The sequence below is a fragment of the Mustela erminea genome, chromosome 21 (assembly GCF_009829155.1).
Source record: "Mustela erminea isolate mMusErm1 chromosome 21, mMusErm1.Pri, whole genome shotgun sequence".
Lineage (NCBI taxonomy): Eukaryota > Metazoa > Chordata > Mammalia > Carnivora > Mustelidae > Mustela > Mustela erminea.
The window spans coordinates 16,355,235-16,624,624 of record NC_045634.1 but is presented as its reverse complement, the minus strand read 5'-3'; the positions used below and the strand labels follow the sequence as shown (position 1 = coordinate 16,624,624).

The 269,390-nt window shown below is 37.6% G+C and overlaps 3 protein-coding genes and 2 non-coding genes across 37 annotated transcripts; 1 reads left to right on the top strand and 4 right to left on the bottom strand.

The window, feature by feature from the left end:
• Nucleotides 1–27,373: 27,373 nt before the first annotated feature.
• PCM1 (pericentriolar material 1) lies at nt 27,374–109,448 on the top strand. 33 transcript variants are annotated; one of them, XM_032329380.1, is made up of 44 exons: nt 27,374–27,754; nt 29,406–29,472; nt 29,762–29,925; nt 36,508–36,625; nt 38,101–38,346; nt 39,462–39,632; nt 40,318–40,488; nt 40,674–40,790; nt 42,216–42,404; nt 46,983–47,160; nt 47,320–47,409; nt 49,720–49,829; nt 51,395–51,611; nt 53,962–54,163; nt 55,126–55,299; nt 55,821–55,978; nt 56,092–56,330; nt 57,656–57,810; nt 57,960–58,089; nt 59,253–59,393; nt 59,899–60,089; nt 61,572–61,775; nt 63,100–63,319; nt 63,422–63,567; nt 64,274–64,464; nt 66,495–66,666; nt 69,629–69,987; nt 77,289–77,453; nt 79,678–79,734; nt 82,459–82,631; nt 82,976–83,107; nt 88,034–88,154; nt 89,717–89,875; nt 90,127–90,260; nt 92,551–92,685; nt 95,330–95,527; nt 97,160–97,222; nt 97,473–97,608; nt 97,906–98,066; nt 101,013–101,088; nt 101,562–101,818; nt 103,474–103,566; nt 103,662–103,779; nt 109,284–109,448. In XM_032329380.1, exons 4-44 carry the CDS (start codon nt 36,530–36,532, stop codon nt 109,319–109,321), a joined length of 6,483 nt encoding a protein of 2,160 aa, XP_032185271.1. In that variant the 5' UTR covers nt 27,374–27,754; nt 29,406–29,472; nt 29,762–29,925; nt 36,508–36,529; the 3' UTR covers nt 109,322–109,448. The 33 variants fall into 33 exon arrangements, with proteins under 33 accessions (XP_032185271.1, XP_032185259.1, XP_032185260.1 ...); XM_032329368.1 differs by having other exon boundaries at nt 39,363–39,632; XM_032329369.1 differs by having other exon boundaries at nt 29,403–29,472; nt 39,363–39,632.
• A 2,388-nt stretch (nt 109,449–111,836) lies between these two features.
• ASAH1 (N-acylsphingosine amidohydrolase 1) lies at nt 111,837–160,402 on the bottom strand. Its single transcript, XM_032329271.1, has 14 exons — nt 160,081–160,402; nt 139,098–139,144; nt 129,823–129,913; nt 129,331–129,417; nt 126,314–126,392; nt 121,282–121,356; nt 120,371–120,416; nt 119,477–119,621; nt 118,864–118,918; nt 118,660–118,741; nt 114,461–114,592; nt 114,231–114,354; nt 113,750–113,806; nt 111,837–112,925 (listed from the first exon to the last, which is right to left on the bottom strand). The coding sequence occupies exons 1-14, from the start codon at nt 160,156–160,158 to the stop codon at nt 112,836–112,838; spliced, it is 1,188 nt and encodes a 395-aa protein (XP_032185162.1). The 5' UTR covers nt 160,159–160,402; the 3' UTR covers nt 111,837–112,835.
• A 14,325-nt stretch (nt 160,403–174,727) lies between these two features.
• Nucleotides 174,728–194,933, bottom strand: FRG1 (FSHD region gene 1). Its single transcript, XM_032329272.1, is given in 11 exon segments — nt 174,728–174,837; nt 176,021–176,131; nt 176,664–176,755; nt 178,937–179,041; nt 181,357–181,471; nt 183,321–183,378; nt 185,382–185,507; nt 192,494–192,564; nt 194,511–194,587; nt 194,590–194,741; nt 194,744–194,933. Coding segments are annotated over 11 exon segments (1,020 nt in total). The 5' UTR covers nt 194,820–194,933; the 3' UTR covers nt 174,728–174,800.
• Nucleotides 194,934–206,002: 11,069 nt separating this feature from the next.
• LOC116582065 lies at nt 206,003–206,109 on the bottom strand. The gene has a single exon (XR_004282364.1). It is a non-coding gene; the product is annotated as a U6 spliceosomal RNA (small nuclear RNA).
• Nucleotides 206,110–245,211: 39,102 nt separating this feature from the next.
• On the bottom strand, nt 245,212–245,283 carry TRNAE-CUC. Its single transcript has one exon. It is a non-coding gene; the product is annotated as a tRNA-Glu (tRNA).
• Between the last annotated feature and the right edge of the window lie 24,107 nt (nt 245,284–269,390).

Genomic DNA, 269,390 nt, shown 5'->3' with positions numbered 1-269,390 from the left:
TGAAGACTAAGTAAAACCAAAGTTTAGTTGAAGATTTGCTTTATAGTACTAATGATAATAAAGTTGTACCTATAAAGATATGGGTTAAAATGTCATTTCTACTACAATATGGAGAAAAGCCTAATATTTTTAATTATAAAAAATGTGGCAAGCTAATAATTGCCAAGATGAAATGGCCAGTTTAGTTAATCTTTAAGAAAAACAAAAATTCCCTGAGGTGCAAAATTACAAAATTTATGTGTATGCATCAATTACACCCCCAATGAGTTGTTCCTTTTGTTGTAAACTCTAGAGGATTTTCGAATGTGTAACACTCAACTTGTTAGTTCCACTGGTTGAGTAATAGTTTCAGACTGGAAATCCAGGTTTATCACTTCTTTTTTTGTTCTGATGTAACGGAAGCTTTTGTTTGCTATTCGTTCTGTGATCCTTATTTATTAACTCAGATTCCAGTAAAATATGGAAGTTGTGTTTTCTTTCTGTTGTTTGTTGATTTCTGCACTCAAATATTGCCAGTGTTTGACCTTCCCATTAAACATTTTCCTGCCACTCACTCAGAAATTGTAAGTTTATGAAGAAAAAGCTAATCCTGATGATTAACTGGAAAGAAAAACAGGTTAAAGTTGAGGGGGAAGCCATTTAGAGGTGTGGCTCATATTGAGCTGAAGACAATCAAGGCTCAAAAGACTCAAGAAGAACTATTCACCTTCCCTTTAACTGCTTAAAAGAATTTAAAAAGAGGGTCTGTACCAGGAGAGACTTAATACCAAAGAGAACTTTTTGTCAAAAAGACATAACTGGGGGCTCCTGGGCAGCTCAGTTGGCTAAGCATCTGCCTGTCTCACGTCATGCTCCCTGCTCAGTGGGAGTATCTGCTTCTCCCTCTCCCTCTGCCCCTCCCCCACCCACCTGGGTTGTGCATGTGCTCTCTCTCTCTCTCAAATAAATAAATAAAATCTTAAAAAAAAGAAAAAGAAAAGAAAAGAAGAAGAAAGAAAAGAAAGACATATCTGCATGGCATGGCAAACATTTCTTTATCAAACTTTTGCCCTCTTCATCTTCCAGTGGCTTTTCTTCCTCTCCTTTTGAAGCAAGAAACCACCATCTGCTATCAACTGCCTGTCTGCCTTTCGGGTCTCTGTCTTTGGGGTTCTTATACACACAAAGTTTGTTTCTCTCCTGCTATTCTGTCGTATGTTAATTTAATTATTAGAATAGTCAAAGAACATAGAAGAGTTGAAAGGAAAAGTCTTCCTCCCTGCCAAAGTGATTTACACACACAGGAGAGGAAATTATACATTCATAATTGTAGAGAATTCAAGCTGCTGGCATTAAATGTCAAAAACAAAAGTATGGGATTATTTGGCTGATTTGATAATTACCCCAGTGGTAAAATGAAATATTTTGAAATACAAACCAATTCTTTCCTCCTTTTATCCCTTTTACTGTCTTCCCAGTCAGGCATTTAATAAGCCTTGTGCTCACATCATCAGAGAAGGGACTGTAGTAGCCGTAACAATGGGTCTCACATGTAGCACACTTATGTATCAGACATGGGAAATACAGAAACCCATTCAGCCACAACAGCCTTATGAGCAGACATTGTTATCATCTCCCTTTTACAAATGAGGAAACCAAGGCACAAAGGTTTAAGTAAGTTGTCCAAGGTCACACAAGTAGCACATGGGGGAGCCAGGATTCAAAGACACTTGGGCTGAGAATCTGTGCTCTTCACCATTAAAGATGGATAATGCTGCCTGTTGAGGAGTTGGCTAGACTCATTGCCTCAAGAAACAGCTCGAAAAAGCAAATCAGACAATAAGGACAGAATCTAGGGTCAATGTTCTCTAGAAGCATGACAGTCACTGAGCTTGCTAGGAGAAATATTATTTCTTTAGTGCACAGATGCATTGATAGAACACAGGGGAAGAATTGTAAATAGGAAAAATCAAATTTGGGAACTGGCACAACTGTACCAAACCTATAAAATGAGAGTGGGACCTGAGATCACTGGCTGGAAGATGTGTGAGAAAACGCTGTAAGAGGAGCAGGTTGGATTCAGTGTTGGAGATGGACCAAAACAGAAAAGGTTGGCATGCAGACGTTAGGCACAGTTTTAAATTTTGCTTAACACAGCTTCACTGAACAGAATAGTGGTGTTATTAAGGTTGACATCTTAAATTCTCTTGTCTAAAAGTTGGATTTTATGCACTTACCCTAAATATGATTAGTTTCCTGGGAACTAACTTACATTCAACAGTTTCCCAAGGGATATATAGAACAGAAAAGCTAACACATTAATTTAGAAAAAGAGAATTGTTTAGTAAGATGATCTGCTTAGTAATTTGCACAGAAGATTCCTCATAGATGGGCAAAATCTCTCTGGAGAGCAAGTCAAAAGTAGTTTGGGTGCACAAAGAATATGGATAAAGGCTATTGGATAATCTCAGAGGCTTTTTTGTTTTGTTTTGTTTTTCAAAGTAAAGTAATTAGATATACTTTTCTTCTCTGGCCTGAGAATATTTCCACTGGACAACAGGTACAGTTGCAGCAAGATCAGGTCACTCTGGCTCCTGGACAGGATTAGATGAGCATTGACAAGTTCTCTCCTTCGTCTTTTGGAAGACCTTATTCAGAGAACTCTCTGAATTCATACATCAGTTATAGCATAATTGTCATCCAAACTCTCTGAACCCTGGATTGTGTCTGCTGAATTGGACACCTGCCCACTACCTGATACCTGACCCAGTCCCAGAGGGAAGGTTTAATTCCAGCTCTCCCCATCTCCAGTCCACTCAAGGCTGGAGCAGTGAACATGTCTGTTCTAGCCCCATTAGGAGCTAAACTCAGACAACTGATCTTACTCAGACAACTGATCTTACATGGGTGCTACCAGCATATATTTCTGTTGGTTACATTTTCCAACCTTACTCCCAACTCAGGGAGATGTAACCTTTATGGAACTTTCAAAACTGTGTGCTCTCAATACAATGATGACTTCTTAAACTCAAAGCATGCCTTTTACTGAAATATTTAGAGTGGAGCATATCAAGGAAAAAGGTTGTCAAGAACTGTCTTCATTCAGGCAACTAACAGAGCATTCTCTGGGGAAGGTAGTAAAACTTCCTAAAATGTTCGTTTAGGTGTCATCTCAGACAGAGTCTTCAAAGAATACAAAACTTATTCACACAGAGCATTGGTCTGAGAAATTTCCATAGAAAAGCATTTTAAAATTAGTAAAACTAATTTTATCTATATAACTAGTGAAAACTTAAAATTAATGGATACTAAGTAAATAGCTCCTGAATTAATTATTCCACGCCATTCAGTATGTATGGTATAGTCAAAAGAGCGGAAACAATTTACTGAAAATTGAGAGAACTGCATTGATATTCATTCTCTGTCATGGCTCTTTCGACTTCAGTTTTCTTATTTGTAAAACAAAGCTATTAGATCAAATAGTCCCTAAAACCTACTTCCACTTTTAAATCTTCTTTCTTTTTATGATTTTATTTATTTATTTGAGAGAGAGAGAGCGAGAGAGTGCGTGCATGGGAGTGAGTGGTGGGAGTGTGGCGGGGTTGGGGGGTGGCAGTGGTGGTGGCCGGGGAGGGGAGGTAAGCATAGGGAAAGGGACTAGCTATCTTGCACTGAGCTCAGAGCCTGCCTCAAGACTCAATCCCACAACCCTGAGATCATGACCTGAGCAAAAATCAAGAGTCAGAGCTTAACTGCACCACCCTGGTACCCCTAAATTCTTCTCTTTTGCCCATTTGTTATTATCTACAAGGAAACTCTCTAGAACATAATGGGGATTGAAGTTTTATATCAAAGTTAGGGGAGTTCATGTATAACTAGGCAATATTGACAAATACATGTAATGGGTGAGTCAACTAGGTTGGAGTTGAGACTTGGATACAAAGTCCTCTAAGTTAGGGACCCTTTCACAGCTCCTCTGTGGCTCTGAGCAGACAGTGACAGAGCTACTATAATTATCAAGTTGGAAAACCCAAAAATAGTATTTTTTTTAATCTAGTAAAACCTTTTTTAAAATTGAAATATAATTGATACATAACATTATACAATGGAAAACCCTTTTTATCATGTAAAAATATTGTTGCTCTGTTCCTGGCCAGCTCCTAATGTTCTGGGACCATTGTCCATTCTGGGACCATGGTGGAGTCTTGAAATACTGCTGTTGCCACCAGGTAGATTTCAAAATGGAGGTGGTGGTTGTGGGAAAAGACGACTTTGTCCTTCTCCTTCCCTAATCTATACTAGACTTGGTCATAAGCCCCTTTCTGAAGCCCCAACACAAGCCTTTAACAGCCTGCGATGTTTGCAAAACTGTTCTGAAAGTTGGGGATAATGGAAGGAAATTTCAATGCAGAGGAGGCACATGTAAACAGGGATAATAACTATGACTATTCTCTTCTCCACAGAACTCCCCCATGAATCTTCTCTCATTTTACCCACGGACTCAAACTACTCCCATATTAAAGGGGCTATGTAATCTCCCATTACAGAAGTATCCTTGACCATAGCCTATCCTAACTCCTCTTCTTCTTTTTTTTTTTTTAATATTTTATTTATTTATTTGACAGAGAGAGAGATCACAAGCAGGCAGAGAGGCAGGCAGAGAGAGAGGAAGGGAAGCAGGCTCGCCGCTGAGCAGAGAGCCTGACTTGGGGCTCGATCCCAGGACCCTGGGATCACGACCTGAGCTGAAGGCCGAAGCCTTAACCCACTGAGCCACCCAGGAGCCCCTCCTCTACTTTGTCATAAGAAGGGGGGGGGGATTTCTCTCTTCCCAGCCAATCAAGTCATAATCACTGGTGATACAGCTACGCCCACATTAAAGAAAACCATTTATAGGATTATGCAGAGAAATTTTGCTTTTTAAATCAACAAATTTCCCCTTCTAGAATATAACATAGGCTGTAGTTTGTATAATAATAGCTCATTAAGGTGTCACCCACCAAGACAAAGAAGTTTTCTCCCAAAGATCAATATGGGTCTGCCCCTACCTAAACAGAAAATTTTTACCAAAACCTTGTAAAAAAAGGATGGGTTGACCATACACTTTATCTGTGCTCTCTCCACTTTTAAAATGACAGAGAAGAAATAAAAAGGCATAAACCTACAATGTCTATGCAAATAGAAATGATACATGAGAAGATAAGAGATTACAACTTATTAGAAGAGGTTTTATTTATTTTTTATTTTTTTTTTTTTAAAGATTTTATTTATTTATTTGACACAGAGAGATCACAAGTAGGCAGAGAGGCAGGCAGAGAGAGAGAGGAGGAAGCAGACTCCCTGCTGAGCAGAGAGCCCGATGTGGGACTCGATCCCAGGACCCTGAGATCATGACCTGAGCCGAAGGCAGCGGCTTAACCCACTGAGCCACCCAGGCGCCCAATAGAAGAGGTTTTAGAGGAACCACAAAATTCAAGGGTAATTGTAAAGGCTGAAACGGGGGAGAGGGTGACAGAAGTGATGAAATAAATAGAGAAATGCTTCCCATATATGAAAGAGTTGAAGTTGAAAGAGCCTATTTAGTGTCTAGCACAGTGAATTTTTTAAAAATGACAAAAAGCACCCATTCCTTTGGCATGGGTGTTCATGAGGGAATGGACATGAACATGCAATTGTGGGGTCTTAGTTCCTTGTTCATGATGGAATTTTGAACAGTGATAGTGAAAAGTTATGAAAAGCTTCCAGAAAGAACAAAGTCACATAAAAAGAACTAAGACTCATAGTAGCATCATGCTTTTCCATAGAAAGAATGCCTTTAGAATTCTGAGGGAGTTTATACTTTCCCAAACAGGACCCCACAAGGTCAAGCTAGCAATCAAGTGTGAAGACAGAATAAAGACAATTTAGACAAGCAAGAAATAAAACAAACAAAAACCCTACCTTTACACAGTCTGTCTGAGAAAGACTCGGACAATATCTAGAAAAATAAGGGCAAAGAGCAAGAGTAAGACAAGGAAAGGGAACCAAGAAAAATGTGGGGGAGGCTTTGTAATGTGTCAGCTTGGCTAGGCTAAACATTTCCCAGAACTCCTTTTCCTTTGTTTCCCTAGGGTTGGCCACACTTGAGATTCTCATGGTAGCTTTGGAGGGCAGAAATGAAGGCAGCTGTCTTCATGGCTCTCCTGTGCTGTTGCCTACCCGTTGGGTCATCTTGTTGGCAAAAGATTTTAGTCAGGCCAACAAGTGCTCTGACTTCCCCTGAATCTTCCTTTAGCTCAGGACAAAGCATTCAGCTCCTATGGGACACACACATCACCAAGGTCAGAGACGCTAAGAACTGATACAGGTTTCAGTCCATTCTCCTGAGCTCCACCTCTTGGGCCCAGTCATCTGTCCTTCTCACTTACCTGCCCTGTACACTTTAAGCTTCAGCATCATATGTGGAAAAAGGGGCTTTTAGAGATTTCTTCACCAAGCCCCCACAAATTGCATAAGATTGTCCCTTATATATTTTAGAGCCTCTGCTTTTCTGATTGAACTCCAGCTGTTACAGGATCCCAGTTAGGAAACTCAAAGTCCTGAGAAGGAATTTTCCAAATACATTTGTCTCCTGAATAACTCTGTCCCAGAATCCTGTGTTTTTTTGCTCAAACCTGCTCACTCCCTAGGCCTGTTACACAAAGCATGTAAAAACTAATATTGGCAGACATTTAACAGGTCCCTGAAAATGTGTAGCTTCAGATTGTATCCTTCCTTGCACGCTAGTTAAGATAAAATGAAATGCTTATTCTTGACTCACCTTTTCAGAGGTTTCTTGTCTACCTGAAATTTTTTCCCTCTGGTATCTAACCAAATTTAAATTGGTTCCTAACACAGAAAAGTGCAAAACATGTTTCTTATTCAATTTTTTCCCCTGCAAAGAATAAAAAGAGCTCTGATTAAGGAATGCTTGTTTTTCTTTCAACATGTATGCAAGAACTTCAGAATTGCATATATTATATACCTCTTAAAATAACATCTTCTTATTAAAGAAGAACCTTCTTATAAGATTACACATCATTAAAGAACTGCAACCAAATAAATGTTAAATTCTAACAGAAAACATTTTTTTACACTTAACACATGTAGAAGAAATTCAGCTTTGTTGTGAAAAATATGTAGGAGAAAAAAAGAAAACAGAAGTTGATGTTAAGTAAAGTCATATTTTAAAATATGCTTTTCCATATGGGAGACATGGGCACTAACACAAGATGTCTTTCATTCTGCTCCACAGTAGGACTTCTCTGCTTTCTTTGATAAATTTGCTGTAAATCTCTTTCACTCATCCACATAAATCTGATCTTGATGTGTGCTGTTTTTATCCCCTAGGTTTTAGATTCTTTAAATATTATCTCCTCTTAAAACATTCTCCCATTAATTGGAAAACACATGATCATCCATACTTGTATGACCACATCTAAAAGTGGAATTCCCAGGGTTGTTAACTATTCTGACAAACTTTCTGGACACTAGCAGAGAATTTAAAAATATACATTTGACAAAAATGTATTTGCATATTTGAATTTAAAATATGTCCTCATTTTTTACTCACTTTTTCTTATTTTTTCTTAGAAAAAATAAGACCACCTAAATATAATGCCCTGAGATATAGTTCCTTGCTTTCACTTCAAAATAACTGTACATCTGCTAAGGAGAAAGAAAAGTCCATTGTGCACAATTACACACATTCTGATCCATTTTTTTGTTAGCCCACACATAGCTGATTACAGAGAACTTATGTTTCTGTATGTATATTTGAGATCAGAAGCTGGCATATTAAAATTTTAAATTTTTACACTTAAAAAGTTTACATTTTATACTTGGATTACTTTACCACTCACCAGGACTACATCAAAAACAAAGGAAGAGGAGTCAAGATAGCGGAGAAGTAGCTGGCTGAGACGACATCAGGTAGCAGGAGATCAGCTACATAGCTTATCAAACCATTCCAAACACCTACAAATCCAATAGGAGATCGAAGAGAAGAAGAGCAACAATTCTAAAAACAGAAAATTGACTACTTTCCGAAAGGTAGGACCAGCGGAGAAGTGTATCCAAAGCGATGGGAAGATAGACCGCGGGGAGAGGGGTTAGCTCCTGGCAAGCCCTGGAGCAATGGAGCACAAAATCAGGACTTTTAAAAGTCTGCTCCACTGAGGGGACATTGCTCCAGAGGCTAAACCAGGGTGAAGCCCACACGGGGTCAGCGTGGCCCCAGGTCCCGCGGGGTCACAGAAGGATGGGGGGTGTCTGAGTGTCTCAGAGCTTGCAGGTATTAGAATGGGGAAGCTGGCTACAGAGACAGAGCTGAGGAGTGAGCTCTCAATTCAGGGTTACCTTGAACTGGTCACAGGCTGGGTGACCTCGGAGCAGCCAGAGGCCAGGGAAACAGGAGTGATTGAGTGATTTTCTCTGAGGGTGCACTGAGGAGTGGGGCCCTGAGCTCTCGGCTCCTCCAGGACCAAGACTGGGAGGCTGCCATTTTCATTCCTGTCCTCCAGAACTCTACGGAAAGCGTTCAGGGAACAAAAGCTCCCGAATGCGAACCCAAGTGCATTACTTAGCCTGGCTCCTGGTAAGGCTGGTGCAATTCTGCCTCAGGCAAAGACACTTGAGAATCAATATAACAGGCCCCTCCCCCAGATGACCAACAAGAAATCCAGCCAAGACCAAGTTCACTTACCAAGGAGAATAGCAGAATTCCAGAGGAGTAAAAGGCAAACCATGGAATTCATGGCTTTCTCCCCATGATTCTTTAGTCTTGCAATTAATTTTTTTTTAATTTTATTTTTCTTTTATTTATTTTATTTTTATTTTTTCTTCTGCTAATTTTTTTTAACTTTTACCCTTTCCTCTTTTAACGTTTTTTTAACTAGTTTATCTTAACAATACCTTTCATAAAAAAAAAAATCTTCTTTGGATCTTCATTATTATAGTCACATTTTATCCTTCGTTGTATCTAACTTTATTTTTTTTATACACATAGGGTTTTTCCTTCTAGAAAACTTGGGGTACAACTTCTTTAATAGATCAAAATATACCCTAAATCTAGCTCCGGGCTTGTTCTAGTCTCCAGCCCGAGAAAATTCTCTCCAGTTTCTTTTTCTTTATTCTCCAAACTAACTTACTTTATCAACTCCATTTTTACAAATTAAAAAAATTTTTTCTCATCTTTATAGGCATATTCCATCCCTTCATTGTGTTTACCCTTATATATGTTTTTCATTCTTTAAAATTTTGGGAGATAGTTTCTTCTAAGAGACCAAAATACTCACAAAATTAAGTGGGCGACCCTGTTCTAGTCACCAGTCTAATATATATATTTTTTTCTTTTTGTATTTTTTCTGTATTTTTAAAAAATTTTTTTATATGGAACCAGAAAATACCTCGAATAGCCAGAGGAATATTGAAAAAGAAAGCCAAAGTTGGTGGCATCACAATTTCAGACTTCAAGCTCTATTACAAAACTGTCATCATCAAGACAGCTTGATACCAGTATGGTACGGGCACAAAAACAGACATATAGATCAATGGAACAGAATAGAGAGCCCAGAAATAGACCCTCAGCTCTATGGTCAAATAATCTTCAACAAAGCAGGAAAGAATGTCCAATGGAAAAAAGACAGTCTCTTCAACAAATGATGTTGGGAAAATTGGACAGCCACATGTAGAAAAATGAAATTGGACCATTTCCTTACACCACACATGAAAATATACTCAAAATGGATGAAAAACCTCAATGTGAGAAAGAAATCCATCAATATCCTCAAGGAGAACACAGGCAGCAGCCTCTTAGACCTGCAGCAACTTCTTCCTAGAACATTGCCAAAGGCAAGGGAAGCAAGGGCAAAAATGAACTACTGGGATTTCATTAAGATCAAAAGCTTTTGCACAGCAAAGGAAACAGTTAACAAAACTAAAGACTACTGACAGAGTGGGAGAAAATATTTGCAAATGACATATCAGATAAAGGGCTAGTATCCAAAATCTATAAAGAGCTTAGCAAACTCAACACCCAAAGAACAAATAATCCAATTAAGAAATGGGCAGAGGACATGAACAGGCATTTCTGCAAAGAGGACATCCAGATGGCCAACAGACACATGAAAAAATGCTCCACATCACTTGGCATCAGGGAAATACAAATCAAAACCACATGAGATACCACCTCACACCAGTCAGGATGGCTAAAATTAACAAGTCAGGAAATGACAGATGCTGGCGAGGATGCAGAGAAAGGGGAACCCTCCTACACTGTTGGTGAGAAGCAAGCTGGTGCAACCACTCTGGAAAACAGCATGGAGGTCCTCAAAAAGTTGAAAATAGAGCTACTCTATGACCCAGCAATTGCACTATTGGGTATTTACCCTCCAGATACAAACGTAGTGATCCGAAGTGGCACGTGCACCTGAAGTTTATAGCAGCAATGTCTACAATAGCCAAATTACAGAAAGAACCTAGATGTCCATCGACTGATGAATGGATAAAGAAGATGTGGTATATATACACAATGGAATACTATGAAGCCATCAGAAGAAATGAAATCTTACTATTTGCAACGATGTGGATGGAACTAGAGGGTATCATGCTTAGCGAAATAAGTCAATCGGAGAAAGACAACTATCACATGATCTCCCTGATATGAGGAGGTGGAGATGCAACGTGGGGGTTTGGGGGGTAGGAAAAGAATAAATGAAACAAGATGGGATAGGGAGGGAGACTAACCATAAGAGACTCTCAATCTCTCAGAACAAATTGAGGGTTGCTGGGGGGAGGGGGATCGGGAGAGGGTAGTGGGGTTATGGACATTGGGGTGGGTGTGTTCTGTGGTGAATGCTGCAAAGTGTAAACCTGGCGATTGACAGACCTGTACCCCTGGGGCTAAAAATACATTTTATGTTTATTAAAAAATAAAAAAATTAAAGAAAAAACTACCTAATGAATAAATCTTGGAAAATAATGTTTTCTTTATCATACAGAATTCCCCATATCAGCGAATAAATATTAGATTGGTGAAAAAAAAAAGGATAGGGACCTGACTCACATGTGCATGACACAAGAGTGTACACTAACGTGATCCTCTAATATTAAAGTGCTTTTTCCCTGCTTCCCTCTTAGAGATATTGAGGGAAAATTCTAGAACTTTTAGAGTAGACCCCTTGTTTCTACCTCCAGCAATGAAAGGTTATGATACATTAAGGGTCAATTTCAGAGTGATTCACTTATACTGGTTTTTGTTTTGTTTTTGCTTTTAAGCTAAAGAAATAAACTTTATCCAGCCATCTCAAGAAAAAAAAATGGATTTATTAGAGGGATGCTGAATTAAGTTACAGAATCAAGAACAGGCTGCTGCAAACAAGTTGAGGGATGACAGAATAAGGACAGCTCTAAAAACCTCAACAACAACAGGAGTTCTTCAGTTTACTCTGTAGCAGACAGCCCTTAAAATGTTTTAGTTTCAATGGAAATTTAGCCTCTGTGTCTTTCCATACAAATTCCACCTCCTTAGGAGAAAGAATCCAATTAGCCCAGTCACCTATATTTCAGATTACGTGTAGACATATAACACCCACGCATCCAGGCTATATCTCTACTCTCTTGTCGGCAGATGATGGGTCAAGGGGTTGAGATTCTTGCCAAACATGACTGTTGTAAATTTCCTAAGTAAGGAAAGCTCCCAGTATGCACTATTCTGTTACCCAATTAGGGAATTTAAAGAATAAAGAGAGGAGGATCCACCCAGTTTGGTAGAAGATTGTCTTGTTCAATGAAGGTGCCAGACAAGCCTAATGTCTACTGTCCCTTGACTATTTTCACCAATGAATTAACCACATTATACGTACCCATTTGTTATCATTGAGAGTGTATATATGTATGTATGCATGTATGTATATATATAGGGGTGTATATGCATATTCCAGTCCTCTCTTTGCCTACTCCAATAATTTCTATGTACCCTGTCAGAAGGACATAGGACTCCCCTGGGGACCTGTGGTTCCCCAGCCCCATCCACCTAGACTGCATGTTCCCCTGTGTGTTTCGCTGTCTTACACCGTGCATAACTATATCGTGTACTGGAGTTTCTCTCTGTGCTAAGAGAGATCAGGGACTTGTTTTCCTGTTTCTATACCAACAGCACCCAGCATATACATACCATACAATAGCAGTTCAGGAACATTTATTATTCGTGGAACAACAAAATTCCTGCAATAAAAATCTGTAGCGGCATATAATATAAATATTCAAACTTGATAATTTGATCAAACTTCATAATTTACATGTACTGCTTACTATAGGTCTTAATACACAGAAGACATGCAATAAATTTTTGTTTCCTTCTGTCTTGAAACAAGATCAGGACTGTGAGGCAGCAATAGAGACACACAGATAATTAATAGTTTTCTAAAGATTGCTTATAAAGATTACTAATTTAGGGGCACCTGGGTGGCTCAGTGGGTTAAGCCTCTGCCTTCGGCTCAGGTCATGATCTCAGGGTCCTGGGATGGAGCCCCGCATCAGGCTCTCTGCTCAGTGGGGAGCCTGCTTCCCCCTCTCTCTGCCTGCCTCTCTGCCTACTTGTGATCTCTCTCTGTCAAATAAATAAATAAAATCTTTAAAAAAAATTACTAATTTAGGTGGGAAGGAAGAAAGTGATTTTTAAATAATATGTAATTATTCGGGAGATAGAGAAGCAATGAATACAGTTGGAAACAATACTCTGCTCCTAAAATCATTTTCTAACATTTCCAAATTCACTCATGGTTTTAGCAGAACAAGAATTTCACATTCTAATAAAGAAAGGTAACAGAAACCTCTACTTTAATCTATAATGAAAGAAGAACTTGAAGCAGCACAGCATTGTTACTAAGAAAAACTTGAAAATTTGGATAACATTTTAAAAAAATAATTTAATTGATTAGACAGATACTGAAGTACTTTCAGTACCTGAAGCATCAGGGAGTTACTAAGGCAGCCAGGACCCAAGGGGTCAGACTGTGTAGAGAAGAAAGCTACCCTTACTCATCACACAACAAATGTGCATTACTCTTCCTGCCTCTCTCTCTTTTTTTTAAAGAAACTATACATCAAGGCAAAAAACATGGAAAAGTGCACAAATCATTAGCATACAGCTTCATGAATTTCCTCAAACTAACTTTTTCTGTAGTGTTTACATGCTGGTGATTGATTTTTTTTTTTTTTTTTTTTTTTTTTTTAGTTTTTTGTGTATCTGAAAATATTTGTGCCTGAGATTCTGAAAGGGGTTTTGCTGCATGTTTCATCCTGGTTACTCCACTGTCCTCTCACTTACATTGTTCCCAACCAGAAATCCATTGTCATCCTCATTCCTTTGTACATCATTTTCTCTTTCTGTTTTTAATGGAACTTCATCTGTCCATTCAGGTTCTGTTTTCCAGCAAGCTGACTCTGAGATAGACTGTTGCGCACAGGATGTTCAGGAGAGAGTGGTCCCTGATCGCTCCCTGTGGGAGGGAGAGGAAGGAAAAAGGACTGGAGGAAGGAAGAACCTATGTGGAGTTAAAATGGTCCATCAGAACTAAAATGATCCATTACAGGTTTCCTGCTTTGGGACCAAATGGCTTGGCCTTCCCGCCAGTTGGATGGATCATTATGTGTGGGCTGCCCAAGAAACCAAAGAGAGACCTTGGCAGGAGATGGCTGTCCACAGCTGAGAGGATCCCTAAAGGGCATGACTGCCCACACCAAGTAACAGGGCAACAATTTCTCCCATGAAGGGTGGATCTGGAGGTGGTATTTCACCATTTCCTCTACATCTGAGGATACAATTGCAGGAGTTATTCATTGGCTTTGGGGAGGAAAGCAGAGTCCAGACACTCTAAAGAGTGCCTATTGCTGAACCTTTCTGGTGAAACAGTGAGAAAGACTATTGGTTGCCTTTTTAAAAAGCTGTGATAAAATATACACAGCATAAAATTTATCATTCTAAGCATTTTTTCCCATTGTAATAATTTTTAAGTGTACAGATCAGTGGCATTAGCACATTTAAATTGTTCAACCATCACTATTATCCATTTCTAGAATTTTTTCATCTTCCCAGACTGAAAATCTGTCCCTGTTAAATATTAACTCCCCTTCTCCTCACCTGCAGACACTGGCCACCACATTTGATTCTTTTTCTCTGGGAATTGGACAACACTAGCTACCTCATACAAGGGGAATCATTCAGTATATGTCTTGCTGTGCTTAATTTTACTTTACACAATGTCTTCCAGGTTCACTGATGGTGTTGCATGTGTCATAATTTCTCTTATTTTAAGGAGGAATAATATGTCATTGTATGGAGAGACTGCATTTTGTCTGTTCATCCATCTACAGACATTTGAGTTGTTTCTACCTTTTAGCTATTGTTAATAATGTCTATGAACACTGGTGTATAGATATGTCAGTTGCCCTTTAATTCCTTTGAGTGACTACTAGAAAATAAAAGAGAACAAGAGGCCAAAATATGAGCTATGAACTTCAATTGCTGAGATCCAGAGACAGATTTTGGTATTTGATCATACAGGCTAAGTGAGAATTAAAAAAACTGTTTTGCAAAGCAGGTAATTGTCTTAAAAAGATTTGTTCAGCTTCTAAAAGAATTAAAGTCTACAAGAAAATATCTGAACAATCTCATGTTCCCTGCACTCCAGCCAGACTGGATATATGCCATTTCCCAAACACAAGCTGTACTTTCTGCTTCTGTGCCTTTGGCCATGGTGCTCATTCAGCCGCAGAAAGCTTTTCTCAGATCTGTGAGAGTCAACTTTGACCTGCAGGTCCAAGCACAGCAAAATGTCAATAAGTATGTTCCTGTTCTGAGATCGTTTTATTTAGCATCATTTTATTCCACTACTAAAGCTTATTTCAATATTTCTCCATATTTCTCAGTTTGTCCTTTGAATATTACATTATACATATTATAGCCAAGGATACTTGTGCATTCTAGATTACGAGGTTCTTATGGTTATTCGCTTATCAATGACCAGTCCTATGTCATCTGCAGTCAGTAGCAGCTCCAGCCAATGGCCCTGTCTCATTACCTGATGAGATTTGCAGCTAACGTTTGTTATTCTTTTGTCTCCTGGCTTAAATTCCTCCTTTCCAATAGCAGCTCTATTTCTAGCTGAGCCTTCTCCATAACTTTTGGGAAAAATAATTCAGCACTTCCATAGCAGGAGCCAAAATGGCTAGATCTTTTCTCACCCCATCAGGGACACTGGTGGGCAGTGGGATAAGGAAGGTCAGTGCTTTCTCCAGAGAATTTGCACCTTCAGGAGAAACCCAAGGAAGGCCATTCATTCCAGAAAGAGCCAAGGCATCAGCATATTGGGCGGACACTTCAGGTAGTGACATGCTAGCTTTCCTCCTTGCTTTCTGTTACTTGGCTTTCTATAGCTATCTTAATTCCTATTTGTTCTGAAGCCTGATGTCCCAGGATGTCTTTTGATTCTCTGAGTCCCACATTCTCCAGTAAATTCCAAGAAATTCACTTTTGCCTAAGTTAGAATCCAGAAACCAACAAAGAACTCTAAAACATTACTACCTCCTTGTTCCTATTCATAACTCAACTTCCTTTCCTGTCTTGGCTGGTATCTATTTTCATTAAATGTGTATATATGGTATACACATGTATATATGTGGTATCTATTTCATTAAATATACCACCTGTGTGTATGTGGTATCTATTTCATTAAATATATATATATATCCACATTTAACATATATATTAATATATATATAGAGAGAGACATATTTGTAGAGGACATAGATCTAGACACGGAGATAGAGACATATATGTAGATGAAAATGTAGGTGGCACATTAGACATAGATGAAGGAGTAGACATAGATATAATGTATCTACCTCTTTCCCAAAATGAAGGGTCAGACTCAAAAACAATGGAAGCGAAGGAGAGCGACACACATCGACAGTTAGCTTCTACAGTTTCCATAGATCTCTCCTGAGAAGGTCCTTATGCTAGACTACTCATTTGATGACATAGCATGACTGGAGTAGACAAAGAGAAGCAAAATGCACAACTTGCATTTGGGCAACGATAAAGTATGACTTGGCTGAAAAATCCCAAGACCTGGAAGCAGAAAGCCTGAGATAATGTTCTAACTCACAATCTATTGAAATTGGGGTTCCCCAGAAACAGAGAATGACACAAAAATTTGGATGCAAGTAATTTGCGTGGTGATTCCAGAAAGCGTAAGGGAGAAAACAGTGAAGTGAGTAGGAACAGGGAGAACGGCCAAGAAAGGCTGTCTTGTGAGTGGGCTATGGTAGACAAGTGGCCTCTGAGAAATCCACGTCAGAATTTCCCCTTCCTGTGATCAGAGCCCTGGGGTATATATCTACCAGGGCCAGCCCCCCATTGCTGGAGAGTTGCTTCTGTACATATTAACTCCTCATGTTTTAGTCTGTTCCTTCCACCTGGGCTCTTAATCCCCCCTTTCTTCTTGAGAACAGCATTGCTTTAAGTACCTTCCCCTTTCTCACTTTTAATGTCCCCCTGTCCTTCTAGTCTTGCCCCCCTTTCACCCGGTAAGCTTAATTCTTTTAAATTCTAGAAAATGAAAACTTCCCTTATTCCTGCCTCTATCTACCCTCCAATTTCTCTCTTTCTCTTTCCACTAAGCTTTGTAAAGAAGACAATCTACACTCATGGATTCCAGGGTCTCATTTCCTATTAACTTCTCAGCCAAAGCCAGTGACTCCTGACCCTTCCTTTGACTGCGACTGCTCATAACAAGGCTGCGTGTTTCCTCATAGAAGTTTCTCATTGATTCTCAGGCCCTCCTTCTTGCTCAAAACTTATTCTTCCATTGGGTGTCTTCCCAAGCTTTTCATCTTTCCTTTGTGGACTATTCTTGCTCTGCTAGTCCATTGAATGCTACTGTCTACAATTCCCAAATATTTAACTCCAACTCTTACTTGTCTCTGTAACTTCAGAATGTGTTTGTCCAAGAGCCCACTAGCTTCCAACTGAAGTCATTACGATGGCTTCGTCTTCCCTCCCCCTCTTCCCTTGGAAAGGACAGAAGGAGTTGGTAAAACTACTATTTATTCATTTAACCTGTTTCAAAGCTTTATCAGACACCATTCCTCTCTCTCATCCCTCATTTTCTTCTTCAATAAGTCCTATTGATTCTACCTCCTAAATGCCAAACTTTTCATCAGCCTCATTGCCACTGACACTTAATTTATGTCTTCATCACCTTAGTGTAATCCACTGGTAACTTCTACTTGATTAATCTGCTTCCAGTTTTTTTTTTTCCATGCAGACTAACTCCTGCACAGTTCAAAAAAAAAAAAAAAAAGCAAATGTGACTACAACATTCCAACATTCTCCTACTTAAAAAGGTTTGGTGGTGCTCCATAATCGATAAGATAAAATCCAGTTTCTTTCCTGTGGTGAGCCAACCTCAGTGTGGGTTTCCAGAGGCAGTCACGTAGTCCCTGTGTTTAAAGCCAGTGGAGTATGGTGTGAATGTTTTGAAATCTATGCTAAAATGGGAGGACAGAATGGGATTCCAAAAACATGGAGGCCCAAGTTAACATTAGCACAAAGGTTTCTTTGTAAACTTAATAAGTATAAACATTTACAAATCATTTACTGTGAGCCAGGTACTATCTGAGCCATGTATTAATTCATTTAATCCTCACAACAGCCCTTAGAGATATTTTTATTTCCATTTTGTCAACGAGGTAACTGAGACATAAAGAGGGTGACAACTTGCTCAAGGTCACGTACAACAGGATTTGACCTAAAGTAGTCTGACCCTAGAAACATGCTCTTATCCACTTGCTACAGTGTTTCATTAGCTGTACAAGAAGCAGTGGGGTTGTCCGGCTTTAGTACAGGATTGCAGCCTGTGCTGAGATTTTGCTAATTAGAGTCAGAGAGTCAGCAAACCCAAGCTAGCAGGGACTGAGGATAACCTAAACCTGGACCAAAACATTAGAAGGAGAATCCTTGTCTCCCTATCTTCCCAGTGCCCTACAACTATTCCATCTAACACACACACACACACACACACACACACACAGCCCAGGAGTCCATGAGAAGCTTCTGAGAGACCAGAAACAGAATCACTGCTGCCGAGGACGATAAAGGCCCCAGATCATGTGGGAATGTTTTAAAAAATGACAAGACGAGGGCGGTGTGGCAAAGAACAACAACAAACAGGACCTATCGGTAGAACGGGATAGGGTCTCTGTACCTCTCACCACTATGGGATTAGACTAAAGACTGGCTCCTACGAACTAACTTAGCCATCCCCCCTCCATTATATTTATTTATTTACTTGAGAGAGAGACAGAAAGACAGCACGTGCACGCATGAGAAAGAGACAGGACGGGCAGAGGGAAAGGGAGAAGCAAACTCCTTGTTCAGCAGGGAGCCCCATGTGGGGCTGGATCCCAAGACCCTGAGATCATGACCTGAACCTAAGGCAGTTGCCTAAGCAACTGAGTCACTCAGGCAGCCCTCCCTCCACTCATTCTTGATAATTGGGGGTGGAGATGTCAGGGGAATAGAGGTATTTCTTCTTATCATTTGTGCTAAGCAGGAGAGTGAAGATTGATTATAGCATTCAAAGAAGACATAACTCTCTCAGAGTTCCATGCTAAGGAAATGGGTCCTATTAATCAGTGTAGAAGAGGAAGGGCATTATTTTAATAGTGGGTAGCGCCAGGATAAGCTAGAGGCAAGAGCAAGAGAACAAAATTGTTCTGTTAATGAAGAATTAATGAAGAATTTAGAGTTTCCATGGGTAACCCCAAAGGAAAAGGACAAAAGGGGGGGAGTGAATGAGATGAGAATGGGGAGTAGGATCTGGCGAAAAAATGCATCCAAATGACAGGGAGTTGGGGAAGAGGCAGCCAGAGAGAAGTGCCATATTGTGGCCAAAGATCTTTAAAGAACAGGGGTGTCCGAATAGCTGTGGTATCAATTCTTCTTCCTCCTCCCCCATCTTATACCATTAACTGTGAATTTTCAGTGGAAAGCAGTATACCACACAGAGGGGCCTTGTTTCCATGGTATTTTGAGAAAATAAAGGGAAAGAGGTTGTGTTCTGCCTTGGGAATGATGTGGGATGGAGAAAAAGAACAGCCGAAAGAAGCTAGACTTGAGAGAAATCAAGAATTCAGCAGAAGCCAGAAATAATAGAAAAACAATAACTTGACACATTCTAGAAGATGTCAGCATATGAAATTGTTTCCTGCTCTGTATGTGATAGAGGCATGGCTACCCCAACAGCTCTGAGGACTTGGAAGCACTCAGGTAGCTGACATTTGAGCTACGTAAGTAAAGTGGGATATGTTTCTTGTGCCCCAAACTTACCTGTGGAAGATGAATGTAACTCTTGTTTTTCTGATTGGATTTCAAGACTCTATTTGATAGGCTTGGAGAGACCTCATCTCTCTCTTGATGCGCTAGGTCAGATGGTTACAGTCTCTCTCCTCCCAGGGCACCATGTGACTTCCCGGGCTTGTGGTGGGTGAGGCTTGCGGAGTGCCCCGTAAGCACCCATCCCTACTGCAGCCATGGAGCCTTCTAGGCTCCCCGTCATAGAGCCCCACAGCTTGCACCTTCCTCCTCTTCCCTTTCAGAGATGCACCCAAAAGCATAAAATTCTTTGAATTTTTCATCAGTTCTTCCTCTTACCACCAATTGTGAGGAGTGGGAACTGCTCTGACTGATTTTCTGAAGGTTGTATCCTTTGTTCCTGGTATTAGCGGCTGCGACAATCCTTGGTGGAGGCAACACAGGGCTGCAACTAGCCAGGATAGGGGTGGGGTGGGGTGTGGTAGGGAACAGAATATGTAAGAAAATAGTATAAACCTGCAAATGTTGTTCAGTTACATTTGCTTTATAGCCTCCCTTTCTTATTAGTTGAAACTACTCTTTGTAAAATAATCCTCCTGCAAAGTAAGGAAATTACATTTTCCTTCATTGCTAATCTCTCCTTCGATCTTTCACTAATTATCTAAAAACTTCCCATGTTGAGTACTCTACATCAGGTGTCAGCAAACTATGGCCCATGGGTTAAATTGGGCCCACTGCCTGTTTATTATTATTTTTTTAAAAGATTTTATTTATTTGACAGACAGAGATCGCAAGTAGAGAGGCAGACAGAGAGAGCCAGGGGGCGGGGGGCGGGGAGCAGGCTCACTGCTGAGCAGAGAGCCTGATGCGGGGCTCCATCCCAGAACCCTGGGATCACGACCTGAGCCGAAGGCAGAGGCTTTAACCCACTGAGCCACCCAGGTGCCCCCCCACTGCCTGTTTTAATATTTTTATTTATTTATTTACTTATTTTAAAAGACTTTTATTTATTTTATTTGTCAGAAAGAGGGAGAACGAGCGAGCACACAAGCAGGGGAGAGACAGACAGAGGGAGAAGTAGGCGCCCCATAGAGCAAGGAGCCTGATGCGGGACTCCATCCCAGGACCCGGGGATCATGACCTGAGCGGAAGGCAGCCACTTAACTGAGCCACCCAGGCATCCCCTATTTTAATATTTTTAAATAGTTGGAAAAACCCAGCAGATGATTAATATTTTGTGCCATGGGAAAATCACATACAATTTAAATTTCAGTATCCAAAAATAATGTCTTGTTGTAACACAGCCACGCCCCTCCATTATGTATTGCCTGGCTGCTTTCACTTGACAAACACACAACTAAGTAGTTGAGACAGAGACTGTGTGGCCCACAGTACTTAAAATATTTAATATCTGGCCTTTTACAGAATATGTTTGTCAGTCCCTGCTCTACATCATTCTGTTGGACCTGTTGTGAGGGATTTACACTTTTCCTTTTCTAGACTGGATTGTCTATCCTGCCTCCCAACATTCCCCAGTTTTTAACCCTGGAAATCATCAGGGTTTTAATGTCTTAAAATTATTTTTTATTATGTTATGTTAGTCACCATACAATATGTCATTAGTTTTTGATGTAGTGTTCCGAGATTCATTGTTTACATGTAACACCCAGTGCTCCATGCAATACGTCCCCTCCTTCATGCCCACCACTGGGCTCACCCATCCCTCCACCTGCCTTTGTCTAAAACCCTCAGTTTGTTTCTCAGAGTCCACAGTCTCTCAAGGTTCATCTATCCCTCTGATTCCCTACCCCTTCTTCATTTTCCTCTTCCTTTTTCTAATGTCCTCCATGCTATGCCTTATGTTCCATAAGTAAGTGAAACCATATGTTAATTGACTTTCTCTGCTTGATTTATTTCACTCAGCTTAATCTCCTCCAGTCCCGTCCATGTTGATGCAAAAGTTGGATATTCATCCTTTCTGATGGCTGAGTAATATTCCATTGTATATATGGACTACATCTTCTTTATCCATTTGTCTACTGAAGGACATCTCGGCTCCTTCCACAGTCTGACGATTGTGGCCATTACTGCTATGGACATTGGGATGCATATGGCCCTTCTTTTCACTGCATCTGTATCTTTGTAACCCTGAAATTATTTAGTGCTCTGGTGGTAAAGAAAGGCATTCTAACCTCTTTCCTGGTTAATCTGAGTTCACACATGCTTTGCCATTTTTTCCCTCACCTTAGAATCTTTCTTACAGAAGGAAAAATGCAGTGCGGGAGGCCCTTTTTTATGGTAAAAGAGAAAAAATTATAACACAAACAGCTGTTGCTTCCCTATATAATGCAGTGGATTTAATATAGATCATTGTACCTCAGTCACATTGGGACTTCTTCACAGCCCATGCTTATTTGCAAGCATATACCAGATCTAGTCGTCACCTACAGATCTCCTTATTTATGTGAGAAAAGACACTTTTCTGGCTAACAGTTCATCTTTTACAAAGTCATTCCAGACTTTACTCCCTTATAACCATGGCAATTGTTGTGTTTTCACTTCATATAATTTTATTTTCAATAACAGCATTATTAAAGTAAAAGCCGAGGAGTAATTTTCATACTTTCCATTTTTTTAAAGTTTTATTTATTTGAGAGAGAGACAGAGTGGGAGAGGGAGAAAGAGAATCTCAAGCAGACTCCCCACTTATCTGGGAGCCAGCTTGGGGCTTGATCCCCGGATCCTCAGTTCATGACCTGAGTTGAAACTATGAGTCAGATACTTAGCTGAATGAGCCCAACCAGGAGCCCCTAATTGTCATACTTTTCCAGTATTTTTCATATGAATTAGAAAACAAAATCTGTATCAGCCTATATTTTTCTATTTTGGGAACCCTTCCACCTAATTGCCTGATGTCTCTACTTAATTAACCTACATCTGTGTATATCTAGTACTTTCAATATCATATAATGTAGGGGTAATGGGAAGCTAGGAAATAAGGTATAGATGATTTTCTTTGTAGTTTTTTATTATATCCCTTTATTTAAGTCCCTCTGACTTGATATGTCCTGGGAAGCAAGCATTCCACACAGGACTACACTATTGCACCTCTGATCTGGTTTATGATGATCAGAGAAAGTGCAGTAAAAATACATAGACCCCCAAGAATATATACAGAAGAATATATAAGAAACAGCATATCACAAGCATAGGAGCTGAGCCATGTTAAGACTGATGAAATGCAAATACAGTTAGAATTGTCAGAACTATAAGGGTACATTTATCGAATGAGTGATTTTTGGAAGAAAAGAACATAAACTGGTTATGGAGGAAAAGGCAGTTCAGAGTGGTATAAACATTAACATTGTATGTCTAGAGAGCAGTAATTAGCTATTTGGAATCTAATTAGAAATTCTGAACTAGGCAGTAATGAGAGATGTCAAGTAATTAGATATGGGGAAAACAGAGGAGGGTAAAAAAAAGCCTTGAAATATTAAAAATAATTAGTTGTTATAACTTTATATAATACATGATTTAATTATTCAAAAGTTTAGGTTTCTGAGCAAAAGAGGCGCATTAGAAAAATTCACAATAACATGATTTTCTCAATGCAAAGTTTAGATCAGTGTTTCTCAGGAGTGATTTTGCCCTCACCCCCCACCCTACCCTCCTTGGATGGACAGTATTTAACAATGCCAGGAGACACTTCTGGTAGTCACAGATGGGGAGACAGGGTGTTATAGGCATCTAATGGAAGAAGGTCAGGCATGCACATAAATATGTTGTAACACACAGGACAGCCCCCTGAAACAAAGAATCAGCCAGCCCAAAATGTCAATCATGCCATGACTGAGAAACTCTGGGCTAGATGAAGGGAGAGAAATAAAATGCTTAAATTTAACCAAAAAATATAAGAACTAGGTCAGAGTTCTTCAACTATCCCTTGTTTATATAATCAGTTCCTTCCTCCATTAAGTTAGTCACAAAGCTAATATGAAGAATAAAGATAATATCATTTATATTCAACTCTAGAAATATTCTAAAATTAATTTTATTTATGCTTTTAAGACTTTGTGTTTCTACCCATCAACATAGATGAATCTCAGAAACAATGCTGAATGAAAAAACAAGTCAAGCAAAAATATACTCAGTATGATGTCATTTATATAAAGCTTGAGGGCACCTGGGTGGCTCAGTGGGTTAAGCCGCTGCCGTCGGCTCAGGTCATGATCTCAGGGTCCTGGGATCGAGGCCCGCATCGGGCTCTCTGCTCAGCAGGGAGCCTGCTTCCTCCTCTCTCTCTGCCTGCCTCTCTGCCTGCTTGTGATCTCTCTCTGTCAAATAAATAAATTAAATCTTAAAAAAAAAAAAAAGAGTTTTATATAAAGCTTGAAAAAAAGTGAAACCAAATAATACATTATTTTGGGATATATACATATAGTTATTTGAGAAAAATGAAAGGATGATAGCACCAAGATCATACAGGATAGTATTTATGTTTGCAAAAGGGAATGAGCTTGGAGAAAAGCACAAGGTGTCCTTAAGTTGATTATATTCTGTTTGAGCTTAGGTGGTGGGTTATTGAGGGGTTCTCTTATAATTGTGCTTTATAATTTACACAAATGTCTATTTTTCTCTAGGGTTTATAAAAAAATCATATATAAAAACAATCATAAAATTCAGTTGTAATGGGGGGGGCATACAGATTTTTCCTTTAAGTTCTATCACCACCTGCAGGTAAAACTAGGTACTGCAAAAAACTGTTTTTGTAAAGACCAAATTTGTGAATCTCAAAATATAGTAAATGAACTCTGTGAGGCATTTGTGATAATAAAGAACTACAAAAGTCAGGGTTTCTGCTCACACTCTACTTAAATCCTGTGGAAAAAGAACACAGAACACATTAAAGAGATACATAATATAGTACAAAATGTTCTACTGTCAGCACTCTCTGGTCAGTGTTATCTTAAATATGAAAATGCTATTTTACACAGCATGACAACCAATCAGAATCCAACTCCTTGACTTGATTCATCCTGCTACTACCTTAGTCCGGGCTTTAATTACTTCATGCCAATTACCACCTGTTCTCATCTCCCGCTCTCCCTAGCTTGTTCTAAACCTTGCTGTTAAAGTCTTAAAATAACTATTTCATTATATCATTGCTTCTTCTAAAGACTCAATGTGATTTTACACTATCCACAGAACAAAGCCCAATCTCTTCAGATCAACATTTAAGATTTTCTACAGTTTGTACCAAACATATAGAAACCTATTCTTCTCTTGCCTCCCCGTTCCCCATCCCATGTGAATCCTCTGCTTCGCCCAGTCTGGTTTCTGCATTATCCTTCACTAATTCTGGATGTACTGTGTGTTTGAAGTGTGCTTGTTTCCATTTGGGCCTCCTCCCTCATGTTTAATACATGTTTTATGTTGTTCTTAAATGTAGGAAACTGAGAGGTAGTTTCAACACACGTCTCTGAGAGACCACTCATTCCCCATCTACATTTCCACTAGGCTGTTGCCCCTAATTTCATTCCAAGCAGAAATTGGAACTATAATTATTTTTGAGGCAATATATCAGTATTCTTTCTCCGAATTCCTAAAGCACTTACTGTCTGTATCATTTATTTGCCATATTCATACACTACTGATACTAAATGGATTCGTTTGCTTAAGGTTTATTTTCTGAATTAGACATTAAGGTTTTGGAGATCTGGAATAATTTTATACTTTTTCAGGTTTTTTTTCTTTGCCTTTTGCTTTAGATCAATAATGCTCATATTTGAGTTTGAGGATCTCTTTTTAATGTAAAAATATCTCAGACTCCTCCCCCCCCCCAAACAGACATAATAGTATTAACATTTTTTAGAGGTCATAAATTTAAAAAGCATAAAGACCATATTAAGTAATGCTTTGAATCATTTGAATTATTTGAATGACAATAGCCTCTACATATTTGAAAATTATATATATACATATATACATAAACAAAATGATGATTATGGTGATAATAGAGATAGCTAATATTTTGGAGCCTTCCCATATACTAGTAATTTTTTCCACTCATTCTTTTATTTAATCCAAAAATCCCTCCAACAAGTTCAGTAGACCTATTTCACATAGGCTCTACCACTTGGAGATGTCAGAATTTTGATGAGTTATTTAAACTTTCGTTTCTAAAATGGAACAAATGCAGGATCAATCTCTTCAGGGGAGTTGGGAGAATTAAGAAAATCACAACAGATAAAATGCTTAGCTTGTGCCTTCTTCAAAATAAATATTACTTAAAAAAAAAAAATTCCCGCAAGGGTGGCAATATTAGGATTCTCTCCCCTTCATTTTGTAGATGGGACAACTGAGACAGAGAAGTTAAGAAACTTGACCAAAATTTTAGAGCTATGGAGTGGTGGAATTAGAATGGGGCCTGGAGCACTCTGTGCTTTGGATTCCCACAGCACTTTGTTTTCTTACAAAACAGAATTTATTTACATCACATTCTATTTCTCCATGGTTCACTAAAATATCAGCCCTTCAAGGGAGAACGGAGGAGGGGTAGGGAATCAGAGGGTGAGATGAACCCTTCAGGGGCAGGGACTGTTTTTGTTACCGAGTAAATTACCAACGTGAGATACACAGAATGTACTCAAAAATGTATCATTGCAATAAGACTGAATCTGACCATAGTTTCAGGAAGAGTTTTATTTCCCTGAATTATGTATTGAGATAGGATTCTTTTACTTGTTTTGAACAATATCTGTTGGTGATGGAAAACAATTTGTTGTTGGAACCTAAATGTCCTTTATTCACTCTACTCGTCTTTTGTTGAAAACGAACTCATCTCACAAACTGCCTAAAAATAGAATGCCCCTGCATTCAAGTAAAATTGAAGGTGTTTTAACTTTTCAGGGAGGCACACTAAAGGCCTTGAAAGTCATGATCACCTTTTCCCCCCGTGTGTCAGGAGTGATAACAAGGAAACAGCAGGCCCCAAATGGAGTCACGTGTGCTAAACCTCACCTCAGCCAACTAAGGCTTCATACCTAACCCAACTGCAGTTTCAACACCCCAGGAATAGAACCTTTAACTAGTCACCCCGGACTTGGTTATCGGTAGGTCAGCAATCCATCTGGCAGGGCTTTCCTTTCTACTGAGGTAGGCAACCTTGCCAGAAACAACGCAGGCTTTGCTAAGTATGCTAACCCCTTCCTGACTTTAAAAACATTGCCCTTTCTACAGCTCCAAGGATCTCCTTTCTATGCGTTGGTTGGAATGCCGCTCAATTCATGAATTGCCAAACAAAGCCAATTAGATCTTAGCATTCACTCACTTGAATTTTTTTTTTTTTTTTTTTTAACTAAGAGAGAACCTGTCAATTTACCATCCTTGATAGAGCTTCTGCTGAGACGGGAGCATACATCAAAACAGAATCCAGGGACTAGTTTTAAAAAGAAAATTTCCCTAAATTTTGATTAAAATCGTCTGGTTCTTCCAAGGGAGAAGTAGGACATGAATCCAAGGTGGTGGTGTTCATGATTAACATTTAGAATTCTCCCACTGACTCTATGGTTAATTGGTTTAGCCAATTAACTTCCCATGATTAATCTCCACCGTGTAAAATCAGGACTAGATGGTAAACACCCTTCTCGTTCCATCTCTTCCTAATTCCGGATGCGGGTGGGCAAGAACCAGAAGAGCGACTTCGGTCTTTCTCCCCCCACTTCCGGCCCCCCGCAGGGTCTGGAGCGGACAGCCGCCCAGCAAACCATTAGGACTCTCCTCAGTTTTTCCAGCTGAAGAGGAAGCTCACGGCACTTCCGCACAGGCCCTGAGCCACGAGCTCGCAGAGGAGCGCCGCGAGGTTCACGGCATGCCGGGATTTGCGGTTAACCCTCTCCTGACCGACGGACGGACGCTTATAAACCAGGGTCGAATTGGCATTCTGGGATATGTAGTCTCCGGTTGTTCGTTTGCGTTAGCCGCTCCAGGCCAAAGGGCCCGAAGTGACACCACAGACTCCGGCGGTCACATGACTCCAGTCTAGAGCGCCGATCGCACTGCGGCTCCCGCCTCGGCGAGTTCTCGCCCCCGCGCGGCCGTTGCCGAGGAGACGGCGCAGTCTCACGCCGCGTTGCCCCCTCTGCAGTAGCCCCCCCCCACCGCCCTCTTCTCCCACCACAATGAGATCCTAAGATGGCGGTGGCTGCGGCGGTTGGCGCCGAGTAGCTAAGGTAGAGAAGGCGGCCATTGGGCCCTAGGCAGCCAGGGAGCTTGTGGGCGCTCCCAGCTGCAGTCTCTAAGGGAGGACCGCTGCCAGTGGCGGATCGTAGGGCCTGACCGCTACTCCACCCTTGGCAGGAGAGGCTGCTTCGTTTACAGGTAATGCTGCGCGTCCCCAGCCCTTGGCAACCGAGGGCAGCGCGGCGCAGGGGCGGGAGAGCAACGGCTTTGGGACACTTGACCCTATCGGGCCTGGCCTCGGGCTCACGCCTCTCCGTGGGCTTCTGGGTCGTCTTGTTGCCAGCTTCAGGTCCCCCCTAGCCAGACAGTCCGCCCCTTACCTCGGGTCGAAGGACGCAGTCTCCGGGTGAGCATTTAGGGACGCGTTAGCGGCGGCAGAACCCCCTTGTTGCCCGCCCCCCCCTTCATTTTCTGGCCCCGAGGAGGAGGCCGCCCTGCGTCTCGGGCGCTCCAGGGGAATGCCCCTTGCAAGTGGAGGGAGTGGAGCGGGGGCTGTGGTTTGGTTACCAGGGATGGGGCTCTGGTTCTCCACAGCACGGGGCCTTAATGGCCTTAGTGTACGTGACTGCGCCCGCTCCCACCCCCTCTCAGATTCCATTCTGTGGCGCTCTCGGTGTCCAGAATTTTAGGTGAAGGCCGGGTGAGGAGCGACGCGACTTTTGCGTTGGGCTGTGAGCAGCGGATTTTTGCTGTCTCGGGTATTCTTAGAGCTGAAAGGCCGGGCGCGGGGTGGGGGCGGGCGGGGTGGGGGGCGGGGAGGGCGTTCCTGACTTTGGAGACGGGGTGGTTTATACTCGGGCGAGGAATGATAATTTAACAGCTCTTCTCTCCCCCCTCCCATTGCTCCGCTTCTTCGTGTCCTACTGTAGGTCCAGTAAGAAAGGGCCGAAGATGGGGAAAACTAAATGCCAACTGGGATTAGGGAAACATTGCTTGCTTTGCAGAAACTGGTGTTTGGGGATTGGATGGTAGGCCCTGTTAGGGGGGGCGGGTCATCCAAACTTTTCACATCCTGGGGCCGATTCCTGAGGATCTCGCCTTGTTCGTTGTTTTTTGTTTTTTGTTTGTTTTTTTTTCCTTTTCTTTTTTGACCGGTTTGAGGTTTGCGTTCTGTGCCGTATGAGTGAGGGATCGTATTTTGGCGCTGGAAGAACCGGGCTTTCTGGGCACCCCCGCCCCATAACTGCTTTCCAAGACTCCGCCTCCTGGTATTCTCTGGTTACCGGAGTGGGTGTTGTAGAGCTTCGGGTGCACCTGCTCTTTTCTTTGCCTCTTACCTTCTTGGTGCGAGTCCTGGAAACCATTATAATGCTGGGTTTTTGAACTGAAGGTAAACCTTGTGTGTATATAGTGACAAGGGTTTTTGTTGTTGTTGTTGTTGTTTTTAAGTAGTTAGCTTTCAAGTAAAGAAATCTTTTTTTTTTTAATCATTGAATATACAAAGTTTTTGATTAGTTTGGCAGAAAGTTAATGACAATATGAGGAGTAAACTTCGGCATGAATCTTTACACGGTAATTGGGGTTATTGATTTGTATTACCTACCGAAGTAGCTATATTAACGGATCCTGTTGTTTGGTAGAATCTTACAAGTTTGGAGGATTTAAACATTTAAGTATATCACATTGTTTTCCAAAAGGATTAAAGTAACCAGTCTAAAATATTGTAAGTTGGATATTTCCTTTTTTGTTCATTTTTCTAAACATTTTAGGGCATGTGTGTGTGTATATATATATAATATTTGTTATTCTGTACTTCATAAGTGTTTTTGTTGTTTTTAATCACAAGCAGGCAACAACTTTGAAGTGTGAAGCAGGAAAGGAGCCGTTTCTGAGCTGTAAAACTAGTTTTTAAACAGGTAATTTGTCATCATTATATATGTTATTGCTGTTTATGGGGTTTTGTTTTTTTTTTTTTAATAGGTCTAATAAAATTTTTGTTGATTTAGATAGAGGGTTATGTTTTGTTGCAGTCTTTTTATCCCCCTCCCACCAATGTCTTAACAGGTTGTTTTTTTTATTATTTGAAGAGGGTAATTACAGAGATATCTTAAGTTCTAAAAAAATTTTGAAATTTTTAGAAAGTCTCAAATTGAAAGCGCTATGGGAAAAATCCTTTGTGAATTTTTTTTTTTTTTTTTTTTTTAGGTACTTGACTATCTTAAGTACAGAGAAGAAATTGGGAAGTTCCTCAAATGAAACTGACTAAACAAAACATAAAACCAGATACTTGTGCATTTTCTTCTCAGTTTCCATTAGAAGTGCTTAGTACATTTGAACACTGTATGAAGACTTTCAAAACAGTGTACCAGGTATTTTTATAATTAGTAAGAGAAATACTGTAAACAATACAGCCTTTAGAAAACTTGTACAGATCAATAAAGTACCACCTTTGTGTATTTTGTGACCATAAGTAAATACTTAGGAAAAAACTACTTCCTACATTATTTTATTAGGTTGAGTATTTCTAAAACCTTTATTTACATTGTCAAGGTGGCATTTCCAGGGATGGTTAGGAGTAATTTAATGCCATTTCAGAGATAATATCTGAATTAAAAAATTTTAGAAAAATAGTGTTTTTTCTTAACTTGTTTAATTTTTCTTTATATTTTTATTTCAAAGATTAACCTTGGGTCAATCATCGGTATTTCTGTGACAATACTGTAATTTTATATGCATATAAATACTTCTCTGTAGTAAGAATCTTATGACAGGATTTTCTTCAAAAAGATCAGTCACAGAAAGTTTATAAATTGCTATAGTACTTTTGTATTTTGTATCTTTGCAAGACGAGGGAGCCAGATAGGGCTGTTGGAAATAGCTATATGAAGCTTTTAATTAGTTTCAACTTAGTTTAGTAGGTCATAGAAGTGCTTGTTTAAAGTAGAAAAATTTTACTTTTATCCCTGTTATTCCCAGATAGTCATCCATGACTTGCGCTGTTTGTTTTCCAGTGGCTTCAGCTTCTCCATTTTATTGTCTTTCTAATAACCTGCCTGCCATATCTCCCACCTTGGATGGATTCAGTGGAATATTCTACCAGGGCTAATGAGCACTGCTGGGAAAAAAAATTCACATTGCAGATGACTGATATCTGTGGATGTTCTCTAGCTCTCACCTGAATCCTCAGGGCTTCCCACAGTCATTCTCCTTTTCTCATCTCTCAGACACCGCTGTCTCACCCTCATGTTTTAGGATCAGTCCTTTCCGCTTCGCATCACTTACAGACTCCCTCAGTCTCCTACGAATAGATGCCATTAGCCTCAGTCTACTTCCATCCTTCCCCTTTGTTCGAAGAAAGAGGTGTTCCTCTACCTATAGCTAGTCATTTCTCTTAACACCCTGGGTCCCAGTTGCTACCTCTTTTTCAGAGACCATACACTATCTCCTTTCTTTTCTGCATCTTCAGTATCTTCCTCTACTAGCTCTTGGCTAACAAATTTTAAACATGCTTTTAACAAAACTTCCTCCATGCCTATCTCTGTTTGCTTCCCTTCATAGACTGATTCCTTGAAAAAATTACCTAATGACTTATTTTTGCCTCTTCCTATCAATAAAAGCATTCCAGTTATGGGATTGATCCTCCCCACCCCGCTGTAATGGCTAGTACCAGGGTCCTCAGTAACCTTCTTGTTGCTAAATCCAAGTGGGCACTTCTTAGTATTATGTGACAGAATAACATCTGGCATTCTTACTGATCTCCTCCTTTATACACTTGCACCTTTTCTAGCACACTCTCCTGGTTTCTCTCCTGTCTATCTTCTTCAGTGTTCTTTTCCTGTCTCTTAAATATCCGTGTCCCTCCAGGCTCAGTCTTGATCTCTTCCTCTTCTCCCGATGACTTCTGTGCCATTTTGAGTACTTTTCTGGGCAGATGATTTGCAAATCTCTGCAGCCTAGATTTCACCTCAAACCCAGCATTGCTAACACCAAATTAATCATCTCTCAACAAAAATCTGTTCCTTTTCCAGTCACTGTGAATGTATTACCATAAACCCAGTTGTTCAAGCTCGAAACGTAGGACTCATCCTTGAACAGCTTTCTCACTGCCTCATCTTTCATCTTCCATGTCATAATAGTCACCAAGCCCTATTGATTCCACTATTGGAAGCCTGCTTGAATTGATCTTCTTGTCTACATACCTAGTATTTTATTATAAGAATTCTTTTCATATAATAGTTTAAAATAATGATAAAATTATATGAATAATAACAGTGTGTCTACAAAACAATTTAGAAGGCAGGCACCTATTTCTAATGATGACTTGGAGGTGGGTAAAGAGATTGGCATGAAGAAGAGGAAAATACTTGCCTATATTTTCTACATTTTATAGGGGGAGATTTTAACCCTCTTAGATAAATCAGCTGTTAAGATGTTGAAAATTGATTTACATGACATTATTTCTTAAGCTTCATAATAATACTTGTATAGGAGTATGTATTTAAACACATTTAGCATCATTATTATTAATCTACCCTCATGGGTGTTTATCTCATCACAATATAACTATAGACAAAGTTGTTTCTTTTGTAAATTCAGTAGACTATATAGTAAGTGGTCTTTAAAAAGATTTTTAAAAAATTTGGCCAATTTTTCCCAAACTAATTTTAATATTTAGTTTTTGAATTGTTTTAAAAACTTAACCTTAATAGTGTTTGAATTCATATAGCCCATAAATAGGTTCTTAGAAGAACCTATTTCATTTTATGGGGAATGAATTAGCTCTTCATTTTAGGGGGAGTTTATCATAATATAAAGATAAAATATAAAATGTCATATCTCCAAATATATTTTTAATTTATCTCTAAGTAAGTTTTATTATTCTACTAATAGAAATCATAGCATACACTATTTTAGGAAAAAAATCGGTATGTAAGAGTTTTTACTTGAATACCTTAATAAGTTTCCATGCTAATTTATGTTTTATGGTTAGTTTCTAGTACTTTTGAAGATAGTGTTGCCTCTACTGCATATGTAGTTTTTGGAGTGCCCATTATTTAACATTGTAAATTATATTGGTACATCTAGGAAATAATAGGTGCTAAATGATTCATCTAAATGTCATTTCAGCTCATTGGACATATTTCTATATGAGTATTAGTTATTTTGTAAGTTCTAAAATATATTTCTAGTGTAAAAAACAGTGCAAAGTATTGCTGAAAATATATGAGAAGACAGGGAAAACGATCACATTCCTACCTGCACAACCAGCAGTTGCTTTCATGCAACACTTTAGTATATATTCTTAGTTTTAGTTTTTTCTAATCTGTATGCAGTTTTGCATATTGCTTTTTTCCTCTTTTATACTCTCTGATTTTATAAACACAGGCAGTATCGTTCAGCCTTCATAATTATATATGTTTTGAAGGGTACTGTTTCCTAATAGCATCCAGCCTATGGTTTAACATTCAGTTTACAATTTATCACAGTTCTAGCATAATAAACTATTTTCTGCATTATAGTTCCCTCTCCCTTATTTAAGTTTATTTTCTTACATTCACTCGGGAGAGGTAGAATTACTGGGTCAAAATTCAGTTTTAGTTCTTGATACAATATTGCAAAAATGCTTTGTAGAAAGGTTATGCAAGTTTAGCTCTCAAGATAGTGACTGAGAGTTCTAGTTTCCTTTTGCTGTCATCAGGATTAGGAAATACAGCAAATTTAGTAGTCCCTCATTTTAATTTGCTGCTAAATTTTATTGTTAATATTTTTATCATTTTATGTTCACTGACTTTAAGTTACCTGTTTATACTGACTTTTATTGTTTTATTTTTAGTGTTTTTATTTTTCTTGTTTATCCCCATTAATTCTTTATAAAGATATTCACTGTGTGCTTCATATTTCTTTGAAATTTTCCCCCTGGTTTGTCATTTACTATTTATTCTCTATAAACTTGGGATTTTATTTTATGTGAATACAATCTGTTACACTTTTTCTCTTTTATTTCTGCATTCCATATTTGTAGGATCTTTATTTTTAGAGCCCATCCTGTTTTCTTGATTTTCTGTCTGTTTTTTTTTTTAATCTTCTCAATCTATTTTTAATCTACTTACTATCTTGGTGTTATGGTATAAGATGGCCTTTTTCAATTGGGAGAGAATTAAGCTCTAAGGCATCTATTGTTTACTGTGAATAAATTCTTCTTCTGTGTCTGGAATGGTACTGGGTATGTACCATCCTTGGGAGAATTGAAAAAAGTATTACTCAGGTCATTTTTCTGTGTTCTGTATTTGAGATGAAGGATTCTAGTTGAGAAATGCTATTAAATTTCTAAATAATCTTTTTCAAAATTAGTAGCAAATATTCCCATCAAGTGAATAATCCTTTATCATCTTATATCATGTTATTTTTATGAAGATTAAATGATAGGATGTTTATAAAATATAGTAAAATAGTTGTTAAAATAGTTGTTAGCTGTGATTAATTTTCTTCATTATATTTTTCTAATTGGGTGTATTTTAGGATTTTGCAAGGGGTAATTGGCTAATACTAATTTAGTCATATAGGTACTCAGTATGAATGAATATGTCTTGGGACTAGTTTTCTACTCTCCCAACCTCTGTTGCTACTTTTGCTTTTATTTTTCATATATTTAAATTTTTTGTACTGACTTGTTTTGTCAGATTCTAAGAAGAACTCCACTGGGAATTCATTAAGTGTATATTTAGAAAAAAATGGTGTGCTTATAAAATTTGTCTTTCCATGAGGGAAGATTGTTTTTCTACTTTGTAAATTTTCTCTTACATTGTTTTATAGTCTACTGGTGCTTCGTAATTTAGGGCAAAATTTGCATTATTTCTAGATGGGTTTTTTTTGGTCACAATTACAAGGGCATCATTTCTCTCCAGTATATTTTCTGTGTGGTTATTGGTGATATTTTGAAGTTCTGTATGTTTTTTAATGCATAATTTAAGAATATCACCTTTTGTCTTCTTAGGGTTAATATTTATGTTTCATGTTTTTCCATTTTGTAGACTTTAAAAACAATGCTAAATAACTGGTATGTACCTTTTTATTTTGATCTTTATTTTAATAGGGATGTCCTTCGTTTCTTATTTTTTATTTTTTAAAAGATTTTATTTATGTATTTGTCAGAGAGAGTGAGCACAGGCAGACAGAGTGGCTGGCAGAGGCGGAAGGAGAAGCAGACTCCCTGCTGAGCAAGGAGCCCCATGTGGGACTCAATCCCAGGACCTTGGGATCATGACCTCCTGGGATCATGACCGGAGCCGAAGGCAGAGGCTTAACCCACTGAGCCACCCAGGCGTCCCTTCATTTCTTATTTTAATATTGTTGGCTATTGGTTTAAAGTATATACTTCTTTCAACTCCTTAGAAAATTATTAAAGTAATACGTGCTTACTGAAAAAAAAATAGTATAATAGTACATATAACTGTAAGGAATCATCAGTGTATTTGTACTTCTTAAGATTTCTTTTTTTTTTTTTTCTTCAAAGATTTTACTCATTTGTGAGAGAGACCGAGAGAGTGAGAGAGAGAGAACATGAGTGGGATGAGGGGCAGAGGGAGAAGCAGACCCTCTCTCAGCAGGAGGCCTGATGCAGGGCTTGATCCTGGGACTCCAGGATTGCAACCTGAGCCGAAAGCTGATATCCAACTGAGCTAGTCACCCAGGCGCCACTAAGATTTTTTTCAAATTAAGTGTTGAATTTTATCACCATTTCTTTAAGTGATAAAATTTAACCTCTTTGTGATCTATTAATATATTATTCTAGTAGATATTCTAGCATTAAAACATCTGTGAGATTACTTTGTCATGGATGATAATGTTTTTAATTTTTTGCTCTAGTGAATGGGATAAGTTGGGATCTTACAGTCAAAGCAACTTGGATATATATTCCTTTTTGCCATTTTTAGCTGAGTGACCTTGGAGAAATTATCTGACTTCTTTGAGTGTTAGAGTTATTTGTAAAATCAGGAACCTATTATAACGCTCCTGTCTAATGGCTTTCTCTGCCCTTTGAATTCTAGATAAAATTATCTGCCCATCTCTTTCACTCTGTCCTTCTCCAGCTTGTGTAGTTCCATACCCTGTGGAAAGCGAGAGTCCTCCACAAGGTTATGTAGAAATCTCATTTTCTGCTGATCATCTCTGCTTCTGAATGTCTGCTTTTAACATTGCTCTTTCTTTACTCATCTCTTTGACCTGGGTATGAAATTCAGTACTTCCCTGGATATTCACAAAAATCCTAAGTTTTTTATTGTAGTAGGGAGAATTTGCGACTTTGGTAGACGAGTCGAGATTTAGGGACAACTCTGAGGTAGCAGCAATATAATTTAGTGTAAAGCAATAGGCATCACTCTTCTTAAATGTTTCAGGCCACTGTATTTTTGACTTTTATTGCTCATTCACTGACCTAGGCCTGCCTCTTTCTCTTGTCTTCTCTCTACCTTGCTTAACACTACCTTCCTGTTAAAACCAAACGTTTCTGCATCCAGAGAAGTTCCATCCTCTTTGAAACTTTGACACCAAACAAATTCTCAGGTCTTTGGGAATATTGGTTTTTTTCTCCTAAGAGTGGTTTTGGTTCTAGCCATTAATAACTTTTTCCTTTCACTCCTTTACCTTTTAGGACTGTGTTCAGCTAATTAAATAAAGTGACCTGAAAGCATGTAGGCCAGTACACATAGTGGATATTTTGAAGTTTTCCTTCCCTTTCCTGTCACTCCAGCTCCTTAACTCATGTTTATTTAATATCTGTATGGCTGCTGAATCAGTTTGTCTATGATGTGTGGTTGACACTACCTCTTCTTATTTCATAAAATCAACTTTTCTGAGATTTCTTTCATGTCACTAAGCTTCATGGAATGATTTAAAAATCATTAAGAGTTTGTTTTTATGTGTTAAAATGTTAGTTTTCACTTGTTTTGCAGAAAATTAATTGGTAAAACCAAGATGGCCACAGGAGGAGGTCCTTTTGAAGAAGGCATGAATGATCAGGATTTACCAAACTGGAGCACTGAGGGTGTTGATGACCGACTCAACAATATGGTATGATAACTTACTATTGATGGTGTATCATTAACTACTAATGATAAAATGAAACTTTCTCTTGACTTAGCCAAATCAAACTCATTGAGATTCTGTGTAAGCACATGGTTTTGTTGCTGGCCAAGACATTAAATCCCTGCCTGTTTGTTATGTTAGTTGAAGATGCTTTTGTTTGCAGGTAACAGATATCAACCTGAGTTAACTTAACCCAAAAAGAGTTATTATAAGTTTATAAAGATGTTTTATGGAAAACAAGTTAAACCAAAACATTATAGGTGGGTTTTAGGAAGGGACTAGAAAAAGGAACTAGAAGATTGTCAAGAATTGCTTTTTCACTGCCCTGACTCTCTGCTTCTGCGTGCCTTTGCTTAACACAACTCTTTTCGCAGACCAGCTTTCTCTCTTCTCTGGTTCATGTGGTGTACTATGGCTGACCCTTCATTCTAAAGTTTTATGTTATCACTACAATTATGTACTGACTAGTTATCTTTTAGTTCCAATTTGAAATTTTAAAGTACGATTATCCCTGTTTGGATTAGATATGCATCTCTTTTCCAATCAGCTGTGGCCAGGAAGGGATAGGGTAAGTAGAACAACAGGTTGGCAAGAACACCCATACAAGGATTGGGGTGGAGGGACAGATTATAGAGAAGGGAGTTGTGTTATAAATGAGGAAGTATCCCAGAAGGTTTTACTATAGTAAAACTAAATGATTTTTCCAGTTTGAATAAGGTAGGAATTTATAGACTTTTGTTGAATGACTTAGGTTATGTGGATATAACTAAGTAAATAAAAATGATCTCCCATTAAAACATGAATCATTTTTGTCATTTCGTGTCAGGTCTTACTATGTAATACATTATTGCCTGTGAAAAGTAAGAATAATTGTTTATTGCTTACTATATGGTAGGCACTGTGCCAGATGCTTTATGAATGTTATCTTTAATCATGTTTTAAAGGTGACACTATCTTAGAGATTAGGAAACTGAGAGGGTGGGAAGTTAAGTAAATTGCATAGGGTCACACAGTGAGCATTTCTTCAGATAACAATAATTATCTTAGAATCCAGGTTGATTTGGAATCTGTCTTACATACATTGATTTTAAAGGAGGCCAGTAAAGGTATCTATAATTTATTTCACTATCCAATTTATAAATAGTAGGGAACCAATTTCTAAAATGCTCTTGAAAATATTCAGACTGACTCTAGGTTGGACTTTGGCATTTATGTTTGTTAAAGATCTGTGAGAGGAAATTAATCTATTTTCTGAAGGACTCTCTATGAAATGTAGACTAGATGTAATGGTGGGGGGGACACATTACTAGAAGTAAATAATTGTCTTTAAGGCTGTATGTTTATGCAAAAAATGTTTTGTAATTTTTAACTTTAAGACTCACTAAAAATTTTTAAGCATATCAAATTACTTCCCTAGTTCGATAGAGGCCAGATTAACTTTTGCCCTCACTTTTTTAAAGGATTGGGGTGGCCAACAGAAGAAAGCAAATAAACCATCAGAAAAGAATAAGAAAAAGCTTGGTGTCGAAAGTGATAAAAGGGTAACTAATGATATTTCTCCGGAGTCCTCACCAGGAGTTGGAAGGCGAAGAACAAAGACTCCACATTCGTTTCCACATAGTAGATATGTGACTCAGATGTCTGTTCCAGAGCAGGCAGAATTAGAGAAACTTAAACAGCGGATAAACTTCAGTGATTTAGATCAGGTTTGTGAATTATTTTAAAAAATCAAGTTATAACTATGGGAAATACTTAGAATGGATTAAATAGTTGTTTTAAGAATGAAAAGTAAGCTCTTTATTTCCTTTTTCTTTGTTTCTGTGTATATGGAAAGAATTTTAATTGGTGGTATTATGTTCTTTGGAGGGCAAAACTTTCTAAACTTGCTAAGGTCAGGTCTTTTGTAGCTTTATTACTAATACTCTATGACTGATATAAATCATTTCGTCATGGAACTAAATTTTACATGTTAGTAACTGAGTAAGATTGCTATTAAGCAAAAGGGAAGATCCAGTTTAGAATATTTATCATTGGCTAAGTGTGGGGTGTTCTGGATTACCTCAAGTTTAAAATAAAACTGTGGATGGTATTATAATCACTGAAATAAAATTTGGAACTAAAAGTAAATGGAAATGATAATGAACTCTTAACAGATGCTTTATTGTCACATCTGTGCTTTAGAGAGAGAAACAGTTTACCAGATTTGCATAAAAGTATATTCAAGTCTGATACGGTGGTGGTGGTGATCACATGTCATTTAGTCATCTAGTTATAATTACTGAACATTTACTATATATCCGACACTGAGCTGAGCACTTTTCAGGCAATGTTTCATCTGGACACATCTTAATGCTGATGTTTATATTAATTAAGATCTACTCATTGGATCCAAAGCCCATACAATATTCGGTGAGCAAGTATGATTAGGAATGTGAGTTATAGATAGGGTTTGTCGTCTTGGTACATCATTTAGACTGATCTTGCTCATATTCATCAGTTGATTTATGTCAGACAAAATGAGGAATAGGACAAGTTGATCAAATTTTGATATTTTAGTAGAAGATTTTTTTGTAGATTTGAATCTTTTTTAAATCTTACAGAGCTATTTATGTATACTTTCTCACTTAATTTCTGATGGTAAAGCTGATTAAGAACATTGGAATTTTTTTTTAATTATTGAAAAATTAATATTTGTGGCATTTGGCTTCTTTTTCATACGTAGAGAAGCATTGGAAGTGATTCTCAAGGTAGAGCAACAGCTGCTAACAACAAACGTCAGCTTAGTGAAAACCGAAAGCCCTTCAACTTTTTGCCTATGCAGATTAATACTAACAAGAGCAAAGATGCTGCTATAAGTCCTCCAAAGAGAGAAATGGTTGGTTCAGCACAGTGTAAAGAGTTGTTCGCCTCTGCCTTAAGTAATGACCTTTTGCAAAACTGTCAAGTCTCTGAAGAAGATGGAAGAGGAGAGCCTGCTATGGAAAGCAGCCAGGTGAAAAATGTTTGTTTTGTTCTTTGCTTTTAGGAGCTTCAAAACAGAAATATTAAGATTAAGAAAGTTTTATTGGGTTATGTATAAGGAATTTTAGCTAAGTACTTCTAGACTTACCTCATTAATCTCAGGTTCATTCAATAGTATAAATTTCTTCTTATCCAAAATGATTGTATAAATGGCATATTGTAAATTAAGGCTTCTGTTTACCTGCCAAAGGCTGTATGCTAATTTTTTAGTCAAGAGGAGTTTGAAATGTGATTAGTAGATTGTAATAATTTTTTTAAATGGTTCTATAATTCTTTTGAGAAGTACTTTAAAAAGTCTAATACTTTTACTTAGAAGGAAGTAATATATAAACATTAGAAAAAATTTGCATAAATAGTAGTTTAAAGGCATGCAGTTCTGTAAGTAAAATGTTTCGGGTAATGTAAATTAAAACTAGTTTTGAAATTCTTATATTCATAGTAATTGGGGCTGTTAGTATTGCCATTTATGTTTTGGTTAAATTATAAATTTGATTCAGATCTTTTGCATGTATGAATTCAAATGATAAACGTAGACATATCTTTAGTTACTATATTTGAAATAAAAAATATGTATAAGTGTTGCTATGGAATGCATTATTCTCAGTTTTACATATGGTTTATTTTCATGCTTTTTTTTCCCAAATTTTTTAATGCAGATTGTAAGCAGGCTTGTTCAGATTCGTGATTATATTACTAAAGCTAGTTCCATGCGGGAAGATCTTGTAGAGAAAAATGAAAGATCTGCTAATGTTGAGCGCCTTACTCATCTAATAGATCACCTTAAAGAGCAAGAAAAGTCATATATGAAATTTCTCCAAAAAATCCTTGTAAGTTTTGGACCTTTTCAGTAATGTGTTGATTTATTTTTGTGGTATATTAGTGTGCATATACTGATGACAATCTGATTCCACCCCAGAGGAGTTAATATATTTTCAAAAAATCGTGCCATCCATTATAACATTTTATTGCCCTTTTTTATAGTTGTATGATTTATACCACTAAAATATTTCAGGCTAGAGAAAATGAGGAGGAGGATGTTCGGACTATAGATTCAGCTGTGGGATCTGGTTCTGTAGCTGAGAGCACATCGCTAAACATAGATGTGCAGTCTGAGGCTTCAGATACCACGGTAAGCGGCTTTTTGGTAATTAAAAGTGCTAGAAATGAAGATTTAAACTTTCCCCCCATTTTTCAAGATGATATTTTTTATAGGCATTCCTTAATGAAAAGTATGTTTCAGGGAAGAAACCCTCAAATTGTTAATGCTGTATATATTATTTCAAAACATGGGAGTACAAAAGTTTTACTTACTAGCAAACACTTACATGGTTGATTTAAAAATACGATTTGTGATCTGCTTGCAGAAACACAGTTTTTCTGTTGGGTTCATTAAGCACAGCTTTACTCATTTTACGAAGCATTGGGAAAGTTAAAATTCATCATGAGTATAAAAGCTAGGAGTACAAAATATCATTACTAAGTGTATTGTGTCTTGGAAAAATCTTCAGGTTCTTTTGCTATTGAGGACTCATTTGAAGGCTGCTAGGACTTTTTAATACCTTGGGCTAGCTTTGAACTGTAGCAAAACCAGATGACTGAAAACATCAAGATGAAATTGGGATGAAATTTATCAAAATACTGTCTTTTGGAAGAAAAATCAGGAATTCACAGAACTTTTGAGGAAAACTTTGTAAAATAAACTCATAGAAGGTAGTGTGCTTCAGAACTACTGTGCTTTTAAGCATTTTTATTTTAGCAGGTACATCTATAGCCATGCATTAGTAAACTTGAAAACTTGTTATCAGTAAAGCTTTTCTTATGAAATGATAACCATGTATGTCCATCTTTTGTTTCTGAGAAATGTTCCGAAATACCATTCAGCATGAGAAATTTGAGGGTTTGTTTCCATTCCATGTTGACCTGCATAGTTTCTTACTTGCCTCTTTCTCTTCCCTGCCCTTCCTAATTTGAAGAGGAAATTTGAATTTTTTTCCTACATTATTTTCACCAGGAGATAGATATTCGCAGGGTGTGATCCAAACAACTGTTGAAAATAGATTCTGTTGTGGGGAAATTGTTTTTCTGTTTACAGTGGTGCCGGGAATAATTTTTTTCCTCACATTTCATTCCAGCAGAAATGGAGGAATTGGGGAATGTGAGTAAAGGAATTCTGTTGGGGAGGGGTGGGAAATGGTATAGTTGATGATTTTGATTCGTATACTAGCATATATAGTGTTCATTGTGATGAGAATTTTTTTCATAACATAAAATGATATAATGAAAGTTGATAATAACAGCAGAATAAATGTTAAAATGTGCTCCAGTTGTATAATTCGGCAATTGCCTAGGATATGATATGATACTTGATTATAGTAAGCGTTAGTCTAGTCTACAGAAATTTAAAAGTCTTTTAAGTTTATTGCCACTTGGGGGAGGGTGGATTGATTTTTAAAGAGGTGGACTGGTAAATTTTTTGTATTTATTCACAAGGCTGGCTTGTATATTGAACAGGAGTTTGTATTAAGAAATTAATATGCTACACTATTTAATAAAGGAGGCATCTTTTAGTCTGAGAATTCGGCCGTGCATTGAGGACAAACTAGGGAATTCAGCTTCACAAGAACAGGTTTCAGACATTGACGTTACCACAAGTCCAAAAGGGAAAGGTGACAGACCTCCTCAGAATGACAGGGAACTGAGGCCTAATAGGAAATATAGCCGAAAACGTGGATTTCCCTCAAAGGTATATTTCACAATATTATTTTGGGAAGTCGCTAAATGAGCACCTCTTTTGTTCACATTTCCTCTTCCTTATTTGCCTTTCTGTTGCTATTATTCTTAAATATGTAAGCTATTAACATGGCTAATTATACTGTAATTTGCCTTAGTAAAATACTATTCTTTAGTGTTTTTATTCTTCTCTGCTTTCTTATACTTTCCTATGGATTATATGTGGCAGCTGTATTTAATTTGTATTAACAAAGAACTTAATTCATTTTCTTTTTTGCTGTTGAGAACTCAGAACATTCTTAAACCTTAACCATTAGTTGCCTTTTTTTCCCTGATATTTGTATTCATGGATGAACATGGTGCTTTTGAGTTTTGTCTTAATTCTTGCAGTCATTCATTAAAGAGAAAGAAAATGGAATAAGCTGTTAGCTTTCCTTTCTAAGAATGATGTATTTTTATAGTGCTTTTTTCCCCTTTTTTCTCTCTTGTGGTTTATATTTTCTTTTTTTGAAAACCCCTTCCATTTTTCTTTTTTTTTTTAAAGAAAAATACTAAAGCAAGAAAGTTGACTTGTTGGTAATGTTTCTCCTGGTTTTTTTTCCTCCACTGTTTGCTCTAAATTTTTCATGATTTCCATAAAGGCACTCAGGAAAGGTTTAAAGACAGCTCTTTGTGTGGTTACACTTAAAATAAGTTTCAGTAAAAGCGTTTGTAAGAAAGTACCCATTCCTATTGGCAAGAAAAAAAATCCCATTTTAATAAGTAGAGATTAGACTAATTTCTTATGTTTTATTAGTAGCTTATACTAACTAGGGGTGGTCTTTATTTTGTTATGCTCTTTTTTTTTTTTTTTTGGCTGCTTAAAAATGACAAAACCTCTAAATATTTTGGCAGGTTTTGTTTTTGTTTTGCTTTGTTTTGTTTTTCCTGGCTCCCACAAGAATTTAAGGATACAGTTTGAAATCAGCTAAGATGATCTTACTATGAAATATTAAGCAAAAGGTGCCCAGTACAACAGAAGAGTAAATTGAGTAGCTGATTATTTTTAAAACTAGTAACATTAGAGAAGAGAATGTGTGAGACTCAATAAATATCCTTTGGAACTTACTGTTTTCTGAACAGTGACAAACAGGAAAATCTGTCAGTGTTTCTTTTTTTTCTGAAGCTGATATATTTACTTTTAAAAACCATTTTTCTGTTTTTCAGTTTCCTTAAAAAATAGCTGTATGTGTGAATATTACTGTCTATTGAACTTCATTCTTGGAGTTCATTCCAATTGATTCTCTTTAATCTTTTGATTCTTAGGGCCATCCTAGGGTAGTAGTTTTGTCAGTACTCTATTCATAATATTATTTTATTAGAAAAAACTCCTCATTCTCACCAACTGACTTTATTTTTCCTCTGCTCTGCAGAATTGTATTCTCCCTACCTCGTCTTCATTCCCTACGTACCATCTTTTCAAGACGTCATACTCTTTTAGGGCCGTAGGAAAAAAGTTCTGATTTAGAGCTTAAAACAACCTTCTGAGTTGTAGCTTGATAGGAAATGGTTGATACTCTGCAGCTGCTTACAAGGACAGAGTCCATTTTCTGGAATATTTCATAGACATGATGACACTTTGCATACTTTTTAAAAAGAAGCCTTCCGCAAGTACCCGGGCACTCGTTATTTTCCCGTACTCCTCTTTCCTGCACATTCACGAACAGCTTTTAGAGACTTTTTTAAGCTTTTAAAAATATTATCTACTCTTTTTTTTTTTGATATTATTTCCATCATTTCTAGTTATTTCCTGTGGGCTAAGTTTGTCTCCCAAACCAGCCTATGTTTCTCAGACATGATATCTCAGACTTTTGTATTTAATACTACCTGAGCACGTAATTTTGAGGCAGGCAGTATGGTGTGGAAAACACCCAACCTAGAACTTAGGAACCTGACTTCCCCTGTGATATTGGATAAATCACAGCTGTATCTTCGCTGGGCTTACTCTCACTTTTCACATGAAAAAAACGGAGTATATATAATCTGAAGTACTTTTCAGCCAAAAAAATAAATTTGGATCCATGAAAAATTATTGGAGGAATCTCATTTGACTACAGAAAAGGAAGACAGAGTTTTCTGAAATTGAAATTTCAATTCTGAAATTGTATGTAGCTTTGGAGTTCATGTCTAAGTTAAGTTTTTTATCTGTAAACTAAAAATGTGCTTATTGGAGGTGACTCAAAAAGTTTAAGTGAAAATAGTGTTTGAAAGATGAATATATTCTTCACTTCCTTTTTGGATTCCTGTTCTGTGCACTGTCCACTTGACATGTTCTAATCCCTTGGTATTTTTATTTCCAGTTTCTCATTTTCCCTTTCTTTATATTTGTAATCCCTTCTTGCCTCCCTCAGCTCAGATTTTCTGAGTATTAGTTTGAAATGTTAATTATATGGATGCAAAAGTTATTAAGAAGTAATAAACTCTCCTAATTTCAAAATTATTGGGAATTCATTTTTGGATTAGTGAAAAGTCTGGAGGTAATTGTGTTTCCTTTAATAAATAGTTCAGAATTCTTTATAATTTGAGTATCAGAATTTTGCAAATAAATGTGTAACAACTGGCACCTGGGTGGCTCATTTGGTAAAGCCTCTGCCTTCCTGCCTTCTGCTCAGGTCATGATCCTGGGATCAAGGCTCCTGCTGTGTGCCCGTCCCCCTGCCCCGCTTAGCAGGGAGCCTACTTCTCCCTCTCCCTGTGCCCCGTCCCCCTTCCCCCCATTGCTGTCTTTCTCTCCCTTTCAAATAAGTAAATACAATCTAAAAGAAAATGTGACTAACAAGGATTAAAGTTCTTTTTAAAAGTTTGCTTCTTAAAGGGTAAAAACCCAGAATGTTAGTCAGTCAACTATTTAAAATTAGAGATCTTTAAGGTTTCATTGAAGGTTGAACTACATATTTGTGAGAGATGGGAGGATTATAAATAGAAATAAGCCAGAACTAAGAAGATGAATTCTGACAGAATGAATGAATGTTAGTGTTAGCAACTTAACTCCATTTGTATAGGTGAGGAGAAAACTGAGTACACTAGTTAATTTGAAAAAGGCTTTAGTTTTTTGGAATTTTGAGACAACAGAAAATCTTTAGTAAGTACTGATTTGACCAAGATAGTTGCTTCTCTTCCATGTTCATGAAATCTAGTCAGTCAGTACAGGATAGAGGCAGCACTGACTGAGTTTCTCTGATTTGTACATCAGATATTCCTACCACAGTCTTTGTACTTCTTTATTTGACCTTACTTTCTTCCAGTATTTAATTTAGAGCTGTATACTTACTCACTTGGGAAGGTAAAGAGAAGGGATTTTTGCAGAGTATCGAGAAAGGATTCACCCAGGAAGGAATCTCTGGAGCCATCTGTGTTTCCATAATTTCTCCAGGAATCACATGTACATACATAAAGTAGATCAGTGCATTTTTACCTTGAAATGAAATTATTGAACTTCTTTATTGTCCTTAATAACTTTGGCAGTTGAGATTATTCACTTAAAATATGCATAACCCCAACCAAAATTTGGTAGCAATGCAAGTTTAAAATTGACTAAATGTTTCTAAGTTAATAGGAATATTCTGTGAAATATTCGGTAAAATCTTTAGACTTCCAAAATAGGAGGTTTTTAAAAAGGTAAATTATTGATGAAAAATTCCAGTATGGTATATATACATTTCTTATGTAATTTGGCTTATACTTTATTTTTTCCAGGTTATATTTAAATTAGTTTCTTTGCTTGATTTTTATTTTTTTCTTGTTGGGTTAAATTTCACTGGTTTTAAGGTTAATACTTAACATCTTATAATTTTTTAAAGTCACATCTATTTAATCTAGTTCCTCTACTTCTAGGTAAAATGATAGCTTTTGGAGGGAATTCAGAGTATTTAATTTCTCAGATATAGCTAAATAAGCATAATTTAAAAGAAAACATAATATTGCTATCTTCGATACAAAATATAAAGTTTTCTCCTTTATTTTATGTTTATGAAATGAGATGTAAGTAAATGAAAGCTGTTTACATCAAATTATTAAATAAAAGTGTTTCTATAATTTTTGTCCTTGGTTAGAAAATAGTGGGTTTGTTTTTGTTTTATTAGTGTTTTTTAACATCCCTTCTAGAAGTGGGGCAGAATGTTTTTTAGTCTGATCTTCAAGGATATTTTTAGGATATTAACCTGGTATTATTTAGGATATTAACCTGGTACTCTGTTCTTCCTTTTCGATAAGGTCTGGATCCTTCGTTTGTGTGTGTAGCTCTTTTTGACCTTTTGTCCTGTTTTGTATGCTTTTTTTTTTTTTTTTTCTTAATGCCTCTTCAGGCTAAGCCATTGGTTATGATCTTTTACTGTGAATTACCTAACTACCTAACTCAACATGGTAGGCTATCTCTGTATCTCTGTTTCGTCATTTTATTCTTACTCTTTTTTTCTTCAAGTCTACTGAAACTACTTACCATTGTGTTTTTAATACTAATTTATCATCTGTGTCTGTACTGTGCCATTGGTAGTTGAAACAGGAACATGAATTTTAATAATCATATATAAGTATTGTTGGTTTTATTTTCCAGGCCAGAGATCCTCCGCAGGAGCCTATGGAAGAGATAGAAAATTTGAAGAAACAGCATGACTTATTAAAAAGGATGTTACAACAGCAGGAACAGCTGAGAGCTCTGCAGGGACGACAGGCTGCGCTTCTTGCTCTGCAGCACAAAGCAGAGCAAGCTATTGCTGTGATGGATGATTCTGGTATGCGGCAGTGTAGCATGTTGTTATAAGTAAGGCTCAATTGGTAGTGGTATTGCAAGGTGGATACTGGTTATTATATGATCAGATCTTGATTGTTGACTAGTTTAGAAACCTACATATGAGGCTTACCCTGTCCTGTGCTTTTCTCTGGTTATGCAGAAAAGGTTGCAGGGACAACTTCTGGCCAACATTCTGTACCGGGCAGACAGCCATCTCGCTCTCCTTTTCATCAGAGAGTACCCTTAAGAGGTAAAAGGAACAGGCTATAGTTCTGTTTTTGTACCTCACACTGATAGGGCTCTTCATGGTTTTTTTCCCCCCACTTTTATTTACCTGGGATTGCCATACTTTTCTTGCTACCAAGGAAAGGTCAAAACCTTAAGGGAGAAAATACATGAATTTGTAGAGCTCCTTTAGCTTCTCATGTTGGTAGTAGCTCTTTTATTTCAATTAGGTGCCCAGTTGTACATGTTAGTTCCTTTGAACTGTATTTATATTCTGTATATAGTCTTCCTGAGACTAAGAAACGTTTTTTTCATTTTTCCTTCTTCCTTCTTAGCCATGTATTATTTAAGTGGAAATTATACTGAATTCTTTAGTATGGAGTCTAATTTTATAGCTTGTTTCAACATCTTCAAACCGGGTCAAAACTTGTTTAATTTCTCATTAAGCTGAAAACAACTTGTTACCTAGTAAAACTCAGTAAAAACTAAGGTATATTTTCTAGACTGTTATCCTAGTCTAATGATAATTTATTTCCTGTGGGCTATTTTAGGTCCTCACTGAGGTTACCTTGTTATTACTGAATTTATGCTGCTGTCCATACCTAGCCAAATGGCTTAGCCCTCTGATCACTGTTATACATAATTTAATTTTGTGTTTTCATATGGAACTGTGTTACCTGCAAGTAACTTACTCTTTTGTAATAATTATATAATTGTATATTTTATATATATAATATATGTAGTAATAATTAGATACATTTCAACACATTCTTCCCTTGTAAAGTCCAGTTTTCATTAGCTTTTACATTTATATTTAGGAAATCGATAATTTGGAACAAAACAAAATATTTAAACAATGACATACTAGTTAATGGCTAATGACTTAAGTATTTTAAGTATTTTTCAAGTTCTAGATTTCAGAGATTTGCCTGTGGTGGTGATGATATTTCAGATACTTAATGTTTACATCATCTCATTTGATTATCACAAAATTGTAGGTTAGTCACCAGAGCTTTTTCTCTTAATCGCATGTGGGAGGGAAGGAGCTCAAACATAGAATTTGTGACTAGCCAATACTTATATGATATATTAGTAAAATCAGATTTCTTGAATTCCAGGTCAGAGCTCTTTTCCTGAATATGAACTTTCTTATTTTTCTTTAAAGTATACTATGAAGGCAGACACCAGGAGTAGAATGAGCAAAGGTTTAAGATTAAATTTATTTTTTATATGATTTTAAAAAGAATTTTAGGTCAGTAATTTTAAAGCATTTTCTCTTGTATTTATGAGATTTCTGATGAAAAACCAGGCTGATGTTTAATCTTCTGGTATGTAAGTGAGGCAAAAAAATAGTCATGGTAAAGAGTTGTACTTTACTGAGCTGGCATTATGTGTTGGTAATCTGCACTGTAATTTCTTTCTTTTCAAAGTGGGGTTTGCGCTGTTACTTGGGATTCTGTTTAGCCCTGAAATTCTAATTTCTCTTTGAAAAAGGTAGTATTTTTCCTTAAAACAGAAGCAGTTTATAGCTAGTGACTCTTAGAGCTGGAAAGGATAAGCATTGGGGTGGTTGGATAGTAGAGCAGTGACCTGTTGTCAGAATTATCTTTGGAATACTGCCTCAGGAATACTGCCATAGGAAGATAAAAGCGATGGTCTTGTAGTATGCTTTTATCACAGGCAACTACTTTAGTAAATAATTTGTTCTACTGACAGGGCTGGCAAGCTGTGGCCAGTTGGATTTGGCCCACGGCGTAAAATAAAGTTTTATGGAACATATCTATGCCTGTTTGTTAATGTATCATTTGTGGTTGCTTTTTTCCTGCAATGGCAGAGTTGAGTGGTTGATACAAAAACTATTTCCACAAAGCCTGACTAATGTACTCTCTGAATCTTTATAAACAATTTGCCAATCCCTGTATTAGAGCATTGATTCTATTGGGGGAAGGTAGGGATTGAGACCTGTCAGTATCACTGTGCTTTTTCAGATTAACCACTTTGCCTGCCACTGCCCCAATCCAGCCTGATGGGCCTGTCCTCTCCCTGCTCCATTGAGTCATTATTCTTAATTGGAGTGTCGCAGTGTCCCCCCTCAAATGATGGGACAGAGAAAAGATGAATCACTGTACTAGAGTTTTCTGTCCCTTTGTTTTCAGGTTGGTTAGACATTTCTATTAAAACGTTTGTTTGGGAGGTAAATCTGAGGATTAACTAGTTTTAAATTATGTTAGGTAAGATTTTTTTAACACCCCCCAAGTTTATTTTTAGCTTCTCAGAAATTGAAAAGTGTATTGATTTGTCTGCTTTAATGAATAGTTATTAATTTTCTTTCCAGTTGTAACAGAAACTACAGGTAGCCTATCTGGAGTTAGTATCACCTCTGAACTAAATGAAGAATTGAATGATTTAATTCAGCGTTTTCATAATCAGCTTCGTGATTCTCAGGTAATTTAATTATTTTAATGTAGTTAAGCTTAAAATCATATTACCTAAGCCAGTTGTTCCCAAACTTTACTGTAGCATAAATATCACCTGGCATTTTGTTTAAAAAAAAAAAAAGGTGGGGGGGAGTAGTTTCCTGATCATTGGGATCCCCTCACTCCCAAAGTATGTATGATACATATGTCATACATGTATGATTATGCTGCTGGTAGTCTGGGGACTATTCTTGGAGAAACACTTAATTAGAGGAAAATCTGCGTTGAATGCAGTGATAATTGAAACTTTCTCCTTGTCTGCTAGTAGATAGTATGATCTTTTTTCCTCTCAAAGATTCTTTATGGTCATAAACTCTAAAGCTTAAGTTATATTTGAATCTGTGTCCTTAAGTAGTTTACTGACAATTTTGAGAAAGTTCTTAAGTTTAATTTCAGAGTAAATAAGTGTTACAATTTTATAACCTTTGTAAGTAATGATTTAAATGCAAAATTTCAATCTATGGGCCTTGAATAAGAAAGGGTGCAATACTAACCTCTTCACTGGAAATTAGTATGAAGAGTCAATGTCTCCTGTCTGCGGACTAGGTAAAAATGAATGAATATTGTCTACCACGTTGTAGAATTAACTTAGCAATATCTAGCACTTTTTTGTGGTGACCCAGCAAATGTCCCATCTTAGAGAAATTCTTTACATGTTCATGAGGGGAGATATATGAATTTTTGTGGCAGGTTTGGTCAGTAGCAAAAATTTAGAAGCAATCTAAATGTCCATAAACAGGAAAATGGATTAATAAACTATGATACATGCATAGAGTAAAATCTTATAGTCAGTTAGAGTAAATGAGCCAGAGTTACAATAAATGAAAAGCATGAGTTTAAGGAGGATACCACTTGGTTGATGTTTAAAAATTCATGAAGGATGTGTATCTTATGTAGGTACAATAATAATGGAAACATATGTGATGGTAGACACCTAGTTCCAGATTGTGTTTATCTCTGGAGAGAGGAATGAGATTGGGGGTTGGTATGTATAGAGCTTTAGTTATATCTGTATTGTTATATTTTTCTTAAAAAAAAAAAAAAAAGAATTGATGCAAATGTGGAGGGGTGTTAAGGTTTAAGCTCAGTGGTGTTTATTCATTTTATGATTTCCTAAGCTGTAGTGGATTTTTGAAAAATTTTTTGAATAGAGAACCATAGGAAAGAAATGGTAGGAAAAACTGATTAAGAAGTTAATGATGATGATTCTAAAAAGATGGCAAGAGAGATAATGGTATTTTTCAAAGTTTATATAAGGTATGACATTTTTAGCCCTTAATTTAGAGCCAGATAGTAATTCAGTCCAGTGAATTCTAGACCACTGTGTAGTAATGTGTGTCCATAAAACCATATAGATGTTATATTGGCACATCAGGAAATAGGTAATATGGGAATTGGAAAGGCATATGCTTACCCACCAGCACAACCTAGGCAAATATTTATTGCTTTTTATAAGGAATATTTATGTGTTTTTAAAATGAGAATCAAATCTTTCATTGCCTTGGTCGTCTTCTTTTTTTTATTTTAAATAAGCCTCCAACTGTTCCAGACAATAGAAGACAAGCAGAAAGTCTTTCATTAACTAGGGAGGTTTCTCAGAGCCGGAATCCTTCAGTTTCAGAACACTTACCTGATGAGAAAGTACAGCTTTTTAGCAAAATGAGAGTATTACAGGAAAAGAAACAAAAAATGGACAAACTGCTTGGAGAACTTCATACACTTCGAGATCAACATCTGAACAATTCATCGTGTAAGTAAAGCTGGCTCAGCAGTATTAGATAGGGGACACATGAGTATATGTGCTGGCATGTAGTAGTTAATTTGACTTAGTAAATATCTGGTGAATGAATGAACTCATAGTCCCTCAAGTAAATTATAATATTTCAGGGGAAATAGGACTTACAAGGCAATATATGTTGATAACCAAATAGATCGGAGATCTGTAATTCAGTAAAGGGAAAGAATAAACTTAAGACTCGAAAAATTGGTTGGATTTTAATTCAGGGGAAAGAAAAAGATAAGGTAAACTATTAGGTACTTCAACACACATTACTGGATTTTCTTTTAGCATATTCAGATTTTCCCTTAAAAAGAAAACTAATCCAAATTTATACTTTGATTTAAGAAAAACTATCAAACAGATTTAGAAAGTATTTATTTAAAATAAGACATGAAAGGCATATAGTACATATGGCTTAGTGCAAAAAATTTATAACTTGTACCGTTTATAACTTGTAGACTATATAAACTGAAAAGTTTATAACTTTTTTGAAATGAATTGTCATTTTAGGAGGAGTAGGAAAAGCATAGTCGTACTAGTTACACTTTAGGAACCACCTTTTCTGCAGCACAGATGTTTTATTGCTTCTGTCTGATTGAGATCCAGTTACTGGTCCTCATTTGCTGTCTTCACACCTTCTCAAGCCTGGTCCTTGCCTCTTGTAGTAGGAGCTCTAGATGGAAAACTGATCAGTAAGGTCAGCCCCAGCTGGTCATAATTTTTCAACATCCCAGCTGTTGTCTTACTAAAGAGAAGACAAGGGATAGAAAAAACATCTCTGGAGTCCCTGTTCCTTATTCTTTTTTTTTTTTTTTTTTTTTTTCCTGTTCCTTATTCTTTACCCATCTCTTTTTCTCTGCTGTCCCCCCAATAAACCTTAATATTTCCTACTGAAACATTCTCCTTTCTTTTCCCAAGACCTCTGTTAGTCTCTAGAGTGTAATCTAGTCCCAATGCTAATTTTTTTTTTTTAAGATTTTATTTACTTATTAGAAAGTGAGTGAGAGCACAAGCAGTGGGAAGAGGAAGAAGGAGAAGCAGGCTACCCACTGAACAGGGAGCCCAGTGCGGGGCTCGATCCCAGGACCCTGGTGTCATGACCTGAGCTGAAGGCAAATGCTTAACCAATTGAGCCACCCAGATGCTCCCCCCATCATGCTTATTTTACACAGATGACACAACTAAGGAAAACTTAAAATTCGAGAGTGGTACTGACCCATGGTCAGTTTTATATACATGATAAAGTAGCACTCTGCCTACTGATGACTCTAAGAAAAGATTTTTTTCATACTGGGAAATAGTGTGAAAGCAGCACCAAAAGGTAGAACAGTCAAGGAATAGAGCAAAGAGACTGCTGGAAACCAGTTGTAGCAATTGATAATGTGAACAACAAATAATGATGGTTGTCCCTGTGAGAAAGAGATAAATGACTGTAGTTTTAAAGTGATGGAAATGGAGAAGAGCAAAGATTCTTAATCTTTATTCATTGCCCTTGAAGGCATAAGGTATTTTTGTCTGATCCATGTGGACAGAAAAGTAGTTAACATACAATTTAAGACTATAGAAGATAAGCCATCATCTAATTAGAAAATTTTATTGTTGAGTTTTATTTCATGGTATGAATGTACTGCAGTCACTTTAAGTTTGTTTTATATCTTTTGGAACAAGGAAAATTCCATCTGGGAGACAAGATAAAATTACTCTGAGCTGTGGATTTGAAACACTCTTTGGGGCTTAATCCCCTACAGTTGTAAAGCATTGTTGATGGTGTATTGAACATCATACACATTCGCCCTGAGTTTTTTGTTTTGTTTTGTTTTTGTTTTTTAAAGATTTTATTTATTTATTTGACAGAGCACAAGCAGGAAGAGCAGCCGACAGGGGGAGAGGGAGAAGCAGACTCCCCAGTGAGCAGGGAAACCGGTGTGGGGCTTGATGACAGGATCCTGGGATCATGACATGAGTTAGCAAAGTTAGCAACTTAACCAACTGAGCCACCCAGGTGCCCCACATTTTGCCCTGTTTAACTTAACCTAGAATTGGGTTTATCAGGGAAGTATACTGGTTACTCTTTAAGATAGAATTTAATAGTTCTTGTCAATTTCAGCCTTGTTTTTCCTTATTTTTGTCTTTCTGTTTTAAGTCTGTTTGTTGAATAAGCAGCCTGGCTATTGGATACTTAAGTTTCTGAAATTTAAAGCTGCAGAATTTAAGATGTTACTGATTTTTACTTTTTATTTTTATGTAAGCAAACTGAGTAAGTGTTGTTTGAGGCCATACTTGTTTATTTATAGTAGCTGGTCTTTGTTTTGTTTTGTAGTTGTGCCTTCTTCATCCTCTCCACAAAGAACTGTGGATCAGAGAAGTACACCTTCAGCTCCCTCTGCGCCTTTAGGCTTAGCACCAGTTGTCAATGGAGAATCCAATAGCTTCACGTCATCTGTTCCTTATCCTGCTGCTTCTCTAGTTTCTCAGAATGAGAGTGAAAATGAAGGACATCTGAATCCAACTGAAAAACTCCAGTAAAATATTTTTACAAACATTGCTTACATAGAATAGAATTGAATAATGGGGATAAATTATGGTTTTTTTTTCCTTTGTTGAAAATTCTGGAAAAACTGAATTTACGTAATATAAATATCTTTATCATATCATGTAACATATCATACCGTATTCTTCTAAGAATATGTGTATTAGAAGTGTATGTGTAGAAGAAGTATATGTGTGTTATATCTGCCTTCTTTGAGTTGTCCAGGAGAAATGTGACATTATAATATAGGTAACTTTTGTAAGCTAATGCATTCTCATTTTCCAGCTAAAGGATTAGAAATAGCTGGGATTGCATTAGAAGATTTTTATATTCAAATGATTCTAAATTCAGAGCCCAGGCCCTAGAGTCACAAAACCTGGAAACTGTATCTCACAAGGCTGTGTGACCATGGACAAATAACTTATTCTCACTTTACCTTTGTTTCTTCATCTGCAAGATAGGGATAATGATATACCTGTTCATAAAGGTATTTTACAGATTTAGAAACATTGGCATAATTTCTGGCACTTAATAGAAAACAAAAAAACTTAATGTTTTGGGTAAATGTATTATACACTTTATAGATCTCTGTGTGTTAAGATCAGGAACGTTCTGTAAATGCCTAATAATGTCTGCATCACTGATATGCCTGAGAGGTAGTATTTAAGTTGAATATTTAGTACTTCACTATTAAGACACCAAGTTGGCTTCAAATGAACACATGAAACTTTTTTTTTTTAATACTTTTTGTCTGTAGTAGGAAGGATACAAGAAAATTGGTGATGAGATATTGAGTAAGCTATTCTTGAAATTGAATTCATTGCTTTATAGTCACACCCCCTGGATATTGCACTACGTCTGAATTTTGTCTTTGCTGTCTGCTTTTATTTGGAAATACTGAATCCTTTATTTTGCTGAAATGAGTATGATATATACATCTTTGTTGTTTATCAGGAAGTTAAATGAAGTTCGAAAGAGATTGAATGAACTAAGAGAATTAGTCCATTATTATGAACAAACATCAGATATGATGACAGATGCTGTCAATGAAAACACAAAAGATGAAGAAACTGAAGAGTCAGATTATGATTCTGAACATGAAAACTCTGAACCTGTTACTAACATTCGGTAAGAATTTGAAGTTTGTTTTTCTAACATGTTCCTTCTAATTGAATGCTTCTATTATGGAACAGGAAAACTTCAATAGAATGCTGCGTGCTTTTTATTTAAGCTTTTCTCCTGTAAGTCTTCTTAAGTCTACTATTTTGGCCAGTGTAAATGTCAGTTGGTCTGTAAAGAAAAACAAACGGAGAAGCACTGAGTGCAGTAGTTTAGTAAATTTGCTCTTTGTTAGATAAAATGCAAGTAAATCATAAGTATCTAACAACATTTTCCTGCCTCTTTGTTTTTAGATATAACTTGGATTTTTTTGGATGTTTTTCTTAAATTTCTAAATAGCAGAAGTTTTTGAAAAGCAAGAGTCAATTATTCACAGTAGGAATTTAAATAGAGAAACAGCTGGTGATGTTCATTGTTTGAAATTATTTTATCAGCAGCTCTAAAAACTTTGATTTTATTTTTAATTCTTAGGTTTTTTTTTTTTTTCTTTTTTTACTTTATATAACTTCAGGCTGTTTTCTTTCTTTTAGAAATCCACAAGTAGCTGCAACCTGGAATGAAGTAAATAGTAATTCTAATGCACAGTGTGTTTCTAATAACAGAGAGGGGAGATCAGTTAATTCTAATTGTGAAATTAACAACAGATCTGCTGCCAACATAAGGGCTCTGAACATGCCTCCATCTTTAGGTATGATTGACTGTTGATGGATAATTTTGCCATATTGTTTTTTTGAAATGGATTTTCTTTCATTAGTATTCTTCTTAAGTTTATTAAATTACTGATTTCATACATGCTTTTAGCAGATTGTCACTATAATAGAGAAGGAGAACAGGGGATTCATGGTGCACAAGGTGAGGATGATGAGGAAGAAGAGGATGAAGCAGAAGATGAGGGAGTCAGTGGGGCTTCATTAACTAGTCACAGGAGCAGTCTGGTTGATGAAGCTCCAGAAGATGCTGAATTTGAACAGAAGATCAATAGACTTATGGCTGCAAAACAGAAACTGAGACAGTTACAAGATCTTGTTGCTATGGTACAGGTAAATATTGCTTGATTTTTTTTTTCAAAAGACTGTTAAAACAGTAATTCTTGAGTCACTTACTTTCTTTTAGTGTTAGAGTTGGTATTCAGTTGTTCAGGTACCTTCTCACTGCCTTCTGAAACATTAGGCAGATTTGTTTTGCATTTTTCTCTTGTACTTTAATTTTTCCACTTTTTATTATGTGAAAAGGCTTCATAATGCAGCTTTTCTATTCTTGAATCCCAACTCAGTTTCTTTTCTATCTTCTTATCCTTTATAGGAATGAATTAGGCCAGTTTTTAGATGAATAAGAATACCAAATAATGCCCATCTACCAACTTAAAATTGCCTACCCAGTTTTGTAATTGAGTTTAACGTTTTATTAGAATGATATTGCCAAAAGTTAAAATTTCATTTGAGGTTCTCAGAGAAAGCATAAGTAAATATAAAGTTATGTAGAGTTAAATGTTTTTTTTTTTTAAATGCAGTAGTTCATCCCAGCAGCCTTCCCTCCTCCCATCTTAGTAAGTGTATTGATTTTTAACAGAAGGTGTGGACCTACCTTTAGGAAGCTAAGAACTTAGTTGTTTTTCCAGTAGTCATTACAGACGTAAGATACTCTCATTTGTTTTTGTATTATGAGCCATTGGCACTAGTTTGGCAAACTAAAGACCAAAGTGAGAGAATAGAAAATCGTAAGCAAGTGACAGTGGAGTGGACATCGATTATTTGAAATCATTAAAATAAAAGTTACAGTTTAAGGGACACCTGGGTGGCTCAGTTGGTTAAGCATCTGACTTGGTTTCAGCTCAGGTTGTGATCTCAGGGTTGTGAGATCAAGCTCTGTGTCAGGCTCTGCTCAGTGCAGTGTCTGCCTGAGATTCTCTCCCTCTCCCTCCGCTGTTCCCCCACTCAAGTGTTTCCTTTCTCTCTCTCTCTTTCAAATAAATAAAATATTTTTAAAAGGTTAAATTCTAAGTAAAATTATCTAGTATCAAGGGTTCCCATATCTGATGGTATGTTTTTAATCTTTTTTGTATTCTCTAGGAAGCTTTTCTTTGATAGCTCAGTGTCTGGTCAAGATAAGAAAAGGCAACTTAATGTTAGCCATTAGTGGGTAATTGGCAGCTCAGATTATAAATGAACTTTTTTGTTGTTTTAGTACTTCGTTTTATGTCATTGGTAGGAGGTTGAACTTCAGTATTCTCTAAAAATCATCATGTACTTAATGTACTACTTTAATTTTTATGTTGTGTAAATTTTATTGAACAGTGGTATTTAAGGTATGAATTGGATAATGTCTTTAGATTTCAAGATTATTTTAATTTAATGATGCTTTTTAGGATGATGATGCAGCAGATCATGGCGTTATCTCTACCAATACTTCAAATTTGGATGATTTCTACCCAGCAGAAGAAGACAATAAACAAAATGCAAATAACACTAGAGGAAATGCCAATAAAACACAGAAAGATGCCGGAATAAATGAGAAGGCACGGTATGTTAAACTCATGGACTTCATTAAATAAAAATTTAGTGCTTATTATAGAGAAGGTACTTAATTTGACTAGGTTCTCTATTAGGTCATGCTTAATGCTATCATCAGATTTATTGGAATCTGTAAATATAATGTCAATTTAATTATAGAGAGAAATTTTATGAGGCTAAACTACAGCAGCAACAGAGAGAACTCAGACAATTGCAGGAAGAAAGAAAGAAACTGATTGAGATTCAAGAGAAAATTCAAGCATTGCAGAAGGCATGTCCTGACTTACAGGTAACTGGGAACGTTACTACTTTACATTTATATGAAAAAAGATGTTTAAAATCTAATGTCATTGGAAAGTACCCTTGCTTTTTCTAGTACTGAGGTGACACATTTATGTCAGTATTATGATTAATAAAACTAATGAACTAATGAAAGGGGTTAGGGATTTGAGTTTATACTATGAAAGAGATAGCACATAGGATTTGAATTTGATTACTTCTGTTTTTCACTTGTTGGGCTACTTTAGATTCAGAACCTGAGTATTCGTAACTATTAACTTAAAATATTCTGATTTCGGGGGCACCTGGGTGGCTCAGTGGGTTAGGGCCTCTGCCTTTGGTTTGGGTCATGATCCTGGGGTCCTGGGATCGAGCCCAGTGTCGGGCTCTCTGATCAAAGAGGGGGCCTGCCTACCCTCCTCACTGCCTGCCCCTCTGCCAACTTGTGATCTCTGTCAAATAAATTAAAAAAAAAAAAAAACCTTAAAATACTCTGATTTCAGCTTTGCATTTCCATCTTTTATTGGCCTAAAATTACATAATAAAGCCCTTAAACCATCATAAATTACCTAAAGAAATGAATTAAAATATTTGTAGTTTGCTTATTAAGTAGTACTCTTTGAGACTGAACGAAGAATGAGTAATATTTGAACATTTCAGGTAATCAGGAATAAGAGTATAGTTAATACAGGAAGTGAACAGCAATTCTTTTTGAGATTTTTCTTAAAATGTTTTGGTTAGCTTTATTCCTCAGGTTTTGTTTTCAAAGAAAGGGAAACACATCCATGATAATTTTCTGTACCCTTTTTTTTGTTGTCCTAGACTTCTAACCTTTTCTATTTTATCTAATCCTTTTTCCTTCTCCCTAGTGTAATGTCCAGAGGAATAGATAGAAGAGTTTGGTTTGAGTATATGAAATGGTCCACAGTAGCATTTTCTCCCTCTTGTCTCTGTTGTTCCTGAGGCTTGGCTGCTACTCATCCACTTCACCCTGTGTTTTCATTTTTATTTTCTTAAATCAGGCTTTCTTTGGATCATGATGGCAGTTGAGGTCTGATAATAACTAATTCAGTATGGTACTAGAGCCCCAGAGAAATGGTAAAATAACTGCTTTTATGAAATTAACATAATTGCTTTAATTCCTCATAATGGTTTTTACTAATACTTTTTTAGCTGTCAGCCACTAGTGCGGGTAATTGTCCCACAAAAAAATATATCCCAGCTGTTACTTCAACCCCAGCTGTTAACGGAAATGAAACTAGTACAAGCAAATCCGGTTTTGAGCCTGAAGATTCTTCAGTAGTAGATAACGAGGTATTGTATGTTGTACTTGTTGTTCCGAGTCTTATGTCACATCTTAAAGAAGGAAAACTGAATACCTGTGAAACGTGTTTTTAAATGCAGCATGTTTTGTGTCTTTTAGCTGAGAGGAAATAATTTTTTCAAAAAAGTTATTAAGTTGGGATCTTTTCAAAATAATTTCAAAATTACTAGCAAATATTTGGCAGAATTGTATTTAAGGAATAGTTGCAGCAAACAGTAATCATTTCAGTTAGGAAGATCTGTTCTTTGGCCTTTTGTTTATATGTGATTTGTAGAAGACATTATACCTTTCTCTAAATAGTTGATGAAGTGTATTTGGCCAGTACTTTCATTAAAAAATTCATGCCTAATTTTTTCTTACTGTGAAAATACTGTTTTAACCATATCTTAGTGTAAAAAGAATAGAGTGAGAATAGAAGTCTTTGTGTTTTATTCTTTAAGGATAAAACAAATCCATATATTTTTACTGACTCAACTCTGACATTTAAAATAATAGCTGTGGTCAGAAATGCGAAGACATGAGATGTTAAGGGAAGAGCTACGACAGAGGCGAAAGCAGCTTGAAGCGCTCATGGCGGAACATCAGAGGAGGCAAGGTCTAGCCGAAACTACATCTCCTATGGCTGTGTCATTGAGAAGTGATGGATCTGAGAACCTGTGTACACCTCAGCAGAGTAGAACAGAAAAGTAAGAGAGGTGTTTAAATCTTTTTTTTTTTTTTTTTTTTTTTTAACATCACCTACTAAAGGCATGGAGGGTGGGTAGCTTCATTTCCCCTCTCAGCTCAAGTCTGCTCTTTCACTGAGGCTACTGTTCAGGCATCACCTTTGTGGTTCAATTTAACTAAATCCAGCTATTTTCTTTTCTGACTTCTCAAGGTGCTTGATCAGATGGTGATACAGATTTTCTTTGAGTGTATAAAAGCCTTATGTTCTTAGTTAAGTTTTATAAAAAAGTTACTTTGTAGTACTTCCCTATCAGGCCAAAAATAAGGACATTTTTACTTAAATGAGGAATCGCATATTTGTAAATTCCCTAAGGATTAGGAAATTCACTTTTGGGGTGCCTGGTTAGCTCAGTTGGTTAAGCATCCAGCTCTTGATTTCAGCTCAGGTTGTGATCTCAGGGTTGTGAAATTGAGCCCTGCATTGGGCTCCACACTGAGCATGGAGCCTGCCTAAGATTCTCTCTGCCCCTCTCCCTTTGCTCTTCCCACTCCCACACCTTCCTTGCGTGTTTGTGCTCTCTCAAAAATAAAAAGATTTAAAAATAATTAAAAGATAAAGTAATTGCTTTAAAACATTTAGTTTTTAGCATTTACATTTGAAATTTCTGTATTTAGAATATTTCCAAAAAATTGGCCATCTGTAAGGTTGCTTAATTATCTGTATGGGAGTTTTCAGAGCTAACATCTTGAAATTCAGATTTGTTGTGACCTTACCTTTTGATATCCTCAGATGGCATTCCTGGAACATTGCACCAAACTTCTGTTCCTCATAGAAGAACTTGTTCTGTTTTGAAGTCCCAAATGTACTTTATTTATCAAATTATATCTGTAGTATTTTTTTTTTTGTTTGGAGTACCACAGTCTGAATTTATCGGCAAAGAAGAAGTCAAATTATCATTTTTCGTAATAAGCATCTGGGTTTGGGAACCATGGCTCTAGAATTATGCTTTCCAATATGGCAGCCATTACATTACCTACCTGTACCTATTTAAATTAAATAAAATTAATAACTCATTTTCTCAGTCACACCAGCCACATTCTAAGTGCTCATTAGCCATGTGTACCTAGTGGTTACTGATTGGATACATGTGTATAGATCATTACTACTATTGCAGAAAGTTCTTTTGGACAGCTCTGCTCTGGAAAACTGTCGCTCAAGGTAAAGTTAAAAATTAAGGGGGTTTAGTTTAGGGAAAAACTTCTAGGGGATACAGTTTTTTATTTGAAGAATTGTTTTGTGGAAGGCAGAATCAACTATTTCATATATCAGCAGTGGAGAGAGTACCAACCATCTATGTTGGTACTATAATTCAGTGAAATTTTATAAACAAAACTTTTCACATGTATACATATGTACATGGTACAGTGTCTGGCACAGTAGTTGGTAAAGTATTTAGCCAATTGCCAAAATGATCTCCTCTTTTTTATCTCTTAATCTCTAGAACAATGGCAACTTGGGGCGGTTCTACTCAGTGTGCACTGGATGAGGAAGGAGATGAAGATGGTTATCTTTCTGAAGGAGTTGTTCGGACGGATGAAGAGGAGGAAGAAGAAGAGCAAGATGCCAGTTCCAATGATAACTTTTCTGTGTATCCTCCTAACAGTGCGAATCATAACTCTTACAACGTAAAAGAAACTAAGAATAGGTTAGTTTCACTGTTCCAACTTTTTGTTTGATTCCTGAAGTCTCAGGTCTTTGTGACACTAAGCACTTCTCTGATGCTTTGAACTAACTGGGTGTCATAATTTAATTCAGTTCTGACACTACTTGGAATTAGGGCAGATACCACAAGTGAAGGGCTCAGTCCCACAAGATTGCCCTCACTTCAGATGTCAGTTGCAAGTCCAAGTCTCCATGTACTCACACTTCTGTTTGGCTTTGCTAAAAATGTGGGGGTTCCCACAAGCTGCCCTCAGGTTTCATAATTTGCTGGAACAGCTAATGAATACTGCCTATTATAAAGGATGCAGCTCAGCAGTAGGCAAATGGAAGAGATGCTTAGGACAAGGGATGGGTGGGGGAAGGGGCACAGAGCTTTCATGTTCTCTCTGAGTGTGCCATCCTCCCAGCATTTCAGTGTGTTCACCAACCCAGAAGCTCTCCTAACCAGCTTGATAAGGAGTTTTTGTGGAAGTTTCATTCCCTAGGCACACCTGATTAAATCATTGGCCATTGACATTCAACTCACTCCAGACCCTCTTCCTCTTGAAGTTGGCAGTGGGGCTAAAAGTTCCAACCCTCTAAATACTTGGTTGGTTTTTTTAGTGACCAGTCCCTGTCCATGAAGCTATCTAGGGCCTCCAAGAGTCATTAGCTATGGTTCAACTGAACTTAGCTGTGGTTCAAGGGGGTCCATTGTGAATAACAAAAGACACTTCTAGGTCTCAGGAGATGCGAGGAGTTTTGGGAGCTATGTTGGGAATTTGGGACAAAGACCAAATACACTTTTAATTGTATCATAGAGTTTTGTCAAGATAAATCCCAACTAGACTGGATCAAGATTCATAAGCTTTGATCTTGGCTTCTTTTTTGGAGAGTTAAGCAAAACTGAAAATCATAGATACTGAAAAAGACCTAGCAACATAATATTCATTACTTTGTTATGGAAGATGGTTAAGTAGTTCCACTTGATGATGGAATTTCAGGTGGCTAAGTTTAAAGCATGAAGAAGGGAAAAATGCTTGTGATATAATAAAATATTTTCATTTTGTAGAATATAGAATTACATGGATTTGTCTGTATAAGACATTAAAAAAGAGTAGAAAAAAATGATAATTCATAAGGCTAGAAATCTAGAATTCCCTTTTCCTCACCACCTCCCCCTCATTTCCGTACTTTTGAAGTCCTTTGAACTTAAACTTTGATCTTAAGAAAATGTTGGTCTATGAACCGTGGTATCAGGACTTAGTGCCAGATTTTAAAAACCAAATAATTACATTTAATGACCTAGCTCTTTAAATCTGTGTTAGGTGGAAGAACAATCGCCCTTTTTCAGCAGATGGAAATTATCGTCCTTTAGCTAAGACAAGACAGCAGAATATCAGCATGCAGCGTCAGGAAAACCTTCGTTGGGTGTCAGAACTCTCTTATGTAGAGGAGAAAGAACAATGGCAAGAACAAATTAATCAGCTAAAGAAACAGCTTGATTTCAGTGTCAATATTTGTCAGACTTTGATGCAGGACCAGCAGGTAAAGTTTACTATGAAAGTGCATTTTTTGTATCTTGTTTCTGAAGCAGGAACATTTTTCTCAAGTCATCAATAACTGTTACGACAATTTGTCTTTCCACAGACGCTATCTTGTCTGCTACAAACTCTTCTCACGGGTCCTTACAGTGTGATGCCAAGCAATGTTGCCTCCCCCCAGGTACACCTTATCATGCACCAGTTGAACCAGTGCTATACTCAGCTAACATGGCAACAGAATAATGTGCAAAGGTAATGTGTTTCTTAGGAGCAGTAAAACTGTGTAGTAAATGCTAAAACTGAGCATGTGTTTTATAGTTATCTTCTGGGGGGAAAAGGACATGAGCAGAATTGAATATTCAAACGTTTGAAAATTTTACTAACAATGATTTGCCCGATGTTCCCTTTTAATACTGTAGACTTTAGTTTTTAAAAATTTTCAGTGTTCGGGGCACCTGGGTGGCTCAGTGGATTAAGCCTCCGCCTTCAGCTCAGGTCATGATCTCAGGGTCCTGGGATCGAGCCCTGCATCAGGCTCTCTGCTCCGCAGGGAGCCTGCTTCCCTCTCTCTCTGCCTACTTGTGACCTCTCTCTCTGTCAAATAAATAAAATCTTTAAAAAAAATTTTTTTTCAGTGTTCAACTTAACACTTATATCAGGTGATCTGTATGGTATGTAAATTATATCTTGGTAAAATTCTTAATAACAAAAATATATGAGTTTCTTATAGTTATGCTTTTTATCTGGTCAAAGTGGTAAGTGCGGTTCTTGTTCCAAAGGCCAAGTTATCGAAGTAAGCCGGCAGGACAAGCAGATGTTTGTTGTAGTAAATATTAAAACAGTCCATCTCTTTGGCATGCTCTTGAATCACTTTTTCCATGTACTTTTCTATGAAGGTATTGTAAATAGACCGTAATATAACTGATTTGTAAGTTACTAACTTCTTAAATATTTGTAGGTTGAAACAAATGCTAAATGAACTTATGCGCCAACAAAATCAGCACCCAGAAAAACCTGGAAGCAAGGAAAGAGGCAGCAGTGCATCACACCCTTCTTCTCCCAGTTTATTTTGTCCTTTCAGCTTTCCACCACAGCCTGTAAATCTGTTTAACCTACCCGGATTTACTAATATTTCATCATTTACACCAAGTAAGTGACTACAAACTTAAGAGGAAATAAATAAATGCAAAGTGCTTGACAATATTCTCCATGTCTATAATAAACTCCATGTCTATTGCATGGAGTTTAATTGGTCTCTTCTGGAATGGTAGGAGGTATATGCAAAGAAAGTTATGAACTTTTCTACATTGATTCTTTGTGGTGAAAACTTAAGCTTGCAGTGGTTGCTAATAAAATTAAATCAACTACTTACGAGAGGCTGCTTAGTCTTATAACTTTGAATTAATTTAGCAACTATTTATAAAGGAAGAAGGGTATTAACCTATCCTGTGGCCGCTGCACATCGGGCACTGTGTGGTTAGGGAGGATACGTTATAGACTAAGGTTTAGCTTAGGCTTAAATTTAATTTTATTTAGCTTTGGCTTTTATTTTTTCTGCACCTGTTATGTCTCAGATACCACATAAATGACTGGGATTCACATGAGTAAAATGAACGCTTAAAGTCATTTAGAATCTAGTGAGGAAGCTAAGGATGTCAGTAGGTGCTCTGTGCAGTGCCATAGGGATGGTAGCAATGGTACAAATGAGGGAAGTTGCCTTTCCTTAGGGCAGGAAATTATCAGCAGGTCTCTCCCCCCACTCCCTCCGGAAAGCATGTTATTTAAAGAATGAAGAAAATTTATTTCCAGGGATATTAGAGGAGAAAGGACTTCCTAATCAGTGGATCCGCTGAGAGTTACAAAGCAGTGAAAGAGTGTATCACATAGGGAATTTAGAGGTCATTAAGTATGGCTAGTGTCCAGGGCCTTAGCAGGGGAAGAGTAATTGATACAGCTAGAGAGCAGCAGAGACTTTCTGTGCAATTCAAAGGAGCTTAGACTTTCTTTTGCCTTCCAGAGGGGTCACTGAAGGATTTGGGGCAGGGGGATAGCATGAGATTTCTGTTTTAGGCATATCACATTAGTAATAGTGTTGCAGAGATTTGAGAGAGGAGCCAAGAGTATCCTTTGGTGAATAGGAAACCAAAGGCTGTTTGTTGTAGTAATACCAGAGAAAGGACAGCTTGATCTAAGCCATTGGCAGGAGAGGTAAGAACTAGGAGTAAATCAAAAGACTTTCTAAAGGTAGAATAAATTAAGTGATCAGTTAGATGAGGTGAGTCATGAAGGAAGTGGAATTGAAGGTGTTTGCCAGGGAATATAGGAGGAGAAAAAGGGTTGGAAGGGCTGGAGGGCTTTGTGAATATAAATCAATAAAAATAGCAGTGTATTTTCTTAGCAGGATTATAAAAATAATAGCATTAACACATTTAACAAGCGTTTTAGTTCTTGAGCACTGATCAATATCGGCAGCAAACGTTTTTTGTGTGGCTTTCTAGGTAACAGATAATATTAAAAATAGCTCAGGCAGTTCCTTTACACCAATATGCCTCATGCCTGTGGCAGCCCTGGGCAAAGACTATTCATTCTTCACAAACTAATATTGTGAAGCCTTTTCCACCCCTTTTCCCCCACCAAGTTGTTAGTAGCCCCTTGCAAATATATCTCATACGCACTGTGTGGTAAGAACTTAGTTCTATTCTAGCTTCCCAGTTAAAGTAGAGTAGGAAGAATATAAGCTTTGGAGTTGTGCAGACCTGAGATCTGACCTCCTCTTGCATTTACCAGCTGTTTAATCTTTGAGGCGGTTTTCTTCCTGGTAAAATTAATTTAATACCTATGTCATAGTGTTGTTTGAGCATTAAACGAAATAACATGTAAATAAATAATCCTCATCCCTTCAGAGCTAAAAAGTTAGAAGTAATAGTACTTGACATTCATTAGCTTACCCGGTACCAGACGCTTATAGGTATTTACCTGTTAACTTTGTTTAGTCATCAGTGCCAAAAAGCTAGTGGGCTGAACTGTAAACCATGATTGAACAAATGAATATTAGTTTATTTTAACAGTTACTTGTTTTGGTGGATTAGAGTGACACATTTAATTAAAACTGTGTTTTAATTTTGTATTAAGGCCTTTAGGTACTTCTTTTATTGTTGTCTTACCTATTTCTTTATTAGGTATGAATTTCAGCCCTTTATTTCCTTCTAATTTTGGAGATTTTTCTCAGAATATTTCTACACCCACTGAACAGCAGCAACCATTAGCCCAGAATTCTTCAGGGAAAACAGAATATATGGCTTTTCCAAAACCTTTTGAAAGCAGTTCTTCTGTTGGAGCAGAAAAACAAAGGTACTTGACTGTGAACCTAATCCATTATTTTCTTAAATGTTACTTATATGATTATATCTAATTATATTTAATTTGCAAACACAGGAAGGATACTTGTTATTGTTTGGCTTGTTAGCATTAAGAATATTAAACTGATACTTTACCAGGTGTCTCAGGCATACATCTGCCACTAATCCTGATAATAGGAATAATTCATTGTTTTGATCAGAGTGAAGGATAAGACCTGACCTATAAAATGTCTCTGACCCATAAAATGTCTCTTGTCTTGATTTGATATCTGTCCTTAAGTTCACGTTAGGGCTAGAAACTAATATTAACTACTAGGTGATAGTTTTAAAGTGATGGCTCCTTGATTCATAGCTTCTGATTAGAATACGTTCTTAAGGCCTTTCTGAATGTAATGTTGAGCACTATTACATTATTGATAGATGCTCTCAGTCATAGTCAGGATTTCTTTCTCTGTTTCTCAGTGTTAACATATTTTTTTCCTCAGTGTTATTATTTTTTAATATGATAGTCTTCCCACATAAAATTTTTGACTCAGATAGTGTAAGACTAGTTGGTTGAGTCAGGTCAATCATTCTATATATTTATAGCTAAATAAATAACATTCTTAATGATTGTGCTAATCCAGAAAATGATTTTGATAGCCAGCTGGTAAAACTATAGTCTTTTTATTGTTACTCGTACTTACTTAAGAAAAAAACTTTTTAGGATGAAAAATTAGAGGTCAGTTCAGCCTATACTTCTGTGAGAAGTATCTCTTTGATTTTGTCTTTGCAGACCTTTACAAATATAAAAGTCACATCACTTTTCTCTTTAGTTGTATGATTGGGCATGTGTTGGAGCACTTAAGTAATCATTTTGGCTCTATTTAATTATTAAATCATGGATTTTTTTTTTTAACCTGATTAAACAAAACCTCTTAGAATTCAACTGTATTTGACTCTAGGAATCCTATGGTTGACCTCCCTGACTTTTTCTTAGATCTACTAACCACTTCTTTCAATTAAACATCCTATTGCTCTTTAAAAGTACTCCGTTGTCAGAGCCTAACGGTGTTTAGGGCTCAGTTGCCATTCAGAAATGATGTTTGAGTGAATTTCCATCATAAGCAATAAACATTTGTTCAAAGCTTTAGTAAATAGCTTTGCTGTTGTAAGGTCCCTACTTTATTATTATCCACATTTTATATATAATTAATAGTAAAAAAGGGTGGATTTGGATTATTAATATTGAGATATTTGACCTACTTCAGATTAGACATCATTTCCCCCAAATGTCAGCTGACTTTAATGGCTAGAGATAACAAGAGGTCAGATGAAACATTGTAGTGAGCTGGGGTCAGAAAACTTATATTGGAAAGGGCTTGATGATAAATATTGCAGACCATTTATTTCTGCCATTTTTGCATGAAAGCAGCCATAAACAATATGTGAACAAGCAGCTGTGTTCCAATAACACCTTATCTATGAGTACTGAAATGTGAATTTTACATAATTTCTGTCACAAACAATTTTTCTTCCTTTGATTTTTTTCAACCATTTAAGAATATAAGAATATTTTATTTTACTTTTTGTAAGAATCATTTTAGGGGCACCTGGGTCGCTCAGTCAACTGAGTGTCCCAACTCTTGATTTCGGCTTGGGTCATGATCTCGTGGGTGGGACCAGGCAAGCCTCAGGTTGGGCTTTGTGCTAAATCTGCTTGAGATTCTTTCTCTCCCTCTCCCTCTGCCCTCCCCCTTCTCCTAAAATAAATTTAAAAATCCTTTTTTTTCCTTTCAAAAGAAAGAATCATTTTAGCTCTCAGGCCATACAGAAATAGCTAGCAGGCTGAATTTGGCCTGCCGACTATAGGTTTGCTAATCTTGTGTTAATTTGAAACCTGGAGGTCAGTGTCTCCTAAATCATGTTCTTCAGAACACTATTGTTCATGTCAGATTCTGTGATAAAAATTTTGGACATTTTGCTCACTATGTTCACTTCTAAGACATTTGTATAGGACATTGGCATGTTTAAAGTTTTGAGAAACCTTGCAGATATGTTTAACTTTGTCTCTTGTTTGCCAAATTTAGATGGTCAGCAAATACCTTTTAACATATTAAATGATGTCAGTGTTTAGCAGATAAAATTTGGAAAATGACACGAGACCAATAGAACTAAACTGTACTTAATGAATGGAGGAATAAATTATGAGTTGCATGGACAGTTGTTTTCACCAATTCCAGTTCTATTTTGAACTGCTTTTGGTGACACAAATTTGTGTATATTGCCTCCCGTCTACAACATACAACTCTTTCTCAGCTCTTTCTCCAAGTGTTTTTTTTTCTTGTATATTCCATTGTTTTTTAAAATTTTTCTTTCCCACTCTTTTTCATCATGAGTGCTAGATCTTTTGATTGCAGCTTTTGCCAGTGAAAATGGTTTAGTGAGAAGGGTCTGATACTAAAGTTTAAAGGGGCCCCTGGGTCACTAAGTTAAGCATTCAACTCTTAATTTTAGCTCAGGTCATATCTTAGTGTTGTGAGATCGAGCCCCGTTTTGGGCTCCACGCTGGGTGTGGAACCTGCTTAAGATTCTCTCTCTGGGGTGTCTGGGTAGCTCAGTCAGTTAAGTTTCAGACTTCAGGTCATGATCTCAGGGTCCTGAGATTGAGTCCTCTGTTGGGCTCCACACTCAGTGGGGAGCGTGCTTGTCCCTTTGTCCTTTCCCCTGTTTGTACTCTGTTTCTCTCTCTCAAATAAATAAAATCTTAAAAAAAAAAAAGATTCTCCCTCTCAGGAAAATATTTAAGGACATTAACCTGTATAATATTTACATATTTAATGTATATTTTATGAAAATGTTTTTAGAGCCTGTTAATGTTTTTATTTGCCTAAATCTATTTACTATATCTGCAGTTTTCCAGTAAACATAGAACTCTGTCATCATATCTGTAAAAATTTATTTTCATTGGTAAGGAATCAAAAACAGCCCGAAGAGGAGGTGGAAAACAGTAGGACACCATGGTTATATGACCAAGAAGGTGATGTAGAAAAACCATTTATCAAGACTGGATTTCCAGTGTCTGTAGAGAAAACTACAAATAGTAATCGCAAAAATCAATTAGATACCAGCCGGAGAAGACGCCAGTTTGATGAAGAGTCATTAGAAAGCTTTAGCAGTATGCCTGATCCAGTGGATCCAACAACAGTAACCAAAACATTCAAGACAAGGAAAGCATCTGCACAGGCCAGCCTGGCATCTAAAGATAAAACTCCTAAATCAAAGAGTAAGAAAAGGCATTCTACTCAGCTGAAAAGCAGAGTTAAAAATATTGGTAAGTGTCAAAATTTGTTGAATATTGATCGGTGTAAATGTTGATAACTTTATTTTGGCACGTTGACTTACTTCATTTCATTGTGGCTAAATGGAGAAGCACTGTTCTAGGCCTAGTTGAATAAAGTTACTTTTAGTCACCTTCATAAGTTTTTATATAAAATTTATCAAATAGGGTTTAATGTTGTAGATATTCTTGTATTTCCTGTGTGTGTGGTTACTACAAGCTTAGAAGATGTTTTGTAAATCTTGTAGGTTACTAAAGGTTGCCAGAGGGCTGAATTTTTACTGTTGTTCATTCTTTTCACATTCTATTTTACATTCTTTTTACATCTTATCCTACATCCAACACTTTGTTATGATTTCTGGTGAAACCACTTCTAAAACAAGTTTGCTCTTAGTCCTTACGGAAGTTAAATTAATAAGATGAAACATTAACCCTTGTTTTATTGAATCTTCTCATTGGATAGCCTATCAAAGTTCTTTTAATAGTGTTAACTACATGCCATTTAAAAAAAAATAGGCTTTTCGAATTTTGAAGGATTTATTCAAGTCTGATGCTAGGTAGAAATAGTTTTATTAACTAGAATCTGAAATATTAGAATTAAAGGATCCTCCTTTAAGTTTGCTAGGGATGCTTTTCAGCTTTTTGAGAGGTTGTTCTGCGTTCAAGGAGATTGTACTTAGTGCTTAAGGACAACGTATTTAAGACTTACAATCAGAAAACTTTGAAAAGTCACCATATACAGCTCACTCTCTTGGAAGCTCCCAATATATGCAAGGATATGAGGTCCTAGGAAACCCTATGGTAAAAAATCCACTTGTAAATATTTGCAGCCTTCATAGTAGCCATTTTTGGTTAGTGAAACATTTGAAAAATCTGATGAAACCTGGGTGTAAGAAAGACTACCTACTCTTTTATTTCATTTCAGTTCTTATAACCTTCATGTCCTTGGCTCCTACTGCTGCTCCCATCTAAAGAGTCTGATTTGATGGTGAAACAAGCAGATTTGAGCAGGGATGATAATTTTCTCAGCACACATGTTATTATCTTTGAAAATATTTTATCATTATAGGTTTGGGAGGAGCTGATTTTATGTAGCAGATTAGTGATACAAATGAATGAAAATCCAACTACTCTGCTTTCTCCAAGATGGCTCTTGGTGCCACCAGAGAACACTTAAGTAGATAATGAACCATGGCCATGTTTAGAGAGTGGCCCTTTGGATAACTCATTGAACTTCCTATCTCTGTTACCTTACCCCAACAGAAATGCTTTTTTTTTGGCCATATGAATAAATGAAGAAGCACTAATAACTTATTTTATAGCATTTTCTCATTCAGCCAGTTAAATGTGCTAGGACAGTGATTCTTAAATTTTAATTTTTCTCCATGAGAATCTTGTTTAAAGGCAGACTGATTCTGTCTGGGTAGGGACCCAAAGGTCTATATTTCTAACAAGTTTCCATGTCTTGTTGATCTTGGTTTGTGAATTTCATCCTAAGTAGCAGGGTCTTAGGGAACCCTTAAGCCAGCAAATGGCCATATCTACCTAAACCTAGAAATAATTGGCATATTTATTTTTGAAACCCCTTTATTTTGAGGAATTACGGTTCCGTATATATAATTCAGCTTTTTTCTTTCAAGGCAAAGACTGATGTTCTGATCTATGTGCCCTCTTCCATTACAAGTGTAAAAATACCTGCCAGAAACACAATATACACATTTGTTCGACAGGCATTCAAGATGATCTGTCAGTGAAAGCCCTACTTTAAGACACACACAAAAATCAAAGACTTGATAGAATCTAACTAATATATGCAGAGTCAAGCTAATATGGAGCAAAATCAAATCAGTCAGCTAAACCCTTGCTATCCAAAGTGGGAACTATGGACAAGTAGCATCAGTATCTGTCTGGAGCTTAATAAAAATGCATGCTTGGGTCCCACCTTATACCAACTGAATTAATACACATTGCTTTTCAGTGTGCATTTTAGCAAGATTCTAGATGTTTTCAATATGAAAATGTGCTCATTGAAGTCTGGGAGGCACTGATCTAGACCACTGCTATTTTATGGGATAAGAATAGCCATGATTTCTTAGAAAATGGGATATTTACTAGTCTTTAATATAGGTGGATGTAGAGAATATTGGAAGGCATTCTAAACTGTAGTAACAATGAAAAAAAGTTTAGAGGCGGGAAAAGAAGATGAGAGCAGTTGGGGAAGGCAATAGGATATGAGAAATAGACCAGTGTGGTGGGACAGGAGTTGCTCTCTTGAGAGAGGCAGCACAGCAAGTTATGCTGTACCAGATCTACTAGATTGAACTGTTTATATATGTTTTTGCACTTGGGGACAGTTTTCAGAGGTAGCATGCTAAATCTTCATTGAACTTAGTTTCTACTGATGGTAACATATATTAATCTTTAGAAGGTCTTTATATGTAAAGTTACATATCACTGCATGTGAAGTAAGGTTTTACAAATTATGTGATAGTGATAATCATCTTTTAAACTTAAATTCCAATTCAGACTTTCTGAGTTGAGCATGTTTCCTTGCCTTTCTGTGTGCTTCAGGTATCAGACCTGTAATCTGGCTACACACTACCAGGTCCATTTCCTTTTTTGATGCTATCAGAGAGCAGTGGGATCATATAATCTAGATCTTCTTCATTCTTTTCTTTGAAAATTGGATAGAAGTGTTAATATACTGTAACCATCCCTGAGTCTTTTCATTTCTCTTCTCTTCCCTTTCCTTTGTTTATGAATGAAGATTGAGATGAAATGGATGCCAGTTGTTAGGAAGGGCAAGGCCTGACAGATGTGGCCAGGAAAGAAACAATCCTTTTTAGATTCAGAGAGCTGATTATTTACATAGGCAGAGAAAGTAAGGGTAGCTGGAAGTCCCCACTCCCTGTGTTCTTGTCCTGTGGGCCACAAGGGGAAGACTGAAACCGAAGAGGCCAGGTGACCATTACAGCCTGAGTGGTGGGACCCCTGTTGTTGAGGAGCCAGTATTGTGCTGCAGCTGCTACTGACCACTCTGTAGTCTGGAGGTGTGTCCTCAGAGTGTGAGAAAGAAAGGTCTCCTCTTTCCTCAGAAATGAGGAGGAGATGAGAACCTCTTCATGACAGATTTACAGATGGCCAAGTAGCAGTTCCTCACAAGCCTCCTGTGTTCTTGTGTTCCGTGCTCCAGGAGGATCATCAGGCCTTCTGCCAAGACTTAGGCTCAGCTGCAGTTCAGTCTTTACCTTTGTGGCCTGTGTGGATATGTGTAAGGTCTCCAGGGTGCCACCAGAGGACATGGCTGAGCTGTGTCCCTAAAGTGGAGACATAGCTTGAAGTACTCTTTTTTCTGACTGTCTCGCCACTGGTGCTGAGAAAAACAGATTGTTTGCAAGGTACAGAGTGACAAATGGGATAGGAGGTCACACCTTTCCGCTAATGACCGTTATGTGGTGGTGGTGGTGGTGGTAGACTAGCTGGCCTAGCCAGTGTAACTCTGAGGTATCATTAACCTTCATTAATTCCTATTTATCTATTACTTTTGGCAGTTATGTACCCTTATTTGGTGAACCTGTTTATGGTAAGGTCAAAAGTAACCCAAGAGGGCTCCTTTTCTGAGAGAGCAAAAAAGAAATCAGGAACCCAAATATGAGATGATAATGTCCTAACTTGAATGACGTTCTTAAAAATAAAAAGGGAAGGTTAACTCCAGATTGGATATGACAGAGAGTAAACTGACAGTATATTGGGAACTTACTTGTTATTCGTAGAGCAGCTGTTGTGGTCTGGGGACTGTAATAGCAAGGCTTTAGATTCTGTTGGCTCATTCAGTGAATGTCAGGGGCGAAGATCAGAGCTCTACCGTTCCCGGAGAAAACTTGGTTGGCGGGCCAACATCCAGGCCCCTCCTATTCTTGACACCTCCCTTCCTTCCAAGAATAGCAGGCTTTTGTCACTTCAAGGTACTAATGGGAAAGTACAAGTAGGTGGCATTCCCCCTACCTTGCATCTGGGAGAGCATTTGCCTTTGCAGCCGAGGAGACTGAATAGAGAAGCTTCTTCTTACTATCTCGATGTCTGACAACTTGCTAGCAAAAACACTGCTTTACCATAGGAGTGAGACTTCCAAGAGTACTGTCAGCATGCCAGGGCAGCTATCCAGCAGTTGGGTCCAGCCTTAAGGGCAGATATGAGTCCTGACTAGCCCAGTGAATGTAAGAATGCATGTAAAAGGGACCAATAGCCAGAGAGAAGACAGAAAGCAGAACACTAGAACAGGTAAAAGCAAGTAAAAGCAGTTATTGAAGGATATACACCCTTGAACAAAATCATAAAAAAACAGGCAGATTGAGTTGTAACAAATTCTGTAGAACTAAAAACATTTTTAGTTCTGTAGAACTAAAAACATTTAATGTTTAGACTGTTCAAAAAAGAGGATGGTATTAAGTCCCAAATTACTGGCCTAGAAAATTGAGGGAAAGAATTAATGCTATTGTACAGAGCAGAAAATACTAAGATAAGATCAAGAGGAAAATGATTAGAGGCTCGATGACAAATTTTGGAGATATATAGGGAATACTAAAGGAGGAGAAAAAACAGGTGGAAAGGCACTAATTAAATAAATAATAATAAAGGGGAATCTTTAATGAAGAAAGACTGATGACTGCAGATCAAAACACCTAACTGTTGTCCAGCCAGGAGGCAAGGGGTAAAAGATACACATACCTCCATGTATATTCTGACAAAATTGCTTAATTCCAAGGAAAAAGTAAAAATCTAGTAAGCTTCCAGACTGCAAGAACAAATTTCATACAATGAGAAAGAACCAAACTGACATCAGACAAGAGAAGAAATAGAAGAAAGTGAAATAATGTCCAAAAAAAGTACTGCAACTCAAGAATCCTATATTCAAACTAGAGCCTTCACTTGTCATAGTGAAAAGATCTTGGTGCATCTTACCTGAGGAAAACAACAGAAACAACATATGAATCAAGATTAGACACCTTTATAGGGAAAGGTGAAAAGGGGAGATAATAGTTCAGTAAAGAAAATAGTAGATCAGGGAGACGAACCATGAGAGACGCTTCATCTCACAAAACAAACTGAGGGTTGCCAAGGGGAGGGGGGTAAGGAGAGGGAGGTAAGTTATGTGCTATGGAGGAGGGGGGTAAGTTGTGTGCTATGAAGTGTTTAAACCTGGCGATTCACAGACCTGTACCCCTGGGGCTAATGATACATTATATGTTAATAAAAAGTAAAAAATTATATTTAAAAAAAAAGAATTAACTTTCGTGGGTGCCTGGGTGGCTCAGTCGTTAAGCATCTGGCTTTGGCTCAGGTCACCATCCCAGGGTTCTGGGATCAAGCCCCACATCGGGCTCCCTGCTCGGCGGGAGGCCTGCTTCCCCCTCTCCTACTCCCCCTGCTTGTGCTCCTTCTCTCACTGTCTCTCTATCAAATAAATAATTAAAAAAAAAAAACAGTAGATCAATCTCAGTTACTAATATAAATTCGAAAGTAAAATATTAGCCAATTTAATCTCCCAGTATATCAAAAAGAGTATCAGACTGTTGTCAATAGGGTTTATTACAGAAATGTAGTCATGGTTCATTATCAGGAAATCTGTCAACATAATTTTCATGTCAAGAAATTGGAGGACAGAAGTCCTATAACAGGACTTATATTATCTCATCTAGCAGTAGATGAGATAAAATTTGAAGTCATTTCTAATAAAAATCACAAGTAAAATGCATCTAAGTAGACAGTTACTTAATAATTAAAATAATGAAAGCTGTTAGCTAATGCCAGTCACAAATGACATTGTAAATGAAAATACTCCAAATATAATCTACATCAAAATTAGAAATTAATCAGGGATTCCCTCTGCACCACCATTGTTATCTAACATTGTTTGGAAAATATTATGACAAGAAATTAAATAATTGGCATAAATATTGAAGAAGGAGGAAAAACAAATTTTTACTTTTTCTGAGAAAGCCCAAGAAACACTGGAAAATAGCTACTAAAGTTAACAAAGTAAATTGGTAAAGCAGCTGGTTATGAAATAAGTTTGCAAATATTTTTCTCTATCCTAGTAACACTCAGTAGAATGGAAGTGGGGGGAAATAGTCTTCCCATAGTAGTATCCAAAGCTATTGGGGAGGAAATTCTTAGGAATAAATTTAACAAGGAAAGTACCAGATCTATAAAAAATTATAAACATTTTTGAAGAATACAAAGCAAGATTGAGCAAGTATGAAAAACAAAACTGTGTTTTTAAAAATTGTGTAAAATTATTAAATACCAGTTCTCCTTGAGTTAATAAGTGCTTTTAATGTGATTCTGTTTTGAATCTTTGTGGACTGTTTTTGAAATTGGAAAAAAAAATCTCAAATCTTATTGGGAAGGAAGGGTAAATGTCTAATAATAGCCAAGAAAAGAAACTACCTACATAGGACTTGCCTTACCAGGTGTTTAAACATTCTGTAAAACTTCTTTGGCTAAAAGAATGAAGATGGCATTGGAATAGATAAATTAAACAGATAGAATGCCCAGAAATAAACCTCAATAAATACAGAGACTGAATATATTGACCAAGACTGCATTTTATTTCATTGGGAATAGGGTAGGTATAACCAAGTATCCATGTGAAACAAAATAAAGTTGAATTCCAAACTTGTGCCATATAGCAAGGAGAATTAGACTAATATATAGTCTAAATATAGTCTATATATAAAAAATATAGTTTATATATAAAACCTATATATATTTAGACTATATATATATATAGTCTAAATATATATAGAAAAATATATAGTCTAAATATATATAGGTTTTATATATATATATAAAACCTATGAGTGGGTAAGACCTTTTAAATCAAGTCATATTGCATACAGGTTATAAGAAGGCAGACATACCTGATTAATGCCCATTACTCTTCTCTCTGTTATTTACGTTTTACATAGATTGGATGTGATTCTTTCTTGTATTTCCTAATACTGAAAAATGGTTAACTTGGAGACTAGTAGAGAATTTGGATCATATAAGGTCTACAGTATAATTTGAGTTGGGATGTACTCATGAAGGTGGTTTCAAAGGATGATGAATTGTTAGAATATTTTAACTGTTACCCCATCCTTCCAGAGGTTGTCATAAGACATTGTATTTACTGTTTTCTATTTATACAGCATTCTAAATTGAGTACCTGTGCTATTTCACTATGGAAATCAGTTTCCCTTTCAGTTTGAGTTAGTTGCAACTGGTAACAGCTGTCACTTTTTTTACTCAAGGGTATGAAAGTGCCAGTATGTCTAGCACATGTGAACCTTGCAAAAGTAGGAACAGACATTCAGCCCAGACTGAAGAGCCTGTTCAAGCAAAAGTATTCAGCAGAAAGAATCATGAGCAGCTGGAAAAAATAATAAAATGTAGTAGGTCTACAGAAATATCTTCAGGTATGTTCTTTTTTGGTTTGCTTTAATCTAAGGACTTCATCTTAGATTTGAAAACCAATTAGTCTGTCACACTTTTCTGTCATGTGCAAGGTTATATGTACTAGAAGATTACAGTATACATTCCTTGATTTCAAGAAATGTAAACTGGAAATATTTTTTAGTATTCTGATAGTAGCTTTTGACACTTCTTGATGAAATTTTAAGGAAAAAAGTATAGTTGACATTAATTTGGAGCTGATTTGAAATTTTAAAAATCTTCTCTGAATAAGAATTTGATATAAAATCATTCCCTGTTTAAAATCTTTGGCTTTACCATGCTTACAGGATAGCGTCCAAGTGCTTTAATGCATCATCTGGCCAGCAGAGTTTGGCTCCTTTTTTTGCATCCCTAGACTCTTTCTCCCCACCCTCTCTGCCTTGAAGTCGCCTCTTTCTTGGCACTGTACTAAAGTTTTTTCCTATAGCTGTCTTGCTGTTTCTCACCTCAGCAGGTGTCTTTTCTGTCTTTTGCTCTTTGTAAACCTTTTTCCTCTATTGGAGTTTTAAACTATTAATTCTGCAACTCTGAATTTGCATCAAATCAAAGCTCAGAGAATTTTCCCTTTCTCCTTTTTTGTTTCTTTTGTAGCCTGTGTAAATCTCTTCTGTTGCCCATATCACATTTATATAGTATTTACTTAAGTGTCTTCGTCACCTTTTTTGGATTCCTTGGCAGCAGATGATACCTTGAATGTTGCCATGGTACCGGACACATGGTAGGCACTTACTAGGTGTTAATTGAATGAATGAACAGAGTTACATTATGCCACTGTTTAAAGTACTGGTACTTTCCTGATTTATAAAGAACAAGTACATCTCAAAAAAACATGGAGAGGGAGGCAGTAAATAGAAACCCTCAGTTGTCAGGTGTCAGTAAGATCCTTGGTGAAAAGTGAGAGTAGCAGCTACCATTTGTATTATACTTTACTATTTACAAATTAAATTATTCGTCTCATTTGAGAATTGGTTTTATTTCCATTTTGCAGATGAGGAAACATGGTCAGAGAATATCCCTTTTTTTTTCCCAGCATCAGAAAGAGCTAGTGACATAAACTGGTGCAGTTTTTCTGGAAAGCTTCAAATCGCATGGCCTTATCCCAGTAATTGTACTTATCTATGCTAAGGAAACAAAAATGGAAAAAGTAACTGGGATTTAGTGTTGTCTGAACTATGATTCCAACTATGTTTAAACAAAAAACCAGAATGAATAAAGACTAGAAGAAAATGCATCAAAATGTTAATAGTGATTTTATCATCTTTAGACTTCTGTATTTTCTAAAGCTTTATAACGAATATTTATTGCTTTTGTAATCAGGAACAGCACATTTGTTTGTGTTTTGAACTGACTTCTCAAGGTCATATTGCTAAGAAATGGCAGGGTGGAAGTTTTAATCCTGGCTTTCTCTTAAGTCTAGATCATTTTGGCAAAACTGTCAATTTTCCTGATGTGACCCTACCATTTTACCAAAATTTTACAATTTTATCTCCTTTTACTGTCTTTATCAAATAGTGAGATCTTCAAGGAGTAAATAGTTGGTGGAGGTTCAGGGGAGGTTCAGGAAGGGGGCACTAAATTGAAAGGCTTATTAATTGGATTATTGAGTTACCTAAATAATGGATAGTCAGTTATAGGACTTAAGACCTTATTACTGTTACTTAGAAAAAATACAATGATTGAATTTTGGTGCGCTAAAAAATGCCTAAATTGTGTATATTTACCCTTTGTGTATTTACATATTCGCTTTCTAAAAAGACTTAGTTTTAATCATTACTCTAAAATTGTTTATAGCATGGACTAGTAGCTTTTGTTACATGACTACCAGAGAGTAGATATATGACTGCTAGTACTGAATTGTACAGTGCTCTCCTCCCTCAGGAGTGTGGGAGGTTCACCTTGATGTATTTGCTTCTAAGAGTGAGTGGCAGAAGTTTATTATGACAGTCATCAGTCACATTAAGTTTTTGTACGTTTATAGCAAATCTTTTGATATTTTCCCTAATAAGATTATTTTTTAAATAAAATATAAACCATACCTTGTGATAACAGTTCAGTTCAGGCAAACAATTTTAAAGAAACTTGCTTTTTTTTTTTTTTTTTTTTAAATTCACTTACTCATATTATGGACCCTGTCTTAACTATTCATACACATTTTATGTTCATCCTTATGTCTGCCCTTTCCTACAGCACATGCTAGGAGAATACTACAGCAGTCTAACAGAAATGCATGCAATGAAGCGCCAGGTAACAATCTGCTTAGTTTTGGTGTCCACTTTTTGTTAATTTTTTTCCATTAGTCTTAAATATCCTTAGTTTTATAGCTCTTATTATTATTTTTTTAGATATAGCTTAGTGTATATATGTCATTTGGCTGTAAAAGAGAATTCATATTCATAAAATACTGAAGGCTTTCACTTGAATTCTTTACTTGGGTGGTAAAATTAGCTGCTTTTCTTGTTTCATTTTTAGTTACTATATGTAACATAACCAACACATTCATAAGGATAATAGAACATCTTTTTATAGTTGATTGTTTTATTTGAAGTTACTTATTTTATAATTCTTCAGTGCATAAAAGCATTAATATTTTTTGAAATAAAAAGTTAACTTTTTCCTAGCTTTGATTTACAGTGTTAAGTATTATAACTTCTGTTGTACTTGCTTATTTTTCATTACTAGTCAACATCTACCAAAAAAAAGTCAATAAACCATTAAATAAAATCAGTGACACGCAAAGACCATGATAAATAAAAATGCATGGAAAATTACAAAGATTCCAAAATACTGTTTTTGTCTGTACACTATTTAAACACGGTTCTGTGCGATTTAGAATTAGAGATATTCTTTAACACCTCCTGCACTATATGTAAGTGAAAAACAAAAGCTTGTTATGAATCTTTAGGAGAATCTAAAGAAAAAAATAAGGATCTAGCACAAAGTTCGAATTATATCTGTGATACTTCCTAAAGAACTCTGAAAAATAGGATAAAAATAAGATGGATTCAGAGAAACCTGATTGAGATCAAGGATTTTTCTAGCCTACATTAATGGATTTTAGTTCAGGAGGAGAAACTGGCAAAAACTTTCCACATGTCTATTGCAGGGCTGGGGGGAGGGTGGGCAGTAAGCATGTGTTCAGCATCATTCATTATTCGGGGATAATTTAATCTTTTATGATATGTAATTTGGAATGATAATTTTATCACATATAGAGGAATGGCAGATGTCATTAAGTATGCTTTGTTCTTTGAAATAATAAACATTTTCTAATTTACCTGGTCAAACTACAATATAAACTGGAAGCTGTGTATTAAATCGTATCTTCTCTGTGTTTTTCCTTTAAGTAGAGATTTCCTACAGAGATAGTTTCAGTTCCTGCTTATAATATCACATTTGAACATTTTAAAACTAGTAAGAGAACTTTAGTATTTTATTTTATTTTATAGTCATAAATGAGGCAAGATAGGGAAGTTGCATATTTGTTATTATATTATACTTGTAGAAATTATGGCCTGAAAATGTTAAGATATAAGTCGGAAGTTTTTTCATTAGGCCTCATTACCGTTACCCTCTCTTACAAAAAGTGAATTAAATCTTTATGATTTTTGTGTATTTATTTAAAAGCAACATATATTAACACTTTCAACATTTATATTTTCTTTTTTAGAAACTTGTCACAGATATTTGTGGAACTTGAATATTTAAGTACCCATGGTTCTATTATTACTCTAGAAAGGGTACAGAGTTTAGTAGCTAGAAGAACTACTTGGAGGTTTTTTTTTTTAAGAAATTAGTTATTTTAGGGAGTGAGAGTGTGCGCACACGTGTAAGAGCGGGGTGGGGGAGTGGGTAAGGGATGAGGGAGAGAGAAGATTTCAAGCAGATTCCACACTGAGTGTGGAGCCTTATGTGGGGCTCAATCTCATGACCCCAAGATCATGACCTGAGCCTAAATCAGGAGTCAGATGCTTAACTGATTAAGCCACCCAGGTGCCCCCGAGATTTTTTTAAATAGAGAACTCAAAATGGAACAGTTTCTGATTTTCACTCTTAAGATAAAAGGTATGACTGTATACTTCTAGGAGTGATAATTCTGTGTTACCAACAAATAGATGTAGCAGAATTGTTGAGTGATGCCTAGATTCTGTGAAACTGAAAATGTGCATTGGGTCATGCCTGGTCCAGCTTCTGCTGAGCGTGGCAGTAAGACACTAGCGAAGTTGACCTTTATCGTGTTACATTCAAAAATTTTCCATCAATACAGGATGTTAGCTGAGATTTGAAAATTAGTAGACCTAATTAGACCTTAAAATAGTAGCTTTTAGGGGCGCCTGGGTGGCTCAGTGGGTTAAGCCGCTGCCTTCGGCTCGGGTCATGATCTCAGGGTCCTGGGATCGAGTCCCGCATTGGGCTCTCTGCTCAGCAGGGAGCCTGCTTCCTCCTCTCTCTCTCTGCCTGCCTCTGCCTACTTGTGATCTCTCTCTGCCAAATAAATAAATAAAATTTAAAAAAAATAGTAGCTTTTATTGTGAGTGTTCAGTTTATTCTAAACATTAAATAAATTTCCTTTTCTGTAACAAAGTTCTTTTAGCCAAATAAATAAATAAAATTTGCAGTTTATTTCATTCAAGTTCTGAAAGATTTCTACTGATGATTCCTATGAAATGTGTAAAATTTTCCAAATAATTTTTTTGAGAAATAAATATGGTCTGAGTAATGTGATGCTAGGTAATGTTATCTATGCATTTAAGTATTTCTCTAATATATAGTATATATCTTGGTATTTTGAGATTATTTTTATCTTGGCAATTTTTAAGATTCTTTTGCTACTTTGAAAGTTCTAAAATAGAATTAAGTATGTTTTGATTTTTAAGTAATTTAAACCTGAGTAATGATACAAGCTAATAGAAATTGCCAGGAATGTATTTTATCATTGTTAACTTTAACCTGATCTTTTGTATCTTCCAGAAACTGGGAGTGATTTTTCCATGTTCGAAGCTTTGCGGGATACTATTTATTCTGAAGTGGCTACATTAATTTCTCAGAACGAATCTCGTCCACATTTTCTAATTGAACTCTTCCATGAACTTCAGCTACTTAATACAGACTACTTGAGACAAAGGGCTTTATATGCATTGCAGGTATCTGGTACCTAACGTTTTTTTTTCCCACCCTATCTGGTACCGATTTTCTTCATGAGTGTATCTGGTTGCTTTCTTAGACTGAAGTACGTTCTGTTCCATATGTATTACCTGTTTTTCGTGTGCTTTCTTGGCATTTTATTTACAACTTCTTATACAGCTTCAGTAGCCTTTAGATAAAGTCTTTCTCTGAGCAGTTTTTTAGTGTTTTATCGTTAATGTTATTTCTTTCTCATAATATACTAGGTGAGAAGCATTCATTTGCTCTTCTGTCTGCTTGTTGTTTAAATTGGTGATAAAAAATAAATGTTTTACTTAAGTAACGTTCTTATTTTCTTATTTAGGACATAGTATCCAGACATATTTCTGAGAACCATGAAAAAGAAGGAGAAAATGTAAAATCAGTGAATTCTGGTACTTGGATAGCATCAAACTCAGAACTTACCCCCAGTGAAAGCCTTGCTACCACTGATGATGTAAGCTGATAATGACTAATGAACATTATCATAATGATTAATGAACATACTGAACTATTACTTCAGTATGTAGTAAACAGAAGTTAAATGAGTAGTTATAAATTGTGAGTTTACCTGATAGTTGGTTTTTAGCTTCTTAAAAAGCTAAATGTAACGTGTTATTTTGAGGTGAGGTATAAAACTCCATTAAACCATGTCCACAAACACTGGAAATTATGTATAAATGATAGATTATAAGGTGTAAAATAGCTTATATTTATATTTCCAGTGTCCATCTTAGGAATTGACTCACAACAGACATCTAGTAAAATTTATTGTGTTTATTCAAGACATTCAGTAAACCAGACTGCAGTCAGATCACAGAGCCCTAAAATAAATAAATAAATACATGATAAATCAGGTCTTTGGGTTAGAAGAGAAGCCTGGAAAAAAGTTGTCCAGGGGGAAAAAAATGTAATTTAATGTATTCAAGTTTAGGAAGAAAATTCTGAATAAATTAAAGGAACTTGGGGAATGGGAAAGAGTAGTGAGGAAAATGGTGCATTTTCAGTACTCCGTGTTCTCCAGATAGCCCCCACGTAGAACATAAGCCAGTGAATGACTGGATGGCAAACTGCTAGGATAGTTAGGAGGTAATTTGCTAGGTATTTGGAATTCACTACTTAAAGGACCTGACTCAGAATCATTTTAAAGATATTCTGGGGTCCTCGGATAGTAAATACATTTCTTTTCTATGCCAACTCCAGTGGATTTTCTGTGCTAACTCCAGTGGAAACTCCGTGGATTTTTGTGGATAAGAGTGCCATAACTAATAAGCAGATATTTGCTCTGTGTAGAGAGTTGGAAGCAGTATTCCTGTGTTTCTGCCCATTGATGATATACTAGGATTTTAAGTTTTTTTGAAAAGATACTATTTCCTCAAATGATTTGTGTGTTTTTTTCCCCCCACATATAGTAATTTCCTTAAAACTGTTGAGGACTTTTCCTGAATTCTTGCGCTTCAGCTTATGCTCAGATTTAAAATAGTACTTCCCCAAGTCATTTTTTCTGTTTAAAACTTTAGGCTCCAACTCCTCTACCACTCTGAGCACAAGCTAAAAACGATATGGTTTTAATTCACTTTATAATGTCAAATATAAATTAATGTAAGTAATTGTTTCTTGGGACTGTTATTATAACTAATTGAAAATTGCATACTCCTTTTTGTGGACAATGACGAGAGTGGTACAGCTATATAGATAAATAAGGGATATGCGGTTACATTAAAGTTTATTAGGCACTGAAATAACTTGCTGAGCGCATCAATGGTTTCTCTGCCTCCTGTAACTCTGTTGCCTCCCTTTTAATCCAGATTTCATGTAGATGGTATTACTTCGTTCATTTAAAACATTTGAGCACATTGGCCTTTACCATCAATAGCAAGCTGAAAATTGGAAATTGAGCTATATGAGATATAGTTAACCTGATAGGATTTTAAAGGTTTTTCCTTATAACGGCTGCAGACTTAAATAAAATTTAAAGATACTGACCTGCTTAATAAGTAGGTGTCTTACTTGGGTTTGGTACTGTAGACTGGGTGGCTTAAACAATAGCTATTTTTTTCCTCATTGTTCTGGAGGTGGGAGAGTCCAAGATCATGGTGCCAGCAGATTTGGTACTTTGTTAAGGCCCTCTTCTTGGCTTGCACATGGCCATCTTCTTTGTGTGTCCTCACATGGCTCTGGTGTCTTTTTTTTTTTTAAAGGGCATGAATGTAACCATGGGGCTCCACCCTCAGTACCTCATCTAAAACCTTGATTACCTCTCAGAGGCCCCACCTCCTAATACATTGGGAATTAAGGCTTCAACACATGAATTTGGGTTGGGGGGAGGGAACACAGAGATTCAATTTGTAACCATGTAGACTTGACACAAATAACTCTACTTAGTATTATTTTTAAATACATTAGTTCTTTAGTTTTTCTTCTAAAACTTAAATTTGTCATTAATATTAATTCCTTCCTTTATTGATGCTATTTAATCAGTAGCAGCACAACATCCAGTGTTCCTACCCACAGATCTAGACCAGTGCTGTCCAGTAGAACTTGCTACAGTGATGGAAATGTTTTATATATGCATTTTTTTTTTTTAGATTTTATTTATTTATTTGACAGACAGAGATCACAGGTAGGCAGAGAAGCAGGCAGAGAGAGAGGAGGAAGCAGGCTCCCTGCTGAGCAGAGAGCCCGATCTGGGGCGTGGGGCTTGATCCCAGGACCCTGAGATCATGACCTGAGCCGAAGGCAGAGGCTTTAACCCACTGCATTTTCTAATATGGTAGCCATTAGCCACATGGGGCTATCAAGCTCTTGAAATGTGGCTTAATGGGACTGAGGAACTAAATTTTAAGTTTTAATAAATAGCCACATGAAGGGGTGCCTGGGTGGCTCAGTGGGTTAAAGCCTCTGCCTTCGGCTCAGGTCATGATCCCAGGGTCCTGAGATTGAGCCCCGCACAGGGCTCTCTGCTCAACGGGGAACCTGCTTCCCCCCCACCCCCCTGCCTGCCTCTCTGCCTACTTGTGATTTCTGTCTATCAAATAAATAAACAAAATATTAAAAAAAAAAAAAAGCCACATGGCTAGTGGTTTCCATATTGGACAGATACAGATTCTGATTCTCCATGTTTTCTAGGCCAAGGTCTTTTTTTTTTTTTTTTTTTGAGAAGAGAGCAAGAGAGATCTGAGAGGGACAGGGAGAAACAGACTCTTCACTGAGTAGGCAGCCTGATGCAGGGCACTATCCCAGGACCCTGGATCATGACCTGAGCTGAAGGCAGGCACTTAACCAGCTGAGCCACCCAGGTGCCCCAGGCCAAGGTCATTTGAACTCCATTTATGGAGCTTGCATTGGCACAATTGAGAGTGTGTAAGAGCTTTCATGGCCAAGAGAGAGAGAAGTAAAAGTAGGCATCCTGGAATTGTAAGTCAAAGGGGGAATGAAAATTGAAATTTAGGAAGAGGAAGAAACACTTTGTATCTTCTATTCCATGTGCCATAAAAATGGCAAAAGCATATCTACCTTCCAGTTTTTTTTTTTTTTTATATTTTATTTATTTATTTGACAGAGAGAGATCACAAGTAGGCAGAGGTAGGCAGAGAGAGAGGTGGAAGCAGGCTCCCTGCTGAGCAGAGAGTCTGATGTGGGGCTCGATCCCAGGACTCTGGGATCATGACCTGAGCCGAAGGCAGAGGTTTTAACCCACTGAGCCACCCAGGCACCCCTACCTTCCAGTTTTAATTGAAGGAGCAACAAAATGGTTCCATTTCCAAAACATATTCTGTAATGCCTGAATTTCCTTTAATCAGAGACAGAGCTTTCATTTCATAATTGAAGAGAAATATTTAAAAGATTTCTAGCTAGGAAAGAATGTAATTGTGAAATGAGTTTTAGAATGTGCGATTGCCCTTAATCACACTATACAGAAAAATTATTTTGAAAACTTAAAAATGTCTAAAAGAAAATCTCCATGATTTAACATAAGCAAAGGTTTCTTAGGGTACACAAAACTTTAACTATAAAAGAAAAAACTGATGAATTAAGACTTGATTTAAGAATAAAATCCTGCTTTTCAAAAGACACCATTAGGAGAACATAATATTAGTACACATGTCTGATAATGACTATATGAATGACAAATTCATGCTAACATAAAGACTTTGACAATTTGCTTTTAAGATCAAGAACTCAGTAAGTTACGGGCAAGAGATTTGAGCAGGCACTACATGAAAGAAGATCTGTAAATGGTGGCCAATGTGGACATTAAAACCACATGAGAAATTTCCTCACATGCACTAGAAAGGCTGAAATTAAAAAGATTGACAATAAGAAGTGTTGGTGTGAATGTAGAGTGATTGGAACTTTCACACTTCTTACGGGATTATAAAAGTGTACAGCCACTTTGCAAAGTAGTCTGGCTGTTTCTTAAAAAACGTTAAACTTGGCATGTGACCAAGGAATTTTTCTTCTAGGTATTCATCCAAGAGAAATGAAAACATATGTCCACAAAAACCACTTGTATTCTAATGTTCATAGTATCTTTAGTCATGATAGCCTCAAACCAGAACATCAGCAGATAAATGGATAAACAAAATATGGTATATCCTTACAATGAAATACTATTCAGCCATTCAAAAATAATGAACTTCTGAAACATATGACAACATGGATTAATTTCAGAAACCTATTGAGCAAAAGAAAAGAAGACATACACTGAAGAGTATATTCTGAATGGTTCCATTTATATATCAAGTTCTAGAGTCAGCAAAACCTGTTTGTGGCAATAGAAATATAATGAGTGGGGTGTAGTGGAGACTGATTACAGAGGGATACAAAGGAACTTTCTGGGCTTATGGAAATGGTCTTTATATTTAGGGAAGATGGTTACATGGGTGTATGTATATATATACATACATGTGTATATATATATATATATATTTTAGAACTCTTCAAACTGTACACTTAATGGTACACTGTTGTATGTAAATTATATTTCAATAAAGTTAATTTTAAAAATATGAATGATGCTGTCATGTTTTTCTTCTGATAAAACCAGATATAGTAAGGTCCTAGTAATTGTTAGGCTTTGGAGATGAGAAAATTTTCCTGAGGGTGTAGAAATAATATAAAATGTTTACTTTTCCAAGTTACAATTTAATTAGTAGCTTTGTGTATTTTTATCTACTTAATGACGTATGTTCTGCAAGATTACTTAATGTTTTGATGTTCTCTGTGACTGTTCAACCTTTAATAACTTTGGTTATATCCCAATTTTAAGAATATAGTTATATGCAAATACTTAGTTTCTATGTTAATTTTTAATATTCATCATAAAATTTTTAAAAGAAATATTAGTGATTTTTATTTGTTTTTTTAAACTGTAACCTAGGAAACTTTTGAGAAGAACTTTGAGAGAGAAACACATAAAATAAGTGAGCAAAATGATGCTGATAATGCTAGTGTCATGTCTGTATCTTCAAATTTTGAGCCTTTTGCAACAGATGATCTAGGTAAGCAGAATTTTTTATCATCTTAGAACATGACATGACTTTAATACAGGCTTTGAATTACATTAAGAAACAAAAGTCCAGGGGCGCCTGGGTGGCTCAGTGGGTTAAAGCCTCTGCCTTTGGCTCAGGTCATGATCCCAGGGTCCTGGGATCAAGCCCTGCAACGGGCTCTCTGCTCAGCAGGGAACCTCCTTCCACCTCTCTATCTGCCTGCCTCTCTGCCTACTTGTGATCTCTGCCTGTCAAATAAATAAATAAAATCTTTAAAAAAAAAAAAAAGAAAAGAAAAGTCCAAAAAAGGCATGATGTGGTGGAAAGACTGTGGACTTAACAGTCTCTCAGTGTAAAGTCAAGAATCCTCTGTGTTAACTCTTTAGCCTTTGGTAAATCATCTCATCATTCTGATTGCACGTTCTAAGAAAATGGAGTCTTACTTAACTTGCTCTATGTTCTTTGAAAAATATATAGAATTTTCTAGCATGTATAATAGAAGTTGAAGAAATGTTGATTTCCTTTCTATAAGGGAAGGGTCATCCTTTAAGGATTTCTAGTTAATGGGAAAAATTCAGAGATACCAGAGCCCCATCAATCACATTTTCAATAACTATTCACTTAATTTGCAATAACTGAAAATTCTTAGCATAGATAATCTTTAATGAGAAACCCAGGTAACTCTGAATCTGTATGAAGCATTGCACTTTTTTTCATCATTAATAAAACAGAAGTTTGGAGAATTGTATAACTCAAAGGGAAGAAGAAAACCCAGATTCCCAGACTTGGAAAGCAGAGTAGGGAAAAGAAAAATGTATAGGTGCTGTATTCATTTTCCTGGTTGTAGCCTGTCAAGAGATACCTGAGATTCAGTCATTCAGATCTCCAGAGCACTTAGTTGATAAAATGATCTAAGTCCTATTATTCTAGTGTTTGTTCATATGATGAGAACAAGATTTAGATAATTCCAAAGCCCGCCTACAAAGAAAAGGGTTAAGCCTGGCCCTGTTACTAGATACACACTTTTTACCAAAGCAATGTCTTCCTTTTGCCTTATCCTATTATGGACTCCAAGCCTAGCCCCCTTCCTTGTAAAATACCTGTCAAGTCTGAACTGATCTCAATCCATTTTAGAGAAAAATTTTCCTTTCACCTTTAGTTTATTCCCCCTTTCTTGAGTTACCAAATGGCTTAGATTCCTATCTGTTTTTTTTCATTTACTGATTGTTTCCTCAAAATCCTCCACTAACTTTGTCTGAAGTGGAGAAAGGAAAACCGAGAAATCTCTTTCTTACCTTATTTCCTTGTATTCAGTTGAATCCTTTTCATTAGAATTTGGGTGACATCTTGGAATTTATTTTTACCTGAAGCAACATGATGACTACTGCAATCAGTATGGACTTCAGAGTCAGAGAGAGTAACATAAGCCGTCACCAAACTAGAGTCTGGAACTTGTTAAATCTCCTTTTCCTTACCAATAGTTAGAGATTTTTTTTTTTACTAATATGTTGTGAGGAATACATGATGAAGTTTGCTTTTATATATTCTCAAAATGTTTATTTCCTATGTAGGTAACACTGTGATTCACTTAGACCAGGCATTAGCCAGAATGAGGGAATATGAGCGTATGAAGATTGAGGCCGAAAGTAGCACAAATGTGAGATGCACCTGCAGGATTCTTGAGAATGAGGATGGTGCTGCTGCCACAAATGCGGTTACTAACTCGGAAGGTGTGTTCTCCTGATGCGTAAAAGTACAGAAGCTATAGTTCCATATGTAAAGAAAATGTGTGGCCCCATCTGATATTTAATAGTTTTATGACTATTTTCTTTTTGTTAAGGGTGCTAAAATTACATAAATGCTCCATTGTATTGGTGTAAAATCATCAGATTTTAATATTGAAAATTTTCAATAAATGTGTATGTATAATGTCACAAGCTTTATTTTGCTAACGAATCATTTTCCTTTTAAAAATGTATAGAAACTCCTCTTGAAAATCATGGTCCACAACAACCTGTAAGTGAAGTTTCTACTGTCCCATGCCCTAGAATTGATACTCAGCAGCTGGACCGGCAAATTAAAGCCATTATGAAAGAAGTCATTCCTTTCTTGAAGGTAGGCAATAATTTCTTAAAATAAATACTTTGTGTTTTGTTCTTTAATTCTTAAAAAAGATTGCATTGTAGTAAATTCAGAAAATGACAGGTAAACAAAAGAAAGCTAAAAACACATCAGTTTCATCAGTTATTCTGTAAATTTATCTCCCGTTATTTGTAATGTATGTACTCACTTCCCAGAGAAGAATATTTCTATTCCTGCAAGTTGTAAGAATGTGCATATGTTCATGGAGATAGATGGGTAGATTGATTTGAGAATTTGAAACCATTCCTTCAGGTGAGTTGACTTAAACTATGCAAGCGGTTACTTGCTTTCATTAGGCATAGGTAAGTGTTGCCTTTTTTGTTTCACATTTTTGTTTTATCATGAGTGATCCAATAAATAAGTTTTAAGGTTGTCTTTTTTGGTAAAATTAGGTATATGGCTAGCAATATTTAATATGTACAATTACTTCTAAGGTTTAAAAAATCTAACTGATTTAGCTTTACGCTTAGAGAATGCAGTCATCTATAGTTAGGAAATTTTATTGCTTTTCCCATTTTGTGTCTAATTTAATTGATAGTCCCTCATAAATATTCACTTACTAAACTTAGCATTTCAAAAAGTTTTTGAGGCCAGCAAAATGAGTAGAACTAACGATCTGATTTTAACTATTTTGTTATGTCTCATTTCACTTCAAATCTTGACTTTCTTGGTAGAGTTATAGAACTTCTTTATTAAAGTCAACATTATATCCTGTCACCTAAGCTGGGCTTCTTCACTCATATCTTCTATCACCAGTGAGTCAGAAATTGATTTTCTCCTTAAGAGCCGTCACTTTTCTTTCCTTCTTTCCAGAGGCATAACCTTAATTGAGATCTTCATGTTTTGCCTAGACATCCTGTCATAATAGGCATGAAATGAATGCTGACTAAGCAGACTCCCCCTCCTTCAAGAGATTTCGCTGCTGGACGTGGTACATTTCCCTACCTTCATCTGGCCCCACTCTCCATCTGGTCCCCTCACTCACTCACTCACTCACTCCAGGTTACTCAACATTTCCTGTTCCTGTCATTGCGTTTTCCTCTATCAGCCCTGTGTACAAGTCGTCATTACCAAAAATACAAAATTCCTTCACTCTTTTCTGCTTGGCAGAAATATCCTTTCTTCAGAGATAATTGTTGTTTCTTATATACTACCATAGCTCCTTATAGACCTGGTGTGTGCTGCTTTTATTATATCTGTGTATTCAGCAAGTAATGAGTGTCTCCTGTGAGCTGGCCACTGTGCTAGGTGATAAATAAGAAACAGATCCCGGAGTTAAGAAGTATCATCTGTTGGACAGTGCACAGCATGTAGTGATTGATTATTCCTGTATCTGACTTTCTCCTCTGGTATTTGATCCATTGAAGACAAGGGACGGTTGGTCCCCCCCCTCCCAAACTGCCTGCTCTGTCACATGATTTTTTTAAAAAATGATCATAATTCCTTCAATTTAAGAAACCTTAGAAATCATCTAGTTTAGCCACCTCACTTTACACATTTCTATAGGAAAAAAACAAACAAAACATGAACTCACCTGAATAAAGGTTGGAAGACCTGCCCAAATGAGTGTAGTGGCAGAAGAAGAATGAGAACCTTGAGGTACTTGATGTGGATGTTTTATGGACTCACCTTCAAAAGTGATCCAAGATTTGGATTATTAGGTGGTTTGCACGTGCTTCTGAAGGAAGATGAAGGAGAAGAGACTTGCCCAAAAAGGCTTTGTTTGGAAAGTTAGGACAACTGGGGGTGTTTTGACCCTAGAAGCATATTGCAATGTCTACATACAGTTTTAGCTCTCAGGACATAGGAGAGTAGAGGGTGCTATTGGCATCTCGTGGGTAGAGGTCAGAGTGCTGCTGAAGCTCCTGTGCCGTGCAGTCTTTGTAATGCCAAGCGAGGCTGAGAAAGCTCGGGTAGAAGATGCATGAGGTGAGTTTTAAGAGTGTGGTTGAAATGAACTGAACTGCAAATGGGGAGACAGGCAGTATGGAGACTAGGGCATAAAGAGTTCTCCTTAAGATACAGGAGGGAAGGAATGAGAAGTATTGAATCAGCCCATTTCTTTTACTGGCTGTTACCTGCTATGGTGGGTCAAAATGTACAAACCCCTTGACATGTGTAATGCAGGAATTTGGCTCTTCTTATGAATAGATATTTCTGAACATATATCTGACAGTTGAGAAGCATCTGTGCAAGAAAAAAAAGTCTCATGTGAATTAATATTTCTTAAATAATGGTCCTAACCAACTAGGATTTTTCTCAGGAGCACATGGATGAAGTATGCTCTTCTCAACTTCTAACTTCAGTAAGACGTATGGTTTTGACTCTCACCCAGCAAAATGATGAGAGCAAAGAATTTGTAAAGTTCTTTCATAAACAACTGGGAAGTATATTACAGGTAAGAGTTTATACTTGTATGACAACAATATATATACCCTCTAGTTGGGATTATTATTACTTTTTTGCCATTTTTTGGCAATATGCAATTTATTTAGATAAACGTCCATTCTGGTATCCACTGGGCATGACATTTCAATACCTTTTTAGGTTATTCCTTTATGTGGTTTAAAAACAAAATTGTAGGGGCGCCTGGGTGGCTGAATGGGTTAAGCCTCTGCCTTCGGCTCAGGTCATGATCTCAGGGTCCTGGGATCGAGTTCCACATGGGGCTCTCTGCTTAGCGGGGAGCCTGCTTCCCCCTCTCTCTGCCTGCCTCTCTGCCTACTTGTGATCTCTCTCTCTCTCTGTGTCAAATAAATAAAAAAATATTTGAAAAAAAAATTGTATTATGGGACACCTGGGTGGCTCCGTTGGTTAAGTGTCTGCCTTCAGCTTAGGTCATGATCTCAAGGTCCTGGGATCCAGCCCTGCATCAGGTTCCCTTCTCAGTGAGGAGCCTGCTTCCCCTTCTCACAGTCCCCCTGCTCACTCTGTCTCTCTCAAATAAATAAATAAAATCTTAAAAAAAAAAAAAAAAGGTAGTAGGACCTGTGTCTTTCTTTGACTCGATCATCTAAGGCCTAGCCAAACTTGAATAAAATTTTGTTTTGATTCTTCTCCTATCCAGTAAGAACATTTCAGGGTTGTTGTTTAGGAAGTATTCTATGCTATTTTCTAAAATTTTTCCAGTGTGGGAAATTTTAGAAACCAGAAACCACTTGTTGATTATAGAGACTTCTTAGGCTGTAATAGTAACTTTAATGTTAAGGTCATGATTCTAAACTGGTGGCAGTTTTGCAATGCCTGCAGACATTCATCATACAGGCAGAAAGTGGCTGGTACTAATATCTGGTGGCATGTTAGCAGTGCTAAGGTTGAGAATCCCCTTGTTAAGTAAGGATACCTTACTTCATATAGTAAACATCTTTCCAGTTCAATATGCAGGTAAGTTTTCCCATAGAGGTAGTTCAGTGATGTGTATAATTACTCTAAACTAGGAAATATGTTTATCTTTTCAACTTTATTACAGAAATTTCCCATAAAACTATTCCTTACTTCCTATGTGTTTAAATTGGTTTTAAAGAAAGTATTATCACTTTGTCTATCAATAACTTTTAAAACCTGAGGCTTGATGTAAATTTCCATCACTATAATTTTCCATTTTGTTTTATTAAGACCAAAGTACAAATTCAGTAATAGGTTTTAAGTCATGATGGCTCTATTTAACCGAATTGTACTAACACATAATATATAAGGAATATATTAGGCATCTCTGTTGTTACATGGTTTAAAAATGTTTAGGATAATTTTAGATAAATATGTTTTTATAAAATTAAGTAGTTTATTCCTACAGAAAGAAATAACTCCATTCTAGAATCAGGCTCAAAGAGAAATCCTTTATAATTATCAAGATCCATGCAGTCCTTCTTCAGTTTTGTTTGCTGTTACATAATTGAGACAGATGCCAGCATATTAATTTGGAAATAAGATTTTTTTCCTAAGAAAACCTGGCTGCTTTTCTTTTAACCCATACCTGATTTTTTTTTTTTTTTCCACAAAGGGACCTAGAAAAGAATAAAGACTGGTTTACAGTAAATCTTGCCCAGACTATTGAAAATTTTTCATGAGATAGAACTTAAAATCTACTTTTTTCTATGAAACCTATTCAGTGAGGTTTTTTTTTTTTTTTTTTTTCCACAGCCACATTTATACTTCTACAATTTTGCTAGATGAGATGGTTTTTTGGAGGGAGGAGACACAGAATATAGTTGTTTGCCTGTTTTCTAAATGGCGTAGTCCTTATTTTTGGGAAGAAAAGGAAATGCAGTTTTAGAAAAAATGTCCAGAATATAGCTGATTTACTCATTTGATGATGCTTTATTTCAACTTGAATAGAGCTAAAGTTTACTTTTAAACTGATTCTGAAGAAGAAGTTTAAATTAGAATGACTGCCTGGCTTATATAAAACAGGGGAACTTGAAAAGTACTCTGATGTTAACATTGAGAAAGGGAGGACTTCGTATTTTCCTCTCTGGGCACCTCAGCTTCTTACTATGGTAAATATGTATCCTCTGGTTTACTCATTTGTGGCCACCAGTTCTATTAATTAGGGACAATCTATTGATGATTACATGTCCTGTTCTTTTCCTTTCATATACTCTTTAGAGGAGACTAGCATGATTCCTACTTAGGTTAATATCACTAAAGAATATTACCATGTTGGGCACCTGGGTGGCTCAGTCGGTTAAATGTCCAGCTCTTGGTTTCTGCTCAGGTCTTGGTCTCAGGGTCCTGAGATCAAGCCTTGTGTAGGGCTCGATGCTCAGTGGGGAGTCTGCTTGAGATTCTCTCCTTCTCCCTCTGCCCCTCCCCCTGCTCCTGCATGTCTGTCTCTCTCTCTAAATAAATAAGTAAATCTTAAAAAAAGTAATCTGTGTAGTAATCTCAGCCATTAATTTTAGCCTTTTCTGTATTAAAAAGTAATACAATTTTTTTTTCTCTAGGTGAGTATTGTAATTTAAACTTCTTAATCCTCTGTATTGCTCTACCCACAATTGAAGTTTATTTTAATCTTAAAATCACTTGGTTTATCTTTGTAATAGGATTCACTGGCAAAATTTGCCGGCAGAAAACTGAAAGACTGTGGAGAAGATCTTCTTGTAGAGATATCTGAAGTGTTGTTTAATGAATTGGCTTTCTTTAAGCTGATGCAGGATTTGGATAATAATAGTATAACTGTTAAACAGAGGTGCAAAAGGAAAATAGAAGCAGCTGGAGTGATACAGTCTTATGCCAAAGAGGTAAATAACATTCATTTTGATTTTGGGAGTAGTTATAATTAGCATAAAAATACAGTTCTTGATCATTATTAACTAAATGCATACTTGACCTCAGCTAACATATTTTCTAAGTAAAAGCAGTTAATTAGATTATCTAAATCAGTACAGATGGTAGGCACATACTGGATCTCAAATGTGACCTCAGTGGCTAAAAGATTAGGAATGCAGACAGGAATTGGTGATAAGAGTTATCAGCTGTCTTACAAAATTGTCGCTCAAGTCTCCAAAAAGAGAGGATTACTGGGATCCAGTTCTTGACCAGCTGTCTGTAGTAGCTGTTCCAGCCTTGATAGAGCTTAGAGCTACTAGGGATATCTGTCACCCCAACCAGCACACATGCTTGTTTACAAGTTAGGACTTCGGCTGCACATCTCTGTAGCTTCTTATACTTCATTAAATTAGTTTGATCACATATGAAATTGGATGGGATTTTTCTCCTCAACTTGAGGGATACCAGAAGGTTTCTTCCTTAGACCTCTCCCTCCTCTTGACTCTATAATCACAAGAAGGAAAGCACATCAGGCCCCAAACTGGAAAGAGGCCACCCTTCTCCCTGAAATCTAAAGTAGAAAAAGTCAAGCCACCTGTTTCACACTTTTCTTAGTGTTTTCACTCCAGACATAGGTAAGTTTCAGATCATTTCAGTCATTGCCAAGTGCTTGAAGAAAATAAAACAGGATAAAACCATAATAAATGCTTGTAAAGACTACTTAAAGATAGGCAGTCTCGTGAGGCTGTTTAAGTGGGTGAAGTATAAACTAGGGCAAGAAAGACAAGGCGTTTATTAAGAAGATGAAAGGGAAGGACATTCCAGGCAGTGAAAACTATAAGTTAAAAGACTGAGGCTGGATTGAGCAGTTTGGAGAACTTGTAGATGGCCGGGGTAGCGGGAATACCTCACAGGAAGCGAGAGTGTAGATGAGGTTACCTAGGTGTGTAAAGCCAAATTATGGGACCTTAACAATGGCAGCTAAGGGTCTTCTGTTTGATTTTATTCTAAACATGATGGAAACCCATGGGAAACTTTGAAATAGAGGAGGGACATAATCACATGTGCAATTAAAAAGACTGGTTTAGATATCACATTGCATAGGAATCGTAGGAAGGAAGAGATAGAAGCAGAGACCAGTTGGAAGGCTGTTGTAGTACTGCAGGTAGGGAACGGTGTGACTAAGCTCTGAGTGCACACTAGCAGATCCATTTTGACAGCTGAGTCAGTGAGGCATTCTTACAGTTCAGATGTGAGTAATACAAGTAGAGCACAGGCAGCTTCCTGGTGTCTGACTTCTGCATTGGTACGTGAAGGGCCGTTCACTGAGATTCAGAAGGCTGTGAAGGAGGCTGGGGCTTGGGGAGGGAGTCAAAGGTTTTTGTTCTGGAATTAGTGAATTTGAGATGCTCATTATTCCTGGTAGGCAGTGTTGATTTTTGTTTGGCTAATTTAAAAGACTTCATTGAAATAGTTGAATGTACATTTCTAAGAAAGCATTCAGCTCTTTGGATTGTGGTCAAAAACAGCATATATTAAAGTTACTGAATATCTGAGTATAATGCTGAAAGGTCACCCCTAAATTCTGTTTAATTTGCTTATAGGCCAAAAGGATTCTTGAAGGAGATCATGGCTCACCTGCTGGAGAAATTGATGATGAAGACAAAGTAAGTGGCTAATTTGTGCCTAAAAACAATGTTTTTGAGACAAAAGATTAAATAACTTTAAGAGCTTTAACTTAATGTTTGAGAGAAAACTTTATCATCAAATAGCCTTTCTTCCAAAAAACTTTATTTTCTCTTAAAAACAACTTCTTGTATTTTTTTATTAGATCATGACTAATTTTTGTGATGCGCTTATTAGTATATACCTTTTAAAATGCATTTTAAGGAATTCATTACATGTATTTGTGGCTAGGACAAGGATGAAACTGAAACAGTTAAGCAGACTCAGACATCTGAGATGTATGGTGCTGATGGTCCCAAAAATGTGAGGTCGGATGTTTCTGATCAAGAGGAAGATGAAGAAACTGAAGAATGTCCGGTGTCCATTAGTAAGTGTGAAGGCTCTGTACTGGGTTTGTATGTTAGCTCCTTACAGGTCACTTATCCAGACAGTTGGGCAGAGTGTAGTGAATGTCGAATTAGGTGTCCCAACAACTCTGAATGATCTGGTGTGGCCCTGACCAGATGCCCTGTCCTTTCTGCACCACAGTGTTCCGCTGCTTACTGTTTGGAAGATTTCAGATATCCTATGTAAAGGACTTGGGCAGTGTAGGAATGCAGTACATGGTAGCTACTCTTAAGGTTTAGTGCTGAAAATTTCCTAAAAACTGTATTAATCAATTTAGACTTGTCCAAGGCTGAAACTCAGGCTTTGACTAATTATGGAAGTGGAGAAGATGAGAATGAGGATGAAGAAATAGAAGAATTTGAAGAGGGGCCTGTGGATGTCCAGACTTCACTTCAGGCTAACACCGAAGCTACAGAAGAAATGGAACACGATGATCAGGTATTCCAGTCCAGACAAACGCACCTTCCCCCAGTCGTCTTTAACTACTGAAGGCAGATCCTTTTTAAGGATGTCAGAATTTACAGTTTCCCTATTCTCATTTTCATGAATAAACAAATCTTTTTAACATCCTTACAGAAATCTCAATCAAATACTAGTTTATTTTTACATTTAGGAATGCTTATACTTAAAGCGCTTTTATTTTGGGGGATGTGGGGCTAACAGGTCCTAAAAACTGTGACATTACTAGAAGATCTGGATTTTTCATGTATCTTTACTTCCTAGTTATACATGGAAACAGTATATGATAAAATCATCCCCTTTCCTACCTCCACCTCATCCTGTCCCATAGGCAGCATTTTGTATGATTTCTTTCGTTATTTAACTCTATTTTTGAATAGTATGTGTGTATATTTATTTAGTTATGTGTTAGACATTCTCCATTGACTTCCTATTCTAGTAGATGAAGACTTTGAGGTCACTTAAGACTCCTCATTTAATTATATTAATCCTGTCCTCCTCATTCATTTGTATCTTTTGCTTAAATCTACATTTAGCCAGAGATCTAACCAAAACCACATAAATATTACCGACTTGCTCAATTAAGCAAATACTGTTTGTTGCTTATTCTTATACATTTTTTCACTTGAAATTAATAATTGTCTCCATTTTTTGTTTGCCTGATTTTCTTTGACTCCATACCCAAGTCTTTGTTCTGCCCAGCAACAGCTGTATGAACTTCTCAGTGGACTCCTCTGCATGTACCAGTTTGTCGTTTCATCCTTCCCGCTCCGTCCTGGCTTTGGCTCTTCATTAGACCTGCTCCTTAGCTAGCAGCCTGGGAGTTCCTTTGTCATTCTTTATTCCATCTGTTTGTGGAATCCAGTTTTGTCCTCTTTTTGCCTCATTTTTGGTAGAGCACATTTCTAGTACCTCTCTGAGAAAGAGTGCATAAAAGAAACATTTTGAGACATTATGGGTCTAAGGAAATCTTAAATTCTTCCATGTTGAAACATCATTTCAGTGCCTCCTTTGTCTTCCAGTGTTCAGTGCCTCTGTTGAGAAGGCTGATGCCTTTTTCAGTTCTGACTCTTTGTATTCTTTTTTCTTTCCCACCCTAGAGCTCCCTGCCCCCACTCCCCGGAGTTCTGAAGTTTTATACTGATACCCTTGTTATGTCTTTTTTCATTCCCTGTACTGCATACTCAGTGGGTCTGTAAGCAATCAATAACCATGTCCTTTATTTTATTAAATTTTCTTTTTTTGCATTGCTTCCCCTCCATTTTCTCTTTTAATTCCTCTTGGAATTAATATTATCAGACATTATTAGCCCTCATGTGTTGATTTTCTAATTTTCTCCTCTCTCCCTTTTATCGTTCCCTTGCTCTTTTTGTTTTACTTCCTGGGAGATTTCTTTGACTTTAATACTTATATGAATGTCATATTTTTAATTTCTAAATACTTTTATTTTCTGATTACTTTTTTATAGCATGCTGTTAGTTCAAAGAAGTGCTATCATCTCTTACCACCTGGCGGTTTCTTCAAATGTCTGTGGTACCTTCGGTGTTCATACTAAAAAATGATACACCAGGAAGCTGGTTGGGGTTATTCTGGGCTTCACTGTAGGACATTTGGGTAGACAGCTTTTTGATAGAAAATCCCAAATGTTAATACCTATTGGTCTTTTCTCTGAGGTGCTTTGTTTTTCCAAAGAAGGGTCTTCCTTTCTTCTCTGCCTGGGAGTCATACCTCTTTGGGTGCCCGTGTTCAGGAGCTAGATGTGGGAATGCTGCTGGGGGTCCCATCACTCTACAGATTTGTGCTTAATCCTATTTTCAGCATGATTTTTTATCCTGTCCTCATTTGTGCTTTCTGTACCCCACCCTTACCCCAGGCAGCCCCCTGGTCTGAGGCTTACTAGTTCAATTTATCCAAAATATAATCTCCCATTTTCTGTTAAAGTTGGGGGAAAGAACCTTGATGTTTGCATTTTCTTTTAACAGCTTCCGAGAACCACCACCACTGCCCTCTTCTCACCCACCACTGTATTCCTTTCTCCAAGCATGAGATGAATCTGATTTTGTTCTCTCCTCCTGCTGAAGGCACTTGGCTTTATCTTTCTTCCCTCCTGGTCAATTCTTCCATTCATTTAACATATAAATGGGTATCTTTTTTTTTTAATTTATTTTTTATTTTTAGCTTAACAGTATTCATTATTTTTGCACCACACCTAGTGCTCCATGCAATCCGTGCCCTCTATAATACCCACCATCTGGTACCCCGACCTCCCACCCCCCGCCCCTTCAAAACCCTCAGATTGTTTTTCAGAGTCCATAGTCTCTCATGGTTCACTTCCCCTTCCAATTTCCCCCAACTCCCTTCTCCTCTCTAACTCCCCATGTCCTCCATGCTATTTGTTATGCTCCACAAATAAGTGATCTTTTAGTTTCATTCAAGATTGAGTCTGATTTGAAAAAAAAAAAAGAACAATTTTAAAATAGTGGAATCCGGGGCGCCTGGGTGGCTCAGTGGGTTAAGCCGCTGCCTTCGGCACAGGTCATGATCTCAGGGTCCTGAGATCGAGTCCCACATCGGGCTCTCTGCTCAGCAGGGAGCCTGCTTCCTCCTCTCTCTCTGTCTGCCTCTCTGCCTACTTGTGATCTCTGTCTGTCAAATAAATAAATAAAATCTTAAAAAAAAATAGTGGAATCCATAATACTCTAGTTCTCTATTATTTTGAGGTTAAGAAGAAAATGAAACGTTCTACTTAACCCTCTTAAAGTTTCAACTACAGCATCCTTCCTGAAACATTTTCAGAAGACATTTTTAAATTCACTTGTATGAAGCTCTCAGGTTGGACGAACACCATAAACTCCTAACCATCTCCTGTATATAATGGCCATATATTTTAGGCCCTGCTATTAAGACGTCACTTTTTCCTTCTAGGTACTACAGCATGACTTTGAAAAATCAGGAGAAAGCAAAAATGTCCCATCAGAACAAGAACCCACTACTAGTAAAGGCAAGAAATCTAAAGTGTTCAATTTTAAGATTTAAAGTGCCCTTTATGTACTTTTAAAAGCTAAGAAAAAAAAATTAAATTCTTAGCTATGTAAGTTTGAAGGTATTTTGGACCTGAGGTATGTCTTTTTTATTTCCCTTAGTTCTTTGTCAAGAAAAGTTGACAAACACACAGAAAAAACCTTCAAAGAAAACATCTTTAGATACAAACTTGAGGGATCTAATACCCATTCCTGGGTATTACTCATGAATATCGTTAGAAATTGGGTGACTTCAGGAATCTAATTTTTAAAACATCTCCAGGATATGATCAACTAATTTTAGGAATCATTGATAAGGAAAACTTGCAGTTGTCCCTTCTTTTGAGTCTTAAATGTCTTGATTACTCCTTCATACATACTGTCTTTTTGGTATAATACTGAAATTTAATAACTGTTGCATTACACTAATATTAAGACTTTGTTCTGATGACAGATGACCACGATAGCACTCCTGTGAAACCCTGTTACCTCAATATCTTGGAAAACGAGGAACCTTTAAATAGCGCTGTTCAACAGGACACTCTCACTACCATTGATTCATCTAAACAGCCTAATCCTTTGCCTTTACCTTTAACTGAAATCGAAACCTTGGTGCCTACAGTCAAAGAAGTTAAATCTGCTCAGGAAACTCCCGAGAGCTCTCTGGCTGGAAGTCCTGATACTGAATCTCCGGTGTTAGTGAATGACTATGTATGTATCATCTACGTTTCATTTCTATGCATATTTCTTCCTTTTCGGGTTAACATTTTCTGTCTGTAAACAGACTGTGTTGAGGTTTGTGTTCGTGTTTAGGTTTAGAAACTGCCAAAAGGTATTTCTTACTCAAACTTAGTTTAAACTTGAATAGAAGGGTGATAGTGAATTAAGATGATCAGATATCAAAATCTAAAAGCTGTTCTACTTTCTTATAAGTTTATGACCCGTATTTTGAGTTTTAGGTAGCAACCTTGAGAGAGTTCAGGTTCAGATCTGAACACGATATGTGAATCATCATTAATCTCTTACAGTACCCAGGCCTGACATCTCAACAGTTTTAAAACATTTCAGAAATGTTTTAAAAACATTTGATAAACCTGAAGATTTACAGTTTGATAAAACTGTATCAGGTTTGGTAAACCTTAAAGTTTACAGTTTGACAGCAGTAGATTCCTTATGGTAAATGACAGAAATATATGGTAGCAAATCTGTACTTAAGATGTAGGTAGGTAAGTTGTTTTACTCTGGACAGTTTTGTTTCATGCTATAATTTTATAACATGTGGGTTATTTTTTGGACCTTGGATTGTGTTTTATATCCTTTCTCTTGTTCAAAAACATTAAGGAATTTATAACAATAAACTTTGAGGTCTAAGGAATGTGTTACATATATTTTTTTTAATTAACATCAGTTTTCTTACTAAAGATATAGTTAAAATTATGATATCCTAATTTCTCAGGAAGCGTATAATTATTTCAAAAACATTACTAGAACTAGTAACCTGTTTTGATGGCTTCGACAACAGTGAAATTAACATTTATAACTCTGGAAGTTACCTGTTAGACTTATTTTGACTGTAATTTAATGAGTGCATAGAGTTGTTCTAGGAGGCAATTGAAATTAAAGTTTGATTATAGAAGGATTTAAATTTGAAATTTAGGCAGGGGACAAAAGTCAAGTGGCCAACGTCATGGTTTTTGAAGAGGAATCCGATGACTGATGAGTGTTGTCAAGGATGCTACTTTAGGAGGCTCCCTTATGGTAGGAACCAAGTACTAACTTAGAGCTGGATGAGAAATGTTGAAAGAAGAGGAAAAATCTAAGGTTTCCACTTGGGTATTAGTAAAATGATACTATTAAAAATGAGAAAGGAGAAACAGGAGAATAAAAGAATTTAAGTTTCAGAGAGACACTGAAGTGATAATAAAAGTAAGTCACTAGATTCATGCTTTATCTTTCTCAGCTTCCAGAGTTGATACTGAAAGTCTGTATGTAAATGTTTACTTAATTCTGCTGGATACATTCTGATGCGTTCTATAAACATTATCAAGAAACCAGAGTTGTTCTTTTAATTGTTTTAGGCCTCAGTGTAACTACCATTTCTTCCTTTAACCTGTATAAGCTGGCTCTTTGTTTTTGCAAATGGGGATGGAACGTTCGACAGTATGGCCCACAGCTTCAAGTGCATGGCCCTTCCCGTGCACTCCAGCTTTGCTTTAATTCATAGAGCTGAACACAGAAGAAAACCGAAATAGGATAGAATTACTGATGTATATAAGAATCCATTTTATCCTTGGCATGGATTACTTTAAAGGTTTAGATCCAGAGATGGAGTGCTTTGCCTTCATTCAATACAATTTATCTCACAGGAAGCAGAATCTGGTAACATAAGTCAAAAATCTGATGAAGAAGACTTTGTGAAAGTTGAAGATTTACCACTTAAACTGACAATATATTCAGAGGTATTCTGCTCTCTTTAATTAAACTTGTCTTTATATGACAAATACTGCTGGGATGGAAACTGATTTTCTTTCTTTTTTTTTTTTTCATTCCAAAGGCAGATCTAAGGAAGAAAATGGTAGAAGAAGAACAGAAAAACCATTTATCTGGTGAAATACTTTGTGAAATGCAGACTGAAGAATTAGCTGGGAATTCTCAGACACTAAAGGAACCTGGTAAGTTAACCACTTTGAACCATATCGTATTGAAAAATTAATGAACCTTGATACCATCAGTTTGTTTTTTAAATCCACTACTAGGACTTGGAAGATTTAAGACAAATATTGGAAGGGAAGCATAATTCTGTAAAAAGTCTTGATCTGTTACCTGATTTATAAAGTGATATTAACAGATAATTTTTTTCCATTTTTAAAATCCTGAGTTTTAGCAAGGTAGTAGAAGCAACAATTTTAAGAAGGAAAGGTACAAAAGAATTCGTGATAAACAGGCAGGAGCCCATTTCTTTTAAATATTGGTTTTTAGTTCTTTTGAATGAGACCCTCTTTATCTCTAAATAATATTCTTTTTCAAAATTTGTTTATTTATTTATTGACAAATAATGTATTATTAGCCCCAGGGGTACAGGTTTTTGAATCGCCAGGTTTACACACTTCACAGCACTCACCATAGCACATACCTTTCCCAATGTCCATAACCCATCTAAATAATATTCTTGTAACTTTTCTTAATTTAAAATTCAGACATCTCTTATCTTCCCTATGAAAAGTGAGCATTTGGACTTCTCTCTCCTTCTTTCACTATTTGGTTTTTCTGTTTGTTACCTTCGTTATTTTAAATATATGTTTTCTAGTCCCATCAACTTTGGTCATTACTTAGCTGCTACTCCCTTACCCTTCCGCTTTCTCTATTCAGTTTTACTCCTCTTCTTACATTAAGGTTATAAAAACAAACACACATTTTTGTAACTATAATAGTTAGAACTTCTTTACTTTGGGGTGCTTGGGTGGCTGAGTGGGTTAGGCCTCTGCCTTCGGCTCAGGTCATGACCTCAGGGTCCTGGGGTCGAGCCCCTCATCGGGTTCTCTGCTCAGCAGGGAGACTGCTTCCCCGTCTCTTTCTCTGTCTGCCTACTTGTGATCTCTGTCTCTGTCTAAATAAATAAAGTCTTTTAAAACAAAAACAAAAAAACTTCTTTACTTTTTCTGAAGACCATTCTGTGTAAATATGACTGATTGCAGAGCCAAGTGATAATCCCATATTTCCTTCTTCATGGATCTAATAGCACAACCTCTGGGCCACTCAGAGGAGACTGTCTTGCATCAAAAATCAAAGGATTTTCTTTTTGTTATTCTGTCAGTTCATCAATTTTTGCTTTTCCTAGGTGAAGAGAAGGACAGACTCACTATCAAACTTTCAGCTAATTTCCCAGTATTGAGCCCAGTTTTACTTGTGAGACTCTTATCTGTGCTCCGCCCCGCCCCGCCTCCTTGCACCTCCTTCTGCTTCAGCATTCCAGGGCTTTGTTGTCGTCCCAGGCCCTGCTCTCCCTCTTAGCCACTCTTAGTGGTCCGGATTTAGTCAGTTTTATAGGTTTTATTTTGTTGGGGTTTTTTTCCTGATGGAGCTTTAAGAGACAGGAAGTATCCACTCATCTACCATCTTCAAACAGAAATCCTCATCTATTTTTATAAACTAAATTAGTATTTCCTTTATAGTAACTTCATGCTGAAAGTTTTAATGTAAGAGAACAATAATAAATTCTAGTAATGTCTTAATTCAGTAATTTATAGCACATTATTCTGTTTTTCAGAAACAGTGGGAGCCCAAAGCGTATGAGATGTCTTCTGAGACTCATCTAACTCGCTTTACGTTAGTCAATGCATATATGAACGTGGCACTAAATAAACATCTGTTTTGATCTGTATAAAAATGTAAATTAGTTTGACACTGCATTCTTGATAGGTGTGCTAATTTCTGCCCGTGGCAGTTTAAAACATCAGAAACTGAATTCTGGACAGATTGAAGCCTTGATACACTGTGGGGTTGTTTGTTTTTCTTCTTTCTTTCCTTTTTTTGGTCTTCATTTTGGTTTTCTTTTTCCTTTCTTGTGATGTTTGGCATCGTTAAATTTAAGATGTAGTTTTAAATAAAGTTTGGACTTACCTGTAAAGTACCTTTTTTTGAAATTATGTTGAATTCTATACAGTAAGTCACTGTTCTGTATGACTAGGATATTTAGAGGAGAGCAAGAATTTGAAGAAATACAGAATTTTAGCCGGCTGTTAGATCAGGCTTCCAAGTAATGACAGTATTACTGCTTTTCAGTCTAGATACCTGCATGTCTTATTCTGTGCAGGATTAGGGAAAATTATAAAGGTATTCAGGTTATTGGTGAAGTTATTATAAAATGTAAGTATTAATTATCAGATAAATATTTTCCAGAATTCAATTCCTATCTGTGTTGCCACGGTCTTTTAAAAAAAAAAAAAAAAAGTGTTACGTAAGTAGGAAGTTTTTCTTCACAAACAAGTAACACTGTGATTAATTTTACATGAAAAACCAAACCCTTTCAGGTAGGGATTGTAAAACTGAATTTTATGTACCAGAACATTAAGGCTCTATATGCCTTCAGACGAACTTGCGTTTTGAGATAGCAGTTGATTCTGTGTGTGGTGAGAGAAGCAGATATGTAGATGAAGTATTAAGTAGGGAACATCTATGGGATGTCTTCACTACCAGGCTGATCAATTTTTCAAAGGTGAATTACCTTTAGATCGCAAACTTGCCATATACCTAAGTAAGGCTTCACAGAGCCAGTTAATGGTGAAGTCAGTCTGTTAGTCTTAGAGGTTGTTTTTGTTTTTGTTTGAATAAAATATACAGAATTAGTTTCAGTTAGTGGTATATGAAACTTATTAACAATTTACTGAAATACCCCATTAGAAAAGAAGTTGGTTGGTATTCCTTTAAAAGTCTTAGTTGCATTATACTTCAGTGTAAAATAATAATGCCTCTTCAGGGAGTGTTAAATGAAGATTTCCCTATGAGGACATTCACTGTATTGCTAATTAATTTAAATTTACGTGAGGTATAGATCTCCAGCATTAATTAAAAAACCCATTCAGAAGACTATCATTCAGAATCAGGAATTCTTACCCAGTTGGCCTGACTCCCAGGAAACTAAAACAATAAATTAGATTATATGTATATTTAAGTTCTATACCTGTATATTTTCTAGACTCTGAAAAGAAAGAGGAGAATTTCATGTGTTGGCACTCAAGCCGAGCCTTACATATATAACGGCCGTGTGTCTCTACATGCAGATTAAAGTTCAGTCCAGTGAAGACCTGTACTTCTGAGTTCTTTTCCCAGCACCTATGAACCTTATTTCACTAACTTGTGTTAGAGCTGCTGTCACCTACTATTGTTTTCTGTTTTAGAAGATAATTCCACTTTAAAATACCTGGGGCTGAAGATCAGATAATTTGCTTTATTCTTAATAAATACTGCTCAAAGGTTAAGCATTAAATATTCATGTTCATTAATTTTTAAGGTGAAATTCGGGTTATAGATAAAAGAGGGAGAAAAGGTGAAAGTGAGTGAGAGAGAACCTGTGCAGGTTGAGAGAATGCTTACAATAGTGAGCTTACCAGACTGGGCAGATAATCTTTGTATTTTGTGACATTAACTCTGGGTACATGCGTTTTCACTGTGAATAAATATCTATCCTCCATCCAAACATGAACTGCATTTTCATTTAAGCTGACATCCTTATTTATGATTTAGAAATTATTCCAGAATTATGGCTTGACAATTTTAAATGTAAAAAAACAACAAAAAAATAGAACCAAACAAAAAAAAATCAAAGACATAAAAAATAGTGGCATAACAACTAGCCAGGGAGGAGACTTCTCAAATTCAAGACCACTTTTCTTCCACTGTAGGTAGGTGTATTCTATTATTTCTTAATTGTATCTATTTCATATACTATGTAGAGAACATTCTCATACTTACTCAAAGTTAGCCTGGCTTGTTTCTTGTTTATTGTCCCAGTGTTACTTAATATAAACCGTTTATTCTTTACCTGTAAAAAATAATTGGCTCTGGATGTCACATATTTCACTGTGCAAACACAGCTGCCCAGTCGCCTTGCCTGGAGAAGCCATCATTTCTTGTTCTTGCCACATAACTAATTGCTGCTTTAATATTGGCCACCTTCATACATCTGGTTGCTCCCTCAGAGTCACTGGTGTCTCTGCTTGGCTCATTTTCCACTAAGGAATAGAATGCCTTTAAGTAACTTTGATTTATAATATAGTTTTAATTATTAGTTCATCTGCCCAGACTTAGAATAACCCTGGGCCAGCAATTTACAGAAAGTTATTGATTTGGATATTTTGAAAACAAATCGCATTATAAAGCTTGAGTTTGAGTTCTCTCCTACATACCTAATTAATGTACTGACAGGTTGGAATTATGATTTTCCAACTGATGATGGTGTGAAAGTAGTATAGGCATACACTGGAGATATTATAAGTTCAGTTCCAGACCACTGAAATAAAGTGAGTCAAGTAAATTTTTTTGGTTTCCCAGGGCATATAAAAGTTTATGTTTACCCTATAGTTTACAGTTTATAGTATATAGTTCATAGTATGTTTACCCTGTAGTCTGTTGACTACAGGGCCCTGGGATTGAGCCCTGCCATCAGGCTCCCTGTTCAGCGGGGAACCTGCTTCTCCCTCTCCCAGTCCCCCTGCTCTACTCTCTGTCAAATAAATAACATCTTCAAAAAACGAAAAAAATGCCAACCATCATCTGAGCTTTCAGCAAGTTATAATCATTTTGCTGGTAGAGGGTCTTGCCTGGATGCTGATGGCTGCCGACTGATCAAGGGTGGTGGCTGTTGAAGGATGGTTTGGCCATGGCAGTTTCTTAAAACAACAATGAAGTTTGCCCGCATCAATGGACTTCCTTTCTCTCCTGTATACTGTGCTGTTCGATAGCATTTTACCCACAGAACTTATTCCAAAATAGGAGTCAGTCCTCTCATACCCTGATGCCTCTTTATCAATTAAGTTGATGTAATTTTCTTAGTCTTTTCTTGTCATTTCAACAGTCTTCACAGCATCTTCCCCAGTAGTAGACTCCATCTAAAGAAACCACTTTCTCTGCTCATCCATAAGAAGCAACTCCTCATCCATTCAAGTTTGATGAGATGCCAGCAGTTCTGTCACATCTTTAGGCTCCTCTTCTTTTTTTCCTAAAGATTTTATTTTTAAGCAATCTCTACACCCAACATGAGGCTTGAACTTAAAACCCCAAGATCCAGAATTGCATGCTCTGAGCTTCAGGCACCCCTTTAGGCTTCCCTTCTAGTTCTCTAATTATTTCCACCACATCTGTAGTTAATTCCTCCACTGAAGTCTTGAACCCCTTAAAGGCATCCTTGAAGGTTGCAATCACCAACTTTCAAACTCATGTCAACACTGATATTTTGACCTCTTCCCATGAATCACAAATGTTGTTCATGGCATCTAGAATGGTGAATCTTTTCCAGAAGGTTTAATTTACATTGCACAGATCATCTCAGAAATCACTGTCTAGGACAGCTATAGCCTTACAAATATATTTCATATAGAGTAAGACAATATATTTCATATAGAGTAAGTAAAAAATCCTTGATTCATGTGGTGCTGCAGTGTGGATGTTGTGTTCGCAGGCATGAAAACAGCAGGAGTCATGTTGCGTTGTCCATGAACATCAGAGCTCTTCAGTAACCAGGCACGTTGTTAATGAGCAGTCGTCTTGTGAAAGAAGTCAATTTTCTGAGCTGAAGGTCTCAGTCACGGGCTTAAAATATTCAGTAAATCAGGTTGTAAACCAATGTGCTTTGTGTACAGAATGGTCATTGAGCATTGGCTTCAACTTAAGGTGACCAGCTGCAATAGCTCCTAACATAGAGACAGCCTGCCCTTTGAAGCTATGAAGCCAGGCACTGACTTCTCTCTAGCTATGAAATTCCTAAATGGCATCTTCCAAAAGAAAGCTGCTTCATCTGCACTGAAAATCTGTTTAGTGTTGCTGCCTGCATTGATACCCTGAGCTAAATCTGGGTAACCTGCTGCAGCTTCTCCATCCCCACTCGCTGCTTCACCCTGCACTTTAATGTTAACAGAGATGGCTTCTCTCCTCAAACCTCATGACCCCACCTCTGCTAACTTGCCCCTTTTTCTTCTGCAGCTTTCCCACCTCTCTTAGCCTTCACAAGATGAAAGCTCTAGATTAGGCTTTAAGGAAATGTGGCTTGCTTGATCTTCTATCCAGACCACTAAAATTCTCTCCATATCAGCAATAAGGCTGTTGTACTTTCTTACTATTCATATGTTCACTAGAATAGCACTTTCAGTGTCCTTCAAGAACTTTTCTTTGCATTCACAACTTGGCCTGTTTGGCACAAGAGTCCTAGTTGTCGGCCTTTCTTGGCTTTCTCTCCGCTTTCCTCACTGAGCTTAGTCATTTTTAGCTTTTGATTTAAAATGAGACATGGCAACCTACTGAATGGGAGAAGGTATTTGCAAGTGACACAGCCAATAAAGAGTTAATATCCAAACTATATAAAGAACTCCTAAAACATAATAGCAACAAAAACAAACAAACAAAAAATCCCATTAAAAATGGGCAGAAGATCCAAATAGACATTTTCCAACAAAGACATCCAGGTGGCCAACATATACATTAAAAGATGCTCAGCATCCCTCATCAGGGAAATGCAAATCAAAACCACAATGAGCTACCACCTCACACCTGTCAGAAGGGCTAGTATCAAAGAGATAACACATATGCGTAGGTGAGGACATGGAAAAAAGGGAACAAACCCTCATGCACTGCTGGGAATGCAAACTGGTACAGCCACTGTGGACAAGAGTGTGGAGGTTCCTTTAAATATTAAAAACAAATACACAATCCAGTAATGCCACTACTTGCTGTTAACCCAAAGAAAATGAAAGCATGAATTTAGGAAGATACATGTACTCCTGTGTTTATATCAGTATTATTAACAATAGCCAACACATGGAAACAACAGTGTTCATCAATAGATAAATGGACATTTAAACACTTAGAAGCCACTGTATGGTTATTAATTGGCCTGATTTCAATACCATTGTGTCTCCAGGAATAGGGAGGCGCAAGGAGAGGGAAAGAGACGGGAAAATGGGTGGTGGGTAGATCACTGTATCTAATACAGTAACAATGAAAAAGTCTTCAGTTTTGTGGGAATTACTAAAATGTGACACAGGCACAAAGTGAGCAAATGCTACTGGAAAAACGGTGCTTGACGCAAGGTTGCTACAAACGTATTTGTAAAAAACACTACCTGTGAAGCACAATAAAGCAAAGTGTTGTAAAACTATGTACACCTACAATCTCATTAATGTCCTCTCCAAATTAAAAACCAAATTAATACAGGAATTAATACAGCTATTCAGTGGGAACTACTGTCAGCATTTTAGTAAACATCCTGTCCGTCATCTTTCTATATTCTAGATTTTTATCTAATTTTGCACAAGTACTTCTATATATAGACTTACACTCCACATCCTATTTTGTAACTGCTTCTTTACCACTAAGCAATGCTACCTAAAATCTTAATGCGTGTTAGTTCCTCCCTATCCGCTGAGGTAGTCCTGAGGAACTGGTCTAAAACAATTAGCATCTCACCTATTTATGAATATCAAAGGTTACAACTTTAGAAAAAATACAAGTTTACCTCACTTCATTTTTATAAGAGGAACAAAATCTGAAGTTGTGGGCTTTTTAAGATTCTATTTATATTTTTAAGTAATCACACCCAAAACTGGGCTTCAACTCATGACTCCAAGATCCAGAGTTGCATGCTCCTCTGACTGAGCCAGCTGCTGCACCCCTGAGGTTTTTTTTTTTTTTTTTTTTAATTCAAATCCTATTTTAACACAAATCCTCTTATAATTCCTCTGGCTTCACTAAGATAGTATCATTATAGTTTTGTGGAAACACCTCCTCCCAGGAGAAAAATAGCCTTTGGACACCTGCATACTGCTGACACCACTGGGTTTAGAGGTGGAAGGATTAGTCATGTAAGATGGTGAGCAGGTAGTCATAAACTGAAGAACCCGCCTACGTAACCCCTGTAATTTAATTCAGATGCTGTGTTCAGCTTCACTTTCTCCCTAATAAGCCCCGCCCCCAAACTGGCATGTGGGTGTACACTGAATCAGCATATATGACCACTGACACTACTTCCAATGACTGTTTATTGAGCATCATGAACACAACATACAAAATAAAGTGGACACAGTCTCACCCAACTGGCATGCATTTCACAGTTAACTGTTAAAGTCTGAAAGGTTAACAAGTTTTATTATTAGCACTTTCCATAAATAGGACTGATTTCTGAAAAACATTTTTAGTAACTAAGTTTTTTTAAAAATACATAGGGATCAGAAAGACAAACTAAACATTTATTAAGTGAATGATACTAATGTAACTTTACGGGTTCACCTCTCAATTCCATAAGGCTATTAATTCACAGAACGTGAGACTCCGTGTTTGAAGTTAACAACTGCCTGGACTTACTGGGAGGTAGAGTAATTATGAAAAAGGGAATGTGTAAGTTCTGTGTATGAAAGGCTGTCTTGCAGATGGATTGCTTCATGAACCCAAAATAAGTACTTCTATTGAGGGTCAAAGCCTTGAGTATTACTGCCCCTTAAGAGAAATACACAGCTGAAGGTCTGTCTCATCCCCCTCCAATCAAAATCAGTGAAATTACATTGCTGTCATAGACAGCAAAGACCATGGTGTGCTAATTTTAATAGTAATTTGAACCAGAGGAAAAGAAAATTAAAAAGCTTACGGATTGAATTGAGAAACTGAACTATGTACAGATGTGCTGGATTCAACACCCACCGAGAATCTTGCTTTTATTCTATGGAGGTGGGTCCCCTAATAGATTCATTGCCCATCCCTATCCCTAAAAGTCAAAGTGAAGTGAAACTGCAAATTCTAGATGATTGATTTTTGTATATAAAGAAGTTACCTGCAAACAGAACAATCAACTGTTACGGCAAAAATCGTCTGAACTGTAAACACAAGAAAGACAAGTTCATGCCTCAACGAGAAACTGCCCTGAGTCTTGGTCTTTGGAAGGAGATCAGACGGCTGCACTAGTTTGATGCATGTGAGTTTCCATCTTCATGCCACGCAGAGAGCATTCTAGGGGCCAGGTGTATGCTCACCAACCTATGCAAGGGTCTGGGCAATCCCGCAGGTAAGTTTCATATTGACCTTTGGTAACATCCATCAGGGTTGTGAATACAGTCAGCTGAAAGAAAAGTTACTTTTATTTTAAGGATGTTTCCAATTCTGACTTATGTTAATTTTGGTACAAGTCAAACTGCTTTATGAAGTTACTTAATATATAAATTGTATATAAATAAAGACATTAAATATACATAGATGTAAATAGTTACTAAGTTAATAACAATAGTTCTAGTTCACCATTTAGGAATATAAGTAAAAAATAATTAAGACAACTAACTTCAATAGTGCCATTATTCCAGGTCATGAATATAAACAGGCCTAGGTGAAAATCCCCTCAGCTCCTTATGAGATCTTACTCCTGAGTACTACACTGCTTCACCACAAAACTTTAATACTCAACCCTCCTCAACAGTATAAACAGTAGTCCTGCAAAGCCTATGTAGACCACGGACTATAACCAGCTTAGCTGTGACTGTCCTTATCCTTACTGTGTTCCTGACACAGTGGGGGAAACTATGCAGGCACAAAGCTCCATCTATAAACACACTTCAGACTCTGTTGAGTTTTAGGTGTTAGTTATAGTGTACAGCATAAATTTCTGACAGGGGAAGTCAAAAAAGTAAAAGGCTACATTTGATTCAAATGTCATGGAAGTCAAATTGGAAAGAGTATTTTTACCAGTTTTGGACAAAGAACCACACTAATTGGTTTGTCATATCCCAAGAGTTACTGTTTTGTCACATAAAAACATTTTTAAAAATCAACCTTAAGCAGAACATGACTTGGGGTCCTCGCTCTGACTGATCCAAGATAACAGGGAAAGATAAAAACAGGACCAAATTACTTCCCTAAAAGTATACACACACACACATATATTTTAAATACCTTGTTGAGGACAGGTTTTGTTGATAGGACATCATATATGGTTGCAAATGAGATATTCTAAAACACAAAAATAAGTTATTAAGTTAATGCAGATATCAGCAGCCTTATCCATACAAATGGGTCATTAGAAACAAAGACATTCTTCAGTCAATCTCCCCACAATCCCCTAAAATAATTTCTCTTGGAGTCACTCTTAGAATGAGAGTTAATGATATTAATATATCACTTTCTCTCTCTTTTGCCCTTTTAATTCTTGCCTGTTAGTCATTCAGCTTTAAAGAGTGGTGTCCAGTATTAGAGTCAAAAAGGCAAATACAGTACAATTTTGATCTTTCAATTCAAAACAAAAACTCAGTACAAATTGTCCAGAGATACTCATCACAAAGTTTATAAATTCGTCGAAGGCCAAAGAAAAATGCCACAACTTAGATACTCTTTAAAGGTCACCATTTCTTTCCACATAATTACATTATGAACGTACCTCTTGGGTTGTCTGGTTTAGACACATCTTTGCAGGTGTTCTGCGATCGTCAAGAAAGAAAGGGCTTTTCCAACGGTCATAATTTGTTTGTACTACATACCATCTGTCCTGCTTGGTGTTAAGTCTAGATACAAAAGGAGAAATTCTGCTTAGGCTTCTTGCCTTAAACCTGTAAATATGTCAGTCTAGGCTTTAGTTCCTATTTATTTTGTGTGAACAAGTGTACTTACTCATATACATCCAAAGATTGTTTTCTGTCTCGTGTGATCACACAACCCTCCCCAGTCTTGTTGCCTCCCAGGATAAAGTATGCTGGGGCCAATATCTTGGTTTTGGTCAATATATTCTTGGCTTCCTCATAACTACATAGAAACATTAAAAAAAAAAAAAAACGTTTTTAAGTAACTTGGAATGAAAAATTTTTCGTCGTGGAAACTAAGGGAACACAAGTATCTGAGAAACATGTTCTTTTAGAAAGGGATGGTGAGCAATGGCTCATGGAGGAACAATCGCCAACACCATGTGGTGAAACACTGAGATCTGAAATATTCCCTCTAATCTGAAGGACAAACCAAATGGTCTCGAGAGATTATCTTCCACCCTCGTTGTCTAAGCCTTTTACTCAACAACAGATCAAGAAGAAATAGTACTAATTACTATTTCTAGGACTTAGGGAATAGAAAGTAACCTTGGAAAACTGGGCTATTAGAAAGGTCACTAAATCTTACTCCCTTGAACTCATTAAAAATAGGAATGATACCCATTTATTCTAGGTCACTTGGATGTAGTGCTGGCTATTACAAAATTTCTGTACCAGCACAGAATATAACTTCTATTTTAACAGTTATTAACAGTTTAAATGAAGATTTTATTGTACAAATTTTCTTCTGTGTATGGATGGGTTTTTTGTAAATCAAGAAAAACTAACAGGTACCCTTTATACTGGCACTATCCCTAGCACTTTTTAAATAAATCAGTTTATTTTTTGATTTAAATACACAAAGCATGAATTCCATATGAATGTCAAAGGTTAACCTAGAAACTCTGAAAGAATTCTTCAATGGGAGATTAACGAGAAAATATTTTTTTATTTTAATATGAGTAATTTAAAATAGACTATAATACACTAAAAGGATCATACACCATAATCAAGTGGTATTTATTCCAGGGGTGCAAGAATGGATCAACATCCACAAGTCAATGTAATACACCACATTAACAAAATGAGGAATAAAAAGCATATGATCATCTCAATAGATTCAGAAAAAGCATTTGACAGAATTCAACATCCTTTCATGATAAAAACTGTCAACAAAGTGGGTATAGAGGAGGGAACATATCTTAACATAATAAAGGCCACATATGACAAGCCCTAACATTGTAGTCAAGGAATGGTGAAAAGCTGAAAGCTTTCCTCTAGTATTAGGAACAAGACGAAGATGTCTACTCTCACCATTTTTATTCAGTATAAGCCAGAGCAATTAGGCAAGAAAAAGACGTAGCATCAAAATCAGAAAGGAAGAGGTAAAATTGTCACTAATAGCAGATGACATGATACTCTATATAGAAAACCCTAAAGATTCTACTGAAAAACTGTGAGGATAAACAAATGCAGTAAAGTTTCAGAAGCACAAATCTATATACAAAATTCAGCTGCTTTTCTACACACTAATAATGAACTACCAGAAAGAGAAATTTACAACTGCATTAGAAAGAATAAAGTACCTTGGAATAAATTTAACCAAGAAGGTGAAAGACGTGTCTACACTGAACACTATAAGACATTGATAAGAAAAATGGAAGAAGACACAAATATATGTGTTCATGAATTGGAAGAATTAATATTGTTAAAATGTCCATATGACCCAAAGCAATCTACAGATTCAGTGCAAATTCCAGTAGCACTTTTCACAGAAATAGAACAATCCTAAAATTTGAATGGAACGACAAAAGGTTCCAAATAGCCAAAGCAATCATAAGAACAACAAAGCTGGAGGCATTACATTTCCTGATTTCAAACTATATTACAAAACAATAATTAGAAATTAAGACAGTATGATATTGGCATAATAACACACACAGACAGCCCAGAAACAAACCCATTTATATATGGTTAACAAATTTACAACAGAGCCAAGAATACACAATTGGGAAAGGGCAGTAACATGCAAAAGAATGAAACTAATCCACCGTTCTACACAAACTCAACTCAAAATGAACTAAAGATATGGACATAAGACCTAAAGCCATAAAATTCCTAGAAGCAAATATAAGGTATAAAGTCCTTAACATTAGTCTTGGTGAGGAGTTTTTGAATTTGACACCAAAAGCAAAAAGGCAACAAAAACAAGTGGAAGTATATCAAACTAAAAAGCTGCATAGCAAGAAAACCATCAACAAAATGAAAACACAATCCAGTGAAAGGAAGAAAGTACATGCAAATCATATATCTGATAGAGTTAATATACAAAATATATAAAGAACTAGTTCTTCTATGATTCCTGGACCCAACTTTAACATTGGAGGGTGCGAGGGGGCTTGCCACATCCAACCCTGCAGGAATCCAAGAAAACTCAATTCTGACGCTATCTACCCTGAGACAGCACTGTATTCCACGGGTTAAGGATTCAGACTCACAAACAAGATTACATCCCATCCCCCACCTGGGAGGCCAGTTCTAAGACCCATTGTGCCAGTTCTGATTACCCGAGCTTCTAGCGGACTGGTTGAGACTGGAAGCTGCAACAAGCTCCTCTTGAGTTTCAGTGAATTTCCTGAAGGGCTCATAGTACTCAAGGAAACATGTTTACCAGTTTATTAAAGGATATGATAAACGATATGAAGCAACAGCCATATAAAGACTGCATAGGGCAAGGTATGTGAGGACATAGAGTTTCCATGCATTCAAAGCATGCCTCTCTCCCCAGATGGTGTGTTAACCTACCCAGCTCTTCAAACCCTCTCCTTTTTGGCTTTTATGGAAGCTTCATTACATCAGCATGACTGATTAAATAACTGGTCTCATTACCATAACAAAAAACACATTTATCATTCTCAACACTTAGGAAATTATAAGGCTTTTGGGAGTTAATGGAAACAAAAACCAAATACATATTGTAAAAAAAAATTATATCACACTCAGACAACTCAGTAGCACACACACACAAAAAATCTGTTATAAAAAATGGGTAGAGGATCTGACTAGGCATTTTTCCTAAGATGATATTCAGGTAGCCAACAAGTACATGAAAATGTGCTCAGCATCACTAATCACCAGGGGAATGCAAGTCAAAACCACAATGAATTATCACCTCTTATCTGCTGGAATAGCTATTATCAAAAAAGATAAGAGTTGGTGAGGAACTAGAGAACGGGAACACTTGTACACTGTTGGTGGGAATGTAAACTGGTGCAGCGTTTACGGAAAACAGTACGGAGGTTCCTCAAAAAATAAAAAAAGTACCATATGATCCAGCAATTCTACTTCTGGAAATATATCTAAAGGAAACAAAAACACTAACTTTAAAAGATACCTGCAGCACCGTGTTGACTGCAGCCTGAGTAACAACAGCCAAGACACGGAAACAACCCAAGTGACCACTGATTGATGAATGGATAAAGAAGATATGGTATATGTGTGTGTACATGTACACACACACACACACACACTGGAATACTACTCAGGTGTAAAAAAAGGAAGGAAATCTTGCCATTTATGACAACATGGATGGACCATAAGGGAATTATGTTCAGTGAGATAAGTCAGACAGAGCAAGACAGATACCTTATTATGTCACTTAAATGCAGAATCTAACAAAATTAAACTTACAAATACAGAGAACAGAGTGGTGGTTGCTAGAGGTGGGGAATAGAGGGTGGGAGAAATGGGTGAAGGGGATCAAACTTCCAGTTCTAAAATAAGTAATTCCTGGAGATAAAATGTACAGCAAGGTAACAATAGTTAACAATACTATACTGTATATTTGACCGTTGCTAAGAGAGTAAATCTTAAAAGTTCTCAACACAAAGTAAACAGTTTCTGTAACTGTATGTGGTGATGGATGTTAGCTAGACTTACTGTGGTGATAATTTCACAATATATACAAATCCCAAAACATTTTGTTGTATACCCGAAACCAAGATAATATTTAATGTCACTTTTATCTCCAACAAAAAATAAAATTTTAAAATGAATAAAGCAGGGGTGCCTGGGTGGCTCAGTGGGTTAAGCCTCTGCCTTCGGCTCAGGCCATGATCTTGGGGTCCTGGGATCAAGCCCCACGTTGGGCTCTCTGCTCAGCGGGGAGCCTGCTTCTCCCTCTCTCTTTGTCTGCTTCTCTGCCTAGTTGTAATCTGTCTGTCAAATTAAAAAAATCTTTAAAAAAATAAATAAATAAAATAAAACGAATAAAGCAATCAAACAGATTACCTTGTGCTGTTTTCCAGAACTGATCTAGTGATAAACCCTATCCACATAGCATCTTTCTTTCCCAAAATCCATTCTATGACACCTGGAAGAAATCAAACACACAGTGTCACAGGCCTGCAATCAGGTTAGACTATGAACCAGAAGACACAGTCTGGCCTTCCTCTTAAAACATCTATACAATTCCCATTTAAAAACTCTACTCACCCATATAACCGCCATTTATACTGAAACGTTCATTTAATGTAAGACTAAGCAGTCCCTGAAAACAAGACAAAGCAATGAGGTCAAAGACTTCAACCATCCTGTTTTTAAGGCCCCCTCGTATTTATGCTGGTATGCCAAATCCTGGAATGCAGGGGGTGGGGAGTGAAGGTGGGAATTTAAAGCTGAGTCAAAGCTATACTATCACATTCTATTAACAGCTTTTAAAAGTTCAAAGCATCTTCATGTGTAGTGTGTGAAATGATCAGGTAGAATATTACTGGCCACACTTGTCTGAGAAGGAAAACGAACTGTAGAGAATAAATGCCTAACTTGTCTGAGTAGCAGATTAAAGGCCAGATGCCAGATTTATATTACATTCCCAGCCCTCCACAACCAGCCACGTGCTTTTTCCTCAGAAGAGGTTCAGAAACAAACCTGTGTTCCCTCTCTACTCTTCTCTACCACGTGAGCTCACACCTGTGATGGTGACAAAAGTACAAAGGGATGGACTGAGGCTTCATATTCTTTTTAGGTCCTTAGACCCCACCCTTCACAGGCAGTAAAAGCAGGACACAGAGCTACCTGTAAAATTATGTAAGAGTAGACTCCTTACTGGTTTGAATCCTGTTAACATGCCCACATAGCCAGCAAAGCTTGAAGCCTTGAAGACAGTTTTATTGTTTCTTTGGAAGTCCAAGTTCACTGTCAAAGGTTTGAGTTGCTCAGTTACGACCCAGGTATTATTGTTTATATTCCACCTACAAAAGACAAATTACAGTGACATTTAAAAACAATGATGATAGGGTACCTGGGTGGCTCAGTGGGTTAAAACCTCTGCCTTTGGCTCGGTTCATGATCCCAGGGTCCTGGGAACGAGCCCCGAGTCGGGCTCTCTGCTCAGCGGGGAGCCTGCTTCCCTTTCTCTCTGCCTGCCTCTGCCTACTTGTGATCTCTGTCTGTCAAATAAATAAATAAATAAAAATCTTTTTTAAAAAAACGATGATAATAATGAATATATAATGATCACAGCCAGGCATTATATCTCCCTAATCCATTAATGACCAAGCCTCACAAGAACTTTGCAATGTGAGTGGTTTTACCCTCCATTTTCCATGTGATAAAACTAGAGGCTCAGAGAAGCTAAATAACTCAAAACAACACAGCCTACTAAAGAGCAAACTCCATATTCAAATGTATGTCTCTAATTACAAAGCACTGTTGTATTTTTCCAGGAATGTTAAGAAGATGTAAAAAAGAATGCTGTTCTTCCCTTCTAAGCAGTAAGCCCAACATGCAGCTGGGGCCTTTAGTCATGCTCCAGATTTCTGTTTACTAGGTTTAACTCCGTTATGGGCTCCCAAAGAGTGTCCCCAACTTTGTCTCAAAACTAGGGATCCAGTATCTTCACTTCTGGTCATATTTGGGGCATGATGTATGATTTACTTTTCATCAATGTAATACAACATACTCTTCCTAAGGACTGACACTCACCATGTTCTTTACTTACCCAAGAAACACTCCAAAGTCCATGTTTCGTCCATGTAGTAGATGACCTAATTTGAAGTAAGGAGAGACATGAAGCATAATGGATGCATATGATAGTATAACAGATTCTAACTCAAAGCTGGACATTTAATTCTGGTTTACTGATATTTACAACTGTTCAACAGTAAGAATTAAGCAACATCCTAATATCATAGCCTTAATAAGATCAAACTGTTGTGCCTGTCACAATGGCCAGATCCCCTCCTAATTATCTGAGAACACAGGGTTCCAGGTAAAATTATAATAAGGGAAAAGAATCAGTGCTCCTTCTTTGGTCCACTGACAAGTACCTAAGTCACCTAATGTGACTTGCCAACACACTTCCCTTCAGCAATTGTTACCTACAGCTCAACACTTCAAAGGGGAGGTACCAGGCAGACTTTCTCCTGAGAGGAGAGGTAAAAATTAACAGTAAATCAGGATACATCATCCTGTGCCTGCATTCTGGGGAACTACCAGGAAAAAAAAAAAAATGGGGAAGTGAAGCTGGTCTACACAGGGTCCCTTGGCTGGGAGATGATGGGACAAGATTTGTCCTGGGCTTTAACGAAAGGCTATCTTATCCATATAAAGATAATCGCTTACCCCTATGAATACTTATACTAAATCATGAACAGTATAAGGCAGACTAGCAGAAAGGATAAGAACGTTTACAGTCCTGAAACACTTCTTCCAAGGGTTATGCATCCCTGAATTAAACTTTAGTAGCCATTACGGTAGTCTTTTAAAAATTTGCTGAGATCTTCAAACTAGATGCTACATACAGAGAATCTGAAGAGTAAGCCTGCATATTACAAGTTCTAATTCTATTTATTTAGATTTTTCTTCTACTTTGTACTTTGCACTGCCCACCCTCCCTCAGCACACATTTACCTTCTTTGTCTTCTGTTATTATTGAAGTGCAAATGGTAAAAAATTCATAGAACACATTGAATGAAATAATCTCTCCTATGAGAAAAGAAAGGACATTTCTTGGTCAATATACAGAGCTATGACATTGTTAGAAAATTCTTTTTTAAGAAAAGGTTTAACAGTCATCTTGTGCATTTTTGCTGTGGCATATGAGTCTGCAGACAGTCTGAACACACCTGCACAGTTGGTCAGGTGGAAGTATCTCACCAGCCTATACTCTACAGACACAAAACAAGCCCCCAAAGGGTCAGCTATTTGGGCAAGTTGAACACCCAGGCATACTAGAATTGTACTGTAACATGATGTCCAAATTTTTCATTAATGTGCATCATTTTAATTTGGTTTAGGGGTGCGAACATATGACAACTTTTAAAAAAATATTTATTTGAGAGAGCGAGAGATCATGCGTGCGAATGGAGGGAGGGGTTATAGGGAGAGAATCTCAAGAAGACTCTCCAACGAGCACGGAGCCTCAGGCAGGGCTTGATCCCACAACCCATGAGATCACCACGTGAGCTGACCCATGAGATCATGACCTGAACCAAAATCATGAGTGACACTTAACTGACTGAGCCACCCAGGTGCCCCTAAAATATGTTAACTCAATACATCTGGCTCTCTATTATATACTGAACATGTTATTTTGCTCACATTTTTAGAGGTGACAAATATTTCTGAGGTGAAAAAAGGAGATCCAGGAACTATTAATAAAATTAGTGGAGAGCTACCAAGAAAATCCATTTTAAAACATTATAATTTTTGAGTATTTTTCCAAAACTGTATAATAATACCAATAAGCATTTAAGTAACAGGCATACACCCTGGGAATAAAAGGCACAGCATATAGGGAATATAGCCAGTGACACTATTACAGTGTTCTAGCTACACTTTTGGTGAGCATAGTACACTACAAGAGTGATGTGCTGAAACACTATGTTGTATACCCAAAACTTAACTCTGTGTATCAACCAAATGCAAACAAAAAAATTTATTTAATAGAGATATACAGCACACTATCTCTATCACAGTCATGTTAACATGTTAAGCTTAACATGTCTTCCCGATCCTAATCTAATGTTTATTTTACTTCTATTTTGATAAGATTCTGTTCTTACTTTATTATAAATCATGTGTTAATCTTTTTTTTTTCTTTTTTAAAGATTTTATTTATTTATTTGACATTCAGAGATCACAAGAAGGCAGAGAGGCAGGCAGAGAAAGAGAGAGAGAGGAGGAAGGCAGGTTTCCCGCTGAGCAGAGAGCCCAATGTGGGGCTCCATTCCAGGACCCGAGCCGAAGGTAGAGGCTTTACCCCAGTGAGCCACCCAGGCACCCCATGTTAATCTTTTTAATTTGTTTTTCTCTCAAGATATTTATATGTGGTTTTTATTTTTTGGGCTTTTTACATAATAAAGAAATTAAAGACTTGTTTTTCATATAGGCTATAAGAATATATTCCCAGTATGTTGACCATCTTTTTACATCATTTAAAAAATATGTTATTTATTTATTTGAAAGATGGAGCATGAGTGTGAGAAGGGGCAGAGGGAGAGGGACAAGCAGATTCTCTGCTGAACAGAGCTTGATCAACACAGAGCTTGATCCCAGGACCCTGAGATCATGACTCAAGCCAAAATCAGATGCTTAACTGACTGAGTTGCCCAGCCGTCCCTACATCATTTTTTTAAAAGAGGCAAAAAACAATAAAAAAAACAGCCACCTTTACTGATAACTACTTTTGATTTTCAGAAATTCTGAATCCTCTCTCTTGTTAAAACAAACAAACAAAACAACAAGGTACTACTGGCTACTTAAAAGAGCTCTATCACTATGGTAGCTTAAAAATAAAATGGAGGTGGCAGGAAAAGTCTTTTTCATTAAATTAAATTGGAATTCATTAAAATTAAGGATTTCTACATACTAAAAGCCACCAGTAAGGGAGTAAAAATGCAAGCCACGGACTTGAAGCCACAGAGAAGATATTCAGAATGCATATAATCTGATTTGTAGCCAGAATATATAAAGAATTCCTTAAAACCATCTACTACCCAAAGCAACCTACACATTCAATGCAATCTCCATCAAAATACCAATGGGATTTTTCACAGAACTAGAACAAACAATCTTAACATTAGTATGGAAACACAAAACACCCTGAATAGCCAAAGCAATCTTGAAAAAGAAAAGCAAAGCTGGAGGCATCACCATTCTGGACTTCAAGTTATAATACAAAGCTGGAGTGATCAAAACAGTAAGGAAAAAAAAATTAAACAAGACAAAACTAGAGAGGGAGAAAAACCATAGGAGACTCTTAACCTTAGGAAACAAACTGAGGGTTGCTGGGGGAGGGTAGAGGGATGGTGTAACTGTGTGATGGAAACTGAGGAAGGTACATGATGTAATGAGCACTGGATGTTATAGGAGACTGATGAGTCATTGAACTCTAACTCTGAGACAAATAATACATTATATATGAATTAATTTAAATTAAAAAAAATTTAAAAAACCAGTATAGTACTGGAGCAAAAATACACACATAGATCAATGGAACAGAATGGAAAGCCCACAAATAAACCCACAATTATATGGTCAATTAATCTCTGAAAAAACAGGAAAGAATATCCAAAGGGAACATGACAATCTCTTCAACAAACAGTGTTGGGGAAACTGGATACCAACATGTAGAAGAATGAAACTGGACCACTTCCTTGTAACACACACCCAAATAAATTCAAAATAGCTTAAAGACCTAAACATGAGACATGAAACCATTAAAAACCCTAGAAGAAAGCATAGGCAGTAATTTCTGACATTGGCCATAGGAACATTTTCCTACATATGTCTCCTGAGGCAAGGGAAACAAAAGCAAAAACAAACTATTGGGACTTCAAGATAAAAAGCTTCTGCACAGCAAAGGAAACAATCAACCATACTAAAAGGCAACCTACAGAATGGGAGAAGATATCTGCAAATGACATATCCAATAAACTGTTAGTATCCAGAATAGATAAAGAACTTACATAAACTCAACACCCAAAAAACAAACAATCCAGAAGACATAAACAGACATTTCTCCAAAGAAGACATAGATGGCCAGCAGACACATGAAAAGAGGTTATTATCACTACCATCAGGGAAATGCAAATTAAAACTATAATGAGCTATCACCTCACACCTGTCAGAATGCGCAAAATCAACACCACAAGAAACAACACGTGTTGGTGAGGATATGGAGAAAAAGTGCGCTGCTGGTGGGAATGCAAACTGGTATGGCCACTATGGAAAACAGTATGGAGGTTCCTCACAAAGTTAAAAAGAGAACTACCCAGGGTGCCTGGGTGGCTCAGTGGGTTAAGCCTCTGCCTTTGGCTCAGGTCATGATCTCAGGGTCCTGGGATCAAGCCCTGCATCGGGCTCTCTGCTCAGCAGGGAACCTGCTTCTCTCCCTCTCCCTCTCTCTCTCTCTCTCTCTCTCTCTGCTTGTCTCTGCCCACTTGTGATCTCTGTCTGTCCAATAAATAAAGTCTTTAAAAAAAAAAAAAAGGAACTACCCTACAATCTAGCAATCACACTACTGGGCATGTAGCCAAAGAACACAAATACACTGAATCAAAGGGATACATGCATTCCTGTTTACAGCAGCATTATTTACAATAACCAAATTATGGAAGAAGCTGAAGTGTCCACTGAATGATGAATGGATAAGAAGATTTGGGGGGGGTGTCTATATCTATATACATGTATATACACAATGTAACATTAAACAGCCATAAAAAAGAATGAAATCTTGCCATCTGCAACAACATGGATAGAGCTAGAGTGTATAATGCCAAGTGAAATAAGTCAGTCAAAGAAAGACAAATATCATACGATTTCACTCATATGTGGAATTTAAGAAACAAAACAAATGAACAAAGGGGAAAACAGAGAGAGGGACAAATCAAAAAACAGACTCTTAACGAACAAACGGATAGTTACCAAAGGGGAGGTGGGTGATTTATGGAGTGCACTTGTGATGAACACCAGGTGACGTATGTATGGAACTGCTGAATCACTACATCATACACCTGAAACTATATAACACTATGTTAACTAAGTGGAATTAAAAGAAAAACTTAGAAAAAAAAGAATGTTTTAAAACCAATGAAAATGGGCAAAGACTGTAACAAACATTTCAACTGTAGGAGGAAGGAAGGAAAGAGAGACAGACTATCTTTTTTAATCATTTTTCTAAAGAAGCAAAAACCACCAAAACGCTAACCACTGAAAGAAAAGGTCAATAGTCGTACAATCTTACAGTCATCAAGAAAAAGCAAATGACACAATAATGGGATTCCACACACTCAACAAAGTGGCTCAAATGAAAAACACTGATGCTAGCAGGTAGAGACGTATTAAGGAGAGGAAAGTAAAACTCTTGTACTATTTGTCAGTGGATACAATTACTTTGGAAAACTGTTTGGCAGAATCTATAAGGCTCAAACATAGCTACCCTATAATCCAATATATCCAACAGAAATGAGTGAACATGTCCATCAAAGACAGATACAAGAATATTCATAACTGTTTTATTCTTGATATCCAAAGTCTAGAAAACACCCAAACATCCTATTTATATAGTAGCATACAACCTCTAGATAGGTACTCTAGATAGACAGATTTCAGTACTCTAGATAACTACAAGAAACCTGACACAACAGTTCACACTGTGTACGGAGGTTCAAGAAGGCAGAACTCATGTATGGTGAAGTCAGAATAAGCAGTTAACTTGGGGATTTGGTACTATCTGTGAGATGGCATGATGAAGCATTCTGGATTGCTAGAATTTCCTTGTCTTGACCTGAGTTGTGATTACATGAATTCATGCATTTTAAAAGTTTTATTGAACTGTATACTTAAGATCTATGCACTTTACTGTATGTAGACCATACCTCAATAGAAAATTTTTAAAGTGCTTTATTAAATCTTACAAAAGCTGCAAAGTGAACTTTACCTAAAGGTATCTCAGTAACAGCTGCGATCCCCTTCATTTCCTCCTCAAATGGACCAGGAAAGTTGCCAAGTAGGCCAGGCTGGAAAACAAATAAATTATCAAACATTCGACCTAAAGGGTTGCTTTGAGATTTGGTTCTTTTACATATAATATGTTCTAGATGCTCCTTCCATGAGAAGTAATAAAAGTCATTATAAAGCACTTTTTTTTTTTAAGATTTTGTTTATGTATTTGACAGAAAGAGATCACAAGTAGGCAGAGAGGCAGGCAGAGAGAGAGGAGGAAGCAGGCTCTGCTGAAGAGAGAGCCTGATGTAGGGCTCGATCCCAGGACCCTGGGATCATTACTTGAGCCTAAGGCAGAGGCTGTAACCCACTGAGCCACCCAGGTGCCCCTATAAAGCACTTTTATATCCTATATTTCTAAGAGACTCTTTCTAGACTCAATATTGGGCCCCTCGTTCTTTAACTATCGCTTTTATTCCCTTAAACTCAACTGTTCTCCGGTATTATGCCAAGACCTATGACTTTTTTCCTGCCTTGTATTTTACCCCGTTCTCCACAAAAAAGAGATAACTGGCAATAACTGCATTTGGATGACTAACATGGCCCACAAACACTTCATAAGTACCCCTTATCTCTGCCCAAACTCACCCTCTCACCTTGGCAATGCATCCTAATTACTACACTTCCTATCCACACTGTCTTCTATTCATTCACAAAACCTTCTGTCTTGGTAAATGGGCTTCCCGGGCTAGATGCATTATCACAGTTTGTTAGCAAACAAAGGACACAGGAGCAAAATCCCAGCCGGCACATATTTTTATTCTCAAAGGCAACTTTCCACTAAAAGTGAAATTACAATTTAAGCTCACAGCCTCTCACTAATAAAGTGCTTAAAATCTGCAAGTCTCATTTGTCACCAACTTGGTGTTTATATCATGTGATCTAAGCACTTTTACTTCCACTCCTTAGGAATTCAAAGCATTACACAAGTGGAATATTCCTGCCTATGTAACAAACAAAGATGACTTACTGAACATGTATTAACCACTTAATCATATTCAGGCACTGTGCTTTATATACAGTATTTCCCTTAATTCTCACAGCGAACATATAAAATACGTGTTATTATTAGTTGTGTTCTCCCTGATGAGAAACCTGACATTTCACAGCTTAAGAAATGTGTCAAAGGATATAGTTATTACGGGACTGATCCAGCCTTTAAGTCCAATGATTAAGGGAAAAGAACCCAATGTTGTCTGAATGCAATCCTGGACATGTACCATCCTGCTGACATGCAGAGGAGGGGAATGGGAGGGCCTCCTGTCTGTTGTTCCTGTGAACCTTTGTATGTGGGGGAGGTCTGGTTAGTAAACATGAAGGGGTCACTTAATCAAAGACTCTGAAAGCATGAGTATGTGGGAGAACAGAGTTGGCGGCTGGCAGGTGCAAGTGTCTCAGGGATGATATGCATAGAGCATCCAGTCTCTAGGACTCCATGATGCTTAACTAGGGGTGGTTTTATCCTCTAGGGCAGATTTGGTGATACCTACAGGCATTTCTGGTTTTCAAAAATGAAGGGGTACACCCTGTGGGTAGAGGCTAGAGATGCTGCTAAACACCCAACAATGCACAGACAGTTCCCACAACAAAATATTATCCAATCCCAAATGTCCTAAGTGCTGAAACATTTGCCCTAGGCCCTTGGTGGTCTTCCCAATCCTTTGTACCCTGCAGAACATACAGGGTCCCAAAGCAAGGACCAAAACAGGGTGATAAGGATCTCTCGGGAGCAATAAGGGCCAGGCCCTAGAATTTCCATTGGTCCCACCTATATTAAAAAGAAGCTGAAGGGGGCGCCTGGGTGGCTCAGTGGGTTAAGCCGCTGCCTTCGGCTCAGGTCATGATCTCAGGGTCCTGGGATGGAGTTCCGCGTCGGGCTCTCTGCTCTGTGGGGAGCCTGCTTCCTCCTCTCTCTCTCTCTCTGCCTGCCTCTCTGCCTACTTGTGATCTCTCTCTGTGTCAAATAAATAAATAAAATCTTAAAAAAAAATAAAAGAAGCTGAAGAAATGGAGTCTTCCTGCATGACCAAGAGGAAAATGAGCTGATTTGGCAAATACACTGCTAGAAGCTACACTCAACCCAAGTGAGTTTCAATGGTCACAGCTACTGAGGGCCTCCCTAAAGAGCAGAGCCAGGTTGAATATGTCATTTGGTCATATGTAGAAAAATCTCTGGGTGTCCTGAGCTATAGAGGCAAAGTACTTCAAATAAAACAACAACAACAACAAAAAGCAAAAAACCCACACACAACCCAAATTTTTAATAGTGAACTTGCAAATACAAGTACAATTAACGATGAGTGGGGTTAGGAGTGCGCACCTCCTGAATAGCTGAAAGTCCCCGTATAATGTTTGACTCTCCCAAAACCACTAATGGTTTACTGCTGACCAGAAAGCTTACTGATAATATCAACAGTTAATTAACACACATTTTCTATGTTATATAAATATTTTAACCTGTATTCTTACATTTTAAAAAGCTAGAGAAAAGAAAATCTTAAAAAAAATCATAAGGAAAAGAAAATACATTTCATTTACGGTACTTTGCTGTATTTATAAGAAAAATAATCCATGTATGGGTGGACCTTCCCAATTTAAACCTGTGCTGTTCAAGGGTCAATTGTATGTCTAAGGGGAAGGGCATACCATGCTCCCAGATAAACACATATGTGTCCACTGTTGTCTAAGTAGTCCATACTTAAAATTAAGGGGCAGTTAATTGCCAAAATTTGTCATGCTATTTTGTGTCCTATTATTTATACATTACCAAACCCCAGAATTTTAAGTCTAACTTTTGATAGTTGTCTAGAATAAATGAAAACTTGTCGAAACTCCTTAGAAGAAGTTGTCAATTTATGCCTTTAAATAAATACCAGAGCCTTTTCTGAACTCTGTGTGTATATGTGGATATGTGTATGTTTATAATTTATTGTGGGAAATAATATTTCTTACCAACTTTTGATCCACTATCTGCATAATTTTTCCACTTGGCACAAATGCATTTACTAGATCCTTCAGGGAATTCACTATAATTCTTAGCTGAAAAATAAATAAATTGTTTAATTAATAAGAGACATAAAAAATGTTGACTACTTAAGATTAATATTGGTAATATGAAAACAGACAAAGACCTTTTGATTTATCCATATATAGAGAGAGTGCTATTTGAAAATATTTTCACCTGATCTATACACACAATGCATCTTTAACAGGCTATTTTATTTATTAATTAGAAAAATACAGATGATAGAAACAAAGGCAAAGGTGAGTAAAAAGATCAGGAAGCTATAGAAAAATGGCATCATTTCTTCTATTATTGTTAACAGGAGAAAAATATCAAAATTATATCCTTAAAATACTTGGTGTGTAATTTCATGAAATGCTCTTTTAAAAATGCAATATATTCAGTAATGTCAGAAATAGAAGATTTAACAATCAGCATACCGCTGGTGCCTTGTCAACCATCAATTCATGCCATCTTTTGTAGGGCGGTAAGTCAAGATTTATGGTGTACCATGGAACTGGACCCCTATAGCTGTAATGAGAGGCGTGGAACCATAAAATGAAAAAAGCAGTTTTTTGACGGGAGTTAGACAGTTACATTTGAGATGGATATGTTAGAGGCATATTCTTAACAATAACATAGAAGCTAGTACTCAAACCAAGGTTTGCACAAAAGCTCATTTTCCCAGCTATTGTTTCTGCCCTATGTTGTATACACAATCACAAACAATTTCAGAAATCTTAGAATAGAGTTATACATTCTGGAAGATTAAAGTGAACTGAAGATAAGTGAAAGAATTTTGGCTCAGAGCCACATGTCATCTGAATCTCAGTGCTCGAAAATATCTGCCTTTTGTGCCCTCCTAGATCTCTGCAGAGACTTAGTCTAGGCTTTGGGCACTTCTCTGATTGGTTTCCCAGTCTCAGAATTCCCTGTTAGACAGTCACACTACTGCCAAATCATTGTCTTAGCACTGGCTTCCGTACAGTTGCCTTTTAAGCCTCCAGAAGTGGCAACATGTATTAGCTTCCCATGACTGGCTTCAGAAACCTTCAGTACTCACTCAGCCATGAGTCTCTTCCTGCCATGCATTCTTCTGTAGTCAGTGCACACCCAAGAACTGTTCCAATCATATGCATTTACTACTCTTCAACTGAGAAATAGCAGGTTCTACTCTGAGGATATAGCAACGTCCACTCCTTTATCATTGGAGCTTATTTCTGGTAGATGAATGCTACCACCTTTCTCCTTAGCTACAGAAACATTATCTTCCAGATCTTCTTACTATGCCTCTAAGGGTGTGCCATTCAGTGATTTATCAGCTTAGAGGTATGCCTAAAAACAGCCAGCATGTGCACCATTATTTTTCTGCTCCAGAGAAACACAAGGTACATGCTAGTGTGAGCTACAGTAACTGATATCTATATTAAAGACTTTGATACTTAATTCCTAGAAAAAAGCCTAACATAAAAACAAATTAATTCAGCTTCTAACTGGTCATAATTTCATAAGCAACATTCGGTCCCACAATTAAAAAAAAAAAATCTTGTTCATCCCATTACAGGTAGGTGCTACCAGTGGTCTCCCCTCCCTGCCAGCAAGCACCCAGATTTCCATGTCTAGGAGTGATGGTAAAGCAGTGGCCACTGGAGCTGTGGACATTGGTGGTACTGCCCTAAGACAGGTTTTCTGAATTCCCATCAGCTGCTCTTCCCCTTAGAATATCAACATAACCCAAATCTATATCCATCCTGATTCTTCTTTAGGTAGGCTCAAGGATTCCAAAGAAGAAATGGGGAAGAGATAAACTCAGTACAGCAGAGGATTAGATTAAGTGGGCATGGGGAGACCCCCAAATCTCTCTTTAGTAACACCTCCACCTTTGAAAGAACTGTGAAACTGATGAACAAAATCATTTTAATAACTAAAGCTTAACCATGATCCCACATTTTACTTCTCATTAAACATTTTTCTAAAATATCTCCATATTTAACATCTGTACCTCAGTTTCCTAGAAAAATAAACATTATCTACCTTACTGAGGGCAGTAAAGATTACACGAAACACACAAAAAATACTCAGCAGTATCGGTATTCAATCAATAGTCATGACTATAGAATATTTTCCCACTTTACTGCAAACAATAAACATCATTAAATCGTGTTTGAGACATAGCATCTTCTGTGCCCAGGTCATCACAGGCACTATGAAGAACTGTCTGAACCCACCTGGCTCCACAGGTGGCTCAGAAACTAGTCCATGTGACACAACACACGAACACGCAAATAAGAAGGCAGTTGCTACGCGCCAGGGAGCAGTAGAAAATAAATGCTAATGGGATCTGGTTGGATTCAGGGGTGCTCTAGCTGTCAGTCTCTTGATCTCCAGCACTAATGTAACTGGTCAGACTGGATAAACAGGTATTTCTCTCCTCCCTCACAGATGCCCATGCATACCTCTAGAATCGATGTACTCAATCAAAAATAATGTAGAGGAGGATTCTGCTGTCATTCAAAGGTATATGAATACCACACTCCCCTCTCATATCCCAAGGCACAGTTATAGTTCAGAGGAAAGCAGCAGAGCAGAATGGAAGATTTTTCTGCAGAGAACAGGCTAGGAAGTAGGAAGGAACCAGGGGAGATACCAGGACAAAAATATTTACATTGTAGGGGCACCTGGGTGGCTCAGTGGGTTAAAGCCTCTGCCTTCAGCTCAGGTCATGATCTCAGGGTCCTGGGATCGAGCCCCACATCAGGCTCTCTGCTCAGCGGGGAGCCTGCTCCCTCCTATCTCTCTGCCTACTTGTGATCTGTCAAATAAATAAATAAAATCTTAAAAAAAAATTACATTGTATAGATAGATAAATATGGGAAAAATGTGTTTATTTCTACATGTGGGTTTTGTACCCGTCTTTATACACGTGTATACACATACATACACTCAGCAGCCTGGAACCAGTTCAAAGCCCAAGGAGGGAAGGTTTGCAGGATAATCAGTTCATAGACACACGTAAGGTGGACATGAAAGGGAGTAGGAAAAAAAAGTCTTTAACATGGAAGATGTTCATTATGTGTTAAATGAATTGGGGCAGTGACACCAATCAAGAGATGCATGTAATCAATAAGGCACTGAAGAGCAAGATGTTGCCAGTGTTGACACAAAGGAAGACCTCCAGAGAGCAAGCCAAGGGCTGGAAAGCACACTGGCTTTAGAAGAACACAGGAACTGATTACTCCTAAATTACTTCCTGTCAAATATTTCCCTTTTTCCACAGAAAAGTGAGTAAATCAAAAGAATTTTGTGTATTACAGTGGCACTGTATCTGGGGCAGAGGCTATTACATAATTTAGGCAAGTGTGTACAATATATATAATTGGCATGTTACAAAAATCAAGAATGTCATCTTGATACTGCTGGTTTCTGAAAATTAATAAAAGTAAATGCCGTTTAGTCTGGAGTCGGGGGCAGCAGGATAGCTGTCAGGCCCAACTGCAGATTCAACAGGAAGAAAGCTGCCTTTCAAGCTGATACTACCCTTAACTACTACTTTACTACCCCCGCAAGGGGAAGAAAGGTTGCCCTGACAACAGCTCGGCCAATGAGAAGCCACTATTCTTCCAACTCCCAGTTCACTCCACTGGACTTATTTTAACAGCCTTTTCAACTTCCCCTTTTTCCTCCAGAAAACATCGTTCCTCTCCTTTGTTCTGCAGACTTCCCTAAGGTTTTGCCCTAGGTTGCTTGTCCCTCACTATAATTCTCTGCTATTTCTGAATAAACCTATATTCGCTGGTAAAATAACTGGCAGATTTACGTTTAAGGTTAACATTACTTGGTGATCAGAAGTGGAAGACAGAGAAAGCTCCCAACGACTCCAAGGCTGGTGAGCAAACAGGTGAGGATTAACCACAGAGCCACCTGGGCTCCCTTCTTTCTTGACAATCCTTAGGCTGGAGGGTAAGTTTTCCCTCGGATTCAAGCTCTACTCTCTTTTTGAGAGCTCTCCAGGCTTTATTTGGGATCTGTCTTAAGGCCTTGTTTGTGTGTTTCTTTTTTTAATCTGAGAGTACTTATTGAGTCCTTTACAAAATCAGACCGTTTCTGTTATAACTGTACTGACTCCTGTTTAGACTGCTGTGAACTGACTCATTTTGGGATTGGACTGTGCCCGCTGGATATGTACTAGTTTTTGGTATGACTCCAATTTGGAACTGGATTGTTCCTACTGGAATGATACTGGCCTTTGGCCTAATGCCTTCTGGAAACAGGCTGTTCCTGTTGAAACTGTGCTACTTAGTATTTTTTCTCTTCACCCTAGAGAAAAATTTCTTTTTATTTTTTCTTTCTTTTTTTTTTTAAGATTTTGTTTATTTACTTGAGAGAGAGACAGTGAGAGAGAGCATGAACGAGGAGAAGGTCAGAGAGAGAAGCAGACTCCCCAAGGAGCTGGGAGCCCGATGCGGGACTCGATCCCGGGACTCCAGGATCATGACCTGAGCCGAAGGCAGTCGTCCAACCAACTGAGCCACCCAGGCGTCCCCTAGAGAAAAATTTCTAAGAAATGGGATCTCAGTCATCAAAATGCTTCGAGGGTACTCGGCCCCTCCTAGGACCCCAGCTGTCCTATGTTTAAAAACTGCATATGCATTTATAACTAAAGAGACTGAGTTAACCAAAAGTAACTCAGAACTTCAATGCCCATTATGGGGAACTTCGGATCTCCCCAAACTTGGCTTACCCAAAAGTAAATTAGAAAGCACAGCCACTAAAAAACAAACGAACCTAAATGGGATGCCTGTTTTAGATGGTACCTTGAGGCTTCTGAATCCCTTCAGGATTTTGAGTTTGCCTCTTTGTAAGATACTATTTCTAAATTAACTGACAAGACAAGTGAAAGAAGTCAAAATAGCTTCAGAGACCTTTTCTCCCCCCTCTACCTTTGTTTCCTGACACCTGGCAGGTGCTACTTTTGTTTTTTTACACTGCTGAACTTCCTTTTCCCTCTGAAGTACTCCTTGCTCCTTCTCCTGAACCTGCTAAAACCTGCCCCTTTGAAGCTGAGCCTTCTGATGATCTATAGAAATGCCAAGTTTCTTATGCTCCTGTACTAAGGGAACTATGCAAGTCATGAAGAGTTTTCTGAAGTGACTGGTGACCTCTCCCCCACCCCACAAGCTTTAGAATTTACTCTAGTTATTCAAATTTACCATTCTAGTTCTCAGATTTATATCCATTAATCCACATGCTTACTTGCAAAGGCCAGACCAAAAACTGGATGAAACTAGTCCAATAGGAACATCCTGAAGGACATGTAAAGAAACAGACTCCTAACTTTTGGTAAGACACTAGAACACTCCCAAGAAATATCCACTGGGCAGTTACAGCAGCTTTCCCTAAGCATGTCGATGGGAACAAAAATTCAGGCTTGTGCACAAAAGCCTGAAGAATCTCTTCATAACTACTATAATTGACTCCGAATTGTTTTTAAAGAAGGTACTGGTTTTCCTTTAAATGCTGAATCCACCAGGTAATATTTAACTCTATACTCATCAATGACCCAAACTAGGATGTTTCTCCTTGAGTCTTTTTTTTTTTTTTTAAGATTTTATTTATCTGGGGAATGGGAAGAGAGGGAGAGTGCACGCATGAGCAGGGCCAAGGACAGAGGGAGAAGCAGAGTCCCTGCTGAGCAGGGAGCCAAATCAATTCATGACTTGATCCCAGACCCTGGGATCATGACCTGAGCTGAAGGCAGATGCTTAACAGACTAAGCCACCCAGGCGCCCCCTCCTTGAGTCTTTTAAGAGGACCAGGATGAAATGGAAAACCATTTCAGCTTGCTTGTGTCTTAGATGGGTCACCTAAAGGACTGCTAAAATTCTCAAGTTCCAACTTGGGCAAATAAGGCTTAAACCAAAAACCTTCCAGTTTGTGCTATTACTGCAAAGAGCCAGGGCATTACTAAAAAGCTGGGACAAACTTAAGTGCTCTAGGTGCTGTCTAACCATCTAATTCCTAAACACAAGGCCCTGAGGAGCTACAGGTGCTCATCCCAACCCTCCCTCTTCAGTGACCTACAGAAACCACTTTCCAGACTGGGAAAAAAAAAAAAAATCTATGTCTGTATCAACACTAGAGCTACACTCTCCATGCTTAATCCTACTGCTTTAAAGCAGCCTCCACCTCAGAGCACTACACAAGCTCAAGTAGCTAAGGTGAGGTGAAGTGGGGGGAGTGAGGTGAAGCGGGGGGAGGGGTGGTGGGAGAAAAGGGAGGTAATCTCTCATAAACCTCAACAGGTTCCCATCTCTGAACCTATTCCCTTTTGTCAAGCCTATTGAGAGATATGCATCCTTTTTTTCCCTCTGCGTTCCTCCATCTCTATTCATTTACTGGGCCAAGATTTCTCACAGAACTATCATGCCAGAATTTCCTTCTCCCCAAAGGGGAAATGATTCTAGAATTTGTTAACAGTAATCAAAAGAGCGAACCAAGGGGATTAAATGACCTTCCACATCTTTCATTGGCTCCATCTCTGACTACAGCTGCATCTAGGAACAGATTATTTGCTCCTACTGGATCAACTACCAACTCCTTAACAGGCAAAATCCTCAACTAATACTGGCACAATTCCAAGTGCACCTCCCCAACAAGATTCAAAGAGATCCCTCAAAACCTCTCTGCAGAATTAATCAATACTCCATAAATAAAGAAGGCCCTGGAGGCATCAAGCCCATAATAGAAGATTACAAGGCTCAGGGCTCACTATCCCCTGTACTAGTCCCTGTAATACCTCTATTTTATCTGTAAGAAAACCCAATGGCTAAACGGAGGTCTGTCCCAGACCTAAGAACAGTTAATACTACTGTTTCCCCTTGGTATCCTGTTGTTTCCAACCTTCATATGCTACTGATATCCATTCCTACTGAAAGCAAATTTTTCAGAATTTAACTACGCAGAACATTTTTAGTACGCTCACTGATGAGAATAGCCAGTATCTTTTTGCCTTCACTTGGGAAGAAGAGCAATACAACTGGATGGTAATATTTATCCCTAGGGTTTCACAGAGTCCTCCTTACTTTTCACAAGCCTTAAAAGCTGATTTGGATGATAGAAAGTTTTGGGAAGGCTCTACTTTCTTAAAGTATTAGATGACTTGCTTCTCTATCACCCTTCTCAAACTTCTTTACAGGAGACAACAACCATCTATTAAAATTTGTAGGCTTAAAGGGAAATAAAGTCTCCAAAGTGAGAAAAAAAAATAGCAGTTTGCTCAAATTCAAGTTTGATACTTAGGGCATCTGATCTTCAAACAAGAACTACATTCAGATCCAGATGATACCCTATATGATTGTTGACATGACTTTTTGGCCCGTCACGACAATTTGTAAGAAACTCTTCTAACCAAGGCAAGCTTTTTCATGACTTCCTGAAAGTTCTTATTTAAAGGATGTACGTGGAACATACTGAATGGGGTGTGCCATCACAACTTCCTTTTGACATCACTGAAGCAGCACCTTGACCTTTGGCTATTTCTACCCAATAGGATGAAATATATGCCCTTGCTCAAACTTGTCCCTCCACCAAGGCTAAAACCACAGACATTTATACCAATAGTCAGTATGCCTTTGGGGCAATTCATCACTTTGGAATATAATAGAAACAACGAGATGTCCTTACCCACAATGAGGATAAGATTAGAAACGGCTCTTATGTCCAAAATGTACTAGATGTCATACTTTTGCCAGCTGCTCTACTAATAAGGTTCTTCGGCATACCAGACTTGACTCACTTCCTGTGGGCCAAATAAAACCATCTCATAATACCTTTGGTATTTCAACCAAAAATGCTGTTCTTAAGGAGACCAAGAGAAAAACCTCTATCACAGTCCAAAGGGACGTTCTCCCAGATGATTATTTAGAAAAACTGACAAGAGATGCCCAACAACTGACTCTAGAGAGGGAAAAACGACACTGAAAATCTAGTAATTGTTGTCTTGATAAAAAGAGACTCTGGTTTGGACCAAATAACAGTCTGGCCCTACCAGAAATTCTAAAGCTCCCACCACTCAAATGCATTAAACCACTGGACTACTAACAAAGTGTTAGTATGTACCTGTACTGTATGTTTACAAATGTACTCTGTGTGCTCTTGGCTATATCCACTATTCTGCTTCCATTGTCTCTTGAAGCAGAGACTTCCAGAGGCATATATGACTCCATGTTTGCCTCCACAGGGAAAACCTTTCTTCTACATTGCAATCAGTGCCAATAAATATTTCAGTTAGCTACTTTCAGGTCTAGAGTCCTAGTTTAGAGCCATCATACAATTTGGAGTTCTGTTACTTCTTCCGTTCTGTATAATTATTTTAAGTTTTGTATTTTGCTCTCTATTGAACTTTTAAAAAAAAACAATGTACTCAATAAGGTGCTGGTTCAGTGCTCTGAGAAAATCTCCAACACTTATGTCCTTAAGAAGATAAAGTCTTTAGATGGGAAGTGCCTTAGTGTTCTCTCCTAACCTTCTTTTTAACTCAAATAGGGCTTTAAGTGATTTCCAACTGCTCTGCACCTTCCTCCCTGCACAGAAATGTGGAAAACCTGACTCTTGATCACTGATGCTTTCAAAGAAAGATTTTTCTTTTTTAATTTATATTTTTGAAGACTTTCTTTTTTTAAGGAAGCTTCACCCCCAACATGGGGCTTGAACTTAACAACCCTGCAGAAAGAAAGGAGCCTTGTAAATTGATAATACTTTAGATACTACTTTACTAGCCCTGCAGGAAGAAAGGCTTTCCTCCTCTTCTGGCAATAACACAGCCAATAAGACACAACCTCCCCCTTTCCTCTGTAAAAGAGCATTCTCCTCTTTTGTTCTGCTGGCTTCCCTACGGTTTTGCTGTAGCTTGCTTGTCCTGCATTGTAATTCTCTGCTCTTCACAAGTAAACCCATGTTTGCTGGGACAATAACTGGCAGTTTTATTTCTAAGGTTAACAGGTTAAAGCTGTATTCTCCTTTCCCCTGCCCACCCCAGGCTACTTTTAGAAAGAAAGAAAGCAGGGCAAAAAAGATTACCCTTCTTTATACCTTTCTCTTCTTTTCCACATTCTGAACCCTCTGGGCTGGTGGGCTGTTCTTATACTTTTCTCATAAACCCATTTAGCCATGAAAGATTTGAAAATGCCATATACCTATATTAAAAATATTAACATAAATGCACTAAAATATGACACTGGCCCTTCCCTTATGTTTTTTAATCTTGTTTTGTCCTCAACAGCTTTGATTATTACACTAGGGGTTTATTTCTTGAAGGTTTCATATATAAAACCCTACACTTTCTTCCAATATAATCTGATGGTTTATATTCAGGTACCACAGGAAGTCACAGTTCAGCTCTGCATTTGTCAGGATAAAAAAATGCTTGGCAATCGACAGAATTTGCTGGAAAACAGAAATTCTTTTTCTCTCTGATTTTGACAGACTAGAAGAGGGCATTTTAGTCATGGGGTACTTCAATATTTGTCCAGGGTCTTAGCCAAACAAACCTGACCAAACAAAAAAACAGAGCTGTCTCAGAAGAAAAAAAATTTGTTTAAATATAGAAGACATGACTTAAATTTTTCTTCATTATTGTCATTTTTATGAGATAATTACATACGGAAAAGTCTCCACAAAGGCCAAAGTCAGTTTTGAACATCTGATGTTTACTCACGTTGGTCCAGAAGGAGGATAGGTTGATTTTCTGCAGTTTTCTGTCCACTGGAAAAAAAAAACAACATAAAAAACAAAGAAAATTAAATTTCAGAAAATAATAAACTGAACAGGCAATTTGCAAAAACAGTTAAAGACTGTGTAGACAAAAATCAAGCATGATTAGCCCTTTTAGATCATTTTGATACCTCTTAAACGTCTTTTCCTCCCAAGAAAACGTCTAAAATCTCAAACTTACGGGCATTTTCAGCCTTAATTCAATTTGTACTAGTGCTATAACTTGGATTCTATATTTCAAACACACTGAATAAAGAGGAAATGTTAAGAAGGTAAATGGAAATGTTTAAGTCAGATAGGCTGATTTATCACTAACAGTAAATTAAATCTTGATAGAATATGATGTCACTTGAATTTATGAACCAACTCCATTGCAACAGAAATCTGCATCCCAAACCAGATTTTCAGGACACACTATGCAGGGCCCTTCCTAACCTGGCCATACTTTACCTTCCCAGCCTCCTTTCCTGCCACTCCTCTTATCTCGCACGGCCACATGCAAACATGTCCTCTGATCTCTGACCTTTTCCTATATGTGCACGCAGTGTTCCAGTGACCTAAAATGCCATTTCTCCACCTAATGAACTTCAGACTTCAATTTTTTAAAAAAATATTTTATTAATTTATTTGACAGAGAGAGTGAGATCACAAGTAGGCAGAAAGGCAGGCGGAGAGAGAGGAAAAAGCAGGCTCCCCGCTGAGCAGAGCCCGATGTGGGGCTAGATCCCAGGACCCTGAGATCATGACCCGAGCCAAAGGCTGAGGTCTAACCCAATGAGCCACCCAGGTGCCCCTAGACTTCAATTTTTTTTTTCTTTTTTTTTGGAAAGATTTGTTTAACACACAGAGAGATCACAAGTAGGCAGAAAGGAAGGCAGAGAGTGGGGGGGCAGGCTCCCTGCTGAGCAGAGAGCCCGATGCGGGACTCGATCCCAGGACCCTGAGATCAAGACCTGAGCCGAAGGCAGCGGCTTAACCCACTGAGCCACCCAGGCGCCCCTGGACTTCAATTTTTTTTTTTTTTTTTTTTTTTACTTCAATTTTTAAGACCCAGTTCAAACACTGTGGTTTGTGAAGTCTTCCTCTACCTCCCATATGGAAACAGTCATACTGTCCATCCTCTCCCCAGCACCAGTACACATGTCTATCACCGTAGTTATGACTTATTCTAATTATTTATTTCTCTCTCCATCTCCTGGCTTCCAACACTGAGGCCAGTAAGTGAATGAATGAATGAATGAATGAGACATTTTAGGGAGAGCTGCTGAAGCTTAGTAGCAAAATAAAACCAGTTCTTAACATAAAATGGTAGAAGTCCCCATGAATTTACAATGTTTTTATTACTAGTTCAAGATAGCAAGCATGTTTATCTCATTCCTTCTGTAGACCCAATATTGTAAAAAGTAAAATAATTTTTTAGAAAGAAGTATAAATCCACAATAAGAGGTGGAATAGGGAAGGAAACTATTAGAACTATAGTTTGAGCTCAGAAAGTATTTCTGCAGCAAGTATGTGTGGGAATAGAGATATAACATCTTGTTTTAACTTTTTTTTTTAATTGAAGTACAGGTGACACACAATGTTACATTAGTTTCAAGTGTACAACACAGTGATTCCACCAACTCTGTATGTCCTGCTCACCACAAGCCACCATTTGTCTCCAGACAATGCTTTTATAATACCACTACCTATACTCTCTATGCTGTAATTTTCACCCCTGTGATTTATTCATTCCACAATGTATTAACTTTTTATAGTAAAGAAGTGTATAATGACGGACCTGTGATCCAAACATTAAATATCTAACTTTAGTACAGTATAAGTTTCTCATGTAAGTGCTGTTTGCCTTGCAATTTTATACTGAATTCACTAATAAACAGCACCAAAAATTATCAGAAGCTAATTCAATCATTAGAATTAGAATAATGTTAGAATATAACATCTTTATATACAGCAACAATTTGATAATTCAGTGTCAAGAGAGCAAAGGCTAATCTCCATAGTCCTTCAATGTTCAGTAACAGTGGCTGAAGGTGGTTCTTGTTTGGAAAAATTTCAGCCCCTGAGTCTAAAATTCAAAGCAAAACTTGACTGCTGCTAACTTCACTACAGTGAAATACAGAAGTTTGGATATTCAGCATCTCTTTCTTCCTTTTTTTTTTTTTTTTTTAAGATTTTATTTATTTGACACAGAGAGAGAGAGTACAAGTCGGCAGAGAGGCAGGCAGAAGGAGAGGGAGAAGCAGGCTCTCCACCGAGCAGGGAGCCTGATGTGGGGCTCGATCCCAGGACGCTCTGGGATCACGACCTGAGCCAAAGGCAGCCACTTAACCAAGTGAACCACCCAGGCACTCCCAGCATCTCTTTCTTTAAAAAAATTCATAGAAATGATAACGGTTACATCTATAAGACGTAAAGAAGTTCATGCTTGGTATTACTGGTTCTTTAACACATGACAGATTCAAACATTTTCCACAAAGTACCTGCCAATCACTACTATGATTAATAACCATAAGCTTGAAACAACTTGCATTTCACAAGCTTTGTACATCTGCCCAACTAAGCTTTTGTCTGCTCCACACATATTCTTACCACTGTCAGTTGTTACACAAAATAGCAGATTCCATTTCAGGTCTTACTGAATTACTCAGTTCTCAAGTTCTTTGAAAGCATCCTTGCCTGTAACTGTTCCACCAGACTATTCACTGAGACTAATGAATTCTTCACTCTCAAACATGGCACTGGTGCTTTAGTAAACAGCAATAACTGATCAGTAATCAATAACTTCAGTACCAATAACTGGGAATCGGTTTGCCTTACTCTTCAACTGATAAGGATATGTCTACCAAAGTCCCAGGTAGCTCTTCTCATGTAAAGGTTAACAGCACACAACAAATTTTCCCAGGATACATTTCTTCTACTGCTGCAATCAAATGTGATTTCATTAACTCACCCTGGCTCAGTGAGTTTCCCTGCTTTGCTAACAGATGAACTACCTGAAGATTTCTTTCCATTGCAACCTCATTTTGCTTTTTAAAATTTGTAAATAAATTCTGTGATGAGATACTCTGTTTTAAGTTGTCTTACTTTTCTGACCATTTTTTCCTACAGTTGGGAATACTGTGATGACTGCTTAATCCATGTTGACACGTACTGCATTCCTTCAACACAATGCTAGATGTGCTCTGTCATCTAATTAACTGCCAAGATAATCCACACTCTACTCTGCCTTGAGAGAGCAACATTTGAAATTCACTTTTCAAATTCAACATTTGAAATTCACAAAAAGTGACATGATAGGTCTGCACTGATAACTTTTTTTTTAAAAGATTAAAATAACATGGTACATTGATACATGTGGCACTTAAAATGCAGTTCAGTTAAAATTGCTTAACTATCACTTGAAGTGTGCTGAGCGGCAGTGGAAAGCCACAAGATCCCGTACACAGGCTCTGCTCAACACCATGGTAATGCAAGGCAGCCACAGACAGTAAGCAAATACGTAACGGTGGCGATGTTCCAATACAACTCTGTGGATGGACACCGACATGTGAATTCCATGTAGTTTTTACATGTCACAAAATATTAATCTTTGGATTTTTCCCTCCCAACTTTAAAAAAAAAACATCAACACCATTCTTTGCTCGCAGGTCTTACAAAAACAGGTGACAGGCTGTACTGGGCCTGCTGACTGAGGTGTGCCAGCCACGGCTGGAAAGCATGAACACCTGTGTTCATGTTCTTCCTAGATGACTTTTTCAGTTTCTTTAGAGGGAAACCCTTGGAGGTAGTGTGTACGTGTGAAACAAAGAGAAGGAGAAAGACATTGTGTGTGTGTTAGTTTTCTGCCTAGTGGTAAATACCAAATGGAGTTTTGTATGCAGAGGTCAGGATGGGGTTACTTTCTGTTTATTGACCCATCAATTCAACTCTCCTTTCATCCTCATTTAATGTCCTTATAATACCCTCCAGAATAACTGCAACTCTGAGCCAGGAACCTCTCAGGGAGCTCCCTTCCTCACAATAGCTGCTTCTACCTCATCTTATTAGCCAACACTCCTGCAGCTACCACCTAACTACCAAAAATTAACTGAAAGTGCCTCATCCCTACAGTCATTTAAAATCATATGTTCAGGGACTCTGGCTGGCTCAGTCCGTTAAGCATCTGCCTTCGGCTCAGTTCATAATCTCAGGATCCTAGGATTGAGCCCCATGTGGGGCTCCCTGCTCAGAGGGAGTCTTCGCCCTCTCCCACTGCCTCCCTCCCTGCTTGGGCTCTCTCTCTCAAATGAATAAATAAAATCTTTAAAAAAAATAAAATCATATGCTCATGGACTTATATAGTATTTGGCAGCACTTGATTATATTAGTTTCCAATGGCTGCTATAACAAACTACCACAAATGTAATGGGTTAAAACAACACAAATTTATTATGCTATAGCTCTGGAGGTCAGAATCTAAAGTGGGTCTGCAGGATGTGTTCCTTCCAGGGCTCTAAGGGAGAATCCATTCCCCTGACTTTCCCATCTCCTGGAGGTCACCTACATTCTTTGCCTTGTGGCCCCCAGCTTCAAAGCCAGGAGCACAGCATCTTTTCTCTTCTATAGCCTCCTGCCTCCCTCTTACACAGATGTCTGTAATTATACTGGGCTTCTCTGGTTAATCCAGTGTAATGTCCCCATCTCAAGCTCCTTTACTAAATTGCATCTGCAAAGTCCCCTTTGCCACAAAAAGAACATTTTCACAGCTTCTTAGGATTAGGACATGGGCATCTTTGGGAAGCTAGAATATACTCTAGGGGTGCCTGGGTGGCTCAGTGGGTTAAAGCCTCTGCCTTCGGCTCAGGTCACGATCCCAGGGTCCGGGGATCGAGCCCCACGTCAGGCTCTCTGCTCAGCGGGGAGCCTGCTTTCTCCTCTCTCTCTCTCTGCCTGCCTCGCTGCCTACTTGTGATCTCTGTCTGTCAAATAAATAAATAAAATCTTAAAAAAAAAAAGTGCACTTGATGTCATGATCATTGGGTGTTATATGCAACAGATGAAGCACGAAATTCTCATTCTGAAAAGAATAATCCAATACATGTTAACTAAATTGAATTTAAATTAAAAAAAGAAAAAGGAAAAATAATAAAATAAACCAGAGTAGGGAAAAAAAATAGAAAAATTTATAAAATTAATAGGTAGGATCCACCATCTAATTAATAGGATTTCCAAAAAGAGAAAGCACAGAAAATAAAGGGAAGGAAATTATGAAAGAAATAATAGAAGAAATTTTGTTAGAGCTGAATGGAGATGTATTTTAAAGTGTAAAGGACTACTGATAACTCAAAACAAAAACAAAAACAAAAACAAAAAAAGAGCCTTCAGTGAGACACGTTACTGTGCTATTTTAGACATAAAGAAATAAAAAGCTTCTAGCACTAGGTGGGGGAGGGTATCCTATACAAGAATAAGAATTACACTCCCATCAGACTTCTCAACAGCTACATGAATGCCAGAAGAGAGTGACACCATCATTTCCTTGGCAGGGAATTAATTTCAAACTAGAACTTTCTAACTGGTCAAGGCATTGATCAATTTTGGGATTTAATGAAGTTTTCGATTTTAAGTCAATGCAAGGACACAGAAAGTGTACCTCCCACACATTATTTCTTAAGTTACTTCAAGATATATTCTAGCAAAACAAGGGAGTAAACCAAGTATGAGAGAACAGGATCCCAAAACAATGGCTCCAACATACACTGTAAAGGGAACTCTGAGAAATTACACTCCCATTAGTCACCAAGAAACAGGTGTCCTAAAAAGGGAGACTCCATAGGATAAACTGTATGGTTGAAGGGCTGGAAGAACTCGAGGCTCCAAGAGAAGCACAGACTTTATGAACAAAAGAAAACTAGAAAACAAAAGAAAACTAGAAAACTAGAAACTACAGGAAGAAACTGCAGTATCAGAAAAATATGGTACAAATAAAAACAAATTAGTCCCAAATAGATTAGGGATTTAGTAAGTTTTAAAAATGGACACAACAAATAGAGAATAAATCAGAGATTGAATAATATACAGAACATAGGTAGAATGGGGGCACCTAGGTGGCTCAGTTGGTTAAGCACCCAACTCTTGATTTCAGCTCAGGTCATGACTCAAGGTCATGATATCGAGCTCTGTGTACGGCTCTGCACTCAGTGTGGATGGAGTCTTCTTAAGATTCTCTCTCTCTCTCCCTCTCTTCAACCCCTGCTCACATGGCCTCTCTGCCCCCCTCTCTTTCTCTCAAAAAAAGAATACAGTCAGGATGGCATAGATTTAGTTTCTTCTTCTAATTACAAAAAATGAAAAGAAACCAATTAGAAACTCTGAGGAAAAAGGTCTGTATACAAGAATGCCATGATATAAACATGAAGCAAACTAAAATGTGTCATGAATATGAATATGTGGTAGAAAATATATTGAATATTCTTTCAGTGTCATTAGATTTGTGGCTTTAGAATTACAGAAAAGGAAATATAGTCACAGCACACTGGGCAATAACCAATACTTACAAATCATACTTCTTTAAACAGTGTTTACTCTTTCCATTTTTTAAAAGTAGATATACAGAAAAATCATTGATGACTCAATTACAGTTATGTTATTGATGTTGACTATGCAAGGGTAAAAAGATATAGAAATGAAGAGAAGGGAGAAAAAAGTGGGAGGGGTCAAGGATGTCCACATGTACCACATGAGCTAGAGTATCTAGCCAGAACAATTAGGCAAGAAAACAAAAAGGATCCAAACTGGAAAAGAAACTATCTCATTTCCAGATGATATAATTTATTAAAAAAAAAAAAAAGAAGCCCTAAAAAATCCACTAAAAACTTTAAAAAATAATAAATGAATTCAGCAAGTTTGCAGGATACATAATCAATGTACAAAATCAATTTTATACAGTAGCAATGAGCAAACTGAAAATGAAATTAAGGAAACAGTTCTACTTAAAATAACATCAAACAGAATATGATACTTAGTAATAAATTTAAACAAAGAAGTATAAGACTTGTACACTGTAAATTATAAAACACTATAAAAAGAAATTAAAGATCTAAGTAAATGGAAGCCATATATGTTCATAGGCCAGAAGGCTTAATATTGTTAAGATGGCAATACTCAAATGATCCATAGATTTGATGCAATACGTATTTAAATCCCATCTGGCTTCTCTGCAGAAAGTCAAGTGACACTAAATTTCATATGACAATTCAAGGAACAAATAATAGTCAAAATAGTCTTGAAAAAGACCAACAAAGTTGGAAGACTGACACCTCCTAATTTGAAACTTACTATAAAAGCAACAGTAAACAAGACACTGCAATATCAGCATAAAGACAAATCAATGGAATAGATTTGTTTCCAAACATTTTTGGAATATTTGGAAATATCTGGAATATTGATTTGATTCCACATCAGTGAAATAGAATTGAGAGTCCAAGAAATAAATCCTCACATTTATGCCAACAGCAAATCATATGTTTGATAAAAGACCTGTATCTAGAATATATATCTTAAAGATCAATAAGAAAAAGACAAATTAATTTAAAAATAGGCAAAGGATTTGAATAGACATTTATTCAAAGATTTAAGTCAGTAAACACATGAAAAGATGCCAAACATAATTTGCCAATAGGGAAATGCAAATCAAAACCACAATGAGATACCACTTCACAGCAACTAAGATGGCAATAATAATAAAATTAATAAGTGTTAGCACAGATGTGGAGAAACTGGAACCTCCATTCAATGTTAGTGCGAATGTAAAATAGTGCAGCTGCTTTGGAAAACTGGTGCTTTCTCAGTTAAACATATAGTTAACCATGTGACCCCACAATTCTGTTCCTAGTCATAAACTGAAAAGATATGAAAACGTGTCCACACAAAAAATGTACACAAACACAAATGTTCATAGCATCATTACTCACAATACCAAAAGTGGAAACAAACTTAATGTCCATTAACTGATAAATGGATGATCAAAATGTGGTATATGCATACAATGGAAGTTATTCAATCATAAATAGAAATGAAGTATGGCTACATGCTACAGTGTGGATGAACATTGAAAACACGCTAAGTGAAAGCAGCCAACCACAAAGAACCACATACTTTTGATCCTCTTTACATAAAATGTTCAGAAAGAACAAATCCATAGAGACAAAGTTTATTTGTGGTTACCGAGGGGAGGGGTAGGTTTCAGGGTTAAGACTAAGGGAAAAGAAGTTTATTTGGGGGCTCATGAACATGTTCTAAAACTGATTAGAGAAATGACTGCACAACTCTGTGAATATAATGAAGCCATTGAACTGTCTAATTTTAGGGGGTGAATTGTATATCAGTTACATCTCAAAACTGTTTCAAAAAAAGATGCAGGAAAGATGGTTGAAAGTAAGCTAAATTCTTATCCATCATTGTTGTATTAGAGAAAGCAATGCCTAAAATTAATTGAGACAAATTAAGCATAAACATACCAAAATAATACTCATAAAAATAACCAGGAGTGACTTAAAACTTTTAGCCCCCAATATGGCAGAAGCACTAATTAATTAAAACAGACTGAGCTGCACACAACTAGTATGATAGTAAACACAGGTTCTGCTGACTATCACCTGAGTACAGTTAAAAGTGTTTGCTTCTAGGGAAAGGTAACTGGGGTAGAAAGAATGAAGTAGGAAACCTGATTTTCATCATAAGCCTATCTATATAATTTGATTTTAACTATACATACTTCAATATAAGCTTTAAAACATTGAATTTAAAAATTGTATAATTTCATTTACATTGTGGGGGAGATTTTCAAGGAATGATTCTCTGACATTATTTTTAAGTGTCTGAAACTGTCATTATCTAAAATTATTTTAAAATAACAACATACAGAACAAGGACAGATGGTAGCAGAGTGGGAGTAGGCTCCCTTTATCCTATGAACACAATTAGATAACTATCAAATCATCCTATATACCTCAGAAATTGACCTGAAAACTGGTAGAATAAACTCCACAACTAAAGGTAGAGAAGAGGCCACGTGAAGGTAGGAAGTGCAGAGATGCGGTATGGGAGGGAAACAGATCATGACTGCTGCAGTGGGGAGGGAGGCAGGGTCTCAGAGAAGGGCAAGAGACAAACTAGCACACAGGGAGTACAAGGGAAAATGAACACCCGCCCCCCCCCCTTAGCAATTGCCTTGAGAAGTGAGAAGGGCCAAATTTCATAATTTCCTGAAACTTCTGGGGCTTAATGCCTGGAGTTTTTAAGATCAGAGGACTTGGCTGGGTTAGAGCCCAGAGAGCACTGTGTAGCTCCTGGAGCGAAGGCAGGCAAACAATCCACAGAGTGTGGAAATAACGATCCAGAGAGTACCTGGGGGTTATCTGCTCATCTCTGAGCACATCCCAGAGAGACAACATTCACGAGAGACCACTGCAGGAACAAAGGAACTGGCTGGCCATTTCCCTCCCACACCCATCAGCATAAGCCCAGGGTCAGCTGCAGGAAGCAGCGCTGTACCCACACTCACTACTTAATATGCTTAGACCAAGTCCCAAACCTGTACCCCAGCGGAAACCCCCCCTCCCCAAGTCACACTTGCCTCAGTCCTAGCACAGCAGTTCCCTTCCCCCAGAAGACCAGTTCAAACCCCTGCTCAAACTGTACCTCCCAACATGGGAATTTGCAGCTTCTGTTCCAGCTGCAGTGACAATAGTCTCATGTCACGAACAGACCAGAGCACACCTAGTCAAAATCCAGGAACCAAACCATGCCCACAACAGGCAAAGAGAGCTTCTGCAGACAAGTGGCCTGAAAGATAAAGGGGCCGGAACAGAACAGCAGAGCACAGGCAACATACAGTGGAGACACTCTCAGAAGCACCAGGCCCTGGGAAACAAGGGACACTATATGGCAGGACACTACGGGACCTCTTCTTTGTAAGACCATTTTCTTCAAGAACAGGAGATGCAGACTTTCCCAACATACAGAAGCAGACACTGAGACTTAAATAAAATGAGAAGACAGAGAAACTTATCCCAAATGAAAGGAGAGGATTTATGGACACGGCTATAAATCTAAGCTGAACACATATAAGTAACATGCTTGGTAAAGAATTTAAAGTAAGATCATAAGGATACCCACTGGAATTGAGAAAGGAGTAGAAGATTTGAATGAGACCCTTAACACGCACAGGAGTAACAGAGCAGAGAGAAAAGGTACAATAAACGAAATGACAAACATAATGATGAAATGAATATCAGGATAAGAAGCAGACGAATGAATTAGTGATCTAGAAGAGAGAGTAATGGAAAATAATCAAGATGAACAAAAAAGAGACAAAATAATTATGCAATAAGAGAAAAGATTTAGGGAACTCAGTGACTCCATCAAGTGTAATAACATTTATATTAATGGACTCCTAAAAGAACAGGAGAGAGAAAAGGGAATAGAAACCTTATTTGAAGAAATAACAGCTGAAAAACTTCCCTAATCCAGAAGGCACAGAGAACTCCCATCAAAGTCAAGAAAAGCAGATCCACACCAGGAAATATTGTAATTAAATTGGCAAAATACAGTGATAAGGGGAAAAAAAATTTAAAAACATGAAGATGAAAAAGACAGTAACTTAAAAGGGAAAACCCATAAGGCCAGCAGGAGATTTTTCCTCAGAAACCTTCCAACCCAGAAGAAAGTAGCACGATATATTCAAAGCACTGAAAGGGAAAAATCTGTAGCCAAGAATACTATCTCCAGCAAGCATATCATTCCGAATAGAAGGAGAGATGAAGAATTTCCCAGTCAAACAAAAACTAAAGAAGAGTGTGACCATTAAACCAGCTCTGCAAGAAGTATTAGGAGGGACTCTTAGAGTAGAAAGGAAAGACCAAAGGTGACAATATAAAGGTAGGAAACAGAAAAGCAGTAAAAATGAATATTTCTGTAAGAAATCAGTCAAGGAACTCACAAAATAAAAGGATGTAAGATTTAACAACATATACCTAAAACATGGGGAGGAAATGAATGGATTCCAACATAAAGGACCATTCATTTAATATAGACTGCATATGCAGAGGAGGTTATATATAAACCTAATGGGAATTATAAATCAAAAACCACTAATAAACATGCAAAGAATAAAGAGGAAGAAATCCAAATATATCACTAAAGAAAATCAGCAAACCATGAAAGAAAAACATGAGAAAGGATCAGAGAAAAACCTGAGAAACAAATATAAAACAAGTAGTAAAGTGACAATACATATCTATCAATAATTTCTTTGCATGTAAACAGATGAAATACTTCTATCAAAAGATGCAGGGTGACAGAACAAAAAAACAAAAACAAAAACAAAACCCATCTATATACTGCCTATTAGAGACTCATTTTAGACATAAAGTCACCTGTAGATTGAAAGTCAGGGAATGGACAAATATCTATCATGCAAATGGATGTCAAAAGAAAGCCAGAGTAGCAATACTAATATTAGACAAACTAGAGTTTAAAGAAAGACTATAACAAGAGACAGAGAAGGACGTTATATAATCATAAAGGGGATAATCCAACAAGAAGATATAACAACTGTATATATTTATGCACCCAAATACATAAAACAGCTAATAAAAAACACAAAGGTACTAATAAAATAGTACAAGAATGGCAGGGGACTTTAACATTGTACTTACTTCAGTGGATGAATCACCTAAACAGAAAGTCAACAAGTAAACAATAGCTTGGAATGACATGCTAGAACAGATGGATTTAACAGATATACTCAGAACATTCCACCCTGAAACAGCAGAATATACATTTTCAAGTGCACATGAAACATTTTCCATAACAGATGATATATTAGCTCATAAAATAAGCCCTCAACAAATTTAAAAAGATCAAAGCATACCATGCATCTTTTCCTACCATAATGCCATGAAACTAGAAGTCAATTACAAGAAAAATATGCAAAGAGCACAAATATACAGGAGTTAAATACCATGCTCCTAAAAAATAAATGGGTCAACCATGAAATAAAAGAGAAAATTCAAAAAGTAAATGGAAACAAATTAAAATGTAAACAGAATGGTCCAAAACTTTTAGAATGCAGGAAAAGCAGTTCTAAAAGGGAAGTTTTTAGCAATACAGGTCTACTTCAAGAAGAAAGAAACATATCAAATAAATAACCTAACAACCTAACCTTACACCTGAAGGAGCTAGAAAAAGAAACAAAACCTAAAAGGAACAGAAAGAAGGAAATAATAAAGATTAGGGGATAAATAAACAATATAAAACTAAAAACAAACAAAAACAATGTATCAATGAAATCAGGAGCTGGTTCTTTGAAAAAAAAATCAATAAAATCAATAAACCTCTAACCAGACTTATCAAGAAAAAAAGATAAAAGAATTCAAATAAAATCACAAATGAGATGGGAGAAATAACAACCAGCACCACAGAAATACAAACTATTATAAAAGAATATTATGAAAAACTGTATGACAACAAATTGGATAACCTCAAAGAAATGGATACATTCCTAGAAACATATAAACTACCAAAACTGAAGCAGGAGGAAATAAAAAATTTGAACAGACTGATAATAACCAGCAAAGAAACTGAGTCAGCAATCAAAAAAACTCCCAACAAACAGAAATCCAGGACCAGTGACTTCACACGGAATTCTACCAAACATTAAAAGAAGTCTTACTACCTATTCTCAAACTATTATAAAAAGTAGAAAAGGAAGGAATACTTCCAAATTCATTCCATGAGGCCAGCATTACCCTGATATCAAAACCGGATAAACCACTACAAAAAAAGAACTCCAGGCCAATATTTGCAATGAATACAGATGCCAAAAATCTTCAACAAAATACTAGATCCAACAATTCATTTAAAAAACAATATCACTCACCATGATCAAGTAGGATTTATTCCTGGGTTTCAGGGATGGTTCAATATTCACAAATCAATCAATATGATCACATCAATAAGAGAAAGGTAAGACCCATAAGATCTTTTCAATAAACACCAAAAAAAGCCTATGACAAAGTATAACATTCATTCATGATAAAAACTCTCAACAAAGTAGGTTCAGAGAGAACATAATTTAGCATAATGAAGTCAGTTAATTTTTTTTTAAGATTTTATTTATTTATTTGACAGACAGAGATCACAAGTAGGCAGAGAGGCAGGCAGAGAGAGAGAGGAGGAAGCAGGCTCCCTGCTGAGCAGAGAGCCCGATGCGGGACTCGATCCCAGGACCCCGAGATCATGACCTGAGCCGAAGGCAGCGGCCTAACCCACTGAGCCACCCAGGCGCCCTAATGAAGTCTATCTATCAAAAACCCACAGCTACCATCATCCTTAAAGGGCAAAAACTCTGAGTTTTCCTCCTAAGGTCAGGAATGAGATAAGGATGTTCAATCTCACCATGTTTATTCAACACAGAACTGGAAGTTCTAGCCATAAATGCCAGACAACAAAGTAAAAATAAAAAGCAACCAAATTGGTAAGGAAAAAGAAAAACTTTCAGATTGTATGTTTCTATATATAAGGAACCCAAAAGACTCCAGCAAAAAACTGCTAGAACTGATCAACAAATTCAGTAAAGTTGCAGGATATAAAAACAATCTGCAGAAATCTGTTACATTTGTACACACCAATAATGAAGCAGCATAAAGAGAAATTAAGAAAAAAAAAACCCACTTACACTGCACCCAAAATAGTAAGATACCTAAGAATACACTTAACCAAAGAGGAAAAAGTACTGTACTCTGAAAACTACAAAACACTGATGAAAGAAACTGAAGATGACACAAAGAAATGGAAATACATTCCATCCTCATGGATTGGAAGAAGAAATACTGTTAAAATGACTATACTACCCAAAGCAATCTATGCATTTAATGCAATCCCTATCAACATTTTTCACAGATCTAGAACAAAGAGTTCTAAAATTTGTATGGAACCACAAAAAAACCTGAAGAGCCAAAGCAATCATGAAAAAGAAAAGCAGAGCTGGAGGCACTTCAAAAATCAAATAACAAGGCATAACTTCAAGTTATATTACAAAGTTGCAGTGATCAAAACATAATGATACACAAAAAACACACATTGATCATGGAAAAGAACAGAAAACCCAAAATCAAACATGCAATTCTATGGTCAATCTTGGATAAAACAGGAAAGAATATCTAATGGGGGAAAAAGAAAACCAAAATCTCCTCAACAAATGGTGTTGGGAAAACTGGACAAGAATGTGCAAAAGAATGAAAATGGACCACTTTCTTATACTATACACAAAAATAAATTTAGGACGGATTAAAGACCTAAATGTGAGACATGAAACTATAAAAATCCTAGAAAAGAGCACAAGCAGTAACTTCTTTGACATCGGCTGAAGCAACTTTTTTCTACATATGTCTCCAGAGGCAAGGGAAACAAAATCTTGCCATTTCCAATCACATGGAGCAATTATGCTAAGTGAAATAAGTCAGAGAAAGACAAATACCATATGGCTTCACTCATATGTGGAATCTAAGAAACAAAACAAAAGAGCAAAGGTGGAAAAAAGAGAGAGTCAAATCAAGAAACAGACTCTTAATTATAGAGAACAAACTGATGGTTATCAGAGGGGAGGGTGTGGATTAAGGAGCGCACTTGTACTGATGAGCATGGATGATGTATGGAAGTGTTGAATCACTATACTGTACAGCTCAAATTAATATTACATTGTATGTCAAGTAGCTGGAATTAAAAACAACAACAACAAAGGGTGCCTGGGTGGCTCACTCAGTTAAGAGCCTGACCCTTGGTTTCAGGGGATGTCATGGTCTCAGGGATGTGGGATGGAGCCCTACATTGGGCTGTGTTCACTGTGGAGTCTGCTTGAGATTCCTTCCTCTCTCCCACTGCCCCTCCCCAACTCTTGCAAGCTCTCTTCCTCTCTCTCTCTCAAATAAATAAAATCTTAAAAAAAAAAAGACAATAACATATAAATGCAATGTAGGCACAGTACTCTAAGTTCACCTGTCCTTGTTTAGCAAAGTTAGAAATGGACACTAAAAAGTAGCACTCTATTTAAGAAAGTCATAAGTTGCAACTATTAATTTTCCATAGACACCATTTAATAAGAGCAAATTATTAACTTTAGAAATGCAACTCATATTTCATTCTAACTTATCCACTGTAAGATTCTTCTAAATATAAGAACTTCTGGGTTAGAATATGATTTAATTCATAAAAATCCAATTTATGCCCTTTTACTGAATTTCAAGTTATCGGGAACTTTAGGTTCATATTTAGGATACAAGCCCCACCTCCATCACTGACTGAAGGTTACACAGCTGGTGACAGAACCAGTCTCCAGAGTCCCAGTCCAGCTTCCTTCCCCTGCTTCCTCTCTCACATGGTTTCCCACAGAGACAGCAATAATGCCAATGTCTCAATTTAACTCCTAATAGGGAATAATGTGCTTCTCCTTCAGGATCACTAGAATCAACTCAGCAAGTCGTGCAATGGAATAATGCTTGTCTATTCCTAATAATTATATCCGCATGGCCTAAGTGCAAAAGCCAATTTAAAAATCAAATGGCAAGGCATGCTTCTTACGAGACAATGTGAGAGACGTTGAAAGTGCTCTGTCAAGTCTTAGGAGAGCATTCAACTTGCCCCAGAAGGGAGAGCAGCCTTGCCATCATGTATGTGGGAGTCTGAGGTGAACAAGATTATGCTCTGATAATCCTGGCAGCAATAAACAAACACCATGTACAGACATGACATCTATACAGAATCTCACTGAAAGAGCAAGGCGTAACTGTGATTGAAAATTTTAAGGGTAGCAGTGTAAGATGAGGGTGTTTCAGGTGCTCAGAAGGTATGAACACCAAGGTCATTTTAAACAGGTTAGATTTGGGGGTAGAGTGGAGACAGCTGCATTCTCACCTTCAAGGGACTCTTCTACAAGGAAAGCTTCAAAATCTATGTAGAGACTTGAAATGGAATTACAACACACTCATTTGTTATTTAAAGGTTCCGACTATCTCCAAATTTAACTCTACACAATAAGACAACCTTATCAAGACAGGCAAAATTTAAATAGATGATAGGTAAAGACTATAAATAGGTGATATGTAGAGGTTTATACAGACGGCTTGGCATATTGTGCTGCTCTGTCACAGGGGGGCAAGCACACAACCAACTGGGACTTTCAATCTCTCTCTCACTAGCTCCCTCTAATATTTGTTTCCTAGGATCAGAGGAAGTAGTGAAAATCTCTGTGAAATGTTCTGTAAATCCTTTCTGGGTCAATGAATTCCCTAATTACTCTAATCATTTGATAGGATTTGAACCTCTTAGAGATTAAGCAGTCTTTTTTTTTTTTTTTAAAGATTTTATTTATTTGACAGAGAGAGAGAGATCACAAGTAGGCAGAAAGGCAGACAGAGAGAGAGAGGGGAGGAAGCAGGCTCCCTGCAGATCAGAGAGCCTGACGAGGGGCTCGATCCCAGGACCCCGAGACCATGACCTGAGCTGAAGGCAGAGGCTTTAATCCACTGAGCCACACAGGCACCCCGGGATTAAGTAGTCTTATTTCTTCCACATTCATTAAAAAAAATTACAGAGCTACTGGACACAGGAAAATAACATAGAAAGTGAAAATTCTTCCATTACAACTCAAATGCTCCTTGCCTAAAAGAAACGACATAACTTATCCAACTCCTTGAAATATTTGCGTCCTGTGGAGTTAGTAAGAACTTCCATGAAATATATGTTTCTAAGACTTTAAAAAAAGTTCAGGAAGACCTCATGTCCTTGTCTTACTTACACAGTTAGAAAAAGGCAATGAAAGGTAATCTGAAGAAATTACATAGCTCACTCCAGTACTCATACCATCAAAAAAGAAGTCAAATTAATTCTAGCAAGGAAATTTTAATTCTTAAATTCACCAACAATTATTTCCTAAATATGATTTGTTTCTTAAAATATTCTCTGTGTACAGGGGCGCCTGGGTGGCTCAGTGGGTTAAACCTCTGCCTTTAGCTCAGGTCATGATCTCAGGGTCCTGGGATTGAGCACTGCATCAGGCTCCCTGCTAAGCAGAGAGCCTGTTTCCTCCTCTCTCTGTCTCTCTGCCTGCCTCTCTGCCTACTTGTGATCTCTGTCAAATAAGTAAATAAAATCTTAAAAAAAAAATATTCTCTGTGTACAATAGAGCAAACACAAACCTATTGAGTAAGGCATATTTCTTGCACACATAACAAACCCAAATGGGCAAGCAAAGTTTGTTTTCTGACCTTTGATGGGATGGCACTCTATTAAACTAGGAATATTTAGGTTAAAGGAATGGGAATAAACCTTCCATGAGGGCTGGGACCTTTATATCTATCACTAACTCATTACCGGCATCTGGAACATAATGTGGCACACAGTAGGCCTGCAATATCTGTTGACTAAGTGAACAGATTATATCAGCGTGTTCCTTCCTTTGGAGTACTGGGGGAAAGCAGATGCAGTACAGTAATATTGGCCAGGCCAGAAAGTGTGTATGTGGTTTTAGGAAACTTCATAAAAATCACTGCTAAAAGCTGATCTACTAGCTATCACATCAATGATATTATCACTCATATGAGAAGCTGATATAAGAAGCTGATGCATAAAAATAAGTTTGACTCAGCAATTAATTCCTCAGCCATTGTGTTTCATTCTCACACATTTTCAGAATCTGCTCAGATTTATTACTGACAACAGTCATCTCTTCCACTTGGCTTCCTGTCCTTCTCATCACTCTGCCGCCTACAGCAACTTATTCTGTTCCCAACACGGCTCAGGCCAAGGTGACCAGTGACCTCCAACTACCAAGTATAACAGACACCCGACTGTTACAAAGGCACCCAACACAGGGAGACACCTGTTCCACTCTCTCCTCTTTGCTTCTGCAACACTCACTCTCCCACTCTGGCTGTTGCTTTAAAACTTTGCCATTTCTTCTCTACCTGACACATACGTGTGTGGGTGCCCTAACCTTGGCCTTGTCCTCTTCTCTCTCTATATCATCTGTCTGCTCAATGTTCACCTGCTCCAATGGCTTCAAGTAGTATGTCTCCAACTCCCATTTCCCTCTTCTGAGCTCTAGTCCGAAAGGTCTTCGGGGTATCCTGGTACCACTGGAAACCCAACATAACTAGAATAAAAACAACCTTCATTCTTCCACCCTGCAACTTTTCCCTTCTTGTGTTTCCTGGCAGTGATACCACATCCAGCCAACTGAGCACTTGAGGACAGTGCCTGTCCCTCATCCTCATCTAATCCTTCCTTCTGCTCATTGTATCTCCTACTTTTCTCTAGAACCATCCACTTCTCTCCCTTTCCACTATACCACCTTCTTAAGGTGTGTAGACATGGTACATCCTGCACCTTATTTTCTCCCCCCGACTAGTCTCCTCATATCCACCCTTGCTCCCTTCCAATCCTGATCTTTCAAAAGTGAAAACCCTTAACCAGGTCCACAGAGCCCTCCATGACACTGTCTTCATCTCCCTCTTCAAATATTTCTTGTGCCATTCCCACCACCACCACCTTTTAGTAGGTCTTTTAATAAAATTAGTAACAAAGAATGACTCAGGAAAACCTTAAAATATGCTATACTCTGAAAAGCCTCACACACAAAATCCACAGACATTCCAAATCAAATGGTTTTTGTTTGTAATTTAAAGCCAGTCCTCACTGTTCACATTTATCAAAAGAAGTTTTGAAATATCTTTTGTTACTATGTGGATGTGAACAGTTTATCATATGATTCAAAGTGAAAAACTGCTTATTCTTGTTGGAGAATGTGACAAGGTTCCAAAGGTCCAGCATTTTCCAGATTAATGTTTAAGAAAAGCACGGCACAAGGGAATCCAAATTTTTATTCTCCCATGTGGAGAGGTTAAAAAACAAACAAAACCCCACATACATAAAAGAACACTTTAACAACAAAAACTGAAAAGCCATCAAATCAGAATAACAGATAACACTCTAAATAATTTTGGTTTTATGCCCTAATTTTTCTCATCTCATTAAAGACTTGTGAAAATAGCTTCCCAAGTGAAACCAGTGGCTAGACTAGATTTTTGATAACCACTATTCTAGATAAGAACTATTTGTTGTTTTAAAGATAGCTTTTCAAAAACTCTCTTGCATGAAAGAATAAAGTATTGAGAAAGGAAAAAAAAAAAAAAAAAAAAAGCATCCCCTAACAACTGAAACTGCTCAGAGGTTCACAGTTAGACCCTAATATTATTAATTGGTAAAGACACACGAGTGTCCAGGCCACTTCTGTTACGTTGGTTATAATCCATCTCACAGAACACCTACCTCAGTTCAGGTGACTCTGAGACATGATAAAGTGAAACAAAGCAAGGCTACTTCATGATTCTATTTAAGCACAGACAAAAACAAGGGTATTGTGCAATCCACAAAATGCCACACACCCCCTTCTCTTGCTAAATGAATGCTTCTTCTTTACCCAATCATAGTATTGCCCCACCTTCTAAAAATATCCAATGTAGAGCAAACCCCCTATTCCTTGGACCTAGCCACAAATCACACAACCAAAGTCCAAACTATTAAATAGGTTTTGCCAAATGCCCTTTTATGGAGAGACCCCACAACTGCCCATGGTCTACATTCTCTCTCACTGCAAACAGTAATAAACCCAATTTGTTAAACTACAGGTGTGTTTCCTGGTGGCCTTTGACTGAAGGGCACTTAAGGTACCAAAGAGTTAAATTATTTTAAAATTCTCATAATCTCAACCACTTTACAGCATATTAATTCCCTACACACACTAAAGTAAACTAATTTTATTACTTATATCCTTCTAATCCTTGTCTACATGTATATATTGTGTATTTTTGTTACTGAAATCACTGTACATGCCATTTTATTCCACTTTTATTTGCTTAGTATCCCATTAATTTTAATGAATAAATAATATCCCATCATGATTCCATTTTTAGATCATTTCTTCTTAGAAAAACAAAAGAGTAAGAAGAGAATACATACCTTGCTCCCACCAATAACCTACCTAAGCTATTCAAGACCACCCTCATCTAACCTTAAGTCAGATGCACTCAAATTCCTCTTTATCTGATCTCTTGGCAAAGAAAACTGGAGAGTTACTGTTTTTAAAGAAGAGAAGTATGAAAGAGCACCGGATTAGGTGTCAAGAGACCAGAGTTTAGGCATGCTTCAGTAAACAATAGTGTAACCTCTGGCTAGACATTTTCCCACTGAATCTACTTCCTTCTCTGGCTGGTCCCTCGCTGTCTCTTGCAGTCACAAAGTCTGGGTTCCTGTGACTTCCTTTTGGGGAAAGAGCCACGGGACAGGCATTCCCATGACTGGGGGAGGAAGAGGGTAAGGCGACAGCAGCCACGCCAGGGCCTGAGCTGCTCCCACTGCCCTGACTGGGGACGACTGGACCTTTCCCGGGGACCTCAGAAGCCTAGGCTGCAACTACTCTTGCAGCACCTGTCACCTGGCAGAGAAAACCAAAGTCATCAAGCAGTCCGTCGCTTAACTGAGTTATGTACACAAGACGACTGGGACTTTTTCTCTTAGCTGTTCAGGATGCGCGAGCCTGGAACTGGTAGAACAAGCGCAATCACTCAAATTGGGGGTGCCCAAATCACTACCAGGCTTGTACATAGATTAGGATCTCCCTGAAAGGCCTTCTTGTCCCAGCTTGTACGGAATCATCCCCGGACAGGGTTCCCCAGTCCAGTCTGCACCCACACACCCGCAAAGTAGACCACAGACCCCCCGGAAAGATGGTGCCCGGCACCCGCTGTTCCTCACGCCCACCTGACAGCCACACCCGCACCTGCGCCACCTCCGCGCCTCTGCGCCCTCCCCTAGAGCTCACTCACCGGCGGCGCCTGCTGCGCCAAGGCACAGGTTGCAGCCGCGGTTAGGAGGACTAAAGTTACGCGACCCCAGCCCGGCATCTTCCTAGCCGCAAAACCGCTCCAAAGGCCGCGGGCAAAGGCTGTGAGAAAAACCACCTGGGCTCCGGGAAGGCAGCGCCCCGCCGCCGCGTGACCAGCGACACGGGACCGCACCAAGCGAAATGGGGGGGGGCCGCGAAGGAAACGGGGTAGGAAGAGTAGGACGGGGCTTTTCGGAGTTGCGGCGAGTATAGAAGGAAGAGGGAGCCTTTCAGGAGAGAGCGCGGAACCCCAGGATAAGAGTCGGCGCTCACGTTAGGGCTGCGATATTGGTACGGCCCCCCCTCACGCGCGCAGTGGTTGGGCCGAGCCTGAGCCCCGCCCAGGTGGGTGGAGCTCAAGAAGTTTTACCCGGGTCGTGCCCTGTGGACATCCGCGCTCGCAGCAGAATCGTCGTCCGCGGGCGACGCGGGGGCGGGAGGTCCCGCTCCACTCTGGGCCTGGTGCCGCCTCTGCAACGTCCCCAAACGGCCCAGGGCGAGGTGTGCACTCGGGCCACCTCGTGCCAAATGTCCATGAAACGGACCCAATTCACAAGAGTCTCAAAACACGGCGGCATGACACGCGACCCCGACCCAACTTGGCCCTCTGAGGAGAGCAGACCTGAAGTGAGTGAGCTTGTTCGTCCAGATCATGGAGTCACTGGCCGTGCTCAGATGTCAGGGGCAGGAAGGGGGCTGGCGGGGATCTACCAGGGACGCTCCGAGCTCTGAATTACCCATTTGGATTTTCACCGCAGAGGTGACCAAGTCACAGAATTTAGATTTCAGTTACTTGGGCTCAGACAAACAGGTGGAATGACCAGGTAGAACTGCCAACTTTCCTTCACCGATGTATTCAGCCATTGGGCAGCTGCGTTATTTCATCTAACTCATGAACCTTTAGTTTGGCAGAACTGAGGTAAACCCTGGAGGAGGGTATGTATTCAGTGTTAAGCCTGCACCTGAAAAACAAATAGATTTAATTGCTTGTCATTCAGGCCTTCCATGGACTTGATCGCCCTGTTGGATATTACTTAGAAGTCCAACAGGAAACCTCTCGGTCGAGATCGCAGTTTCTGGTTGTCTCTAGGACATCCCAACCAGCATTGTTTTAATGCTAAATGAAACTTAGCAAACCATCACCAGAATCTTCATTTATTTCTTTTCTCCTGTGTGTTTGAAATTATAATTTTACCCATTTCTACTACTTCCTTATAAAAATCAATCTTTTTGCCGGAGATTGGGAAATGAAAATTTTATTGTGGGCAGTAGGTAACAGTCAATCGTCCTGTCAACCTTAAGATAACCAGTTAATTTTCCAGCAAAATAAATTTGTTCAGAATAGCAGTTTGGGACCTTCAAACTGTGCCAAACCATAGGCAACTTGGGAGAACAAAGAGGGGCTTGTTTTTATAGAGGAAAGGAGAAAGTTGGGAGCTTTTTGGATCAGAGTCCATTGAAGGAGAGAGCAAGAGTTCCCTTGTGGCAACTTCTCATTGGCTGAGTTGTTACTGAGACAGTAGGACATCTTCCTTTCTATTACTGTGGTAGTAAAGTAAACTTACTATTGTGGAAGGTACAGATAAGCTTTTTCCTATTGGGGTCCATAAAAGATGGGAAGTGGTGGTATGTGAGAAGTCCCCCTTCAGGGCTTCCTAACACCATCTTAGATGGAATTTCCTTTGCTCATTTTCACACTTTCTTTGAGGAAGTTTGACTTTGAAACATCTTACATGCTTAAAGTGGCTCCCGATTCAACAGTAATCAAGCAGATCATAGAAATGTTCATTAACTTAAGAAATATTTACTGTCAGCCTACAATGTATAAGCATTTCTTCAGACACTGACTGAGGTTAAGCAGGCAACGAAACAGACAGAAAGTCCTTCTCACATGAGGCTTACATTCTAGATGAGAAATGGACAAGAAACACAATATATAAGAAAATTTATGCATTATGTTACAAGGTGATAAATGTGGTGCAGAAAAAGCAGTGTAAAGGGGATCCAGAGTGGGGAGAGTCACAATGTTAGATACGATGGACAGGATAGGCATTACTGAGAAAATGAAGTCTGAGCAGAGATTTGAAGGAGGTGAGGGAGTTCTCCTAGCAGATGTCTAAGGAATTGTTCAAGGCGGAGGGAGCAGCTAGGACAAAGGCTTAAAAAAAAGAGAATGCCTGGCATATTTGGCTGTAGCAAGGAGGTCGGTGTAGGTAGATGAGAAGTAAGAGAGGGAAAAGAAGTAGATGAAGTCCAAGTGGAAAGGAGAGTAAGGCAGATTATATAGGCCATTACCAGCCATTGTAAAGGGCTTCACTCTGTGAATATATTGAATTATCTTGGACCTTGAAATCAGTGTGCAGACATAGAGGATTCCCCTCTTTTAGTATATAAATAGCTATTCGGTTTGAAGATCGCTCACTTTAAATACTATTGAAGGCACTTTAAACATGTCACCAACATATTTTTTTCCCTATGAGAGGATGATTAAGTGGTCTAGCAAAATCAGATTCTTTATCCAGAAAAGAATTATGTCAATTGGCATAAAATTCTTGGGCACAATTTTCACATAACTTTGCATTCAATTTTCAAAGGCCTTTTATATGCTGTTGTTTTCAAATTAAAAAATTTAAATCTACTTTTTTTTTAAGATTTTGTTTATTTATTTGACAGACAGAGATCACAGATAGGCAGAGAGGCAGGCAGAGAGAGAGGGGTAAGCTCCCTGCCGAGCAGAGAGCCTGATGTGGGGCTCAATCCCAGGACTCTGGGATCATGACCTGAGCCGAAGGCAGAGGCTTTCACCCACTTAGCCACCCAGGTGCCCATAAATCTACTTTTCCAAAATATACCATTTTATGCATTCTTTCTTACATATATTTAATTTTTCCTACTCCATTCTTAAGTAATAGAAGTGTGCAGAAAGTCAAGGTGAGGCATGTGGTCATAGGAAACTTTGGCATGCTTTGTGGCACACTGACATATTCATAGAAAATGACATTTAAATGTACAAATAAATGACTATGTTGGTGGGAAGCGTGATTCAAATACTATCTTCGCAGCAAGCATCAAGTCTAAGACTTGGATAACCTGTTTAGTATGCAAGACTAAGCATCAGTAATCAAACTGTTTATCAGAATAGCTGAAGTTCTTGGCAAGCTGTCGACCTTTTTAAATCTCCTACTAACATTCCTAGGTTTCCGAGGTGGAGCCTTGATTTAAAATCATTGCAATCTAACCACTCCACCCTAAATGAACTCTACTGCACATAGCACCACATTACTCAGAACAGGTATGGCTTGCTTTAATAAAACTGAATATTCAAAAATACAAGAAATATAATGTTTCAGTTCAAAAAATAAACCTTTTACACGAGTATTTGCCAGTAAGTTGTTAATTTAAAAAGGGCTTCCTATACTTAAAACATAATCTGAGTTTCCAAACTTAGACTATTGTCCATCTTTTCAGGTAGGACTAGAGAGAATAAAAGATGTGGAAAATGGGAAATCAGAGGTCATGCAAAATTGCTACACAATATTTTTTTCTTCAGTAACTTTATCACACTAAAAAAGATTTTACTTGCTTTATGTTTTACGTGTATATAGAAAAACATGTTAAATCATTAAATTCAGCTCAAGGCATTGTTACACAACTACATTGTTACACAACTACAAACTTAATGCTCACACTGAATCAAGTTGTCCCTTCTTATATGTCAACATAAAATAATCGTCTTAATAATCCTTCACTTTGCACATATCTTTCATGTCTTAGCAAATCTTACTAAATGTCTTACTAAATCTCTGACACCTCAGGCATGTTAGTTTGAAGACCTACTTTAAAAAAATCCTTTTGTCCTATTTCCACTTTCTTTGATAAGACAAGATTCTGACCTGAAAATTATTTAATTGAGCTCAAATCCAATAATCTCTTAATATTTTTGTTCTTGTTCTTATTTCATATTCTTATATAGTTTGCTTTTACATAAGCCCTTATAGACACCTATTTAATGTTCCTGCCAGTTGTTTCTCTTAAGTTTGTGGTAAATTCAGATATTCTCACAATACATTTTGAGCGCTTACACTAGGTGCTGGGTAACTAGTGAACAAAAGGCCCCTGCCTTCCTGGGGCTTTTAGTCTTGTGGTAGAAAAAAAGGATGATGGAGGGGAAAATGTAAATCAGATGAGTATCTTGAAAACTTTCAGTACATTTAGATTACTACTCTCCATACTCTCATCTCTGGTTTAATACTGTAGATGTTTCCCCAACCTCAGTTCCACTTCTCCAGTATGCAGCAGCCACATGAGTTGGCTAAACCATATCCTTATCCTTATCTCTGGATGTGGGCCCTGGTTGGCCTGACACTAAAGCTGCCCTGTCCTTGCCACAGTGCTTGGCTCCGGCCTTAATCATTTAGAATCTTGAATCCAACAAGCCATTTTCTGAAGCTCAAGATTTTGCTCTATGATTGAAGTTGTCCTTTATCTTCTAACAGGAAAAGGTTAGCTAATAGTCCTCATTGCTGCTGGCATTCATGCTGTGAACCTGAAGGGACATGCCTAAGGAGGAATAGATACTTTGGACAGCACAGAGGAGAGATGGAAAGAAACTGGGTCATTATGACATTGTTAAGCTGCTAGATCTACCATCTACCAACTGTCCAACAGTTGGACCCTTCATTAATGTGAGCCACTACTCTTCTTTATTATTTAAGGTAGTTCAAGGTGGTTGGCTTGCAAGTTTGTGTCTGAGAGCATCCTAACTGATGCATGCATTAAAACAGGTATTGCTACCTTCTCAAGAGCACAGGAGGATTTACTGTAAAGCTATAATGCTTAAGTTTCAAGACTTTCACTTGCTCAGGCCTCTTCTAAACCTTCTACCTAATTTCACACTAGTAATTTTATATTCTTTTCCTCATAAAGAGGACTATCCAAATTGTACAGGCTTCAGGCTTCAAAAAAACCTGCATCCACCATCAGGTGGTCTGGGGAGAAAACATCCACCTTCTAACTCCTTCAATTCACATGTCCCTAGGAAAGGAGTGCTTTACCTAATTGGTAAATACCTGGAAAGGTCACTGCACTCATGTGGTCTGGCCTCTCTGGCTCTCTCACTGAGAGTTGCTTGCTCATGGTGGTGAGCTCACTGCAGTAAGCCCTGGGTGACAAGAGTGGAAAGGGAAGTAGTTGCTGCGTTGGACCACATCTTTCAAACATGGCACTTGTCCAACAAAATTTAAAAACACTTTGTTCTCACAAAGGCTATGACAACTGAAGAAAGCATCACGAAGGACTGGCTGTAGGAGATATGGAGAGAAGGCAGTCAAGGACCGGAGTCTTTTGTAAGTACTTGCACCTGCTACTCCCAGCCCAGCCTCACCTTCCCCTGTTCACTACCCCATGTTAGAATCTGGCTGTGCCCCTGGGATGCAGTTTGCATTTGTCAAGGGACTAAGTGCATGAATACATTTCAGAGGAGAAAGACCTGGGATCCCACTTCTGCCTCAGGTCTAAGTGTGTTCCCTATTCCAGTTTACTCAGTAGTAAAGCTGGTATCGATCCCCATCTAATCCATATGTATATTTCTCAGTTGTTTTTACCTTGGAAGGTGAGGAGAATGATTATCACCCTGAAATAACAGAAGTCAGCAATAGCAATTATAGTAATAATTTATGTATAAAAAGTACTACATGACCAACTGAAAGTACCAAGCAAATCCGAAGTGCTGTGAAAGAAACACATGTGGTAAAATATAAATTCCTGATCTCAGGGAGTTTCCAACTGAAAAAGAAAATAGCACTAACATAAATACATAACAAGTTATGAAGCCAATCACAACTCAGATATATTTTATGTATTTTCAGTTATTAGATTGAACCATATGAAATCACCATTTTTGTAGGTTAAAAATTAATCAAACATCAACATTTTCACATGGCCAACCTATTATTACCAACAACCAACATATTCACAATTATTTGACTTTAATTGGAAGCTGGTGCCATCACACTGCAGATATCTATAGGCCTCTACTTGGTCCTGCTACTCCTCACCCCTTGGAGATTTTTCACACCTGGCTCCCTGTCATTATTTCTGATGTGGTTCTCAATATTCTTGGTGATCTCAATATTCACAAAAAATAATCCTTGTAATACTCCAGTTTCTTGACTTCATCTCTTGCAATGTCCTTGGCCTCTATTTTACCTCAAATACCCAATTCCACATTGTATCTTAGACATTGGAAATTTTACTTCATTTTGCTTATAAATACCACTGTCCTTTGATTTTTTTTTCCTCACTGGCACATCTTGAATATTCTGTTGGTTTCTTCTCATCAACTAACCTCTATATGTGGGGTGGCCCAGGCCCAGTCTTCAGGTATTTTTTCTTCTCTTCCTATGCTCATTTCTTATGTGCTCTCAACCAATATCATGTTAATGCCTTCTCTAGTTTGATGACTCTCAAATTCATGTCACCAGCTCAGACCTGTCCCCTGAGCTCAGACTCCTATCTGTCTTCTCAACATCATCCACTTGGAATATGTAATAGGCATCTTAAGCTTATTATGCGTAAAAATGAACTCTATTTTCTCTTTACCAACCCACACTGTCCCTATCTCACTAAATGGCAATTTCATTTTGTAGTTTGCTTAGACCAAAGATCTTACAGTTAGTAAGTTACCTTTAACTTTTCTCTTTCTTACCACATACCCAGTACACCAGCAAATCCTTTTTGGCTCTACCTTCAAAATATATTTGGAGAATCTGATAACTTCTTACCAGTTCCACTTCTTTCTTGATCCAAGTTACTCTCATCTGGATTATAGTAATAGTAATTGTAATTGGTATTCCTGCTTTTCCCCATCATCAAATCTCCACACAAATCAGCTTATGTCACTCCTCTCCTCAAAAGCCTCCAGTGACTTCCTTCCTCACTCAGAATGAAAGCCAGTGTTCTTACCATGGCTTACAAGGCCACTTGGGATCTGGCACACCTGCTACTTCTCTGATCTCTTATCTCTCCAGCTTTGCCTTTTTTCATGATGTTCTAGCTAAATTCATCTTCTTTACAGACTTCAAACATGTCAAGTAGGCTTCACTTGAAAAGCTTAATACTAACTGTTCCCTCTATGTAGAATGTTCTTTCACAGATACCCATGTCATTCATCAAAAGCTGATGGTCCTTTATTAGGGAGCCTTCCTAAAGCATCATATGCAAGACTCCACAGGTATTCCTTATCCTCCTTTTTCCCACTTAACCTGACTCCAACATCAACACCACCTGCTTCTATACCTGTTTTCTTTTTGTTTTGCATCTGTCTCCTGAGGGCAGGGATTTTCTTATGTTTACTGCTTCGTCTCAGCACCTAGAATACTGTCTAACACATCATAGCACTCAATAACAAATATTTGTTTGATAAACTAAAAGAACTGCATTAACATCATCTGCCAAGTGGTGTTTAAAATAACGTAAGCATCACCAAATTACAAATGGATTTTTTCCATAAGTTTTTTTTTTTTAAAGATTTTATTTATTTATTTGAGAGAATGAGTAAGAGAGAGCATGAGAAGGGAAAAGGTCAGAGGGAGAAGCAGACTCCCCGCAGGTATGGGAGCACAATGCGGGACTCGATCCGGGGGCTCTGGGATCATCACCTGAGGCCAAGGCAGTCACTTAACCAACTGAGCCAACCAGTTGCCCCTTTCCAGAAGTTTTTAAGTTGGGTGTGTGTAAATCAATATGCATTTTCCATACAAACATGAAGTGCTGCTATTCTTCCCATCTATGGTTGAGAAATCTGAGACTTAGGGTAAGTAACTACTTAGGTTTTCTGATTTTAGGTATACCTAACCACTATAGTAAATTCCCAGGCCAGGTCGCAAAACCATAAAAAAAAGTCCATAGGTGACATATTCTATAAAAAAGAACTATCATGGAAGACACTGTTATCCTTGAAGTTATAGCCCTTTGTAGTCACTCATGGGTGAATACAGGCTACTACATCCCATTTCTTGGAATCCTGTCAAAGCCAAAGCTCAAAGTCTCCAGGATTTGGTAGAAACCTTTAGGTGAGAGTGAGCTTGGTACTCATTGGTCTCTGATGTTCCTGCTTTCCCTTTGTTTGGTATCTATAGATTACTTTCTTTTATGTGGATAAGTGATGTTTCGAGAGATATTTACAAATATTTTATCTAGCAAATTGTTTTATTAAGGAGTACCATTTTACTGAAAGTAGAAGCCCTGGTGCTATAAAATCAAGGTTAAACTCCCCCGCTTCCCTTGGGTTTAAAATGAGGTGAAAAAATCCCAGAAAAAAGAGAGAAAGAAAGAAAGAAGTCAGTACATTTAGTACTTGTTAGTTTTTAACTCTATGTAGTTAAATGGTGGGGACAGCAGCACCATTCCCCTCAGCTCCTGGGTAGGGGCTGCAACAATGGTGGGAGGAAAAAGAAGAAAGAGCAGTGAATGTGTTCTTAGACATGTGAGATGACTTTCATCTTTCATTTCTTATTTATATCACATCGCAAATTGATCAGTTATTTTCTAATATTAAAGAGAAAACTCTGATCTTGTTTACTATTAGAACTGGGCAAGACGTGGAATTTCTTAGAACTAATGTATTAATTATATAGGAAAATGTTAGTATTGAATAGAGAAATGGTATTTTATGTTCTATGAATGCAGTAACTATTAAGTAATGTATTAAAAAGAATAACTTATTAGATTTAGAAATAAAACTAACTTCAAGAAAATTAAATCTATTAATAACAGAGAGGGCTTGGAACTGAGAAAGTATATTTCAAAACATTTTAAATGAAAAGTATACTGGTAAAGGGATGCTCTTGGAGGGTCATTTAATTTCAGAAGAGAGTGGAACAAAAAGCATGTTTAACCCAGCTGGTCTGTTATTAATTTATAAAGTTTTTTTTTTTTTAATTTATTTGACAGAGATCACAAATAGGCAGAGAGGCAGGCAGAGAGAGGAGGAAGCAGGCTCCTCGCTGATAGAGCCCAGGGGCTCGATCCCAGGACCCGGGATCATGACCTGAGCTGAAGGCAGAGGCTTTAACCCACGGAGTCACTCAGGCGCCCCTGGTCTGTTGTTAATTTAAGGTGGAGTAGATGATCAGCAGAGCCAAGAGGACAGAATTTTTTTTTTTTTTTAAAGACTTTATTTATTTATTTGTAAGGGAGAGAGTGAGAGCGAGCACAGGCAGACAGAGTGGAAGGCAGAGTCAGAGGGAGAAGCAGGCTCCCTGCGGAGCAAGGAGCCCGATGTGGGACTCGATCCCAGGACGCTGGGATCATGACCTGAGCCAAAGGCAGCCGCCCAACCAACTGAGCCACCCAGGCGTCCCGAGGACAGAATTTTTTAAGGCAGATCAAAGAAAGGTCACAATAGCGTGAATGCTGGAGTCAATGAAACTGAGATGGGAGACTCCATGAAGACAGGACTACTAGCCAGATTTCAGAAGGGTTGCGACACTGATGAGGAGCAGTGCAGAACTGCAATGGTAATGGGTATGGATGGTATGTGCTTCAAAGACTGAGCTGATGGGTCAGGATAATGAGAAGTTTCAAAACTGATACTTGGGGCCATGGTATATGATCCTCCAACTCTGGGTGCACTGGAATGAGCGCTGAATTCAACATGGAAAAAATCAGAAGGGGCATTCTCATGAGAGAGTCAAGAGAAAATTTGTCTATTAGAATTTTTTGCTTACCCTTTTGTTAAATGATTAAATCTTTGTCCATTTTCCTATATTATGGAAAGGGCACGCTGGTTTGAAATGAGGCTAGAGTAGGAAAAGGAACATGGAGAAACAAAGTTGGTCATCACAGGTAGAGAGGCAGAAGCAGCAGTAATGGGATATATTGAAGGCCTTCTACAGAGGATTTTTGGACTAAAAATGAAGAACAAGGGAATAGGCAAGAAGGTTCTGTTTCTGTAGACAGATAGGGAAATTATTTGTCTACACAACAATAGGAAACTGAAATATTCCTGCTGCTGTGCAAGCTGATTTAAACTAGGATTTAGGGTTGAGGTGCTGTAGAACAGCCTAGGTTGGTCTTAAGTCCACTGTTCTTTCCTAAGTAAGCACCACATTTGAGAAAGTCATTTTATATATACAGGTAATATCAAGCTGAATGAAGGCTGGTGGGCTGCTAAACTATTATCTTAATTTTAAGTTCTCCCAAACCTAGGTATATCCCTGGGCTTTTTCAGCTACCAGTTAAAAAACAAAGCATAGAAACAAAAAACCTTGGTGGAATATACATAGCAGAATAAAAAAATAGGTACTAATACTTACACCAACATAAGGAATAATAAAGAAAAAGAATAAATAAGACATTAGAAGCTTAAAGCATTGCCTATTTTTTTCCATGTGATTGACTAGTTATACAACTTAACTTTGTCGGGTAGTAGTTAAGGAACTAACAGAAGTCACGACTTGATTCCTTACCTTGGAATCTACTTATATTTAGGTTTTCACCTTTTTAAAGGAATTATGGAGGTGTGCTTTGTTTTCTTTGTTCTCTTCCTTACAGTTCCACTTAGTTTCTAAGGACCAGAATTAGGAAATTGCATGATGGAAAAATAAACACAAGTAGTGCTACACCCCTTCTTCTCTACTAGCAGCACTCAGAACAGGATTGCAAAACCTCATTAGATTTGCAAAACATGGTAAGAAAAATAAACACCTAGAGATCTTAATTTGTAAGTCCTGGTTATGCTCTCTGAAAATCTATCCTTTATGAAATACAAGGGCAGCACTGAAACACAAAGCTAAATGGAAAGATGGCATGTTGTTTCTCCATCATAGAAAATAAATCTCAGCAATACTTAAGAGAAACAGTCCAGTGGCATAAAATTAAACAGAAATACACCAAATAGCGTCAGAGGCTTTCTGGGGTGAAGTGAATAGGAGATGTCGTAAAACAAAATCTGCCATCAAAAATCAAAAAAGCAAAACAATCATAAAGTTCCCTTAATGAAATATGAATATTTATTTTAAAAATTAACTGTAAGCTAATAGGTTGGTGAGGAAAGAGGAATTGTGGAATTTTTTTTTCACATTTTGTTTTTCATCTTTTCATTAAATGTAATGGATTTCAACAGGAGTGAGCCTGAAAAAATTACAGTGTAAGTTACCTGAATTAAGGCCCTCAGGCTAATATTATAATGCCATTTTAAAAAGGATCATGAAGAGAAAGTCACAGTATAAAAGCTATCCTGTCTTACTCATTTGGTTAATGAAATGTGGTAGAATGTTTTAATATGTTCTTCTGTGTCTTAAGAGTTTAGAATAACTGAAAAAATATAATTCCTGCTAGAACAGTAAGTTGGAAGCCATAACTGATTGACATCTGGACTGGGAGTGACCCAGGAATTGCATGGTATTTGGATAGTACTGGGCCATCAGGTATGATGAGTTCATTTTCAGGAATTCAGGCCTATCTTAAGAGGTATAAATATATTCATTTATTTTAATGATCAACTTCTTTTTAGAGAATGTTAGAGTTTTGTGTCTATACCTAGGAAAGCCCAAGCAGGTCCTTAACTGGGAGAGGAGAGGGCAAGAAACTAATGAGAGGTTGAGCAGGTCATGGTTGATGGAGTAGCTTGTGCTAGACCAGCCCTCTCACACACACGAAATTAAACTTCAGATAAAATATTAAAAATTATCTAAAGGCAATGGAGAATGACCAAAAACATGCAGAAACTCGAGAACTAGTAAGAGGGGAAACATATTTTTAACATTTTTTCAACTTAAGGCAGACGCAGTGCCACTAAGAATAATTATATAGAAAGCTTAAGTCATTACTAGTTGAAGAATCAGAGTAGAGAGTTCAGAGTGACCAGAGTCTGGAAAGTGAGAAAGAAATCCTTAAGAGGAGAGAGCCACAGAAGATATGAGCCACACTGCCCAAATCTCTCACTGATCACTGAACTCCACATCCTTGGGACTGACTTCAAGAAGCTGAGCTAAAACAAAAAGAACTGAACAGATATTTCAACTGTTGCCTACCATAAGGGAGACAGAATTTGGAGCTTCAGATCAACCAAGTTAACTGCCTACTAAACATAAAAAATCACTCTTCAGAACAACAACATAGAATGCACAGTTTCTACAATGTTTTATTCACAATGTCTATGATATAATCTCATGAGATATATGAAGAAACATACTCAAAGAACCATCAGTGGAGACGGACTCTAAGATGACCCAGATGTTGGAATCAGTAGACAAGAATTTTTAAGAAGCTATTATAACTCCACCCCAAAACAAAGAAATAAATGGATAGAAAAGCAGTAAATGGATAGGAAATTTCAGCAGGAATAGAATCTATTAACAACAACAGGATCAAATAGATTCTAGAAATGAAAAATAATATCTTGAGATTTAAAAATCACCAGATGTGTGTAACAGCAATTTGGAGACAGTTAAAAAAGTGAGTCGGTAAACTTGAAGAAAAGAACAACTGAAATGATCTGAAATGTAAGCAGTCAAAAAAATATAGGTGTAGGGGAGCTTCTTCTTTGGTTATTGTTTTTTATCATATATAAAGCCTTTTTGACATGGCTACTGGACTGGTAAATCAGTGGAATGCTTGACCAGAATCCATCTTGACTTTGACAGTGCTTTAAACAAAGTTTCACGACATCCTTTTGTACAAGAAGAAAAATGTGGACCAGACGACAATATTTAGATTTATTATTGTTGACTCCTGTCACTCTGCCAGATTGTCTTCAGTGCTGTAATAAGGGTTGGAGTCAAGTGTAATGATAGAAATTGGGAAGAACATTTATCTATGACCTGCGATTTTTTCTTGCTCTCCTCCTTCAGTAGCGCATAAACTCCATGAGGGCAGGCCGTGCTTATTTTTAATCTGTATCTTCCCAGTTATCAGGACCTGAAATTAGTTTTACTCTCTGAAAAGGACAAGACCTGGGGGAGCTTGAGGGTGAGCCTGGTGACAGGGAATCCAGGAATACACTATGTTCTGAAATTGAGGCAGATAGAATGAATGCTTGTTCCAGGGAAAGCAGTCAGCTGGCAGATGGTCTCAGGTACCGAGCTAGTGTTGGAGGCAAGACTTCAATCTCTTGAGGGTAGTGTTTCTCAAAGTATGTTTCAGATCATTTGCTTCAGAATTACATGGAGTGCTAGTTAAAATGTCAATTCTAGGACACAATCCTAGACTTGCTAAGCTTGCATCTTTATGGCTGGTTCTTGAAAATCTACAGGTACCTCAGGTGATTCTTACATATATAAATTTGAACTACTATTTATTTTTAGGGGCTGGGAGCTGACAAAAGCAAGAAACAGATGAAGTCCAAGGGCAGGTGTCAGAAACTTGGCAGTTACTATCTTGGGCTGGAAAACTTTTTCTTATGGGGGCTGCTGTCCTGTGCCTTGTGGGATGTTAAGCAGCATTCCCAGTCTGTAACCCTAAATGCCAGAAGCACCTCCTCTCAGCTGTGACAACCCCTTAGAGCCACACTGGTCCCCAGCTGAGAACCACTGCTTTCAGCTGTCCAAGTAGTAAGCATGTTCCTAGCCTAAGGATCAGAGGAAGAAGAACACAAGATGCGGGTGCGGGGGGAGATAACCAGCTACTGAACTGGAATGACAATTTAGGACTAGATTTACAGCAAGAGCTCCTTTATAAGGTTGCTACTGGTAAGCTTACCTTACTTGCTGGAGAGTGGCTGTCTAACTCCAGAGCTAGTGACCAATGGAATACAATGGCTGAGAACTAGACAGGTCTGGCACTTAGGCCAGGTCTCAATCCTGGCTGTGCATCGTCCACGGGGAATCATCAAAACATAGAGATGCATCAGCCAGACTCAGTCCTTCTGAAGCAGAATTCCCAGGGATGAAGCCCAGGCATCTGATACACAGCCTGCATTCTGGAACCCTCACAGGGTCAGGTGACATCTGGAATACTGTGTTCAAGAATTCAGAGAGACACAGGCTAGGAATAAAAGTGTCTTAGCATAGCAGACCTCACCAATGTAGTATCTGAACCTCTTTAATAGTTCATTCTCATCCTATCCCGTCTCTACGTAGGGAATTTTCCCAATTTTCTTCTTATTCTCGGTTCAGAGCCTACCTATCTTGTAATGTTTCTTATTCCCATCCTGCTGCCTAATACCTGATTTCTTTCTCTTTTCCCACCCACTCTGTTTGATATGTTTGGCTTGTGTGATTTGGACAATATTTAGGAGGCAGAATCAAGCCTGTTGACTGGATTGGGAGCTTCTAACTTCCTTTTAAAGGTCCTAATTAAGCATCAGTGGTATAAAATAATATAAAGTAAGACTGTAAAACAATAAGAGATTCCATAAGCTGCACAAGACACACAGGGTTCACAGAGTATCATCTCTTGCTTTATGACAGAAAACCTAGAAAAGAGAAAAGATTCTATGGCATGTTCAGTGTGTACTTTGTTTCAATTCCATGTTCCATGGAACAGTTAACTAAAAAGTAAACCCATGGGGGGACTCTCTATTAAACTTGATTAATCTTGTTTAAACTAGCTCTAGTTCAGCAGTAATTCCCTAACAGCCCAAGAGCTCTATAAAAACACTTCCACTGATTATTTTATTCAGAAAAAAACAAATAGGAGAAGAAAGAAACACAATTCTGGTCATTTGCAGTATCTATCAGCTTTCAATTTGGCTCTCCTGTTTAAACAAAGACAAATGATAAAAATTATGTAACACATGCCATATATAGTCAACTACTAAATATATACGCACACTCAGAAACTGTGTTTTCAATTTTGGTGATTGCCATACTACTTACATTAAAATATTTTAATTAAAATTAACTTTCAATATTGTTTCATGCTAAATACATTCTACTCTTATGAAAGTCATAATCTTTAAGAAATGTTGCCTAAGAGCTTTTTCAATCCACAATAGCAATTTTAATTGCCTCTGAACTTAAGCATGCCCTAAACTTCTATTTAACAGGGTGGCAATGTTCTATTTTCATGAGTGATAAAAGTTAACAAGACATACAACTTATTTCTTTTGTGTCCATATCCTGATTTTTTTTTTTTTTAACATCCTATTCTTGATTTCTTAAAACTAAATACATTCTTTGTTCAGCAGGGAAAATTCTTATATCACTTACTAACTTCTGGTAACAAGTCGATCATCTAGTTAAGAAGAAAGATGATGAAGCAATATCTTTATCAGTAGTGTGAAGAAATGTTTTAGGACTAATTTTGCAACATAGGACTTGAAGGAGTGGCAGATTACCAAATTCTTTTTCAATCTGGCACTTATTTATGGTTATAAACTTACAGCTAAACCTCTCTACCCACTTTTTTGTTATAGATCTAAGACATTACTTACCTAAATAAGAATAGTATTAGATAAATATTAACAATGTGCTATGATAAATATCCTGTACACTGCTAGATTCAACTTAATGAAAATGCTTCAATTTTATTTCATTTTATACTTAGTAATTTTTAAACTGATCTGTTTTTATCTCATTTTTAGGAACCTGTACTAGTCTATTAGAACCCACTGAGTTCTGAAATTAAACTACTTCTTTCTAGCCCTTCTAATAGTTACAAAAAGATGATGTTAAATAAATTTATGAAGGGGTTTCAGTCAAATATGAATGTCTTATAGCAAAATATGTAAGTTTTTGGAATTTGGCTACTACTAGATACGGTTTCCTGGGTGATCTTTTCCTAGACTTATGATATCCTTTTTAGGTAATATTACTACGTTCATAAATTAGGAGACAAAAATTTAAGAACAGTAATATTTGAAAAAGAACACTGATTATATATATGCCATTTCTATTGGATCCTGAAAATAGTTATAAAAAAAGTAAAAATATACCTACCTGTCCAGAAGTGTTTCATGCAAAAATCCATCTTTCCGGGCCTTTTTGAGAATTTTACTGTCTTCTTTACTTATTTTAAGTTTGTGGTCTTGGAAGCTCTGAAATTTCTTTCTGTTAAGAAAATGCCTTTCTTGAGAAACATCTCAAACTTTGATTATACAGGTTTACTCATGAATTTACAAATATTTTTAAAGTTTTTCGTTTATTTAAATAAAAACAAAACTATTGTATTTCTTTAAAAACATACAGCTTTTCAACTGCAAAGATGACCTTGCTGTTCTTCCATGAAGAGGGCAGTTGTTTGGGCAGCAAACTACAAAGCCCCAGTTCCACTAAGGCATGTTGGCTGGAGTCCCTGAATCCTGCCTATGGGACAACATTTGGTTGGCATTATGTACTGATAAGCGATTGTCATTCTATTAATGAATAAGGAAAAAAGACTAACCCAAGTGACTTTAGCTTTGAAAGTTAGCAGGGTAATTAGGAAAACTGAAGCTCTGTGAAAAGAAAAGCATTCAGCTTCCGTTCTTTATCTTAGAGTCTATTTTATGCTGCCCCTTGTCCTTCGGGTATTTTATTTTATGTGTCTTGAGGAGTACTTTGTTGCCAAATCTGTAAGGTCTAAAGGGAAAAGAATACATACACATAATTGATTTCACACTGTTTAACATTTCCTTTGTCTTCTTCTGGAATATCATCTTTTTTCTTAGTTTCTCTTTCAGCACAGGATCTAATCTGGACAATAGAGATAAGAACCCAACAGATTATACATCTATCTCCCCTCTTCCCCACTTTACTTATTTCCTAAGAACCCTGTAGGTGATTTCTTATGCAAATGAAGAAAACAATTTAGCAATCAAATTCAGAAAAAGTTTCTAGATATGTTTTTATTTATATATGTATAATTTATATAAATAATCGGTTATGTTTCTCTACGGCCTTTGCATCAGATGTAAAAGACAAAATTATATGAAAAACATTTTATAGATCAGGTCTTGCTGACCAATTAGGCAATAATTTAATTAATTTGGCCTCAAAGTAAATATTCAAATTATCATATTTTTTATTTTTTATAACACTGAAAGTTTAAGATAGCTATTTTAATTTGCATAGCTATTCCCAAATCCATTTAAACTTTTAACATGACACAGACTACTTTCACTTAATTGGAATCCACTCCTTTTAATTCTTCCTTGTATCCTCCTAAGTTGTGTCAGATAATTACTATCAATGCCATAAACTGATATAGCAAGTAAGATCTACTGAGTCGGACAGGAAGTGGACATAATTCAGGCCTCAGGAACCGGCAATTTGCAACACAGAGGACAGAATTTACATCTCAAAGGATTTACATCTCCAAAGTGATCTTTATGCCTCAGAGTCCAATTCCAAGGCTTCTTAGAAAGTGCTGACCAATGAGGCATGTCCTAGTGCTACCTGTGTGACAAGTCTGGGTAGCAGAGTCCTAGCAGACCTGGGGAAATTACTACTGTCCAGGGTCTGTGACAATACTACTTTTGGCAGAAGGTAATGTGTCTTGATAGTCTATAAAGGTGCATGGCTGATCCAGATTAGCAGAACGTATGAAGTAAAATGCAAGGTAGAAGGAGTTCTGGATGATCACTGCTCAGAGCTTCCAGGTACCTGACTAACCAAACAGACCCTTGGGAAATGTGACAGATACATCGTATGAAAACAGTTATAATTAAATACACTACAGTTTCTTTTCCCCCATAAAAGTACAAAATGCTGCACTTTATTTGCATTGTCTTCAAAAATCGTACTTTTAGGTAAGTGAGAAATCCACCAGCATTTTTCTAATGACCTGATCTTTTCTAATGAGAAGCAGTATGGTATGGAGTGTCAGAGTAGTTTCCAGTCAGCTGGGCCGGGGTACACATCCTGTCTCTATCCGATCTAGCTGCATGAGTTTCATGATGACTACAGCAGGTGAGGATATAAGGACGCTCAAAGGCTCTCTCCTCGTCGGTAAAGTTAAGATAACACGTACCTCACAGGAATTAAAAAAGATTCAAGAAGACAGTGCAGGAGTCACATTCAGCAGAGTACCTGTAGCTACTGGCTTCTGTTTTGGTTTGTGTGTGTGGTTTTTTTAAATGTAATTATAATTACATAATTACCTTGTAATTCTGTTTTGGGGACTTTTTCCTCAGATATACCTGTACACCTACAGAATGATGCATATCCAAAGTTTTGTGTTACAGCACTGGTTCTAAGAGCAAAAGACTGAAGTAACCTAAATCAGCATTTATGAGGAACTGACTAAATAAATTAGGGCATATCCCTAAAATGGAATATTATATAGCTATTAAAAAGAGAAAATTTTCTACAAAGTAATTGATAAGGGAAAATCTCCAAGATAAAAACATTAAGGAAAAAAAGAAAATAAAGGCCTAAAGGAGTATATGCAGGAGCCTAACTTTATTGTAAAAAAGTAGAAAATTATAAACATATATTTTTATTAAGAACTGGTAGGCTAGAGAAGGATGGAAGTCATATCTTTAAAGTTTGTATTTCTAAAATTTTGAACCATGTGAACATATCTATTAGATTTTAAAATGCAAGCAAGCAAAAAAAACAACAACAACAGAGTACTAAAAAGCATGTGGAACTACTCAGAAAAAGGGACCAATACATGGAGGTAAGATATAATAATTTCTCTAACACATGGTACAAATAAGCCATCGATTACAGGATTTATAATTAAGCTTTTTATAATAAAGCTTATTTGGAGCATAGTATAAAAAACTATGCATTACATCTTTGAAGTAATAGCAAATGACTATTGAACATTATTAAGAGATACAGTCACATCATTTATGTGACACGGATTAGTCTATAGAAAAATTAAAAAGAAAGCAATCTATAAAAAAGAACAAACTAGATCACAATTACCTTTATCATTTCTTCTTCTCCTGCTGTTTTGCTCTTTGCTTCTATATCACCTGCTTCATTGCATCTAATAAAGCAGCTATTTGAGGCCAATAAAGCCATTTTCCCCTATATAAAAAATAGCAAAAAAGTTACAAGACTACTGCAAAAGAATTCTTAAGTCTTGAGAATGAAATGAATTCTGCCCCTTAACCCCAACTGTCAAAGTAATCAGTAAATAGAATTTGGAGAAAATACAGAAAATTAAAAAAAAAAATACAGAAAAGAAAACCAAAATCACCTATAATCTTACTACTTAAAAATAACCCAATAAATACTTTAAGTATATACTATTAAGTATATACTAGAATTTAGTAGGACTAAATTCTAACTAGATAAAATAGAATTGTTTCCTTCAACCTTAAAGATCTATTGAGGATATAACTGAATTAGTTCTGTTTGAAAAATAATCAGTTTTAAAGATAGTAAAAAATTATTATGCATAGTAATTTACTCAAATAATAGTGTTTTTTTTTTAAAGATTTTATTTATTTATTTGACAGACAGAGATCACAAGAAGGCAGAGAAGCAGGCAGAGAGAGAGAGGAGGAAGCAGGCTCCCTGCTGAGCAGAGAGCCCGATGTGGGGCTCGATCCCAGGACCTTGGAATCATGACCTGAGCCGAAGGCAGAGGCTTTAACCCACTGAGCCACCCAGGCGCCCCTCAAATAATAGTGTTTTAAGTAAGATTTTCTTCATAATTAGAAAATATAAAAATTTATAAGAACTAGCTTTTGGTGCTTTTGAATTTACTACTCAGAACTTCAAGAATCAATGTCAGAGAGTTTTGGACAGAAATGATGGTGGGCAGAGGTATTACTGCTATTTTTTTGCACTATTTCCTCCCCCAGTTTTACTGAGATATAATTGACATAATCATGTGTAAATTAAAGGTGTACAGCATAATTATTTGGCTTAACACTTACTGTGAAATGATTATCTTAGTAAGTTTCGGTTAACATCCATCATCTCATGCAGTTAATAATAAAAAGAAAGCATAAAAGGAAAACCATTTTTTCCCTTGTGGTGAGAACTCAGGATTTAGTCTCTTAACTTTCCTCTATATCATACAGCAGAGTTAGCTGAAGTAATCATGTTATATGTTATATCCATGGCACTTATATTTATCCTGTAACTGGAAGTTTGTACCTTTTGACCACCTTCTTCCTCTAATTCCTAATCCCAACAGCTGCTACTCTGGTAACCAACCACAAGTCTGATGTCTTTGTCTGAGTTTTGTTTTGTTTTGTTTTGAAGATCCATATATAAGTGAGATCATACAGTGGTCTGTCTTTCTCTGATTTATTTTACTTAGCAAGGTCCATTTGTTGTTGTAAATGGCAAGATTTACTCATCTTTTATGGCAGAACAATATTCCATTGCATATATATATATAACACAACTTCTTTATCCATTTATCCATCAGTGGACATTTAGATTATTTCCATAGTTACTCTTAAAAGTAATGCCAGTATGAACACGGGGGTGCAGGTATTGTTTTAAGTTAGTTTTTTTGGTTTCCTTTGGATATATTTTCACAAGTGGGATTGTTGGATCTTATAATAATTCCATTTTAATTTTTTGAGGAATCTCCAATACTATTTCCACAGTGGCTGCCTCAGTTTGCATTCCCACCAGCAGTGCATGAAGGTTCGCTTTTCTCCACATTCTCCTAGCATTTATCTCATCTTTTGAAGAGGGCCATTGTAACAGGTAGGAAGTGATACCTTACTGTGCTTCCGATTTGCATTTCTCTAATGACTAGTGATGTTTAGCATCTTTTCATGTACCTGTTGGCCTTTCATATATCTTTTCTGGGAAAAAGGTCTTTGCCAATTTTTTTTTTTTAAAGATTTATTTATTTATTTATTTGACAGAGAGAGATCACAAGTAGGCAGAGAGACAGGCAGAGAGAGAGAGAGGAGGAAGCAGGCTCCCTGCTGAGCAGAGAGCCCGATGCGGGACTCGATCCCAGGACCCTGAGATCATGACCCGAGCCGAAGGCAGCGGCTTAACCCACTGAGCCACCCAGGCGCCCCTCTTTGCCATTTTTTAATTGGGTTATTTGTTTCTTTGTTATTGAGTTGTATCAGCTCTTTATATATTTTGGATATTAACCCCTTATCAGAAAAATGGTTTGCAAATATTTTTTCTCATCCTATAGTTTGTCTTTTCACTTTGCTGATTATTTCTTTTGCTGTGCTGCACTGTTTTTCAAGACCTTTTTAAGGTTATGAGTTCATATTGGTTTTCTTCAATTTAGTGGGTTATATTATTGCTCTGTACTTTTGGTTTGCTTTTTTCTTTAGACTATATATTCTCACTGAATATTAAAGACTATCTTACATTGACAAGAAGCTTTTATGAAAAATAATAGCACTTACATCTTGAAAGACTGGTTCCCATTGTTCTCTTGGTCCAATTGCATCTGAACGCCCCACAACAAGTCCATCTGAATTAATACCTAGGTATTTTCCATAGCCAGATTTCAGCGCAATTCTTTAGATTAACAAAAAGGAAATGTTAAAAACTGAGAGCAAGAAAATTAAATATGGAACATAAAAATAATTTGTGTGTATAAAAATCCAGGCTAGCCATAGTCTAAATTTTCAAAAGCCATGTGATGTGTGGCTAGTGACTACCATATTGGACAGTGTAGTTCTATTTATATAATTTTATATTGTACTTATAAAGCTCCTATTACATGGTATCAAACTACTTTCCTCTGTATCAACTTAACATTCTCATCTCAAATCAGGAGAGTTATCATTTCACCATGCATCTATTAACATTATGCCTTTTTAAAGAAAAAATTAGAATATCAGATACAGGAAAAATAGTATCCTATTTATCTTCTAACCATTGTAAAGAGACATTTGCACTTCCTTTCCTTTTTAGATTTTATCTTTTTGTCCATTTTTCTATTGGTATCTTACTGTTTTCCTTAGAGTTATGAATCCTGTACGTACATACAAAGAATAAAAACTCATTGCTGTTAATGCTGTTGCAAATATTTTCTTCATTTGCCTATTTTGTATTTTTTGTTTTCAACTGTAAAGAAGTTTGAGTTTATTGATTTTCTTCTGCTTTTATTCTTTAAAAGTCTCTCAGGCACCTGGGTGGCTCAGTCAGTTCAGTGTCTGACTTCAGACCCTGACTTCAAGTGATCTTGTGGTTCTGGGATAGAGTCCCACAAGCCCCGTAATGGGCTCTGTACTCCCCACTCAGCAGGGAATCTGCTTCTCCCTCTTCCTCCCCCCCGCCCAGTGCTCACTCCAAAGTAAATAATAAATAGATAGATAAATAAAATATTTAAAAAATTAAAAAGTCTTTTACTGTACTTATTGGCCACTCAGAGTATAGGAATGATAATCTTCATGTGATGTTTTTTAAAGAAAAAAATATGATTCTTAACTTTTAGCTTACCCAATCCCTGATGATGCCAAGGGATTGATTTTATATTCATCTACAGGTTAATGATTGTATAATACAAATCATTATCATGTTGATGCAGCCAATTATAAGCATATTGAAATTCAATTTCTGTATGTACTACCCAAAGTATCATTCTATACTTTGTTACTGTGAGAATAAAAAAGTTCAGCTTATAAAATGATCGTAAAAACAGTGAATATTCTTTTGGTCTTCATGACTATGTAACATTCTTTACTGATTTTAATAATTTTAATAATATTCCTTTATTCTTTTTTTTGGTTTATCTCTTGACTTCTGACAAGTGAGTTTATGTATCACAGTAACATCAAACCAGGTTTTGTCTTATGTCTATTTTCTTTGCATGATCTTTTTAATCTATATCTTACTTGGTCTGTGACATTATTAATACTCATTTTTTTCTAGTCTAGTATTATATATTGGTAGGAATCATAGGGTATGTTTTTATTTGGAGCTTTCATTCTCTCTCTTTTCTTTTAAGATTTTACTTATTTGAGAGAGGGAGAGAGAGACAGCATGAGAAGGGGAGGGTCAGAGGGAGAAGCAGACTCTCTGCTAAGCAGAGAGCCTGATGTGGGACTTGATCCCAGGACTCCAGGATCATGACCTGAGCCGAAGGCTCAACCAACTGAGCCACCAAGGGCCCACTTTCATTCTCTTTCAAAGACACAGTTGTTACAAATGAAATTTAATAATACCTAAATATAGCATATATAAATGTCATATTTTTAAAATGTCACAAAACTACTTTCAAAAAGATTGTTTTGCTTTTTACATCAAAATTGGTCTGTGGACTTAAGTTAGCTTACTTAATTAGCTATATATAGAAATTTTTCAGTAAATAAAATTAAATTAAAAAAATAAAAGGTGATTAATTATAGTTCAACTTACTTACCTGGAATCAGACAATTTGACAGCTGTAAACTGCTCTGGAGGACTAGGGCCTTCATCAACTATAGAGGAAAAAAAAAATTTTTTTTTTGCCACCACTTTAAAAAAATTTTTTTTTAAATAATTTTTTAAATTTTTTATAAACATATAATATATTTTTATCCCCAGGGGCACAGGTCTGTGAATCGCCAGGTTTACACACTTCACAGCACTCATCTTAGCACATACCCTCCCCAACGTCGATAACCCCACCCCAACCCCCCTCCCCCCAGCACCCCTCAGTTTGGGAAAAAAAAATTTTAAATTTGACATTTGTTACCAATATACACATAAAAATATTCTTCAGCTTTAAAACTAGTTTTTTTTTTTTTAAAGATTTTATTATTTATTTATTTATTTGACAGAGAGAGATCACACGTAGGCAGAGAGAGAGGAGGAAGCAGGCTCCCTGCTGAGCAGAGAGCCCGATGCGGGACTCGATCCCAGGACCCTGAGATCATGACCTGAGCCGAAGGCAGTGGCTTAACCCACTGAGCCACCCAGGCACCCAAAACTAGTTTTTTTTGAGGGGAACCTGGGTGGCTCAGTCATTAAGGGTCTGCCTTCGGCTCAGGCCATGATCCCAGGGTCCTGGGATCGAGTCCCACATCTGGCTCCCTGCTTGGTGGGAAGTCTGCTTCTCCCTCTCCCATTCCCCCTGCTTGTGTTCCTTCTCTGTGTATCTCTCTGTTAAATAAATTAAAAAATATATATATATTTTTAAAAAATGTTTTCTTTTAAAATTAAATATAAGAATACTATAATATTTTGATATAATCATAATACACTCTATTCAGATTAGAGTATCAAGTTCTACTTTATCTTCTAACTACAGTGTTAGTTTTACATACTTAATAGGTAAGTCAGCATGATGCTTAATCACTTATATTTTCTTTTTGTGTTTTTTTTTTTTTTTTTTTAAAGATTTTATTTATTTGACAGAGAGAGATCACAGGTAGGCAGAGAAGCAGGCAGAGAGAGAGAGAGGAGGAAGCAGGCTCCCCGCTGAGCAGAGAGCCTGACATGGGACTCGATCCCAGGACCCTGAGATCATGACCCGAGCCGAAGGCAGCGGCCTAACCCACTGAGCCACGCACTTGGTATATAAACAAGCATTCAATATTTATTGATTTTTAAAAGATCTTGTTTATTTATTTGACAGAGAGAGAGAGACAGTGATAGAGGGAATACAAGCAGGGGGAGTGGGAGAGGAAGAAGCAGGCTTCCCGCTGAGCAAGAAGCTGGATGCGGGGCTTGATCCGAGGACCCTGGGATCATGACCAGAGCTGAAGGCAGACGCTTAACGACTGAGCCATCCAGGCACCCCAGCATTTAATATTTAAAAAACTAAATGCTGCAACTTATTCAAGGGATGGTCATTCATACTTAAAGATACTGCTTTTTATCTTCTGATTACTTCATGTCTCATTAGTGCTTATTCTGGTGGACCAGAAGGGATAACAAAACTTCAAACTGTTAATAATGTTCCAGGTTAGTTTTGGCAAAAGGTCTAGAGGACACAGATATCAAATCTTTGACTCAACTATGTTTCCCTTTCAATTCAATTATTTATGTTGCTTTTGATTTCAATTGATACTTTTCTGGAACCATAAAGAATGTTTTCACAGGCTTATAATGGAAAGAGGATTTGCCAATAATTGGTAAATATTAAGGAAGGAAAAAAGGGGAAGAGTCAAATGCAATGGATTTATTCCTTGTACTATACTTGAGATGTTAGAATTTGGCCTAAGTGAATGACTGTCATAAAATATATGCTTTTTAAAAATGTTTTTTATAAAATTTTATTTGAGAGAGACAGGGAGAGAGCACAAGCAGAAGGAGCAGCAGGCAGAGGGGAAGCAGGCTCTCTGCTGAGCAAGGAGCCCTATACAGGACTCCATCCCAGGAGCCTGGGATCCTGACCTGAATTAAAGACAGACCCTTAACTGACTGAGCCACACAGGCATCCCTAAAATACATACTTTAAGTGGTCTTTTCCCTTCCACTTTTTCTACTAGACACAAACCTTCTTTATGTGGAGCTCCCAGTGTAAAAAGTCCGTTGTCAAGTGCATGTATGTAGGTTCCTTTATCCATTTCAATTGCTATGGTTCCTGATATTTCACCAAAATTTGTTACTGTCCACCAGACTCCTAAAAAATAAAATCAATATTTTAAATTTAATTTTAGATTTGACACAAGGTTCTTATTTGTTGTTCTTGTTGTTATAACTTATTTATTTTTTAAAACATTTTATTTTGCAGTTATAAGAAATAATACAGAGAGATCCATATGTCCTTTATTCACTTCCCCCTGTGGTCATATCTTATATAATTACAGTACACTGTCGAAACCAGGAAACTATCCTTTATACAAACTATGAACCTTATATAGATTTCATCCATTTTACATACGTTCATTTGCATGTTAGTATGTATGGATATAGGTGACCACTACCCAAAATCAAGACTACATTCTTTTCAAAATATAAAAAAGCAGTGCATGTGAAGGCATAAAATGATGGAGAACAGTCTCTTTGATTTCCTCCCCAGCCATCCATGACTGCTTTCTAGAGGCAATGACTATTATAACCTGTCCCTTACATATGCCTCCAAAAAGACTTTTTTGTTTTTAAAGATTTTATTTATATGACAGAGAGAGAGATCACAAGTAGGCAGAGCAGCAGGCAGAGAGAGAGGGGGAAGCAGGCTCCCCGCTGAGCAGACAGCCCGATGCAGGGCTCAATCCCAGGACCCTGGGATCATGACCCGAGCCCAACCAAGGCAGATGCCCAACCCACTGAGCCACCCAGGCACCCCCAAAAAGACTTTATAACATAGTATTCTTTTTAAATTTTTTTTCAAGTTTTTATTGAAATTCCAGTTAGTTGACATCCAATGTAATATTAGTTACAGGTACAGAATTTAGTAATTCATCACTTATAACACTATGCTTATCACAATAAGTGCAGTCCTCAATATCCTTCACCCATTTAACCCATTTCCAAGCCCACCTCCCCTCTGGCAACCTTCAATTTGTTCTCTGTAATTAAGAGTCTGTTTTCTGGTTTGTCTCTCTCTCTCTCCTTCTCATTTTTCCTACATTTATCTGTTTTGTCTCCTGACTTCCACATACGAGTGAAAATCATATGGTGTTTATTTTTTTCTAACTTAACATAATGCTCTCTAGCTCCATCCTGTTGCAAATGGCAAGAATTCATTTTTTTGTCGTCTAGGACAGTATTCTTAACCATGATTTTAGATTAGAAACAATATGAACAGAAACTATGTATTCTATATACATGAACAGAAATGGGTTTCTTTTGAAATTCATTTTATTTCAAATATAATTAACAAATGGTGTTATATTAGTTTCATATGTATAATATAATGCCTCAGCGATTCTATACATTTCTCAGTGCTCATCAAGATAAGTGTACTCTCAATTCCCCTTCACCTATTTCTCCCATCCACCTGCTCATGCTGCACATTCAATACCATCTCTATCAAAATACCAATAACATTTTTCACAGAACTAGAATAATCCTAAAATTTGTATGGAATCACAAAAGATCCCAAATAGCCAAAGCAATCCTGAAAAAGGATAAAGCTGGAGGTATCACAATCCCACATTTCAAAATATACTACAAAGCATTATGGTTCTGACAAATAAAGACATACAGATCAATGGAACAGAACTGAGTGTCTAGAAATAAACCAACACTTGTATGGTAAATTAATTTATGACAAAGAAGGCAAGAATACAGAATGGGGAAAAGACCATCTTCAACAAATGGTGCTGGGAAAACTGGACCCCTTTCTTATATCATATACGAAAATAAACTCAAAACAGATTAAAGACCTAAATGTGAGACCTGAAACCATAAAATTTTTGAGAAAACACAGGAAGTATCCCTCCTAATTCTTTGACATCAGCTGTAGAAATGTTTTTCTTATATCTGTCTACTTATATCTTAGACTTATATCTTAGATTACTTATATCTTAGAATACTTATATCTTAGACTACTAAGACTTCACCAAAACAAAAAGCTTTTCCATAGTGAAGGAAACCATTAACAAAACAAAGACAACCTACAGAATGGAAGAAGCTAGTTACGAATGATATATCCAATAAGGAGTGAATAGTCAAACTATACAAAGAACTTTTACAACTCAGTACCAAAAAAACACAAATAATCCAATTAAAAAATTGATTGAGGACCTGAACAGAAATTTTTCAAAATAAGACATACAGATGGCCAACAGACACATAGAAAATGCTTAACATGACTAATCATCAGGGAAATGCAAATTAAAACCACAATCAGATACGACCTTATATCTGCTGTAATGGCTAAAACAACAACAAAAAAAGACAATAACAAGTGTTGAAGAGGTGAAATGACATGGAGAAAAAGGAATCCTTGGGCGCCTGGGTGGCTCAGAGGGTTGAGCCGCTGCCTTCGGCTCAGGTCATGATCTTGGGGTCCTGGGATCGAGTCCTGCATCGGGCTCTCTGCTCAGCAGGGAGCCTGCTTCCTCCTCTCTCTCTCTGCCTACTTGTAATCTCTCTCTGTCAAATAAATAAATAAAATATTTAAAAAAAAAAAAAAAGAAAAAGAAAAAGGAATCCTTGTAGGATTGCAAATTGGTACAACCACTGTGGAAAATAGTATTGAGTTTCCTCACAAAATTAAAAATAGAATCACTACATGATCCTGAAATTCCACTACTGGGTATTTACGCCCAAAAAACAATAACACTAATTTGAAAAGATAGATGCACTCCTATGTTTACTGCATCAGTTTATTGCTGGACTTTTTGTTCTGTTGATCTATGTATTGTTTTTATGCTAATACCAAACTGTTTTGATTAGTGTATTTTTGTAGTATTGCTTGAAATCAGAAGTGTGGTACCTCCAGCCTAGTTCTTCTTTCTTAAGACTGCTAGCTATCTGGGATCTTTTGTGGTTCCTTACAAATTTGAGGATTGTTTGTTTATTATTCGTGAAAAATGCCACTGAAACTTTGACAGAGATTGCATTCAATCTGTAGATTGCTTTGAGGTAGTATTTTAACAATTTAATTCTTCTGATCCATGAACATGGAATATCTTTCCATTTATATGTGTTTTCTTCAAATTCTTTTTATCAATGTCATACTTTCAATGTACAGATCTATCACATCCTTGGTTAAATTTATTCCTAGGTATTTTGTTGTCTTTGGTACAACTGTAAATAGGATTACTTTTCTTATTTCTCTTTCTGGTAATGAAGTATTAATGTACAGAAATGTAACAGATTTCTGTATGTTGATTTTATATCCTGCAACTTTACTGAATTCATTTATTAGTTCTAGTGGTTTTTTGGTGCAATCTTTAGGGTTTTCTATGTATAAGATCATGTCATCTGCCAATAGTGACAGTTGTATTTCTCCCTCTCTGATTTGGATGCCTTTTCTTCCTTTCTTTTTTGCCTACTTGCTTTGGCTAGGGCTGCCAATACTATGTTGAGTAAAAGCAGCAAGACTAGGTATCCTTGTCTTGATCTTAGATGAAAAGCTTTCAGATTTTCACTGTTGATTATGAAGCTAAATTGTACATTAGCTAAAGGAGAAATGTGTCAGTCATTAATAATATATTAGATGACATTAGGAACTCTGGTTAATTTTGTTAGGTCTGATAGTGATATACTCTTATGTAGTAAAAGAGACGGCAGGGCGCTTGGGTGGCTCAGTTGGTTAAGGATCTGCCTTTGGCTCAGATCATGATCTGAGGGTCCCAGGATTGAGCCCTGCTGAGCAGGTAGCCTGCTTCTCCCTCTCCACTCCCTCTGCTGGTGTTCTCTGTCAAATAAATAAATAAAAATCTTTTAAAAAAGTAAGAGAGCAAAACAGAAGGAAAGAGAGTGAGACTGACTTTATCAGCACTGCACATTTATGTATATATGGGTAGAATGACATAATATTGTGTCATACTTTAAAATTCTTCAGAAAAAAAAAAATGGGGCTCCTGGGTAGCTCAGCCTATTGAGCAACCAACTCTTAATTTCAGCTCAGGTCATGATCTCAGGGATTGAGCCCCCGCAGTAGGGTGGGAGGGAGTCTGGTGAGATTCTCTCCCTCTCCCTCTGTCCCTCCTCCCACTCATGCACACACTATCTCTCTAAAATAAATTTTAAAATTCTCCAGAAAAAAACTGTGCATAGGATATTATCTCAGAGTAAGCAAGTATGTAAGTGAAATAAGACTGGCAAAAGAAGGATCATTACTAATGCTGGGGGTATGGACACATGGAAAACTCATTATATTCTCCTATCTACTTATGTATTAGTTTGAAAGCTTCCAAATTACAAAGTTTTTAAAGATTGAGTTTATCACAATGCACAAGATTTCCTATTTATCTAAACAAGAAAGACTTTTAATACCCAACAAAAAATTAGTAAAATTTCACTTAATTAAGTTGGACTTTTACTTAATTTCATATATATAAATTAACTCAAAATGGACTAAAGACCTAAATTTTTTTTTTTTAAAGATTTTATTTATTTTGACAGACAGAAATCACAGGGAGGCAGAGAGGCAGAGAGAGAGGAGGAAGCAGGCTCCCCGCTGAGCAGAGAGCCCGATGCGGGGCTCGATCCCCGAACCCCAGGATCATGACCTGAGCCGAAGGCAGAGGCTTTAACCCACTGAGCCACCCAGGTGCCCCATGAATCTGACTCTTAACTGCAGCTTAGGAAGTGATCTCAGGGTTGTGAGACTGAGCCACAAGTCAGGCTCTGGACTAGGCCTGGAACGTGCTTAAGATTCTCTCTTTTCCTCTCCCTTGACCCCTACCCCATGCCTGTCTCCCCCTCTAAAAAAAGAAAGAAAATAAGAAAAACTTCTGTGCATCACAGGACACTATCAAGAGAGTAAAAAGACAACACAGAATAGAAGGAAATATCTGTACATCACATATCTGATAAGGGATTAAGATCCAGAATATATAAAGAACTCTTAAAACTCAACAATAACACAACCCATTTCAAAAAATGGGCAAAGGACTTGAATAGGTATTTCTCCAAAGAAGATACACAAATGACCAATGAGCACATTAAAATTACTCAATATTGCAATTCACTGAGGAAATACAGACTGAAACCATAATGAGATACTATTTCATACCCACTAGGATGGCTACTATCACAGAACCAGAAATAACAAATATTTGAGGATATGGAGAAATCGAAACCCTTAGGCACTGCTGGTGGGAATGTAAAATGGTACAGTGACTATGGAAAACAGGTCTCACAAAATTAAAAATGGAATTACCATATGATCCAGCAATTCCACTTCCAGGTATATGTCCAAAAGAACAGAAAGCAAAGTCTTGAGATACCTGAACACCCATATTCACAATAGGCCAAAAGTGAAGTAACCTACGTGTTCACTGAAAGATGAATGGTTAAATGAAATGCAGTATATACACACAATGTATATAAAGTCTTAAAAGGAAGGAAATTCCACATGCTACAACATGGATGAACCCTCAAGACCTCACCTGATTTCAAAACATTATGACATGACAGTAATCAACACAAATGTATCAGAACAACAGACAAATCAACGGAACACAGAGTCGAAAATTATACCAACCCATGTAAAGTCAGTTGATTTTTTACAGCGGTATCAAGGCAGTTTAATGAAGAAAGAAAAGTCTATGCAACAGTGGTGCTAGAATAAGTGGATATCATTATGAAAAAATGAAAAAAGAACCCTGACCCATAATTCACTCCAGATCAAAATTTAATTTCAGATAGATCACCGATATAATGTAAAAACTAAAACTGAAGTCTCTTACAGAAAATGTGGAAGATTTTCTTCATGACCTTGGGGTTAAGCAACAGTTTCTCAGACTGAAGATGCAAGGTGGTAGCCATAATAGAAAAAAAGTAATAAATACGGTTTTATAAAAACTTCTATACACATATATCAAGTCATTATATTGTATACCTAAAACTATGTTGTATGTTAATTTTACTATAATTGAAAAAAAAAATCTAACTTTTGCTTTCAGAGAAATAACATTTAAGCAAATTAAAAGTCAAACCACAGACTGGGAGGGAAGATTGATAACAGAACTGTATTACTTCTTGGTGGGAGTATAAAATGGTGCAACTACCTTAGAAAATTCTTGGTGATTACTTAAATCGCTAAATATCCACCTATTCGTTGACATAGCAATTCCATCTCTAGATATCTATCCAAGATACTTACGCTAATATTATAACTGTTGATTTCCTATTTCAAAAAAAGGTGAGATTTTTCTAGAATATTATCTTTATCCCATTTCATATAAAATGTAAAGGAGCCAAAATTTATGAAATTTCAAAACATGACTGGCCATGTTTTAAGAGAGGGAAAAGTTGCTTTAAAGTATAGATGTGGAAAGGATCAGAAAGCAGGCTGGTTAAATGTGTTTGGGTCAGTTTATCTCTGGTAGCATTTACAGGCTACCTTGATGCTTTGTTTAAGATTTTCATTTATTTCATAACATATAAAAGAATCATTTTTACTGTGAGTTATTTTTACTGTTCCTTTGGGGACATACTTATCACTGGTTTCTACAATCAAAATGCATAAATGTTCAGGGGTGCCTGAGTGGCTCGGTCAGTTAAGTGTCTGCCTTTGGCTCAGGTCATGATCCTCGGGTCCTGGGATTGAGCCCTGGGTGAGTCTGCCTCTCCTTCCACCTTTTCCCCTGCTCGTGCTCTCTTCTCTCAGATAAATAAAGTCTTTGTTTAAAATGCATACATGTTCAAAGAAAATTTGTGAAATAGATTTAGTTAAATAATATTTATGTATATCTGGCCTTTAAAATTATGTACAGATCTGTGGGATATAAGGTAGTCTAATGAGCGATATTTCTTCTTCCATGCCTTGTCCTGATGAGGAAAAAAAGGCATCAGTGACATCTACTGTGCCAGGCAATAAAAGAATCCATAACTTTAAGTAATATTGAAAACTTTAAGAAAACTATGCATAGGTCACAAGTTCTTCTGAGTTTCTTTGAACTACTTATCCCTAAGTAGGAAAATATTTTTAAAGGCATCTCAACCAAGGTTAAGTTTTCTCAGAATAAAGTATAGGAAACCTACCAACAATATCAAGTTGAGTTTCTTCATCTTCTTCTCTTTTTCTCTTCTTCTCTTTACTCTTTTTCTTCTTACTGCAGGAGATAATTTATATAGATGAGTTCAGAAATATTGATCTGATGTTAAGTATCTCAAGATGCAATCTTAGAAGAATCTTTTAAGCTGTGCATAGATATAAGAATTATTGATTTCGTTATGTACACTGATATACTTTCTTATTTCTAATATTAAGAAGTCACTTCTGATCCTGTATGCATTGTGTTATAGTTAAGACAACAGATTCTGAAGTCAGACTGCCTTTTTAATCTTGATATTGTCATTTCTTAGCTCTGTGACTTTTGGAAAATTTACTTAATCTCTGTCAGTTTCTCTCCTATAAAAGGAGGATAATAATTTAACTAAGCTCTTAAGGTTGTTTTGAGGATTAAAAGATGACCTGTACCTTCATGTGTTGCTGGTGAAAATGTAAAATGGTATAGCCACTTTATAAAATAGTTTGGGTTCTTCGAAAAGTTAAACACAGAGTTACCAGAAATGAAAACACATGTCCTAACAACAGAAATGAAAACACACGTCCACATAAAAAGTTTATTAGAGTATTCAAAGCAGCATTATTCATAATAACCAAAAAGTGGCAACAACCCAAATGTCCATCAACTGATGAATGGAAAAACAAAACATGTTATATCTACACTACACAATAGAATATTATTCAGCCATAAATGTAAGAGTACGAATGCATGCTAAACATGGATGAAGCTAGATACAGAAGACTGCATACTGTATGACTCCATTTATATGAAATATGCAAAATAAACTGATGTAGATGGAAATCAGATTAGTGGTGGCCAGGACTAGGAAAACAGTGGAAGGGAGAGTGAGGAAAATGGTTGGCGACTTGATAGTGCTGAATTTTGTCAACACATTAAAACCCACAAAATTGTACTTTATAGGGTGAATTTCTGACATATGTACTGTATCTCAGTACTAAAAAACCATCATGGTTCAAAAAAATTATATTGAAGTGCTTAGAATAGTTCTTGGCACACAGAAAGTGGCTGTGTGTGTGACAGTGATTGACAGTTGTGAGAATTAGAAGGCGGCACACTTGTTTGTATTTTCATCAAACGTAAGCTTTCAGAAGATGACTCTCCCCTCTCTCGTGTAAATTCAGACAGTACAAGTTTCAGATTTTTTCAGGGTAAGTTCTTTGTGATTCCAGAACCGTAGGCAGAATTGCTCCTTAACGCTTCCTTTCATCTTACCTAAAAGTACCGAAAACCATCACTGAGACACGCTGAAATGCTTAATAATGGTATGAACAACCAACTCTAAGCAGATCTACCAGTTAAGAGAGGTGGAGACATGAGTGAGCAGATAGCTTTTCCTAACACTCTAATCATCATCAACCACCCCTACAAGCTGCTTGCTACCGACTCCACTTGCTTCCTGTACGTGTTCTCCCATTTAATCCTCATCATCACAGTACCATCAACCTTTCCTAATGAACGCGCCGGTGGAAGCTCAAGGATATTAACGAACTCGCACAAATCGCAAAACTAGCAACTGGTGGGGATCCAGATTTGAACCCACATCTGCATACTGTATTTTACAATTAAGGATTTTTTTTTAGGGGGGAGGGAAACAAGGGCGAAAATAAGTATCTCTAATCAAGGAAGTTATTGTTACGATCTACATCCTCAGACTAAGGCTGCGGAGGTCTGGAGGGTCTTGGTTCCCTTATCAAGCGACCCAAACTCTGGGGTTCCTGGGCTACCGGTTCCGCTGTCCTGGCTCCTCGCTTTCGAAGGCGCGAACAGTCCGGGCGCATCTCCCGCGGCCCCGGCTCTCGGAGCCGCGTCGCAGGGTCGGTCCATCCGGGACCAGAGGCCAGGCCTAAAGGCTGGGAGCCTGAATGACAGCTCTGTCAGGCTTCCGTGAGCTTCTCCACGGCGGGGAGGAGGCGAGGGCGGAGTGCTGCCCGAGAAGAGCCGGCCTCCCGCACGAACTTCGGCCTTACCTCTTAGCCTTGGTTCCCTTGAGCACGAGTTTGGTGGACTTCACGTACGAGTATTCGGCCATAGCTCTGGGGACACTCTGTATACAGGCGTGAGAGCTGTCGAAGGGCCAGATACCGCCACTGGGGAACGAACTGGCGCGGGAGGCCCCCAAATAATACTGCAGATTCCCCGAAACCGTACGCAACTGCAGGAGAGGACCGGCCGCCCTGAGCCCCCAGTATTTTTTTCACCCAACTCTCGAATTCGACTTCCTGTGTGCTGTCTGGGGCTACGGCAACCGCAGAGGGCCGCAATAAGTCAGGGTTCATTTGCTCTTGAGAACCGAATGTTCCACCGTCCCTAAGTGAGGAAACCTGGGGAGACGCGCCCTCTGGTGGACGCAGCGGGCCTAATAGCTCTGGAACCTTTTTTTTCTTCTTGTCTTTTTTTTTTTTTTTTTTTTTTTTTTTAATGGAGCCATTCTTGGGGTATCCTCCTGCTCGATCTCAGGAGAAGGGCGATCACGGTCTTTGCTCAGCAAGAAGGTGATATGACGCAATCAGCCCTCCGGTTCCAGTAGCTGTGAGCTGGGCCTTACTACCCTGCGCAACTGAGTGCATTATCGGGCCTCGGACGATTTACAAGCCCTTCCAGTTCCATAAACGCTGGTTGTATTATCCAGAGACTTGAGTCACGTACAAGAAACAAGGAGGGAGTAAAAGAAAATATAATTAAATGCATAAATTTGGGCCACAGATTTCACAAGTGCTGTAGGAATTTGGGTGGAGGTGGGGCGGGAGGTTGACGTTGGAAACTAATGTAATCAGAGAAGTCTGTGTAGGATGGGTCTCTACAGAAGCTTTCCGTCTCAGTCACTGAGTATTTCTCCTGCCTGCTCCAATCTCTTCAACAGATTCATAGTTCACTTGCCCGATTCCATTTTCCCCTGCTTCCAAACCATCTCCGATAAAGCTACCCGACTGATCTTTCTAGACAAATAGCTGATTATTCCCCTATCTAAAATATATTAAAGGCTACCTATTACTTTCGGGAGGGAAAATCCTGGCATCACTTAATAAACTATTGACAGTCTGGCCTCTTTTCCCACCACTTAACCCTGCCACCTTCCTTCCAGTCACACGAAGCAGCTGGAAATGTTTGAATGCTTTCTCTTTGCTCCTGCTGCCTGGAATGCTGCCCTATCCTCTTTCCCACGCTCTTCCCTTGGCGCAGTTTTTCAACCTTTAAGACAAACTGGGGCATCCTTTGCTCCTGTGAATATTAATAAAGGGAAACCTCACTAAAATGAAGAAAGGAGGAGAGAAAAGGAAGTTAGGTGAAGCCTTTCCTCTCAACTTGAATTACGGGAAGAACTGTCAATTACAGACCCCCAAGAGAAGAATCATCAGCGTGAAAGAATTATTAATTACCAGCCCCTGCAAGGGAAAGATGTACATTGTGTCTCCTACCAGGTACTTCTACAAAATCTTCTACGGCTGTAGTTCAGCCCGTTAGAAACCTTCATCACCTGGATTCCCGCCCCCACCCCATGGACTTCTGTTCAGAATAACCCCTCCCAGCCCCCTCCTTCTTCCATGCAAAGTAATGTTCCTCTTCTTTCTTTGTTAAACTTGCCCGTGGTTTTGCCAGAGCTTGCGTGTCCCAAATAGGAATCCTGTTATTCTCTACTCAACCCATTTCTGCTAGTAAAATAACCGACAGTTTTATTTTTCAGGTTAACCCTCCAACAAAACACCATCCTCCAACATCCTGCCTTTCTCATTCTGTAGCTCATGGTGTGCTTTTTCAGGGCAGAAACATAAGCAGCTTATTTATTTTTGTTTCACGCACAGCCCATGCAGTACTTGCCTCAAAGTAGACCCTGCATAGATGTCTGTTAACATGTTAAGATTCTAAAGCTTGAGGTGTACCTGTGGGATAATAAATAGAGTGGAGCATTTAGGAGTGTGGCTTGATTAAATAGGAGGGGTTGTGGTAGAAAAACCGGAGAAAGAAAATTGGAGGGGTGTAGCATATCCTGGAGACCACTGGAGATCCATTCCTTATTTATTGATCAATCATCTCTGCAAAGACACTGTATGCTTGGTGCTAAGATGGTGGCAACAGTATGGACAAAGGCAAGGAGCTAGATGAGGGCTGGGCTTTTCACAGCAGTGAATGGCCCAGTTGTTTGGAGACAGAGCACGGACAGTACAGTGGTGGGAACCAGGATTGAGAAGGCACAGTGGGGTCATTTTCTAGCTCAAAAATTTGCATGAAATCAGGAACCAGTTATGAGAGATTAAATTTCAGGGGATGAGATGAACAGAACGGTATTCTAGGATGGTTTTTCGGCAGCACTTGGCCTACGTTGTGTAAGCCCTGAGCCTTGGCTTTTCTTTTTGTAATACAAGCAACTGACAAAAGATGGTTATCTCAAAAACAAAAACTTTGCCAACCACAAGACTAGATAAAGACTCAGGTCACCGCGTGCTCCACTGAGGCTCCTTTGTGATCTTGGTTGATTTCAATAGTTGACCATTTAGATCACCTGTCTTTTCTCTTCCTGAGCTTTAAATTTTCACTCGTATGTTTTAAATTCCCTAAGAGTGAGGCTATAAAACCTTAGACCCTCAGCCCCCGCTCCAATAAAAGCAGAACCCTTAGCCTGTGCACACTTCTGTGCTCGCCATGCCCTGTCCCGCTGCCCTGTGCAAACTTGCTGTGTGGCCTCAGCTGTGCTATGTAATTTCCAGGTCTTATACTTCTGTTTTTTTCAAAGTTTCCCATTGTTGTTGAAGGACATCTTGCAATCATAATAAGGAGCACAGGGGCTGGTCCAAACACAACACTGGGTATCAATATACTACGACTGGCACAAAACAATGTGATGGGTTGTGTAAGTGATACCAAAACTCTCTTACTCAAGCTGCAACTCTTTACATAATGTAGAAAACTTAGAGACCAGTTGGCTTCAAGACTCTTAGGAGACATTATTAAACTCATGATTCCTGGTGGCACCATAGAATCAGGATGGGCCCATCTCAAAACTAACTCAGAAAACAAAACCATAGCAAAAAAATCTGATAGGTCAGTATCCTTGCATACTATTATCACATCTTTTCCAATATTTTCACACTACTTCCCTTTTTCTTTTAACAATCCGGGCCACATTGAAAAAAATTCCCAGAGCCATGAACGAAAGAGATAGGATGAGAGGGTGCTGGCTTTTATAAGTGACATTTGGCAAAAACTCAATTTCTTCATCTCTTCAAATGGGGTTAGTAATAGTACCTCTGAGAGGTATGAGGATTTAATGGTGTAATTCATGTAGAGTGGTTACGACCCACAAGTAAGTGCTCAGTAGATGTCGATTGTGACTATCACCAACCTCATTATTATTATAGGTTGTCATCACATTGGCAGGAATGTTGAAAGCAAGAGAATGGATGCATGCTCTGAAGGAATGAATGTGGAGAGACCAGAAGAGCAGGCACTAAACCATACAACCATACCGTAGGGGGGTAGAAGGAAAAAGGGAAGACAGGAAGATAAAAAAGGATAGCAGTAAAAGGGTTACAGTAGAATTATAGAAATCAAGATGGAGTAGAAACTCCATAAAGATCAACATCATTTAATATCTCAGGTGGGAAGAAGGACAGAATCGAAGGAAAGCCATTGAGTTAACCCAAAGGTGACATGTGGGTAAGAGTTTTCACCAGAGCAGTGTGGAGGGAAGTTGGCTTGACCTAGAGAGCAGCTGGAGAAGAGGTAAGAGCAGCTTGCTACTGACTGGCTGCCTGGGAAGCAAATAGGGTTAGTACATTCTGCATTTCTGGATTTCATTCCTTCTTGCTCAGCCACTATATACACATAAGAGCTATAGCACAGAGTTACAGAAAATAACAATGAGGCCAATTTCATTTGTTAGAACCAAATCAATACCTTATGCTTAAATTAGGATAAATTCATGACTCTCCCTTCTATTCCCACCCTCGGTTTTTAAGTTAAACAGCTGCTTTTCCTCCTCATGAATTTTATTTCCAGATCCTCCCGGATGTCAGTGGCTTTCAGGAGTTCCAGAAATCCTCTAGGTTCTTGATGAGTTAAGGAGGGTGAGGAGGTGTGAACAAACACTGTATTCCGCGAAAGGGAGGATTTTGAAATTCTGTTCATGTGTTTTCAGTAATTGTTCCAAGTTTTCAAGGTTATTCAATGACTGGGATCCTTGTGTGATTTTCCAAGCTTTACTGATAAGAACGATTGCAGGTATTTGTTAAGATACTGATTCCCAGGCCCTTCACATAAGGATTCTTATTCAGAAGATCATTGAAGAGACCCAGAAATGGGTATTTTTGACAACTATCAAAACCGATTCTTACAGCTCAACAAATTTGGGAAACATTGACCTAGCTTTTGTATTTTCATTGCTGGCAGCTGAAGAAGGCTTTTCCCCAAATTTCTAAAAATAAAATATCTTTTAAAGAAAAGTTGTCTGATTAGATAAAATATTTCTACACATACTAGATGTACTGTACTGTATTATATACTTCTGTCATATTTAAAGTTAAAGATGGGTAAGAATACGCAGAAAAATGTATATTAAATGAAATGAGGAGTAAGGGTAGAAAGAAAGGCAGTTTATTGCTGCAAAAAAAAAAAAGATAGTTAAAATGTTAGAAATCTAATGTTGCAAACAGAAGTTTGTAAAGTGCAAGAGCTTCAAAATCATGCCTGAAATTTCCTTTGATGTTCAGTTGTAAACGGTGACTTTGGACTAGATTTAGGGGAGAAACCAATTACGCTTTAAAGTGTTCTTGTGAAAGGCTTTAAATGAAAGAAAATCCTTATGTGTGGTTGCAGCAATTTAAATGGAAGGCTTTTAACAAATTACTAACCCTTCCCCTCTTAAAAAACGGTCTTTCATTTGAAATGAAAATTTAAGTTGTTGTTTATGCTCTGTTAGCATCCTTATGTAGAGACTCAACAGCATGTTTTACATTTCCAAATTTTTATTTCTTGATTTTGCTGGAAGGAATATGCTAATCCATTGATTTTTTAAGAGCGAGGTAAAACAATTTATTTTGACAAGGGCAGACGCTACTTTCTTCCTCCGTATTCTGGTAGCAAAAGATCACATTTAATAGTGATTTCGGCAGGAGAGTGACAAAGTCTAGGTTGGGTTCAGACCAAGTGTGCTAACTTTACTAAAATCCTGTTCTGTTGTTTGGTTTAAAAGAAACACAGGAGAAACATTTAGATCTGACACAAAAAATAAAATCAGTAAGTATTTATGATGAAGAAGAAAGAACGGAGGAAATAGAACTTTGATTATGAGCATTGATAAACATTAGTAGGCAACTATGTCAAAAGCCATTAATCTGCTAAAAATATTATGTTTTTAGAGGTGTCTGGTCTGGGTGGCAGCTCTTGATTTCAGCTCAGGTCATGATCTCAGGGTCCTGATATTGAGCTCTGAGTCAGGTCTGCTCTCAGTGGGAGTCTATTAGAGATTTTCTCTCTCTCCCTCTTGTCTGGCCCTCCCCCTGCTAGCTCTCTCTCTCTCTCTCTCTCTCTAATAAATAGATAAATAAAATCTTAAAAATTATATTTTAAAAACTGGATCGGCTAAATTTATTATTGAAGAGGAAAAAGAAAAAGAAAAGGAAAACAGAATGCATGAAGGTAACCCATAAGGCTACAAAGCTACAGTGAATTTTCAACTCTATTCAATGAAATTAAACTCATGGTTGTTATATAACCTCCTGATACCAGTAAATAGTGTCCATTCAGTTTACATTAATAGATATATTGAATTTATTCTGACATCCCAATTTTTATAATTCTTTTTTTTTTTAAGATTTTATTTATTTATTTGACAGAGAGAGATCACAAGTAGACGGAGAGGCAGGCAGAGAGAGAGAGAGAGAGAGGGAAGCAGGCTCCCTGCTGAGCAGAGAGCCCGATGCGGGGCTTGATCCCAGGACCCTGAGACCATGACCTGAGCTGAAGGCAGCGGCTTTAACCCACTGAGCCACCCAGGCGCCCAATTTTTATAATACTTTAAGAAATATTGATTGTTCACTTTTGTCTCACCGGAGCCAGAAACAACAATTTTTATTCCCGTAATTATTTTCCCTTCGCAGCACCATTCCTTCTATTAAGGAGTGTGTAGAGTGACAGAATTGTTCACAGAATTAAGTCAAAAGTTGAGAATATTTCAGGATGATATTGAGAATATGGTCAGTGAGCTAAAATAAAATCTTCCTAGAGGTGGTGTTACCGTAATCCATGTTATCCTGTTGGATCTGTCACCCTAAAGTTGACAAACTGATTAATAAAATACACGGCCATTGATTAATTTACAATTTTTGGCTATGCCTATCCCTCTTCCCTCCCTCTTTCATTTTTTTTTTTTTTTTTTTTTTTTGTTGTTGTTCATTCATTTCTTTACATGGAGCAGTGGTTTCCAATCTAAGATCCTGAGGCTCCTAAATATTTTTTTGGGGAGTTAATCTGCTCTCAAAGTTATTTTTGTTTCTCATTAATGCATCAGAGCAGCCTTGATATTTATTTGTGTGTTTTGTTTGTTTATTTATCCACCCAGCTTTATTGAGATGTCATTGACAGACAACATAGTATAGGTTCGAGGTCTTAGTCTGACATAGTTCCATGTTGAGAAATTATTACCACTATATCATTAGAGAAAGCCTCCAACCTCTCACACATCATTTACTTTTTTTTTCACAGTGAGATCATTTAAGATATACTCTCTCAGTAACTTGCAAGGAGATAATACTGTATTGTTAACCATAATCACTATGTTCTACATTGGCTCCCCTGAACGTACTTATCGTATAATTGGAAGCGTTTACCAGCACCCCCCCATTTCCCTCACCTTTCCCGCCTCTGATAACCATCATTTGCTGTTACTATGAGTTTGCTTCTTAAAGAATTCCACAAACAAGCGCGATCATACAGTATTTATTTTCGCTCTGACTTTTTTCGTATAGCATAATGGCCTCAGACACATCCATGTTACTGCAAATGGAAGATCTCTTTTTTCCTAATGGCTTGAATAGTATTCCGTTGTGGTTTATAAATATTCCATTTTGTGTGTGTGTGTGTGTGTGTGACACTTAGGTTAATTCCGTATCTTAGCTGTTTTAAGTAAGGCTGCAATGAACATAGGGATGCAGATATCTCCTTAAGATACTAATTTCCTGGGGCGCCTGGCTGGCTGAGTGGGTTAAAGCCTCTGCCTTCAGCTCAGGTCATGACCCCAGAGTCCTCGGATCAAGCCCGGCATCGGGCTCTCTGCTTAGCAGGGAGTCTACTTCTTCCCCGCACCCGCTCTCTCTCTCTCTGCCTGCCTCTCTGCCTACTTGTGATCTCTGCCTGTCAAATAAATAAATAAATAAAAATTTTAAAAAAGAAAAAGATAGTAATTTCCTTTTCTTTATATACCCAGAAGCAGGATTGCTGGATCATATGGTTGTTCTAGTGTTAATTTTTTCAAGAGCCTCCATACTGTTTTCTATTGTGGAAAATATTCCCACCAACAAGGCATAGGATTTCCTTTTCTTCACTTCCTTGCCAACACTTGTTATTTTTTGTCTTTTTGGTAATAGCCATTTTAACAGGAGTGAAATGATATCTCATTGTGGTTTCAATTTACATTTCCCTGATGACTAGTGGTGTTGGGTATCTTTTAATGTACCTGTTGGCCATTTGTATGTCTTTTTGGAAAAATGCCTATTTAGTTTCTCTGCCTATTTTAATAGGATTTTATTTATTTTTTATTTGCTATTGAGATTTTGAGTTCCTTATATATTTTAGATATTACTCCTTTATGAGATATATGATTTACAAATATTTTTCTTCCACTCTGTAGGTTGCTTTTTCATTTTGTCAATCAGTTCTTTTGCTGTGCAGAAGTTTTTTAGTTTGATGTAGTCTCACCTGTTTATTTTGTTCTTGTTGCTTGTGCTTTTGGTCTTACATCCAAAAAGTCATTGTGGAGCTCAATGTTGAGGAGCTTTCCCCCATGTTTTCCCTAAGTTTTATGGTTTCAGGTCTTAAGTTTTTCAATTTCTTCCAAGTTAATTTTTGTGAATGACATAAGATAGGGTCTGATTTAATTTCTCTGCATGTGATTATCCAGTTTACTCAGCATCGTTTCTCGAAGAGAGTATCCTTTTATATCCTCAGGTATTTTTGGCTCACTTGTGAAATATTGGTTTATCATTTATACAAAGGTTTATTTCCAAGCTCTCAATTATGTACCAGTGGTCTACATATCTATTTTTATGCTAGTACCATATTGTTTTGATTACTGTAGCTTTTAATAGCTTGAAATGAGGAGGCATGAAGCTTTATCTCTTTCTCAGGAATGCTTTTACTATTCAGGATATTTTGTTGTTCCATATGAATTTTTAGGATTTTTTAAAAAAAATTTCTGTGAAAAATGCCACTGGAATTTTAACAGGGACTACACTGAATCTGTAGATGGCTTTGGAGTAGTTTAGACATTTAAAAGTATTCTTCTGATCCATGAACACAAGATATCTTTCCATTTGTGTCTTCTTAAATGTCTTTCATCAAAGTCTTGTCATGTTTATTTTACAGCTCTTTCACCTTTCTGGTTAAATTTATTCCTAAGTAGTTTATTGTTTTTGATACTATTGTGAATGGGATTTTTACAATTTTCTTTTTCAGATTTTTGTTTTTAGAATATAGAAATGCAACTGATTTCTGTATGTTGATTTTATATTCTACAACCTTACTGAATTCATTGGTTAATTAGAACTTGTTTTTTCCTGGAGTCTAGGATTTTTTATATATGAGATCATATCATCTGTAAACAAAGATGGTTTTGCTTCTTCCTTTCTGATTTGGATGTCTTCTATTTCTTTTTCTTGTCTGATTGCTCTAGTGAAGATTTCAAGTACTATGCTTAATAGCAGTGGTAAGAGTGGGAGCCCTTGTGTTCTTCCTGATCTGAGAGGAAAAGCTTTCAACTTCACCATTATGCAGGAGGTTAATTTTGGGCTTGTCATATCTGTATTCATTATCTGAGGTATATTCCTTCTATACCCAATTTGCTCAGGTTTTTTGTAATGAAAGGTTGTTATATTTTGTCAACTCCTTTTTCTTCATCTTATTGACAGGATTATATGATTTTTGTTTTTCATTCTATTAAAATGGTATATCACATTTATTGATTTGTGTATGTTGACACATTCTTGGATCCCAGAGTTAAATTCTACTTGATCATGGTATATGATTTTTTAATGTGCTGTTGAATTCACTTTGCTAATATTTTGTTGAGAATTTTGCATTTGAATTCATCAGAGATATTGGTCTGTAGTTTTCTTTTCTTGTAGTGTCCTTACCTGGCTTTGTTATCAGGGTAGTGGTGGCCTCACAAAATGAGTGTGGGAGTCATTTTTTTTAAGGGTTTGACAAATATTGGTGTTAATTATTTAAATTTCTGGTAGAATTCACCAGGAAAACCATCTGGCCTTGGACTTTTCTTTGTTGGGAGATTTTTGATTACTCATTATTGGACTATTCAGGTTATCTATTCTTTTCTTTTTTTCATGATTTAGTCTTAGTTAGTTGTATGCTTCTGAGAATTTGGCCACTTCTTCCAGGTCATCCAATTTATTGGCATGTAAGTATTTAAAGTAATTCTTAGGATCCTTTTTATTTCTGTGGTGTCAGACATAATGTCTCCTCTTTCATTTATATGATTTTATTTATTTGAATCTTTCTTTTTTTTATAATTCTAGCTAAATCTTTGTCAATATTATTTATCTTTTCAAGAAACCAGATATTAATTTCATCGATCTTTTCTAATGTTTCTCTGCTTTCTTATTTCATTTATTTCTGGTCTGATCTTTGTGATTTTCTTCCTTCAGAAAACTTTAGGTTGAATTTATTCTTTTCCTAGTTCCTTAAAGGGTAAAATTAGGATCTTTACTTGAGATCTTTGTTTTTTTTAATGTAGACATTTATCACTATAAACTTTCTTTTTAGAACTGTTTTTGCTGCCTCCCATAGGTTTTAGTATGCTGTTTCCATTTTTGTTTGCTTCAAGATATTTTTAATTTCTCTTTTTTATTTCTTATTTAAGTCAGTTATTATTAAAGAGTATGTAATTTAAGTTCCATATATTAGTGAATTTTGCAGATTTCCTCCTATATTTATTTCTAGTTTCATACCATTGTGGTCAGAAAAGGTGGTTGATTTTAATCTTTTAATCTTTTTAAATTTGCTAAGACTTGTTTTGTGAACTCTCTTTTACTCCAGAGAATATTCTGTGTGCTTGAGAAAAGTACATGTTCTGCTGTTGTAATGAATGTTCTTTATATGTCTATTAGGTCTAAAGTATGTATGGAATATCTGTTGGTCTAAAGTGTAGTTCAAGTCCATTCTGTCCATATTTATTATTTTTCTGGATGATCTCCCAAGCTCCTAAGGAATCCTTGAATGTAAGAATGGGAAGTCAGGTGTGGTGATATCCAAAAATTGTATTAATATTTTAAAAAATGTCAACAAATTATATGTTCATACTCGATAAAGCTACACACATTAAAAAAAACTGGATGAATTTCTTTATTTCTATTCAGTATTAAGTCAACAGAGTATAATAATGTTGGTTATCTCATATTGATTAGAATCTCTAATGCATAGCCTTATATGTCTTTGATTAATTAAAAATAAAGTAGGAAGCAAAATAAATATACTTTCTTTAAAAAAGGGTTTTTAAATATGGAATGGAGAAGATGTGAATTAAAAATGATTCTTGGTGACAAAAGGTTAGGAGTTACTGATTTAGAAAATTGTACCAAAAAAGCAAAATCTATACATGGCCACCAGGCAATGTTCCCATTTCTTTAAATAAAGTTTTATTGGAATATAGCCATGTGTTAAGGCTGCTTTCCTACATAATACAATGACAGAGTTCCATAATTGCTACAGTGACTTTGTGACTGGCAAAGCCTAAAATATTTATCACCTAGCCCTTTTCAGAGATCTACCCTATCCTGGAGTATTTCCTGCACAAAGTAAGACATGGTAGGAGGAAATAAGACATCTAGGTGCCCTCTTAGTTGATCTCCACTAACTGCTTTGCCCAATAAACCAACGTTCTGTGGTATTCCTGTTAAACCTACTAACTAATATCCACTAAACGCTGAAAACTGTTGAGCTACTCTTTTTCTAAAAGTCTACTCTTTTTTTTTTTTAATTTTAAGATTTTTTAATAAACATATAATGTATTTTTTCCCCAGGGGTACAGGTCTGTGAGTTGCCAGGTTTACACATTTCACAGCACTCACCATAGCACATACCCTCCCCAATGTCCATAACACCACCCCTTTCTCCCCACCCCCTCCCCCCAGCAACCCTCAGCCTGTTTTGTGAGATTGAGTCTTTTATGGTTTGTCTCCCTCCTGATCCCATCTTCTTTCATTTTTTCTTTTCCTACCTCCTCATTTTATTGCATAAAAATATGGAACACTTCATGAATTTGTGTGTCATCCTTGCGCAGGGGCCATGCTAATCTTCTCTGTACCGTTCCAATTTTAGTATATGTGCTGCCGAAGCGAGCACTAAAAATCTACTCTTAATGCCCATATATTTCTGCTCCCATCGTATACCTTGTACATTTCTAAGACACATTTGTGTTTGTCCTCAAATGTGTTTAATGTCATTTGTTCCTGCTGTCATAATTATATCATTTAATTAAATATTATGTAAGTTGAGAAAATGAATAAAATAGGAGTATTGGTTCTCTGAAAAATAAGCTGGATGCATTGGAAAGATGAAACAATAAAACAGTTGCTGCTAGATTAAATTGTAGGCAAGACAACTGGAAACAAATGGGAAAAACTGCAAAATCTGTGACTCAGTTTGTGGACTGCTTTGCCCCAGTTTTCACTATATAGAATGTGAAGCTCGAAATCTGGGACAATGCATCACTGGCATGGTTTCTGCAAGAAATGCCAGTGAATCTACCTAAGGCCTTGACCCTGTAACAAAATATTGGCAAATTTATTTACACTTGTAGCTTTTAAGTTAAACAGTTTTATAGGTATATGTGTAATACTTTCTAGGATTCCTCCTCTTAACTGAAATGTTTAATTAATCTACCCATTACTGGTCCCACTCTTATTGAATAAAAGTGTTTCTTCCATTTTTGTTAACCAAATATTTACCTTGATGAGGATGGAATTATAAATACAATAATTAATTGGAGCCCAAGTGTTTATAGTAATAGACCTCAGCAGTTAACGAACTTTAATATGCCTAAAAATCACTTGAAAAGCTTACTAATAATCCAGATTTTTTTTTGAGAGAGAGAGAGAGATCGAGCACAAATGGTGTGATGTAGAGAGAAAGAGAGAAGGAGAATCAAGCTTAGTGTGGAGCTTGTCATGACCCAGAGATCATGACCTGAGCTGAAATCAAGTCAGATGCTTCACTGACTGAGCCATCCAGGCACCCAGAGAATGCAGATTCTTGGGCTTTAATGAATTGATTTCAATTCATTCAGTAGGTTTGGTGGGGAACAGGAATTACATTTTTCGTAATATCAAAGGAAAATTGTTTAAGAGGGTAATCATGATTTACTTACAAATATATAAGAACACTTGTCAAAAAATTTTATTTAACTGATTAATTAATGAACAATCTCGTAAAGTGCTACCATGAGTTCTATGGAGAATTCGAAGGTCTGCACATATCTAGGCAGTAAGGAACACTGAAATAGATTTGCTTCCATAGATTCAAAACCGACTTCTCGATGTAAGATGGAAGGAGGAAGAATATTAATTCTACTTCCATCAGAAGTCAGTCATTTTCAAGTCCATAGACAAGAATCATTTGTAGTGCTATCAGTGATTTGCAATTTACAGAAATTAGAAATAGCTCAAAGACAAGAAAGGCCCAGGGACCCCATAGAATCAGTAACCCAAAGGTTGTGCTAGACAAGGTAGAATTTTCCATTGAAGACAGCTGGTCATCTCTTTGGTCCATCTGAAATTCTTTCACAGTTTTCCCCTACAATACTTTGCTCTGGCAATTCTAATACTTTGTGGTTACGGTTAGGGTTAGATGGGTCATGATCTGAGGTATCCTTTTAACAGCCTGTAATCAAGGCTGTTGAATTATTTCCCCCATTAGAGAGCATACTAACATGTCCACATAGTTAAATATGATGAAAACAGCTTACTATCTGTAAGTAGCCTTGGAGTTCCTGATTTTCTTAAGGTTATTCATATTTCTGGGGAATCTACCATATGTCAAGCAATATATTACATGTTATAATTTAATACTCCATTGACTTTTACTTCCACTTCAATTGAGCTACACACTCCCATGGCTATAAACTTAACTCTTCAATAATTGAGACCTACTCTCAGTGTGGTGGTATCTAATGTCCTTGTTCTTTCTGATTCTCCCTTTTCTTTTTTTTATTTTTATTTTATTTTATTTTTATTTTTTATTTTTTTATTATTTTTATTATTTTTTTAAATTTTTTTTAATTTTTTAAATTTTTTTAATGAGTCTCCCTTTTCTTACTGCCAATTCACCTTCTCTTCTATCTTACTGAGTCCCCAATGTCCTGACCATTCCTTCTTCTAACAAGAACTTGGATCCTCTTAGATTTTTTCACCTTCCCTAATTAACCTAAATACATCCCTCCAACCCTACTCCTTCCTTCACTTCTTAATGCATTGTTTCCTTTGTATTTCTGCTATATCTACTGTGCTATGTGACTTAACCTTGCTATTTACAAACTATAAATCTTAATTTCCCAGAAATGTGGCTAATAATAATAACTACCTCATAGGAATGTTAAGTTAAGCTACCAATATTAAATGAAGGTAACTTTTTGAAATACATTGGTGAAATTTTTCTTTGCTCTGTTTGGACATTTCCTTTGCTCAGCCAGAAGTATCCATTGTCATGGAAAACATTAGGATTGTGACAGTAGAAATTAAAAGTAGGTAGGAACTTACTAAAATTAAGCATTCTCCTTGTCAAATCCAAAATAAGAACCTGAAACCTGTAACAAGACAATAATTCTGAGGAACAATTTATTGAGGTTGATATGGGTTTTAAAATCCCATAGGGCTCTGTTTGCATATTCAAGAGTCAAGTTTGGCCATACACCATTCTTTTAGGATTTCACTGTAGATTTTATTTAGTTAGAAAGGGTGGAAGTGTCGAAGAAAACAAAATTGCACAACACAAAGTTAAACCGGTAAGGAAGACTTTATGCAAGGCTGTTGCAGTAGAGGAGAGAGCTGAGAATCTAGTCTGAATTCAAGTTCACTGAAACAAAGGGTCATGAGGATTTTAAGAGGGAGGGTGGAAGGGAGATCATGGGCCATCTGTGTTTGCTATTTGGGTTGAACCAAAGGAAAAATAAGCTCTCTTGTATCTCCATAACAGGAGGTAGTTTTATGACTTAGAGCAAGGCACCCATCAAATTTAGGCCCCCACCCTCCCATAGAGCCTGGGAGATAGGAATGCTGTCTCTCCTGAGGATTGCATTTCAAAGGCATGGCTCCCAGATCCTTGAGAAAGACATTCCTGAGTTGTAAAAGTGGCAGGAGGCTTTAAAAATGATTTATTTCTCAAAAGGATAGAAATAATTTTTAGTTATAAGTTTTCTAAAGTAAATATTCTAAGAAAAAGGAGGTCCAGGACCTGGTGTCAGGAAGAAGTCTGTCTTAAGTGCAGTCAGGGTGAGGGGAATGTCTTGGTTAAAGGTATGATATACGGGGCAATTCCCATGGAACAAGAGGAGGAGCAAAGCCTTCCACTGTGGACGTGGGAAGTTAAAAGGGCATGTGACCATAAGGGTGTACTGCCTGGATCTTGGATGAGGTACCCAGCCCCTCTGGGACTTGGTCAAACAGATAGTAAATGGCGGACAGATAAAAGGTCAGGGTATACATTTTGGTGTTTTGCTTTTCTGTTACATGCAGGGGGCCTAGGAGGGGTTGAGCAACAAGGACAGAGAAATGGAAACTTTGAGCCCCAGGCTGGAGAACCAGCATTCCTTTATGCCTTGGTTGGAAAGTGACTTCCAAATGTTCTGAGGAGTCAGTCAGTGGCCCCTGGAAGCAGGTGCACTGAGGGGAGGAGAGCTGAGAGGATAAGGCAGAGGTTGGGGACTTTGTTGACTGGCAGACAGGAGGAGGAGTTCAGGAGCGTGGAGGTAGAGTCTGAGCTCTCATTTCCTTCCCTTTCCTTTCGTGCTGCTGTTGCTGGAATTCGCTTTTTAGATTATGGTATTACCATAAATTAGGAATTGTGCGAATCGACATCACTGATACCTATCTGATTAAAGCCTTTTTTTGTCGGCCTTCTAAGTTTGGGTACATCCAAAGAAATCTGTATCATTTTTTCCCCACTCAAATTTGGAATTCAGAGTCCATGTAGCTATGCTTATGTGATGTGTCCCCCCTGAAAACATTCTGGGGATCATTTATAAATCTCTAGAAGCAAGGCTATGCTGTTCTTGAAATATAAATGTGACACTATTTTTTTTTTTAAAGATTTTATTTATTTGACAGAGAGAGATCACAAGTAGGCAGAGAGGCAGGCAGAGAGAGAGAGAGGAGGAAGCAGGCTCCCCGCTGAGCAGAGAGCCCGATGCGGGACTCGATCCCAGGACCCCGAGACCATGACCTGAGCCGAAGGCAGCGGCTTAACCCACTGAGCCACCCAGGTGCCCCAATGTGACACTATTTGTTTCGGAGAAAGGGGTCTACAAACCTAAAAAATAGTATTTTTAATACAACTGGATACTACTTGAGGAAAATGTATCTACTTTCTTATTTGTCCACAAGGTGCTGCTGTTTCCTTTCTAGTAACACAAGGCAGCAGATCCCAGGAACACAAGGTACTTGAAAAAATTACCATATTTCCTCTTCTATAATTATTTAGTTTTTAGGATGCTATTAGGTTTGTCCCATAGAAGGAATGTGTAGGGTTTTTCTTATAGAAACATGATTTTTAGCAATAAGGTCAAAATTGAACATTGTCAGAGTGAAGATTTCCCCTTTTCCCTTGTAATTTCATTTATAATAATTATATTTTTAGTGATACTAACAGCCTTATAAAAACATCATTATATTATATACCCAACGACTGTGAAATCATCTGCCTTGAAGCACAGCGAAATCATCAATCAGCAAACTGGGTCTAAAATGGGGCCATTTTAAGAAAGCTATTTGCACTGTAATTTGCAAGTTGATTTTTTTTTTTTGAAATTAAAACATTTCTAAAATACACTAACTATGATTGTTTAAAAAAAGTAATGGCTCTTTTTATGGTAAGGAAATAAATTGAACCTCTGTGCTAGAAAGTGCAGAAAACAAATCAGCTTTCTTTATAAATAGATTTTACTGCTGGTTTAGAAATTACCTTATGTGCTTTTTAGATGATGGAAAAAGGAAATCAGCTTCTGTTTGCACTGTGCATGAGGCCTATTTGCTGTGTCACTTTCCAGAGGATTATGGAATGTTGGGGAGGTCAGGATGCTCAAAATATAGAATTCTAAGGAGTATCAAAGTGAGAAAATGGAAATGAAGCAAGCCTAGTTGTTGAATATATGTACTGATGGAGTTGAGGGGAAACCCTGGACTTGGAGCCAGCAGATCATGTTCTGACTCTGACAGAGTCACTGGTGGCTACAGCAGGCCTGGCACTCCGTGAAGGCCAAGGCTGACTGGGACTTAGGCTGGCTAGCATTGGAACAGAGGGACAGGTCACCCGCCAGAGGTTATAGCCAAATGTCCACTGCTCAGAGCTAAACATGGTGTTCATGTGCATCCCACGGACAACACTGACATCAAAATCTGGGCTTTCTGGCTGAATCTCTGACCTCATTCTGAGGTGTTTTAACTTCATTACAAATGTGCTTTCATTGTCTGAGTCAGACAGAAGACCCCCACGGTAGCTGAGACAGACTCTTCAAATGTGAGCTACAGCGTCGGCTCCGTGGAGCAAGAGCTTGGGAGGAGGGAAGAAACGGCATTTCAGGATGAGAGAGGACTCTAACTGCACCGGATTTCTACAAGAGGAGAATCCTTAGATCTTGGTCTGCTTGGGCTGCGATCACACGTTCTCATAGATGGAGAGTCTTAAACAATTAATGTTTATTTCTCTCATTTCTAGAGGCTGGGAAGTCTGAGATCAAGGTAGATCCAGTGCCTGGCGAGACCTGCTTCTCTGTTTGCCTGTGGCGGTCTTGTGTCCTCGCATGGCCGAGAGGGCTCGAGTCTCTTTCTCTTCTTCTTCTTCTTTTTTTTTTTTTAAATTTTTTTTTTTAAATTAAGATATAATGTATAATTAGCCCCAGGGGTACGGGTCTGTGAATCGCCAGGTTTACACACTTCATAGCACATACCTTTCCCAATGTCCATAACCCCACCACCCTCTCCCTACCCCCGCCCCCGCAACCCTGTTTGGTTTGTGAGATGAAGAGTCTCTCATGGTTTGTCTCCCTTCCGATCCCATCTTGTTTCATTTATTCTTTTCCGACCCTCAAGCTCCCCACGTTGCCTCTCAACTTCCTCATACCAGGGAGATTATTTGCTAGTTGTCTTTCTCCGATTGACTGACTTCTCTTCTTTTAAGAACATTAATCCCACTGTGCATTCCCTATCTCAGGACCTCATCTAAATCTAAGGATCTCCCTGAAGCCCAGCCTCCTAAAATACCATCCATTGTAGGTTAGGGCTTCACACTTTGAATTTTGGGAGGACACAAGCATGGAGTTCATAGCATATCTGATGACAACTAGTGTCCCCTAGATAAAATTCTAGCTCCTAGACAAAGACTTAAAATTATGCCTTGATTCTTGTCCAGGCTCTCTGTTTGGACTTGTTCAAAACAAAGCACACGACTATTTCCTCTAAAGATTTGTTTATTCTTACCCTATTATAGTCATAGGATTTTTTCTGAATGACATCCACAAGACTCCTAATAGCTTAATCTATTATAGGAGCCTTTATAACACTGTTGGTAAAAGCATGTGCTTTGAAATGATACAGTAGAATTTATGAATAAAGTTAATGCTAAGTGCTTTATATACATTATTTAATTTAATCCACATGAAACCCTGTTGTTGGCCACTCTTGCTGGTCTAGTTTTGCAGAGAAACTAAATTTGAGAGAGTTGCCTGAGGTTGCACAGTTAATAAGTGGTGTAGCTCGGATTTGAATCAAGTCTATCTGATTCCAGGACCTATTTACCATTCTCCTACAATACTTTTTAAGTCCCTGGCAGTGCTAACATCTTTCCATTGCAAATCTCACTCCTTTTCGGGTAGCAGCTTTATTAATCTGTGAAAAGGCACCACAGCACAGATGAGAAATTCTTTGAACTCTTTAACATTCATGGTGAGATATGAACCAGTTCTGTGGTATTGTCATTGCATCAGCATCATTCGAAGGCTCCCTCTTTCACCAAACATACAATCAAAAATAGGACAACAAAAAAACAAAAAAAACCTTCAAAGCCTAGGCAAGTTCCCCTGGCATCATTGAGACCAGTCTCTGGCTGGCTGTCTTCTTTGTCCTCCCTTCTGATAGGCGTTTCAGTCCTCTCACACTGGCGTGGCCAGATCTAAGACAGGGTTTGGGTTTGGGGAGAAGTAGAGAGAGGCGGTCTCTGGCCTGCTTTGGCAATAGACCACGCTGGTAACAAAATCCTTCCAACCTTAAGCTTAGCTCATTAGACCTCTTTCCGTATTTGCAGATAATCTCTGGGTAGTAATAAAGTGTTATTTATACATCTTTCTTAGGGACGTCATGGGGAAATGTGTTCCCTGCCGGATACTGTCTTAATCACTTGGATTATAACAAATTTTATTTCCTTTGTGGAACTGAAATCTAAATGGAGTTTTGAGAATCAAGTATGGTGAAAGAATTATGTTATGTAAATCCTTAATCAGCTTCTTGTAAGGCCATGTTGTCCCCTCACCCCGCCCCCACCCCTTTGTTCTTCAAGTTCTAGACTTTCATAAAGGTGACATTTTGGTCGTAGGCAGACTTCCTGATTGATTTGCAGTAAATTAGACCCCCACCTATAGGACCGCTGGGAACCCTCTCCTGTCTGTCAGAAATCCCACTATTTGGACATGAGAGCTTGAAAGGCTAGTAATATATATATTTTTTCAATGTTAAGTACTGGCCACATTAGGTAATTTTGAGTATCTTCACATTCGACCCCCCACAATAATACTCTTGAGGTATAGGTTACTAGTTCCATTTTGTAGCACTTTTGTCTAATTCTGGACCACCACCTTTTAGCCATCTCTTCACCAGAGAGCTCTTTGATTCTACAGAATGCTTAGTTTTCAGGAATTAATCTTCAACTGTAGATTTCACAAGGGGGCAAACTACCACTTTAAATTTTGCCGCTGAAAGTGGAGGTTTGGAGCTTGAGAGATGCATGGTGGTGGTGGTGGGGGGTGTTCATTGATAAACATCCCGTAATTTGTTCTGAAAGACTGTCTCCAAATTCTTGGTCTTGTTGACTTGCCATGTTCGCTCAAATGTCATGCTAGTTTCCCTTTGGGGATTAAATAAGATAATTTCTATGAAAACTTAAAAAAAAGACAGAGAAAGGACTAAGAGAGATGAAAAATCCACCTCAGATTTTATGTTTAGGTCTCAGAGGTTTGCTCAACCTAAATGGACCTTGGTTCAATTTGAAGTAGGCAGAGCTGAGTTGGGTAATTGTTAGCAAATCTGTCAGTGTGCAGTGTTCATGAAACCATGAGTAGAAGTGTAACCAAACTCAAGGGGCTCACTGCTTGGAGTGCATCAAACTGAACACAACCCAAGAAGTGCTGGAAACAAAGGAATTTGTATTACTTGTGATACGTTAGAAGACAGAGAGATAGCTCTTAAAGCACTGTCTGCCCCTAGGGTTAATAAAGGAAGCTTTCATTCAGTGTTTTAGCGGGTAGAGGCAGGGAGCTTGCATACACATTAAGGAACTTACTTAGGCATTTCTGGTTCAGTTGTGCGCGCTTAGTGTGTCAACAGGCTAGTGCATTCATCGTAGGCTCAAAAAATGGCAGAAAACCCCACCCACAGGAGGAGATCTTCGTATTATAATGAGCTAAAGGTAACTTCGGGACAATTCAGGGGGGCTTGTGTGCAGTTAGTCAGCTCCAATCCAGCTCAAACTGGCTCATAGAGGGGCTATCAGGGGAGACACACCTAGCTAGGGGCTATTAGGTAAAACACCCAGCTAGGCCTTTTCTCGGCCGCCGCTGTTGGTTCTGCTAAACAAAACACGTTCATTCCCAGCTTTTGTCTTTTCCCTTTCTCCCTTCTGCTGATAGCTTTCGGTCCTCTTAATTTGAGTAACTTCCTGTTGCATCCTAGCCAACGAAAGTTCACGTCACAGATTTATGGAATCGGTTAGTTAGTTGTATAGTCCAAAGGGAAACAGACACAGCACTGCTCAATTTTGACAGGGACAGAAGACAAGCCTGGTGATAGTGAGCCTGGGCAGGCCATCAGAAAGCAGGCAGGCGCTGGGGGAAGATGCTGCCAGGAGTCTAGGGGAACTGTCCGCATTTGGGTTAGCTGAAGATCACAAAAATCAACCCTGCTTTCTTCAAATGCTTTTCACGCCTGCTGGAGTTAAACAGAGCTCTGACAAGGACCGTACTGCGGCCCGAGCATTGGTCACCAGCTGCCTTCCCTCATCAATATCTTGGCTAGTGGCTATGCACTTGGGGACAATTTGCCTAGCTTTCTTGATCCATCCCAGAAAACTTGCTTTTGAAGTGGTTTGGAAAGCTTCAAAAGAAACGTTCTTCGTGGAATTGATATTGCTGCCAAACAGAAAAGATTCTGCTTTTCATCAGCGGTTTGCTTCAGCAATCTGTGTCTCTCCAGCACCTACTGTCCATGGCCCTGGTTTACTGGCATGTAGACAGCGCAGCTGAAGCTGAAGAACAGCAAAGGGTCTCCTGACCCCGTCACTTCCAGGCTGGGCTAGGACTAGGCTTATAGATGTTTAGATGCTCGAACGCAGGTAAGTTGGAGATCTGCGGCAATTCTTTTAGCGTGAGGCTGGATATTCTTTATAGTTTCCCCAGACACGGGAATTGGCAGGGCTTGAAAAAAAAAATCACTGGCAGGAAGTTCATTTTCTTTATTGCTACCTCCCCAGCCATAAAACTAAAAGCTTTTTACCTAAATCATGTTTGCTATCTCTTGGGAGTGGGAGATCATTTTCTTCAGAGTTTTTCCCAGTTGGAGTTTTTACTCTTAGGATTCCATATATTTAATAGTCCACTTGAATTTGAAGAGCTTTTCTAACTGATGGTTCTTCTATTCTCTGCCCCCCCTTCTGATTTTGTGTCATTTTCATTTCCTTCCCCCGCCCCTAGTCTCAGATTCATGAAAGCGAAATCCTTTCATTTTGAACTTATCATTTTTCACTTAATTAGAACTTCATTCACCTATTGTGCTAGCTTTAATTTCATCACTCCAAAAATAATTTTCCTCTATTTGAATTTCCTGTTTGACCTAGACCTTATTTTACTCATGCAAATAAGCAGAAAAGGGAACCTCTTCTTGTGTTTTGTGATTTGGGTAACAAAACACTTTGAGGGGGCTGACCCTCTGATGTATACTTTGTTATTAAGTAAAAATCTTACAAAGAATTTTCTAATTTTTAAGATTTAAAAATACAATAACTGACACTGTCTAATTTGGTCTACGTTTCTGGTGTGAAATAATATCAGGAGCCCTGTGATCTAAAGCTAACAGGGTGACTGACCTACTGTATGACCTCAAGCAAACTATTTCATCTTTCTAGACCTTATTTCTTCATATGCAAAATATAGATAACTTCGTCTGCCGCACTTAATTCACAGCGTGAATGTCGTAGATAATGTACAACCAAATTTATTAAAAAGCGTAAGGCTCTGTAATTAAGTGTAATATTACCTATCATTTGTAAGCTTCTACAATCCTAGGGCCATGGAAGAAGTATCCTTCTGGTAAAAGATCCCTCTACAGGATTTCTACAGGATCTCTGGGTTCATTCTTTTCCTGGCTTTTCAGAGATTCTGTTCATTATTTTTCCATTTCTCATCCACAGTTCAATCTCTTGCCTTCTTGATGTATTCGGTCAGCCTGGAAATATAAATCTTTCTTTCTTTCCTTTTTTTTTTTTTTTTTAAAGATTTTATTTATTTATTTGACAGGCAGAGATCACAAGTAGGCAGAGAGGCAGGCAGAGAGAGAGAAGGAAGCAGGCTCCCTGCTGAGCAGAGAGCCCGATTTGGGGCTCGATCCCAGGACCCTGAAATCATGACCTGAGCCGAAGGCAGAGACTTAACCTACTGAGTCACCCAGGCGCCCCCAAATATAAATCTCTCATTTAAAAAATGTTATCTTCCATCTTGGAGAGATCTTCCTTTGACTCTGCATGCTTTCTAGCTACCAAGCCATCTATCTTCTTCCTTCATGCCAAATGTTCCTGAAGAATATTCCACTTTTACTACCTCCCCTTCCCATTCACTCTTTTATCCACGCCAACTTGACTTTCACTTTCACCGAGTCCATTGCATTACTTTTGCTAAGGTCACTATGTTAGTTTGCTAGGGTTGCCATAACAAAATACCATGGACAGGGTTGCTTAAATAACAGAAATTTATGTTCTCACAGTTCTAGAGGCTGGAAGTTCAAGATCAAGGTATCCTCAGGTTTATCCTCAGTTTCCTTTGAGGCCGCTCTTCTTGACACAGTGTGTCCTTTTCTCACTGTGTCCTCACATTGTCCTCCCTCTGTCTGTGTCCTAATCTTCTCTTCTTATAGGACATCAGTCATTGATTAGGGTCTACCTACAAGACCTCACTTAACCTTAATTACCTCTGTAAAGACCCTATCTCCAAATATAGTCACATTCTTTGGTACTGGGGTTAGGACTTCAATATGTGAACTTTGGAGGAACATAAGTGAGTCCATAAAGTCCCTAATAGCTTTTCTGTTTTTAAGTCCAGTGGGATCTTAGGAACACTCAGTGGAGTGGACCTCTTCCTCTAGCTAAAACCCTCTTTTTCAGGGGGCTTGTTTGGTACTCTATGCTTGGCTCCTTTTCTTAGGCTAACTCAGACTTTCCCCCCGTCTCCTCCTTCTGTGTCTCCAATCTCAATCTACTCATGCTCAAAATAAGATTTTATTAATTCCTATGTTTTTTTTTTGTTGTTGTTGTTGCCAAAAGCTTTTATTTTATTTTTTTAAATTTTTTATTTTTTATAAACATATATTTTTATCCCCAGGGGTACAGGTCTGTGAATCGCAATTCCTATGTTTTTAAATGTAATTTAAATTATCATGACTCCCAAATATAAAATTGTCCTATAGACCTCTCCTGCTAAGTGCTGAAACATTATGTCCAAATCCTTTCTGAAAACTCCCCCTTGGATTTTCAGAGGCATTCCTAAACCAGAACTCAGAACTCTTGAGTTCTGCCCTCAAGCTTATGCCTCTTCCTATATCTATTCCTTCCTATTTAATTCTTCTCCAGTTTTATTGTTTTTCATAGAAATTACTTTCTTTTACTTACTTGCTTCTGCCAGAAAGAATGAATAATAAACCTTGATGCTTCCTTGTTTCTGCCACACTTCTACCATAACTGTTTGCAATCCAGCTCTGCTATTCTACCTCAAAAACATACACTACAATAATATTCTCCTGCCACCCCCCCTTGACCTCTCCCACTTGGTCTGCAAACATAAACTCCTCTTTCTAGCTTTGTACCCTTCCACTACCTTCTCTACAGACCATTCAGAGAGATACTTTAAAGATTTCGGTTAGCATGAGCTAACCTGTTTAAATATCATTAACAGTTTCCCACTCACAAGGTAATTCTGCTAGATTGTAGGCTCTAAGGATACAGGGACTAGGTTTGCCTTCTTTATTGCTATTTACTCAGAGCCTAGCCTGGTGCCTAGTATCTAGTAGGCACTTAACACATTCTATCTACCTTTTCAGCCTCATCTCTCACAGCAGCACTCATCTGTCTCAATCACATTGTTCTTTTCTCAGATTTGTGAGCTCAGTCGGGGTCGTCTGAGCTGTGATACACTCACTCTCCCTTGTTGTCTAGCATTCACTTGTATCCTTGCTACTCTATGTGGTGTCCCAACCCAGCAACATGGGCATCTGGGGATGCTTGTTAGGACTCAGGTTCTACTCTAGCCCTCATGAATCAGAGTCTGCACTAAAACAAAGTCTTCAGGTGAGTCATGTACATAGAAAAATTTGAGAAGCTCTGCTTTAGATCTCAGCCTAAGTGTTAGAACTTCCTCAACTGGCCAGTATACATTAAGTCACCTAATGGATTCACTTAACCGCATCTGTGGCCCCACAAGGAAAAGCAAGTGCAGTATAAGGGAGGAAGCCTGGAGAGGTGAAGCCTGCCAATCAGAAGCTGTTTATTTTGAATTTTACCTAGGGTTGACCTTTCAAAATTTGGGTTTATATAGAAGGGCATGTGAAATCTGTGAATCGTTTAATCTGAGCAAACCGAAAATTGCTAGAATTTTTCTTTGTTTTAACAAATTTTTGACTTCGCTCTAGAAAACCACTTTATACAGTTGTTTTGTTTTGATTGGCCACATTGTGACACTGTAGGATAAACACGTATCAGCGAGCTGCAATTTGTTTGGGTTTTCCAATATTTCATTGATCCATGGTTGTGGAGCATATTGTAGAAAGTCCAACTTGAACACCTATTCTTTAATGTAGTTTGATTTTTAGCTTTGTTGCAAGTCAATTGTTCAGTGTTTTGTTGCAGACTCCTTGGATATTAAATAGTCGACTGATCGGTTTGTGGTTCTTGGAGCTTCGCGTCGGATGCCCAGTAATACGATTATTGCAGATCTTCAGCATTTCACAAAGGATGCGTAATGAGTGTTCAACCAATGAAGTAATCCATGGTTGTGACTGAGAGATGAAAGAAAACACACTAATTAAAAGTAAGCACCTTCATTGCTTATCTCCGGAAGCATTTCTAAGGTGTCATACAAGTACACTTTACTCGCAAAATATTTTGTTACCGCTATTTGCCAAGTATTTCAGGATTTTATGGTACCAGAGCAGTCTATTAATTTAACTGGACAACTTGTTGGAGTTACTCAATAAACTAAAACTCTTGGCAGAGCTATAATTTTAAAGTGTAATCCCACTGGTTCCATGAGTGTTACAGCTGCTCCTTGTTTTTTTTAATAATAGAACTGATGAGAACTTCATTTGAAAGGAAAGCTGGGTGCAGGTGCAGTGCTATTTAGATGTAATCGAGGACACATTTGACATCTGTTGCAAAATCTATAGGTAAAGCAAAACTGAAGTTGAAATCAGCCCTTTGTCAAAGCTACATAGTTTAAAAACTTCATAGACCTTTCCTGGACATCGAGGGAGGAAGTTTAGTAGAAATCTAAGGGGATGAGAGAGGGACCAACATTTGTTGATTGCTTTTTATTGGGCACTCATTTAATCATCACATCAACCCTTAAAGTTAGATTTTATTTTTCATTTTACCCAGACGAAAAATTGAGCCTCAGACACGTGCCCCATGCTTTTTTTCTTTTTCTTTTTTTTTTTTTTTGTTCCCCCTAGTTACACATTAGAATCACAGGAGGGGCATTAAAAAAACACATTTTTTTAAAAAGATTTTTATTTATTTATTTGATAGAGATCACAAGTAGGGAGAAGGCAGGCAGAGAGAGAAGAGGAAGCAGGCTCCCTGCTGAGCAGAGAGCCCGATGCGGGACTCGATCCCAGAACCCTGAGATCATGACCTGAGCCGAAGGCAGAGGCTTAAACCACTGAGCCACCCAGGCGCCCCCCAAAAAACACATTTTTATACTCATTAGGATGGCTATTATTAAAAAAAAAAACTAGAAAACAACAAGTATAAGCAATGATATGGAGAAATTGGAACACTTGTGCTTGGCTGGTGAGAATGTAAAATGGTAGAGCTGCTGTGGAAAATAGTATGCTGGTTCCTGAAAAAGTAAAACATAGCATTACCATATGATTCACCAGTCCCACTCATCGATGGATGTATATGTAAAGGAGTTGAAAGCAGGGATTCAAACAGGTATAGCACCCCCATTTCCATAGCAACATTATTCATGATAGGCAAAAGGTAGAAATAACCCAAATGTTCACTGATGGATAAATGAATAAACAAAAGGTGGTATATATACACAATGGAATATTACTCAGCCATAAAAAGGGATGAAAAAAAATTTTAAGTTTTTATTTAAATTCCAATTGGTTAACATGCAAGGTTATATTATTTCCAGGTATACAATTAGTACAATTAGTTCCATACAACACTTGATGCTCATTACAGGTGCTCTCCTTAATCCCCATCACCTGTTGCACCCATTGCACTACCCACCTCCTTACTGGTAACCATCAGTTTGTTCTCTACAGCTCAGAGTCTGTTTCTTGGTTTGCCTCTCTCTCTTCTTTTCTCTCTCTCTTTTTTTCCTTTTGCTCACTTGTTTTGTTTCTTAAATTCCACATATGAGTGAAATCATATGGTATTTGTCTTTCTCTGACTTATTTCATTTAGAATAATACTCTCTAGCTCCATCTATGTTGTTGAAAATGGCAAGATTTCATTTTTTTTTTTTATGGCTAAGTAATATTCCATCACATATCATCTCTCTCTCTCTTTTTAAAAAATCTATTCATTAGTTGATGGATACTTAGGCTATTTTCATAGTTTGGCTATTGTAGATAATGCTGCTCTAGACACTGAGGTGCATGTATCCCTTTGAATTAGTATTTGCATTCTTTGGGTAAATACCTAGTAGTGCAATTGCTGGATTGTGGCATAGTTCTATTTGTAACTTTTTGAGGAAACTCTATACGGTTCTCCAGAGTGGCTGCACTAGTTTGCATTCCCACCAACAGTGCAGGAGGGTTCCTCTTTCTCCACAGCCTTGCCATCATCTGTTGTTTCTTGTACTGTGGATTGTAGCCATTCTGACAGGTGTAAGGGGATATGTCATTGTAGTTTTAATTTTTAGTCTCCTGATGATGAGATCCCAACATCTTTTCATGTGTCTGTCAGTTATCTGTATGTCTTCTTTGGAAAAATGTCTATTCATGTCTTCTGCCCATTTCTTAACTGTATTATTTGTTTTTTGGGTGTTGAGTTTTATAAGTTCTTTATATATTTTGGATACTAACCCTTTATTGGATATGCCATTTGCAATTATCTTCTCTCATTCTGTAGGTTGCCTTTTAGTTTTGTTGTTTCCTTTGCCATGCAAAAACTTTTCATTTTAATGAAATCTCAGTAGTTTATTTTTGCTTTTGTTTCTCTGCCCTCAGCAGACATATCTAGAAAGAGGTTGCTATGGCCAATGTCAAAGAGGTTACTAACTGTTCTTCTCTAGGATTTTTATGGTTTCATGTCTCACAATTCATTCTTTAGTCTATTTTGAATTTATTTTTGTGTATAGTTTAAGAAAGTGGTCCAGTTTTCTTCTTTCTTTCTTTTTTTATTTTGGCGTGTAGCTAACACGTTTTTCCAACATCATTTGTTGAGGAGACTGGTTTTTTCCCACTGAATATTATTTCCTGCTTTATTGAAGATTAATTCACCATAAAGTTCCGGGTTCATTTCTGGGTTTTCTATTCTGTTCTATTGATCTCTGTGTCCATTTTTATGCCATACTGTTTTGATCACTACAGCTTTGTATATAATTTGAAGTCCAGAACTGTGATGCCTCCAGCTTTGCTTTTCATTTTCAAGACTGCTTTGGCTATTTAGGGTGTTCTATGGCTCCATACAAATTTTTAGATTATTTGTTCTAGTTCTGTGAAAAATGCTGTTGGTATTTTAATGGAGATTGGACTGAATATGTGAATTGCTTTGGGTAGCATATCTACTCCTTGAATGAAGAAATAAGTTTTAATGGAGAGTGCTGAGCTATATTAATTTACATTAATTCAGGAATTGTGATTAGCTCCATATTGGCTTCCAATGTTAGAAAAAGAATGGTGATGACTGTCCCTGTAAAAGAAATGTCACTATGAGCCATCTTGATCATGTTTTCCTAGGACATAATCTACATAAGATGTCTGCATTTGATGTACATTTCAGTGTATATAAAATATAGTGTAAAATATATTGATAGACTAGGTACTATCTTGAAACTCTAAGATTGTATACTTTTATGTCAGAGCCATTTTTTTCCCCGGGGCCTCTTAAATTTAGCTTCTTCATTGGTTTCGCCAAGCGTGCCTTCTTTCCTATCCATCTACTTTTTCCCCTTCGATTCATCCAATATACATTAACTTTTTTTACCCAATATCTCCTTTCATGAAGCTAGCCTCTGATAATGTTTCTGTTGAACATAATGAAAAATAGACAAGACTGAATACAGTTAAAGTATGTCTTCTATTTATTTGGTGGCAACATTTTCATATGGAGGAGAAGTCCTTCTTTTTAAATCAACATTTAATCACCAGGCAGAGAAGATTAGGAGAAATTAGATTCTAGAATCAGGCATCTATCAAATGCAAGTATCTTCTCATTGATTTTTATTGAGTCCTTTCTTATATATTTTGCCACTAGTTAGCTGACTCCTAAATTCCTTAGCCCAGATGGAATATAGTGTGCAATTGGCAAGTGGGGATCATATGAGGAATGCCATATTGAATCTGATAATTAAATATTTAGGAATTTTGTGAGTTGGTTGTTAAAAAATTGGTAGCTTGAAGTCAAGCATGGTGAGAGTATTTACATCAGAGAAATCAGCAACTGCTACAAATCCATCTCCCCTCCCTCATTGGTTTATCAGCACATCACTTTTATTCTTCTTGTAAGCATTCAAGATTCCTATAAATATTCATAATCCCTCCTAGATTCTCTGTCTCACTCAGAATAAGACAAAGTGCTTACAGTGGCCAATAAGACCCCAAATGAGCTGACCCAGCCTACTCTCTCTGCTTCTTCCTGTTCACCCCACTCCTGTTGTTCCTGTGTTTCATGCATATGGCTAGGGATGTTTCTGTGGAGGACATTCTGCTGTTTGTACCCTTGCCCCAGATATCGGCAGAGAGGTTCCCTCACCACCTTTAAATCTGCGTAAATGTCATCTTCTCAGTGACATTATCTGTTTTAGTTTCTTATTACTGCTGTAGCCAATTAGCAAAAATTCAGTGACTTAAAAGAATACACGTTTTCTCTTTATAAGAATTCATTTCCTTACCTTTTCCAGCTTCTAGAGGATGCTCACGTTCAGGGCTCATAGCCCTTCCAGCCAGCAATTGTCACTCCAACCTCTACTGTCATATCTCCTGTCTCTGAATCTGCCATCTACCCCTTTCCCGTAAAAGGACCCTTGTGATTACACTGAACCCATCCAGAAACCCTGATACTCTCTCTATCTCATGATCCTTAACTTAATCACATTTGCAACATCACTTTTGTCACATCAGGGTGTAAACACATTTGAGGGCCTTTATTCTGCCTACTATACCTTCCTTAATCATCCCATTTGTTTTTGTACCTATTCACTCCTAGCATTCCTTATCCCTTTTCCTTGCTTAATTTTTCTTTGTACCCCTTATCACTTTCTAGAATATTATATATTTTACATGTTTATTTTATTGATGGTCTGTCTTCACCCACTAAAATGTAAATATTTTTGTTTTATATATTTTTAAGTATTTTGTTTTGTATCATTGTTGCATTTTCATTGCTTAAAACAATTCTCCTACTGAGCATTCTATATATTCTGTTTGAATGAGTTAGGTGGAAGAGTTTGTGAAAAGAAACTGACATGGCATGGAGTGTTCTCCAGTGAGGGGAGGAGGCCATGGAGTAGAGCCTGTGGAGGACACTGAAAAGCTCCAGAGACCTCTCCCAGTAGAACTGCTTTGTCCACTCTGAAATACTTGTTCAAGTTCTGGCTTCTCATCTCTTCCCTCATGTTTGTTTTTTCCCTTTATTTGGAATATATTCAAAATTTTTATAATAGTTTATGACTCTAGTTTTTAAACTCCTGAGGCAAAGGAAACATTTTACCCTTCATAGTCCTGTAATTCTTCTCCCTTCTTTGTATAGTGCTAGATGTTGAATACACAAGTGCCAAGTATTTCCTTTTCTGGTTTCTTATTTTTCATTTTTTCAAAAATCAGCCTAAAAGAAGGAAGGGAACAATGATCTCAATTTTCTATGGGTTTTTGTTTTCATTTTTTTTGTTTGTTTTATTTTGTTTTGTTTTTGGAGGGTAGCAATGAGGTCTTTATTCAGAAGAAAACGTCTTCATGTGGGAAGTATAGCTTTCCTAGCTTGGGCACCGTGATAAGAAAGTTGAAATTCGCAATCCAGAAGAAGACCAGATGTCTTCAGAAATGGTCTTCCCATTTGAGATTTCTATGGCTGGTATTCTGATTAGCATGGGTTTAGATGTCTGTATCTAAACCCGTCAAAGCCACGAATCTTCATGAACCATTCTGTCAGCTCTGGATAAAGGTAGGGTAATGGTTCCAGGGATGAATTTTACTTCAAAATGCTTAGTTTATTTATGGGATGAGTACAAGGATTTAATTTCCAAAGATCTATATTTTAAGAGGTCAAAACATTTTTCTTGGTACTTGTCTTAATTTGTTTGAGTTGCTGTAATAAAAATACCATAAACTGGGTGGCTTATAAACAGTAAACATTTATTTCTCACAGTTCTGGAAACTGGAAACTCTGAATCTGGTGCCAGCAGAGTCAGAGTCTGGTGAAGGCCTGCCTTCTTACTGTGTCTTCACATAGTGAAAGGGGTGACTGAGCTCTCTGGGGTCTCTTTTATAAGGACATGAATCCCATTCATGAAGTCTCCACCTTCATGCTCTAATCACCTCCAAAAGACCCCACCTCAAAGTACTATTGCATTAGGGATTAGGTTTTCAACTTATAAATTTGGGGGAGGCCTATAAAACTCAGACCATGATAATACTATTTTGTGATTATGGAGTAAATAGAATTCTTGTTAGAATTCTCAGCTGCGGGGCGCCTGGGTGGCTCAGTTGGTTAAGCAGCTGCCTTCGGCTCAGGTCATGATCCCAGCGTCCTGGGATCGAGTCCCACATCAGGCTCCTTGCTCAGCAGGGAGTCTGCTTCTCCCTCTGCCTCTGCCTGCCATTCTGTCTGCCTGTGTTCACGCTCTCTCTCTCTCTGACAAATTAAAAAAAAAAAAAAAAAAGAATTCTGAGCTGCAAGTAGAGAATCAGTATTTTGATATATGTCCTGCTGTGGCCTGAGACTTAGAATCATGGTTTAAAGGAGATCTTCCTTCAGTCTACTTATAGGTTAAAGAACATGCATAAGCACCAATGTGGAATCTTCATTGGTCATTTTTGGTAATTGTATTTACTTATTTCAGAGCAAAATTAAAATATGATAAGGAGTGGAATATTATCTGTTGCTATCTCAGGTATTATGATCGGAACCTTCCTTAGAAAAGCAATAGTGAGTCACAAGGACACTGTATGCTGTAACAGCCTTTGCCTTCAAGGCGTTGCGAACAACTTGAATCAATCCACTAACCTTATCAAACACAAGCAAACAGAAAAATGAAAACCATTTATCTGAAACAGCAGGTTGGAAAATTCATTGGTATACTTTGAAGGCATCTCACTAACCCTGCCAAAGCTTTGCTCCACCAGAGCAGGGCATGAATTTTTCATTGCCCCAATAATCAAGGTCTTTAGAGTTTCACTGTGTTTTCTCTCTAATATAGCTAATATGTTGAACACTGTTGACATATCTGCTTATAGTTGCTGAGGATAAAATAAGAAGAAAACTTGCTTTGAATGATATTATAAAAACACTGAAAGAAATAACTTTGCTGTCAGAACTAAAGTTGAATTATGTTCTCTATTCAAAGTCACTTAAGGTGGGAGGGGGCAAGTCTTTCAAGTTGATTTTAGATAACAGATACAGACATCTTTATTGGATTTGTCTGGAAAAAGAGAGAGAAAATTCTAACATTATCTTCTCTGGTCAACACGTGTAAGGTTCAGCCCTGTTAGAGCCCCCTACCCCCATCCATTTAGATCCTTTTTTCCCTTACTCAGATTCCATATATGGAGAAAAAACTCAAATGACTTTCAAATAGTTACCCTGGAAATTTATTAACTTATTCTCATGACACTATAATTGCTCATGAAGCATTTTGAAGATTCTTCTATTGAATTGGTCTTCAAAGCTAGTGGTAATTCCTATGATGAAGTTGATCTTACTTCATTTGCATTTTAGGGTCACATATAGTGGGACTAACATGGACTTCAGGGTCTCATAACTGTCTAGAATCCAGTGCAGATATAAGGTTTTAGACAAGTTATTTAAGCTCCTTGAGCCTCAGTTTCCTGATATAACAACACATGTGTGGATGAAATGTGGTCATGTGTTTAAGTCATGTATAGGGTATTCTTTTCCTCCTTCCCTCTTCCCTGTCCCTGATTTCTCATCAAGGCTTACTATGAGGTCTGACCTCTCAGAGGTTAGACACACAACCAAACTTGATGTTTACTAGAAAACGAGGAGCCATACTTGGGTATTGGGGAACCAGGGAATGGTAACTGTGATGCTGGAGACCCCTGTAGGAGGAAAGGGAGGAAAGGGAGGAGGAAAGGGAGGCAGATCAGAAGAGTGGGAAGTGATGCTTTTGAAAGCCACTTAGGCATGAGACTGGGGCCTCTGGTCAAGGTTATTTGTAGTGCTGAGTTATTTGGAGTCGAGGTAGTAGCAGATATAGAAGTTGGATGGCAGTTATTGCCCTGTCAAAAGTCCAATAACTTGTTTCCTGTTAAGCCTAGATTAATTTCTTCTGTCCCAGTCAAATTCATGGGCAATTCAAATTCTATACCTTTTTCTTTTTAAAGATTTATTTATTTTAGAGAGGTTGGGGGGGTAGGCAAAGGGAGAGAATCCAAGCAGACTCATCAATGAGCACAGAGCCTGATGTGGGGCTCCATCCCATGACCCATGAGATCAAGGCCTGAGCTGAAACCAAGAGTTGGGTGCTCAAACAACTGAACCACCCAGGCATCCCATCTTCCCATATTTCTGATCTGGTCTCTGTACCGTTATTTCTCATCTGCACGAGCATCTTCTTTGGGCAAATAGGAAAGTTTTAGAGTACCAGGGCAGGTAGGGACTTGGTCCCTTTTCCTCTTCATTGTCAAAGCCATGGGTTGCCAAGGTTAGGGTAGAGCCTGATTATAGCAGTTTGATAATTACATCTCTTATTCTTGGATAAATGTACCCCTATACACTATGACCTCCCACTTACTTCACTTACTCACTTTTTCATTTTTTCAACACATGTATTTGTGGAATGGTTGCCCTGGGAAGGAAAAGGGACCATTCTTTAGCATCAACAGGGGAAGAAGAATGTGCAGAACTATAGGCTTGATTTTTCATGACTTTCAACAGTTTCTAAAATACAGTTGGCTCTAACTTGAAGGGCCTGCTATCCATGAAAATATTTTAAAAATTTTAAAAATCTGTTCCAAAAGAACTTCTAAAATGTTTTGAAAAATCATTAACCATGTTGGAGTGACTACTTAGCTTTCCAAGGATTCAAAGTGTCCCAACATTTATGAGCCTCTCCTGTGTGCCTGGTGCAGGAAAATTATAGCTGGAGTCACAAAATGAGTTGGAAAGTCCCTGACCATAGGCATTCAATTACTGTCTAAGTGTAGATACCATGTAGAAAGTACCATGTGTTCTGGAGAGGGGATGTGGTCAGCAAGTATACCTGGTGGGAAGAACAGGGAAGATGTCAGGTGCTGTTTGAGTTTCCGTGAAGAATAAGTTTGATTTTATGAGGCCAAGAGAAGAAGCATTTTGTGAGTTACACATTTTTCCAAGGCACTAGTGAGGAATTTCTATTTTATTTGCTCTTCAGAGATCAGCCTTGGGAAACTCACATCTTCTATCTCAGAATGAGAAGAGGGGTGTGATCCTTTTTTGCACAGTATTTTTCACAGAATTTCTTTGTGTTGCCAAGTTTACTTGTAGAGCTGAAGCTTGTCAGAGTTCTCATAACAAATGCATGATTGAACTAAATTACAGCCCTTCGCCTGTGGCACTGGAGCCTTTCGCTCCCCCAATGCTTCCGGGGTGATGGTTTACCTTCTGTGATTTATTTACAGACTGAATGATACCAAATAACAATTCCCAGGCTTACACCTATAACAGGGGTCAGAAATAGTTTAAACTTTGTGATTTACACTAACAAATGCAGTCTTAAAAAGCTGTTGTTTTTTTAACATGTATGGATATACTGACTATACAGACTTCTCTTAAATGTGGTGCAGTAATGAAAGTGGTTGGTTTTTTTTTAAGATTTTACTTATTTATTTGACAGAGAGAAATGCAGCAAGAGAGGGAACACAAGCAGGGGCAGTGGGAGAGGGAGAAGCAGGCCTCCTGCTGAGCAGGGAGCCCAATGCGTGGCTCCATCCAAGGACCCTGGGGTCAAGACCTGAGCCCAAGGCAGACGCTTAACGACTGAGCCACCCAGGCGTCCCATGAAAGTGTTTTATAAACTGTCATAAACCTTATAAAGTATAAGGTAATTGTTGGTCTTATAGATTTGCTTTATTAAGTATCAGAGGATGATTTTAGAAAGTACGGGGATTTTAATTGTGAAATTTTTCTAAAGCATGCAGAAGAATTTTGGAATAATCTTTTCCATTAGAATGGCATGACTAGTGGCGCACCTGGGTGGCTCAGTGGGTTAAGCCGCTGCCTTCGGCTCAGGTCATGATCTCAGGGTCCTGGGATCGAGTCCCGCATCGGGCTTTCCCCTCTGCGGGGATCCTGCTTACCCCTCTCTCTCTCTGCCTGCCTCTCTGCCTACTTGTGATCTTTCTCTGTCAAATAAATAAATAAAATCTTAAAAAAAATTAAAAAAAAATAATGGCATGACTAGTTTTAAAAATCCCTTGCTTTGTACATTTTGTGTGCTGCACATTAGCAATTGAGTGTATTAGTGTCTTTGCATTGTAAGAGTTTGTGTAAATTTTTACTATGTCGAGGAAAAGGCCACATAAATAAATAGGATTGCATTTGTCTCAGAGCCCATCATTTTGAAGGATGATTTAAGACCATAGGAAATACTCTCTTTTCCAAAGGCAACTAATTTTATTTGTATTTTAAAGCCCATACTTATCCTGCCTACCTTTATTAATTGAAACAACAGGTTATCACGAACTTTAACAGAAAGTAAAATTTCTTTTTTGTTAACCAGAAGAGAAACATGAAATGTTTTACTTTCTTGGACCTGTTTTTTATACATCAACATAGTAAAATACTCTTATCACTTCTGTAATGTTCAGCTTCATTTTTTCCTTTCCTTTCTTTTTTTGCTTAAATAATCAGAATGAATTACCAGAAGTTTCTCGCTGTCCTTCTGTACAAAATAGAACTCAGTTCATCCTACTTCTTGTAGAAAGAGAAACTACTTGTTTCTCTTATTCTTGTAGCCCCTGTTATTTTCACCTTGATGTTCAGGTCAGAAAGCTAGGAGTCTCTTACCCTTGATCTCCATCTTTTCTCTCTCTCTTCAAGTTTCTGTTTGAAACTCCTAAGTCTACTCTCTTTCCATATCCATGGCCACTTCATAATTCAGAGCCTTGTTATTTCTTGTAAGGAATTCCTTCTGGTCTCCTTGCCTCTGTCTCCCACCAATTTATATTTATTTTTTCTCAAATGTGACGTGACCTGACGATACCACTCACTTGTTAAGAAACTTGCACAGGTTCTTAGTACCTGCAGAATCAGGTGCTAACTCTTTAATACGCTGTAGAGAGCCCTCCATTTCCTGGCTCCTAATTATTTTCTTAGCCTCAGAAAAGCACCATACTCTCCAAGCTAATCAAATAATGTGCAGCAGCCTGTTTCCTGTTGCAGACCTCCACCGCTGCCTTTCTCTCCACCGCTTGGACAACTTCCCATTGTTTAAACTTCAGTTGATTGACTGGTGCCTGGCTGTTTTATTGAAATTTTGACTTTTGGGACACCCCCCTTGGCCCCGCCCCCCCCACACACACCCTATTGTGTTTTCTGATATTTGCACACTCCTGATTTTTGTTTGGCTTACCTGCCTTGATCTGCCATTGGAACTGCCTCAGCCTTATCTGCAAGGTTCTGATTGACTGTGTTACTTGTAAGCTTCATATCTACTTATCCTCTCAATTATTGTTTAGCCTTCCCCCATTGTATTTCTAATCAAACTGTTTTGTTGCTATAGGTCCATGACGGTTGTCCAGTAGACAAAATGGCTCTACCTTTGAGTGTGTTGCAATATTACTTAGTAATCCATAAATATTTTTGTTATAATTTTTATTGTTATTTTTGTTGTTGTTATTGTTATTTCCTAATTGGGAGGGTCGTGTAAGGAAGTTTTGGTCAGCAATCTGAGCTTAGGTTTTAACCTTTCTTAGGATATATGTGATCCCTGCTAAAATCCTGAACTTTATGTGCCATTCAATGACCTGATAAAATAGAAATTTTGTTTTACTGTGAACTGAGCAGAGTTTCAGTGTTTGACTATTTTATTGTTTTCCTTGCTCAGCAGGGAGTCTGTTTCTCCATCTGCCTCTCTACCTCCTACCCTAGCTTGTGGTCTCTCTCTTCTCTAGCTATCTCTCTCTTTCAAATAAATAAATAAAATCTTAAAAAAAAAAAAAGAGTGTGAATAGAGGTTTAAATTTTTTCCATGTATTCTCAATACAGGCTAGGTAACACAGGGGTTTAATACAAGAAGAAAAGGTGGGAAAATGTACCCTTAGTTATTTATGAAAGGGAAGAATCCTTAATTTTCTTTTGTATTGTAAAAGACCCCTAACTCTTATGTAATACAAGACTTTAGAGTTAGTCCATAGTAGCGTTTGCTACATGTCTGTGTAAAGACTACTACCAAATCCAAATAAAGACATTATAAATGTTTTCCTTCAATTTCTTTGTTTTCATTTGTTTTCTATAGCATTCTAAATAATTTTTATGTTTTATTAAATATGTACACTCTGTAGTCATCTGGATATTGTTCTATATCTCCAAAGACATTATTTAGGAAAACCACATGGATCTGATTTTTCAAATCTTTTCATATAAATTTTCCTTGAGGTTTTTTATCATTATTTTCTGCCTCTTAAATTTACTTTATTTGTCTTTTTCTCACCAGGAGTCCTGAGAACTAAGCGTAACCCAGTGATGCTGATTCATTGGGTCCTTTCTGAGATGACCATGTCCCTTCTAAGTGGGACTAGCTGCTGGTGTTTGTGCCATCCATACCTCAGTCATTGGTTGGTGTGTGTTTGTGTTTAAGCTGTCATCACTCATTGTAAATCTTGTTTTAGTTTCTTATAACAGTTCTATGTCTCTTTTACTATTCTACCTTTACAAGGACCTTCCTTCCATTACAGAAAGGTGTTTTATAACATTCCCTACAGAGATATTAGCTTACTTATTTTTATTGCCTGCCTCCATTTCTAATCTGACTGTATTACTTGGTTTCATTTCTCAGCTCTGAATGTTAACAACACTGCACAGATGGATGTTGTCATTTGCCTGCAGAGGTTATTAAGATGCTATTTGTTTCTCTTCCCCAAAGTCATTAATAAGGGTGGGAAAAGCCAGTTCAAAAGTAATCCCTATATTATAGCGTTAGAAACTTTTCCCACCCCCAAACAAATTTAATACGCCATTAATTTAACTTTACTTTTGTTTTCCTTCATTCAGCCAGTTGAATCCCTTTCATTATGTCATGGCAAAAGAGATAGTGTCCAGTTTTGTGACTTGAATTAGACACATCCCTGATCTTTCGTCATTGTTAAAGTCAAAATTTAGGACATTTTCTTTTATGAATTGGTATTAACTGCATCAAAAGAGCTTAATGAAATTCTCCTGGTATGATTTATAAGTTGATTATTTTTTAGAATTTACTGAAAAAGAGTGGTCCTGTGATTTGTTATGCTTTCAAGAAGCAGAAAACAACAGCTGAGAAAAGATATTGAAAGGGGTCAAATAATGCTAAGGCATGGTTGAGCTTCTCTGCAACAGAGTGGTGTGGGATAATTTTGTGGGATACTGGTGTCAGCAGTTTGAATCAGAGGACATACATACAAAACAAAGAGGGCCTGTGATCACTCATTGAACAACAGAGCATTTACCCCAGGTAGTGGGATGGCGATGATGAATAAAATAGACACATTTCTTACTCTGCAAACATGTTATACTGGGGTTAGCTGACAAGTGAAAAGACAATTTCAGTACAGGATGATCACTGCTATTATTTGGGAGGTTCAAGGAGGTGTGATAGGAACCCACTGGAGGACTGTCTGTCTTCTTTGGAACTGATAATGAACACATCTTGTTTGCAACAGGTAGCAGTTCCTATGGGACTGGAATGGAATAAAAAAGTTGGGTGAATCAACATCAAATACTAATTTACTTGGATTAGTTAGCATAGACTAATACTTTAGTTTTATTTGTTAGCATAAAAAGCAATTTGTAAGGCAAAGGAGGAAGAAGTAAGGGGAATTTTTAACATGGGTGTTGAAAACACATGCTAGTATAATTCTCATGAAAATGTAGTAAGAATATATATAAATGCAACACAACATGAAGCTGTAGAAAGAATGCTTTTGAACATTATTCACTGATTTCTCTTCATTGCACAACTGTAGGTACTTGGTAGAAATTTATCTAGTTGGTGAACAGAATTAAGGAGGTGCAGAAGGGTATCAACAGTGGAAATTGCAACTGAGCAATGTATATTTCAGAAGGTAATCTCCATTTGGTTTATTTCTAATGATTGAGAGAGTGGAGATATAGGAGTTTAGGATAACTATATCCTAAAAGTTAGGATATAATAATATAGTTGCAAAGGAAAAACATCTCTGGAAATTTTAGCTGACTAATTTGCTTGTAAGGAGAATGATATCTGGATTGCATCCCTTGTGAGATCTAAGTCGCAATGTATGGTGGGACTTTCCATCCCCTTCCCTTACTGGGAAGTGGGTATCTCTCTCTAGTGAACCTCAGAAGGTGCCTTTTAGGTTGGTGCTTTTAGTAAATCCCTGAAATGAAGTGTGTTATGCAATACTGAAAGTTTTAAAGATGGCTTTGCCTCCCAAGGACACTGGTTTAGATAAGCCATGTGGTGCAGCTCTCCAAATCGGGCTGTCCTGATCTTGAACTTGTAGGAATCCCCTTTGTGCAGCGATAGTACAGCTCACTCGGGATAAGCTGTACCTGTGACAGTGGAGTGGTCTGTGATGTGTTAGCTTGAGAAGCTCAGATGTAGGCTCATTGTTTAACTCCAATACACAAACGTCTTTGGTCCTGTTCTTAATTTACATACATGCTGAGTTCTGATCTGTTTTCCTGTTTAACTCCAACACACAAACATCTTTGTTCCTGTTCTTAATTTACGTACATACATACATACATATCCATAATTTTCCCCATGTTCTCTCTTTTAAAAATTGCTGCTGGGGGCGCCTGGGTGGCTCAGTGGGTTAAGCCGCTGCCTTCGGCTCAGGTCATGATTTCAGGGTCCTGGGATCGAGCCCCGCATCGGGCTCTCTGCTTTGCGGGGAGCCTGCTTCTCCCTCTCTCTCTGCCTGCCTCTCTGCCTACTTGTGACCTCTCTCTGTCAAATAAATAAAAATAAAATCTTAAAAAAAAAAAATTGCTGCTGTACCAGACTCTCCCTTGTTTCACGACGGTGGAATTCCTTGGATGGTTGCTGATAACATTCCCCTTCCTCCATATTTCTTTCCTTCTACTCTTTTTGATTACCTGTGTCCTCTACCCTGTATCAACTCCTGGCCTTGGCTTCAAATTTTTCTGACATTAAGAGTTAAAAATAAACAGTTTTAACTTCTTTTACTTGTCAATATCTCCTTAAAGCTAAGTAAGGATGCAGATGGGATAACATAGACTTTAGAAGTAGAGAGAAGGAGACATGGCAGCCAGGCCAAAACCAAAGCAATATATTGGTTGTGGTTATTCACTTTGCTGGGGACTCTAACATTTGTCATCCTTGGGACTTTGTTGGTTATGCTTCTATTCTCTTTTCTAACAATAATGTGCAACAAGTATGGTCTGCTGAAAATAAGACTTGATTAAAAAAACTATAGTTGTAATCTGGATCCTTCCAAGATGGCTGATTATGAAAAATGGATTGAAAAATGGACACTTATTGTGAAAAATCCCATTTGGGTAATAACTGAATAAATAAAAAGCAGGCAACACTTTGGTGTCTCCCATTTACCATAGTGTAGCTGACAGCTAAATGAAAAATAATAAATTATAAGGGATTTTCATATTGGCAGAACCAACTATTCAGTTTCTAGACTGTGCTGGTGGGTACTTAAACTTATGCAGGTGATAAAATTGTATTGAACAATAAACACACAAACACACACAAATGAGTGCATGCATAACTAGAAAAATTTGGATGAAATGACTGGATTATATAATGTCAATTTACTGATTAGGATATTGTGTTATGGTTTTGCAAAATGTTATTTTGTTATTGGAATATACAGGGAAAAATATATGAGGAATTTCTATTATTTCTTACAACTGCATGTGAATCTATAATTATCTCAATAAAAATTTCAATTAAAAAAAGATTTAAAATCTCTGGTATCAATATTATATCATTCTGACCTTTGTTTCTGAAAAAATAAATTAGGACAAATTACTTTAAAAGTTAGAATATAAGAATATAGTTGCAAAGGAAAAATATCTCTGGAAATTTCAGCTGACTAATTTGCTTATAAGGGAAATGATACCTTAATTTAAAGAGTTTCTTGGAACGAAGTTTAGTTTAAAAGATTCAGAGTTGAATAAGCCATTTACAAATAATGCATAAAGATGTACTTTGAGTAAATGTTTAAAGGATATGTATACTCATATGTGGAACTTTAAATCAAAACTGCAGGGCTGCCTGGGTGGCTCAATGGGTTGGGCCTCTGCCTTCAGCTTGGGTCATGATCTCAGGGTCCTGGGATCGAGTTCCGCATCAGGCCTCTGTGTTAGGCAGGGAGCCTGCTTCCTCCTCTCTCTCTCTCTCTGCCTACTTGTGTTCTCTCTCTGTCAAATAAATAAAATCTTTAAAAAATAAAAAACCCCTGCAAAATAGTAGGCACTGTGATAAAGTTACGTGATTATTTAGAAAGCAGTCTCTGTATTCATTCTTTTCTTACACATCCAGAATGTAGCCTAAATACATAAAATCAAATAATGAGTCAAGTAGTAAAAACACTAAGCTTAGCACTCTCTGTCATGGTTTGCCATTTGAGTGTGTGTGTGTGTGTGTGTGTGTGGCCTTGGAGAGCCACATACTTTTCCAACTGTTTCTTAGCTCAAAGCATTCTCTGAATTTTCCTTTTGAAAATGCCTTTGGACTCTATGGCACATTATTTTGGATATCATCAAGGGAGGGCAGTGTTTGTGTTTTGTGAAATAGTCGAAATCCATCAAGTTAAGTCTGGTAAATAAAATGGTAGATGAGATTGACTCATATTCTGTTGGGTCCAAAACAAAGGGTTACTGTAAAGTGATGCATTTACTTTTCTTGTGTAGTTTTTATAGGTTCTGAAAAAAGCAAGAAATGTTTAGAACTCAAAGTGGTAAGCGTATTTGGCACCCATTTACTTGGTTATGCTTGTCATAAAGCCAGTTGTGCATAACATGATCTGATATACTGGGTATCCACATCCACCAATTAACAAAATATATTTGTTAATTATCTACTGTATTCTAAATAATGAAAGGGTTGAAAAAAGGGATTAAAAAATGACTATTATATGTATTTTCAACACAATGAGATAATTCCATTCCATATATTTGATTTCATTCTTATACTTAATTTTTGGGCAGATATACTTAATTGATGGGCAGATCTGCTACTCTTGATCCATTGTATTCAAAAACTGGTGTGGCTGCATATTGGACTGTGCATCCAGAATGGGGTGTCTTGCAGGTGTATGTGATACTGGATCCTTGTGGCCAGAGCCACCATGTGTGAGGAGGCCTTAATGACACTGAGCAGAAGGCATCCAGTGAACATTTAGGATGAGTTGATAAAGAATTTGGGAGAACCCTTGCTTTGCACATTCTGTGGGAGATTTCCTTCCTCACAGTAAGAGTTGAGAAGTGCTTCTTGAGGAAAGCTATGCTCTCCTATGTTTCCTTTTAGGGTGCTCAGGCAAATGTTGCCCTTCTTCTTAACTCAGTTTCAGTTCAATGCCAAGGTCAAGAAATCAGGGAATTCTTTAGGGTGTTATGTATTGTTCTTAAGAATAAACCTATAGGCTCTGAACAAATAGCAATTAAATCCTAGTTACATAGGGCCCTATGAATTACCCAAAGGCTCTGCTCTGGGCCCACAAATTGTGGGTTGTGGTCAAGTTAGTAAATATCCCTGTTGCTTTCCCAATCAGCCTTGTTTCTGAATGTTTCTGAATGTTGATATATTTGATTGAGATTGTAAAGTGATCTTCTGTGTTGGAGGATGACTTCTTTTCTATCTCAGATGAGTCATCCAAAAAAATTTTTTTTTTTCAACTTGAAATATGATTTAATGCTCCTCACAAGGCTGTTTTTTTTATAATTTTTTATTTTTTATAAACATATATTTTTATCCCCAGGGGTACAGGTCTATGAATCACCAGGTTTACACACTTCACAGCACTCACCAAAGCAAAAAATTTTTTTAAAGATTTTATTCATCTATTTGACAGAGGAAGAGAGACAGCGAGAGAGGGAACACAAACCAAGTGAGTGGGATTCAGGCTTCCCACTGAGCAGGGAGCCCAAAGTGGGGCTCCATCCCAGGATCCTGGGATCATGACTTGAGTCAAAGGTAGAAGCTTAATGACTGAGCCACCCAGCTGCCCCTGAGTCATCTAAAAATTTAATTTAATGACCTATTGAGGTCTAGGAATTACTAAAATAAGCACTACATCTATAAAACACATTGCATGTGTAGAAAAAAATAACAAATATTTGAGCTACAGATATCAAAAGGAAGTCTCATATACGTAAGAGACTTCCTTTTGATAGAATATATAATATAGACAGCTAGATGTGTTAAAAAAGAGAAGGGTATTAAAAAAGGAATTGGAGTAAATTGTAATTCTTAGTTTTCATATTTATCTCTAGGTTGTGTGAGATCCAGTTCCAAGACAAAATTTCCCCTATTATTATTCTGCTGGGCCTTAAAAATAGGAAAAAACTCAAAACTGATCCTCCCCTTGCTATGTTTTGGTTGAATAATCTTATTCTTGGATTTAGTCAGCATGAATATAAGGCTTAGATTCAAATCAACCTTATAAAATAAAATATTCTTTCTTTCAAATTTGCCTCTGTAGCTTCCATTCCCTCATCAGATGTCAGGATTAATTCACTCTCAGTGTCTACAAGGCTTATTCTTTACATAAGAAAGAAAGCATCATTTTCTTACAAATGAGTAGAAACTGCAAGAAGACGGAGGCCCAGCACTGAGCTTTTATCTTGAGTTTCTGGGAGAGTCAAGGTGCTAAGAGATATTATCCATCCTTCTCTCAGATACTTTTAAAGATCTGTAGGCCTCCCATGTGCTGGCAGGTGAGAGAGGATTTAACGTCTTTCTGAGAATGATTCCTCACATTACTGTGGTTTTCTATTACTAATACAATACTTACTTTCCCAACATCTGTGACACAGCATGTTTTTTTTTCTTTCTTTCTTTCTCTTCCAAAGTAATGAGCACAGGTAACTCCTCTTAAGAAACAGAAGAGTTAAGTGTAAGCACCAGACTGTTTACACTTTGCTCCAAGTGGTTCAAATTATTCATCCTCTGATATACTTTTTGTTTTCCTATGAAAAATGCAGCTGTATGTGTACTAAAACTAAAGAAATCTAGCTTTGGAGAAGGAATATAATTTTTCAGCTATTTTAGCTTTTGTTATTTGTTATTGTTTATGACCAGGAGCTCTGATTTTCCTTTTCTGGGCCTACCTCTTATAAAAGGTACACGTGTCTCTCTGGATGCTGCAGCAGAAGGAACGACTCCTTTCTGGCAATAGAGGTCTTCCAAAATGTGGAATGCAGGTCTCCATGAAAAAAGAGATCTTGGCTTCTTTTGTTTGCTTTTTTATCCTGATACCTAGAATCATTCTTGATAGATAGTGGAACTTCAGTAAATATTTATAGAATTAAAAAAAAAAAGCTGTAGGATATGGGTTTATTGGAGCTTGATCTCCAATGACCTTTACACAGGGAGAAAAGTTTATCGATGCGTTGCATGGAGGCCTTTCTAGTCCCTCATTTGAAGAATAACTTGCCTCACCTTTTTCCAAGCTCAGTACCTGAGGGAGCAGAACTCTGTGGCCTAGATTGCCAAACTCTGCAATTCTTCAAGGAGCAAAAGTTGGGAATCCAGAAGTTTTTGGAGTATCTGCAGCAACCCTGCAGAGAAATGCCAGCCAGCAGAGTGCCATGGGGTACTGCCCGGTGTGTGAAGTCTTTTCCCAGACTCATCCCATGCAGGCCTACCTACTTTATTTTTTGAAATTTTAATTTTGAATGCCATAGGCTCAGTTAATAAAGTATCTAAAAGCAACCAATGGTTATATTTTAGAGTTCTTCTATCATTACAAAAAACTCAATCTGTGTGAAGATACGTTGGAATGTGTATAGAAAAGCAAAGAGGAGATTTTTGCTAGGACCAGCATGTGACTTGTATAACAGCTCTGAATTACAGTCTGAAGGAGGAAATGCGGACAGTTCCTTCTTTCTTCCTTGTGATCACTAGGATTTTATCCCCCTCTGTAACAGGTCATTTTTGAGCCAATTTTAAGATGAGAAAAATACGTCAAAGAATTCTGCATGATACAGAGTACCTCTCCCTTGTTATCAGTGGGGGTTCTGCTGCTTACAGAGTGGATGGAGATGACGCTCATGTCTTTGAACATAATAGCTTTTGACAGATAGACTGAAACAATCCCTTTTCAGCCATGCAGTTGTCTATAAATCTTTGTAGTCAGTCATCCAAAGTGATGACATTTACGATATAGTTGATATGCTGTTTATCTTAAAGAAATATTTTAAAATTAATTCTTCAGACCTGTGCGATATTTTATCTTTTCAGTTTAATAATATCCAAATGTGCTTCGGTTGCTTTTGTGAAGCAAAAAAACACATGTGTGTTTCTTCATAAATCAGTCAGTTAGCTTTGAAAATATAGTACGCTTCAAGTACGTAGCAAAGGCCTTCAAAACACAATTATTAGAGCAGCACGAGGAGATGAGTTTGCTTTAGTTTTAGGTTTTTAATAGACTTCACTGTTACGTAGTAAAGACAGAAATATGCCATAGAAGTCTCTGGGTAAGAGCCAAAACTTTTCCTCTTGTATTATTTTGATCCTGTTGTTTCTATTGATGCTCAGAATGGAATATAGACTTTGGAATATTGGGTAAAATTATTAGAAAATATACTTCCTATAAACCTTCTCTTTTGACTTGTTAGATAAATATGCTGGCACATGAACTCAACATTTCAAATATTGACTTTGTAAGGAATTTTCATATACTTCCGATGAAGTTATTATTCCTGTGTTCTTTGCCTGATTTATCATAAAATTATGCAAGATGTTGATGTAGGTGGAACTAAAACATAGTTTGAAAGTTATTTCAAAACACACATCAAATCCATCACTTTGTTCTGTCGGTTTTATCTCTAAATAATTCTTGGATTTCTTCATTTATTTGCCTTCCAATTCATCATCTGAGACCAGATCACAATAATCTCTGTATTATCTGAACTACTAGAGTAGAATCCCCTCTCCAGTACCTTAAAATAGTTAATGACACAGGGAAACACTTTATGTGAAAAAAAAAGCAGAAGTCCAATTTGAATATTCAAATCAGTCATGATGGAAACACGCCAAATGTTAACAAATAGAATTGAGAGTGCTACTTCTTTTTCTTATTCATACTTTTTAATATTTTCCAAATGTCCTACAATAACTGTGATTTACTTTTAAAAGATTTTAGCAAGGTTCCTTCTCAATTTAAAAATTTCAGGTAATACAGAAAGTTTAAGAAGAGAACAAATTTTACTTAAAATCCTACTAATTCCAAATAATAATCATAAGGTGAACATCATGGCAAATTCCTGTCTTTCTCTGTTCATATACATACAACAGACACACACACTCCCATACACACACATATGCACATACACAGGACAAAGGACAGCTAGCCAAGTATTTAGACAAAAGATAAAATTTTATAAATTCAGCAGTAAGCAATAAATGGTTTTTTTATGAAGTATTACATTTTATATTCCTTTAATAATTTGTATCTCCCCAAATTAAACCTTGTTAAAAATGCAAGGTATTAACAATGAAACAGAAAAGTCACATGAATGTAGCTTTTTACATTATTAGAATTGTATTAGAATTAGAATTAGAATACCAGCCATGGAGCCTCTTCGTGGAGTCCCTGGGTGGCTCAGTCAGTTAGGCATCTGCCTTCTGCTCAAGTCATGATCCTAGGGTTCTCAGATCCAACCTTGCATTGAGCTCTCTGCTCAGCAGGAAGTCTGCTTCTTCCTCTGCTCCTCCCCCTATGCTCTCTCTCTTTCCCTCTCTCAAATAAACAAATAAAATCTTAAAAAAAAAAAAAAAAATAGAATGCCAGAGGCATCAAGCTATGTTCTCATTCCTTCCTCTCCTGCTTTGTTCCTACTGCCCCATCATGTGTGTGAATTTTTGAAGAAATATAGCTAACACACAAGTCCACTAAAGACAATATGGCTTATTGGGAGGAGGAGATGTAAAGTGTCCTTTCCTTCTTAGTGATAAGTTCTCTGTAGTAGCATCAGTTGCTTTCTTCTTAATTTTCCTAGACAATTTCAATCTTCAGCCACCAGCCAGTGGGCTAGACCATTTCTTACCATGTACATTGAACTCCTTATGGAAACCTTTCTAAAAAAAGGGTGGAAAAAAAACCCTCTGAGACTCTTCAAATTGTAAAGTATATTAATTCATAATTAATAAATAAATAGAGAATACACAAAGGAATTTTACAGTTTAAAAATTTCTGTATTCAGTATCATATGGATTTATGACTCCAAAGAAATCAAACCAGATACACTGAGAATCAATTAATGGGACAATCAGTAGAGATTTGCTTTCTTTTCTTTCTTCTTATTACTTGATTGTCATGGGGACTTGCCCAATACCCCTTCCCCACCTGGAAGTTGGAAAACTTTGTCTCATATGGCAGTGTGCTGAGGTTAGCTAAAGTCAAGTCTTTGGTAATAGACAGAACTGGGTTTGAAAGTTCTTTTTCCACAAGTATCAAGTGTGACCCAGAGTATGTCACTTAACTTCACTATGTCCTAGTTCCCCACTCTGTAATACGGCAATAATAAATTCTCACTCTGATACAAAATTACATGAGGGTCTATTACAGTAGTTACTTGATGAAGGCTTACTCCCTTTCTTGCTTCTTACCATCTAATTTAGTGTTTTTGGTGGCGGAAGGGACTTATATGTTTTAAATATTTCTCTTACAAGTAATTTAGAGCTGAATTAAAAATTGAATTAAATTTTTGTTTTTAAGTTGGTGACTTTATTTATATTTTATATGATTTCTTTTATTGTTGGATTTATTTTTATCATCTATTTTGTACTTAATTTTTCCTACTTTGTTTTCCTATTTTCTTTCTTTCCTTCCTTTTAAAAAACATATTATTTGTTTATTTGACAGAGAGAGAGAGAGACAGTGGGAGAGGGAGAAGCTGAGCAGGGAGGAGGATCCTAGAGCCCTGAGATCCTGACCTGAGCCAAAGGCAGATGCTTAATCACTGAGCCACCCAAGTGCTCCATTCTCTCCTTCCTTTTTTTTTTTTTTTTTTACTGAACTTTGATTTAAAATATTTTCTTTCCCTTTAAATTGATTTGGAAGTTATAAACTCCTTCAATTCATTGCCTGGTTGTTCTTAGTCTTAACAAAACCCAAATTAATCTCTGTTCTCCTCCCTAGTAATGCAATATCCTAATGGTGATCATTCTCTTTCTGCCTTATGTTGTACTTTTGTGCATTATTTAGATTCCATCTTTTTCATTTATTTACATAGTTATTATTTTATACATTCAACATTTGCTTATATTTACCAGTATCTTGTTTACCAACACTTATTTCATCCCAGACCTTTTCTCTAGAATTATTTTATTTCCTACAGATGTATTTTCTTTAACAATTCCTTTAGTGAGGGTTTGATTATGTTAAATACAGGTTTTTGTTTGCCCAAAGTGCTTGTTTTGATCTGATTATTTTTTGATAATTTGGCTGAGTAAACATCTTCAGATGGCCATTATTTGCCTTTGCAATTTGAGGATAATGTTCCATTGTGTTCTAGATTCACTACTGCTCTTGAAAAATCTATTTTCTATATAACTGTTATTCCATTGTAGATAAACTTTTTTCTCTGGCTATTTTTAAGACTTTTCCTTTTCTTCAGTATTTTGCAATTTCACTACATGACGAGATATGCTCACTTTCTTCCTTCTTTTCCTTCCTTCCTTCCTTCCTTCCTTCCTTCCTTCCTTCCTTCCTTCCTTATTCTATGCTACTTGGGAATGTTTGGCTTCCCTTATTATCTCTCTTCCCTGCTTTGGATCATAAATCACACATTGTTAAACCTGAGCGTGTTGCTCATTTGTAATTTAATTTCCCTTTTCTTTTCTTTTTTTTTTCTTTTTTAGAGAGAGAGAGAATGAGCTAGTGTGCACATGCGTGTCCCTACACAGGGGTGGGGAGGAGGGGAAAGGGGCAGAGAGAACAGAAGAGAGGATCTTAAACAGGCTCCAAGCTCAGCAGGAGTGGGAGCCCAACACAGGGCTCAGTCTCAGGACCCTGAGGGGAAATCAAGAGTCTGAGGTTTTACCCACTGAGCCACCCAGGCACTCCTAACTTCCCTTTCATGTTTTGCATTTCATTATGTCTCTGAGCTTTATTCTGAATAATTTCCTTATAAGTCATTATGTCCTGGGGCACCTGGGCGCCTCAGTGGGTTGGTTAGCATCTGCCTTCTCCTCAGGTCAATGATCCCCAAATCCCCATGTCATGCTCCCTGCTCCGCTGAGGAGCCTGTTTCTCTTTCTTGTCCCCACATATGCGGTCTGTTGCTGTCTCTGTCTCTCTCTCAAATAAATAAATAAAAACTTTTTTTTAGAAAAGTCATTATGTCCTCGGTTCCCTATGATTGTTTATTTGACTGATCTACAGAACTTTTAACTTTAGTGATCACATTTTTCATTTGAGAGGTTTTGATTCTTTTCCAAGTTATCCTGATTTATAAAAATAGTACTTTGTTCCTAGTTTATGATGTCAGTTTCTTTTTTCAATAATTGAAAATTTTTATTTTATATCCTATATTTCTAATATCTGAAGTCCTTGGTGGTTTAATTCTGCTTTTGTTTGTTCTGTTAACTTTTTTCTTTTTTTTAAAATTTTTTATTTTTTATAAACATATGTTTTTATCCCCAGGGGTACAGGTCTGTGAATCACCAGGTTTACACACTTCACAGCACTCACCAAAGCACATACCCTCCCCAATGTCCATAATCCCACCCCCTTTTCCCAAACCCCCTCCCCCCAGCAACCCTCAGTTTGTTTTGTGAGATTAAGAGTCACTTATGGTTTGTCTCCCTCCCAATCCCATCTTGTTTCATTTATTCTTCTCCTACCCACTTAAGCCCCCATGTTGCATCACCACTTCCTCATATCAGGGAGATCATATGATAGTTGTCTTTCTCTGCTTGACTTATTTCGCTAAGTATGATACGCTCTAGTTCCATCCATGTTGTCGCAAATGGCAAGATTTCATTTCTTTTGATGGCTGCATAGTATTCCATTGTGTATATATACCACATCTTCTTGATCCATTCATCTGTTGATGGACATCTAGGTTCTTTCCATAGTTTGGCTATTGTGGACATTGCTACTATAAACATTCGGGTGCACGTGCCCCTTCGGATCACTACATTTGTATCTTTAGGGTAAATACCCAATAGTGCAATTGCTGGGTCATAGGGCAGTTCTATTTACAACATTTTGAGGAACCTCCATGCTGTTTTCCAGAGTGGCTGCACCAGCTTGCATTCCCACCAACAGTGTAGGAGAGTTCCCCTTTCTCCGCATCCTCGCCAGCATCTGTCATTTCCTGACTTGTTGATTTTAGCCATTCTGACTGGTGTGAGGTGATATCTCATTGTGGTTTTGATTTGTATTTCCCTGATGCCGAGTGATATGGAGCACTTTTTCATGTGTCTGTTGGCCATCTGGATGTCTTCTTTGCAGAAATGTCTGTTCATGTCCTCTGTCCATTTCTTTTTTTTCTTTTTTTTTTTTTTTTAAAGATTTTATTTATTTATTTATTTGACATAGAGAAATTACAAGTAGATGGAGAGGCAGGCAGAGAGAGACAGAGGGAAGCAGGCTCTCCACTGAGCAGAGAGCCTGATGCGGGACTCGATCCCAGCACCCTGAGATCATGACCTGAGCCGAAGGCAGCGGCTTAACCCACTGAGCCACCCAGGCGCCCCAGAAGAAAGGCTTCCCTGACCGGGAATCGAACCCGGGCCGTGGCGGTGAGAGCGCCGAATCCTAACCACTAGACCACCAGGGACCTCTGCCCATTTCTTGATTGGATTATTTGTTCTTTGGTGTTGAGTTTGCTAAGTTCTTTATAGATTCTGGACACTAGTCCTTTATCTGATATGTCGTTTGCAAATATCTTCTCCCATTCTGTCAGTTGTCTTTTGATTTTGTTAACTGTTTCCTTTGCTGTGCAAAAGCTTTTGATCTTGATGAAATCCCAATAGTTCATTTTTGCCCTTGCTTCCCTTGCCTTTGGCGTTGTTCCTAGGAAGATGTTGCTGCGGCTGAGGTCGAAGAGGTTGCTGCCTGTGTTCTCCTCAAGGATTTTGATGGATTCCTTTCGCACATTGAGGTCCTTCATCCATTTTGAGTCTATTTTTGTTTGCGGTGTAAGGAAATGGTCCAATTTCATTTTTCTGCATGTGGCTGTCCAATTTTCCCAGCACCATTTATTGAAGAGGCTGTCTTTTTTCCATTGGACATTCTTTCCTGTTTTGTCGAAGATTAGTTGACTGTAGAGTTGAGGGTCTATTTCTGGGCTCTCTATTCTGTTCCATTGATCTATGTGTCTGTTTTTGTGCCAGTACCATGCTGTCTTGATGATGACAGCTTTGTAATAGAGCTTGAAGTCTGGGATTGTGATGCCACCAACGTTGGCTTTCTTTTTCAATATCCCTTTGGCTATTCGAGGTCTTTTCTGGTTCCATATAAATTTTAGAATTATTTGTTCCATTTCTTTGAAAAAGATGGATGGTACTTTGATAGGAATTGCATTAAATGTGTAGATTGCTTTAGGTAGCATAGACATTTTCACAATATTTATTCTTCCAATCCAGGAGCATGGAACATTTTTCCATTTCTTTGTGTCTTCCTCAATTTCTTTCATGAGTACTTTATAGTTTTCTGAGTATAGATTCTGTGCCTCTTTGGTTAGGTTTATTCCTAGGTATCTTATGGTTTTGGGTGCAATTGTAAATGGGATTGACTCCTTAATTTCTCTTTCTTCTGTCTTGCTGTTGGTGTAGAGAAATGCAACTGATTTCTGTGCATTGATTTTATATCCTGACACTTTACTGAATTCCTGTATAAGTTCTAGCAGTTTTGGAGTGGAGTCTTTTGGGTTTTCCACATATAGTATCATATCATCTGAGAAGAGTGATAATTTGACTTCTTCTTTGCCGATTTGGATGCCTTTAATTTCCTTTTGTTGTCTGGTTGCTGAGGCTAGGACCTCTAGTACTATGTTGAATAGCAGAGGTGATAATGGACATCCCTGCCGTGTTCCTGACCTTAGCGGAAAAGCTTTCAGTTTTTCTCCATTGAGAATGATATTTGCGGTGGGTTTTTCATAGATGGCTTTGATGATATTGAGGTATGTGCCCTCTATCCCTACACTTTGAAGAGTTTTGATCAGGAAGGGATGCTGTACTTTGTCAAATGCTTTTTCAGCATCTATTGAGAGTATCATATGGTTCTTGTTCTTTCTTTTACTGATGTGTTGTATCACATTGACTGATTTGCGGATGTTGAACCAACCTTGCAGCCCTGGAATAAATCCCACTTGGTTGTGGTGAATAATCCTTTTAATGTACTGTTGAATCCTATTGGCTAGTATTTTGTTGAGTATTTTCGCATCTGTGTTCATCAAGGATATCGGTCTATAGCTCTCTTTTTTGATGGGATCCTTGTCTGGTTTTGGGATCAAGGTGATGCTGGCCTCATAAAATGAGTTTGGAAGTTTTCCTTCCATTTCTATTTTTTGGAACAGTTTCAGGAGAATAGGAATTAGTTCTTCTTTAAATGTTTGGTAGAATTCCCCCGGGAAGCCGTCTGGCCCTGGGCTTTTGTTTGTTTGGAGATTTTTAATGACTGTTTCAATCTCCTTACTGGTTATGGGTCTGTTCAGGCTTTCTATTTCTTCCTGGTTCAGTTGTGGTAGTTTATATGTTTCTAGGAATGCATCCATTTCTTCCAAATTGTCAAATTTATTGGCGTAGAGTTGCTCGTAGTATGTTCTTATAATAGTTTGTATTTCTTTGGTGTTAGTTGTGATCTCTCCTCTTTCATTCATGATTTTATTTATTTGGGTCCTTTCTCTTTTCTTTTTGATAAGTCAGGCCAGGGGTTTATCAATTTTATTAATTCTTTCAAAGAACCAGCTCCTAGTTTTATTGATTTGTTCTATTGTTTTTTTGGTTTCTATTTCATTGATTTCTGCTCTGATCTTTATGATTTCTCTTCTCCTGCTGGGCTTAGGGTTACTTTCTTGTTCTTTCTCCAGCTCCTTTAGGTGTAGGGTTAGGTTGTGTACCTGAGACCTTTCTTGTTTCTTGAGAAAGGCTTGAACCGCTATATATTTTCCTCTCAGGACTGCCTTTGTTGTGTCCCACAGATTTTGAACCGTTGTATTTTCATTATCATTTGTTTCCATGATTTTTTTCAATTCTTCTTTAATTTCCCGGTTGACCCATTCATTCTTTAGAAGGATGCTGTTTAGTCTCCATGTATTTAGGTTCTTTTCAAACTTCCTTTTGTGGTTGAGTTTTAGCTTTAGAGCATTGTGGTCTGAAAATATGCAGGGAATGATCCCAATCTTTTGATACCGGTTGAGTCCTGATTTAGGACCGAGGATGTGATCTATTCTGGAGAATGTTCCATGTGCACTAGAGAAGAATGTGTATTCTGTTGCTTTGGGATGAAATGTTCTGAATATATCTGTGATGTCCATCTGGTCCAATGTGTCGTTTAAGGTCTTTATTTCCTTGCTGATCTTTTGCTTGGATGACCTGTCCATTTCAGTGAGGGGAGTGTTAAAGTCCCCTACTATTATTGTATTATTGTTGATGTGTTTCTTTGATTTTGTTATTAATTGGTTTATATAGTTGGCTGCTCCCACGTTGGGGGCATAGATATTTAAAATTGTTAAATCTTCTTGTTGGACAGACCCTTTGAGTATGATATAGTGTCCTTCCTCATCTCTTATTATAGTCTTTGGCTTAAAATCTAATTGATCTGATATAAGGATTGCCACTCCTGCTTTCTTCTGATGTCCATTAGCATGGTAAATTCTTTTCCACCCCCTCACTTTAAATCTGGAGGTGTCTTTGGGCTTAAAATGAGTTTCTTGGAGGCAACATATAGATGGGTTTTGTTTTTTTATCCATTCTGATAGCCTGTGTCTTTTGACAGGGGCATTTAGCCCATTAACATTCAGGGTAACTATTGAGAGATATGAATTTAGTGCCATTGTATTGCCTGCAAGGTGACTGTTACTGTATATGGTCTCTGTTCCTTTCTGATCTACCACTTGTAGGCTCTCTCTTTGCTTAGAGGACCCCTTTCAATATTTCCTGTAGAGCTGGTTTGGTGTTTGCAAATTCTTTCAGTTTTTGTTTGTCCTGGAAGCTTTTAATCTCTCCTTCTATTTTCAATGATAGCCTGGCTGGATATAGTATTCTTGACTGCATGTTTTTCTCGTTTAGTGCTCTGAAAATATCATGCCAGCTCTTTCTGGCCTGCCAGGTCTCTGTGGATAAGTCAGCTGCCAATTTAATATTTTTACCATTGTATGTTACAGACTTCTTTTCCCGGGCTGCTTTCAGGATTTTCTCTTTGTCACTGAGACTTGTAAATTTTACTATTAGGTGATGGCGTGTGGGCCTATTCTTATTGATTTTGAGGGGCGTTCTCTGAACCTCCTGAATTTTGATGCTTGTTCCCTTTGCCATATTGGGGAAATTCTCCCCGATAATTCTCTCCAGTATACCTTCTGCTCCCCTCTCTCTTTCTTCTTCTTCTGGAATCCCAATTATTCTAATGTTGTTTCGTCTTATGGTGTCACTTATCTCTCGAATTCTCCCCTCGTGGTCCAGTAGCTGTTTGTCCCTCTTTTGCTCAGCTTCTTTATTCTCTGTCATTTGGTCTTCTATATCACTAATTCTTTCTTCTGCCTCATTTATCCTAGCAGTGAGAGCCTCCATTTTTGATTGCACGTCATTAATAGCTTTTTTGATTTCAACTTGGTTAGATTTTAGTTCTTTTATTTCTCCAGAAAGGGCTTTTATATCTCTCGAGAGGATTTCTCTAATATCTTCCATGCCTTTTTCGAGCCTGGCTAGAACCTTGAGAATTGTCATTCTGAACTCTAGATCTGACATATTACCAATGTCTGTATTGATTAGGTCCCTAGCCTTCGGTACTGCCTCTTGTTCTTTTTTTTGTGTTGAATTTTTCCTTCTTGTCATTTTGTCCAGATAAGAGTATATGAAGGAGCAAGTAAAATACTAAAAGGGTGGCAACAACCCCAGGAAAATATGCTTTAACCAAATTAGAAGAGATCCCAAATTGTGAGGGGGTGGGAAGGGGATAAAAAGAGGTTCAAAAAGGAAGAAAGAAAAAAAAAGGAAAAAAGAAAAAAAAAGAATTAAAAAAAACAAATAAGAAAAATATAAAAAAGAAAAAATATATATATTAGATAAACTGGTTAAAAAACGTTAAAAAAGAAAAAGGTAAAAGTTAAAATAAAATTTTACCAGAAGGCGAGAAAAAAACAAAAAAATGAAAAAGAAAAAAATTAACTGCAAGACTAAAAAAAATCACAGGGAAAAAGCCATGAGTTCCGTGCTTTGCTTTCTCCTCCTCTGGAATTCTGCTGCTCTCCTTGGTATTGAAACCGCACTCCTTGGTAGGTGAACTTGGTCTCTGCTGGATTTCTTGATGATCTTCTGGGGGAGGGGCCTGTTGTAGTGATTCTCAAGTGTCTTTCCCCCAGGCAGAATTACACCGCCCTTACCCGGGGCCGGGGTGAGTAATCCGCTCGGGTTTGCTTTTAGGAGCTTTTGTTCCCTGAGCGCTTTCCGTAGAGTTCCGGAGAACGGGAATACAAATGGCGGCCTCCTGGTCTCCGGCCCAGAGGAGCCGAGAGCCTGGGGCCCCACTCCTCAGTGCGCCCTCAGAGAACAGCGCCCAGTTACTCCCGTCTGCCTGACCTCCGGCCGCGCTCCGAGCTCACCGAGCCTGCGACCGGTTCAAGGTAACCCCGAGCTGTGAGCTTACTGCCGGCTCTGTCTCTGTAGCCGGCTTTCCCGTTCCAATACCCGCAAGCTCTGCGACACTCAAACACCCCCGATCCTTCTGTGACCCTGTGGGACCTGAGGCCACGCCTACCCCGCGTGGGCTTCGCCCCGGTTTAGCCTCTGGAGCGATGTCCCTCAGCGGAACAGACTTTTAAAAGTCCTGATTTTGTGCGCCGTTGCTCCGCCGCTTGCCGGGAGCCGGCCCCTCCCCCCGGGGTCTATCTTCCCGTCGCTTTGGATTCACTTCTCCGCCGGTCCTACCTTTCAGAAAGTGGTTGTTTTTCTGTTTCCAGAATTGCTGTTCTTCTTCTCTTCGATCTGCCGATGGATTTTCAGGTGTTTGCAATCTTTAGATAAGCTATCTAGCTGATCTCCGGCTAGCTGAAGCAGTCTCAGCCTGCTACTTCTCCGCCATCTTGACTCCTCCTCCTGTTCTGTTAACTTTTAATTTTTTTTTTTTTAATGTTTAAACTGAGCTCATGTTTAAATGACTGGGATGTATGTGCATAAGTTAATGTTGCATCTTTCTGTAGAGAATTTGTGTTGGTGTCTCTTGCACATTCCAAAGTATAACCAACCCAGAGTTACAATAGTTTCTTTGAGGTTTTTTGTACCTACTGGGTGGTATCATTTTAAACCCAAACTTTGGAGTATGTCGTCAACCTTATGGTTATTGTCATAGAAAACTTCTGTTCATTCATTCATTCATTCATTCATTCCCTGGGTCCAGACCAGGAGTGACATTTTTCTTTGCCATCTCTTTTTGTCAGTGGATGGATATGTTTTCCAGCCCTCCCCAAGGGCTGTTATTTTATTTACTTATTAAAGATTTTATTTGTTTATTTGGGGGAGAGAGAGAGAGAGAGGAAGAGCAGCAGGGCTGAGGGAGAAGTAGACTCCCCTCTGAGTGGGGAGCCTGATGTGGGGCTCCATCCCAGGGCCTTGAGATCATGACTTGAGTCGAAGTCAAAGATTTAACTGACTGAGCCACCCAGGTGCTCCCTCCTCCCCTAGATTTTATTTAAATTCAAATTAGTTAAACCTAGTGTAGTCTTGGTTTCAGGAGTAGAATTTAGGGATTCATGACTTTTTTTTCATTTTTTAAATTCAATTAATTAGCATATAATGTATTATTAATTTCGAAGGTAGAGGTCAGGGATTCATCAGTCTTATATAACAACCCAGTGCTCATTACATCACATACCTTCCCCAGTTCCCATCAACCAGTTATCCCTTCCCCCACTCCTTTTCCTCCAGGAGCCCTTAGTTTGTTTCCTATGATTTTTTTTTTTTAAAGCCTCCTTTTAAAAAAAAAAAAAGATTCTATTTATTTATTTGACAGAGAGAGAGAGAGAGAGATCACAAGTAGGCAGAGAGAAGTAGCTCCCTGCTGAGCAGAGAACCTGATGTGAGGCTCAGTTCCAGGACCTTGAGATCATGACCTGAACCAAAGGCAGAGGCCTAACCCACTGAGCCACCCAGGCGCCCCTGTTTCCTATAATTCAGAATCTCTTATGGTTTGTCTCCCTCTCTGATTTTGTCTTGTTAGGGAATCATTCCTTAACATATAACACCTAGTGCTCATCACAAGATGTGTCCCCCTTAACATGAAGAACATGTTTTTTAAATTAACTCTGTGGACCCTGGATTTACTTACAGATCTTAATTTCTCCCTCTTTGGGTTGACATAATGCCTTGCCTACTGTCCACTATATGGCATATAAAGTTCAAGGCTTCACACCCAGAGGTTGACCTAAATGCCTGATCACAGCACTGCTTCATTGACAGCTAACCATTCTGGATTTCAGTCATCGCTTCAATATTTTTGGCTCCTAAACGTTCCTACCACCTTTAAAGTTAATTATATTATTATGTCTTTCTCAGTTATAAGTTTAAAATACTTTAAAAATATTTCTTTGGTATCTCTATATGTTTATATAAGAAAAAATTTCAGAACATTCATTCTACTCTATTATTAAAAAAAAACAGAACACATAATACCCTCTTTTTTTTTTTTAAAGATTTTATTTATTTATTTGACAGAGAGAGATCACAAGTAGGCAGAGAGGCAGGCAGAGAGAGAGAGAGGAGGAAGCAGGCTCCCTGCTGAGCAGAGAGCCCGATGCGGGACTCGATCCCAGGACCCTGAGATCATGACCTGAGCCGAAGGCAGCGGCTTAACCCACTGAGCCACCCAGGCGCCCACATAATACCCTCTTAACTGGTCTCTTAATTGGTCTCCCCATCAACTTCCAATCCATTCTCCCCCTAATGGGGAAGGTGATGGTAAAATGCCAAATATGATCATGTCACTTCCCCAGTAAAAATCTTTCAATAGCTTCTTATTGTGGGTCAAATCATATTCCCTGGTACTTGTGACTATGCAGATATAATCAAAGTAAAATGAGATTATACTGGATGAGAGTGGCCTCCAATTCAAGGATTGGTGTCTTCATAAGAAGGAAACTTGATTCTTTCCACAGTTTGGTGACTGTGGCCATTGCTGCTATAAACATTGGGGTACAGATGGCCCTTCTTTTCACTACATCTGTATCTTTGGGATAAATACCCAGTAATGCAATTGCAGGGTCATAGGGAAGCTCTATTTTTAATTTCTTGAGGAATCTCCACACTGTTTTCCAAAGTGGCTGCACCAACTTGCATTCCCACCAACAACGTAAGAGGGTTCCCCTTTCTCCATATCCTCTCCAACACATGTTGTTTCCTGTCTTGCTAATTTTGGCCATTCTAACTGGTGTAAGGTAGTATCTCAATGTGGTTTTAATTTGAATTTCCCTGATGGCTAGTGATGATGAACATTTTTTCGTGTGTCTGATAGCCATTTGTATGTCTTCATTGGAGAAGTGTCTGTTCATATCTTCTGCCCATTTTTTAATATAATTGTCTGTTTTGTGTGTGTTGAGTTTGAGAACAAAGATGCCCTTCAACGGACGAATGGATAAGGAAGATGTGGTCCATATACACTATGGAGTATTATGCCTCCATCAGAAAGGACAAATACCCAACTTTTGTAGCAACATGGATGCAACTGGAAGAGATTATGCTGAGTGAAATAAGTCAAGCAGAGAGAGTCAATTATCATGGTTTCACTTATTTGTGGAGCATAACAAATAGCATGGAGGACAAGGGGAGATGGAGAGGAGAAGGGAGTTGAGGGAAATTGGAAGGGAAGGTGAACCATAAGAGATTATGGACTCTGTAAAACAATCTGAGGGTTTTGAAGGGGCAGAGGGTGGGAGGTTGGGGGAACCAGGTGGTGGGTATTGGAGAGGGCACAGATTGCTTGGAGCACTGGGTGTGGTGCAAAAACAATAAATACTGTTACGCTGAAAAAAAAATAAAAAAATAAAAAAAAAAAAGAAGGAAACTTGAACATGGAGACAGGGCTACACAGGGAGAAGCCATATGATGAAAGAAATTACATTGCCCCAAGCTGGGGAATGACAAGAATTGCTGGGGGAAAGTAGAAGAAGACATAGGATGGTTTCTTTCTAGAAGCCCCCAATGGGGAGGGGACATGCCATCAACTTGATTTCAGACTTCTGGCCTCCAGAACTATGAATAAATCTCAGTTGTGTTAAGTAAGGCACCCAATTTATGGTAGTTTGTTATGGTCACCCTGGGAAACGAATACACTGGTAAACAGATGGACCAGTTAAAACTAGTACCACAGGCCAGAGAAAACTGAGAACAAGTATTTTCAGAGGTAGGGCTTAGATGCAAGCTGAATGACACTACAGAATGAACACTTCCCTTTATAATAAGTATAAAATAAAAGGTCCTTGATATGGTCTGTTACACCCTTTTGAGCTTTCCAGCTTTAGTCTCCCAGCTTCACGTTGCTCTGTTACTTTCACTGGCCTTGTTAGGGTTCCTTGAACAAGCCAAGCTCTTGTCTGACTCAGGGATTTTGTATATGCTGATCTCTCTGCCTCAGAAAAGATTTTGCCTTTGTTTTGCTTGGGTAACTATTACTCATCCTTCATGTCTAAAAATCACTCCTTGAAGACCCTTCCCTAATATTTTCACCCATCAGCCATCTGCTTAGGTCCCTTGGTTATATATTCTTGTACACTTTTCCCTCTTCCTAACATTTATCAGACTGTGCCTGGAATGTGTGTGTTAGTTTTAGGACTTTTTTTTTTTTTTTAAATGTTGGTCTTCCTCACTAGACTATATGCTTCATTAGGTGGCAACTATGTTTGTTTTTCTCTTCTCTATTTCCCTAGCTACCTGCACTGGGTATGAAATAAACATTTTTGAATGAATAAAAGCACATTTTAAGATTTCTAATTAGACAGACGGACACAAAGATAAAAATATCCATTTTTCTTTTTTTTTTTTTTTATTGGAGCCAGAGTATTGGGCAAATTGTTTCAACCACTTCTACTTATATAGATATTCTGACAGGTTAATTGTAAATGTCATAGTATTCAAAGAGCAACCACTCTTCTGTCACTCAAAGTCACAGTTTGAAATATATTTGAAGTGCCATATATGAGTACAATTGGTATGTTTCACTGGTTGCTTATAATAATATTATATCATATGTTCAATGTTCAAAGTCTATACTCTGTTAATAGCAGAAACAATCACTGAAGATATTATAAAATATGTACTTTCTTTAAAAATGTAATATAAAGTTGCCATTTTGTGCTTAATTACAGGAAATATTTAAGATCATTCAGGATTTTCTGGATAACAAGTCTCAAAATTCTTTCTAGAATATGGCTTACATCATGGAATTCTCCACCTGCTTTGCTCTGGCAGAAGTCCAGCTTACTGACCCTTAGAGCAGGCTGGGAATTCACCTTTTAAATGATGTCTACTTCCTGAGTATTTTCTCTGTACTTGAGCCCTGAGACCATTAAATTATGGAGGGTACAATTCTATATAAATCAAAATATGTCACAAATAAGTGCGGCCCTAGCAGCAGAGGAATTCTTAGGGAATACAATTGAAGTAACAACTACTACATTCGGCTTCCACTCTACTCCATTAAAGAAAAACTCAGTCTAGCTAACCTCATTTCATAAGGAAACTCTGTAACTTGAAGAAAATAAGCAAACACAGAGGAGGACCACATATAGAAATGTCACTTTGTTAAACTTACCCCTTGATAGATTCCCTCCCCGCCCCCGCTCCTTGTAGTGCTGTAACATGTTTTCCAAATTCTGCAGATGTTAGGGACGCCTAAATTTACAGCAAAACTGATAATTGCTTTTAATGTGGAAATGATGATAATGGTTTAGGTTGTACCACAAAAATGTGCTGTAGAAAAACAGTAGACATTTATTGCTCTATGCTTTAGCTGGTTTATGTCAAACATTTACTAATGGATGTGGTCTATGGTTGAAGGAGGTACCCATTCGGAAGATCCCCCTTCCAGATAGGCAGCTGTGATATGTGTTCTTTTTCTCTAGAGGTGTCCTGCTTAATGCAGAGGTTGGCTGAGGATCAGGAATATGGAATTTATTGTTGTGAGTCCGTATGTGACCTGAACAGGCTGGGATCCTTTTTGTAACTGTAGAAACTTCAGGAGGTCAGCCTATGTCTGGGATCTTCTGGTAGCTTTGTATATGGAATCACAGACTTTTAGAGTTAGAATGATCTTTTTTTAATATTTTGTGTATTCCTTTTCCTCATCTAAAAGCTGAGGCCTCTTGAGGTTCCTTGATTAGCTGGAAGAAATGTCTCCAGTTAAGGGGTACCAGCATTAGAACCCAAGCCTTTGGATGATCAGTCAGCTTGATGTTTCTGCACTGAACTGTGCTACATCTGAAAGATCCCTTGTACCCCAAGTCCATAGCTTGAATTAAATTGACATATTTAAAAGAAAAAGACAACCACAAACAAAACCTTTTTCTACCTAGAGACAAGTGGGTCCCGTTCATGCAGTTTGGCTCAGGATGCTTTGCGCTTTGTCCCGCAAATCAAGTACATCATCCCCCAACAGGGGCAAGACCTCTCAAGATATCAGGAGTACTGCTGGTCAGATCTACCTAGTTTGGCTGTCAGGGTATTAAGCCATTGCCAGTTGAGTTCATCTAGTCTAGACATCCAAGGTAAGTGCTTACTCCGTATTTTAAAAGGCAGTAGAAGGACTAGTTGAAACAGAATGAATGAACCAAAAATATATAAGGAGAACTATATATACTTTTTTTCAATACAGGAAACATAGCATAAATCCATCATAAATCAACTAAATGAGTATGCTCTACATTATGGATGTGGCGTTTGAATTCCTCTGTCTTTGAAATTCACGAAAATCAAGTCCAGGAATGGCAAAGGCAGTTGGTCATCTAGATCATGTGTTACAGCATGACCTCTGTGTGCACCGGGTTGAGCTAGGTAGCATTGTTCGCCTATGTGTACCCAGCATTGGATACTGATCATAGAGATTTTATGGTTTTCCAAAAACTCTCAAAGTTCATATTTAAGTAAAGGCAGCTGCTTTTTATCAATTTAATGAAGATATAATTTAACAGTGAAAAACATACTTTTTAAAAAAGATTTATCTATTATTTGAGGGGAAGAGAGAGGGCGAGAGAAAGAATGGGGAGAGAGGCAAAGGGAGAGGAAGAGAGAGAATCTCAAGCAGAGTCTGTGCTGAGCACAGAGCCCAATGTGGGACTCGATCCCGTGACCCTGAGATCATGACCTGAGTCGAAATTGAGTCAGATGCTTAACTGACTGAGCCACCCAGGTGTCCTGAAAAGGATATATTTTGGGGGTAGAGGTCGATGGGTTTTGATAAATGCATGCAGCATAACCAAAACATAGGACATTTATGTTTCCCCAGGAAGTTCCCTCTCGCCCCTTGTCAGTGTCTCCCTTTCCCAATCATCTCCCAGTCCCTGCTGTCACTTCTGTCACTATACATTAGCTTTGCTTGTTCTCAAATTTCATTCGAATGGAATCATGCTCTATGTGCTCATCTGGGTTCTTTTGCTCAGCATAAAAAGCAGCATATTTTATCAAATATTTCTGAGGAGGATGATTTCACTTAGTGTATCATACAAAATAGAGTTGGCCACTTTATCTTGAAAATACCTTGAGGAAGCCTATCTGCTTTGTTCTCTCAATAGTCTGACAGAGTCTGCTGAGCTCTGTGGGTTGTTGATGGGACGGTAAGTTTGGAGGTCAAGGTCAATGCTGAACTAGAAAAGGTTGCCCAGACAGAAAATGTTCCAGCATTTCCCATTTTCCATATATGATGGTTAAATACCCCAGTGGCTACAAATGTTTAAGCTTTCAATGCTCCACCATTTCATAGCTACTGGTTACACTGGAAACAACTCTTTTTCCAACTTGACTACTTTGTTCACTGTACCTTACTTACATTATGGGATGTAGCCTGTGCTCATTACTTCTAAGGATTAAGGGTGACTAAGATGTGGCCCTTTTCACAGTGAGTCCAGAGTAGGGGTGTGAGATGTTCATATAGCAACTCTAATTCCCCAAACTATCTTTTCTCTTCCCTTGTATATTTGGGAAAGTGAGGAGATTTGTGGGTCACCATTCCTTAGTTCCTTACTTGGTCACTGTTCCTCCAGGTCACATGTTCCCTACTGCCCAGCTCTGGGTTGCCATTCATTTGTTGTTAGTTGTGGCCTGGAAATCAAGGATACAAATCATCTCACAGCCAATGTGATACCACTGCATGAAAGAGAGCAACAGATATTATGTTGAATATGGGCAGGGCTCAGTTCTCCTAATGGACCCCAGACTCCTGTCTCTATCACTACCATTCAAAATTATGTGGAAGAAAGAAAGGACATTGTAGTGGAAGATTTTGAAACCATGTCCCAATTATTACTTCTCTAACGTCCAAGGCAATAGCATCCAAGAAGTTAAACGTGTGTGTGTGTGTGTGTGTTCCTCCTATTATTAATCAAAATAGACTATTGATAAAAGTAGCTTGCTAAAAGGATTTTCCCAAACCATGGGACATTACGTTTCCATACTAATTGCATTAAAAGTTTGTTTTAAAATACCACATCTTCTTGATCCATTCATCTGTTGATAAAATAAAAATTTTTAATAATTTTTTTTTCAAAGTGTAGTTTTGGGGAAACTCTAAAAGACATATTTAAAAAATTTTAAGTATGCCACTTTTATTTCTGGGAACTGAAAATTAATATAACACCATCATTTCAACCAAAATAGACCAGAGCTAAGGCACATGGCACAAAGTCAGTTCCAGTGATCTAAAATTACCTTGATATGATTTTAAGCTCATGAAATAGGAAGAGATTTGGAATTAAAGAATATATAAAGATATATTAACCTTTTCTCAGAGGTTATGTAGCAGATAAGGAGAGCTCTAAAAAAGTTTCTGGCTGTAGTGTATTCAGACAAATACCATCTTTAAAAAAGGCATCAGAATGAATAGGGTTGGCCAGGAAATTAAGGTTGAAATGAACACTGCTAGAAACGATGAGTTTGGAAAATGAATCTTTTTCCCCTAAGATGTGAAGGGGAAGAAAAAAGGAGAGGAATATTATTTATGATGATTTTATAATCTGGTAGTAAACAAAGTGGACTAGTTAGGATGAATCAGCCTCCAGATAGATACTGTCATATCTTGATTCACAGCCAGAGATCTCAAAGTGCATAAAAGATGCTGTCTACATTGATCTTATAGTCTTATTTCAGTGGAATTTAGATTTTTAAAATAAATAGAAGGAACTTGATACCATTTGTATATAGTAAATTGTGGAGAATTGATTACAAGTGATAAAAAGATGTTGGAAATGAACTGGTGAAAAAGATTAAAAAACCATAATTGCAAGTGAAGGTAAAACTGGTTTATTCAGCTCTGGATATGGGCTCTATTTTCCTATGGTTTGACAGGCAATTTAAACCACAAAATTAAACAGTAAAAGATATGGCTTTAGAAAGAAATGAATTTAGAGAGCTGCAGTTTTTTAAACTCTCAGAAGAAATACTTTGTTGTTCTAGTGTTCCTTTTATTTAGCAAAAGCTTTTTTTGCAGCAGTTTACAGTGAATGACCCACATGGATTTATGGTAAGATTTTACCATTGAAGAACAGCTTTCATGAAATATCAGAAAAAATTATCTTTGTCCCAGATCTTTTATCATGCAGTTGTTCAAGTGATTGCCAATTGCAAAACCTACTTGGATATTTTTTCCCCTTTTAACATTAGGTTATTTTATTTGTATTTTTGGTAAGTGCAAGTTATTTTTCCCTCCAGCATCCCCTCTCCCAAGGGCAAAGAAATCTGGGTTTCTAGGCTTTTTCTAAACGATCACTGACAAAAGTTCCTAGGTCCAAGGGTTAGCAATATGGTTTTGCCCTAGACCTGACAGTTTGGGCTGACTTAGTGGTTGTGTGCCCTATACACTTGTGCAGGGTTCTATGCTTAAAAGATCTTGCACTTGATTTATAGCTTTGCTGTTGATGTCTTGAAATTCTTAATTTTTGAACAAGGGCTCTGCATTTTCATTTTGCCCTGGTGCCACAGATTATACAGTGCATCCTGCAAATCGTAACATAATAGCTGGCATTTATTGCATTGTTACTATGTACCATGCATTCTTTTCAGTGTCTTGTATGAACCCACTCACATTTATTTATATAGGTAATCATTTATATTTGAATATAGTTGATACACCCACCTCTATGTGTTGTGCTATGCTCCACACAAGTGTGGCTACCATCTGCCACCATGGAATGCTGTTACAATACCAGTGACTATATTCCCTAGGCTCTACATTTGATCTCTGTGACTTATTCATTTCCTAACTGGAGGCCTGTATCTCACACTCCCCTTCACTCATTTTGCCCATTCTTCCACTGCTCTTCCCTCAATCATCAGCTTGCTTTCGGGATTTATAGGTTGAGTCCGCTTTCTGTTTGTTCATTTGTTTGTTTTGCTTTTTAGATTCCACATATAAGTAAAATCATATGGTGCTTGTCTTTGACTTACTAAATATTTGTACGAACCTTCTGAGTTAGGTGTTGTGGTTCCTACTTCACAGAGGAGAAACTAAGCACAGAGGGGTTAAACAGGAAAAAATGAATGAGCACTGGAGGAGGGATTCTGTCCCCAGCTGGCTGCTTCTAGAATGCGTCCCCCTAACTGCTAACCCAACTCTCTCTGTTCCAACTTACTTTTTCTTCTATTCCTCAAAGGGCACTCTTTTTTTTTTAATATTTTATTTATTTATTTATTTTAGAGCAAGAGAGCACATGTGCCTGAGCGTGAGGGGAGGGGTAGAGAGGGAGGAGGAGGGAGAGAGAATCTCATGCAGACTCCACATTGAGCATGGGGCCCAAAGTGGGGCTCGATGGATCTCATGACCCTGAGATCACGATCAGAGCCAGAACCAAAAAGTTGGATGCTCAATCAAGGCACCCTGGAAAGGAAACTCTTGCTTCTGTGGTGTGCTAAAACAGGCAACACCTGTGGAGCACTGGAGAGGCTTTGCTTGCTGAAAATGCATTCGACAGATGCAAATATATGACCTAGAGAACTCTAGTGTAATTCTTTAATTTCATGTAAATTAACTAGCTATTACCTTAGGCAGGTTTCTGAGGGAATGAAAGGAGGAAGGGAAATGAGGGGAAGAGGTTAACAAAAATGGATGAGTACAAGGAATGTAGACATGCCGCCGGGCCTGGGCAGGCCGCTTGGGAGTAGGCTAGTGAGGCAGAGTTTGGACAGGCTAGCAGATACAGGAAAAATATGAGAAAGTGCAATCCATGTTCCCTATTTAGCAATTTGACTGAGGCTGATGCTGGAGACAAATGTATAAGGTTTTCAATTGGTTTAGGGGGACTGAGTGAGAACAATGGTTTCCTGATTTGCAGGTGGCTGGGTATGTGAGTACTGGTGTGTGTGGCTGGAGGTGGCTAATGGAGGCCAAATGTTGGGAAATAGAGCCAGACACCTTCATGCACTGGGGTTAGGCCTGGGATTTATAAGCTAACTGGCTTCAGGACACCACTTGGATCATACCTTCTAGGGTGTGGTACCTCGTAGGCTTTCAGTAATATGTGAGCAAGAAATAGATGAATCTAGCAATTGCCCTCTCTGCTGGTGTTTAAGGCAGGCTCCAAACTGAAGAGCTGTTTTTCTGACTAACTGATTGGATCTATCAAGTTACCATTTTTCATACTTCTCTGTCCCAGCCTTCATCATAACTGTTGGTGAAGGGCAGGGCAGGGATTGTGAGCACATTGTCTTGTTAGGGATTGCATTTCCAGTGCCCAGCACTGTGCATGGCCCATCCTAAGGGCTTAAACATTTTCTAAATAAATGACTGAATGTGGTTAATGTGGAATAAAAATAAAAAGTCTATCTCTGAGGTCCCAGACTCCCTATTTTCTCTCCTAGGCTAACTATGGTGACCCAGATCACACTGCATTTTGATATCCTGACACCGCGCGCTCATTACTGATAAACTCAGGTGAAGGCTTGTTGCTTTGAGTTAGCTCTAGTGCTAAAAGCTGGTAAACTGGGTAGACAGATTTGCTTTGAAGAGTCAGCTATGAGGAGCTTCTGAAGCATCTTACCTTCCAGAAAATGTCCTTTTTCCAGTGGTCTTTGGAAAGCTATACATTTTACTCTTTGAATACCATCAAATGTAGAACCCAAAGACCTGGAAGCTAGGTGATTATAGTTAGCTATGTTATATATCTGTGCCATGCCTAAAATTTCTATTTTGGGGCTGGCCTCCTAAAGTATATCACGTACTTCTAAGTCTGTATTTTTAACAAGGCTGTCCTAGATGTGTACGTTCTTTCTGGAGAGTATACCATCTCTCACTTCTTTTTACCATATCTGTATTTCTGATGAGAGAGGTCAAGGACAGTTGCTTGTGTCACCTCTGCTTATTTTCAGGGATATTCTGTCACATTTAGTGTGGTTCACTATACATCTCTGGTGAAGAAGTACTCTTCTATATTCTAGGTATTGATCTATAAGGCACAGTACACTAAATATGAGGAAGAAATAAGAAAACATTCTCAAATATTAAGCAATTTTGAATCTCAATTACATGAAAATAAAAGAAACTGCATGTGGTATAATTTTTTTTATACATTTAAAAAATCTGGAAATTCGACAGGTAGACCATACACTTTATGTGAACAAGAATTCTGATCATCTTGTTTATAGTTTACACGTATTGCCTAGGACTGTGCCTGGCAAAAATTAGGAACTTAGCATTTGTTGACTGACTTCTCAGCATTCTGAGATTATTTTTATTATTTGTATGAGAAAGTATTTTGAGTTTTGAAGATAATCAAAACTTATTAAATAATAATAGTTAAAAACTGGATATATGTATTATTATCTACTTCCCACTCTGTGTACTAAAAGGAGTGATGGATTGGCTCCCCTAAATGTTATGTGCAGGGATGCTGAGTAAAGGCAGGAGTTTATCACTGAAAGGATCAAGAATTACTGTCTCCAACTGCCCTATGACCCAGCAATAGCACTACTGGGTATTTACCCTAAAGATACAAACGTAGTGATCCAAAGGGGCACATGCACCCGAATGTTTATAGCAGCAATGTCCACAATAGCCAAACTATGGAAAGAACCTAGATGTCCATCAACAGATGAATGGATCAAGAAGATGTGGTATATATACACAATGGAATACTATGCAGCCATCAAAAGAAATGAAATCTTGCCATTTGCGACAACATGGATGGAACTAGAGCGTATCATGCTTAGCGAAATAATTCAAGCAGAGAAAGACAACTATCATATGATCTCCCTGATATGAGGAAGTGGTGATGCAACATGGGGGCTTAAGTGGGTAGAAGAAGAAACAATGAAACAAGATGGAATTGGGAGGGAGACAAACCATAAGTGACTCTTAATCTCACAAAACAAACTGAGGGTTGCTGGGGGGAGGGGGGTTGGAAGAAGGGGGTGGGATTATGGATATGGACATTGGGGAGGGTATGTGCTTTGGTGAGTGCTGTGAAGTGTGTAAACCTGGTGATTCACAGACCTGTACCCCTGGGGATAAAAATATATGTTTATAAAAAATAAAAAATTAAAAAAAAAGAAAAAAAAATTACTGTCTCCATTGTTTCTCTATTAAATGTGGGGCTAGTGGAAGTTAGAGGGAGGGGGCATTTTCAAGAGGAATGTGTAGGTTGACGGGACACATACCACTTAGTTATGCATATGACTTGTCTACCATCTAGTTATTTATTGCCTTCTCTGCCCAAGTATCAGGGGAAAGCATGTTGTCTGAAAGAACATCTTACGAATGTAATGCAAACAAAGGATGTGCATCTGGTCCACATGGGGGTGTTCTCTGCTAATTAGTTTGGCAGATGAGAGTGCTTTTGAAAAAGAGAATCCTGAGTCCTAGGAAATGATTTTCTCTTTCTGTAAGAAAACTCAAGAGATTGTACCCTTTTCTACTTGTTATTCATTGGTATAATTCTAGGTGTCTATTAAAGGTTTAAAAGTGATCAGGTGCAAAATATCCATGTGGTGTGAGGGCAACAGGGAGCAAAGCATCCGCAGCATGTATCAATTCTAACAGTGCTGACATCTGCTGTCCCTGTAGGTAGCAAAGACTTTTACAAGTAGTCCTTCACTTCCTCAAGCATGCTAGAAAGGTAGAAATCCTTAAGAGAAACTCCAGATGCAGAGTGAGTTTGAAATTGCATTATAAGTTGCTTCTGCTAACTCCTTCTTGCCCATAAGTCACAGACTTCGAAATGAAACACATTTTATAAATTGGGTTTTCCCATCATTTCTTTCAGGGAAGCAGCTGTACTATTGGTTCTAATAAGGTATTCAGCCTGAAAATGCAGTGTTAGCCTTGAGGGTATAGGATCAGAGAGGCTCGCCTATGCAGACTGAATGCCTTGGAGCAATGGAACAACTTCTCCCTGGTTATGTAGCACCTTAGCTGTGGTCGGGAGGGTGCTTTGGCCAATTCTATTGTCATGTGGAGAAAAAGAGGTAGATCAGGTGTGAGGAATGTTGACGTCCAAGAGCAGAACCTGACTACAGGGAGTCATTCTAGAATCTGCAGGAATATTACACTGAAATACTTATTTCTGACCACACAGAGAAAACTCTAGAATGGAATTTTAGAGGGAGCTCTGTACGTGGAAGCCTGATGGACTCATTGCTTCTGCCTATTAGAATGGGAAGGGAATTCAGCCTATAGTTCTTCTCAAAGGAGTCAGCACAAGAAAGGCTAAATGGCTTAAAGAGGACCATGACTTTTCCTGGACTCCTGAACTTTTTCATATTCGTTGCTTATGCAGAGCCCGATACTCTTCAGATTAAAAGTGACTGTTGGCTCTTCTCATGTGTAACGGAACAAAACTCTGTTCACAGATAACACCCTATCGAAGATCTTTTGTGACTGTTATTGCCAGGAAGCTTTATCTTTGGTTAATGGGTATGGCAAAAACAATTTGTACAATATGATAAGAGTAACATTCAATTAAGAAGGGCTTATTGTGTGTCAGGTAATGTTCTAAGTGCTTTCAAAAGAAGCCATACTTCTTTGAGGGCTTGCCCTTGCCTTATGGGGTGGACATTGTCGCTTTCATTTTAAATATGAAAATGGGGAGGCTTAGGGAGGTTAAGAATCTGGGCTAAAATCAAACATCTAGGAAGTGGCATAGCTGAAGTTCAAACTTAGGTCACTTTCACGCCACTGTACTATGCGAAGTACTTGTAACAAAGCGCTGTGCAATATTGGTACAGTGTTGTGGTTTCAATCTGAGCGAAAGCATTCTTCAATGATTCTAATCCTTCCTTCCCTCTTCCCTGCCATGATCCATTCAGAACCACCAGTGTTACACTTCATAAAATTACATATGACTTTCACATACATTTTCTCATTCACAAATTGGGACTTTTCCAGGTTTCTATCCTTATTTCCTTTAATGATGGTGAATGCTCTAAATGTATGTTCAATGTATGCAATAAATGTTCAATGTATGCAATAAAATAAAATTATAAGAGAGTGCAGAATAAGTTTGCCAGATATAATATTCACCCAGTTACATTTCACTATCATGTAAACAATGAATAATGTTTAAAATTATAAGTATGTACCAATATTGCATGGGATATACTTACACTAAAACGTGTTAGTTATTTTTCGAAGTTCAAATTTATCTAGGCATGCTGTATTTTTATTTGCTAAATCTGACAGCTCTAAATTAAATCAGAGAGGCTTGTGTACAAAGAATGAATTCCTTGTGTACAAAGAATTGGGTTGTTTCAAGCAAGTTCCTCAATGGCCAAGGGGAAACTCAAATGAAATGGGTAAAGGAGAAACCTTGGGGCAACTTGTACTGAGTGCTTAGATCTACTTGCCTTGTATAATTAGACTTTTCATCACATCTCGCTAATTTCAAACAGTGTTTTCAGTCCTTGATATTTTGTGGAGCATGGAAATGGTTAGAAGCTTTACAAGGGTTATGTTAATCTTTATTAATAGTTCAGCTAAAGCTCTACCAAGGCAAAATCCTCAATGTAAACTTTGTTTTAATATGTTCATGTTTTCACTTTTTATCTGAAAGTACTACAGGGCCCTTGAGGTCTTCCAGGAAAAAAAGTTCTCCCATAAGCAGGAACATGAATTTGTTTAGTTGAGATCAGTATTTCTGCTTGTGAAAGTTGGACTTGGAGAGCTAAGGTTGCTCTTTTTTCCACTGATCCCCAGTACCTGACTGGACACAGTAAACTCTAGTTACTCTCCTAATCCCTTGACTTTGATTCAGAAAAGCTGCCTTTTTTTTTTTTTTTTTTTTTTAATGAAAGGAAACCATTACATGCTTCAGTGATGGCTCCATTTTCTGAGCAAAGGAAGCTTCTTTGGTAATATCTTAGGAATTGTGGTGGTATGTGTATCTTGAGAGGTGGAGGAAATGCAGAGTGTATTTCCTTGGTAGAATGACTTTGAAAAATTTGAAGAATACTTTAGTAATATATCTGTTCACTGAGTCCAGCATATTTTAAGCAACAAATCAACTCGTAAAACTGCACTGCAGCATTTATTAAAAAAAAGGTGCACGTGGTATAGTAACAAAACATTAGTAGGGCTTAGCGAAATGAAAGAAATAAAGTAAAACTTTATTTTCTGACAGTATTTATAGGTTTTTAAGGCCCTAATTGCCTTCGCTTTCTGTATTGCCTTCTTTCTGATTGATTATGTGTCCCAGATTTGGTTACTTTTGCCCACATGTTAATTTCAGGTGTTTTTCAATAGGTGAGTATGAATTGATAATACACAGGAAAGTAAAAACACACAGGAGAATTTTAATATGTAATGAAAAGGAATTCCATTGTAAGCGATCTGAGAGCTCTGTTCTTTTACCCACTTTCTGTTTTATTTAACAACTCCCAGTCTATTAAGACTTTGCTTCACTCAACGATTTCATGTTAATCATCTTTTGTTTTATAGCCCTTTATTTTCCTGCTGGAATCAATATCCCATCAACTTCACCGACCATCTACTCTGTGATCTATGATATGGCACTAGTACAGGGCTGAATTTATACCAGAGCAATTTGCTTTAAATGTTACCAGCATTTTATCCAAAACATTTCTTCCAGTTTACTCTCATAATTTTACTACTTCTCACAAAGTTGCTTCCCTGATTTTGGAGAATAGGGAGTGACAAGTAAAATGTAAAATGCCTATATACAGGATATAGAACTTGAACTTGAAAACCCTCAAGTCCATGAAATGATGTCGGTTAACGGGAGAAGGCTAGCTCTGTTTTCACACTGTGTGCCTGCTGCAACACAAACCTGATTAATTCATTTCTCGCTTACTGGTAAACCTGGATCATTTTGGTGAGACCATATTTTTAAAGTAGTTTTGGATCCTGCTGGCATGTTCAGGTTGTCTCAATTCAAGCAAAATCAATCAATTTTGGTACTCTGTAGAAGCATTATGCTGAGATACTTGGACCCCCTTTCTTTGTGCTTACCGTTAAGCTGGTGGCAGCCATCCTTCAGATCATTAGTATAAGTTTAAGTTGCTCACCACAGGGGCTCTGGGTTCTTTGTAAAGATTAATTTAGAAATTAAAAGTGCATTATCCCCTTCTAAATACATTATCCAGATTGTGATGCTAACATTTTTAATAAAATAAATTATTGTCACCTCACTTAATCTTATCAACAAATGTAATTGTTTATTACTGAGAAGTAGACAATGAATTATTTCTTATTTTAAAATTTTAATTCCAGTATGGGTTTAACATACAGTTTTATATTAGTTTCAGGTGTACCATATAGTGGTTCAGCAACTCTATACCTTACCTGGTGCCCATCAGGACAAGTGCACTCCTCAATCCCCATGACTTATTTCACCCATACCCCACCTGACCTCCCCTCTGGTAACTATTGGTTTGTTCTCTATAGTTAAGAGTCTGTTTCTTGGTTTGTCTCTCTCTCAGCAGTGAATTATTTATTGATATCTGTTAGGACATTTTATCTCATGATAGGATTTTACTGATGACGATATCTCATACTGTTCAATTACTATTATATTAATTTTAAAGGATACTACAATTGACCCTTGAACAACATGGGTTTGAACTATACTTATATGTTGACTTCTTTTTCAATAAATATAATATAATATAAGTGTAAAGGTATTTTCTCTTCCTTAGGATTTTCTTAATAATATTTTCTTTTCTCCATCTTTATCATAAGAGTAGCATACAAAATATATATGACGTGTAAGATATGTGTTAATTGACTGTTGATGTTATCAGTAAGCTTCTGGTCATAGTAGGCTATTAGTAATTAAGTTTTTGTGGAGACAAGATTTATACTCAGATTTTCTACTGCACAGGGTTTTGCACCACTGACCTCCGCGTTATTCAAGGGTCAACCTTATTAAATGGAAAATTTTTCTTTCAACATGGGAGGAGGTTTACTTTCTAGTGTCCACATGAAGCAAATATGTTTTAATTTGTTCCAAAATGTCTTTTTTGCTGGTTTTTTTTTTTTTTGGTTCACATTCTGTTTTGAGTGTATAACAAAACAGTGAGAAAACAAACTCAGTATGTGTATCATTCACTTCTTTGCTGAATTGCTTAGATGTGACTCTTTAAGGGAAATTTTCAACAACAACTCATTTTAGAAGCTGATTCTAAGAATAATAATTCTTGCCCTGATATCCTCTCAGGGCTGCATGAGGAAAATGCAAACATGCTTTAAAAATAAAATTATTACACAAAGTCAGTCTTATTTGAAAGAGAGTGAGAATATGAGAATTAAACAAGACAGAGTATCTGGCAACATATCCAATGTCCGTTCATGTTGTTGAAAATTATTGTAAGACTGTGTTGATCATACTTTTACTGGTGTCTTCAAACTTCAACAGATGACTTCTAATTTCTCTTTCTGTATATTATTATTGTCTGTAACTCTTTTTTTTACATTTGGTCTCTATATAGCAAAAATGCCTCTTGTGTTGCTATCATCCTCTTAAATCTGGAATTTTGAAATCATCTTTTATAGCGTATTGGTGGTCACTGGTGGTCATTGGTTGCTTTAAGTCATCGATACTGAGTTTTTCTCTGAGCATCTATCTGAGCACCCCTAGTGACTGGCATGGCTCTATTGGGGGGATAATTTCCTTCCCTAGAAAGAGTGCTTCATAAGAGGGTTTCATATTTCCTTACAGCACCATCTGGGCTGGCCTAAAAAGTCCCCCCCCCACACTAATTCAGTTATGACCTTGCACTGAGATGCGTCTTCACAGATTCACGCTGAGACTGGCCACCATCTACAAATGAATCTCTTTGCTGGGAGTTTTGTCCCTCACTGATAAAGAATGGAGAAAGTTAGAGCTACTTATTAGGCAGCAATTACTCAAAGGCAGTGTAATGCCTTTAGAGGAAAACTCTTGTAAATCTAAAGAAAAGTGATTTACTCACAGTGGGAATAGATTTAACACAGATTAGAAACATATTTTCCTCCTTTTCTGCCTTACTGTTTGTATTTTATAAGAGGTTAAGGCCAGCTCTGAAGTATTGCTAGTGAGTGTTTTAT

Coding starts and splice junctions, on each gene's coding strand:
- PCM1 (XM_032329373.1), top strand. CDS start 36,530: ATGGCCACAGGAGGAGGTCCTTTTGAAGAAGGCATGAATGATCAGGAT. Junction 64,465..66,494: donor TATTTCATCATTTACACCAA/GTAAGTGACTAC, acceptor TTTCTTTATTAG/GTATGAATTTCAGCCCTTTA. Junction 97,609..97,905: donor AGAATGTCCGGTGTCCATTA/GTAAGTGTGAAG, acceptor TAATCAATTTAG/ACTTGTCCAAGGCTGAAACT.
- ASAH1 (XM_032329271.1), bottom strand. CDS start 160,158: ATGCCGGGCTGGGGTCGCGTAACTTTAGTCCTCCTAACCGCGGCTGCA. Junction 121,357..126,313: donor TGTTACTGAGATACCTTTAG/GTAAAGTTCACT, acceptor CTTTTCTCATAG/GAGAGATTATTTCATTCAAT. Junction 119,622..120,370: donor GACTTTGGAGTGTTTCTTGG/GTAAGTAAAGAA, acceptor TGTCTTTTGTAG/GTGGAATATAAACAATAATA.